Source organism: Malaclemys terrapin, chromosome 6 (assembly GCF_027887155.1).
Source record: "Malaclemys terrapin pileata isolate rMalTer1 chromosome 6, rMalTer1.hap1, whole genome shotgun sequence".
NCBI lineage: Eukaryota > Metazoa > Chordata > Testudines > Emydidae > Malaclemys > Malaclemys terrapin.
In genome coordinates, this window is record NC_071510.1 from 34,803,831 (window position 1) to 35,047,623 (window position 243,793).

At 41.8% G+C, this 243,793-nt stretch overlaps 1 protein-coding gene across 1 annotated transcript; it reads left to right on the top strand.

Annotated features, from left to right (window-relative positions):
• Positions 1-22,675: 22,675 nt before the first annotated feature.
• On the top strand, positions 22,676-243,358 carry LOC128839549 (guanine nucleotide-binding protein G(q) subunit alpha). Its single transcript, XM_054032623.1, has 7 exons — positions 22,676-23,542; positions 83,037-83,221; positions 158,564-158,718; positions 192,815-192,943; positions 194,663-194,792; positions 236,229-236,382; positions 240,758-243,358. Exons 1-7 carry the CDS (start codon positions 23,407-23,409, stop codon positions 240,946-240,948), a joined length of 1,080 nt encoding a protein of 359 aa, XP_053888598.1. The 5' UTR covers positions 22,676-23,406; the 3' UTR covers positions 240,949-243,358.
• Positions 243,359-243,793: the final 435 nt, after the last annotated feature.

Sequence of the window (243,793 nt, forward strand, 5' to 3'; positions counted from 1 at the left end):
TATTCCTTCTCACCAGTTTGTTCATTTTTCTCTGGGGTCAATCATGGAGGCTGCCCTGAATCATTTGCAAGTTACCTCGGAGCTGGGGTGGGAGGTCCTCCCCACAGAGCACCAAGAGTCTTCATGAAATGCCTAATGATGGTAGCAGCCCATCTGAGGAGGCAAGGCATTCATGTCTATCCTTGTTTGGACTACTGGCAGATTGCAACAGGAGACATCAGCAAGCCGAGACGGCTTTATCCCTATTCACTCTGTTGGGCCTCCTAATGAGCTATGAAAAGTCATCAGTTACCCTGTTGCAGATTGAGTTTGTAGGGGTGCATATCAGAGTGTACCTGTCTGAGGGCAGATTCTAGTCACTACAAGGACTCTTTCTTTGGATGACATCACAACTAACTACAACAGTATGAACATGTGCTAAGCCATACTTTGTCAGGAATCGGGGCCTGGAGCAAAGGAATTCTCCAGACAATCTAAAGAGCACAGCTGGCCCATAGTAGTTTGCCTGAATTGGTGGGAAGAGTCAGCAGACCAGTTCTTAAGGACAGCAGCAGTTCAGCAGCTGCTCAAAGCATTCAACCAAGGCTGCATTAGTTCCTCCCCTGTTCCTCCCTTGTCCCTGCCTTGCCTCACTCCTGGTAACACAGTTGGGACATGATTTCTGACTTCAGCTTTGACCCTGGGCCCCTATTCCTAGCTTCTGACTCCTGCTCTAGCCTCTAGGCACAACCACCCTTATCCTAGTCTGACATGTATTGGCACATATGTACATGATGCTGCTTGCTAGACTTCACCTGTGGCTCCTCCAACTCTGGCTCAGGACAGTCTGTTCTCTAACAAAAAATGCAATAGACAAATGTTGTAGTACCACATTGCATCACCATGGACTTGGTGGATGCCACAAATACATGGAAAGGGGTAACTTTTTTTCAATCTCCTCCCCAACAAAGACCAAATATCAATCAGGGGATCTTACTTAGACCGCCTGCACATCCCAAGAGCCCGGTCCCCAACCAACATGGGATTATGTGTGAATGTCCTGGAGCTCGGGGCCATCAGGCTGGTCTGCATGGTGTTCCTACTTGTCATCCAAGACTCGGTAGTTCAGATTTTCACCAGAACAGCTGTGCATTACATAAACAAGCAAAAGGAAGCTCGCTCCTCACCCCTTTGTGTGTAGGTCATTGACTTTTCTAATTGGTGTCCGCAGAATGGGGTGACACAGGCCTTTCATCTACCAGGAACCAACATTTTAGCAGACTTCCTAAGCAGATAATCAGTGACCAATCATGAATGGTCCCTGCATAGATCATCAGAGAAGACATTTTATCAGTGGGGTACCCCACAATAGACTTGCTTATCACCAAGGACAATGCAAAATGTCAACTTTTGCTCTCCAAGGGGGCCTGAGTCCAGGGTCATTACCAGATGCCTTCCTTCTACAGTAGAAAGGCATACAGCAAGTCTTTTTCTACCAATTCCTCTGATGCCCAGCATGATTTTCAAATGCAAGGGGCAAAGTCATGATTGTTGTGGTAGCTCTGTACTGACTCGGATAGTTCTGGCTGACAGATATTCTTCAAATGCCCATTCAACCTCTGATCCAGCTCCCAGAATGACAGGATTTGATCTTGCAGGATCATGGTCAGATGGCTAGCTGGCTGAGCATCGGACTACTCCTTGCAGGTCCAGAAAATCCTGATACAAAGCAAAAAAACATCTATTGGAAGAACATACAAATCCAGGTGGAAGAGGGTCTTGATATGGGCAGCCCTAAATGGCTTAAGTTCAGCCTGGGCTTCAATAGCAAAGATCCTCTACCTACTGCAACTAAAGCAAGTGGAACTCTCACCCAGGCCTATAAAAGTACATCTCACTGTGATTCCTGCTTGTGCAGTTGTTTGCTCTTTTCTTACCTCACTTAATGAAGTTTTTCTTAAAGAGCTGCTACATACTTACCCTCCATTCAGAGAACTGATTCCTACCTGGGACCTCAAGATAGTCCTCTTAAACCTCCCTTTGTGATTCTTTCAGAATGTTCCTTGCACCACCTCACTCTGAAAACAATCTTCCTAGTGGCTATCACTTCACTCAGAAGAGGCGAGTGAGCTTCAGGTACTCGTGGCTGAGCCTCCCTATACAACATTCCATAGACAAGTTGGGGCTGAGACTTCATCTGAATTTCATCCCCAGAGTGGTTTCAGAATCTCACCTGAACCAATCCATCAATGTATCTGTAGTATCTTCAATACCACATTGTGCTGGGAGAAATTACACACACTAGGTACACCTCTACCTCGATATAACGCTGTCCTCGGGAGCCAAAAAATCTTACCGCGTTATAGGTGAAACTGCGTTATATCGAACTTGCTTTGATCCGCCAGAGTGCGCAGCCCCGCCCCCCATGGAGCACTGCTTTACCACGTTATATCAGAATGTGTGTTATATCGGGTCGCGTTATATCGGGGTAGAGGTGTATATCCAGGATTCTGCTTTATTACATTAAGACAATTAAACCTTTTATTCCCATCCTCCCCCATCTTTCTGGCTATAGCTTGGACATTTGAATGCCCTGCTATCTCCTTACAAAGAATATTTAAATACATCACACAGTGCACCTCCGTTACCAGTTGGCTGCTCTCCCACTGAACATGAAGGTTCCCTCCATCAAAGCTCAAGTGATGCCTTCCATCTGCTTCAGACACATGTCGATATCAGATCGGTAAAGCAGTGACATTGAGTGACCATTGACCTTTGTCACACACTAAGCCTTGGACTTAGCGCCAACATGAGATGCCAAGTTTGGGAGAGCAATACTACAATCACTGTTCAACTCATGCAGCTGAAATTCCTCATTCCCACCATCCTGAGGGGATAATGCTTCCCAGCCGTCTATATTGGGATCCACACGGACACGTACTCAAAGAGAATAGTTACTTAACCCTACAGTAACTGTGGTTCTTCAAGATGCTGTCAGTGTGGATCCCATGGTGTCTCCTCCTTCCCCATTTTTTTTGTAATTCTCAACTTTCATGGGCCTTCAAATTATAAAAGAATTAAGGGAGGATCATGGTTGCTCTGCCCCTTGTACCATTGCACATAAGCACAAGCGCAGCCCCAACTGCAGTTTAAAAAAATCTGATCATACACATGAGGTGCATACACACCTAATGTGGGACCCACACTGACTTTGTCTTGAAGAAAAAGAACATAAACATAAGAATGGCCATACTGGGTCAGACCAAAAGTCCATCTAGCCCAGTATCCTGTCTTCCGACAGTGGTCAATGCCAGGTGCCCCAGAGGGAATAAACAGAACAGGTAATCATCAAGAGATCCATCCCCTGTCGCCCATTCCCAGCTTCTGACAAACAGAAGCTAGGGACACCATCCCTGCCCATTCTGGCTAGTAGCCATTGATGGACCTATCCTCCAGGAACTTATCTAGTTCTTTTTTTAACCCTATTATAGTCTGGGCCTAAAATAACTGTGCATTGTGCAAGAATCTATACTAGAAGCCAAATTCTGGCCTTTGGTATATGCATGGGGCTTCCCTTGGCATCAACGAGGGCTTAAATTCAACCAGAGCTGTCTGGAACAGAGCTCCAGTAAATATTTTCAACCCCCTGGAGTTTTCACAGCATGGGGAGGGAGGAACCTCTGGGAAATACTCTGAGAATTTAAGTCCTAGTAGGAGCTGTGCGTTTGCATTCAAGAGCCAAAATTAGCCCTAAGTAAATGTGAACTGTAGCCCTTACTGAAAAACCTGGCAGTGAAAGTGAGGGTTTTTTTGTATGTACGGCAGGAAAAGATGCAGCTACATTCATGTCACATCTTCTGTTTGCCAGGCCAATTGATAATCAAGTTGGGAATCTGAGTCAGTTCCTTCCTAGAGCTTCTACGGCGTGATGCAGCCACCCAACATCCCTTACCCTGAGCTGAACTGAATAGCTCAATCTAATTCGTAGGATTTCCATCCACAACATTTTCACACAGAACAATACCATTGGCACTAGGCAGTCAACTCCCTCCCAACATCTGTATTACATGCTAATGAACCCTGAAGTGAAAAGCATGTCACACACCTTATAAATTGTGGCACAACAACTTTATAACGTGCCCTCCATTAAATGCAATTTCATTAAGATTCATAAAAATTCATCTGGCTCTCAAGGGACCCAATAGTAGATCATTGACTACATTTCCTTTATATTTGCTTTTACATAGCTTCCCCACTTCATGTAATGGAGGATAGAGTTGTGGTCACATTTTAGCTGCTGAAGTTGGGCATTTTATTACACTTGGCAACAAATTATGTATTTAAAAAAAAACTTTACCAACTTCTGTAAATTAAATTCTGTAGCATTTTTGTCACACTAGTGCTAATAAGATAAAAGCTGCGGGGCAAGGGGAAAGCCAAGCCAAGGATATAAATAAATCTTAGACTAATGATTGGTTGACCACAAGGGGCATGCCAATGTTCCATCTCCAAAGAACATATTAGCTGAACAGGCTTCGGCTGACCTGTATTTCTGCAAACATTTATGTAAGTATTGTGATTTTTTTAAATCATAGTGCATATTTGTGTAAGCAAATACTACTCACGTTGAGTTTCTATTATTGGGCATATGCAGGTCAAAACTTCTGTCATGGCAGCAGAGAACCACATACCTCAGGGCACACAAGAGTTTCTCTAATGTCACATTAGCATACAAATATCAACAAAGGAGGATTAGTTTACCAATTTCACCCCATCGGTATAACATTAAGGTCTATCTCCCTGTGCCCCTCTCCAAAATGAGAAATTTCTATACTAACTTATTCTGGAACTGTTTAGCTGTGTAATACTGATATTGAGTTTCATTATTAAAAGTGAGTAATATTTTACACATTTTACACTTTATGGCAGAAAAAAATGACAAGCATTTGATGATGGTTGTTTACATTCTTGTAGCACTTAGGAGCCCCAGTCATGGACCAGGACCCCATTGTACTGGGCATTGTACAAACCCCAAATCAAAAGATGGTCCTTGCCCCTTCAGTGGCTTTTTAAAAAACTTTATAACAGTATTCATGCTCATGTACAGTATATTCTGTATATTGAAAATAGGACTCTGCCAATTACTATAAAAATACTTTTACTCCATTGTTAGTAAGAGCTTATTAGAAGCTGAAAAATAAGATTTCTTGACCAAATTTGTCCTGTATTTGGCAAACATTTCACTTTGTTTCCAGAACTTCAAGAACCAGTGTGCATATCGTTTGTTTTCTTCTCTGGATGTTGAAGAGTACCACCCAGAACCTGATTATTTGGTTCTGCCTTCTAACTCCATTTTCTCCTCTAAGTATTTTATATAGATTTGTAAGAATCAGATTTTTGCTTAGATACTTGTGATGGCCTTAGTTAAGATTTTGTTTAAGGTGGCTGTCTTTTTCCCAGTCACAACGTAGTTATTTTGTAGGTCTTCCCTAGAAGATTTTGAGTACATATGTCCATTATTGGTATCTTTCCATTATGAGGAAGCTAGTGATTGCTTTCCTTCTTAAGGTCTTCCTCCATACTTATCTTGAAATCATGGAGGTCAGAATCAGTCTTCTGATGTGCCTTAGGTTGTCATTTGGGAGTCATTTCTTAAATCACACAATAGCCATAAATACTTTAAAAAGTCCCACAAAGAAAACAAATTAATCAGACCAGAATTTTTTCTCCTTCACACCCGTCCCCTTTGAATGCTAGATATATATTTGTATTCGTTTTTCAGTCGAAGATTCATAGAAGTCAGGGTTTGGTACCTTGCATAGAATTTTTCCTAAATATATTACTAAGCCAGGAGACTTGTACAAAGGACAGGATCAGGTACCCAGATTTCACATTTCAACTTTGAGCAAATTTGTGTTTTGAGCTATAGACCCCCTGGCATAACAATTCTAACATGCCACTATACTAAAAGCATTTACTGTATTTCTATTGGGATTCAATGCAAAAGTATCATTGACTTAAGGTTTTACATATTGTACCAATTATGGAAATCCTGTGGCTATAGCTGCATATTTTCTTAGCTGTGAATTTGCAGTTTGATTCACATGCAAATTTGTTCTTGCTCAAAATTTTCTGCATTTATTTATTTGCTTTTTGTTTTATTGCTTGCATAATTGGGGGAAAGGATTTCCTTTTAAGATTACTGGGTGAGTATATAAATGTGAGACAGTTGGTGTCAGATTGCATTGTTACTTTGTATCATTTGCTAATGTCAGAATCTCCTAGTTACCTCTAATTTGTGTTGCTGAATGATACCTGAGACTGTACAGTACTTGTACAGCATGTTATGTCTCTGGCACTGCATTTATAGTATCAAATTACTTTTTACTTTGCTATTGAATTATTTAAGCAGTACAGTGTACAAATTATATATGTATATTATGATTTCTGGTGCTGCTGTATTGGTATTTTCCCCTTTCATGCTTGATAGTTATGTTGTATTTTTATGTGCTGTATTTGTACAGCACCTAGCACAATAGTTCCTTGATTGTAATTGAAACTCCTTGCTCTCATAACAATACAAATGTTAATATTTATACACAAAGTAAGCAACAGTAAAGCAATCCTGATATGGAACTTAAATCTTTGAGTTCATTGTTTTGATTATTTAAAGCCTTGCAGAATTGTTCTAAGCAAATACATTCTTACATTGTGTTATCTTACTACCTAACCTTTGATATGTGGATCTGAAATAGTATTGTGTCAAGCTTTTGTTTTGAATTATTACATAATAAAATTCTGGCCGGTAAGATGGTGATCCCTAACTGTTATAGTGCCACATATTGGGTAACGAACAAGAATAGGCTTGGTTGAAATATACTTAGGAAAATGAAAGAAATTATGAAGAATAATTTCCCATTACACACAAGGATGATCGAGAATCAGTATTCCAGTACTGACATGATTCAAACACTAGTTCCCCTCACTGTCACACCAGAAGAACAGATAAAGATAGCCTAAGCATTTATGTTAAGGGCTGGAGGACCAAACATTTAGCAGACAAAATGGAAGGATCCATAACAGAACCATAGAAATGAAAGGCTAGAAGGGACCTCAAGGTGTCATCTAGTACACACACACACACACACACACACACACGCTCATTGACTATCCCCGACAGGTGTTTGTCTAACCTATTTTTAAAAATTTCCAAGGATGGGGACTCCACAGACTCCCAAGGTAACTAGTTTCAGTGTTTAACTGTCTTTATAGTTACAAAGCTTTTCCTATTATCCAAACTAAATCTCCCTTATTGCAAACAAAGCCAATTACTTCTTGTCTTACCTTTGGTAAACATGGAGAACAACTGATCACCAGTTGTGACAGATCTCAAGGTACCCAGGATTGAGTCATCTTGTTACCCATTGCCTCCACCCTTAGGGAGTCCTGCTTATGATAACTGGGTGTTTGGCTCCCTCACACCACCAGCCTTTCAGCCACTCAAGCACTCCCCTCTGGGCTATGCCAGCCTTGTCTCTGCCTTGCAGGTTAATAAAAGGTGCACCCAAATCTCTCTGAAGTGTTCTCCTGTGATATCCAGCCCTTGACACTGACTACTGACAAAAATCCCAGGTCCTCTGCCCGCAAAGGAGCAGTGTAACCCAGTATACCAGTTTTACCTAAAGTCACTTCTCCTGTATTAACACACAGCACTTATAATGAAACAAAAGAAGGTTTATTTAAGAGACAATGGAGATTCCACTAGAAACAAGAGTGTTTTGTAACCATTGGTTTCCATCAAGCATAAAACACATACTATGGGCTACACTTAATAGGAAAGGTAACTATCTAATAAAGCAAAAACAACGAGGAGTCCTTGTGGCACCTTAGAGACTAACAAATTTATTTGGGCATAAGCTTTTGTGGGCACAGACTAACACAGCTACCACTCTGAAACCTATCTAATGAAGTAGGTTTTCCTCTAAGTTCAGTCTGCTGCAGAGCTGGCTGGCTTCACAGGAAGCAGGATCCAATCTTTCATGAAAAACACTCCTGCTCAGATGTCTCCTCAGTGAATGGATACAGAGCCTCTCCCCACTTTGTCATAGAATCATAGGACTGGAAGGGTCCTCGAGAGGTCATCTAGTCCAGGCCCTTGCACTCAAGGCAGGACTACATAATAACTAGACCATTCCTGAGAGGTGTTTGTCTAACCTGTTCTTAAAAACCTCCAGTGATGGAGATTCCATAACCTCCCTAAAAACCAGTTTGTCATGGACCGGATGATCCTCTGTCTGTTTATAATGTTTTTTTTTTCTTCACCCTTCAAATAATTTTGATTGTTGGCAGTTTGTCTTTGGTGGTCTTCCATTGACTGGTCTGTGATGGGACAACAGTAGAAAACCATGTCTAGCATCACCTTCACCAGCTGACCAGGGAGAGGAGGCAACTCCTTTCTGGATGAATGGGCCCTCACCAAGTAGTATCATTCCCTGGTGACTCCATAAGGTCATAAACTTTGATATAGTTAGATTGTTTCTTAAATATTACCTGCACACATCATGCCATGATTATGAATATTGATAATTTACAAGCTTTCAATAGCGACCTTACTTGTTGCCTTTTATGACAAATACTCTGTAAGCAATGTATTTGTAGTGAGTTTGTCATAAGAACATAAGAATGGCCATATTGGGTCAGACCAAAGGTCCATCCAACCCAGTATCCTGTCTGCCGACAGTGGCCAATGCCAGGTGCCCTAGAGCAGTGGTTCTCAAAGCCGGTCCGCCGCTTGTTCAGGGAAAGCCCCTGGCGGGCCGGGCTGGTTTGTTTTCCCTCAGCCCGCACTGCTTCCCATAGCCCCCATTGGCCTGGAGCAGCCATAGAACCTTCACATCTTATCAAACTCTATCCCTCTGGAATAGTGGAAAGGAGTTGCAGATTCACCCTTAGCAGAGTCATCACCCTGCTCTCTGCTTGGCCTATTATTAAACAGGTTATATGTAGCATCAAGACACAGTTTTGAGAAGCTATTTCTTGCTACTATTAAGGGTGGCTTATTGGAGAAGCTACTTTTGGAACACACTAAATGAGATGCTATCCTTAGCTTCAATCATTAGGAAATGGTTCAAGAAGTAACTGTAGTTGAACCACTAAGTTCTTCTCTTCACAGACATCTAGTTTGCAGAAAGCTGGAGTAAATCTATCCTACTGTAACTGTCTGTGCTGATGCACATGAACAGTTTGAAATAAGACTAGATCAAAGTACACTAACAAAGAGGTTGCACATAGAGCATGGCTGACTAGTGCAGGGTAGATTCACACCCCAGCTTGCCCTGAACTAAACGTTTGTATAGACAAGCACTAAGTAATAGTGACCAATAATATAATAAAATTATATATCCTCAGGGGAGAGACTGAATAAAAAATTAATATTCCAACACCAGCAGCTAAAGGATATGTCTACACTGCGTTGTAAACCAGCACATGTGGAACCCACACCAGTGGACGCGGTGTTTCTAAGCCCATGCCTGAGCTTCCACACTGCATTGTAAACCCCTGATTGACAACTTCTATACCTGGATGTCTCAGCCATGTTGACGCTTCCATACCCAATTTCTTGGTGCATATTCCAGGTTCTTAGCTCCCTCACCAGCTGCAGCTGTTCTAGGCCTTTGCTCAGACTGTATTTCAGGAAAACTTGTCTGTCCATCCTGCGATACTTGAACAGAAGTTCTTAGCCTACAACTACAGTCAGCCAGGCCATTTCTGGGCCCACACACTCCTAGTAGCCAGAGAACCTGGATCCAGCGCCAATGGAAGAACTTGTGCAGCTTATGCTTTCAGTCTCTCTTTGGAGTCAGGTAGAGCGTCCTTGAGACATTTTGGTGGTGGTTTTTGTTCTATCAAAGACACTTCTTGGAGGGTAATACAGCCCTGGCCACTGAGTTGGCGCTGCGTATGCCTGTTGCTATAACCAGAGATGTCCCATATGTAGACCGGCACTTTTGGAGCAAGGCCATCAGCACAGACTGGTGGGATCACATTTGTCATGAAGACTTGGGATGACCAGGAGCAGCTCCAGAACTTTCCCATGAAGAAGCAGATGTTCCTGGAGCTTTGTGAGTAGCTTGCCCCAATCCTCTAGCTTCAGGACACCCATGAGGGAAGCCAGGCTATAATTGTCTGGAAGTTGGCTACCACAAAGTTATAACAGTTCTGTGATTAGCTGGTTGGATGTTGGCAAGTCCACTGTTTGGTTGAGGTGATCAGGACTGTGATTTCCCCCAGTGGTGGTGGGCATTAACAATGTTCCCAGTATAACTTTGGGTTTGAGAGAATGGGTTTTCCAAACTCTGCCAAACCATCATTGAGACTTATGTGCCCATACCTTGCACAAGGAGTACATACACCGAAAAGGGTTCTATTCAGGCCCTGGTTGACCACAGAGGCTGGTCCATGTACACTAACCTGGGATGTATTGGCAACCTACCAGGGTTTTTCCAAAGATTGGAACTTTACCTTCATGGCTAAGCTGGGACATTATTGCTACTGAATGACACTGTTATAAATGGAGTCACTGTCCCCACCCCTTTTGCCATGCCTTTATAAAACCCTACCCTGGTTTCAGAGTCATAGGTTTAGAACGGACCACCAGGCTCATCTAGTTTAACCCCCTGCCAAGTTGCAGGATTTGTTGTGTCTAAACCATCCAAGACAGATGGCTATCCAGCCTCCTTTTGAAAACCTCCAGCGAAGGATCCTCCATAACATCCCTAGGCAATTTGTTCCATTGTTCTCCTGCTCTTACAGTTAAGAAGGTTTTCCTCAGATTTAATCTAAATCTGCTATGCTGTAGTTTGAACCCATTGCCTCTTGCTTTGCCCTCTGAGGGAGAACAACTTTTCTCCATCTATTTTATGGCAGCCTTTCAAGTATTTGAAGACCACTATCACGTCATTCCCCACCCCCATCTCCTCTTTTCCAAACTAAACATACCCAGTTCCTTCAGCCTTTGCTCGTATGGCTTGCATTCATCCTTTTGATCATCTTTGTTGCTTGCCTCTAGATCCTTTCAAGTTTCTCCACATTCTTTCTATGCATTGGTGACCAACATTGGACACAGGATTCCAGCTGAGGGCTAACCAGCACCAATTACAGTGGCCCTATCACCTCCTGTGACTTGCATGCTATACCTCTGCTAATGCAACCTAAAATTGCATTTGCGTAGTTTTTTTCAACAGCATTTCATTGTTGACTCATATTGAGGCTGTGATCGGCCAGAACTCCCAGATCTTTCTCAGCAGTGCTGCTGCCAAGCCAGTTATCCCCTGTTCTATATTTGTGCATTTGGTTTTTCTTCCCTAAGTGTAGCTCCTTACCTTTTGTCTTTGCTGAATTTCATTCTGTTGTCTATAGTCCATTTCTCGAATTTATCAAGATTCCTCTGAATTTTAGCTCTATTCTCTGAAGCATTGGCAATGCCGCTGCCCCATCCCAGCTTTGTGTCATCTGCAAATTTGATCAGTATGCTTTTTATTAACTACATCCAGGTTATTAATAAACATGTTAAACAACCCCGTACCAAGAACAGATCCCCGTGGAACCCCACACAAGACCTCCTTCCAATCAGACATTTCATTAATCATTACTCTTTGTGGTTGTTTAACCAATTTATGTATCCACTTAATTGTAGTGGCAGAGGACCTGACAAAAGAAGGTTCAACAACACCCTGAGTAGCTTTAGGCTGTTGGTGGAATGTGTGTTTTCTAGTCTGACATCCCAGTGGTGGTGTTTACAGAACCATTTGGATGCCAGTGTCATCAATGTGGTGTATTGTTTTCTGCACAATGTCAGTGAGGCAAAGGAGTGCCATTTGGCCAAGAATGGATTAAAGACACTGTTAGGCTGATACTCCCAGACAGAAAATGCACCTATCATTACTAGGGCAGGATCAGGGCCGGCTCCAGGCACCAGCTAAAGAAGCAGGTGCTTGGGGCGGCCAATATCAAGGGGCGGCACTCCTGCCGCTATTGGGGCGGCATGTCCGGGTCTTCGGTGGCAATTCGGCGGCAGGTCCCTCACTCCCTCTCGGAGCGAAGGACCTGCTGCGGAAGAGTGGAGCAGCGCGATTGCGCTACTGCGGCTTTTTTTTTTTTTTTTCCCGCTTGGGGTGGCAGAAAACCTGGAGCCAGCCCTGGACAGGATCCACATGCCCAACAGAAATCAGGGCTGCTTTGTGTGCCAACAAAAGTTTCCATGGTCCAGTGGGTGAGGGGGGGGAATGAAATTCTGTATGTGAATAGTAATATGAATGAATGGGGAATGAAATAGTATTATAACTGTGCCATAGTCATCCTGTGGGTGTAGGCCAGATCCAGAAGGTGGTTTTTATGAATGTGTATTATGCATTTTGTATAACTTGGGTCATGTACCTCATCACAGTTTGATTCAGGGAGATGGTATGTATGAAATTTATGTATTATAAAAACTAGCCATCTACTAAATACACAATTAATTGTGTGATCATTTTGAAAGTATTGGGGCTTTTATTGATGTTATTTAAACTTGTAATGACCTTCAAAAGCACAGTTTATGGATTACTGTGATGAAAGTTCTCAAAGTAAATGTAATAAACCATGATAATGACATCTTGTGTACATATGGAATGCTTTATTTGTAAGCAATCATGTAATAGAAGCTCACAATGTTAAATACCTGATAGGCAGACCAACTGCTAACAAAACTTACAACACAACAAACAGCGCAAAATCCAGCGAACAGGACATGTAAGGAAGTGTAATGCACAACAATGCAAAACATTCAATCTGTGTTCAGTGCCACTCAATAGCTGTAACTACTTCTGTCTGCTTGCTGTTTCTCTTCTCCTTTTAGTGCATTTCACGCTCAGAGGCCACTGCTGGACTGGCAGATGGCAGGGGCTACATTTGATGATTCTAACTACTGGTCATTCCATGTGACATAGACCACTCCAACCCCAGTATTGTCCAAACAGTGCATGGGCTGCAGGACATGATAGCACGGAGGGGACTTGGGGCAAGGAAATGGAACTGGAGCCACAAGTGCTAGCATCCTTTCAAACAGTTCTTTGTGTTGCACTCTATATTCTTCCATCAACCTTCATTCCTGCTCCAGAAACTGCACTGCCAATTTCTTTATGCTGCCCAGCCTTCCGATATGTCCACGTCTTACATCTTTCTCTCTGGTATTTCAGCTGCTGGTTGACCACCTGCTGGATCTCACCTATTAATTCATATTGGACTCACTTCCTCCTTGCCCGCTACATCACAGCTTGCATGCCAAGGTGGAAGGGGCTGCCAAGGCAAATGAAAACACACAATGGAGTGTAAGGGAGAAAAAAATCACACTGCATCTGCTGCACAAGGGAGGCTGAAGCAACTCAAGGTGAAAAGATGCTATTTATCACTGGGTTTATTTATTTTTTTTCTTGTATACAAGTTTCTTGGCTCAGATTGTCCTGTGAGCTCTACTCAGCAGCAAGACTGCAGACATCATGGTCAGATGCACTTTACAAATTTAATTTTAAATTATTTATAACTCCATGTTGATGCATGCTTGCTGCCACAGAAGCCACCACTTCAGGACCAGGTGAGAGGCTGCCACTGCACCCCTCCCCCACCCACTGCAGTAACTGGACTTCTGGTGTCCGGTCCGTTCATCTGACCAGACACTGCTAGGCCCTCTTTTTGATCAGATTTTCTGGTTTAAAAACTGGACACCTGGCAACCCTAATGCAATGTAATCATACCCAAAGTAAGGAGGAGTGTGGAGACGAGCAGTATACACCTCTTTTACTCCTTTGATCTCTCTCTCCTTTCTGGCTGAAGTCCAGACTCAATAAGTAAGGGAATCTGAAGTGGGAGCAAAAGGAGGAGCTTGTGCTTGGCTGAGGCGTTTCTGGGGCTCCCATCCTTTCCACCAGTAGGTGGCACAGCAACTGCACCTGATAAAAGATGAAGCAGTGTCCCATATAAGAGTCTCATATCTGCCTCCTCTCCTCTTAAGGAAGATCTGCCCTCCTATGGGAGAGAGGAAAGGGGAGAAGTCTCTGCTTTCTCTCTCTTCTTTCCAGTCAGAGCGGGGAAGAAGAGGTACATAGATGCCCCCCAGCCAGTTCCTCCTTGCCTGTAGGAGAGAGACAGATAAATAGTACCTTAACAGTTTCTGCATACACTCCCTTTAGAAATGTCTTTAAATCTTCCTACATGTAGGAAATTGCAGCAGGGTTTTAAAATTGTCCAGGGACAAAACCCTGTCCCCTCCCTATTAATTTTACATTAATACAAATTCTCCATCTGTGATCAGACTCTCTACAGGCAGAAAGGAGGCTAGGAAGCTCCTCCCCGGGCACCTCACCCAGCTCTGCACACACATGCATTTCTTTGGAAGGGTACAGGCCTGCTTGCAAACAAGAACCCGTTACAGATACGTACTCTTGTTCAGATTTTTTTTTCCCTTTTGACCTTAGCAGTTAGCTAATATTAGGAGACTTGAGGGTTGTTTTCCATTAGGAGAAGAAAATGATAGTCAAGTATTTCTTTCAATGCAATCTGTTTATTTACAAACAGGGTAGCTTCATTTAAATCTCAGCAATCTACATACCTGATTTTAATTGTGATTTAAATAAGCAAGCAAGAAACTTTAACTTAAATCATTGATTTTTTTTTTTTAACTGTGGTTTGCATTTGTACTTTAGTTATTTTCCTAAAGAGAGGCTGAGTCTCATTAGTTGGTATCCATTACAACATGTTGACTTGCAACTGAATACAGCCTTTACACTAAATTTGGTGTTTCTTTATGCTAATCAGGAGGATACCGATATCTGTAAACATTTTTTGTTTTAGCTTAATTTAAAATTTATTCCAATGATTAATTTTTACATTTGTATTATGATAGAAAATGGTGAATAATGCACTTGGATTTACTAAATTATTATCAATTTTTTACTTGTGATTTGTGTCAAGCTCTATTTGGCTGGAAATTCAAATTCAATAAAAAATGTACAAATGCAGGATTGTAATTTATTATCATTTATTATTTATTCAATAAAACTACTTTAAAAGTGCTGGATACATAAGAAAAAAATATCCAAAAGTTTATCCAAACTTGTTTTGCATTTAAAACTTTGTTAAACATTTAGTGTAGTGTGGTTAGTGAATGAACTGACTGTTTCTGGTCACCAAATCCAAGATTTTAGAGCTGGTAGATCTCACCCTTTCACGGCTAGAATTGGGTGCTGGAATGGGAGACACTGGGAAACTGAGTCAAGTAGCAAAATAAATGACACAGTTCAATATTAGCATTTTTTGGAGTGAGTGAAATGACATGGAAGACTCCATTCAGATGGTGTATCAATACTCTGTTCAGGAAGGCAAGATGATGCACACTGAGGGAGTTAGAGTACTTCTCAACAACAAGGGCAATACAAGCTATGCAGGAATGGAAACCAGTTGAGTCCTGAATTATAAAATCATGTTTTGTTACAAATCATGCTAAAGTAACTATTATCCAGTGTTAAGCACCTACTAATGACCATGATGAATAAGTTGCAAGACACACTAAACGAGGTCCCTGCTTGTGATGTCATTCCGATTGTGAATGATATGAATGCCCGAGTTGGTAATGACAACCGTGTGTACAGACATTGCATGCATAAACCCGGAACTGGAGGGGTGAACAGATAATGGTGAAAGATTACTAAGTAGTATAGTATCTATAATCTGTGCATTGGGGAGGGTGTCATTTTTCCCTCATTGCGGGAAACACAAACTAACAGGGAAGTAAAATAATTGAATTAGTGAGAAACTATTGGATCATGCTGCCATCAGCAGATGTGAAGAAGATCACTGCAGGATATACAATCTCTTACTGGTGCTCTTGTAGGAAGTGACCCACTATCTTGTCATCAGAACAGTTAGCTTGTCTTTTTAGCTTTATTCTAACAGAAAGGGGGAAATGGTATATGCTGTGAAGAAACTGTCTGACCCAGGAATCAGAAGGGACTTCAAAATCCAGTTCTCAAATGGATTCCAAGAGCAGCAGGTAATGAATGATGATATGGAAGAACAAAGAGCTTGCTTTAAAGAGATCTGCTGGGAAACTGCCACAACTTTACTTGGACCCAGAGGATTAATGAGTGAAGAGTGGCTACAGCCACACATGTGGAAAGTGACTGAAGTGGGGAAAAAACGGCAAGCACAGGTGACACAAGAAGAAGAACAATGCATGCTGCAATGGGAGTATGTAGAGAAAGGTAAAGATGTGTCAGAAAGATAAGAGAATAGCTTGACAAAGTGAGAGAAACTGAAGATGTGTCAGTGAGACTTGACTCAAGTTAGCAATTTTAATCATGGTTTCAGTGTCACGGTAGTATCATAAAAGCAAAAGATGGCAGACTGTTAACAACGGAAGCAGAACAAAAATAATGACGGCGAGGACATTTTAATGAAGTACTCGACCAACCAGAGCTAACAATTCCAATCAATGGATGTGCAGAAGAATTAAATATGACACTGCTAGAAATTTCAGAAGCAGAAATAGAGAAAACAATTAAGCAACTAACAATGGCAAACCTCCTGGTCAAGATAAGATCATTTCTGAAATGCTTAAAGTGGGGGAATATGTATGGAAATACATAAACTCTGTTATATAGTTGGAAGAAAGAATTCTACCCAGAGGAATGGAAGTAAGGTGTGATCTTTAAATTACCAAAGAAAGGAAACTAACTGGTGTGCAACAACTGATGAGGAATAACACTACTTTCAGTATCTGGAAAAGTGTTCTGTAGTGTGGTTATCGATGGAAAAACTGAATACTATTCAAGCAGGCTTTAGGCTGAAAAGATTATGTATACACCACATCTTTAACCTGAGACAATTGATTTAGAAGGAGAAGATTAGTCCTGAATTTTATAGATTTTACCAAAGGTTTCAACTACATTCACAGAGAGTCACTATGGAAAATCTTCCGACAATATGGCTGACTAGAAAGATCATGTCACCGGCTAAGATGCTGTTGTATGAAGTTTCAAAATGCGGTGTAAGGACTAAGTGGTGAGACCAATTGGTTTCTATGTAGTCACTGGAGTATGACAGAGATCCATTTTATCACCACTCCTCTTTGACATTGTGATAGATTATGATGCAAAAAGCAACATCAAAGGAAGATACAGGAATGATGTGGAGTGGAGGGAAATGTGAAGCTCTCAACTTTTCAGATGACATTACTCTGTTGGACACAGGTAATGATGCTATGAGAAAGATCACTACCATTGTCAAGACTGCCAAATTAGGATTAAAAATCAGCCAAAAGAAAATGTAAGTCATGATTGTTGAGAGAAGAGTCAGCAATGATGGCTCACATGTAATCAATAGTGAATAGTATGGCATGGTTAATGCATTTGTATATCTTGAAAGTGCAATTAGTGCTGAGGGCTCGGTTCATAAGGAGGTGGAAGCAAGAACGGGGAAGGCAAGTGGACTCTTTTTTCAAGACTGGCAAATATCTGGAAAATAAGGAGATTCACACAAGAACCAAGATAAAGTCTCTATAATGTCATTGTGATACTCTCACTGTTAGGTGCTTCTGAAATTTGGCAAATGCTAGACACCCAAAAAGGAAACTTAAGTCGTTCTGTCAAAGATGCTTGCAAAGATTACTTGGTGTCCACTGGTGGAAGAAAGTAACCAACACTGGTGTGTTACAAAGGATTGGCCAGCAGTAGAAACAGTGATTAGAGAAAAAGGATCCCATAAGATAACTATTCAGAAAGATGTCACTGTCATGGAAGCAGACTATAAGAGCAAGAAATGCAGCATTAGACATACAGAGGCAGAAAGACTGGGTTGCCGCCTGTGTCTCAAGGCATAAGAGCATCTAATAATAAAATAAATAAATGTCACACCTAGTTGTTATTCATAGATAGGAAGAAGAAAACAAGCTTTCCTGCTTTTTCAACTCCCAACTGGTTTCTTAACACTAATGAACTAATTACTGAACTGAACTAGATGAATAAACTGACATAAAAATATTCTCTTTGCAGTCCAGAAGAGGCTACTGCTATCAAAAGCTGGTTTAGCATTTTAACAAATGCTGGTTCCAGGTGTTTAGCCCGTGACTTCCACCAATTCATTGGTTTTACTTTCTTTAAAACTTGATAGCAAACATGTACTGCTTAACATTATTAGGTGTATAGATTATACACCTCTATCCCGATATAACGCTGTTCTCGGGAGCCAAAAAATCTTACTGCGTTATACGTGAAACCGCGTTATATCGAACTTGCTTAGATCTGCTGCAGTGCGCAGCCTCCCTCTCCCCCCCCCCCAGAGTGCTGCTTTACCGCGTTATATCCAAATTTGTGTTATATCGGGTCGCGTTATATCGGGGTAGAGGTGTAGTAAAATTAGGTCTTAACAGGTTGATAGGTTCCAAACTAACTCAGAAACAAGACTTATATGTAATTATGGATAGTTCCTAACATACAATGGCAGTTAAATAAACAACCACAACTGTCATAGTTTCAGGGTAACTGCATATGCTGTGGTCCATCAAGGGCAGCCATTTAAGATTTCCATCTCCCAGTTGTCACTTCTCTTGTGTGGAGACCCACCTCTCTCTCTCTCTCTCTCTCCTGACCAAGATTTTAAGGTGGCACATCTCCCGGCCTTACAATGTGATATCCCCAGAAAACTAGTCTGCCTAAAGCTCTCTGTGCCTGTGCTTTGCTTTCTCTGAAGACTATGAACGGTGTGTTGCCAGCAGCTACAACTTACCACACAGTTCCTTCTGATCAAGCACATGTATTCTTAGAGTAAATGCATTACAGAGAAAACATAATAAAACAATAAACAGATTTGAACATAGACTAAACAGACCAGGACTGGAGTCACCCATCAGTCCTATGGGATCCTAGCAGGCCAAAGTCTTTCCAACTCTTCCACAACTTTGGAGCCCCTCTTGGACAGAAGGCACTGTCTGTTTGCTGGATCAGAAAGAAGGCCCTGTGTCAGTTTAAGCTCATCCTTTTATACCAACCCCCCTTTTTTTGCCTTCTAGGCTTTAGAACAGTGGTTTTCAAACTGCAGATCGTGACCCACTACTGGGTCGTGGAATGTAAGGCACTGGATCGCAGCGGTTATGGTCAACACCGCCGACCAGACCATTAAAAGTCCCATCAGCGGTGCTGTCCGGCTAAGGCAGGCTAGTCCCCACCTGTTCTGACACTGTGCTGTGCCCCAGAAGCGGCCAGCAGTAGGTCCAACTCCTAGGTGTGGTGGGGGCCACGCGGCTCTCCACGCTGCCCCCGCCCTGAGCACCAGCTCTGCACTGGGGTAGGGGGCTGTGCCTGCGGGCGAGAGCCGAGCAGAGCCGCTTGTGTGCCTCCGCCTAGCGCAGCACGGTCCGCAGTGCAAGGACAGGCGGGAAGCCTGCCCCTCCACCCCAGCTGCGCCGCTGACTGGGAGCCGCCAGAGGTAAATCCAACCCCCTGCCCCAGCCCTGAGTCCCCACCCAAACCCAGAGCCACCTCCTGCACCCCAAACTCCTCATCCCTGGCCCCACCCTGCAGCCCTCCCCCCAACCATCTGCCCCAGCCATGAGCCCCTCCCACACCCCAAACCCCGCATCCCCAGCGCCGGTGAATCTCAGGCATCAACAATTTTCTTCAACTGGGTCGCCAGAAAATCTGATCCCTGCATTAGATGCATGGAAGGATTTCTGTACAAGAAGAGATTTTAAAGACTGGGACTACATATTTTAGAGAGTAAGTAAGAGGTGCTATGATAGAGGTATACAAAATTATTAATGGTATACCGAGAAAGTTTATCATGAATGCATATTTACTCTCTCTTATAGCACAAGAAAGAGATGGTTAATGAAAGTAAAAGGCAACAAATTTAAAACTGACACTAAATTTTCAAAAGTGACTAATAAGGGTGCCTCAATATTTGGGTGGCCAATTTGAGACACCTTAAAGGAATCTGATATTCAAAGAGGATGTGTTCTTCAGCACTTCCTGAAAACCAGGCCCCCTTAAGGTGTCCTCTAGTCAGACATCCAAAATCCCTAGACATTTTGAAATTTTAGGCCAATAAAAGGAATCACTGTTATTTGCAACATGTACTTAAACTATGGAACTCATATACTAAGGCAAAGAGCTTGGTGGGATTCCCAACAGGATTAGATATCTTTGTAGTTAATAATTGCATCATTCACAAATATACTTGCTAGGATAAAAATATACAGGGGATAGGGGATATAAAGCCTCTTGTTTCAGGGCAAAAGTCAATCACTACTCTGCTTGGAGTTAGGAAGAAACTCTATAGGCATATTATTGCATAATTGCCCATTATGAAGTTTTTATACTTTCCTCTAAAGTATCTGGTACTGATCACTGGCAGAGGCAGGATACTAACCTAGGTCCATTTGTGTGCTCTGCTATGACAATTCCTATACTCCTACCTCATAACATTTTCTATTTAATCTGTGGTCTTTTCCAAGATACATATTGGAGGGCAGTCCCCTCAGGTCATACATCAAAAACCAGTGTCAATGGGAGAGGCACATACAGATTAAATGCAGTATATGTCCCCAAGCATACCTACAATTAAATGATAGTTTCACATTTTTAGTATATAATGTTCAGACTGGAGAGACTCCTGCAACCCCCTGTAGTGAATGTATAAAATGGGACTGACAAAGTCTACAGAAAGCTGTCAGACTTCCTCTTCTGAAGGAAGATTACTACAATGCAAGGCCCTTGAGGGCTATGGCTGCTGTGCTCTCAATATGCAGAGAGATTTTAATCAGTTAACCAGGGGTGGTGCAGATCCACTTGTCATACTCTACCCTTCCCCCAGACTTGCTGCAAGCCCCTCTGCGCCATGTGGGACCCCGTGCAAGCAGTGTGGTGAGCACACAGCATGTCCCCGGCATATGTTCCTTATAATTGGCCACTGTGCACCCATTCTGCTACCTTTTTGTCTCCTATACACTCATGGGAACAGGTTCTGATCCACAAAGAAGTTGTTCAGTGAAGACAAAGAGGATTCCACCCTGTGTCATTATTCGCTTGTTTCCTGATTAGCATTTTTATAAATGTGATAACTGCAAACTAGTGTCTATTAACTATATCTTTATGTTGCTAAATTCATTGCCAACACATACATAAATCAGGGCCCCCTAAAACATTTTATTAAATTTTAAATCCATTTCAGTTTAATGAAAAAGATGCTTTCACTGAAATAATAGTGCTTTTATTAAAAATAGGATTATAGAATTTAATCTAAAAATTTGCACATCTTTATTTTAATCTTGCTTACAAGGAAAAAGAAACATACTTTAAAAATCTACTGAAGTGCAGTGACTGTTTTTATACAGTATATTAAAAAAAACCTGCTGCACAAATTTGAGCAAGTTAATGTATTTTTAAAATTGTGAAGCAATGAGAATTATTTTTTTCAAAATCGGACAGAATGTCATTGTCTTGATCGTTACATTTTAATTTCCAGTTTCATAGCTTGTGATGGACACCGTTTAATACATACTGTGTCAGCATGTCTGAGCAGCTGCAGGTATGAGCACAGCATCATTTTCAAAATATATGCCAACAGGTGCTGGAAAGATCATCACACACATGAAGCTGGGGGGAGGTGGGGAAGGAGGATATGGATGCCCCTCTCTTACTGCCTAGCAACCTTCATAGATTTCCATTGCTTTCCTGGGAGAGACTTCAACCTTCTCCTTTACAGCTAATTTAAAATGGGGCTGGGAATGGGACAAAATGCGGCTAAAGCATGAAGTACTGATGAAAGCTAGGACTCAAATCATATATCAGTCCAAAATGTGCCATTTCTCTGGAGTGGTGACTTAAGGTCTGGTAATACACATACACCAGGGACTTGGGGTTTTGGCAAGCTAAATCTCAATGGATAGCCTCAAAGCTACTACTACAGAAATAAAAAGTAAAACAGACTCATCTACTTAAATTTTAAAATATTAGGTTCTTATAAGCAAGGGAAGGATCCTACCCATTTCGTTGCATTTATAATCATTGTTAAAATCTCCCCTCCCCCTTCTTCTTCTGCACACCATAGGAACTCATTGGCATGAAAAGTTACAAGGAATGCCTTGAAGACCCTGGGAAACTTTTATTCCCCAAATTTACATTGCCAGCTGAAGGGAGAGAGGTTCCCCCTCCCTTTTCCCTCCTGGGAATTGTTATAATTTCACTCTTTCCCAATTTACAAAGTCACTCTTCTTAGAATAGGGGTTATAATAAAATGGACTAGGACGAGGAAAGAAAAGTAAATCTAAAAATGTAGTGTTAGAAAGAACCTCAGCCCTGCCCTATAGGACAAATAAAAAAGAGTGTTCCTTGCGGCCATTTGGTGTGCAAAAGGACTTGTTCCTCCCTCTGTTACTGCTATTGGGTGGTGGTGTTCGTCTTTGTATGAAAGCCTGTTCAGTGGGTTTGGAGGTTTATTTCTCTGGGATTTTCCTTTCTCTCTGTAACATATATTCCTCTGTCTCGTGGGTTGGGGGGGGGGGTGAGGGAAGGTCCGCCATATTTCTGCCTTACCACGCCCGGGGAGCTGAGCCATTGAAAAGTCAGGCTGGCTGGATACATATTGTACATGCATCACAGCTCTTGCTTCCCTCCTCCTCTCTGGCATTACCCCCTCTAGCTTCCTTACAGAAAGGGAAAGGCAGGGACAAGAAGAACAGCTGCTTTGCAAGACAGAAGCAAATAGACCCCCCCACCCCCAGGCCCAAAGAAAGCCGGGAAGAAAAGTCCACTTGAAAGAAGACCTTAAGCAAAGCAAACTCAGAGATTTCCAAGAGGCAACAAGCAAAACCACCCCCTGGAGGATCTGATGATCTCCAAGTCAGGGAGGGGGGAAGAGACAAGAAAATGTGTGTGTGGAGGGGGGGAGGGGTTAGTCGCGATTAGCATTTCAATAGGGGCTGGTTGCTTTGGAGGGAGGGGGATTTCAGCGGGTGTCATTTACAAGGGACGTTTGGGGACTGTGGCTGCAGGAGGCAGGAAAGAAAAAGAGTGGGGGTGCTGGGCTGCTCCTCTCTGCTGGGCACTGCTGCTCCGGTAGATGTTTCCCTGTTGTTTGGTGCATGATTAGAGAAGAGGAGGAGTTGGAACCAGCGAGTGTCAGAGGCAGGAGATAGGGGGGTTTGCGCTGCTGCTGGTGGGGGCCCTTTCTCTGCCTCTCTTCCTCCCCGGGTGTAGCATCTAGAGCTCTCCCGGCGTTGGCTCTGCTGTCCCCGGGTGGGGGCTCGCAGGCAGAGGGCGCGTGCCTCCCTCGCTCCGTGGTGCGGGGTGTGTGTGTGTTTTCGGGGGGTGGGGGTTGTGTCTGAACCAGTTAGGAAGAATGACTCTGGAGTCCATCATGGCGTGCTGCCTGAGCGAGGAAGCCAAAGAAGCCAGGCGGATCAACGATGAGATCGAGAGGCAGCTGCGCCGGGACAAGCGGGACGCCCGCCGGGAGCTCAAGCTGCTGCTGCTGGGTAAGTCCAGGCAGGCGCCGCCTGCACCCCGACCCGGCCAGCTGCCCCTGGTGCTGCTCACACACACACAAGGTGCCAATTGCGGGGTGCAGCTTTGCACATGCATGTAGGCACATAGGCAGTAGACATGCCTGTGTGTGCTGTGTCTGGATACGGGGTGTGTAGATTGTATCAATCCATTGATAAGTATGAAAGCAAAGGGAATCTGATCATGGGTGCGGGGGAGGGGAAGGGAGGAAGGACACAATTTACACTTAGTTTCCTTGCCTTAGGTCCGCGGGTGCTTCCAATCGATATGATTCTGTTTATTCGGACTCCGAGGATGATGGTGGCGGTGGAGATACATTTGTGTGTGTGCACAGATATCTATAATACCCGATGTTACATGGTATATATCCGTGGGCATGTATTGCAAATACATATGTAGCTGGGTAAATAACTGATTCTGGTTCCTGTAGGTGATTTGATGTGGAAGAGACACTGGCCTTCCAAAAATGGAGAGGGGATAGGGCTTGGTGGGTGACAGAGAGATGAAAAGAGAACATAAATGGCAAATACATTTGGGGGTGGGTGTAAGGGAGAAATTGCAAGGAAGCAGCTAAATGAAAGGACTCGCAGGCGGAGTTGCTTTGCAGATTGATGGTGACAGGCTTTAATGTCTGCATTGTTCTGTGAGCCTTCCGAAAGGTTGCTGGGTGGCTGATTATATTTTTTTAGTCTGATTTTTATTTAATGAGGTAAACTGAGATGAAGGGTTACACTCAGATTATAGGCTAATTTGTTACAACAACAACACACAAAGACATGAAACTGACTAATAACCTACAGTATGTCGGAGGATGACAGGATCTTGAATATCTTTGGAATCCACCCATTGGATAAGAAATAAAATTTACAATATACGACATAATTTCCCCTCAATCTCAACATTATTGTATTATTGTAATATAATCATAGCTAATGTACAAAAAGCAACATTTCTCTATTTTTTTTTTGTTTCTGCTAAAATAATAGTAATAAAAAAGCTCATGACCAGTTTATTGTAATATAATGCATAGTTACAGTGGTAGACATAGTTTGTGCTTTGGACTAACGGCCTAAAAAATGTCTGTACTAGAGCCTGGTGTATGTGGGGTTATAAAACTGAATACTGTATATCACATGCAAAAGATGTGTACTGTCTGGTTTTGTGCAAATATGCTATCTTGTTTTGTATGATTGTTACTGATACGGGGTAAATTGTTTTTAAATGAGTTAAAGCTGGATCAAAATAAGTGAAACATGGGGAAAGAATACGTTCATAGTCATTTAAATTAATTTGCAGTTTTCCTTAACTAACGCATTTTCTCTTCTATACTTGGAATAATGGGTGTGGAGGAATGATCAAGAGAGGGGGAGAGAGAGAGATAATACTGGCAATAAAAATTGCTCTGCCTATTTTGATTTTGGCCTAGTTTTGATTGATTAAATTTCACATAGTGGTTATTTTAGGATTCATAAAAGAGGTGAAATAAAGACTATATAGCTTGCATTTGCTTTAGTTTATGGAAATTGACTTAACATATTCAAGAAGGTTTTTTTGGTCATATTTGACTTGTAGCACAAGTCTGTTGTTTCTGCTTTATTTATTTTTTATTGCAATAATGCTACAGGATTTTGCTCAATATTTTAGGGAAGAGGGAAATTTATTAGGGGGGAATCACTGTGTGATCTCAGAATGGGGGGGGAGGAAAGTTTAAATATATGAATTTACATAGTTTCAAAGAGTTAGGCCCCAGTGCTGTTGTCAATTATGTACATGCTTAACTTAATGAATGAGTAATCTCATTGATTTCAGTGGGGTCCATTCACTTGTAAAGTTAAGTATGTGTATAACCCATGGCAACTCAGGGCCTAATTTTGGCATTATTTTAGGCAAAGTGAAGGTGGTCGGTTTCAGCGAGAATAGATGGGTCGGATAGAAGAGCTATTAATTTATAGAACTATTGAGAAAGCTCAGGGTTTTTCTATGTAGGTACAACAGTGCAAACCTTCAGTGTTGATGTGCTGCATTAGTGTAAAGTGAGCTTGCACTGGTGTAGTTTACTTGAAACTGAGAGAAGTTGCCCTGATGCAATCCTTGCTTTATACAAAGTAATGCATCTACACCACTCCAGAAATTCCTAGTGTATACAGGTCTTTACTGTACTACTTTTAAAAGCATAGAATTTAATTAAAGGACATTGTCAACTTAAAAAATCATGCTTGTGACTGTTAATGGCATATATACTGGTGTCACAATTAACACCTAAGGTTCTGATCCTGCAAGGAGCTCTGTGCAGGCAGACTCCCCTTGAAGTCACGGGGGCTCAGTGCAGGTTCAGGGATCTACCTGCACAAAGCTGCTCGCAGGACCCAGGGCTAAAATTACTGTACTGAAACAGATTTGTGGGGGGAAATATTTTTTCAGTTGGCTTATTTTGTGTATTTGACAGCAGTTTGTATTTAGTCACTCCCACTGCTTCTCCTGTATAGTCAGTTACTCAGTTTTCCCTGTTGTTTGTGAGGGTCTTTGATACAGCAAGGAAAGAGAGAGAAATTTTAAAAAATAGGAAATGTGATTACAAAGTCATAAAAACTGGTGAGATTCAGAGAAGGAGTAATTTCTGAAATTACATAAACTATTTTTGTTAATTGATTGCAAGTTGACTGTGTCCTATTCCCCCCAATATGTAAAATAGTGCTTCATTTTATTTTATGTAGGCTTTGGGTAGAATTGTCAAAAACCACTTTGACCCACGTTTAGTGCCTAAGTTAGGTACTTAGTCTTCAGTCCCATTTCCAAAAGCACCCTGGGAATTAGGAGCCTAAGTGGGTTAGGTGCTTTTGAAAATGGTCCTTATGATCCTGAGTGGCCTAGCATGACATTTTCTAAAGTGCCTTTTTCTATAAGTATTTCTTCTTAATATAAAATCATATTAATTTCTGTAATAGTTTCTGGTGAGCACAATATCAAAACAGCCTATTATTTTGACTTTATTTGTTACTTTATTATGGACAAACTCCATATAAAGAGCAGGTGTGTGATCTGTTTTTCTTCTACTTGTGTATATGTAATTTTGTAAGCATATACAAACTCATATGTATAGTACAGAACATGAGAAAAGTAAGCATTTTTCTAGGTCATGGTTGGAAAGAGAAGCATTTTCCCCCATACTTAGTTGAGATTGTAATGTTTCTTTACAATGTGAAGATATTTCTCCCTCCCAGTTGTGTACTACAGTTTCTGCATCACATTCACTTATTGTGTATAGCCTTCTTTGTACATTATGTATACTAGTGATTATGAATTTAATTTTCTTTTAGATCAGTGAGTTTCAAATGTTGTAGCTTGTTTTGCAAACTTGTATTGCAATTCATGGTAAGATTAATTTTAAAAGATGACTTTAAAAGTAAATGCTTTAAGTGATTAAATATTAAAATGTCAGTTTCAGACACTAAATTGCACATCAGTCTTCTGTGAGCTGTTTTTAAAATTAGGTGAAGCATTTCTTATCATTTTAATTTGAAACAGCTAGCTTCCAGAACTGAGTATTAAAATGTATTATTAAAAGGAAAAAACAGTCCTCTCGCTAATACAAATTGGCTGTAATGTTTAGGACATTTTGGATCAAACAGAGTTCTCTAATGATTTGGTTTTAAATCTGTTGTGTTTTCCAAATTCTTTCTGGATTTCTGTTGAATATTTTGTAAAACCCTATAACTGTTCTCCAGAATTTAAAGTTAATCATCTATTCTTTGCTCTTGGCTGTAAAAACACTTTTATTATTGGCAGAGCAGAAGGAATTATGTTTTATATCAATATATTGGAAACTGTTAACAATAAAATATTTTATTGTTTATCTTGTAAGTATTAAGTGCCATATGCTATGATTATTCTTTGCATACCACTCCCATTGTCAAAAGTGGGAGTTCTCTTTGGGGAGTGGTAGTCACCTGTGGGTCTAAGAAGTAGATCCTGGTCTTAGGCCTCCACTATTGGCCAAATTCTGCTCTTATACATGCATAAGAACAACTACCATTCTCTTCAATGGGAACTTCTTTGCATATCTGAGAACAAAATTGATCCCTTCTGTAACTCTGATAGGTGGCTAAGTTAAATGTTTGCCTGCTGGTATTATGTCACCCTGAAAGCATGGTTCTCCAGGTTTAGATGTTCTCTGCATTTGAGATAGCAGGTCTCTAAAATGAAGTGAGGTCTCAAAAATATAGGTGATTTTAGCAAAACACTTGCATTCTTCATATGCTATCAACTGAAACATGTGGAAATTAAGCCAGTTGAGTGAGTATAAATTGCAGCCAACCTTAACTGGAAAAACATTCTTGAACCTCCTCAGATGAGTATCCAGTAGCAGATCTATCAGGTAACATGCATTTTGATACATAAGTCAGTTAAATCAGCTATCCCAATGGAAAATCTGGGACTTTCGGATAATGAAGATGTTTGACCTTCACTAAAGTATTTGAGGAGGAGGTGAGTCCATTAAACCAAGAATGGATTACACTGGTGTGTGGTAGCACTATCATCTCTGACAGATACATTCTGGATCCCTTATTTTTTTATGTAATTTAACTGCTACACATGGTTTATTGAAATAGAACCTGACACTATTGCAGTTTCTTGTACAAAACGATGCAGTAAATAGCAATCGGTGTATTATATTTCTGAGATATATGTACTCCAGAATGTGAACAGTATTAAATATGAGATTTGGGAGAAATCTCACATAATTGAATTTCCTGTTTATACATACGTTGGTCTAGCTATTGAAAGCTTGCCATTTCAGCCACACTCTGTTTATTTTTCATAGTATGCTTATTTCAGTGACTAAGATGCTAAGAAACAAATTGTGCCCAAATTCAGATTTGACTGGCTGGCCAGAATAAGGCAAACAACTGAAAGAGATTCTTAAATAGAAATTCTGTCTGTGTGTGTGTCTATATATTATAGACACACACCTCTATCCTGATATAACGCGACCCAATATAACACGAATTCGGATATAACGCGGTAAAGCAGTGCTCTGGAGGGCGGGGCTGCTTTACTGCGTTATATCCGGCAGCGGGGCTCGGGCGGAGATTTAAAGGGCCCGGGGCTCCTTGCAGGGGCCGGAGCCCTGGGTTCTTTAAGTCACCGCTGGAGCCCTGCCGCCGCTACCCCAGGGCTCCGGCAGTGGGGCTCAGGCGGCGCTTTAAAAGGCTCGGCGCTCTGGCCACTGTGGGGATCCCCAGGAGCCTTGCCGCCGCTCCCCTGATATAACGCGGTTTCACCTATAACGTGATAAGATTTTTTTGGCTCCCAAAGACCACGTTATATCGGGGTAGAGGTGTAGGTGTGTGTGTGTATATATATATATATAATACACACACACATTTGGTGTGGATTAGAAATTGTTGGTCCTGGGTGACCAGAAATGTAGAGGTAAGTAATTCCTCCCACAGCCAGATCCATCTAAAGACTTCTGTTTTTAAAAAATAGATATATAAAAAGTGTGTTATAGGGTATTATTTAAGCTGCTCTGGTGATCATCAAAGATCACATAGGTTATAACTTTAGTAGCTGTTTGGCACAAGGCATTGAACTTCATTTTGAGTAGGTTTGCTTTGTCTGTATTTCTATAATAAAGTCCCTATAGTTTGAGCATGGGGTTGGAGTAATCCTTATAATCATACGCACACAGTGCCACAGGTTTTTTTTAAGTTGATGCATCTCTTTTCCTCAGTTTTCCTAACTAAAAGGTAGGGATGATAGTTATTAAATCACTTAATGATTTACTAGGTAATGATTTTCAAGTGTGTTCCACATGAAAAGCCTCATATGCAGGAAATGTGGAGTATTGTTAGTAGTACGTTTTAAGAATGAGTTAAAATTGGTTTCAAATACTATAGTTACTCCTGAGATCCCAGCCAAATGGGACTGGTTTTACAGTCCCATTTTATTTTTAATGATTTTTTTACATCCCTATTGCTTTCTGAAAGACCCACATGAATAGGAGAAACTGACTATTCAGGTAAATAGTTAAATTGATTCTACACACATTGCTGTCAAATGCAGAAAGTGTAAAAAAACAAAAAAATCCTGAAAAAAGTTTGTGTTTAGTTTCTTTGTTAGTGTTAGGTGTGACTTGTTACAAGTAACAAGTAAAACATTTTTAGACAGAAGTGTGATTTAGGTTTTGTTTTTAATGTGCCTCTTTAAATCCCTGCTGGACATTTGCATATTTTTTTTTCAGTCAGATACTACAAAATGTGTTTACAACTAAAAGGAAAAATACTTTAATATTCATCAGGCTGTGTCTTACGAGTAGACTGGTAGATAGATCCTATTTTGGAAAAATTATTTGTATTAATATTTTATTATGGATGCAGAGCTGTATTGATGGGCATAAATATGACTATCCCTTTCGAGGAATATATGTCGTATCTGGTAAGAAGAAAGGCACAGTTTTGCTGATGTTACTTTAAAATGAATGTAGTATTAATTTTTAATGGACTATCAAGGAAGCTCTTGTTTACAAGGAAACTGTGCAGTATCCTTAATTTTTCAGTTACAGTGATCTAATTCCCATTCAAATCAATGGGAGTTGGCTCATGTCCTAAATGCACATATAAGTCCCACTGACATAGTTTTATTTACATGTCAAGAGGCCAAAGGACCACAAAATGCACATCTTGCATTTAAGAACATAAACCATGTTAGAGAGACAAGGCAGGTGAGGGAATATCTTTTATTGGACCAACTTCTGGGGGTGAGGGAGAGACAAGCTTTTGTTCTTACCCCGAGCTCTTCTTCTGGGCTGAGAAAGGTACTCTGAGCATCACAGCTAAATACAAGATGGAACAGATTGTTTAGCATAAGTAATTAACACACATTATAAGACAGCATTCAAAGTGAAATAGCCAGTTAACATCTCTGCAGTCATAGGGCAAAAAAGGGGGGAGTTACAGATTGTTGTAATAAGCCATAAATGTGTCTCTGTTAAATTCATGATTTTTAGTGTCTAGCAAAGTTATGAATTTAAACTCCCAGGCTCATCTTTTGAAGGTGTTATGCAGATTTTCTTTGAGGATGAGGACTGAGAGGTCTTTCCTCTTTCACCAACAGAAGTTGGTCCAATAAAAGATATTACCTCTTCCCTTGTCTCTGATATCCTGCGGCCTACACAGCGACAACAACTCTGCAATTAACAATGTTAAATTAGTGTTTGGGGGGAGGGGGAAGGAAAGGCAAGGCTGCTCTGTGAAACCTGTTGCTACAGGATATTTGGGAATGCTACCATTTTTAGAACTAATGGTCCCACCCTTGTAGGCTCCCTCAAATTATTTTTGTTCGTGGATGATGGCAGTGACAGTTTCACAGAGGAAAGCTATTATTGCTTTTGGAGTAAAGTGACGATCATGGCAAAATGAATCCCAAGAAAGTGTGAAATAGCATTGTAAGGTAAATGTGTGATTACTGGTAATTAACTCTGTTACAGTAACCGAATACTATAAAGACTGAATATTTTTTTTCTTGCACTACTAAGTGGAATAACTCTCAGAAAAGATCTATTCTCACACTTCAACGCTATTTTGTGTGAACAGCTGTTACTAATAAAATTATGGGAAGTTTTTCAACATCCACCTTTTATTTGCTGTTCTAATATCTATAAAAAGTCTGACTGGCAAAGACCAACAGCAAGAAAACAGTATCAAGACCAAGCAAGGACATGAATTTAGAAAATAAGTTGCTGAATACTGAGAGAGAATGTATGCAGTATTCTCAGTGGCATGTCACTAAGCGTCCATGCTCTAGGGATTGTATTAAACACAGTACGAAGAAGTGAGCTTTTAATATATCAGGGCCCAGGACTCAATATTTAGTTTCAGTAACAAATGCACCTACAATATCAGAAAAGGGTTGAAAATAAATCTTACTGGGGAAATTCCAAGTACAGCATAAATAGTGTTTCAAGTTAAATCTTAAAAGAGTCAACATTAATCTTTAATGTTCTAGATGCAGATTGTTTCCACAGTAAGTAATGTTATATGGAGAGACTGAACTAGAGGGGTAATTGTCTATAGATTTGTCATTTGTGGGTTTGTAAAGGACTGGTTGCATGGAAGAATAAGGCTATTGAGCTTGTATACTACAGTTTCAGTTATTTTTGTGTTTGGTAGCCATTCCTCATCTCAGTCTTTTAATAAAGGGAGGTGACTCCCCCATTCAGATATACAATATATGTATGTATGTTTGTATGTATGTATATAAACTAAACCAGTAAAATATCCCGAAATTATTGAAAACACTAATCATTCATATCAGTAAAGTGGAAAGGCAGAAGATAAAGAAGGCTTTTAGTGTGCCAGCTGCAGTGCAGATCTGTGCTGTTAGATTCTGTGAATGAATGGGATCCAAGTATAGCTCTGGGCCCTGATTGGTTGGATGGTCCTTTTTTAGTTAGGTCACAGTCATGCACCAACTTCCAATGATACATAGCTAAGATTTCATCACCAACCCAAAGGGCAGCACATATGGCATTTCTGTTTTGTAATCCCATGAAGTACCCCTAACTTTTGGAAAATGAGCTAGAAGCTGCTTTTAATGCATGCAAACAGACATTTTATTTAGTAATAAAAAAAGTTTACAATTCAAATTAATGTGACCTACTCCAACAGAAGTTAGCTATTCCGGAGTGTGCATTAGTAGACTGTTAGTGAACTCAGGTTGCTGAAGCATTCTTCCACCATTCTCATGCCTCACAAGGTGCCTGAGACATACACCAGTCGCTAAGTAATGCACAGCCTTTAGTGGCTTAGTGCTATATAAGGTGCAAATTGAGGTACGGGAGCAGCATGGAAAGTCTCTGGCTGGAATCTTTGCACTGGATGATAACGTATATGTGAGTTGAGGAAAGTTGCTTTTCTCTCTTCTTCTGTATTCCCATCATAGGAAAAATATTGAAGTCTCCAATCTGTAATCTTAATAGTAATTATTTTGCTCCTAGAGCTATTGCAACCCACATTTCTGGGTAAATGGGTGTCAGCCAGGAAGTCAGACAAAAGGTTTCCTTAGTGGTGACCATTAACTTATAAGGCTAGAAAAACTCAAACACATACAGAATGGAAAAGATGCCATCATTCCTTGTGTTTTTAGGAACCTAGCATGTTTGGAAAACTGGGCATCAAGTATTGGACACTTTTGCACAAATATATTTTACTCTGATACTGGATTTATTAAGCACTTCAGAGTGCCATTTCTACTATTGATTAGCTAGAAATGCAATGTTACTTGAAGGTAGACACTTCCTCTTTTGCTCCATAAACATAATAAGTTTGATGTTGTTGCCAGTGTGAAAGCTGAAAACCAATGTATCTAGTAGTCCAAATGGATACTGGTAATGAATGCTGAAAACTTTGATAAAGGAATGGTCCAGGTCTCTTTAACAGGATCTTATACCACAGACGGTATTGGCATAATTGGATTGTTACAAATAAATGTTTAATGGACTGTAGTGCAAGTGGGCTGAAATCATACACTTAGGTTTGCAGTGAAAGTCTTTTGAAGATGTGTTGCAGGAAGGAACAATAATTACAACCACAGAGTTTAAAATAAATAGAAAATGACAATGAAACTCAGCTAATCCTTTAGCTTCACTGAGAGACATCAATACGGATTCTTAAAATACTTTCCACTTCTACAACACCCTCATGTGAGGTAGCTCAGTGTTATCCCTTTTTTGCAGACATGGCAACTAAGAACAGGGTTAAGCAACTTGCCCATGGTTGTAGTGTATAAAGAGCCAAGATCTCCTGAGTCCCGGTCCTTTGCTTTAACTGCTCTTGGTCATATTTAGTCTTTCACCTTTTTGGTTTTTTTGGGGGGGCGGGGGGGAGAGAATGAGAGAGAGTGTGTGTGTGTGTGTGTGTGTGTGTGTGTGTGTGTGTGTGTGAGGACACTGACATGTTAACTCTAATCTTTGCCTAGCAGGAGGCAGTCTTCGTGACAAATTAATTCTTGCCCTTTCTGCTGATGTTGCCAAAAGAGGGTGCTTGTTTTGGGGCAGTAGTTGTAATTAGGGATGTCAAGCGATTAAAACAATCACAATTAATCACGCTGTTAAACAAAAATAGACTGCCATTTATATAAATATTTTTGGATGTTTTCCACATTTTCAAATTTCGATTACAACACAGAATACAAAGTTACACAGTGCTCACTTTATATTTATTATAAATATTTGCGCTGTAAAAATAAAAGAAACAGTATTTTTCGGTTCACTTAATACAAGTACTGTAGTGCAATCTCTTTATCATGAAAGTTGAACTTACAAATGTAGAGTTATGTACAAAAAATAACTCCATTCAAAAATAAATCAATGTAAAACTTTAGAGCCTACAAGTCTTACTTGTTCAGCCAATCACTAAGAGAAACAAGTTTGTTTACATTTGCAGGAGATAATACTGCCTGCTTCTTGTTTACAATGTCACCTGAAAGTGAGAATAGGTGCTCTCAGGCACTGTTGTAGCCGGTGTTGCAAGATATTTACATGCAAGATGCACTAAAGATTCATATGTCCCTTCATGCTTCAACCACCGTTCCCGAGGATATATGTCCAGGCTGATGATGGGTTCTGCTCGATAACGATCCAAAGCAATGCAGACCAATGCGTGTTCATTTTCATTATCTAAGTCAGATGTCACCAGCAGAAGGTTGACTTTCCTTTTTGGTGATTTGGGTTCTGTAGTTTCTGCATCGTAGTGTTGCTCTTTTAAGAATTCTGTAAGCATGCTCCACACCTCGTCCCTCTCAGATTCTGGAAGGCACTTCAGATTCTTAAATGTTGGGTCCAGTGCAGTATCTATCTTTAGAAATCTCACATTGGTACATTCTTTGTGTTTTGTCAAATCTGCAGTGAAAGTGTTCTTAAAATGAACAACATGCTGGGTCATTATCCAAGACTGATATAACATGAAATATATGGCAGAATGTGGGTAAAACACACAGCAGGAGACATGCAATTCTCCCCCAAGGAGTTCAGGCACAAATTTGATTAACGCATTATTTTTTTAATGAGCATCATTAGCATGGAATTATGTCTTCTGGAATGGTGGCCAAAGCATGAAGGGGCATACGAATTTTAGCATATCTGGCACGTAAATACCTTGCAGTGCTGTCTACAAAAGTGCCATGCAAACGTCTGTTCTCACTTTCAGGTGACACTGTAAATAAGAAGCCAGCAGCATTATCTCCCATGAATGTAAACAAACTTTTTTTTCTTAGTGATTGGCTGCACAGGAAGTAGGACTGAGTGGACTTATAGGCTCTAAAGTTTTACACTGATTGTTTTGTTTTTGAGTGCAGTTATGTAACAAAAAAAATCTACATTTGTAAGTTGCGCTTTCACAAAAAGAGATTGCACTGCGGTACTTTGTATGAGGAGAACTAAAAATACTATTTCTTTTATCATTTTTACAGTGTAAATATTTGTAATAAAAATATAATGATCACTGTACACTTTGTATTCTGTGTTGTAATTGAAATCAATATATTTGAAAATGTAGAAAAAGATCCAAAGTAGTTAATAAATTTCATTGGCATTCTATTGTTTAACAGTACAATTAAGACTATGATTAATTGTGATTAATTTTTTTAAATTAATCGTGTGAGTTAACTGCGATTAATCGACAGCCCTAGTTATAATGTGTGGACCTGATCACTGTCAACTAATGAGATCCAACAACTCCTAAGGTAGGCCACTGAACAGCTGTCTGAATGATTTTTGATCACTATTGACCTGGACTGTGCTAGAGTCAGTGATTTAGAGATGAGTCTCCTTTATCCTTTAGACCATGGAGCCATCAAATCTTGTTAAAAATAAACTTTTGTTTGTTTGATCCAGGAAATTGTTGGGCACTGTCATCTTTGTTTCAGTGGAAATTGTGCAAACAATGTTTTAATAAAATTCACTCATGTCTTTTTCATGTTACATTTTTGTGAAGATTACAGTGTTTTTTCCATAATGAGAAACTGGTCCTAGGGAGCCCTTAAAATCCAAACTGATTAGTACTTTGGGTTATAAAACGTTTCTTAGAATACATTTAAGCCTCTTCCCTGCTACTGAATTGTGGGTGAGATAATGTTTTTGTTTTCCGCTTTTAAAATTGTAACTGAAAGCATACTTATTTTCTATTAGGAAGGAAGTCTCAAGGAGGGGAAAATTATGCTCTCTTTCCTCATGTTCTCTATTCATTCCAGTATTGAAATCGTAAGTAACATGGAGGACATAGTAACATTTTCTCTTGTCTGTACAAAGATAGAAATTGCCTAGTCTGCTGCTTAACCTGATTTAGCAGTTCATTCCATAGGAAGGAAGAGCAAACAGGTTGAGAGTAGATTTGCCTATCTTTCTTCTTCTACCTAAGGTGTGCAGCTGATTCTTTGCTGAGAAGTGGGGGTTTGTAATGCCACTGTGGTTTGTGAGAGTTATTGGTTTTTGCATGTCAACAAGGGAGAATTATTGAGTCTCAATTGTGTATATTTTGTTAGTTTGTAATTAAGTGAATCTGATCTACTTCACTTGGTATATCTTAGTTAAAACTGATCTTTCAGCTGGTTTGTGAGCAGTTTAAACCTGACTATTTTGCCATTCAGGTTCAGAAATAATATTAGCTAGGAGCATTTTTTTTAAATGTCTGAAGTTATTTTTGGTTCTCCCCCTACTTTCTTGAACTTATTCACCCCCTGCTTCCTATCTGAGACAGAATTGTTGTTAAGAAGCGGGCAGCATTGTCTCCCGTAAATGTAAACAAACTTATTTGTCTTAGGGATTGGCTGAACAAGAAGTAGGACTGAGTGGACTTGTAGGCTCTAAATTTTTACATTGCTTTGTTTTTGAATGCAGTTATGTAAAATAATAATTCTACAATTGTAAGTTACACTTTCACAATAAGGAGATTACACTACAGTACTTGTATAGGGTGAATTGAAAAATAATATTTATTTTGTTTATCATTTATACAATGCAAATATGTGTAATCAAAATAAAAAATTAAAGTGAGCACTATATACCTTATGTTCTGTCTTGTAATAGAAATCATTATATTTGAAAATGTAGAAAAGCATCCAAAATATTCATAATAAATGTAAATTTGTATTCTATTATTGTTTAACCGTGGAATGAAAACTGCAATTAACTGCGACTATTTTTTAAAATCTCACGATTAATTGCAATTTTTTTAAAAAAAATCATTTGACAGCCCTACTTTGAACCAAAACCAGATAAACAATGTGTTCTGAATTTGCCAACAGCCTAATTTGGCTATATTCCCAGTGATAAATGCCAAACTCTATAGTATTTGGGAAGGCAGGTAATGATTTACCTTTGAGTAGTTTTGCCCTAAGAAATGTCTATCTTCCTCAGTGAGGAGCCTTTCTCCGAACACTAGTGTTACTGTGAGTTTGCTTCTCTTTTGTATATAGTTACAGTAAAGGTTTCATTTAAAAAATCCGCTTCAAAATACTGTTTTCAGGTAATCTCTTGTCTGACATTTTTTGTATGTATGCAGACATTGCCTTTCGGCCTATGCAATATACCATATAACAGAGTAGGTGCAGAATTTTAAAATGAAGGCATGTTTTTTTTATCCTCCATGTTGTTCTGTCCATTCTTTATTTTATATATATATAATAAAGTTGTACAGCCTCTGCAATGAACAGGATCTAAACAAGGAGGTCTTTTGTTCTCTTAATAATTGCGTACATAGCACTGCAATCATATAGTGCTTTACAAAATGTATAAGAAAGTCATGTCCCCTGCATAGAAGATCTTACAGAGTTGCTGTATGGTTTTTCAATTGCCTTTGCTTTAAATTTTAATTTTCTATTGTTGAGTAAATGTGTTACTTGTTGGAGTAATACGCAGCTTGATACCCCAGAAACCCTCTACTACTTAGAATATTGCTGTGTCGTATTCGTTTTACATTGACAATTTGGTCTTAGTTGGTGCCACTGGCACAATACACCAGAATAAGGATGGAAGAGATTTCAACCTAAAATGTAGATACATAGGTGTTTTCTATAGGATTTTGGATAAAAATTTCACGCTGTCAGAGCAGGTCCAATTGATGTTGTATTAAAAATGCTAGGAGACACTGGACTGCAGGATCTTAGCAACTCTGGAAGCCCTTGTGCAGATAACACAGCTGGAGCAGTCACTGGGATTTGTACTGATGGGGAAGAACTTAGTTTGTTTAAAAATAAGTTATAGAATATTGTCATGATTTTTCTGGCACAAGGTCAAATATTGTCTCTTACCCTGCAAGCTACTCTAAACCTCATGCACCTGTCTGAAGGCCCACTGTCTTCAATGGGATTCTGTACACACACAGAGTTGGCGTAGGGTTGCTAGGCGTCCGGTTTTCGACCAGAATGCCTGGTCGAAAAGGGATCCTGGTGGCTCTGGTCAGCACTGCTGACCAGGCCGCTAAAAGTCTGTTCGGCAACGCAGCAGGGCTAAGGCGGGCTCCCTGCCTGCTGTGGCTCCCGGAAGCGGCTGGCATGTCTAGAAGCAGCTGGCTCCGTAGCTCCTATTGGCCAAGAACCCGCAGGCAATGGGAGCTACGGGGGTGTCGCCTGAGGCTGCGGGGAACACACAGAGTCTCCTGGCCCCTCCACCTAGGAGCTGGACATGCCAGCCATTTCTGGGAGCCACCTGAGGTAAGCATCGCCATATTCCCTCCCACACCCCGAGCATCTGTTCCAGCCCTGAACCCCTCCAGCACCCCAGAGCCCACACCCCCAGCTGGAGTCCATGCCCCTCCCACAGTCCGAACTCGGCCCCAGCCCACAGCCCCTCCTGCACCCCAAACTCCTCATCCCCATCCCCGTCCCCATCCCAGAGCCCGCATCCCAAGCCGGAGCCTACACCCCCTGTTGAACCCCAACCAGCTGCCCTAGTCCAGTGAAAGTGAGTAAGGGTGGGGGAGAGTAAGCGATGGAAGGACGGAGGATGGAGTGAGTAGGGGCGGGGCCTTGGAGAAGGGGCAGGGGGCGGGGCAAGGGTGTTTGGTTTTGTGCGATTAGAAAGTTGGCAACCCTAGGTCTGCCTGTGTGAAGCAGTTGGCAGGATCAGGGCCATAAAGAGGAAAATGAGGGCCTGCCTATATGGGGATACTCAGGAAAGTTAATTTGAATTAACTTTCAGAGTGGATTAGTTAAACCATATTAAATGCCTGTGTAGATGCTCTTTTTCAGAATTAAAGTGGCCATAATTTGGTATAGTTTAATTTACTTTGGAAGTACCTTAAATTTAAAACTAATTAAGGCCACTTTAATTCTAAATAAGAGTGTCCACACAGGGGTTTAATGTGGGTTTAACTAATCCATTTTGAAAGTTAATTCAAATTACCAGTAACTTTTCTGAATGTACTCATGTAGACAAGTCCTGAACTGTATTTTTAAAAAAACATCATCTTAACCTTCAATACTGATTATGATAGAGGTGTAATGAGTGGGTGTTAGACCATCCTGTCATGTTTCCAGCCTTATCCTTCCATGCTGAATGTATGACACTTTCATTTCCTTGTGCTCTGATTCTGTGAAGAGAAAGTATATGGCCATGCTATACAAACACAAGTATATACATTCTAAATACTTAATTCAGGACTGTAATGGGTTTTCAGGAATAAAGTGAAGTGGCAGAGATAAAACAGCTCTTGGCTGCACTCTGCCTGGCTCAGTTTCTTGTCTTCAGGAGCACTAACAACTTTTTTTAAACCTATATAAACATGCCCTGACTTGAGACCACCCTCTGCAGGGAACTGCATGAACTGTTATTCTTGGGCTTAGTGTAATAGCGGTTGGTAAGTTAAATCTTCATGTGGTCATTTGTCTGTGTGGCCATTGAGCTTGCCAGCAGGCAGCATGGTATCCATTCACAAAAATGGTGTAAGACAATCTGGGACCCTGTGTACATTATGACATGGGAAGGCCCCCTCATGTATCTACAACCATAGTCATACACCTCATTTTTATGTGTGTGCAGTATTTTGTGGTACCAATTCATAGTATATTGTGGCATTTACAGTCTGCTTTGACATACTATTTATGCTGCAGTTATAATCTCATTCTGAATAATGGCGTGGTTCTTTTTTAAAACTTGAGGGAATTTAGACCAAATTTTTTAAAATGTAGGTGCCAGTAGTTAGCCTGTTGTATCCATACTGAAGCATCAAAATGAGTGACCTGATTTTTCAAAGGTGCTAAGTACCTGTGTGCCCACTGGCTCTGTGAAGGTTCATGGGCTTACCTGTGAGGAGCTCTTTCTGTGATCAGTGCCTGTGTGAATATTGCATTGATCGGGCCCTATCCGTTGTATATAAGGAAATACCCATTCAGTTGTGTCCTATGAAAAATATGAACCCATGTTGCCAGAGATGAAAACTCCATACCCACGGCGCCTCTCAGCTCCTTAACGCTTAACTGTTTATGTAGCTTGACATGCTGTTAGCTCTTTTTTCCCTTTCCTCTTTTCAAATCTCTCCTATTACTTCCAGTAGTTTCCCCTGCCCTCCATTTCATTGCTGGAGGCTAGCGCTGAAAAACTAGATCACTATAAATATTTTTCTTGACTCTTCTTGGCTGCTTCCAGTAATGGATGTTAGTGGAATCAGCCATTTCTCTCTGTACTATGTTCTTTTCTTCTCTGTAAAAATCAATACATGAGAAGCTGTGGGGAAAAAAAATCCATTTAGGTGTTGGGTTTATCCCTCTTCAGCATAATTTATCTCATCAGCACAAAGAACTTTTCCTGCCAAACCACCATTCCCTGCCTTTTCCAGTCTCCATTTTCTAGCCTGCTTCAAATGTAAGTGGACTGTATAAGCTATTTGTCTTAGTTTCTTCTGCAAGGGGAAAAAAACACTATGTCAAAAAGTTCAAGATGGCTGACCAAGAAAGATGGAAAAAATCCTAAATGCTTTATTATCTGTATTCCCCTTCTACACATGCATAGTGAGTGTATTTGTGCCCCTCCTTGAATCCTACCTTTTGCTTTTCACGCCCTTCATTCTAAGATGAAGTACCCTTAAATATTTCAAGCTCTCTTTCCCTGATGAAAATGCAAGAAGGCAGTCTAAAGAGGGATTCTTTTTTTAATTCTTGTAGGTAGTGCTACAATGGCTAAATAAAGATTTTCCCTTCTTGCCACTCTCTGTTCTGCCTCAGTCGCCTTATTAAATGAATCCTTCTGCATGGCCTCTTTCTAGAGTCCAAGTTGGTCAGGACCTTTCTCACTCTTTCATGATTTGGATGTAAAATTGAAGAGCTCAAGTCCATAGGAAACCTACTTCAAAGCCAGACAGGAAATATTTGATTATTTCCCCTACCATTTCCACTCAAGCAATGGGGAAAGATGAAGATAATCCCTATAAGCCTTTTAGAAATGGAAGATCTCTCTGACAATTGGTAATACAAATAGAGCACTCTAAACCTTTCAGAATTATCCTGTTCCTTATTTCCATCAGCAGACATGGTAGATTTTTTTTTCCCCTAGGAAAATAACCATTGCAATTTGGTTACATATTGTTATATAGATGTCACCTAGGAGTATTTCTTCTTATCTTAAGCTAAAATATCTCGGTAACAAGAAACATAATGGGCCTGATTGTGTATTTATTCAGATACATCACCGTAATTTATAACTCCATTAAAGTCAATGGAGTTACACTTAGGTAAAAATGCTATAAATGACTAGGCCCCATTCCTGTTGATTTTCTGCTAAAGTAGCAGCATCATGGACCACAGGTACCGCCATTTCCCAGGCAAAATGATGACACGGGCAGATCTAGGGATCTTGTTTCATTTGCTTTACACTGTCTGAGCCATTTTAATTTATCAGAAAGTGGGTATGTCTAATCTAGATTGCTAGCTACTTGTCTGTGATCTACCTAGGTAAACTGTGACTGCCTTAATTCCACTGGCAGATTCCATTCCTGACCTGCACAGAAATCTACATTAAACCATGGATTTCCTGGATCAACACATCCTCATGCTTGAGCACTACTTCCATGTGGAAGGGGGACATACTGCCTCTGAATAGGATGGTGGGGGGCGGTATGTTGCTCTCTAATGAGGAGGAGTTGATGGTGCTGCTGCTGTCTTTATGGTCTTGTGTCTTATTCTACCTGGATGAAATTGGAAAGAGACCATTGGCTGATCAGCATTAGTTTAGCTAGTTTAGCATTATGTTGAACTAGTCTCTAGAGACCGTTGCTCAGTTGATAGTGCCCAAGATGAGTAAATTGATGTCTGAGTTGAGAGATTTCACAAAAAGGCTGAACTGGTTCAGTTTTTGGTTAAATGACTGATTATAGAGATGTTTACTCCTGAAATAGTTCATTGTGCCTACACAAAGCATTCCCTTCATCCTTTGTGGATACCTTGGGAGGCCCAAAATGTCTTGGTACTGTCTTACATTTGCGGGCACAAAAGGTCCTCAAAGCAGTGCACATATGGGAGTTTCACTCTGCAGTTGGAGAGGTGTTATAGCAAAATATATGTATAAATAAATAGACCCCCATCAATTAGTATGTTTTCATATATAAAATACCAAAAAGGTATATGGCACTGGTATTGTATATAAATAAATTTGGCAGTTATCGTATTTTTTTAAGTCTAACAGGCCAAAAGTCGGATGCATGAAATTGCAGAAAGCGCAGTAGCTCAGAAAAAGAAAGAAACCAGGAGTCCAGAAGAGAATGCACATTAATTAAACTGCAGTAATGTCATAGGGAGCAGAAAATAAAGTTCGCAGGAACTCCCCTTGCAAAACTGGAGACTCCAGTGCTGTTTCCTGTTCACCCATAGAATTGTGGGACCAGCTTACCTGATGCAACTACAATATCAGTGCTTCCTGTAAATACCAGCTCTCCGTTCAAAACCATTTCAGTTAGGTTATAAGACCATCCTTCTTGTTTACAGTGGTGTGATAGGAGAATCAGGCCCAAAGTCTCTTACAAGCATTCCAGGTGCTTGAACTGTTTCTGTAAATACCCAGGATGAAATCCTGGTCCCCACTGAAGTCAATTGCAAAATTCCCGTTGACTTTAACTGGGCCAAGATTTCATCCCAAAAGTCTCTAACATGGAAAAAGCTTTAGTTTCAACTTGCAGAACCCTAGTTACCAGATAGGAAATCTGTCTTCTCATCACAGCTTTAATGACTGAGTTGTTTCAATAGCCGCTGGCTGCAGCTTTATCTCCTGGATCACGTCCAAAATACACACTCCCAGAAACCTGAGCCCACAAACCTGGGTCTGCAATGGACAACTGCTGGGCTACCAAACCTGATTCAATAAGGAATTCTGCAAACTAATTTCATTAATAATTAGATGTGTTTAAAATATTTGCAAAATAAAATGATTCTAAGAGAAGGTAATTGCTCTGATGTGTCATACAAAAATAATTTATTTTTAAAAGTAATATCCATTAATTCATTTTTCAAGGACTTTAATATTTTGTAATATATTTCGAAATAAGACGGGAGAGATTCCAGAAGACTGGACGAGGGCAAATATAGTGCCAATCTATAAAAAGGAGAATAAGGACAACCTGGGGAATTACAGACCAGTCAGCTTAACTTCAGTACCCAGAAACATAATGGAGCAAATAATCAAGCAATCAATTTGTAAACACCTAGAAGATAGTAAAGTGATAAATAACAGTCAGCGTGGATTTATCAAGAACAAATCGTGTGAAACCAACCTACTAGCTTTCTTTGACAGGGTAACAAGCCTTGTTGATGGGGCGGAAGTGGTAGATGTGGTATATTTTGACTTTAGTAAGGTTTTTAATACTGTCTTGCATGACCTTTTCATAAACAAAGTAGGAAATACAACCTAAATGGAGCTACTATAAGGTGGGTGCAGAATGGGTTGGAAAACTGTTCCCAGACAGTAGTTATCAGTCAAGCTGGAAGGGCATATTGAGTGGGGTCCTGCAGGGATCAATCATGGGTCCAGTTCTGTTCAGTATTTTCATCAGTGATTTAGATAATGGCATAGAGAGCACACTTATAAAGTTTGTGGATGATACCAAACTGGGAGGGGTTGCAAGTTCTTTGCAGGATAGGATTAAAATTCAAAATGATTTGGACAAACTGGAGAAATGGTCTGAAGTAAATAGGATGAAATTCAATAAGGACAAATGCAAAGTACTCCACTTAGGAAGGAACAATCAATTGCACAGGTACAAAATGGGAAATGATTGCCTAGGAAGTAGTACTGCAGAAAGGGATCTGGGGTTATAGTGGATCACAAGCTAAATATGAGTCAACAGTGTAACACTGTTGCAAAAAAAGCAAACATCTTTCTGGGATGTATCAGCAGGAGTGTTGTAAGCAAGACACAAGAAGTAATTCTTCCACTTTACTCCATGCTGATAAGGCCTCAATTGGAGTATTGTTTCCAGTTCTGGACACCATATTTCCGGAAAGATGTGGTCAAATTGGAGAAAGTCCAGAGAAGAGCAACAAAAATAATTAAAACATGACCTGTGAGGAAAGATTGGGAGGAGGGGGGGAAAAAAGGGTTTGTTTAGACTGGAGAAGAGAAGTCAGTGGGGGGACACAACAGTTTTCAAGTACATAAAAGGTTGTTGCAAGGAGGAGGGTGAAAAATTGTCTTCCTTAACCTCTGAGGATAGAACAAGAAGCAGACAAAGCAGAGGAAGAAAGGGAAGTACAGTAGAGATGAAATAAAAGACTTGTTAGTCGTTGCTGGGAACCTTATGGGTATCAGTCAAACTGAGCAGAATCAGTTCGTTTCGACCCTGTTTTTTTCTCTTCTAGCTGATAGGTATCAAGTACATTTCTCAAGCCTTGCAAAAGGATAGACTTTTACAATATAAGAAGTCAGATATTAATTTTCAAAGCAAATGCCTGCCGGGAATCATCAGAAGAAAGATTTTGTCATTATTTTTATTGTTTTGTGAAAGAAATATGTTAAAATCTGACTTCAGCCAGCAACTGGAGCAAAGTTTAACAGCAGAGGAATCTAAGAGGTTCTTAATTAATTCTTGTTTTTTGGTCCATTTACTCTGTGGAAGGTAATAACATTGGAATACATATATAGCACTTTACGTCTTCAGAGTGCTCTGTACCCATTAATTAATCAATCATTTCATCATCCCTATGAAATACATAAGTAATGATTATTTTTCCCGTAACTGTAGATGGAGAAATGGAGACAGAGAGATGAAGGCCAACATTTTAAAAAGTAAGAATATAACATAAGACTGGCCATACTGGGTCAGACCAATGGTCCACCTAGACCAGTATCCTGTCTTCCGATAGTGGCCAATGCCAGGTGCCCCAGAGGGAATGACCAGAACAGGTAATCATCAAGTGATCCATCTCCTGTCATCTACTCCCAGCTTCTGGTAAACAGAGGCTAGGGATACTCAGATCATCCTGCATACCCTGGCTAATAGCTATTGATGGACTTATCCTCCAAAAACTTAGTTATTTTTTGAACCCTGTTTTGTCCTTCACAACATCCCCTGACAAAGAGTTTCACAGGTTGACTGTGCGTTGTATGAAGAGGTACTTCCTTTTTGTTTGTTTTAAACCTGCTGCCTATTAATTACATTGGGTGACCTCAAGTTCTTGTGTTATGTGAAGGAGTAAAAAATGTCAAGATTGATCTATCAGATCCCCTCTCAGTCATCTCCTTTCCAAGATGAATGGTCCCAGTCTTTTTAATCTCTCCTCATATGGAAGGTGTTCCATAGCCCTAAATCATTTTTGTTGCCCTTTTCTGTACCTTTTCTAATTCCAATATATCTTTTTCACCTGCACACAGTATTCAAGGTGTGGCTGTATCATTGATTCATACAGAGGCATTATGGTATTTTCTGTCTTATCTATCCCTTTCCTATGTGGAGTATACTTTTGAGTACCTCAATATTTGAATGCCCAATGGTTGACACCAAAGTTCTCACTTCCAGAAGTACTGAGCACCCTTATCTCTCATGGAACTTCAGTAGACTTACATGTGCTTAGAACCTCAAAAATCTAGTGCTAACTTTCTCATATCGGGAATCCAAAATGAAAATTTAGCCCTAAGTGGTTTGTCCAAGATCACATGCGGAATTAGTGGCAGAATTAGAATTCAGGATTCTGGGTTCTTTGTCCCATTCTCTGTCCAGTAGACCTTGCTGATAATACTCTACATAGGTTGGTTAGAGTTGGGGAAGATCTTATTGTAAACTTCCGAGATATTAAAAATACATTATTGGAAAAATGTGCTGTCTCCTCTTGTGGAATTGTAGTATATTAAGATGCGGACTTTTCTTGTAATGAAAAAGCTTTCACACCAACTACGTACATAAGAGAAATGCCAAAAAAAGGATAGGTATTTAGAAACGTGGTCACCTTTTTTTAGCATATTCAGAGAAGGAGGGGTCCCCAGCTAACAAGCCAGATCTTTAGCCAAGTTCTTTATTAACCTGATCTTGAGTAAGTAATGTACAATGTAGTATGTTAACATTTTATTGTAACTTTGCCTTAATAAAAAAATTTCTCTCTAAGAAGTAATAAGTCATCTTTTATTTCTCTTCCAATCTCAAGAATAACACATCTTTGTTTGCACATCAATGTCAAGATGACAGGCGAGTTAAGAGATTTTGACATCCCTGATCTAGCAGGTTGGGAAAGATCTGAGTCTTTTTAGGTTATTTTACATTTAAAATTCCTTTTTAGCATTTAAAAATGTGTTTTGTCTATCCTATGCCAGTGCTAGATTTCCACAACCTGGTATAACTGCCTTCTAGCTCTACTGTTGGTCAACACAAACATGTACAAACTAGACTTCTACCAGGTTGGGGGCCAACCTGTTTGGGGAGGGAAACCCCAGAGTGTAAGCTTCTGTGGGGCTGGCTAGAATCTGGATTTTTTTTTTTTTTTTTTTTTTTTAAGAGATTTTATTTATTTGTTTTTCTACAACCATAACTGCTTTCTCTCTATGCACCTTGCTCACATAACCATGACTGTCTGTTTGGGACAGAGGAACTTGATGGTGAACTGCAAAGGAGAGGAAAAGTAAATGGGGTTGTGCTTTGTTTGTGATTCGTTAAGAAGGCGTTCTTTTTAATTTATTTATTTCACGTTATTTTCTCTGGCAGATTCTGCAGACAATTGAAGAACAGTTAGGTTTATGATATCTGACTGAGAGTTTTCATTTCGATAGTTTAAAATTCTTTGACTTCTATTTGTTTTTGTTAGCCCCTGTGTAATTCAAACATCTGAATAAACAGTTGGAGGAAACATTTTTTTGTTCAGGTTTCAACATTTTCCTGCCTTTCAGTTAATGGCTAAAAGGATTGTCAGTCCACAGCCCTGAGTCCTCCAAGGGGATTCACCAACAAAACACAAAAGACAAATAGATGTTCCTGATATGTTTAAAAAGTCAAGCAGGAAAAAAAGCAAACAAATCTTTCAGACTTTATTTATGTATCAGAAAGAAGCAAACAAGGCCATTCATGTCACCCTTAAATTTGACTAGCCAATACATATTGCCATACGATGAGCTGTTGAGTGCTTAGTGATAGGTTTGAACCTGGATCTTCCAAATGACAGTTCTAAGTCTATCAAGGTGATGTGCTTTTATTACTTTTCTTTGTGAATTATTATTTAATACATGCCTATAACTTGGTTTATAGGCTCTTTTTCACATGTTTCTCAAAATGTTTTAGAGAGGGTTTAGGTAATCAACTAAACAGAAAAAGAAGGTTTTAAGGTTATAAAGAGAAAAAATGACTGTCTCAGAAGGAGAGCAGGAGGGGTCCAGATTGCTGGAGCAGTACAAGTTTAAGAAAATACCCTACCGCTCATGAGGGGCGGGGATGGGGAATACTCATTTTGTCTCTCACTCGCACACACAGAATGGTGAAAGAGCAATCAGAGCTATGTTGTAATTAGTTCTTACATTGAAAACTATATAATCACACCAGTTTAAATTATTTTGCTTCTTTATTTCAAAATACCTGTCAGCTAGTATGTCTGTAACAATACAGACACACAATTTTCCCCAGGAGTAGAGAGTTTAAGAAACTCCTACAACAACCCAGTTCCTGTTTCTCTGCCCCCGTTCCACCATCCCATAGAGCCCAGCCAGGGGTCCAGATGCTCACATACCCCTCTCCCCAGAGCCCTGCTATACCTCTCTCCCCCCAGAGGCCAGCTGTGCCCCCCCCAGCCCAGATACTCACCCCTGTCAGAGGCCAGCTTCCTCCTCCCCCCCCCCCCAATCCCAGACACTCACAGACCCTACCTCCTAGAGTCCAGGGATCCAAAGGGAGAAACAGCCTGATGCCGGGTTGTGGGCTTGCATGAAGTTTCCTGCATGCCGCCATCTCCTTCCTTTAGAGCGTGCGGGGAACTGCAACTTCTGGGAACCCTCCACTTCCCTTCCCCGGGCCTTGTCTTCTATTTGCGAGCTGGGCTCTGCAGCCAACATTTCTGCAGCCCATTTCTGTGGGGCGGGGGGAAGGAAATTCTGCATGCACAACATTAACTTCTGCAACATTCTGCATTGCGCAGTGGCGCAGAATTTCCCCGGGAATAATAGTTAGTTATAGTTTTGTCCTAAACTGTTCAGTAGAGTATCAGTAGTGCTGCATGTTTTAAACTATCTCCAGTGTTTCACTCAAAAGGCAGATGCGTTTCAGCAATGGGTGAAGTGACCCCAATGTAAAATTCTTTGTGATGACGAATGCTATATCGAGCAAGACTGGTATTTCCTTAAGAATAAATTGAGTAGTTCTTCGAGGAGACAGATAGACAGGTGATTGTATTTAATCAGTGTTTAACCTATGAAAAGATCCTGAATAGCACCCCTTTAAGACTAAGTTATATGTAAAGAAATACAGAAGCAACGTGGTTACATTTCAGTCTTCCTAATTCAGAAAAGAACTATGGAAGGAGCAAATGTAAAACCCTGTGTCAGCCTGTAAAATTGAGGGCTATAACGAGGGCCGGCTCTGGCTTTTTGGCCGCCCCTCCCTCTGCGCCGCCGCCTGCCGCGAGGGATCCGCTCCAGTCGGCGGGGAGGGAAGGAAGAGGACTGCCCTGCAGGGTGCTCTGGTTCTCTGCGCCGCCGGCCCCTACAGGGCGGCCAGGAGCGTAACAACAACAACAACAACAACAAAAAAAGCGGCCGTGCCGCCCTAGGATTGGGCAGAATGCCGCCTCGAACAATCTGCCGCCCCAAGCACCAGCTTGCTCAGCTGGTGCCTGGAGCCGGCCCTGGGTATAACAATATAAGCATTGTCCTTCATATTGAAGAACTAAGGTATTATAAAACTTGCCAGACCTGCCAGAGTTCATCAAATACTGTTAGAGCCTCACCTCAAAAGTGAATTTATCTTAGATGCAAATGTTTACTTAAATGTAAGTTGTAATGCAGAATGGAATAGAAGCCATTTCATCTACAATTATTTTACCAAGAGTGGTGGTTGCACTTTCTGTGGCTTCTATGGCATGTAACTGAAGACAGTTATTGCGCATTCTACTGATCTGTAAACTGGGAAAATGTATAGTAATGGAATTCCATTAGGTAGAGTTGCAAAGAAATTCAAATGGCACTGTGCAATGGTATAATTCAAATATTTTTTTTGCTCAGAAAGAGAAACATTATCACTTGGTTTAAGTAAGGAAAATGCACTTATGTCAAAACACCAAGTGACAAACAATCAGGTAGTATATCATTTTATGAACTGAAATAAGAAAACATAAGTGCATTTAAAACAATCCCTACATTTAGAATTTTGCTAAACATTTCAGGAAGATCTGGTATAAAGATGAGATTAAAAAACAACTTAACAAAATGGTGAGTAAGCTAAACATAAATAGGCTTTTATGTTAGTGCAGGAAATTACTTTCAGAATTCTAGTGATTTCTACTTCTTCTGATGGTTTTAAAAGAAAACAAATTGTCTTCTTTTTCTAAAAGAGTGAAGCATGTGATTCTTTTCAAAGAACTGATGAAGAATTGAGAGGTAGCATGGTGTACCAACAACACATGCAAGCAGCACAATAACCCTGGACTCCAACTTGTTCCTATTTGAATAAATGGGAGTTTTGACATTGACTTCAAAGGGACCAGAATCAGGCCCCTCTACATGTCGTTTCCTACTCACGTGATAGTTCTTTGGAAGATATTTCTTTCTGTTTCTCAAATAAAAAAGAGAAAATATTAGAACAAGTTAATAATAAGCTTGTAGCTATTGAGTTGCATTCCTTCATCAAAAAAAATGTAGTGAATTACTAGAAAATAAAGTGTCAGGTTGAAAGCGTAGAACAATGTACTGTACAAATATGATAGCTGTTGAAAATTACAGATTTGGATTATTAGAAAGCGGAATTCAAATTATTTGCATTTTATAGTTTGGTGGTCTTAATACCAAGGGTTAATTATGTATCTTCTATATATTATGATTCCAATTACAAATGTTTAACACCCAAGATTTTTCCACCATTTAGTTTTTGTTTTATTATTTGTGTTATGGTAGCACCTATGAGCCCTGCAGTCACGGACTAGGGCCCCTTTGTGCTGTACAAACACAGAACAAAAGACTGTCCCTGTTGTTGTTTGTTCCCCCCCCCCTCAGAATTACTTACACACACACACACACACACACACACACACACACACACACACACACAAATTGACTTTTAAGTGCCTAAATCATTTTAAAAATGGGACTTAGACTTCTAAGTCATACAGGGTAAAACTTTCAAAAGTGTCTAGTTCTCTTCATTCTTTATCTGTTAGCGAGTGCCTCTTAAACTAATAAAATATACATTTGAAAAAAATTCCTTGATAGTTAGGGCCTCCTGTTGCCACCTGCACTTACCTTACTAAGCAATAGTGCCACTGAAATCAAGGAGACTACATGTAGAGTAAGGGTGGCAGAATGAAGCCCTTAGTAATAAAAAAGGGCATTTTGTGATTTATTCTCTGCTGAAAACTTTCACTTTCCCTATTGTCTTTTCCTAGCCATTTCATAATCCTACCTTTTTTTTTTCCCCTTGAGGCCTGTTTCAGTGAAAGCGTTGTCCAGTTTCTATGCCACAGAAAGCCATAAAACTTGATTGTGGGAGGATCACACATCCTGACATGGAAGCCAGAGTTAGTTTTTATTGACTCTGGCCTGAATTGAGCATAACTCGAAGATACATAGCTACCAAAGAGATTTACACCTTTATGGTTTTGGTAATGCATTTCTAGCACCTGAGCTATAAATTACACACACTGATAATCCATATTCTTTGTATGAGCTTTTCAGGTTTTATTTTTATATATCCAAATTAGAAAAATAGCTTTTCACTCACTTAAAACCTTATTTTTAAGTGATTTTTTTTTATAATTTATTTTTATTAAAATAGAAGAAAAATTTCTCTCAATATTCTTTGGCTTCCTGAATTATTCTGTACAAAGTACTACAATTTGGCAGATTATGGTCAAACTGTATGATATATGAAGCAAATTCAAGTCTCTGAAAATCCCACGGTGCAAACACACATATTGGAATATTTTAAAATCTTAGTGTCCGAGTAGGGGATGAACTTAAAAAGAAAATGTATTTATGATTTTTAAAAACAGATGAGAATGTGCAATACAGAAAGCTAGTCAGGATGACAGGAAGGGAAATTGGATCATCTGAATTTAGACTTTATTCTTGAGGTAGGATTTTCCACAGTGCTCAGTGTTGGCCTAAATGGTAACACTCATTTTGACTTCAGTGGGAGTAGTGTTAGTTCACCATTGAGCACTTGACACCACAGTGTCAAAACAGCCAATATCCTGATTTAAAAGCACTTTTTTACTATGATGCTTTTCCAAGGAGAGAGAGAGAATAGTTCATCTAATGGTTCTTGTTGGGATAACTGTTGTGAGTCACTGGATAATATTCTTCTAAACAGTTACAAAGTAAGGGCCCAATTCTGAGCCTCTTACATCTGTGTTCTATTCTAGAACTTGTTCATCCAAGTAAGGGATTATAGGCTCAGCCCCTAGGTTTTCAGCAAAAAATATAGAAGCACAGCATACCATACTTTTTTAAAAAAAATCCTTTTATTTCTTATTTTAAGACCGGTAAAGTATGCTGTAATCTCTCTGTAACAAACGTATCTGGGGACATGACTACAGCTCATTAGAGAGAGTTGTTGGTTATAAGCATTATGCATATATGATTCAACAGTCCCCATGTACTTATCTGGGAGAGGGCATTCGTTAATTTCTGGTTGATCTGTAGAGAAAATAACCTTGGGTCTGCCAGAATGAGATTGGAGCAGCTGGCATTTTTGCTGCATTTGTTGTATGGCAGGTAGAATAGCAGGAGGGTCAATCAGTAGGCTCCAGAAGTCTGACCATCAGTCAGAGGAAAAGGAGAGTTCAGAAGTACCAGCACATCAGGCTGACAACAGCCTGGTACTTCCTCCTCCTTCTGGTAACAGAAAACATTAAGGAGTAGTAGCCAGAGTTTGCCATAAATGCTGGTATCAGCATGACCTGCTAATGCTTTGTCAGCCCCTTCTTGCTCTCCTCTGTGATGGCAACCAAGTGACTGCTTTACACTCAAAAACAGTGGGAGGCAACTTGTCTCCTGTTTACTACTGACTGATTTCTGGAGCACTATAAATAGGCAAGGTGATCTACAGACAAAAAATAAAAAGGAGTTGTGATTTTTTTTTAAAGCTATGCAGGGGACTTAACCACCTACTTCTTTTAAAATGAACAGAAGGTTTGTGGTTAAGTCCCCTCCGTTGCTCTGAAAATCTCAGCTCATGTCTTTGTCTTATGAAGATTTCAATCTAAAGCCTCGATCCTGCAGTTGAATCCATTTGTTCTGCAGAGAACTCCATTGCTTCAGTCTAGCTCCATATGGTGCAAGGATCCATCCATGCAGACTAAGTGCCCATGTGAAGAGAAGATATCGGAAGAGTGTGGTCAGTCAGTGGAGGGGATGGTTTTTTTAAAACTGTATCGGAAAGTCATATAGACAGGCACTTGGGGAAATTCTAGGCAGAAGTTCTTCAATTAAGCAGAGAGAGTAGTTTAAAGGGTAGTACTATTCCTTCTATCAATACCTTTCTTTGTTCAGGGAGAGAAGAAATTGACTTTAATTACTGATTGGCCTTCATTATCCTGTTAGGTACTAACGTTGTTGGGATGGTTGATTTATGCATCTGAAAGGTTGTTTTTGTTTTGTTTTTTAAATCAGTCATCACGTCATTGTGATTTTCGTCTACCTCCATTCTAGAACTGGTCTGAGAATGAAGACAAAATCCTTGAAAATTTTTGCCTTTCCCACACCCTCATTTGTCATTGGAATTCTGAAATTTTCCAACTAGTTATAGATTTGTTTAAAAAAGAAAAAGAGAAATTTACAAAAAAGTGAAGTTTTTTTTTCCCAATTTTTGTCAATTTTGAACTTTGAAAGATTAAAAAAAAATCTAGCCAGCTCTGTTTCCTTCACACACTCAAACATATGTGCGCACTCACAGTTGCTAAAAGGAGACGATTAGGATTTGTAGGCCTGATATGACTTTATAAATCAGTTATTTTCTTTTGTTACTGTACTTCCATCACATGATATTTGGACAGATTTACAGAAATTAACAAACCCTATATAGCAGGGCAGCCTGCCCCTTTAAGGGCCTGCGGAGCCAGGGGACAACAAGCCCTAGCCCAAGGAGACAGGTGTTGGAAAGCAGCTGATCCAGCTAAGCAGTAGCTAATTTCTCCCTGCTGTAAGATATAAGTAAGGACCCAGCTATATAAGAGAAGGAAAGCCATGAGAGACAAACATTTCCCTGGGCAGCAGCAGAAGGCTGCAACAGGACCTACCTGCCCGGTTGCAGCCTTCTCCTTCTGCTGTCCAGGGAAATGCTGCCCTGTGCCCCCTCCCCCAAGACTAAGGGAGGGCTGGAACCCTGACCTATTGGGGTGGAGGGCCCTGCGGTATAAATCCAGGTCAGGATTATCACTTTTATTTTTCATATTTCTTGCGTTTGTGTGGCAGAAGCATAAAAGAGCCTGCGTACCAGGCTAAAACAGAGTTGGGCATGGTGGACAGACCCACCACATTACACTATAGTAAAGGTCAAATAAAATGGCCACCAATACAAAACTTCATTGTTCTCCCCATCCCTGGAAAGTAGATCCATGGCCAGTTTTAAAACAAAACAGAATCTCCTCTTCAGCAGTTAATCTTCTAGGTTTTGATCTCAACAATCATGGGGGAATCCTGTATTACACAATGCCTTGACAGATAAAGAGGAACTGATGATAGAACTAAAAATTAATGAAGTTTAGGTACAAGTGGTCATTATTTGATCACATTTATAATGTGCAAACAGACTAAAGACCAAACAAATAATATATAAAAGGGCCAGTTTTACAAAGCTGAAAACAATTATGAACCAAATCAGCTGGGAGGATGAACTTACTCAGAAAAATGTGAGTGATAATTGGGAATTGTTTAAGAATTACTAAATGCCCCCAAAAGCCACGATCCCACAATTGAGAAAGAAAGCCATCTTGGTTAATAAACCAACTTTTCTGGAGAAGTGAAGGTAGCCATAAAAATAGAAGAAAGGGAAAGCTGATAGTAATGAACATAAATCAGAAGTTAGGAACTGTAGAAAATTGATAAGGGAGGCAAAAGGACACCAGGCAACATCTATAGCCAACAGAGTGAAGAACAATAAGAAGGATTGTTTAAAATACATTAGGAACCAAAAGAATCCCAACAGTGGTGATTAATACATTACTAGATAGAAATGGTAGTATTATCAGTAATAATGCAGAGAGGACAGAGATGTTCAATAAATATTAATGTTCTGTATTTGAGTGGGAAAACTGATGAAGTTGTCATATCGTGATGGTAATTAGGGTAAAATACAACATGATTTTACAAATGGGAGATCTTGCCAGACCAACCCAATTTTTTTGAGAGAAGATAATTGATTTTTTTTAGAGAAAGGAAATGCAGTAGATCTAATCTATCTGGATTTCAGTTAGGTGTTTGATACAGCTTCACCTGGGAAATTATTAGTGAAATTGGAAAAAGATAGATATTAATATGAGGATTGAAAGGTGGATAAGAAACTGGTTGGTTAAAGGGGATATTGCAACGGGTCATATTGAAAGGTGAACTGTCAGGCTAGAGAGAGGTTACTAGTGGAGTTTCTCAGGGACTGGTCTTGGGACCAATCTTATTTAACATTTTCATTAATGACCTTGGCACAAAAAGTAGGAGTGTGCTAATAAAATTTACGGATAACACAACAGTTGGGAGGTATTGCTAATACGAAGGAGTACTGGAATATCATACAAGAAGATCTGGAGGACCTTGAAAACTGGAGTAATAGAAATGGGATGAAATTTAATAGTGCAAAGTGCAAGGTTGTGTATTTAGGGATTAACAGGAAGCATTTTTCCCATAAGTTGGGGAAGTATCATTTGGAAGCGACAGTGGAGGAGAAAGACCTGGATGTATTGATTGATCACAGGATGACTATGAGCTGTCCATGTGATGCAGCCTTGAACAAAGCTAACGTCATCCTAGAGTGCATCAGGCGAGGTATTTCCAGTGGAGATAGGGAAGTGTTATTACTATTGTACAAAGCACGAGTGAGACTTCTTCTGGAATACTGTGGGCAATTGTGGTCTCCCATGTTTAAGAAAGATGAATTCAAACTGGAACAGATGCAGAGAAGGGTTACTAGGATGATCAGAGGAATGGAAATCTACCTTATGAGTCGAGACTCCGAGCTTGGCTTGTTTAGCCTAACCAAATTAAGGCTGAAGGGAGATATGATTGCTCTCTATAAATACATCAGAAAGATAACTCCTCTCCCTCCCTGGTATTTATTTAAGTTAACCCAATGTTGACACAAGAACAAATGGATATAAAGTGGCCATCAATAAGTTTATGCTTGAAATTAGACGAATGTTTCTGACCATCACAGAAGTGAAATCCTAGAACAGTCTTCCAAGGGGTGCAGTGGGGGCAAAAAACCTAACTGGCTTCAAGACTGAGTTTGATTAGTTTACGGAGGAGATGATACGATGAGTTTGCCTACAGTGGCATATGGCCCAGCCGTGAATGCTATTAGCAAATATCTCCAATGGTCAGAGATGGCACACTAGATGGGGAGGGCTCTGAGTTCTTACAGAGAACTTTCTTAGGTGTCTGGCTGATGGGTCTTGCCCAAATGCTCAGGTCCAACTGATCGCCATATTTCGGGTCGGGAAGGAATTTTCCCCCAGGTCAGATTGACAGAGACCCTGGGATTTTTTTGCTTTCCTGTGAAGCATGGGTGACTTGCAAGTTTAAACTACACCATTACAGTAAATGGTGGCTTCTCTAATGCGAAGTCTTTAAATCATGATTTGAGGACTTCAGTAATTCAGCCAGAGGTTAGGGGTCTGTTACAGGAGTGGGAGGTGGGCTTCTGTGGCCTGCAATGTGCAGGAGATCAGACTAGATGATCACGATGGTCCCTTCTGGCTTTAAAGTCTATGAGATGACACACAAATTGGGGAATGGTAATTAGTGAAGAGGATAGGTGACTGATTCAGAGCAATGAGGTAAGCTGGGTGCAAGCAAACAATATGCGTTCTACTATGGACAAATGTAAGTATATACATCTGGGAACAAAGAATGTAGGCCATACTTATATGGTAGGGGACTCCATCCCGAGAAGCAGTGACTCTGAAAAAGATTTTGCAGTTATGGTGGATAATCAGCTGAACATGAGCTTCCAATGCAACACTGTGGCCAAAAGCACTAATGTGATCCTTAGATGCATATTAGGGGAATCTTGAGTAGGAGCAGAGAGTTTATTTTACCTCTGTATTTGACACTGGTGCAACTACTGCTGGAATACTGTGTCCAGCTGTGGTGTCCACAATTCAAGAAGAATGTTAGAAAAATCGGAGATGGTTCAGAGAAGAGCCACAAGAATGATTAAAGGATTGGAAAACATGCCTCAGAGTGATGGACTCAAGGAGCTCGATCTGTTTATAAAGAGAAGGTTAAGGGTATCTTGATCACAGTCTATAAGTACCTACATGGGGAACAAATATTTAATAATGGGCTCTTCAGTCTGTCAGAGAAGGGTATAACATAAGCCAATTGCTGTAAGTTGAAGCTAGGCAAATTCAGACCAGAAAGAAAACATACATTTTCAACAGTGAGGGTAGTTAACCTTTGGAACAATTCATCAAGGGTGGTGGTGGGTTCTCCATTGTTAACAATTTGTAAATCATTATTGGATGCTTTTCTAAGAGGTACGATGTAGGGATTATTTTGGGGAAGTTCTATGGCCCTGTGTTTAAACAGGAGGTCAGACTGGATGGCCCCTTCAGGTCGTGGACTCTATGAATTGAGTGTGTGCTGTATTATTTTCTGTTATATGGCAGTTATCATGTAATAATAATTTTAATTTTAAAAAATTATCTGTATGAAAAGCATTTCACTTTAAAATGTAAAGTAGAATTTTGGGTTGACCCATTTATGTTTGAATGTTGTCCAGAGAAGTGACATATCAAGTAAATGTTTATTTCCTGGAAGTAAAAGGTACTTCTGAAAAGAAAAGAAAAATTAATCTGACATTGTCAATAAATTTTTCAGCTTTTCTCTGGGATCAGTGCTTTACCAGTGCTTTTTTTCTTTGAGGGGTTTTGGAGGAAAGCTTGTTAGCTAATCATCTGCATTGTTGTACCACAGGTACTTTTAAATAGAATACAAATTGTGTGTCTCATGTTGTTAAGACACAAACAGTGTCTGTGTTTTGTACTGGGATCTGTTCTGCAGATTGTGAGTGGTGAAAGCTTCTATTTTTTAATTTAATTTTTGAAACTTGAGTCGAGGACACCTAGAGCTTTGAATTGGTGTCCCCTTTTTATTGTAGGTAAGTGAACGTCCCCAGGGTGAAATCCTAGTTCCATTAAAGTCAATGGGAGGTTTGTCATTGACTTCATTTGGGTCACAATTTAACACCACTAGTGTGGAGATATATAGATGGCAGATAAACAACATGTGGGCATTGAACAGCAAATCATTTCAAATGAGACCAGAACTATGCACTGACCATAATATAGGGATTTTAGATTTTATTTTTAGTGGGTGAAAATAAAGTCATACATCATAGCAGTACAATTTTATTAACTAAAGCTGATGCTATGTGAATAAAAGAGAGATTGACTGTAACTAAAGCAATTCTAATTTAGTCATGTATGAATATTTCACCCTTAGGATCACAGCATATGGGTATATTTTCCCTCCTCCTTGAAACAAACTTAAAGGTGGATGAGTAACATTTCCTACCCATAATTTCTGTTCTGTTGCAACTGACATTCTTTTGAGAAATGTTATAATGACACCTAGTATCTTTACTGGATACCAATAGAAATCATTTTTTGAATATTTATTCCTATATCCATCCTTTGGATATTATGATGCTGCAATATATGTATAATGCAAAAATGTGAAAATAAAAAGCATGTGAGTAATTAGTCTTAGAATAGAAGTTCAGATCAAATAAATTTGTAATCTAAGAAAACAGCTAGATTGCCCGGGATGTAAGAAGCTGCCAGGTAATTGTAATGATAAACAGTAGCTATCTTAAGAGGATGTTAGGGTCCTAGTAACATCAATTTAATTTGAATGGAAACATAGCCAGAAACCATTTTCAGCCGAGCCATTGGAACACCTCAGCTAAGCAGGTCAACTGAATGGAGATGGCTTTGAACTTGCCAGGTTGATTGGGTAAAACAGATGAATGCTGCCTGCATAACAATGAGAGGCAATGCTGTGCTGCCGAATAGTATTTCAGAAGAAAAATAACAGTAAACTGTTGGTTTCAGAGTAACAGCCGTGTTAGTCTGTATCCGCAAAAAGAAGAACAGGAGTACTTGTGGCATCTTAGAGACTAACAAATTTATTAGAACATAAGCTTTCGTGGACTACAGCCCACTTCTTCGGATGCATATAAAATGTTGGTACAGACTTACTTTAGTATATGATGGTTTCGTGAATAAACATGCAACAAAATGTGTTGTGTGCAAGTTGCAAGGCACTTCAGCCAAGAAAGTACATCCATCTGTTACTGATATCTACTAGTCCTGTGTTCAGAATGACTTGCAAAAGACTTTTTTTCTATGGAGAGGTTAAAGTATCTTGATTTATTATTTTATTTTCATGAGAAATTATTACAGCTTCAGGAAATAATTCATGGTATTTCAGTTAACATATAGATGGCATAAAAATGCCTGAAATGATACAGTGCATATTGGTAGCAAAGGTGTCCTCTCGGAACCCAGCAATTCAGTTCTTTTATTCTATTTTTTTTTCTCAATAAAAAGCAGAGGCTTTTTTCTGGACAATCTAATTATAAACTTTTAATTAAAAACTTGTTCTCTAGTAACATTACCCTTGACCTAATTTTTTTAACTAGCGGAGTGCATGTTGTATATTCGTGGGTATAAAGTATTTGACACCATATGAGTATATGCAAAACACAAAAGAAATAACTGCATTTCAATGTGAATTCATTAACTCCTTGCATGTTTATTACCAGTCATGTTAGTTTTGTTGTTCACGTGGCCAAAATTAGCCTTATGCTTTTTCTTTCCTAAGAGTATGATAGTGTGTCTGTTGTGCTCCCACACTTCTGATGCAGAAACCCTCAAGAAGATTAGCATACTGGCTGGCTCCCATGAATCTTCTGACAGAACCTAATTGGTCCCTTGATGACTCTGGTCCAAGGGGAGCTGCCTGCCCTAATCCATATCTCACCTTGCTGGTAAAATCAGGCAGGCTGATTGGCTGACTCCTCTGCAGTGGAGCTGGTCAGCTGGAACCATCTTCATGTGTTGCCTTGAATGCCTGTTAAAACTTCAGAGCTTAAAAATCCAAGGGGATAAGAAAACAAGTAGCTAGTGACTCTCAAGGGAAATGGCAGTTAAAAAAGCATTCTCAGGTTAAAGACAATCTTGCCTTGGGCTGCAGGAAATATGGCACAATATCTGGAACTGTGTTTCCCTGTGGGCGGATTTATAATGCTGTTGCCCTTGGAACCAGTACGGATTTGCTTGTGTGTCCAAATATGTGTGAGAGAGATAAAACTAAGTACCATTACCAATTTAGGGCCCTGTTGACTACTGGAAATTCAACCCCTATGCCCCTGTGTTGTTTTAAGGAAAGCAAAAACAACAGGGTAACTCTCAGCTTTCCCCACCTCAGTCTCACACTGTCACAAGCCTGCCATACAAGGAGTCCCTTGGTATGAACTCAGAGATTGGGGCTGCACAGATTTTATTATGGGGGGTTATATAATGTTAGGTCTACCCCCAGCTCTGGGCTTGTGCCCTATCAGCATTGTTGCTTGCAGTGTTATTGTAGGCAGGTTGGTCCCATTAAATAAAAGCTTTTTTATTACCCCACCCCAGGAGCGCAGCCAGCTTTTCTGCCGCCCTGGGCGCCAGAAGGTCCCGCCCCCAAAATGCTGCCACCCACAGAGGCAGCGGAAGGTCCCGCCGCCGAAATACCACCGCGGTCGTCGCCCCCCAAATTGTAGCACCCTAGGCAACTGCCTAGGTCACCTAATGGGTTGCGCCGGCCCTGCCCCACCCACCATTTTTCTCTAGCATTGTTGCTTGTCATTGCTGCTTAACATCCAGTGAAAATTTGTACCTTGTACAATCTCTTTTCCTAAAGGAGAGTCAGATTGCATGTGTGTCCAAGGAGTCAATTGCAGCAAGCATCTTGCATGAGTCAGTTGCAGCAAGCATCTTGCATGAGTCAGTTGGCCATGGAGGAACTGGCCTCTGAGTTCTGCAGAATCAGGTACTTTAAAATCAGTGAAACCACAGTACTGGGGTCCCCGTGGATTGGTGATTGGAAAGCCATGCCCTCTGTCTCCTTGGTGTACCCATAAATCCCTCCGTTTTCACTCCCCCAGTGGTTAGGAAGCTCTGTGCAGTTAAAGTTTTCTTTCCTATTGGGTTTTTTATGAAGGGGGTGATGGGTTTTTTAGGTCTATCTTAGTGCTTAGGAAAAATGTAAGTCTGTGGGAGATTTTCCTAGCTAGCCTAGAAATAATTCACCTTTAATAGTGAACCCAAATGTTATGAAGTTAAGCCAAATCATCCTGAGGCTGTGTAGGAGGGATGTCAGAGCATATAATGAAGAGCGAGAGAGAGAGATCCTTCAGTGGAGGAGAAATGAGCAGCCTGGAGATCAGGCAAATCTAGGTATTTAGGAAAGAAATGTTGTTGGCATCGCTTGACTGCTGGTTCAGTTTACTTGAGGAAGGAAACACTAATATGGAGAAGATGCCCTTAAAAGACACAGTGGTAGGAGGAAGGAGAGAAGAATGTGGAAAAAAAAGTATCAAATGTGAGACTTTATATTTCATTTGTGCTTTGAAGACCATATCATGTTACTGATTATTTTGAAGCAGAATTCTCACTCGACACCAGTGAGAATATGGTTTAAAACTGATGTCTTTACATGGGCCTTAAGAATTCTTATATTGAAAATCATCTTGTGTAATTGGCTGCAAAAAGTATTTTATTTTTAGTCTAATCCTGCAGTTATTACACAAGCAGAAGTCAATGGAAGTTTACCCATGTAGGCACAGTAGGCCTGTGTGCTTAATTTGTGTCTGTGAGGTTTGAATAAAGTAACTCATCATTTTGTCATGTAAATTTTTCTGTTCTAATTGAGACTTGACAAGCTTACTCAGCTGCTCACCCAGGGTGAGCAAAAATGCTTATTGGCTGAATAGTTGGGGAGCTTCTGGACCTTGTCTCTGGACGGGATGAAGGAGGAGGAGGAAGCAGATCAGTTCAAGTACTGCTGCTCCTTTAATAGGATCATAAGGCGAGAGCAGCCCAGGCTAATTATTTTTAAGGATGTCAGGGGAAGAGAGGAGCTCAGAGACCAAGGGCTCCTCACATGCCCAAGTGGGTAGCACACATGAGGATAGGAGCAGTACAAGAGGAGCAGAATTTATTTTTATCCAGTCTTGTGGGTAGGTGTGTGTGTATTAAACCAATGTGTGTGTCCACATTGCGGAGAGGAGGAGGTTGTACCAATTTAACTATTTCAGTTGGATGTGATGAGAAATGATGTATCTGCTAGTTCTGGTTCTACAGTCATGCTGTGCAGCTGGACATAGTGTACAGCTCTGTAACTGACAGCATATCTATGGAAGGGCTAGTTTGTAATCTAGTCCAAAGTAAGGCACTGCCCTGGAGCAGCCCGGGAAAGAAACTGGGGCTTGCGGAGTCATCACCTGCCCACCGCTCTGGGAGGAAGTAATCTGTGTGGGGTCTGTATCTGTCCGTGTCACAGCATACATTTCCCAAGATGTTGACAGAACTTCACCGCTCAGCACACTGGGTTGAGGGGAGAAGAGCTGGACTCAAGGCTCTACGCCATCTCACTCACATCTATAGGGGTGGCCCATAGCAGCTCTGTGGAACTTGCTACCTCCATACACACCCATGCTCAGGAAGCAGCAGTGTGGTGCACTGGCAAACGAGATTAATGGGACTGTTTGTATGCCCCCTCTACTACCTTGCCAGGACAGCATCGTAAATGACTAGGTAGAGGAGTGGGTATGTCAGGGTCCGTTAGAAGAATCACAGTGATCTGAATTTGAATTTGTCTTACCTGCTAGAGCCTAAATTGAAGGGTTTTTTTAATTCTACTTTTGCATAAATAAGTCTAAGATACTTACAAGTCTGAGGGTTGGCATCATCATTCAGTATGCATGGATGTCCATTTTAAAACCAAAGCATGTGTGTTTGGTTTCTGTAAGTTTTAAGTAAATTTTTGAAGAAGGAATGCTTTGCTAATATGCTGGAATATTTAGGGTAAGCATAGAATTAAGGTGAATATCTTTCCTGGGAACAGTGGCCCAAGTATTTTCAAAGAAACAAACACACGTTGGATATTCATTAGCATCCAAGTTGCTGCTTGACATAGCTGTCTCTCTGATGTTTATTTTAAATACATATACGGTATATTATGCTGTTCTAATTTGAAAAATGCTTGCAGTGTTGGTGAAAAAATGTGTAAGTGCTGTAAACTATACTACTGTCGATACATGGATGAAAATCTCTTGATATGAGTGGGAGGTGTAAGGCTAACGTGTCCTCAAGTAGACTTTTTATAAGCACAACACATGCAGATTTTAAATAATAAAGGTATATGCTTTGTGCATTGTATTGAACAAATAATAGTGATTTGTAGTGTGGTTTGAAATGGAGTATGTCAGAAATTGCTAGTACTAATATAGAATGCTTCTGCCTGTCTGTTCATAATCCCTCTAAATAACAGAAAATGAAAGAGATCCGAGAAGAATGTTAAACAATAAACTTCCTCATTAGAAACATTCATATTCTTCCTAAACGTAAACTTCAAGTGTTGATGCTATCATTCCCTTCTATAACTTTCTATTATAACATAATGTGTAAATGCTTATTTTGAAATGAATAAGTAGTATTTATAATACAAAGAATATATAATCTGCTTGAAGATTTTACAGATAACATTACCTCCTATTCACCTCCCACCTCAGTCATCTGATGATGACTTAGTTTTTCTTGCATTTTTAAAATTGCTTTTCAGATGAATAAACTGTATATAAACCAGTATGTAAATATATTTGGTTTGGTTTCATTTGTTAAAACATTATTTGAAACCCTTTCACTGGTTAGGGTTCCTTAATGGTTCAAACCAGTATACCAAACACAGAAAGCTCAAGGACTATATTTAATGCCATATTTGGCTTTGATGATTTGAAATTACATTCATAGTTGGAGTTATTTCCTGCTTCTCCTCCTCCACATATTTACATAACTCCCATCAACTCTAATGAGTTAATAAAGTTAATGAGAATTCACAAGCACATTCATGGCTGATCCTGCAGTATTTTAGGCAGGTAAAACTCATATTGAAGTTAATAGCAGTTTCACTTGCATAGGTTCTAGAGAACCTGACAGGAGAATAAATCCCATAGGGCTATCTGATCTACATATGCAACTCCTACTAACATGGGTAATTATGTGAGCAGATCAAGAGCAGTATGTGGCTCATACAAGTAAATTAAGAGTTTCAACACTCCTCCCTTTTTATCTGGAGAACGGACTGGGTCATTCTTGTTAGTTGGGGGAAAAAGTTAATAGCAAATCCAGCATGTTTCCTGTAATTTCAGTGGTTTATCACATGATTATTAATTACTATTAATTAATACACTGCCAGAAGTGTACATGGTGCTTTGTAGACAAATTTAAATGACAGATCTCTCCTCAAAGGAGATTACAGTTTAAATTAGCTTTAAAAACAACAAGGGAAAGTAAACAAAGGGTTGGGTGGAGAAGATATCAATCTCTCTCTCTCTGCCTAGGCTTTTATATCATGCTCATCACCATGGTGATAACTGAACACCTCTGGGAACAAGGATCACAATAGTGAAAGATTTATGCCTGTGAGTTTACTTAACTGGGTCTGCTGTCTTAAGGCCGTATTCTGCTTTTGGATAGGTGTGCACAAATCCAATTGGAAGCAAGTTGTAAGAAGTTTATATTCAAGTTTTCAAAGACAATATTTAGCACTTACTCTGCATGTGAGGCAGAGAAGGGCTTATCTTAATGTGTATATTTTGTATGAGTAATACCCGGGCATGAAAAATTTACTAGACGCTTACTATTTAGAGGAAGAAAAGGTGGAGCTGTATGTGTTGCGGGGAGAAAGAAGACCACAGTGAAATGATCTGCACTAATCTGTCCTATCCATGCTCCAGAACCTCCTGGCTGCTGTGAGGGGAGGGAAAAGAGGCCTCTGCTAATCTACCTTTGCCCCAGCTTTAATTTTTTGGGTTTACATATCATGTAACTAACGCCAGTGCCTACCTCTGCTGTTGCACATAGCTCTCCCAAGAAGTACCAGCATGAAATAGGCATGATTCTCAACAGCTTCACTGCTGCCAACAGAATTCTGAATAGCATTGAGAAAATCAGTTCTCAGGAGTGAAACACACGTTGCAGCGCTCTGCTTTGTGAGAATGACATTGTTGGTCAGCATGTTTTCACTCTCTGTACGCATGTACTGGGAGTATCCCCAGGCCTTTCATACCCTCTGAAACCAAGGGCCAAACCTATTGCACCAAGGAAGTTCCAGGAATCCCCAGAGTTAGCAGAACTAGCCTCTGCCAGCTGAGCGGGGGGTGGGGCAGTCTCCTCACCCTTTTTGGAACTGTTCCACGAAGCTTGATAATATGGCAGCTGCACACTTTGGGAGCTCCAGGAGTTCTTGTGCCTATATGATGTTTCTTATGGGACAGTGCATCCCTCACCAATGCTGGGCTGTGGCTATGTGCTTTAGAGTTTAGCCTTCAAGTTAAGCCTTAATGACAAAAGGACAGAGCTGGACTTGTGAAAATTACCTGATATTAGTTTGAAGAGAATTGGAAATTATTCTTGTCTTTATAGCTCCAGAATAAAAATAATAAAAACAATTTTTCTTCTTTCTTTTTAGAATTAAAGGTGAGGGAAAGGAAAAAGTGATCTCCCCTCCCCCCATTTAGTCTAGTAATGGATCGTGCATTTTTCCTTAACAGTCAGGTCAGTGTCCTAATTTAGGCATTCTTGTAGCTGTCACTTTGTGCACCTTAATTGTGTCACAGATTCAGTAAGATGTGTATTAGTTTTATTTCACTGGATTTAGTAGCTACACTAGAAAGCTAAGCAGAGTTTATTATCTGCTCAAACATAGCCAGATTAAGTGCTGCTGTAAAAGGATTACTCTGCTTCAGAAAGCATTCACAAACTAACTCTATTCAGAGATATTTTTTTGAAGAAAGTGAGAAAAATCAGCTGACATGCTTTGATATGCATGAGTTCATGTGTATATATGTAATAGAGAGAGAGAGAGTATGCAGTAAGATTTGACTCATAAGTATGTGTAATGAATAAGGTTTTTGTAAATCAGATCTTACAAAGAAAAGTATACAGTTACTTAACTGACCATTCTTTTTTGTTTCTTATGAATACATTTGTTGGTTCACATGAATATTTCAAAATCATTCTGCCTTATATTCTGGAAACAGTTCACAGAAAACTGACTTTGAGGTTTCAAGTCACTTGTTTCATTATAATTTTTTGCATTCTAAGCTGTATTCATAGACTCCTATGAGCTATTTTTTTTGGAAGGAATCGCATATTTGCCAGAGTGTTTTTTTTTTTTTTTAGATGAGTCATTCTCGTGGAAAGTGATATTTTGTTATCTTTCATAATTTATTGATAGTGTTCTTAGATATATGTTTATAAATTATTAAACAATACAAAGTAGCTAAACAAAATCTTCTGACGAGTAGTGAAATGATATGTTTTCTAATCCAACACAGAAAATTGAATTTGAAGACCTGGATTGCAATAAAGTATACATTTTAAATAAGGGTATTTGGGAATTCACTTTAAAGGGATCCCATCAGGAATAGTGTGGGACCTGTGCCTTGGCTTACACACCTCCCCCTCCCCTTGCCTGGCAGCTGCGTGGTGTACACACCCTTCCCAGGCTTTTTGATAACATCTGCTTCAGTGTTGGGAACATTAAAGTCCCAGAGGTAACAGTTAAGATCTGTTTCCTATCCAAACAGTTACATACTTCTCTGTCTTAAGTTTAGAACTTCACTTTGTAGGTGCTCTAGCCTACTTTTTCAATAGAAGTACAAAAACAAAGATGTAGTTTTGGCATGGGACTGGAGGGTTCTGTTTCTGACTGTAACACAGGCTTCTATTTGACCTTGGACAAGTCACCTGATCTTTCTGTGTTCTAGGCCTTGTCTATACTTAAAATTTAGGTTGACGTAGGTATGGTGCTCAGGAGTATGAGAAATCCACACCCCAGAGCATCATAACAATGCTGATATAACCCCAGGAATGATGCAGCTAGGTCATTGGAAGAATAGTACTGTCACTTGGGGAGGTGCTGTTCCTACAGCATTGGAAAAATCCCTTCCATTGCTGTAGGGTGTGACTACACTACAGGTTATGTCAACATAGCTATGGTGCCATCGCTATGCCACTATAGTCCCTGCAGTGTACACATGGTCTTGGTTTCCTATTTGTATTATTGGGATAATAATACTTCCTGAACAAATCTGGTTCTTGTGAGGATTAATTTATTAATGCTAATAAAGCACTTTGATAAACTCGCATGGAAGACACTACAGAAGTGCAAAATATTTATAATATATAAATATATCTGTGGCATACACTCTAGCTTGAGCACCATTATCAGGCCAGTCATACAGATATACACGGGTAGAACACTCAGTCCTGTCTCCAGGCAGATCTCAATCATCTAATTCCTTAGTTCTTATATTCAAATTTATATGGACAAGATGAAAATGGTACCATGAATCTCTTAATGTGTACAGACTTTGTAAATATGACCTTTCATAATACTGTTGGAGAAGTGGAAGAAACTTATTGCATCAAACAGTATGACTCATTGTGCCAAAGGTATTCTTGACATCCAGTTGCACCTTCTACATCTTATGACAATCCTCCTTCTGCTGAGCCCCCTGAATGATCTGATAAATTATTACAATGCACTTTGAACATCCTAGCTCTCTAGAAACCCAATCCGTGTGTGTGTGTGTGTGTGCGTGTGCGTGTGTGTGTGTGTGTGTGACCGAGAGTGAGTGTTTATATTCTGCCACTGGGAAGAAAAAAAAAAAAAGAGAGGATACGTTTGCCTTTTCTCTCTAGCTAGATTTTTACAAGCTGAGAGGCTCTAAAAGAGTTCTTCTGGCTTAAGGATATTCTTAAAAACAACCTTATAATTGCAATCAAGTATTTTTCATTTTATCTTGTCACACTTCTCCATTGCTTCCACAGCTCTTTCCTCGTACAAGTTAATCTCTCTTTTGTACTTTCTGGGGTTTCCACACTTCTCTGTGCATTAATTAGGCAACTATCCACAACAGTGTTTTTCTGAATGTTTATTGGATGCCTACTCTACAATCTATAGTAATTTTGCAGGTAGAAAATTTTGTGTAGTACTTTCAAGCTGTATTCAGTCGACGGGGGATACTGGAAGCCACTCCGTCACTTTCTCATTCTCCCCTTCCAGAATACAGTATTTCTTCTCATGACTGGCTCCACACCAAACCAAGCTGCTGCAGTTTCTTGATTCATAATCAGCTTCTGTGAATGGTGACTGACCATTTAATTAGAGTAATACCGTAATATATTCCTAGAGTGGTCTTTTCTCATTGAGAATCCCTTTTTCATCATTTTCCACTTATCTATTTTAGATCATTATAAAGCCTCACCCAACAAAATCATGACATTTTTGTTGAAAAAAGGATACAATTTAAGAAACATACAGAGTGTGGAGTATAGTTTAACCTATTAACAAAGATATTTTTGATATTAGTTTAGAAAATTATTTTGCTCTCTGAGAAATGGACAACATTCAGTATGATTTTACTTTGAAAATGGTTTTCTTGTTATTTCAGTTAGAAACAAGTTTAAATCAGAGGACACGAGAGCTTATGCCACTTTTTCATTCAGTTACTGTATACTGCCCCATGAGCAAAAATGTTTAGGTACAGCAATGGGGAAGCTATTGGACAAGTAAACCTTCTCTTACTAGCGAGGTTCTCTAATCTCAAGTCTTTTTCAAGTAATAAAGCCAAGTTTTCATTAGCTAAAACACAGGGGGGTACGGGTGGAGTTTGAGAGCTGTTTGCCGGGGTGAGAAGAGGAAGAAGGGGGCGCTGATCATACGGACATTTTTAACTGCACTATCTACTACCTGTTAAAACTGAATAATGTGTCTAGTTTCCCCCCCTAGGTTTCTTATCAGTAAAAAGATAGTACCACTTCGTTATTCCAGTTTTGTATTTCTACCAGTGTAAGACAGGAGTAATGCAGCAAACTGGGCTTGATATTTGTGTAGGCTATTATTGCCACACAAAAACTTTGTGCTCTCAGTAAGAGTTGCCAGAGGAAAGTGCACATCTGTGGACCTGTTTTCCTGACCAGAGCCCTCAGTTTTGTACAGAAACAGGATGAATAGGGAAAGGCCAGTGTCCTGCCCTTCTGCAATTGTAAGCTGGTAGTGAGGGGTATACCTACTTGGACCCGTATCCTGCACAGACTTAAGCACATGATTAACTTTACTTATTGAGAGTACAGTTCTGTTGAAATTACTGGGTTTACTTACAGTGTGTAGAGCTACACATGTGCACAAATGTTTGCAGAATCAGGGCCTTGATCTAATGACTATTCACCATTCACTGCAAAATCTTTAAATCCCTGTCAAGGTAATTTTGAGCATTCAGTTTGATGGTGTGCATGTCAGCATGTGTTCCACTTACTCTTTAAGCGGCCAGATTCTGCCACCCTTATTGAAGTTGAATAGTACCTTGTTCCACAGATAGTCCTACTGAAGTCAATGTACCCATTCATTGTGAGTAAACTCTCGCTTTAAATGACATCATAATTTTCAAATTAGGTTTTCCCACCATGATGATAATTTCAAATTGGGCGTGAGAGTGAAGGGGAGCTGAGCTGAAAAGCACTGCATGCACACCTCTTTATCCCTTTCTTTTCACCCTTTCAGATATCTGTAAATACATTAAGCATTCTGTTGATTACCTGAAACACTGCTTATCCAATTTTAGTGATTTGTCTCGCAAACATTCACTACTGGGGTTAGCACTTACTCCTGCAAGTAGTCACATTCATAGAATCATAGATTAGGATTGGAAGAGACCGCAGGAGGTCATCTAGTCCAACCCCCTGCTCAAAGCAGGACCAACACCAACTAAATCATCCCAGCCAGGGCTTTGTCAAGCCGGGCCTTAAAAACCTCTAAGGATGGAGATTCCACCACCTCCCTAGGTAACCCATTCCAGTGCGTCACCACCCTCCTAGTGAAATAGTGTTTCCTAATATCCAACCTAGACCTCTCCCACTGCAACTTGAGACCACTGCTTCTTGTTCCGTCATCTGCCACCACTGAGAACAGCCGAGCTCCATCCTCTTTGGAACCCCCCTTCAGGTGTTGAAGGCTGCAATCAAATCACTCTTCTCTTCTACAGACTAAACAAGCCCAGTTCCCTCAGCCTCTCCATGTAAATTGTGTGCCTCAGCACCCTGATCATTTTTGTTGTCCTCTGCTGGACTCTCTCCAATTTGTCCATATCCTTTCTGTAGAGGGGGCCCCAAAACTGGACGCAATACTCCAGATGTGGCCTCACCAGTGCCGAAATAGAGGGGAATAATCACTTCCCTCTATCTGCTGGCAATGCTCCTACTAATGCAACCCAATATGCTGTTAGCCTTCTTGGCAACAAGGGCACACTGCTGACTCCTATCCCGCTTCTCATCTGCTGTAATCCCCAGGTCCTTTTCTGCAGAACTGCTGCTTAGCCAGTCAGTCCCCAGCCTGTAGCGGTGCATGGGATTCTTCTGTCCTAAATGCAGGACTCTGCACTTGCCCTTGTTGAACCTCATCAGATTTCTTTTGGCCCAATCTGCCAATTTGTCTAGGTCACTCTGGACCTTATCCTCCAGCATATCTACCTCTCCCCCCAGCTTAGTGTCATCTGTGAACTTGGTAAGGGTGCAATCCATCCCATTATCCAGATTATTAATAAAGATGATGTTGAAAAAACCAGTCCCAGGACCAACCCCTGGGGCACTCCGTTTGATACTGGCTGCCAACTAGACATTGAGCTGTTGATCACTACCCATTGAGTCTAACAATCTAGCCAGCTTTCTATCCACCCTATAGTCCTTTCATCCAATCCATACTTTAACTTGCTGGCAAGAATACTGTGGTAGACCGTATCAAAAGTTTTGGTAAAGTCAAGATATATCACATCCATTGCTTTCCCCATATCCACAGAGCCAGTTATCTCCTCATAGAAGGCCATCAGGTTGGTCAGGCATGACTTGCCCTTGGTGAATCCATGTTGACTGTTCCTGATCACCTTCCTCTCCTCCAAGTGCTTCAAAATGGTTTCCTTGAGGCCCTGCTCCATGGTTTTTCTAGGGACTGAGATGAGGCTGACCAGTCTGTAGTCATTCACCTAAGTACTGCTCTGTTTTGTAGGAGTGGGGCCTGAGTCAGTGTCTCCCATAATATTCAGATGATCAGAGTTGTACTCTATATTTTTTCATTCACTTTCATTAGAATTTGCACAATGCAATGCAAGTACCCTAAATTCCTAATCTCACCACAGAGGACTTTCTCTTAAAACAGTAAATGTACAATTCAATAGATGTAGTAGAAAATGAACAATATTTATCATTCATTTAAAGCTTTATTTTTGTTCATATATATTTAAAAATGCCTATTACAACATTTCTGGGTGCAGCTTTTTTTTAAAAAACATGAAAACAGGATAAGAATCCAAAATAGAAAAGCTTTTTCAACTGAACCAGCTTCAGTACAAATCATCCAGTAGAACACCACCATATCTCAGTCAACAACCTTCAGCCCTTCCCCTCAGTAAGGGCCTGATACAAAGACCATTGAAGTTCATGGAAAGACTTCCCTTTATTTCACTAAAATTTTGGATCAGACCCTCAAAGACCAGGAAAATGGAAGACCCTTGTAGAGCTCTATAAGTCTGCAGACTAAATAAGCCCAGTTCCCTCAGCCTCTCCTTGTAAGTCATGTGCCCCAGCCCCCTGATCATTTTTGTTACCCTCCGCTGGACTCTCTCCAATTTGTCTGCATCCTTTCTGTAGTAGGGGCCCCAAAACTGGACACAGTACTCCAGATGTGGCCTCAACAGTGCCAAATAGAGGGGAATAATCACTTCCCTTGATCTGCTGGCAGAGCTCCTACTAATGCAGCCCAATATGCTGTTAGCGTTCTTGGTGACAAGGGCACACTGCTGACTCATATCCAGCTTCTCGTCCACTGTAATCCCCACGTCCTTTTTTGCAGAACTGATCATGGGACTCTCTGAGCTCCACTAGGCTTCTTGACCTGGGCTGCTCCTCCATTGGGCTTGAATGTGCCCACAGGCTTGGCTCCTTGGGAGGATGCAAAAGGGTGGGGACAAGTCACAAATGCATTAGAAGGGAATATCTCTCATCATAAATTGTGGGTACCTGTGATTCTTCCTCCTTTTTCACATGAGGATTAAATAGTTAACAATGTGATGTTTAAATTACCGTCATTGGACATATGAACTAACGCCTCACCTGAGATGAATGGGACAGTCCACACCTCTTAGAGTTATTGTTCCAAGTTCTCTTCAGACTTATCTCTGCATTGGTGACACCTGTCATATTTTGAGAGACAATACTCTGTTTTAAAATGAAAGCTGAGATTCTGGAGAAGATAGCAGCAGCTTCAGAGAGGTGCAGGTCAGTGTATGGTCATGTACCGACTGAGTCCTGCATGTGAACAGAGTTTAGGCCCTTGGGGGCTTACAGAGAGCTTGACCTAGTTAAATCAATGCTGCAGGGGGGTGGCCAGTGTGGAATCTGCTCTAGGGCAGCTTTGCTCTGCCACACTCCTGCTTTCCTCCTTTGACACAACCCTGCCTCCCATTATGTCTGGCCTCAAGTATTCATGGCAGCAGAGTCAGTGCAGGAGATACCACCAGTGTTGCTCTTACCAACTTTCTTTCTACACAGGGGAATTCTCCAGTTGCTCTAAATTAATTTGGCTGAGTTGAGAATCCAGCCCTATACTAGTATTAATTTTTACTATTTATTACATTGATAAGTATGAATTCAGGCTTCTAAGGCTACGTTAAATTTCTTAACTTTGCTCTTTAGTGAATAAGGAGATACTATGGGAAGGCACAATGGGTATGAGTTTTGGCCAGTTTACCAGTCTTCCCATAATGCTAAGTATCTATGTTAAAAGGCCAAGGATAAGAAGTCTAGGTTTCATAATGGTATAATAAGAATAAATTTAAACCCCTTACCCTACCTGGAATTAATGCTATAATTGTTTATGTAACTTGGTTTAGCTAAGCCTGGTGATTCACTGTTTCCAATTTTTCTTGTTTTGTTACCAGTGATTTTAGTTTTTGGGGAAATATCCAAACAAACTCCACAAGGCTACACGTTTGTATCAGCTTTATTTTATCCAGTTTTCCTTTCTCATGAACAAGGATCTTTTATAGAAGAATCTGACTTCACATTGAAAAAATGCCATACTAGAAGCTTTCTCTTTCTGAGCGCCTCTTGTCATCAACAATGTAAGACACCACGTTTCTTTTTCCTTGCTCATAGCAATCCAGGAGTGTAGTGGGGTGGTTACCCCGCTCTTGCCTGAGAGGTTTAAAACAGCCCTGGCAGAGGGCTGGGGCAAAGGGAAAAGCTACTGGGCTGATTGGGGAAGTAGCCACAGCTGGACCACGCCCCAATCAGGCCCCAGCTGGCCCTATATAAGAGGCAGGGAGCCAGGCACTCAACAGTCTCTCTCTGCCCTCAGAGAGAGAAGGGCCTGGCTGCAGGGAACTAGACACAGAGTACCTGGGTGAAGCAGGGCTGGGGAGAGGCTGGGGAGCTCCAGCCTGGATACCCCCAGGCTGTGGCCTGGCAGAAGGCCAAGGGGTACTGGGGGTTGCAGAGGGCAGCCCAGGGCTAGGCCAAGGCAGCAGGTCCAAACCCAACCTTACCTGTTATGAGTGGCCTATACTGCAGTCTGCTCCAGGGAGCGGGGGCTAGTTGGTGACTGGCAGTGGCCTTATTCTGAGGTGAGGTAGGGATAGTGGATGGGGGTTCCCCAGGGAGGAGCGACCTTAGTACTGAGGGGTGTACTGCCAGGTGGCAGCACCCCAGATAAAAGGGCACTGGGGTCTGGGAGGGACATGGGGCCAGAGGACAGGCGGATCACCGGCCTGCAGGGGGCGCTCCAGGATGCTGGAAGAGCTAATTCCCGAGACGACCAGCAGGAGGCACCACAGGGGTGAGTCCGCTCCTCTTACAAGGAGAAATCGTTAATCGCAATAGTGTATAAATCCCTGTGCACTGTGCTAAAAAAGGGGCCTTTTTGTTTCATAATAAACTTCATGGAATCACAACGCTTCCTCAGCTCTCGTCCCCTAGTGCCCCTCCTCTACTTGCGCTACATTGATGACATCTTCATCATATGGACCCACGGAAAGGAGGCCCTTGAAGAATTCCACCTGGACTTCAACAATTTCCACCCCACCATCAACCTCAGCCTGGACCAGTCCACACAAGAGATCCACTTCCTGGACACTACAGTACAAATAAGTGATGGTCACATAAACACCACCCTATACCGGAAACCTACTGACCGCTATACGTACCTACATGCCTCCAGCTTCCATCCAAGACACATCACACGATCCATTGTCTACAGCCAAGCCCTAAGATACAACCGAATTTGCTCCAACCCCTCAGACAGAGACAAACACCTACAAGATCTTTATCAAGCATTCGTAAAACTACAATACCCACCTGGGGAAGTGAGGAAACAGATTGACAGAGCAAGACTGGTACCCAGAAATCACCTACTACAGGACAGGCCCAACAAGGACAATAACAGAACACCACTGGCCATCACATACAGCCCCCAGCTAAAACCTCTCCAGCGCGTTATCCACGATCTACAACCTATCCTGGAAAATGATCCCTCACTCTCACAGACCTTGGGAGGCAGGCCAGTCCTCGCTTACAGACAACCCCCCAACCTGAAGCAAATACTCACCAGCAACTACACACCACACCACAGAAACACCAACCCAGGAACCTATCCCTGTAGCAAACCTCATTGCCTACTCTGTCCCCATATCTACTCTGGCAACAGCATCAGAGGACCCAACCACATCAGCCACACCATCAGGGGCTCATTCACCTGCACATCCACTAATGTCATATATGCCATCATGTGCCAGCAATGCCCCTCTGCCATGTACATTGGCCAAACCGGACAGTCCCTCCGCAAAAGAATAAATGGACACAAATCGGACATCAGGAATGGTAACATACACAAGCCAGTAAGTGAACACTTCAATCTCCCTGGTCATTCTATTACAGATTTAAAAGTCACTGTCATTGAACAAAAAAACTTCAGAAACAGACTTCAAAGAGAAACAGCAGAACTAAAATTCATTTGCAAATTCAACACCATTAATCTGGGCTTGAATAGGGATTGGGAGTGACTGGCTCACTACAGAAGCAGCTTTTCCTCTCCTGGAATTGACACCTCCTCATCTATTATTGGGAGTGGACTACATCCACCCCGATTGAATTGGCCCTGTCAACACTGGTTCTCCACTTGTGAAGTAACTCCCTGCTCTCCATGTGTCAGTATATAATGCCTGCATCTGTAGCTTTCACTCTATGCATCCGAAGAAGTGAGGTTTTTACTCACGAAAGCTTATGCCCAAATAAATCTGTTAGTCTTTAAGGTGCCACCAGACTCCTTGTTGTTTTTGTAGATACAGACTAACACGGCTACCCCCTGATAGTTGAATCATGTATATGTATGTCCTGTGTTAACAGATTTAGTGATTTCTTCTCTTTTCTTGGAACTCCTTAATATTCCCATCAGAGTCCTGTGGATTTCCATTTTTACCCCTTTACGTGCACGCTCCGACCCTTCTCAGTCTGTATTGCAGTCATCATCCTTCCAGCCATGAAAGATTTGACAGACTCTATTCTCTTCAAAGCTCATTAAAGCTGCTCCTTGAATGGCCAGAAGACAGCTCTGTGGCACAAGGTGGGGCAGTTCTTCTTGAGGGCACTCTCTGCTGATTTGGGAAATGAGAGAGGAGGATTGGAAGCAGCCCAGATGTTCCTCATGAGCAGGGAGTACTACCAGCAAGGCCAGTTTTGTGCATCTGTGGTAAATTCATATAGTGTCTGATCCTACTTCCTTTGAATCCCACTTTAAAGATGGGGCATTGAGGCACAAAGGGAGTAAATTCATTGCCCGAGGACACACAGGAAGTCTGTGGCAGAGCTGAGAACAGAGTCCCAGTCTAGTGCCTTAGCCACAAAACCATCCTTCTTTGAAAACTACTTTGAGATTGATGGATGTGCAATATAATGATCATGACTAGATATGAGAGGAAACCCCAGCACATCATCACCCAATTAAAGACCTCTCTGGGGAATGGTGCACAAATAGATCCACAAAGTTGGACAAGGTATAAACTCCTTAAGCCTTAGACCCATCTGTTTACTTACATATTTGAATACCTATATACTGTAATTTCCATAACCTCATTTTGAAATTGCATATCACCTGAAATACTGTCCTGTTTAATCTAGTGAAAATTGCATGGTTAGCAAACTGAACATAATCTGTTTCCAGCTGTATAGGTTTCATTGCTATCCGAACTCTCAACAAAGAAAAATGAGAGCTAAAAGCTTCACCAATCAAAACCAAGCAAAATAATAATATTGTAAATGTATGTATTCTTCTGCCTGTATTTATGCTTAGGTTACTGTATAGTCAATCTAAAGGAAGGCAATTTCTCTTTTAGGGTAGCTCCACCTTTACCAGATGTGTCAATTGCTTTGTTCTTTTTAAAAGATTTAGTTAGGCTTGATCCAAGTGTTTTCTCAATGCATTTGCTTCTAGCAGAATTGTTGAATAAGAACTAATAACTGCTAATGAACATGCAATATAGATTAAATGAAAAGGTGTGTGCCTTGCAGCATTGGCCTTAGGCAGACATTTGTACTGCACTACCATGTATTTTGTATGTGCTACACATTTTGCAGAAAAGCTGTTAGAAATCTTGTATTGTTTTTAAAAATGACTTTTTGGTATGGTATTTTATTTCTCCCCACCTATAAAGCCAAGTGTCTTAGTTACCATGAATCCACTGTATAGGCCTCAGAGAGAGAGAAAAATATATAATTAGAACCCCTTAACAATTACCTAAGAGAGTTTTTCAATGTTATAATTCTGTGATTTTTCAGGTCTAATATTTCGTAACCTCCCATCCAAGTGATGTGTTTCCCCTTTGGAAAGTATTTCCAAAAGTATTAAAAGGTTGACTTGTTTGTTTCACTCCTAACCTTGATTTCTGTATTAAGATTTTTTTCGTTACTGTAGAAATATGTCTGCTGAGGGGTCAAAAATGAGGTTTGCATGCATCACTACCTTTTTGAGGTTGTGGATGGAGGGAAACTTTTGCATTAGTAATTTGTTTTTTTCAATGCAGAACATTTGAGACCCGTAGTACTGTGTATCTCTTTTCTTTTCTTTTCTTTTCTTTTCTTTTCTTTTCTTTTCTTTTCTTTTCTTTTCTTTTCTTTTCAAAAAAGTGAATTATTTTAACTGCTGTTGAAAAATGTACCTGAAAAAGAAAATATTCAGAAACGAGCATTTTTATCTCAAGTTTCCATGGGGCCTGATTAAGGAAGGGGAAGGGATGGGACGGACATCATGTACAGTTTTTCTTGCCCTATTTAATTTTTTATACAAAGAACATGTATATTAAGCTATAAAGCTTATTTTCTTTAAGGTAACACAGTAACCAGTATAGAAGGACCACACACACACATATATACATATATACATATATACATATATATAGTTTTGTGTGTGTTTAGTTCATTACAAAAAATAGTTATGCCAAAAGTCCCTCTGCAAAGCTCTAGCTCTGATATTATTTTGGGATGGACACTGATTTCCAGTCTCCTGTATTTGATTCCCAAGTCACTGGTAATATAGGTAAGCATTACAGCATGTGTGTGTTATCCATGGACTCACTCTTCTTCCTGGTGGTAGGAGAGGCTTTTTTTTTTTTTTTTTTTTGTCTAAATCCCTTTCTAGGAGTTAAAGTTACATACAGCACAGTAAACAGTTCTGATAGAAAGTAAAATATTTGTTTTGAGATTTCTAAGGCATACTTTTAGTTCATTCAGTTTGGTCTTAGGTTTGAGCTTGTGCATTAAACCTTCCTTAGTGTAGTTTAATATTTTCATTGTAGCTTCTACATAAGGTGGCTGTTCATAGTATTTAATAGTGCAGAGTGCTCATGACTGTCTAGTTTTAATACTGCAAAGGTATTTCATGTTATGCTAGTCCAAAAGAAAAGGGGTACGAAAAATAGAACATTTGCTCCATACTGATTAAGACAATATGTCTTTTGTCTGGAAGTCTGTGGTAGAATTACATCTGCTAATGGTTTTTATTAACGGACTCTTTTTTCCTCTAAATTTTAAGTGATGACCTTTCACTTCTTGGGGATGAAATTGCTGCAGAGGCAGCACATTCAGCCCTTTTAGGAGTTATCCTGAAATCCTCCAAAGAAAATCTCATCTTCTTTTCTCTGGAAGGTTTGATGGTTAGTTGGTAGCCATGACAAAGGGCATGATGGGGGTAAGAAGAGGGACTTCGGGGATGAGAACCATTCAAGGGAAAATTAATTGTCATTTCATAAAGATATTTGTGTAAAAGCAGGACAACATTAGTTACATAAAACTGCCAAACACAAAGAGGTATTTCCTCATTTTTCTACCTGAGGAATGATCATAGGTACCAAATGTCTTAATAAGAAAGGCTTGTCTTTGCAAACTAGATGACTATTTGTCTTTTATAAAGCTCCACTAGTGTGCTTGGTGCTGTACAGACAGAAGACAATGGTGGACTCAATTCTCTTTTCATGTGAACTGATTTTATCCTGGCCTAATTTCTTCAATAGAATTATACCTGATTTACACAGAAATGAGAAAAGAATTGGAGCCAGGGTCTCAGCTCCAAGAGTTTACAATCAAGATCTGTCAAGGGTGTATTTCACCTTCTATTATTGTTGGTTTGTATTTATAAAGCATCCTAAGTGTATATGGTTGTGAGAACAGTCAGGTTCTAGGACCCTGCATAAAGATGCAGAGCTATTTTTGCTGATGCACCTAAACCAGGTAGTTCCTGTAATCTCCAATCCAGCAATAAACGAAAGGTGTGAGCCTTCCACTGCTTCAAAATAAAGTGAGGGAAGGTACAGAAAGAAACCTCAGGAACAGGCAAATGCAGGAGAAAACAGGCAAGCGCAAGAGAGGTTTCTTATGTTGTTTACGGTTAATAATGAAGGCCAATACCAGGAATGGGGTGATTTTGTACCCCATTCAGCACATGTGCTGATGAGGGCCTTCCGCCTACCCCCAATGGCACTTTACTAGGGTTGCCAACCCTCCAGGATTGACCTGGAATCTCCAGGAATTTAAGATTAATCTGTAATTAAAGATTTTGTCATGTGAGGAAACCTCCAGGAATACATCCAACCAAAATGTATTTGGGTTTGTTTAGTGTGGAAAAGAGAAGACTGAGAGGGAACATAATAGCAGTTTTCAGGTATCTAAAAGGGTGTCATAAGGAGGAGGGAGAAAACTTGTTCACCTTAGCCTCTAAGGATTGAACAAGAAGCAATGGGCTTAAACTGCAGCAAGGGAGGTCTAGGTTGGACATTAGGAAAAAGTTCCTAACTTGTCAGGGAGGTTGTGGAATCTCCATCTCTGGAGATATTTAAGAGTAGGTTAGATAAATGTCTATCAGGATGGTCTAGACAGTATTTGGTCCTGCCATGTGGCCAGGGGACTGGACTCGATGACCTCTCAAGGTCCCTTCGAGTCCTAGAATCTATGAATCTATAAAATTGGCAACCCTACACTTTACACATGTGTAAATTCAGTCACTGCTCCAAAATGTGTTGTCAAGCTCTTATAATCAAACTCTTTTCCACATAAAAGAAATCTAGACATATTTTACGTGGAAATATCTACCTGAATTCTTGAACCCTGTTTGTGGTCAATGTTACCCTGAATGCACAAGGAATTTTTAAGCATGTAATTCCCCCATGTGTAAACAGGAGATAAGAGCCATCTGTGTCCTTAAAAGATTCCACCAGTGAGTAGTTTTGCTGTATTCCATTCAATGCTGCAGAGAAAACCTGGTGGAAGTCTCTCATTACATTTCCCCCCCCACACGTCCACATAAAAATGTAAATAAAAATGGCTTTAAATAATTTTTGAACAGCTGCTTTCGTTGCTGGGTTAAATAATTTGTAGCAATTATGTTTAAAGACTTTGTTCCCACTTCAAAAGAATGCACAATAATATACAGGAACAGAAAAAAGAACGCGCTAGCACATCTGCCACTTTGTGAGAGTCACTGGGGCTCTGATCTTTCAAACATTTACACATGTGTTTAAGTTTAAACACATTAGTACATTAGTAGTCTCATTGGCTTCAATGGGACTACTCGTGAGTAATAGTTAATTGAAGTAGCAGTTAAAAAACAAATGTGTCAGTTTAAATAAAACTCCTAAAATTCATGTTGACAGTATAACCTCAACTCTCACTGTTCTCTTCCTTTTGGAGGGAAGTGGAAGGAGGGAGCAACAGATGGAAGAAATCCCAGAAAATCAGCTGCCATTTTTCTTTTTTTCTAGTACCTAATCTTTCCATCACTTGAAAAAATTTTTTTATATAAAACTACTAATAAAAGTTGTACAGTTGAAGACAAAAACTTCAAAAATAAGAGTGCAGTTTAAGCTCCTATAATTAAGGCCAATCTTGGTTTCAAATTTTACCCCAAAATCCAGTAAGCTGTGCGTGCTATACCATGTAGGCTGATTTGAATTTGAGTTCTCATTTTCTTGGTCCAGCAGGAGCTTGGGTGCTGTGTGAGATAGCCTCCTAGCATTGAAGGGTAATGGGGATCAAGGATGTATTTACACTCCTAAAAGTATTTAAATTATATCTATCATATTCTGTATGAATAAAATATGCCCTATCAGTGGGACACATTTTGTTTAATGCCTACTTTGGAATCAGTAGACTATAGTAAGCCTTCTAGTAAAAGTTCAAAAATTGCATCCGTAAGTTTATATGGATAGACATTTGTGTAATGGAAAACTGCAGTGTATGTGTGTGTTTGTGCACATACACTTCATTTCAATAATCCACTTCATAAACCTCATGGTCTTTCCCCCCCTCTCCTTGCTATCTCTTTGTGAGCAGTTTGTCAATGTGCACTGTCATCTCCAGATTTAACTCTCGTTAAACACATTTTAAAAGCAAATATTCTAAAGCTGCTTTCAAATGTATATTGGATAAAAAAGATTTTTTTTTATTGAACCATCCCATCAGATTGAAATGGACAGTATTGTACGGTCAAAACAAATTCCCATGGGATCTGAGGCTCTGATGTATGAAAAGATTAGGGTTCAAGAGAATCTGGCTTTCCATCTTTGAATGTCATGAGAGAGGGCTGAGAGGGTTCTCTGAAGCTCATTGCCCCTCACTGGTCCAACATACCAAGAGTTTGCCGACCTTTCTAATACTCTGCAAGGCCTGTCTATTCCCACAGAGGTTGTTCTGAAGGGATTTATGGTCCTTTTATGTGGGGGAAAGTTAGGCATTGTGCCACTTAGTAAAACTTTTTGTTTTCAAAATATTGTGCTTGAGTAAGAATGTTTTGATTTAATGTATTATTACAAATTGAAATAGATAAAAGTAAATATAGAAAAGAGGAAAATGAATGAGGACACCAGTAATGAAGATAAGGGGGGACAGACTGCAGAATAGATGAGTGTACCAATGTGGAAGAGGAGGAGCCTGGTGGCATGATACCCACAACTCCATGTGCCTCTCTGGAAGGAGGGGGAGAGAGTATTTCTTTAAGTCAAATTTGCTGTTCTTAGTGGGGTAGAATTTTATGGGGAATTCGTTTTATTGTTCTCAGTGTAAGGAACTGTGGCCTTGTGAGCAATACTAATGAGGTTCTATTCTCTGTTCTGCAAGAGGTTTCCTGTATGACCTTGGGGAAGTCATTTAATTTCTCCTGGGCTCTGTTTCCCCATCTGTAAAATAGGGATAATTATACTTCTCTTCCCCAGAGAAGTGTTGTGAGAGTAATTTAATTAATGTTTGTGAAGTGCTTGGATACCACAGTAATGAGCACCATGGAAAAGACTTTATTGATTCACCTACACATTAATAAGTGTAAATAATAAAACAATTTGTCTTTTAATTGTTGGAATAATAAGAATATTAACATGCTTGCCTGGGCCACATCTGCCAGAGATAAAGGTGAGGATAAAATGTTTTTATTTTCTGTCTGTTCTAAAACACAGCCCTTTCTTCTGAGAAAACAAGTAAAATAGCTTCTGTTGACCCTCCTGGTGTGCTCAGCCAATCACAGACACAGAAAAATGCCCGGTGACCTTTCCCAGCAAATACATATATTGCCCCCCGTCACCGTAATATCTTGAGTTTTTTCCATTTGAAATCACCCTGTTCTTGCTGTGCAGTTTACATATGCTAAACATTTTGTACTAATTTAAATAACTATAAATATATGCTCAAAAGGTCATTGGTAGATTTGTCATGGATCCACAGGATTGATGGGACACCCCCAGCTTTGGAACAGTATCTGGAGAAACCCCTTTGATGTGCCAGACCCTAAGGGGACTCTCTCTTCCTTTAGTGTAGGCCATGTGACCTCACCACCTCTGTGAGACTGAATCTCTGGGCTTCAGCACTCCTGCTTCACTCTGTGAGTGCTGTTCAGCAAGGCCAACTGAGATACTCTCCTGGTTAGAGACTTGTACACTTTTGGAGGTAAATGCACCTCACCAAGCATTTAAAGTAACACTTAACCAGCGTTTTCCAAATGGTAGGGTTTATTAGCCAACTGGGACACAGCACTGAAGGCTTTAGGTTTTCATAGAGTAAAGAAGGTTAAAGAACAGTCCATTCTAGTCAGTCCAGAGCAATCCACCAAGCCAAGCTGTGGTGAACTCCGTTTCCAGGCTCTCTGCTTCTCTTTCTCTCTGACTTCTTCCTTCCTTAGTCGGGTTCCCAGGTGAGAGAGCTCTCAAGCTTCTTCCAGAGCCAATGTATCCCTGATCTCATACTTTCCAGTCCTTTGTTCTTGAGTTGGGAGTCTCTGCTCAGCTTCTCTACTGAGAGTGTCAGTCTGAGTCATTGGAGCGTCTCTCTGGATGCCTGGTTGATCTGGGTTGGTTTTAGCCAATTCCTTAATGACTCTATTCATTCCACCTTGACAGAGAGGGCCAGCAGTTGATGCTCTAGAGGTTTTGGTGTATACATCTTTTAGTTGGTAACATTTGGAATCCTTCTCATATTATACTCTTACTTATTTTGGACCCAAAAAGGCAACTTTTTATTAATTAAGCATTACTTTAGTTGTGAGTGGATGCCTTCACTGTTTGGATATAGGATTGGCCTTTGTTTGTGTTGTCTGTAATTAAGAGTGATTGTTATTTATTAGTGGTTGAGTGCTGACAGGTTGCTCAGCTCTGTACAGAATAAGTTGCTTAATTCGTGCAACAATTTCATGTTTGTGTTCTGTGAATATTTTGGTTTGACGATGTGTCCTTATTGGATGTCTTGCAGGTACGGGAGAAAGTGGCAAAAGCACATTCATCAAACAGATGAGAATCATCCATGGATCAGGATACTCTGACGAAGACAAAAGGGGTTTCACAAAACTCGTGTATCAGAATATATTTACAGCAATGCAAGCTATGATCAGAGCTATGGATACACTCAAAATCCCATACAAGTATGAACACAATAAGGTGAGATTTCTGTTTAAATATGCAGCTGAATGCTTTCCACTTTTATATACTAGGGTATGTTTGGAAAGGCTTTTAAACTCATACAGTTGCTTCCTGGTATTTAAGTTATGCTGTACTTAACGTTTTAGATGAAAACATCTTGCAGACCGCAGATTGTATGGAAGGTTGATGTGTAGGACCACATCCTGACTCCTGGCTCTCTTCCCTTTGCACTGCTCTGGCTGCACAAACGGGCCAGAGAGCATCCACCTGATATAGGGAGCGTTTTTGGGCTGACTGGGGGCATTGTCAGGAGCAGGGTGGAGTTTGATTGTCATGCTCTGAGATTGTTGGAACCATCTTCCCTCCTATTTTCCCACCCTTGGTTCTATGCAGAGCATGGCTCAGCCAGACCTGGAGATCTGCCCCATAATATTTAAAATACTGATAAAATAGGGTTTTATCTATAAGTAGGGCTAAATTGTTAAACAAGCTAAACTTGTTTGCATTTAAGAACGAGGAGTACTTGTGGCACCTTAGAAACTAACAAATTTATTTGAGCATAATCTTTCATGGGCTAAAGCCCACTTCATCAGATGCCTGCAGTGGAAAATACAGTAGGAAAATATATATACACAGAACATGAAAAAATAGGGGTTGCCATACCAACTCTTAACGAGATCAATTGATTAAGGTGGGCTATTAGCAGCGGGGGAGAGGAGAGGAACTATTGTAGTGATAATCAGGATGGACCACTTGAAACTTGTTTGCATATGTTACTTGAAAATGTTGTTTCAATGTTATATATCTTGGAAACTCAAACTAGTATCAAAATGGGTGTGAGTGCATGTATATGTGATTGCTATTAAGTCATGCTTATTGACGCAAACTGACAAGCAAACAAATTAAATTGAGGCTGATGACATCACTGAAACGCACAACATTTGTGCTTTATATGAAAAGGGAAAATCTATGTAAGCATTTGTCAGGTTTTATATAGCTAAACCTGAGTTCTTTCTGACCCTTTTTGTATTTACTTTTTAAAAGAAAAAGATATTTTAAAAATTTTAAACACTTCAATGAAAGGTAGTAAAACTTCCAGTATTCATCAGAACATAGGGGAGGTTTCATGCCTAGTGGTTAAAGAACAGGACTGGAACATAGAAGCTAGGGGTCAAATACATATATGCAGCTCCTGCTGACTTCCCCTGGAAGTTGCATAACCTGTATTTGAGAATTTGCCTCCTGGATTCTAATCCTGGTTTTGCTACTGGCTCACTATTTAACATTGAGCAAGTCTCTTAAGTAGAGAAGAGGTTTGTTTTCCAATAAGGAGAATAAAATTGGGATAACATTTGTTTACCTTTGCACAGATTTTTAAAGTATTTGAATGAAAAAGTATTATTTTTAAGGCATAAAATTGCTTATTCCTGTATTTTTCTTTTTAAAAAAACAAACTCCTGAATTTTATCTAATAGGATCTCTTTGTAGCTGCTGGGAATGTTGAAAAACCTTAGTGTTTTGCTGCTACAGCAAAGAATCAAGAGATTATTTGTAATATCCATAATCTCCCAGGGGTTTTGTTATCAAACTCTCTCACCTTTCAGTGAGAGTTTCTTTCTTGCAATGCTGGCTAGATACGGTCCTAATGATTCAATTATTTTTTCTCTGAAGTGTATGCTCTCCTCACTCTGACTCTTGTGAAGTCAGTTACTCTGTTTATTTAATCGTGCTGTACAAAAGTGAGATTAACTCTTACCAGTCACTCAGATATTCTTTTTCTGTAGTATTTGTTGTTTAAGTACCCAAAACGTCAAAGAGCAAGGAAATCCACAGACTAAACCTCTATTAACCAGAAACAACAGGATTTAGTAAAGTAGTGTTAAGGTGGACACCCACTGTGTTGAAGTATATGAGGTTTAATTATTAAAGGTGAACTGCAGATACAGCATCCAAAATATCATCGACTTCAGCAATAGGAGGTATTGAGCCTGTTGTGGCTTGCTAGTGTAGACAAGACCAAACTGTTTTTAATCCGAATTTGGAAACTCTGTTATAGTAAATCATAATCTCTACCTAAACTAGTTGTTTTCTTGTATGAGTTCTAGTTGGCTGAATATGTTATGTCAGGTGAGTTTCATGAAAAGCACATCAGAGCCTGTGTGTTGTTCATGATTATTGTACTTATCCTTATGTAAAATCTAGGTACTTTTAAGGGCTAGATTCTAATCCCCTTACTCTCCTGGAATAGCCACAAGTGGTTCCATTGACTTTGATGGGGCTATGTGTGAAGTAAGGCACTACCCAGCATGAATAAGAATATATGGATCTGATCCTAAATTTGTAGGGACAATGCACAATTTCCTTAAGGACTCTTTGCATATAAAAATATAAGTGAAATTACAGTTGTTTCAAAATCATGCCTAACTATTGAGGGACACGATCTACCAAATTTACATTTTGCAGAAAAGGTCACTTTAAAACAATGAACTCAGATCAGATTCCACTTTAAGTCTGCTGAAAACAAACTCGTTACCCTTGCATCCTAAAAAACACAGGAAGGGCACTTCCTATTAACTTGAATATCATATCAGGAAATCCTATCTCTAGAGAATTTCTTGAAGTTTGAGTAACAGCCTATTTTTAGCTCACCACTTGTTTTGCCCCCTCTGTTTTGAAAACTGCACAGCTTCCAATTCACAGTAACACTGATTGTGCTTAAAGATACGAGAATAGAATGGCCCTTGTTCATTAAATGCTACAGACTGTGGGTTTGATCTAGAGGGCATAGCAGGGGTATTTTCAGTCTCAAGGGTTTCTCCATCCTTTGTTCAGGAGGCTCAAAATCTAGGGATGTTTTGGACTTCTGACTGCTCCTGCAATATCAGGTGATGCTGGGTGGGGGGGAAGCTGGCTTTCCCTTCCCACCCCTGCAGTGTCCACCTAAATAGGCAATTGGGACCTTGTTATGATAATCTAGGCCCCTGTGACTTCTAGACTGGATAACTGTAATATGTTCTATGTCGGCCACTTGGAAGAGGCAGCTGATGTAGAACATGACTGCCTACCTATTAAGCAGTGCTAGCCACAGAATACATATTAGGTCATTTCTTCAGGAACTGCATAGACTTAACTGGTTCAATTAAAGAAGGTGATTCTGATCTTGGCTGTTTGTAAGTCAGGAAGTCAGCTGAGAGCCTCAAGCTAGGTATCTAGAATGAAATGTCTTAGAGCTTGTGGTAGGAGATTCTTTCATGCTAGGCTTTGACACCAGAATTCTTTCCCCCTGTTAGTCTGACAGAATTTGAGTTCTTTTGAGGTATAGGGTATTGGGTGCGGCTTGTTTCTTCACTCAGGATATTGCGTGACATGGGGAGTGGTGATTTACGGGTTGGCATTTAGTTTGTTTTTGTAGAAGGCTTATTGTTTTTCCTTTATATCTTGATACTAAAAGTTGAAGTAATTGTGGAGGTTTTTAAAGTTTCTAACAAGTCAAGATGCATGTACAATCAAGCTCTTTTTATAAATTAAAAATAAGCCTGAGTTTCACATGCAAAAATGCATAGGCAATTACCAGGATTACATACAGAAATAAGGTTTTTCATCCATACATGTCTCATCAGGAATCTAAATGGCAACATGTGCCTGAAAATCCAGTGTGAGCTACAACAGTAATCATTGCATATGCAGCTAGAAATGTTCAAGTTCACTCACATTTTTTACATTCAGAATGTAGGCCTGTCTGTCAGAAATTTGGCCATGTGTGTCTAGGCTCCTGTCAATAGTGCTGTCAGCTACAAAGTTCAGCATAGCATTATTAGCCATTATTCTCACCTCTAACTTCTTCTCAGAATCTTAGTAGTGGATTAGAAGCCATTGCTTCAGAGACACTAGTCCTGAGCCTTCCCTCCTGTTGTGTATTTCCTACATGTAACCAGTGGTAGAGGGACAGGGGTGGGAGTGAGCATATCAATATGGATTTTTTTATTTTTCTCTCCCACCATTATGGAAGCACTTGCTTGGGGAACTACTAAACAAAAGGCTCAAGTCACTATTCTGGAGGTATACAGTTCCCAAAAGACAATTTTCTATTTCTATTTCTCCCTAACAGACAGGCACAAGAGAGGCAATAGACTAGTTCTGGATTGGTGGCTGGTGTGCACAGACTCTCATTCACAGGTAACAAGTCCATGTGAACCTAACTTGCCAAATTGCTATAGTGAAGTGTCCGGCAAGAAACTGTTGATTCAAAGAGGCTGAAAAGACAAAAGTGAGAGCAGGCCTTGCCAGCAGAGCAAGGAGTTTGTACTTGTTCCTAACTTCTGCTGTAGGTTTCAAATATCTCTGTGTTCATTTAGCCAAGGTCATGACCTGAGACTATTACAAAAGGCAATCTGTATATTTACTTAGGGTTACCATATTTAAAAAATAAAAAAAGAGGACACTCCACGGGGCCCTGGCCCCACCCCTTTCCCCGCCCCTTCCCCAAAGTCCCCACCCTAACTCCCCTTCCTCCCTCCCAGACACGCGAAAAGGGCTGCCCAAGCGCTACCGGCTTCACGGTTTGCCGGGCAGCCCTCAGACCCTGCGCCCCTGGCCGGTGCTTCCCCAGTGCAGCTGGAGCCCGGGAGGGGAAGTGCCCAGCTGTGGGCGCAGGGTCTGGAGGCTGCCTGGCAAACCGTGAAGCCGGTCGTGCTCGGGCTTCGGGCAGTCCCCATGCCTCCGGACCCTGCGCCCCCGGCCGGGCGCTTCCCCTCCTGGGCTCCAGCTTCTGTGCTCCTCCCCTGACTCTTCGGCTCTGTTTAAAAGCCGAGCTGCCTGAGCGCTCCGGCTTTGGGCATCCCCCATGCCTCTGGGCCCTGCGCTGCCGGAGCAGAGCAGCTGGAGCCCAGGAGGGGAAGTGCCCGGCCGGCGGCTGGGGTCCAGAGGCAAGGGGGCTGTCCGAAGCCAGTAGCGCTCGGGCAGCTCGGCTCTTAAACAGAGCCGAAGAGTCAGGGGAGGAGCAGAGCAGATGCGGGAGGGGAAGTGCCCAGCCGGTATTTTCCCGGACATGTTCGGCTTTTTGGCAATTCCCCCCAGACAGGGGTTTGATTACCAAAAAGCCGGACATGTCCGGGAAAAAACGGACGCATGGTAACCCTAATTTACTACCCTGTTATAAAAGGAATGTTTCAAAATCCAAAATCAAATGGATGAGGCAAATTTTTTAAAGTCAAAATTCTATATGCACAATCTGACTCTGCAGTATTCACCCCAAGCTATTGTGCATCCAGCTGTCTCATTGCTGCTTCAGATCCAGACAGCTCTAGCCACAATATTTTGGAACAAATTAATAAAAATTGTAAAAGATCTGGAGTAGGTATGGATGCCAAATTAGATAAACTCATCTCTCAAGTAAATGATTTGGAGAGCCAGGTGAACACTGTTGAATCCCAACCACCTCAAACAAAAAACACTGCTGATGACAAGGAGGGCCTAGCTCAGTCAGCTCACCTGACATGCAAGAAGAATAAAGTTTCAGTATGTTCAATAAAATTGCTCATCGACTTCTAGACAGGGAAGATTCTGGGGGACTACTGTCCTTTTAGAAAAATGAGATTCGTGTGATATTTAAATGAAGTATTCAAGAACAGCCTATCGACCTGGAATGAGCTTGTGAAGTTGCTCTCAAAGCAGAAGTGCCATCTGCATGATTTTCTTCAAAGTCTCAAACCTGAGGGACTGAGATAGGGTCTTAAAAGTAGGTTATAGAAAAGAAGGCTTTATACTGTTAGCATTCGTTAATATTCAGCTTTAGTAGTCTCAGAAATCCATCTCAAGGCACACAAAAATGAAGAAATGTGTCCAATAAAGAGAAGCTTTACAAACAAAGATAATGAAGCACTGTAGTTCTACACTCTGGTTACCTCTGGATGCAATTTCTTGGCAAGGAATAGATTTTCTGGGAGCCAGCCACTATGAAAACCTGTGTAACAAGATTTTAAATTAGCATCACACCTAACAGCATGGGTGCAGACAAGGAACCATGGACTGTACCCATGATAGATTCTCAGGAATCATACCGTGCTGTAAGATGAATGCTGAGGGCTCTGAGTAACCACTTCACCCTTCTTTCCACTTGGGAGACAGCAGTGAGAGGAACATCAGGGTGTCTTTTTATTTAAAAAAAAAAATCCCCCCCCAAAACCCAACAACTCCTCTCTGAAACACTTGCTTCTCCAGCAGCAGCACAGGGAGCAGTGCTAAGGGCTGACACACTCCACAGCAGCATTCTGATGTTATTAGAAATCTCATCCTCACAGTGTGAACACTTGGCTTTACACTGGTTTGTTGACTGATTGATTAGTTCTAACCACACCTGAGTCGTCCTTCATTTCCGTGCTCCATTTGCTGCCATACTTCATTGTCCCACCACTGCACTTCTACTCTTCTCTTTTAACAGTGCTTCCCCTCTGCCTCATTCATCTCAATGGGAGAGCTTCCCTCTTTCTTCCATTCTTCTTTCTCCCACTGTCCTCATCCACTCCTTACCATTTCCCTCTCTCTCACTTCTACCTAAACTATGCTTAAAAAGATAACTTTATTTCTTTACAATGAATCCAGGGCCTTATTTTTAAAATCAAGCATGTGCTTAAGTGCTTTGCTTAAGTGGGGCCTTAGTTTCACTGTCTCACATCTCCATTTGTAAAATCTCAATAATGCTTCCTTTCCCATACTCGTTGTCTTATTTGTGCCATGTCTAGCACAGTGGAGTCCCTATCTGAGTTGTAGGCTCTGTCATAATACTAATAATGATGATAAAGGCACCTAAATAAACATGGACAGATTTACGGAGATATGGAGCACCCTCAGATCCCCATTGAACTTAGTTGTACTCACTAAATTTTGGCCTTTCTCTTTTTACTCCTTTTGGGGGACAAACTTACTCCAGTCTCAAAACTCTGTCCAGCTTTTGCATAATATATACAATCATCTAAGCACATTGTGTATTTTTAATACACAAACAAGGGGGTTTGCCTATATGCTCTATGAATGTCAGTACAATTTTGCTGCAAGACTTCTGATTGAGTCTCATATGTACTGCACTGTGTTTTTCTTTGTCAATTTAAAAATTAATAAAAATTAATTAAAATTTATTAATAAAATTTAATAATAAATTAATAATAAATTTAAAGAAAACCTTCCAGAAGAACAATACATTCATGTATGTGTTTTAACAGTACCTTGGCTTACACACCACTAATTTGCGCATGGTAATCAGTCACCAGGTCGAGCATCAGGAGAATATTTTGTTTTTATTATAAAGGACCTTACAAACAAAAAAACATTTTCCTCTTCCTGGTGAAATCCCAACTACTAAAACAGAGAGACCATTTTAGGCCCCAATTCTGCAAAGAATTACGTGCATACTGAGCATTTAGGTAACCCCCCCTAAATGTAACAGAATTACTCCTGTGCTTCAAGTTAAGCTTGTTTATAAGTTTTGCAGGGCCTTAATTATGAAATATATATGCCATAAGTAGGCCCCTACCAAATTCACAGCCACGAAAAACGCGTCACGGGCCGTGAAATCTGGTCTTTTGTGTGATTTTACCCTATACTATACTCATTTCAGGTAGGAGACAAGCGTTTCTCAAATTGGAGGTCCTGACCCAAAAGGGAGTTGCAAGAGGTCATAGGGTTATTTTAGGGGCATCATGGTATTGCCACTCTTACTTCTGTGCTGCCTTCAGGGCTGGGCGGCCAGACAGTGGTGGCTGCTGACTGAGAGCCCAGCTCTGAAGGCAGCAGTGCAGAAGTAAGGGTGGCAATACCATTCCATGCCATCCTTACTTCTGGGCTGCTGCTGGCGGCAGCTCTGCCTTCAGAGCTGGGCTCCCACCAGGAGCCGCCGCTCTCCAGCTGTGACGGCAGCACTGCCGTCAACAACCGCGCAGAAGTAAGGGGTGCAGTACCGCAAACTCCCATCAATAACCTTGCGACCCCATCCCAACTTCTTTTTTTGGGTCAGGGCCCTTATAATTACAACACCATGAAATTTCAGATTTAAATAGCTGAAATCATGCATTTTATGATTTTTAAAATCCTATCACCGTGAAATTGACCAAAATGGACTGTGAATTTTGTAGGGCCCTAGCCATAATATAGTGTATTGCAGAAAGAAATGTTAGTCATAATTCTAAATGCTCAATGTTAGCAACTCATTTTGTTGTGCAATAAAATGTTTTCCTCTTCCTTTTTTATTTAGCATTTTATAATAATCTCTTCACTTTAAATATTATAATTTATAAATAAAGGACTGTACTTAGGCAAGAGGAAATTAGTATGTACGGAAGGACACAGCTGGCTGGGGAGTGATGTCTGTTTTCTATCTTTCCTGTACCATATTTTATTTCATCAGCTAGTGTGGAAAGCAGGAGCTGGTGGCTGCTTGCTTGGTGATCTCTGTACATTTCATATGATCTATCGGGCTGTGAGAAAACATAATTCCAAAATCCTTAGTTTCCTCAGTAACTAACTCTGCACTTGTCTAAATCTCAATTCTAATGTGTGTGGCACATAATTCTATTTAAATAATCATTGTATATGTCTGCTCACATAATCACACATTCATGCAGACACTCTGTCAGACAGAGGGATGGAAATTGGGAAGGGTAATCAGGCCATCTACTGTATGACATGTGAGCTTGGGGTTTTTTACCTGAGAAATGTGGTTTTGTACTCTACATTTAATACTGAAGTATTGCTTTCTGAAAAGTATTGCTTTATGTGCCCCCAAAATGGACACATGGATTAGCAGTAATACCACTCCATAATTTTATTAATTAACACTATTTGAGTCTTAATTGTCCCGCAGTTAATTTTGAAAATAACATTGGATTCAAATAAATATTTTCTTGATTTGTTTTTCTTGAAATTAAATCTTTCTAAAAGGGTTTCAGATAAATTGTATCCAGTGCTATGTAACAATTCTGCAAGTTTGGTAGACATTGGAATACTTTATTTCTACTATCATACAGGACTAGTGATAAATTAAAATAAGATTTACTGAAATGTGTTAAGAAATCTACAGCATTTGTTTGGAGGTTTTTGTTTGCCACTTTCTCTCTTCACTTCCTATATGGTAAAAGTTTTAACGGCTGTGAAATGAAGAAAACTTCCTCTTGTACAATTCTACTTTGGTTGAGAAAAATGGTTAACCCTGAGCAACTGAGATTTAAAAAAAAGAAGTTATTGAAGTTACTTTCTCAAGTTAGTTTGAATTTTGAGTGTATGTTTAATATTCACACTGGAATGTACTGAATGATGGGTGTGTGCCCTTAATGACCCTGATTCTTCACTGTAAGATCTATAGTTTTTACCCCTTTTCAGCATATATAACTCTACCAAATTGGGTCCCAAGCTGGTGAACACCTAGACTCATAAATAACTTCACACTTTACACTGGCCATGTGCCTAGGATGTGTGTTTGAGGATTAGGGCCTCACGATATTAGCATTTTACATCCATTTTACTCTCTGCATTCACTTCGCACAGGTGTAAATGTCTACTTAGGTGAGAGGCATGGAAGATTAAGGGCCAGTGTGTTGATTTTGAAAGAGAGATTTCTCAAAGGATAACTAAGACATAACTGCTGACAGAGAAGTATATGAGACCATAAGACAATTTTTGCAGACTGTTTTAATGCTATATAAACCTCGTAAACTAATTAACAGACTACATGAAAGTAAGGCATGTGCATAAGTGTTTGCAGGAAGCGGGCCTTATTTGCAAATTCTTAAGAAGATTCATTCTGTACCCAAATAATCAGTGTTTTAAATTTGTGGATGATATTCTGTATACAGAACAAAGAGGCTGAATTTCTGTGGTAAGTGCTCTAACTAGTGTCTCCCTAACATGCACTATATATAGTTTGTCTGTGTGTGCATTATAAATACAGGGTCCAAGACCCTCAACTGCGGCTGAGGAGTTCTTGACTTGGCACTCAGCAGTAGTGCAAATAGACTGCTGGCTTCCTACGGTCCCAAGGGACTAATACGTTAGCTGTGGATCACTGGAGTAAAAGAAAGCCGTGGCCACATCTGCTTCCTGTCCACCCCCGCCTCCAAACACAGCCCATATGCCAACACCGGGAGTTGGGAGGTGGTATGATATGGCAACTAGCTGTATACCACTAGAAGATCGCCCTACTCTGGGACGAGATACCAGCAACATTGCTTTATGGCTGCGTTGATGTTTGTGCATCATTGTATTTAAGCAAATAAGGCATGCCCTTTAGGATCAGAATAGGCTCCAATGTTTTTTTATATTTTGTTCTCAGTTAGATTTATTCCTCTTAAAAGCATGATTTCACCATGCTCCTCTGAGAGATGGTGCCATCTTGACCTTGGAAGGACATTGCTCTAGCTGAAGACTGTTTCCTAGCTCTACCATTTGTAAAGCAGTGGGGAAAAATAGGTCACAGTGGCAGCTCATCTCATAAAGAAGAGGTTTAGAGCAAGTATAAAATATGATTTGCTTTTATGCTTCTCTTATGTGTGTTTATTCACATATCACTATTATGAGGTGGTCCAGTGGTTCAATTTATCATACACTGCTAGTTCTACTTAGCTAGGTGCCTGCAGTTGGAAAAATATGGTAGCATCAATTATGCAAGGCTCCTTCAAGGATCATTTGAACAGAAGTCTGCTGAATACTAAATAGACATTTAATAGCTTTTACACTGGCAGGGTTCATTTAGTAATCTCTCAGACAGAATCAACAACTCATAATTGTGCAGAAGCAGGGCTTGTGTCGGTATTTTAATAAGTGCTCTGACGAGTGTACATTAGTATTGAAGTACCATTGACTTTAGCTTACATGTTAAGGAAGTGTCAATCTACCTTTCTAGGATCTAAAAAAAAAAATCTGTTAGAGGGCCTGGCAGTCCCCTCACTGTCACTCATTACAGTAGTAATAGGGTCATTCCATGTTGTTTGATATAAATTTCTGTGTCCAAACCAAGGCATCCTGCTTTAATCCCTCATTTAACTTCTGAGGCCAGAAGTATCCACTTTGTCAGCCTTCTGTAAAGCCAGCTTGCTTGCTTGCTTTCTTAAAGGTACATGCAGCAATAAAACAAAAAATAAACAAGGGTTGGGGAAATTTTTAACCTAACAAAACCACAGTCCTATTCAGACAAGTGGTTTTCTTTTTAAAACCTATTATGTCATTTTTGTGCATGTGTTTCCTGATTTCACTGTGGATGCTTTTTTTTTTTTTTTTTTAACAAAAGCTTTTAGTTTGTAGAGCTGGTCAAAACATTTCATTCAGATCTTTGTAGACAACCAAGGTCCTTTTTTCAAAACTGGAAACTTTTGCAAAAAGCTTATGGGCTTTTGCTATTACAAATTGCAAATTACAGAATTTTACGGGATTTTGAGTAGGGTGGTTGTTTTTTCCTTCTCCCCCATTTTTCTTTTTGCCACTCTGCAACTTGTCCAAACTGCCTCAACCTTTGAAAAGTTACAAATAGCAACAGGAAACAATTCTTTCAAAAGAAAACAGAGTGCAAAAATCTCTGGATATAATTTTTTTCTATGGCATTCAGTGGCCAAATAAATACATAAATAAGAGAAAACGTTCAAAGAAAATTTCATGACAAACGTAATGGCCAAAAATAATTTTGGAATGGAAAAATTAAAAAGCTGTAAAGGAGAGATTTTGTTTGTTTTTGACCAGTTCTTTTGGTTGGTAAGCAGCTTTCAGAGATCATCATGGTGTGATTCCCTTGTAGAGGAGTCAGTTGATTCCATGGTGATAAATTGAGATGCCACAAACATTGGATTGCGATGTCACTAAAAGATTCAGTCAAGGAGAGGAGTTTCCATGGGATATGTGGAAAAACACATTGTGGGGTCTTTACTGAGTTCATGGGGCGTGACAAAAGGGAAACGTGATCTTAATGGGGTAGTGCTTATAGGGTAGCCAAGGAGTGCATGGGAGATTTCTACCAGGGGTATGGCTTGCTAACCACACATGAACTGAACCCTGTAGTGTTCAGAGAAGAATCTGAACTTTTAGGATCACATATCCAAACTGAGCCGCTGAGCATTTTGAGCTTTAATGGCACTAATCGGGAATACAAAGATAAGAAAACAAAAAAATCCCATACCCTTTTATTCGATTAATTCTAAAAGGTCTCAAAAAATAATCCCTTTCCTCTTAGCAAGGAAACGCACATAAATAAAATTGCGCTCAAGTGGGAAAGGCATCGACTGCACAGCAATTGATGAGAGCTGCCTAGCTCATGTCCTGCTTGTGTGATAAACGATGACATTGCATGTCTGCCCTTGCCGTAGGAGGATACAGTCAAATACGACATTGCAAAATATTTTAAACAGTAACTCCCTCTTGCAAAAATTAATACTGCTAAATAAAATTGTTTCTTCCTCTCCCTATTTAAAGATACAAATTTAGAAAGGGTAAATAACCATCTACTGAAGCAATAACTACCGTAGCTTGCTGTGTCGTTTTTCTTTTCTTATTCCAGCAGTATGTATACTCTAACTGGTATGTCATTGGGAGTCTTCTGCTTGTCCCTCTTTGGACACTCTTCATCTTTTGTGGTCTTCCTGTAGAGCTTCCTGTGTACTGCACTTTGATGATACTGTGTGACTCAGCAATATGGGTAGTGTTTTACGCATCTGACAAATAATAAAACTGCAACAGGGCTATGTAGTAAGAGTCTCCACTCTAATCCACATCAGAATGCTGTATCCTGAATTTACAGGAAGATGCACTTCTGTGATCTAGCAGACTGTTTCTGTTTCTAATTTCTGTAATCTAATACAGTAGAACAGACTATGGGGAGGCAGCCTTTTGTGGCTGCATCCCAAACAGATGTTATAAGCTTCTGGCTGTACTGAAACCAACACCATCTTCAGAAGCCTTGATAACATAAAATAGAATGAAATTGTGGCAGTTCAGACATTTTTAGTATAATTTTTGTGTCCTGTACTGTTGCAGTAAAGTATATGGGAATTAGATTTTATTATCTGCTTTCCTCTCAGGAAAGAAATTTAAAATTAGATTCTTCTCATGAAACCATCTCAGTGAGAGAAGATTTAAAGAAATATATTTGGGGGAAGGTTTGGAGCAAATGTTAAGAGTGTTACAAATAAAGGGAGCTTGACAATTGACATATAGGCTGAAATGTTGAGAACCTACTTCTAATGTAAGGATTAATCTCAAAAGATAGATTTGTTCATTAGTGCTTCTTCAGTGTTTAGATGGGCTCATTAAATCATTATCCTTTGAACATGACATAATTATTGTACTCTTTCAAGATGCCAAGTAAGCTTCCCCCCTACCTTTATTTGATTTTTTTTTTTTTTTTTTAAATAGAGGCCATTCTAGACTTGGTGATTGGATCCCTTTGATGGATTCAGTCTCTGGTCAGTCACCTGTGGTATCCTGCATCATTGATCAGGTGCAATTGCCTTTTGTTGGAAAAAAGAATTGGGTGAATAAACAAGAACTGCCTGGAACTGGAAGGACATAACAGTCAGGAGCAGGCTGACAAGCCTATCATGTACGTGGCAGTTGTTGAAGCCTGATGGGGATCTCAGCAGGATCTTTGTTGAGCCCAGCAGCACATAACTTGGAACTGATCACACGGGTCTGACTCTCCAGTGACTTACATCTTGGGTAGTCACTTACATCTGTGTAACGTGATGGCAGGGTGGTTGTAAAATGCTGCCCTTCTGATTTTACTCCCACTTCGAACAGACATTGACTATACAAGGTGCAAAGCAGAGGAGATTGAGGCCCATATTTATTAAAAATAAGAAACACTGCATTCAAGTAGCTGTAGAGCTGAGCCAGCAAACAGAACTGCAGTGCTATGATGTGGGGTTAGCAATCAGAAGCCAATAGTTTTAGTAACATTACACAGAATAGTGAACAAAGGAAATACTAATGGAGATTAGCTACATTTAGAGAAGCTGTGCAAGTGTGGCTTCTGATGGTGAGCAAATATTTTATGCACATTTTTACCACACAGTGTTTTTGTATCTCAAACTTGATTTGATAAGTACTTTATAGACTAGGAGGTATTTGATCAATCAGCTGCCATGTTGTGATGTTTCAGGGATCACCCAGAGCTCAGGGGTCCTGTCACCACCTGCCCTGTAACTTTGGGTGCCTTAATGCTTATGCTTAAGTATAGATTGGATGAATGGACTATAAGGTGGATAGAAAGCTGGCTAGATTGTTGGGCTCAACGGGTAGTGATCAATGGCTCAATGTCTAGTTGGCAGCCGGTATCAAGCGGAGTACCCCAGGGGTTGGTCCTGGGGCGGTTTTGTTCAACATCTTTATTAATGGATGATGGGATAGATTGCACCCTCAGCAAGTTTGCGGATGACATAAGATGCGGGGAGAGGTAGATATGCTGGAGGGTAGGGATAGGGTCCAGAATGAACTAGACAAATTGGAGGATTGGGCTAAAAGAAACCTGATGAGGTTAATCAAGGACAAGTGCAGAGTCCTGCACTGAGGAAGAAAGAATCCCATGCACTGCTACAGGCTGGGGACCGACTGGCTAAGCAGCAGTTCTGCAGAAAAGGACCTGGGGATTACAGTGGATGAGAAATGGGATATGAGTCAGCAGTGTGCCTTTGTTGCCAAGAAGGCTAACAGCATATTGGGCTGCATTAGTAGGAGCATTGCCAGCAGATAGAGGGAAGTGATTATTCCCCTCTGTTCAGCACTGATGAGGCCACATCTGGAGTATTGCGTCCAGTTTTGGGGCCCCCACTACAGAAAGGATGTGGACAAATTGGAGAGAGTCCAGCAGAGGACAACGAAAATGATCAGGGTGCTGAGGCACACGATTTACATGGAGAGGCTGAGGAAACTGGGCTTGTTTAGTCTGCAGAAGAGAAGAGTGAGGGGGGGATTTGATAGCAGCCTTCAACTACCTGAAGGGGAGTTTCCAAAGAGGACGGAGCTTGGCTGTTCTCAGTGGTGGCAGATGACAGACAAAGGAGCAATGATCTCAAATTGCAGTGGGGGAGGTCTAAGTTGGATATTAGGAAACACTATTTCACCAGGAGGGTGGTGAAGCACTGGAATTCATTACCTAAAGAGGTGGTGGAACCTCCATCCTTAGAGGTTTTTAAGGCCCGGCTTGACAAAGGCCTGGCTGGGATGATTTACTTGGTGTTGGTCCTGCTTTGAGCAGGGGATTAGACTAGATGACCTCCTGAGGTCTGTTCCAACCCTAATCTTCTATGGTTCTATGAATGCTGTGCAGCTGTGGCTCAGAGCCCTGACACCAGTAACCAGCCCACAAGCATAAAGGTCTCACCTTGGCTTCTGCCAGCCTAGTTACTCCTTGCAGATTGACACCAACAGTCCTTCCATTCCCGCGTCTCCCCAGAGCCATCCTTCCTGAGTTCTTAACTACCAGGCACTCTGACTTTTCTGGTTCGTCACCCCGAAGGCATGAAATATGCCCCCAAGTTATCAGTTCACTTTGGGGGACACACTCCGTACAGTTTGCACACCAGAACCTGTTTGGGGTAAATAGAAACAAAGTTTGATTAATGGAATAATCACAGTATCAAGGATGAAATAGTAAGGAAAAGCAAATACATACAATTTACACAGAAAATCATTATAAAGAGGCAACTTCAGGCTTTACACTTCTATATTAATAAATTCCTTTTTCTAATTGCTTCTGAATGCAATAGCACCACACCCCCTGCTATAGAGGGAATACAGCGTTTCACATGCAGCTTCCTGCTTAAAAGCTGCCTCAGTTTCTGGATGAAGACTTCAGTTTCAAGCTTCCTTTAAAAGGGCTTTTTAAATTTTTGTTTGACTTATGATTAGAAAATTCTGGCTGTGATGTCTCAATGTTGTTATTCACTGTAATGGTACAGAATTGGGCCCTTGGTTGCTTAACTTTTGTTGCACATGTTAGTCTTGACCTTTTAACCTCACTTTCCCTTTCTGCAAGTTGGGAAAATTTCCTACCTCTATAGAAATGCTGTGAGGATTAATTGGTTAATGTCTGTAAAGCTCTTTTGAAAATATTAAGTTCTGTACATGTGATAAGTTTCGTTCTTTTTTTTTTTCACTTTTTTTTTTTTTTTTTTTAATTAAGACAACCAAGCAAACTCAGTGTAAAATCCTTACATTATTAGTTCATGGAAGAAAACATCTTCATCTAGCTTTTAAGCAACGTAGAGAGGTTCCTTATTTGAGCCTGTTATTCTTTCTTTATGTATCTTAACTGAATGGAGATGTTACTCTGGAATGGCACAAGGTATTTCCATTCCCTGGTCCCCAGGGCTAAGTGTACTATTATGGTCTCGAAACCCTGTCTGATGGCAGAAGTGAAAGGCTCAGGGCCAGATCTTCAGCAATGCTCTATACTTTGAGCTACTCAGCATGTACAGAAAGATGGAAACTGGCTTAAACAGTCAGCTGCAGAATCCTTGGTTGTATATCACATGCTTCCAGGCTCTGCATCACCCTCTTGCCCCTAATCCTGGTGCAGAAAGTATGCTGAAGGTATGCAGAGGAGTGGCCAGTGGTGTCCCCTAGGCTGGCAGAGTGGCACCCAGAAAGTCGTTTCCAGCTCATGTAAGCTAGAGCACCCCTGAGACTGTTCAAACGTATGTTGTGGCCAAACCATCCTACAGAAGTTCCCAGGGTCAGGGGAGTAAAAAGGTGTCATATTTGTTTCCCTCCTAAGGTCTGTCCTGAATGTAGCTGGGTTGAACCCAGCAGTTTGGCCCTAAGAGTGATCTAGCATGGATTGAGGGTGCTCACCACCTCACAGTAAGTGCTTAGGACTCCCAGAGGACCGCTCTGGATTTGGCCCCATGTCTCCCACATTACAGGAGAGTTTAATCTAGAAAACATAAGTCACTCAACACCAGACCCTCTGCCTTCAGTTTTTTAATGTATAATATACACATTTGCTTTTAGATGTTACTGATTAATCAAAATGTATCTGGCTGAGGAACAAAACAAGCTATTTCTCTGAGATAATGAGAAAACAGTTTGTCCTTACTGTTACAGTAAGCAACTGTCATTCTACCATCAGTATCTATCAGAACTGATTTATTTGTTTTCATTTTTTGACTCAAATGTTGTCTTTGACTATATGCAGATCAATAGAATCTTGCACCTCCTTTTCATCCAAGAACAGAATGTGGCCACAAGACTAAGGTGGATATCTCTCTTTTAAAGAAATCTCATAATTTTCAGTTCAATATTGACATTGCACAGATAGACCATTATCTGTTCCTAATGCTTTTTCTCCTGTCATTGTTTTTTAAAGCAACACATTGTCAAGTAATATGTGAAATATAGAAATAACTTGTTTTTTAAATTTTGTGGACAAATATTTTTAGGAAGTGAAACTCCATATCCTACAAATCAATTGTCAGTGATTTAGCTGTACTTCAGCTTCTAAACACTGCAATTTATAATGCAATTTACTTTAAAAAAAATCCTTAGTATCACTATTCAGTATATAAAAAACAAATGGTAAAACTACAAACTTGAACAAATCCAGTTTCTCTTTGCTTGGTCAAGAGACAGGAGCTCCAGTAACCTTCCTTTCATATGGTGAAATGAATGCTGTCTCGTCTGGCACTGGCTCTTCTCAGTATTTAAAAAGAAAATCTCCATTCTCTGCTAAAATGTTTGTCTGTATTCAAAAGCTTTTTGAAATAGGTTACTAAATTATACTAACAGTTTCAAAACCCAAGGAAAAGCTTCCAGTTGTTCCTTTGATGTCAATGTTTTTATGTTTGAGGCTGGTTTTGACAAGGGGATGTAACTGAACTGCTCATTCCATTTTTAGTTGGAGATCTTCTCTAATTTTCTATTTAAGGTTAGCAAAGCTGAATCCTTTGATAAGCTCTCCAATAATTAGGAGTCATTTGTAACTTGCAGCGCTTGTGTTCAGTTATTTTATAACAAATACAATTTAATGGTTTTTCTCCCTCTAGCTCCCTCCCCTCTCCTGCCCCTCCCCTTTTTTTATACAGTGCCTTTAAATCTTCTAGAATAGCTCTTTGGATTATATGAAAACAAAAAGATAGTGTTTGTGGGCTGAAAAGAACTCAAACATAGCTGTAGGGGGGAAGTTAAAAATCCTTTCCCTAGATTCACAATTCCTTTAATAAAATGGTAGTAAACACAAGAGGATTTATGCTTGAAAGACAGATTGCCATGAGTTTATTCAGGCTGTTCCCCTTCCCTCTCTCTCTCTCTCTCCTCCCTTCATTAAATCATTTTTTATCTCACCTCATGACAGAAAAAGACTGACTCTGTTGGCCAATGTGTTCCCTGCCCCCACCACTTTTAGTGTTGTATGTGTACAGCATATGTCACCGATTCATGTGACTTGCAGACAGATAGCATATTCATACAAATGTAATCTGCAGTCCATAGGTCAGTCAAGTTTGATGTGTTGACAGGGAGGGTCTGCAGAACTAGCACAGTCAGCTTCATCTTGCAGAGAAAACCACTAAATTAGGAATCAATTAAGATATATTTTATGATTACTCCATGTGCTAGTACGGACTGTTTTTTGTTTGTTTGTTTGTTTGTTCCCCCCCCCCCCCCGAATTTGCATGTCAGGTTAGCAGTGAGTGAAGGAAGTTTTCATGCTTGTCCACCTTAATAAAACAGCTACCATGGAAAATTTAACTGAAACTGAAATTATTCTTAAAATGCTAGGGCCCTATGTGGTCCTCACTATGCGGGCAGCAGGTCCATTAATAACTCCAGGGACCGCTTAACGTCCCAACACAGCCCATTATGTGAAAATCCTCTTTTTGTATAACAGACTGAGCAGTTTCAAGAATCCTAAAACCTTTAATTCCTGGTGGAAATGGGAGCGACTCCATTGATTCCAGTGACCTGGGGCTGTACTTGGCCCAAAATTATTTCAGGCTGTCACCAGGGAGATATGTGACTAAGCCTTAATTTATGATGGGCCCACTGGTTGAACTCATACTCATGCTGATGAGCAGTTGCTCACATTGATATAGGATTACTCACATGCGTAATGGCTCAGCATGAGTGAAGGATCTGTAATCATGCTCAAAATATTTGGAAAATTAAAAGGACAGGCCCAAAACTGATTCCGTCTGTCCAAAAATTAAAAAACAAAATTGCAGTGGATTTCTAATTGTTCTGGGAGTGAGGGGCAAATCTCGACCTTCCAAAATGTGTATCCAGCAGTATTAAAATCCCAGCACTGTAACACAACAACAAACAGAGGATGCTGGACATGTTGCATTTGTGGATTGGTTTCAGATCTCCCTGATGGCTTAACTGTTGTGATCTTGCAGGTGATTATAATTGACAAGACTTGTGTTCTGCTATTGCTTGTGAGGGCAGAAACATGGTCAGTTCTAAAGCTGCTAATGCAAGGCCAATTTTTGAAAAAAGCTCCAGGGGTAATCCTGGCAGTTACAGGCTGGTAAGCCTGACTTCAGTACCAGGCAGATTGGTTGAAACTGTAGTAAAGAACACAGACACATAGATGATATGTTGGGGACGAGTCAGTCAACATGTCTTTTGTAAAGGAAAATCATACCTCACCACTCTACTAGAATTCTTTGAGGGGGTCAACAAGCATGTGGCCAATGGTGACCCAGTGGATATAGTGTGCTTGGACTTTCAGAAAGCCTTGACAAGATCCCACTGCAAAGGCTCTTAAGCAAAGTAAGCTGTTACGGGATAGGAGGGAAGGTCCTCTCATGGATCAGTAACTGGTTAAAAGATAGGACACAAAGGATCAGAATAAATGATCAGTTTTCAGAATGGAGAGAAGTAATAGTGGGATCTCCCAAGGATCTATACAGGGGCCTGTGCTGTTTAGCATATTCATAAATGATCTGGAAAAGGGGGTACACAGTGAGATGGCAAAATTTGCAGCTGATACTAAATTATTCAAGATAGTGAAGTCCAAAGCAGACTGTGAAGAATTGCAACAAGATCTCACAAAACTGGGTGACTGGGCAACAAAATGGCAGACTAAGTTCAATGTTAAGTGCAAAGTAATGCACATTGGAAAAAAATAATTCCAATTATACACACAAAATAATGGGTTCTGAATTAGGTGTTCCCACTCAAGAAAGAGATCTTGGCGTCATTGTGGATAGTTCTCTGAAAACATCTTTTCAATGTGCAGCGGCAGTCAAAAGAGCTAACAGTGTTAGGAACCATTAAGAAAGGAAAGGAGAGTACAAATAACAAGGAAATTTAATGCCACTATATAAATCCCTGGGACACCCACACCTTGAATACTGCCCCATCTCAAAAAAGATATATCTTAGAACTGGAAAAGGTACAGAGAAAGGCAACAAAAATGATTAAGGATATGGAATAGCTTCCGTATGAGGAGAAATTAAAAAGACTGGAATAGTTCAGAGTAAATAAGAGAAGACTGAGGGGGGATACAGTAAAATACAACCATGCATGTTATGGAGAAAGTGAATAAGGAAGTTTTATGTACCCCTTAATATAATACAAGAACCAGGGGTCACCCAATGAAATTAATAGGCAGAAATCCCGTGCACAGGATATCCCTAAACCTCTGACTGTCAGAAGCTGGGTCTGGATGACAGGGCCATCAAAAACTGAGAATTTCTTTATACATTATTGGCCATCTCATTTAGCAAAGTGGAGAAGAGGGAAAAAAATCAATAAGAAACAAATGGAAAATAAATTGAAATTCACTTAGCAGTGTCTTAGACACGAGAATGATCATATTACTTTTGTTTGCTTCAATATATTTAATAGTATTTTTCCTCTAGATTCTGTATATGCCTGTCCTGTCCTTTACTCTCTCTGTGTGTGTGTGTGTCTGTCTGTCTCTGTCTCTCTCTCTCTCTCTCTCTCTCTGTGTGTGCAGGATCTGCACTACTTGGCAGGAAAAATATTAGCAGTTCAAATCAGGAAGACGTTGAACTAATTAATTTTAGCCCTGCTTCCAAAGAAGTAATTGCTGAAACTTCTTTAAAAAGTCTACAGAGGTAGTAATCTTGCACCTTCTCACAGATGTGAAATACTGCCAAAGAACATATTGGCCAGGATGTAGTTGGTTGTGTCTGTCTGTCTCTGTCATTCTTGGCTCTTTTGAGTACAGAGAGTAAGTTGCCAGGTGTCTGGTTTTCAATTGGAAAGTCCAGTTGAAAAGGGAACCTGGCAGCGTCCAGTTAGATGTACTGACCGGACACTAAAAGTCCGGTTACTGCGGTTGGGTGGGGGGGCAGAAGTGGCAGCACTCACAGCAGCACATATGCACTGGCTCGGGCAGCCCTTGAAGAGAACGGTTTGCAGGGCTGTGGAAGAGGACAGAGTGCAGGGGCCCACGGCGAGTGGGGTAAGAGGCTCCCAGTGACATGGAACATTCCCTGGGAGGGAAGGAACATGAGCTGACCCACCAGCTGGCTCTTCCACTGCCCACACTCTCAGGCAGCTTCAGGGTGGGGAGGGCTCAAGCAGGCGGGGAAGAGGCTGCCATGCAGGAGGGCCGCATCCTAACTTGCCAGTGGGGTTGCCTGGCTGCTCCCATGTGGCTGCAGCGCTCTTCTGACCTGTACTCCCAGGCAACCTGTTGGATCTGGGATTTGCAAGTCCCTTGGGGCTGCTCACTCTGGAGTTGAGGGCAGGAGAACAGTGAACAACGGGGAAAGAGAGGAGAGTAGCAAGCAGGAGCGGGTTCTGTGGGAAAGAGATGGAGCATGGGTGTGCCTGGGGGAAAGAGGCAAGGGCAGGGCTGGGGCCTTGGAGGAAGAGATGGAGCAGGGCCTCAAGGGGGAAGAGGCAGGGTAATGGGAGTCCAGTTTTCAGACATTAGAAAGTTGGCCATCCTACGAGAGGGTAACATCCATGCCATCTATTTGAGGTGTAGATACTATGAAGATGGACATTGGGCAATCAAATTAGGATTACCTACCTAACTTTATCTACCTAATTCGTAGTCCTGTTTGTACCACCTACTCTGTAGTTCCTTGGCCTTTTTTTTTCTATTTGATTCGCAGCTTTTGCATTCCTTATTAGTTAAATAGCAACTTTCTATAGTCATTGATTGAATTAAACTTCCGTAAAGTGATCACAGTAAATCAGGTGGAGACTATTATTTTCAATGCAAATTATTTGGTTCCTGAGGCTTAAAATAAATGGTGAGTCAAGATAACCAGTCATTTGAATTAAGTGGGAAGGAAAGTCATTTTCTGGTCATTTGGCCATGATATGTTGTTGTCGGTAGCAGCAGCATGCCTTTCACTTCAGTCTTTCATACTCAGTGCTTACTGCTTTCTATCCACTTGATAAGGCCTTGATACTTTTTCCAGACACCTGTAGTAAAACCTACTAGCTGGAAATAAATGTAAACAAATAACAATAAGACTACAATTCCTATGTCCCTAAGATCCTGGGGCGACACCCATGTGAGAAACCTGGCACTCCAGATGCCTCAGCTGCTAGGAGGGGGAGGGGTTGGAATTTATTTATTCATTCACTCGTAGTATCGCCCACTATATGCTAGGCTGGAATTTCTACTCCAATAATTTTTTGGCATTCTACCTGAGGGATCTATTCTTTATATTAGCCTCTTAACTGTTAGGTGACTGATAAATGTGAAGTTCCAGCCCAGTCAAGCTGTAGGAGAGAAAAGGAGCTGCCTTTACCATCTCAAGCTGCCTGGTTTTTGCAAAGGGGGTGAATGAAGTGTCGGGAGGGGGGAACGCAGGTACTCTACCCTTCCTCCGGTTGCTGCAAGAGGGGGGAGAAGCTCTGATTCTCTATCCCTCCCCTGGTTGCCACAGAGTGGGGGAAACTCTTTCAGAGCCTCTTATTTTGGGGGTTTCTTCTCCTTGAATAACTATAGTATCTATCTCTGCTGCTTTCCCAAGCACTGGCAGCAGCATAAAATTCACATGATTCTTCAGTTTCACTACTGCTTCTGGGGTTCTAAACAGCTACTATTAAACTGACGGTAGAGTTGTAAATTTCTCTTTGCTACTGCTTGACAAACCTACGAACAGCTTCCACAGGCAGATGAGCTTCCTGGCTATAAACTCAGAAAGACAGAAAGACTGATTCAGCTTGGGGCCAATTTGAAACCAAGTTGTTGGGAGAAGGCCTTTGAGAAGAAATGACTCTCAGGCCTTTTCTACACTAGGAAATTAGGTCAGTATAACTACATCACTCAGGGGTCTGAAAAATCCACACCCCTCAGCGATGCAGTTAAACCAGCCTAACTCGTGGTGCGGACCTAATCTCCCGTTGACCTAGCCACCACTTTTCATTACGCATGCCATGTCCTACTTCATTGTGTATGCTCATTGAGTTCTTGGGTATTGTGTTGAGATTACCAACATAGGCCTTGGCTACACTTGCGAGTTGCAGCGCTGTAAAGCCACCCCCAGCGCTGTAACTCACTCCCCGTCCACACTGGCAAGGCATTTGCTGCACTGTATCTCCGTGGTTGCAGCACTGCATGTACTCCACGTCCCCGAGAGGAATAGCATGTATTGCGCTGCTGCTGCGGCGCCAGTGTGGCCGCCCAATGTGCTTTGACTGGCCTCCAGAAGTATTTGGCAGTATCCCACAATGCCTGTTCTAGCCACTCTGGTCATCAGTTCAAACTCTACTGCCCTGGCCTCAGGTAACCAATCATGTGACCCACCCTTTACATTCCCCAGGAATTTTAAAAATCCCCTTCCTGTTTGCTCAGCCACACGGCGTGGAGTGCTATCAGCGAATCTTTCCAGGTGACCATGCCTCCACGCGCCAAGTGAGCCCCAGCATGGAGTAATGGCGAGTTGCTGAACCTCATCAGTGTTTGCGGGGAGGAAGCTGTCCAGTCCCAGCTGCGTTCCAGCCGTAGGAATGACGATATCTTTGGGAAGGTATCAAAGGACATGATGGAAAGGGGCCATGACCGGGACACCCTGCAGTGCAGGATTAAAGTGAAGGAGCTGCGGAGTGCCTACCACAAAGCCTGCGATGCAAATGGCTGCTCGGGTGCTCCCCCCGCGACCTGCCGATTCTACAAAGAGCTGGATGTGATACTTGGGGTTAACCCCACCTCCACTCCGAGCACTACCATGGACACTTCAGAGCCGGTGGAGGGGGAGGGAGGAGGAAAACGGGAGTGAGGGTGCTGGGCCGGATGGAGACACCCCGGAATCCCTGGAGCCATGCAGCCAGGAGTTCTTCTCGAGCCAGGAGGAAGGGAGCCAGTCGCAGCGGCTGGTACTTGGTGGAGGACAAACAGAAGAGCAGGTTCCCGGTAAGCGGGGTTTTTTTCGGGAAGGAATTTTTTCGGTGCGGGCTCTTTGGGAGAGGAAGATTAGGCATGCATGCCTAGATGCGGAATAGTGCATTGCTGTGGTTTATCACATCGCGGTAATCGGCCTCGGTAATCTCCTCGAATGTCTCATCCAGAACGTGTGCAATGCGCTTGCGCAGGTTTATCGGGAGAGCCACCGTGGTCCTTGTCCCAGTCAGGCTAACGTGTCTGTGCCACTGAGCCGCGAGGGACGGGGGAACCATTGTTGCACACAGGCAAGCTGCATATGGGCCAGGGCGGAAGCCGCATTGCAGTAGAAGACCCTCCCTTGCTTCCCAGGTCACCCTCAGCAGTGAGATATCGCCCAGGACGAACTCCTGTGGAAAATGTTGGGACAGCGTTCAGTGTAGGTGCCCCCTGAAGCTGTTGGCTCTCCCCAAGGCACAGAAACCCAGAGGGCAGTGCAGCTCTGAAACAATCAGTCCCCCTTACTCACCATTTTGAGGCACCCGTGGGATATGTGTGCTCTGTTTTGGATGGGAAAATTATGCTATTGTGTAGACCCTGTGTGTTTTCTACTCCTTAAGTGCGGGGGGAATCATTACTCTGTCTGGTATAAACAATGCTGCCTCTGTTAAATGTTGCATTTTGCCTATATAGCTGCATCAACCTTGAGACCTCAGCCATCCCTCTTATCGCCTGCTCAGAGACTGCAAAGACTCAGGAAGAGATCGCGAAAAAGCAAAGAAGACATGCTGCAAGAAGTGATGCGGCAATCTATTAAAGAGAATGAGAAAGCACAGAACTGGAGGGGGAGAGAAAGCAGGATCCGCCAGGAAAACGCAGCGCACCGGTGGCAAAGCACGGAGCACTGGCAACAAAGCACAGATGAGCTCATAAGCATCCTGGAGCGCCAAGCAGATGCTATCCAGGAGCTCGAAGCCATGCAGAAGGAGTAGTACCGCAAGCGCAAATGCCACCCCCCCGCCCCCGCACAGCCCTTGTCCCAAAACTTTCTGTTGTGCCCCACTGTGACTTCTAACCCACTTTCCCCAACTTCCGTGTTCTTCACACCACCAGCTGCCTCCAACACCAGTATCTTCACCACCCAGCCCTGAAAACCACGACCCATACCCTCTGCATTCAACCCCCATCACCATGCAGTATAGCTATCCTGAAGAGCAGCACTCACTGCACAGCACACCAGACAGGGCATACAATCACAGATTTGTGTATCGTTCCCCACTCCACCCCCTTGTTTCTTTTCAATAAATACATTTTTTTTCAATAAATGGATTTTTTGGCTATGAAAACATTATTTATTATTGCATAAAGTAAAAGACTCCTTAGCCCAGGAAATAAACAGGCACTGCAAGTCTGCTTAGCAAACACTGATTCCTAAAGATTGGAACTATTGCACTTCATTCCCGTGCAGGGCACCAGATATCACTGCTGGTTTTCAGCCGCAAATTGCTCCCTCAAGGCAGCCCTAATCCTTGCAGTCCCGGGCTGGGCTCCTGTAATAGCCCTGCTCTCTGGCTGTGCAAATTCAGCCTCCAGGTGTTCAGCCTTGGAGGTCCATGCCTGAGTGAAGCTTTCACCCTTCCCTTCACAAATATTATGGAGGGCACAGCACGTGGATATAACCATGGGGATGCTGTTTTCGGCCAAGTCCAACTTCCCGTACAGAGATCGCCAGCGGCCCTTTAAATGGCCAAAGGCACACTCCACAGTCATTCGGCACTAGCTCAGCCTGTAGTTGAACCGTTCCTTGCTGCTGTCAAGGCTCCCTGTGTAAGGTTTCATGAGCCACGGCATTAACGGGTAGGCGGGATCTCCAAGGATTACAATGGGCATTTTGACTTCCCCTACCGTGATTTTCCGCTCTGGGAAAAAAGTCCCGGCCTGCATCTTCCTGAACAGCCAAGTGTTCCGAAAGATGCATGCGTCATGCACCTTTCTGGACCAGCCTGTGTAAATGTCAATGAAACGCCCACAGTGATCCACAAGCGCCTGGAGAACCATAGAGAAATACCTCTTCCGATTAACGTACTCGGATCCTAGATGGGGTGGTGCCAGAATAGGAATGTGCGTCCCATCTATCGCCCCTCCACAGTTAGGGAACCCTATTTGTGCAAAGCCATCCACTATTTCCTGCATGTTACCCAGAGTCACGGTTCTTCTGAGTAGGATGCAATTAATTGCCTTGCAAACTTGCATCAACACGATTCCAACGGTCGACTTTCCCACTCCAAAGTGGTTTGCGACCGACCGGTTGCTGTCTGGAGTTGCCAGCTTCCAGATTGCAATAGCCACCTGCTTCTCCACTGGCAAGGCAGCTCTCAATCTCATGTCCTTGAGCCGCAGGGTGGGGGCGAGCTCCTCACACAGTCTCATGAAAGTGGCTTTTCTCATCCGAAAGTTCTGCTGCCTCTGCTCGTCATCCCAGACTTCCATGACGATGTGATCCCACCGCTCGGTGCTTGTTTCCCAAGCCCAAAAGCAGCGTTCCACGGTGCTGAGCATGTTCGTGAATGCCACAAGCAATTTCGTGTCGTACGCGTTACGTGGCTCGATAGCATCGTCGGCCTCCTCACTCTCGCTGTCACTTTGGATCTTAAGGAATAGTTTGACAGGCAAATGTGACGTGCTGGCGAGATAAGTCAGCATACGCCTCAGCAGTTCGGGCTCCTTTTCCCGCAGACAACAGATCGCGCTGCACAGAAACTGTTGAAAGATGGGGCCAAAGGTGGACGGAAATAAAGAGATTTCTGGGATGCGAAGCAATGCATCACGGTGCGTTGGGACAGGACCCAGAATGCCCTGCACCCACGCCCACAACCCACGGCGCCAGAATGGAAAGAGGTGCTCTGTGGGATAGCTGCCCATAATGCACCGCTCCCAATGGCGCAGCAAATGCTGCAAATGTGGCCATGACAGTGCACTGGGCAGCTGTCAGTGTGGACAGACTGCAGCGCTTTCCCTACTCAGCTGTACGAAGTCAGGTTTAACTCAGCGCTGTACATTCGCAAGTGTAGCCAAGGCCAAAGGTACTAAGGTTGGCTGGCTGGCTAAGCAGCAGTTCTGCAGAAAAGTACCTGGGGATTACCGTGGACGAGAAGCTAGATATAAATCAGCAGTGTGCCCTTGTTGCCAAGAAGGCCAATGGCATCTTGGGCTGTATTAGTAGGAGCGTTGCCAGCAGATCATGGGAAGTGATTATTCCCCCTATTCGGCACTAGTGAGGCCACACCTGGAGTATTGCGTCCAGTTTTGGTCCCCCCCACTACAAAAAGTATTTGGACAAATTGGAGAATCCAGCAGAGGGCAACAAAAATGATTAAGGGGCTGAGGCACATGCCTTACTCGGCTTATTTAGTCTGCAGAAGAGAAGAGTGATTTGATTGTAGCCTTCAACACCTGAAGGGGGGGTTCCAAAGAGGATGGAGCTCGGCTGTTCTCAATGGTGGAAGATGACAGAACAAAAAGCAATGGTCTCAAGTTGCAGTGGGGGAGGTCTAAGTTGGATATTAGGAAACACTATTTCACTAGGAGGGTAGTGAAGCACTGGAATGGGTTACCTAGGGAGGCGGTGGAATCTCCATCCTTAGAGGTTTTTAAGGCCCACTTGACAAAGCCCTGGCTGGGATGATTTAGTTGGTGTTGGTCCTGCTTTGAGCAGAGGATTGGACTGAATAACCTCCTGAGGTCTCTTCCAACCCTAATCTTCTATGATTCTATGTATGGCTACTTTGTACACAGAGGAGGGAGCCTTCTTGCAGCCTGTCAAGTAGCAAGGATAATTTGACCCTAGTTTGCTACAAAATGTGAATAAACATAGTCCAGCTAGGGCTAAATTTAAAACCTAGCTAACAGTGAACCACAGTGCACACATTTAATTTTAAATTTACAAAAACTTCCTGGCAGCCCATATCTCCAAACCCCCAGTGTGGGGAGAGGGGAAATAGGTGAGGTTTGTGTATTCAGTCGCAGAAGCAGCCAGCCTCCATTGATAGTTCCCTTTAATTGAGAGCCCGCAGTCTTATATTTTTGGAATTCTTAATAGTTGTGTGTAGGTAACAGGCTTCAAATGTAACATTTTTGGTGGAAAGAAAGGACAAGAGATTTACCCCCGTCATATCATTTTGTGGTTCTTCTATACCCCTGGTAGCTAAAACTGTATGTCATTAAAGCATTGCATAAAATCATTAATCTGCCCTACTTGAGAAATAAGTATTACGGAGAGACTAAATACAATTTATTTATCTAGTGCAAATTTCCTTCTAGAGCCTGTTAGTCTGCCTGCTGAATTCAGAGCATAATCGTACTGGATCCAAAGGCGATGTTGCTAATCCTCCCTAATTGTGATATTAAAAAGCATCTAAAATACTATTGTACCAAATATATGGATTCTTCTTCATGCCAATTTGCATTTATAGTTGCACTTTAAATTGAATTTTGCTTTCAGAGTGCTTAGAACAGATGTGCAGCATTACAATAATGGCTTTTTTAATCTCTATGAAGATTTTGTGAGTACAAGGAGATTTTAGATTAGATTGTCATCTAGAAGATTGTGGAATCCTATCTCACAGGAAGCCCCATCAGTTGTCGAGTTCTAAACGACTCTACCCAAACCATTGGAACACATAGTGTAGGCAACAATTCTGCACATGTAGGGAGATGGACTAGATAAATGCTTCTCAACCTTACCCTGACCCCAGTCCCACAATCCTTTGCAATCGCACATTTCTAATTTGGTATATAACAATAGTAAATGTAGCCAGATGTTCTGCTGGATGCATATGTTATGTAGATATGTTTTAGATTTATATTGCATACAAGGTGGAGGCTGCAGGGTGGGATATTGCAACCTTGGTTCTCCCTGTAATGAGCACCACCATGCTTAGCTATGCAGATGGACCCGCTTCTGCATACTGTGGAGCCAGGTGAACTGTGTCTGTTGAGCAGAGGGGGCTTTGAGGTTTAGGCATCAGCTCCACGGCATTTTTAAACAGCCTACCCCAGAGTTTATTGCAATGAAGGGGGAGGGGCAGAGGAGGAAAGAGGAACTGCAATGGGGGCAGAGCAAAGTCTGCTGAAGGAAGGTTATTGGGACTTGTATTACAGCAGCATCCAATCCGAATTGGGGCCTGTGACATTCCAGGGTTCCATCCAGACCAGTGAACCTGGGGTACCTCACAATGCTTTGCTGCTGTAGCTTCCAACCTAGGCTCCTCACAAACAGCATACTGATTACACTTATGTATAGCCACAGCCCTGGTCCAGCAACTCTGACCCCAGCAGCCTGTCAGCAAACACCAGCCACACTCCTTCCTGCAGCCTTGTTACTTGCAGGGTGACCCCAACACATTTCCAGTCTTCCCCCCTCCCTCCCAAAATGAGTGTTCTGCACTGTCCAGCTCTCTCCTGGACAGTCCAAATATATTCGGTCCATTGCCACTTTGAGGGGATCAATATCCCACAGTTTGCTACCCACACAGTTCACAACACTGTTTTAATTAAAGACTAGAACAGGTTTATTTAACTACAGAGAGTTAGGTTTTAAGTGATTATAATTATAAGGCATTAAAGTCAGAAATGGTTACAAGAGAAATAAAGATAAAATGCTTCCTAGTACTAAATTTAACAAGCTAGACTTAGCTCAAGGCAAAATTCTTACTACACGTTTCCAGTAATATTGCTGACTAAACTCTCAGGCTAGGATCTGTTCCCAAAGTCCAATAAATGTTTATTTTGTCTTCTTAGGTGAAAAGGAAAGAGATGGATGGGGAGAGGTAATGTGGAGTGTTTGCCTGTCACTTTTATAGTTCAGTTACCATTTTGAAATGTCTTTGAGGGTTACCCCCAGTTAAAGTTCATTCAAACTATATAGAAGACGACATGCTGTCTGGTGGTGAAAGAGGATGAATGTTGTTTATTCTCACCTCTCTGCTAAAATGCACATTTTCCTTGTCTCCTGTCTTCCCCCTCTCTGAGGACCCTATTTACAATTTATGTATAAATTGAGGTAAACACTAGGGCTGTCAATTAATTGTAGTTAACTCAAGCAATTAACTCAAAACAAATGATCTTGATTAAAAAAATGAATCTCAATTACACCTCTACCTCTATATAACCCTGTCCTCGGGAGCCAAAAAATCTTACCGCATTATAGGTGAAACCGCGTTATATTGAACTTGCTTTGATCCACCGGAGTGAGCACCCCACCCCTCCGGAGCACTGCTTTACCGCGTTATATCCAAATTCGTGTTATATCGGGTCACGTTATATTGAGGTAGAGGTGTAATTGCACTGTTAATAATAGAATACCAATTGAAATGTATTATAGATATTTTTGGATGTTTTTCTACATTTTCAAATATATTGATTTCAATTATAACACACAATACAAAGTACAGTGCTCACTTTACATTACTAATTTTGATTACAAATATTTGCACTGTAAAAAAGATAAACAAAATAAATAGAATTTCTCAGTTCACTTCATACAAGTACTGTAGTGCAATCTCTTTATCATGCGAGTGCAACTTACAAATGTAGATTTTTATTTTGTTACATAACTGCACTCAAAAACAAAACCATGTAAAACTTTAGAGCCAACAAGTCCACTCAGTCTTACTTCTTGGTCAGCCAATCGCTCAGACAAACAAGCTTGTTTACATTTACGGGAGATAATGCTGGCTGCTGCTTATTTACAATGTCACCTTGAAGTGAGAACAGGAGTTCACATGGCACTTTTGTAGCCAGCATTGCAAGGTATTTATGTGCCAGGTATGCTAAACATTCTTATGCCCCTTCATGCTTCGTCCATCATTCTAGAGGACATGCTTGCATGCTGATGACTCTCATTAAGAAAATATGTTAATTAAATTTGTGACTGAACTCCTTGGGGGGAGATTTATATTTCCTGCTCTGCGGTCATGCCAGCATTCTGCCAGATATTTCATGTTATGGCAGGCTCGGATGACGACCCAGCACATGTTGTTCATTTTAAGAACACTTTCACTACAGATTTGACAAAACGCAAAGAAGGTACCAATGTGAGATTTATAAAGATAGCTACAGCACTCGACCCACGGTTTAAGAATCTGAGGTGCCTTCCAAAATCTGAGAGGGACAAGGTGTGGAACATGCCATCAAAAGTCTTAAAAGAGCAACACTCTGATGCGGAAACTACAGGACCCAAACCACCAAAAAAGAAAATCAATTTTCTATTGGAGGTATCTGACTCAGATGATGAAAATGATCCTGTGGCAGTCCGCACTGCTTTGGATCGTTATCGAGCAAAGCCCGTGATCAGCAACTAGCACCGACACTGTCTCGAGTGCCTCGATGAAGCTCATGTTGTCGCCCGCTGCTCCATCTGCCGTTCAGTTCTGCCTCGGACTCGGGAAGCTAGAGAACTTCACCTTCGCAAGTTTCTGATGGAGGAGGCTATGCGCTGACATGTGCAGTTGGATCTGGGACCAATGGATCTGTCAGAGCAGCACCTGACACCACCCTACTAGCTTCCTCCCAAGACCGCATCCACCAAAGCCCCACTGTGAGTGTAAGAAGCATAGGCATGGGCATAAGGGTGGCTCCTTGATGGGGCCAAGTCGGGTGAGAAGTCCTGCATCCACCCAGCTGCTCTGAATCCTAAGAAGCCCCAGACGGAGCAAAAGCGAAACACCACCACAAGCCGCAGGTACTGCCTACCACCACTGATGGTCCAACACCATCTTCACTGCTGGCACTGTTCATACTGCCGGACCCATCCGGACTGTCACGCCTTGTTCCCCATATGCCTGGTTTCTTGGTACCACTGATGCCCACTGCTGAGCTGATACTCCCATATGCCAGTTCCCTGTGGCGCTCTGGCCCCTCGGATGCCTCACTGCTTTCCTCTCCAGTGGATGACCCTCTCCTACTCCTCCTGGAGTGGCACTCCCCTTCCATCCACACACTGCTCATACCAACCGCTCTGCCTTTGCTCAGAGTCTGACTGGTTTTCCAAGCCGGACCTCTCTTTCTCACTTGTGTGCTCTCACAGTTCAGATCCCTGGCAACACCCACCCTCTCCACCCATGTATAACCCTTCAGCCAAGTCCTGGTTCTGTTATCCCCGAGGCCCGCTGATGCCCAGTGCCCCCTGTGCTTGGCCCTACTGGCTTCCCTGTGACCCCTACTGGGACCGTGGGGTACCGCTGCTGCCATTTTACCAGCTGTCTCCTGCCCATAGTGTGTATAACAAACAGGAAGAAGACATCATTGTGCAGCCGGCACCACTGGTACCGCCAGTCCTCATTGGAGCCTCGTCATCCCTGAACGAGGCATTGATTCCACCTTTCCGCTCCCCTCTGGATGACTATAACTGGTATCACAACCTACTTCAGCATGTAGCAGAGGCTCTCAACCTCACAGTGGAAGAAGTCCAGAACCCACAAAACCAGCTCCTGGATATTCTCCAACCTCCAGGGCCCTCGCGGACTGCCCTCTCTATCCACGTGGCCATCCTACAACTGGCACAGTTGGTCTGGCACTCGTCAGCCTCCTGTGCCCCTACTCGGAAGCACACTGAGTGGTGGTACTTTGTCTCATTCTGGGGAATTGATTTCTTGTTTACCCACCCACTCCACAACTCCCTTGTGCATGCAATGACCAAATGCGCTTGATGACAACACCTTAAGGCCACCCTCCCAGACAGGTCATCAAAAGAGCTGGACCTTTTAGGGTGAAAGGTTTATTCATCTATGGGACTTCAGTTTCGCGTTGCCAATTACCAGGCCCTCTTGGCAAAGTACAATTTCCTGATGCACTGAAAGCTCATGTAGTTTCAGACCTTTCTCCCAGCAGACAAACAGCAGGATTTCCAGGCGCTGCTGGATGAGGGCAAACTGGTCACCAAGGTGACGCTCCAGGCAATAGTCAATGCCACTGACACTGCATCCCAATGCCTAGTGATTGGCATCATTCTCCACCAAGACTCCTGGCTCCAGTCCTCCAGATTTCCTACAGAGGTCCAGACCACTCTCGAGGACCTTCCCTTTGACAGTCAAAAGCCTTCCACTCTCTCAAGGATTCCCACGCCACTCTGTAGTTGCTCGGTATCTACACCCCAACCCACAGGCAGCCACTGTCGCCCTTTTGCCCACGCCACCTACCGCCCTATTATCAATTACCACAGGAGCCCATCTAGCTGACATCCACACACTCAACAACCCCATTATTCTGCTGCTATCTCTTCCACTCCCTCAAGTGTTTTGCAACATCACTCCAAACAGCCATTTTGACTCTTTCATCAAGACCCGTGAACCTCCTCCCGCCCCTCCCCTGGTGCCCCATGTCATCTTTGGGGGCCATCTTGCCCTGTTCACCCACAGTTTGGACAAGATCACCACTGGTCATTGGGTGCTGGACATCATTTACTAGGGATACTCAAAAGAGTTCCTCTCATTTCCCCCCTTGTTGCCTGCCCATGGTGACCATGGAGATCCCTCCCATTGCAATCTCCTCCAAAAGAATTGAGCGCCTTCCCCGCTGTTACCGGGGCTGAGTGTTCTATTCCCCTTATTTCCTTTTTCCAAAAAAGGGGGGGTGGCTGCCACCCGATTCTACTTGTTCAACAAGTTCATTCCTGTTCCAGATCGTCATGCTCCCCCTCGTTATTCTGTCCCTCCACCAGGGCTCCATGTTCGTGGTTCTCGATATAATAGATGCATATTTCCACATCGACATCCACCTGGCTCATCAGAAATTTATCCTTTTTGTGGTGGAACACTACCATTATCAGTTCCGGGTCTTCCTCTTTGGTATTGCCCCCACTCCCTGCATGTTCCCAAAAGTTCTTTGTTCTATGTCACAGCCCATATGCGATGCCTTGGCCACTCTGTATTTCCCTACCTGGACAATTGGTTCCTTGTTGCATTGCACATCAGCCTCCTTTCCACTATTCAGACCCTTCACAATTTCCTCGCCAGCTTGGGTATCTTGTATCAATGAGGAAAAGTCAGTCCTCATCCCTACCCAAGAGATCACCTTTATTGGGGTGCGCCTGGACTTATCATGGGCCTCACTTTCCTCCCGACAGACCGCTTTGCCACCCTCACCTTTCTCATCACACAGCTACGCCACAATCCGGGCACGCATATCTTCCAATGCCTTTTCCTCCTTGGTCACATGGTGGCTTGAACCTCCGTAATGCCCCATGTCCGCCTCCATATGTGCTGCCTTCAACTCTGGCTCCAGTTGATCTACAAACCTCAGATGTATTACTTGGACAAGCTGGTCCTGCTCCCCAATTTGTTCGGCATCCTTCACTTGATGGACCAATCCGTCCAATGTCTTGGTCAGCACCCTGTTCACCCCTTCCATTCTCACCACAGATGCCACCCTCACAGGGTGGAGCACCCATCTGGATGGTTACATGCCCCAGGGCCTTTGGACACCACGAGTGGCAAGGATGCACATCAATGTCCTGGAACTCCGAGCTGACCACCTTGCCTGTCAGGCATTCCCCCCCTCATAAGATCATGGCACATTCAGCTACTACATGACAACATGTCAGCAGTTGTGTATATCAACAAGCAAGGCAGCACCATGTTGCGCTCTATCTGTGTGGAGGCCATCCATCACTGGAACTGCTGCATCCAGCATAAGGTCACGCTGCATGCCATGCACATTCTGGGCATCTGCCATTTCCTGGCGGACACGCTCAACAGGTCCTTCCATGTGAATCACGAGTGGGAGTTCCATGATCCCACGCTTCTGGTGGGGCATCCCGCATTAGGACTTGTTCAGGACCATGGAGAACCATAAATACTTCCTCTTCTGCTCCAGAGGGGCCCTCGGGATGGGCTCATGGGGTAAAACCCTGCTCTGGCCATGGACCACCAAAGTCCGCTATGCCTTTCTGCCCATTCCCCAGCACCTGAAAGTCCTCCATAATATGCAACAGGATTGAGTGACAGTTATCCTGATAACCCCCTTTTGGCCTCACCAGTATTGGTTCACTGACCTCTTCCACCTCTCCCCTCTCCTCCAATCTGCCTTCCCACCCACCCGGATCTCCTCACCCAGGCACAGGGATGCCTGCAGCACCCCAACCGGGCCTGCTCCGCCCTACAGCTTGGTATTTGGATGGGTCTCGCGTGTAGACAGATCATGTTCTATCTTGTGCATGACGTCGTCAGGCACAGCAGGAAGCAATCTACCACAGCCTGCCATTAAGGGAAATGGAAGCACTTCATCGCCTGAAAGCTCCACCATCATTACCCTCTAGACTCCATCTCTATTCCTATCCTTCTGGACTTCCTTCTCCAACTTAAGATGTCGGGCCTCGCCCACTCCTCCATACGGGTCCACCTGGTGGCGCTCATTGCTTTCCTCCCCTCTGTGGACAGCTCCTCCATCTTTGCTCACCCAATCACCATTCACTTCCTTCGAGGCTTACTCAACACCTTTCCACTGGTATGGAAACCTATCCCCTCTTTGGACCTGAATATTGTCCTCTCTGCCCTCACTAAACTGCCCTTTGAACCCCTCGCAACCTGCTCCCTCAGCCACCTCTTCTTGGTGGCTATCACCTCAGCGAGGCACATTAGCGAGCTGGCAGCTATGATGGCTGAACCTCCCTATACCATCTTCCACAAAGACAGTCTTCCTGCTCCCAGGGCCGCTGAGAGCGGGTTCGGGCCCCGCTGAAAATTTTTTTTTGGCCCCCCCAGCAAGGGCGGACTGGCTAAACAGGGCCAACAAGAGGGGGTGGAAGCCAGGCCCCGGGCCCCCTTCCGAACCACCGGGCTCCAGTAATTTGTACCAGCTCCCCCCTCCCTTCCCCCCGCATCGGCCCTGCCTGCGCCTGCACCCTAAGTTTCTTCTCAAGCTGGTCTCCCCATTCCAACCGAAGCATCCACCTTCCGATCATCTACCCCAAACGGCACACCTCCCCAGAGTGAAAACGCTGCCTTCTCTTGATGTCTGCCTGGTGCTACCTTGAACCTCCAACGCACCCATGCCTTCTGTGCTTCACCCAGGCTCTTTGTCACCATTGTGGAACGTTTCAGGGGCCAAGCTCTCTCCTCGCAATGCATCTCTAAATGGATCTTCCATTGCATTGCGGACTGCTATGCTCTCTCACATTCCTCTGCCCCCTGGAATCACGGCTGACTCCACGCAGGCCGCCATATTGGCCTACCTTGTGGATGTACCTTGGCAGGACATTTACAAGGCGGCCACTTGGACCTCTGTCCACACCTTTACCACTCACGACACCATCACCCCAGCAGAAGCAGTGGTTGCGGCTGTTGGCCGAGCCATCCTGCAGACTCACTTCATGCGAGTCCACGCATCTGCCTCCATGCGGAGCACTGCTCACTACTCACCCACATCTGGAATCCATATAGGGAACATCTCTCAAAGAAGAGGAGGTGGTTACTTACTGTACCTGGAGGTTCTTTGAGATGTGTGCTCCACTTATCTTGAAATATGTGTTTGCCTTGGAGCCCAGCTGTCTCTCTGCTGGGCCCTTCGTGCCTCCACTTTAAATTTATATTAACTCTAAGACCAGGGCTTGACAAGCATCCTGCTACATTGCATACAATAACATGCCAAAATGTAAAGGACCTTATAAAGATCATTATAAGCACTTGTATGGGAAAGCCAAGCCAGGAACCAGAAGAGAGTTTAATGGGAGCATCTGAGACATACAGGAATAGAGTTCTGTGCAGAAGTTGCAAAGAGGAGGGAGTCCAGGGCCTGGTTTAGCTCCTCCGGTGTGAATTGGAGGGTGTCTTCTTAACCGAACCTGTCCTAAAGTTATGAGGATTATCAGAACCATTTCATTTGGCCTTGATTATAATCTTGCTCATTTTAACAGCTCTTCCTATATGAAAATCTAAATGGTTCCAAAAGATGGTATGATTATAGCATGCAAAGCTTCTGGTAGTATGAACTGATAAGTGCTTTCTTACTCCAAAAAAGAGAGGGTTAGTAGTTGTTTCTTTTTAATCTAAAGTGACATTATTTCCAATATGATTTTCTGTAGTTTCCCAGTGAAAAATGTGTGTGCTTACTAAACCCATATGAAGAAGCCTCAGCAATGTGAAAATTCTGATTAATCAAAATGCAGTTTTGACCCCTGATGTACTGGTTGGCTTTCTCATTAATCTCTTTGCCCATATGGTTCAGATTCCCCCAAACACTTTGCTTAAATAGTGTTGTAATGCATTATTGTTATAGTGATTGTGACTTTGGGTGATTCTGTTTCTACTAAACCCGCCCAATTGTCTGCAGCTTTGGTAGTTTTTAACCTTTGAACAGCATGGCTTTGTTTTTAAAAAAGGAGATAATTAAAACAAATTAGGATAAAAACATCCATATATATGCTCTGTCTCGTTAGTTCCTTAATGAAACAACATAAATCACATAGTACGAGAAGTAGTTCAATTAACACTTTACAGTTGTAATTTGAACCCAACTGTTAATGATACTGAAAATTATTTGAAGTTTTATGCAGAGTAGTACAGTTGTAAATGCTTACTCTTCCTGTACATATTCCTTTGCCTGCATGTTGCATTGCATGTGGCACAAAATGTACTTTTAGAATCATGTTATAAAAATGCGTACATATTACTGTGTGCTATTAAACAAGGGTATCTTCTCAATTTCTGTTGTTCTCAGTATCCTATCAAAAACCAGGCACAAAATCTATTTCCCCATGTAGCCTTTTCAAATGGTTTTGATTTAATTATTTTGGGAAGGATGATCAGGACTTTAGCATCCCCTCTCTCTACATAATTTAAACTGCTGTCTATGGTTTAAAATGTGCACTTTCAAATTCTTTAATGCTTACTTCAGATTTACCCATGAACTTGATGAAGTGCAAGACCTGTATTTTAACAGTATTGAAGAAGCCACTCCTAAGTGGCATATGTTTCCAACCATGTAAGCATCATTAAATGTAACCAAAAGACCAAATAGAAGAGAGACTTCATATACAATGTGTTCTTTAACTGATAGTTTCAGACACATGGCTGTGTATTTACTGTTTATGAACTTTCTGAAAATGAGACCCCAGTCATGGATCAGCTTCTCATCTGGTATAAATCAGCTTTGATTTCAATGGAGCGATGCTGATTTACACCAGCCAAGGATCTGGCCTTATATACAGACATTATAGATTATTACATTACATTATAGATTGCTTCTACGTTATATAAAATTTGTGTTTTTGAAAAAAATTGTTTTGGTTCAAAATGTTTTAAAATTATTTTTATCTTGTTTCTATTGAGTATTTTTTGTGGCATATGACAGTATAATGTTTTTTCAGACAATAAGGGATACTAGTTATGTGTGTAAATTGTGAGGTGCTCTTTATTCTATTAAATCTGTGTATCAGTAATTGAAGTACCTCATTTAAGACAAACCTGAAGAAATGACTTTATCGCCATTTGAACATGTTGTATTAGATTTTTTTTCTTAGAAACAAAAGGAAATGGACATTTTAATAGTTCATAAAAGTCTCTCTTAATTGTTAGTCTCATTAACATTCTATACAATGATTTGGATGTTTCAGTTTTTCTTCCTGTATTTTGACTGACTGGTGATAGTGCAGTTTGCTCTGGGCTGTTGTGACTTATATGGTGTTGAATCAAAGAAAGCCTCAACCACCCTGGCCCGATCTTCTCTCTTGTTATCATTGTAACTTTACAGGCTGCCCAGGTTCTCTGCAGTTCTCTTAGCAAAAGAGAGGATGAGCACCTTGTGCTGTTGCAAGTCTCCTCTGGCAAGACTATGACTGCCAGAGGCTTCTACCATTGATTATGCTGTCAGAGGCTAGTCTAACCCAGGGCTGAATTTAGTCCAGTGGATGGTAAATCTAAATAACACAATTTTGCTTTTAACTCATGGTGTTTCACATCAATTCAGAGAAGCAAACATACCAGCCACATTGAAAACTGCAATAGCCACTCAGTCCTCTACCTCGATATAATGCTGTCCTTGGGAGCCAAAAAATCTTACCGTGTTATAGGTGAAACCACGTTATATTGAACTTGCTTTGATCCACCGGAGTGCGCAGCCCCCCGCCCCCCCGGAGCACTGCTTTACCGCGTTATATCCGAATTCGTGTTCTCACATGTTACTAGAGCTTGGTAGTTATATCTGCTAACATCCAGGGTGCCTCATAGCACAGAGCCAGCCCCTGGTAGGTCTAAATGAGGAACTCTACATCAGTGGTTTTCAAACTTTTTTTTCTGGGGACCCAGTGGAAGAAAATTGTTGATGCCCGCAACCCAATGGAGCTGGAGATGAGGGGTTTGGGGTGTAGGAAGGGCTCAGGGCTGGGCCAGAGGGTTGGGGTGAGGGCTGTGGGGCAGGGCTGGGAATGAGGGGTTCAGAGTATGGGAGGGGGCTCTGGTCTGGGGCAGGGGGTTGGGGGGTCACGTCTCTGGGCTGGGGGTGCAGGCTCTGGGGTGGGGCCGGGAATGTGGGGTTTGGGGTGCAGGAAGGGGTTCCGGGTTCGGGGGCTCAGGGCTGGGGCAGGGATGGTGCAGGGTTGGAGCTCAGACTTACCTTCAGTCAGTGGTGCAGCCAGGGTGCAGAGGCAGGCTTCCTGCCCGTACTGGCACTGCAGACCGCGCTGCACCTGAAGCGGCCAGCAGCAGGTCCAGCTCCTGCCCGCAGGCACCGCACCCCATTCGCTGGTTCTCGGCCAATGGGAGTGCGGAGCCAGTGCTCGGGGCCCTTTGGCCCCCCTGCCTACAAGCCAGACCCGCTGCTGGCCACTTCCGGGGCGCAGCACGGTGTTGGAGCAGGTAGGCTCTAGCCTGCTTTAGCTGGGCAGCACTGCCAACAGGACTTTTAACGTCCCAGCTGGCGGTGCTGACCAAAGCGACCCAGAGCCTGACATGCCGCAACCCACACTTTGAAACACACTCCTCTAATGATATGGACAAAGGCAAGTCTTCACACTATTACTACTGGATCTTTCTGCAATTGTCATCACAGTAGAACACAAGATACGAGTGCTTTAGTCCACTTCAAGGAGTCTGGTGGCACCTTAAAGACTAACAGATTTATTTGGGCATAAGCTTTCGTGAGTAAAAACCTCACTTCTTCGGATGCATAGAGTAGCTTAACGCGGCTACCCCCTGATACTTAGTCCACTTCCTTTGCCAGTTTAAGATGCTTGTCTTGGTTTTCAAAGACAGCAATAGGTCAGAACTTGGCTATGTTAGCACATGCATCTCTGTTCCTGAACCACCAAGATAGCTGTGCTCCTCGGGGACAATACAATACACACAACCCAGGACAAAACATGAGAGAGCAGGAGAGAAAGCATTCTTGGTTGATAGGATTTGCCTATGGAACAAGTTTCCAGAGGAGGTCACATTAATCCATGATGTGATCTTCTTTAGAACTGCAAGATCCATCCTTTTTGATAAGGATTTTCCCTCATAACCAGAATGATGAGGTGGAAGGAAGGGGGTGCTGAAAATAGGATATTGCAAGAGGAACTTCTTATAATCAGTGAATCGAGATAATCAGAGAGTTATTGAAGTCCACTGGGGCCTCACTATGCAGATCTAATTTAACTCAAAAGTACTTAGATTCTACAGTCATAGGTTAGATAGAATACCCTACTCTAGACAGATTTTAAAAGGAGACTAAAAATATATGAGCCACCTAGTTTGTTTAAAAATAAATTATTATAAAATTGTGATGGATGCAGTTCTATATCGCATTGCTCACACTCTTAGCAAGAGGAGACAAAAGAGTATCTATTAATGTATACCGTATGGTAGTCTGCATAACCAATAACCTAATTCCATGTAAAAAATTAATCAGCAAGGATAATTGCAGAAATCATAGCAACTACTGGAGTCCGGATATGATATAAACCAGGCTGTAGAATGTACTAGAGAAAAATTATTCTGTACACCCCAGAACTACATAATAGATTTATGCAGCTTTGGAATCCTGCAGTTTCTGTGAGTCAGTAAAAATTCCCGCACTGCCAAAGTGTGAGCTCAATTTAAAGTTTTTTGTTTCTTATGCCCAGAGAAGAAGGTGGTTATTCCCAAATAAGTTTTTTTGGTAATAATTGTGTGTCCAGGACCATAAAAGTTAGCTGGCTTCCAATCTGTATTAAAAGAACAAGGAATAGTTTACCAGCATGAAAGCAAATGAAGATTTACATGTTTGTCTCTTGAACTGAACTCTGAACTTGAACAAATAGCAAAGGAAGAGTGCTAGGAATTCAGCACTGCTGTAGTTAGTGAGGCTTTGATTTTTTTTTCTTAGTTAGTGGGGGGGAAGGGGTTATCAATCAACCTGAAAGCTCTCTTCTAAAAAGATGTCCAACAAATGTTGAGTATTATTGGGAGTTATATATGTGAATTCCCCCACATATTTATAGGAGTTTTAGATTGCTTAATATGAACTCTAAAAGAGAGAGAAATGTGACCGCTAGTAGAAGGCAAAATGGTCACAAGAGCTTGTCCTTGGAGAAAATATAATATAGCATTTAACAAGAACTTGTTACTAATGAATAACATACCAATATATTACCAGTATTCAGTGCTGACCTAGGCACTAATGAGTTAATTTTTTTTCCTGGCAGCTTTCACTTTTGATGGCTTGTCTCATAGCTTTGCATGCTTCAGAAGATTTCTGTCTGGCTCCAGTAGGCAGAAAGCTGTCTTGCTCCAGCAGCCTGTCATTGCATTAATATAGTTATATACATTTCCTTGGATATTTTTTCATGCATTGCTCTTGTTTTTATCAGCCCTGTATTCTGAATAATATTTTAAGAAATGTCTCTCCAGGCTAACTATGGTATAGACCAAGGGTTCTCAATCTTTTTCTTTCTGAACCTCCCCCACCCCCACCCGCCAACATGCTATAAAATCTCCAGGGCTCACCTGTGCCACAGAGGGTAGCCAGCAGGGCAGTTTGCCTCGGTCCCTATGCCACAGGGGCCCCCCATGAAGCTACATTGCTCAGGCTTCGGCTGCAGCCCTGGGGGTTTCAACCGCATACGGTGGGGCTTCAGCTTTCTGCCCTGGGCCCCTGCCCTGCTTGGTGGTCCCCCTGAAACCTGCTTGTGGCTCCGCAGGGGGCCCCGGAGCCCTGGTTGAGAAACACTGGTATAGTCAGCTACAGTGTGAGCTCCTCTGAATGCACGATCATTAATTTCAATCTTGATCTACAGGCATGACTTTGCTGTGTAGAAGCATTGAGTATGTTGAGATTATGGATTGGGGATTGGGGGGTATTGATTCTACTTGCAGCAGTTTCACATAGCATTGGGGGAAAGTACTTGAAAAGAAAGGGTTGGTATTGAAAACTTTACAGTTCAGGAAAAAACCTAAAGATTTTTCTTAATCCTCTTCCCCTCTAGGCTCTAGACTACAACAGCGTTTAGTTTCTGGCTCATACCACTGATGTAACTGAACATCAATTTGTTTGGCCCTGCCTGGTCTGGAAGATGTAGCTAATAAATATTTTAAGAAATGGTGTATGAAGGCACATGTAATGCTAGTTTTCTAATGAAGCTTTGTGTTTCATTTTCTATCAGAATTTTGAAATTGTTCATGTTTAAACTTTAAGGAGACAGTGGTGCACAATACAGTATTTCTGGCACTTATCCTCTGCATTAAAGCTTGGTCCTCTGCATTCTCTTATGTCAATTCTCTGTTGTTTTCACACTGCATATTACAATTTTCTCAAGTCATGTCTTCGCTTTTAGAGTCACTGCTACTGTATTGACTTTGAAGTGCTCTGCATTGTCAATAAAACAGCCACTGTGTTTCATTTAAGGAAATGGTGCTTAGGGCAGGTTATTTCCCTGATGTGTGATTTTTTAAAATGAAAAATTTCAAACTTGTACAGACATGAACCAATAGAGCAGCACATTTCAGATTTGTGAAACAATGCACATTATTTAATATGAACACACGGGGTGAAAGCCACTTTGTAAGCTGTAGGGTGACTAACACTTAGTGACTAGCTGGAATGTATCTAGACCTTAGTTAAAATTCTGTTTCTATAACAGTAACAGAATGCTTGCATATGACAGAATTTCCAGGTGTCAGTTGTTTCCCCACCCCCATTTGTCCCTAGAACATAAAGGCTTTATAAATAAACAAACAGAAAGGCTGGGAAGCAGGAGACCTGGGATGAAATCCTGGTTCTACTGAAATCAATGGGAGTTTTGCCATTGACTCCAATGGGGCCAAGAGTTGACCCTTCGGTTCTGTTTACCGACTCTGCTACGGGCTTGCTGTGTGGCCTTGGGCAAGTCAGTTTATGTCACATTGCCTCAGTTTCTCCATCTGTAAAATACAGATAATGCTTAATCACCTCTATCAAATGCTTAGAGATCAGCAGATGAAAAAGCAACCATGAATGGGGTTGGTATGGTTTTATTATTAAAATTTGCTAAACATTTAGGAGGCTCATCCTTCTACCGCTGTACCTGGACAGACAGTGCTGAGAAAAGGAAGGAAGAGTTCTGCAAAATGAGTCCTATAAAATGTGGAAACTAGGTCAAATTACATAGGATGAATATAAACAAATAACACAAGTATGTAGGGACAAAATTAGAAAGGCCAAGGCACAAAATGAGATCAATCTAGCTAGAGACATAAAGGGTAACAAGAAAACATTCTACAAATACATTAGAAGCAAGAGGAAGACCAAGGACTCAATGAGGGGGGAAAACAATAACAGAAAATGTGGAAATGGCAGAGGTGTTAATGACCTCTTTGTTTCGGTTTTCACCAAGAAGATTGGTGGCGACAGTGAATGCCAGTAAAAATGAGGTAGGATCAGACTTTTTCAAGTCAGCAGAGCCTGATGAAATGCATCCTAGAATACTCAAGGAGCTGGAACTCGGAGTAGAGGACGGGCCCGGATTCCCCCAAAACCTCCCAATTGACCTGGACTGTGGGTACTTCCAGAGGGGAAGGTCTCTTGCATCTGAAGAAGTGAGGTTCTTACCCACAAAAGCTTATGCTCCCAATACTTCTTTTAGTCTCAAAGGTGCCACAGGACCCTCTGTTGCTTTTTACAGATTCAGACTAACACGGCTACCCCTCTGATACTGCGGCAAGAAAATCCACCAATAAGCGCAGGACCCACCAAGATAGAGGAGGAACTTTGTCACAGTACCTGGAAAGATAATGAAGCAAATAATTAAGCAATCAATTTGCAAACATCTAGAAGATAATAAGGTGATAAGCAACAGTTAGCATGGATTTGTCAAAAACAAATTGTGTCAAATCAACCTGATAGCTTTCTTTGACAGGGTACAAACATTGTGGATGTAGGGGAAGCCGTAGACCTGGTATATCTTGACTTTAGTAGCTTTTGATAATATCTCTCATGACCTTCTCATCAACTAACTAGGGAAATTCAACCTAATTGGAACTACTATAAGGTGGGTGCATAACTGGTTGGAAAACCATTCCCAAAGAGTAGTTATCTGTGACTGACAGTCATGTTGGAAGGGCATAAGTGTGGGGTGCTGCAGGACCGGTTCTGGGTCTGGTTCTGTTCAATATCTTGGTCACTGATTTAGATAATGGCATAGAGAGTACACTTAAAAAGTTTGTGGTTGATACCAAGCTGGGAGGGGTTGCAAGTGCTTTGGAGGATAGGATTAAAATTAAAAAATGCTCTGGACAAACTGGAGAAATGGTCTGAAGTAAATAGGATGAGATTCAATAAAGAGAAATGCGAAGTACTCCACTTACAAAGGAACAATCAATTGCACACATACAAAATGGGAAATGACTGCCTAGGAAGGAATACTGCAGAAAGGGATCTGGGGATCATAGTGGATCACAACTAAATAGGAGACAACAGTGAACGCTGTCGCAAAAAAAGCGAACATCATCCTGGGATGTATTAGCAAGAGTGTTGTAAGCAAGACGCAAGAAGTAATTCTTCCGCTCTACTCCACACTGGTTAGGCCTCAACTGGAGTATTGTGTCCAGTTCTGGGCACCACATTTCAGGAAAGATGTGACAAATTGGAGAATGTCCTGAAAAGAGCTAGAAAACATGACCTGTTAGGGAAGATTGAAAAAATGGGTTTGTTTAGTCTGGAAAAGAGAAGACTGAGAGGGGACATAACAGTTTTCAAGTACATAAAAGGTTGTTACAAGGGGGGGAGGGACAAGGAATTGTTCTTCGTAAACTCTGAGGATAGGATAAGAAGCAACGGGCTTAAATTGCAGCAAGGGAGATGTAGGTTGGACATTAGGAAAAACTTCCTAACTGTCAGGATTGTTAAGCACTGGAATAAATTGCCTAGGGAGGTTGTGGAATCGCCATCATTGGAGATTTTTAAGAGCAGGTTAGACAAACACCTGTCAGGGATGGTCTAGATAATACTTAGTCCTGCCACAAGTGCAGGGGACTGGAATAGATGACCTCTTGAGGTCCCTTCTAGTCCTAGGAGTCTGAAAAATAATAAGCCAAGAAAACTTGTGCTGAGATGCTACAGAATGTGCTGGCCAAAATACATTCTTCATTAAAATAATCATGCACCTTTTCTAGAGGGGTTATGCTTGAGAACTTGTTGCAGTTTTGCCTGTTTATCCGAAAGAGAAATAAAATCATGCACATTTAAGGACTAGTAAAAAGCTTCCAAGTAGTCTGAAACTTTACTTAACTGTTTTGGCTGCACTTTCCCTAAGCATGTCATTGACCTTTTCATGGATATCTGAAGGTGAATAACTCAATGCATATGATGACTTTGGGCCCAATCCTGGTCCCATTGAAGTCATAAGCAAAATTCTCATGAATTGAAATAGCTGAAGGATAAGGGCCTTTCTTATGAGTATGAGCAGGCCAACCAAACGTATTGATTATTTTACAACTCCTAGCAAACTTCAGTTTTGTTCATTTTGTCATGGTTGCTTATAAAGTTTCTCTTGAAATATCAACTCAGACAATACTTCTGTGGGTGCTAATGTTGCTCTTTTACTTTTGGTTTGCACAGGTGGACTTAAGACATTACAGTTTGTGTTATTGTGGATCCTTACCAGCTAACTTTGTCCAGGCAAATGTTTCGTTTGTAGCAAGTAGATTGATTATACGAATCCATTTACAAGTTAGGAAATGCTACTGTATGGCAGAGAGTTAGACTGTTCAAAAATCAAGTTGTGTGGGAAAGTGAGTGTGGTCTTACGATCAAGACATATCTGTGTGTGGGAACCAGGAGTCCTGGCTGCTATTTCTATCTGTGACCTCAGGCAAGTCATTTAATCTTTTTGTGCCAAAGTGCCCATCCGTACAACTGGAATAATAATACTTTACTGCCTGACATGAATATTGAGTCTTAATGTTTGTAAAAGTACATTGAGCTCCTTGGATGAAAGGGGCTATTTAACAGTAAAGAAAGTATTACATATTCTCTACAGTAAGTTTTTGAAAATGACCCGGGGGCCCATCAGAACTGTTTCTTCTGGGGCCTCTGTTGTTTTGATAGCTACAGATTATTTAAGAAAGGTAAGTAGTTTTCTGAAACTGATTTTATTAGTAGTATAAAATACAATCCCTTTAATGCTGTGTGGGATGGTTGTTTTCTTTTTAAATCTGCTTACATTCTTATGGTTAAACAAGTGCTATCTTTTATTTCTTGTATGCTGATGAGAGAAAAGCACTAGCTTTTGGCTTAACTATTTTTATATGTACTTGTGCATAAATGTAATATTTTGCAATCTGTTCTGTACTACTTAATGAAATTCTCTCTCAATAATTATGGAGTATGCACATTCCATAATTTTACATCAGTGGTCACCAGCCAGTAGATCGCGATGGACTGGTCGATTGTGGAGCCTGTGACAGTTGATCTCAGTCTCAGTCACTGAGACCAAATGTCAGAGGTTCCATGATCGATCAGTCCATCGCAATCTAGGGTTGCCAACCCTCCAGCAGCCATCCGCTAACAGTCCAGCAGGGCTAAGGCAGGCTCCCTGTCTGCCCTGGTCTCGCGCCACTCCCAGAAGCGGCTGGCATGCCTGGCAGCGGCTCCTGGAGGGGGGAGGTGGGGGTGTCTGTGCACTGCCCTCGCCTGCAGGCACTGCCCCCGCAGCTCCCATTGGCCGGGAACAGGGAATCGCAGCGGATGGGAGCGTTGCCTGCGGATGGGGCAGTGTGCAGAGCCACCTGCCCCTGCCCCCCTGAAGCCGCTGCTGGGCATGATGGCTCCAGTGCAGGCCCAGGGCAGGCAGCGAGCCTGTCTGAGCCCCGCTGCACCACCGCCCGGGAGTGGCACCCTGGCTGAAGCCCGCACCCCAAACCGCTCCTGCACCCCAACCCCCTGCCCCAGCCCTGAACCCCCTTCTGCACCCCAACTCACAGCCCTGAGCCCCCCCACACCCAAACTTCCTCCCAGAGACTGCTCCCCAATCCCTGATCCCAGCCCTGAGCCCCCTCCTGCACCTCACACCCCCTCCCACACCCCAACCCCCTCCCAGAGTCTGCAACCCATCCCCCTCCTGCACTCCAACCCGCTGCCCGAGCCCTGAGCCCCCTTCTGGAGCCAGCACCTGCACCCCCTCCTACATCCCAATCTCCTGCCCCAGTCCTGAGCCCCCTCCTGTACCCAGACTCCCTTCCAGAGCCTGCACCGTGAACCTCCTCCTGCATCCCAACCCCCTGTTGCAGCCTGGTGAAAGTGAGGGAGGGTGCGGGACAGCAAATGACAGAGGGATGGAGTGAGTGGGACGGGGCCTCGGAGAAGTGGGCAGGGCAAGGGTTTTGGGTTTGTGAGACTACTGTTTCTACATTTTCTTTGAGGTAGATCCTGAGTTGCACTTAAATTCAAAAAGTGATCTTGTGCCTAAAAAGGTTGGAGACCACTGCTTTACATACATTAATTACAATTCAGTTGCGTGTTGTATAAACATTAATTGCTATCCTACAATAATTCTCTTATTGTTCATGATAAAGTATTTGAAATCAGCTCTTTTTATTGTCCCCTCATGACTATAGAAGCCATTCCACAGTAGCATTTCCTAAAAGTTATATGAAAGAAACGTGGATTATGCAACATTAAGGTTACAATTTAAACAAAAGTCAGGAAATAAGAAACATTAAGGTTCCCATAGTAACTAACTCTAGGGTTACCATAAGTCCGGTTTTTCCCGGACATGTCTGGCTTTTTGGTACTTAAACCCCCGTCCGGGGGGAATTGCCAAAAAGCCGAACGTGTCTGGGAAAAATACCGGCCGGGCACTTCCCCTCCTGGGCTCCAGCTGCTCTGCTCCTCCCCTGACTCTTCGGCTCTGTTTAAGAGCCGAGCTGCCCGAGCGCTACCGGCTTCGGGCAGCCCCCATGCCTCCAGACCCCGAGCTGCCCGCCGGGCACTTCCCCTCCCGGGCTCCAGCTGCTCTGCTCTGGCGGCGCAGAGTCCGGAGGCATGGGGGCTGCCCGAAGCTGGAGCGCTCGGGCAGCTTGGCTCTTAAACAGAGCCGAAGAGTCAGGGGAGAAGCACAGCCGCCGGAGCCCGGGAGGGGAAGTGCCCAGCCGGGGGTGCAGGGTGCGGAGGCATGGGGGAAGCCCGAGTGCTACCGGCTTCACGGTTTGCCGGGCAGCTTCCAGACCCTGCGCCCCTGGCTGGGCACTTCCCCTCCCGGGCTCCAGCTGTGCTGGGGAAGTGCCGGCCGGGGGCGCAGGGTCTGGAGGCTGCCCGGCAAACCGTGAAGCCGGTAGCGCTCGGGCAGCCCTTTTCGCGTGGCTGGGAGGGAGGAGGGGGAGTTGGGGTGGGGACTTTGGGGAAGGGGTGGAGTTGGGGCGGGGCCGGGGGTGGGAAAGGAGCGCGGGCAGGGCCCATGGAGTGTCCTCTTTTTTTATTTTTTAAATATGGTAACCCTAACTAACTCTATCCCCTTACTATAAATTTATTTATACACTTAACAGTCCCACTAGTAACTTTATTTTGGATGACTTTTGGGAAGGCGACCTGTCTTGTACAAAGCAACAGAGAGTCCTGTGGCACCTTTAAGACTAACAGATGTATTGGAGCATCCGACAAAGTAGGCATTCACCCACGAAAGCTTATGCTCCAATACATCTGTTAGTCTTAAAGGTGCCACAGGACTCTCTGTTGCTTTTTACAGATCCAGACTAACACGGCTACCCCTCTGTCTTGTACAGTATTTTCTGCAGAACATCGAGAGCATTTGTGGATGTTGTAAATTAAATAACAAAAGTTGTAAACAAAAGTTTGAAGAGCGAGTTGCTATTAATATGGGAACTGTAACATTTGCCTTTTTTTATTCCTATTCAAATTTGTAACCTTATGTTTTTATTAATGAGGGTTTTGGCATTTAATTTTCTGAAGTTCAAGAAAAAAATATGCAGAAAGATGACCGAGAGGGAAAGAAAAGGAAAAAGGTAGAAGGAAACCTTTTTCTCATTCATTCATTCCCCCTCTTCCCACTGCCTAATCCTTAGCTATATTATATTATAAATTATATTATATTATTTTAGCTGCAACTTTTCTTTGTCAGCCTAACTCAGACAATATACTTCCAAGTTGGTTACAGTGTAGCTCAGAGTCTACTGCAGCCATCGATGTGCTGCAATGCAGCTCATGTTTAAAAAGAAAGTGCAGCCTGTGAAGACTACAGGTCCCAGCATGCAATCTTCCATCTTGATTCAAGGGGACCCTTTTAGTCTCTCTTTGGGTTTTATTTCCACACTGATGAAGGACAGCCACAATCTGCTCTATTTAATGCAAATTGAATGTGCCCCCTGCTCTCCCCCCACATTCATGACAAGTTGCCACTATGACCCTTGGATGAGTAATTTGGGTTTCCTCAGTGTACTTGTTCTGCTAGTTGCTTGTTCTAACAACTTTATTTAATCATCATCTCAGTGGGAAAAAACAGCATTAGTCTGGTGAAAGCCATTTCTAGAAAGTGAAAGACTTGCAAGTGTTGTCCATCATTAAGTTGCCCTGGGGTGTGACCTAAATTGCTGCTGAGCACATCACTTCACTTTAACATTTTTCAATTTTCTTCATCTTGTAGACACTGAAAATAGACTTTTCCATCTTTAGCTTCTGAGAGAGAGATTTATACAGCTGATATTACATTATCTTTTTGTCATCCAGGATAGAAAACTCACATAAGTATAATCACGGCAGTGGGCTGTATTTCATGGATGGTTTGAATGAACACACAAAATTTTCTTTTGTCCATCCTGGCTCTGAGGAAAAAATGGGGGGAAAACAAGTCTCTGAAAATCAGCATTGGATTAAATATTCCACCGAAATAATGTTCTAGGAACTTGAAAGAGTTTAAAGCAGGTTGTCTCTTAGACTTAAACAGCACACCCTTCTTTTTTCAGTACAGTTTCTCATTCTATTAAATCACAAGACAACACTGCTCTCTGGATGTAATTTTTAAAGAAGTTATTTCCTCTTCTGTCTTCCTCCTTGTTGCCATCACGTTTTTCATGGGACATGGAACAGGAGAATACATTGAATAGCAGCATATATATATATATATATATATATATATATATATATATAGAGGCTTCATTTGTTGAAAAATGCCCTATAAGCATTTTTCAAGTATATTGTAAAACCCATATATATATATATATATATATATATATATATATATATATATATATATATATATATATATATATTTTACTGAAAGTTGATTTGATTTTAATTAAGGCTTCTGGGTTTTACAGTATACTTGAAAAATGGTTATAGGGCATTTTTCAACAAATGAAGCTTGTAACCAGGCAACATGGCCTTCTGAGCCACTTACTCAGCTCATGGCTGTAATTCCTGTTTGGCTCTGGTGAGCAAAGCCAAAAAAGAGGAGAAAAACAAAACACCCAGGTCTTTACAAAACCCTTGTAGAGTTTATCTGGCATATTAAGGGAGTTCACACTCTGCATCTTCCTATTCCCAGTCCTGACTCCCATAATCTTACACCTTTCTGCTGGCATCCTGCAGACTACAGGAGTTATCCCAGCCTAGGCTGCAGTAGAGAGGAGACCAGATTTCCTCAGCTATTTGGGTGTAAAGGCAAACCCCTTTTCTCCCAAAAGCAACTTTACTTGTATAGGGTGGAGGAAATCTGTGGGGATTAAATCTCAATTTCTTGGGTTTGTGGCACAAGGAGCATGGGTCTCGGAACACAAGGCAGCTTCGTTGAAACTGTCAACCAAAGAGATAAGGGGTTGAATGGGTCTAAAGATTCTTACCTGGTTGGTTGATATTTTTTCTGAATGTCAGACTCTGCACAGGTGGCTGTCAGGTTCATGGGAACACTGTGGACACTGTATCAGTAATGCCAAGCATTCAAAAATCTTCAAATTAGCTTATAAATCATGAGCCCATACCCTCAGCCGGAGCCCTCACCCCCTCCAGTACCCCAACCGCCTGCCCCAGCCCAGAGCCCCGCCCTCACCCTGAATCCATTTCTGGCACCCCCAGCCAGAGCCCTGCACCCCAACCCCGCATCCTCGACCCCACCTCAGAGCCCGTCTCCCCAGCCGGAGCCTTCACCTCCTCCCGCACCCTAACCCCCTTCCCCAGCTTGGTGAAAGTGAGTGAGGTTAGAGGAGAGTGAGCAACGGAGGGACGGGGGATGGAGGGTGTGGGGTTGGAGATTCGGAGAAAGGGCAGGGCAGAGAAGAGTGTTCGGTTTTGCGTGATTAGAAAGTTGGCAACCCTGCTTTAGAACAGTATGTAGCCTCTATGGCTGCATAGTGCAGCAGACTCAGACAACTTCTGCAGAGCTGCAGTCACAGAAATGTATTGGGACAGAGTCTTGTCCAAAGAGCTGTGTTTTTCAGACATTTTTTTTCTCTGTCATATTTAGGCCACGTGCTGACTCGGGGAGCAGACACTGGCTTTTTGCATCTGTCGCGGGGTAGGTACACCCCACTACAGGGTGTCGGGTCACATGTGGTCCAAAAGAAGGGAAAAGGCTGTACTGCAGCCACTTAGTTCTTATGTGGATGACCTTTATAATAGCCGTGGTAGTTTGGCCCAATGGCCACAGTCAATAAAGCGGCCCTTCCGCTCAGGGCAGCATGGCCCAATGACCGGAGTCTATAAAGTGGCCCTTTCAGCCAGGGCAGCATGGCCTAATGGCCAGAGTCAACATACGGCCCTTCCACTCGGGGCAGGGTGGCCTAGTGGCCAGAGTCAGTAAATGGCCCTTATACACAGGGCAGGGTAGTCTAATGGCCAGAGTCAGTAGAATAGCCCACCTCTGTGGGATTGCATGACCTGTTGGCCTGCTGGGGGAGTGGGGCACCACTCGGGGGGGAGGTTTGGGGTGGCACCCAGGGTAAGGGGACTCGGGCCCGCCCCTGCTTCTCCGAGTCCCAACCCAGGGCCCTGGCGGTGATGGGGATGCTCACCACTGACCTGATGCACTTCATGGCAAAAGCCAGGATACTTAGAGCTGGTCATTCTACTGTTGACCAGCTCTCTACTTTGAGCCAGCTTTTCTAGAAGATGACTGAATGTAATAAGCCATGCACAGCACTGTAGACTTCCACTTAGACTTTAATTCAGTGCATTGAGCAAGTTTGTGGGATCTGATGAGGCATCTCGGTGTCATTAATAGAAGGGGTCCACAACAGAACGGACGGCTGTGTTTGAGTCAGTGGCAGATGCATGGCATGGTTTCCTATCTCCATGGAAGTTCAGCAAGGCTGTGTTGTCACCATTGTTGTTCAGTATCAGTGTTGATGGTAAGTTTGAGGAGGCAGCTGTTGGTGCTTTCTGCTTTGAGATCCTGAATATGCTGAAGATGTTCTCATTTTGGCTGAGCTTGGTGAATCGCTGCAGTTGATAGCTGATCTGGCCAGGCAAGAAGCAGTGCGCACTGATCTGTTTATTAATCTGAATAAAACTAAATCCCTAGCTATTGCCATCAAGCAGCCTCCAGCTCCAGATTACGATGAGCTCAAAATTACATGACTGGATGGGACATGGAGCAGGTGGCAGCTGTCACATATTTGGGCAATGTTCTAGACAGTGCTGGAGGATGCTTGAAAGATGTGTGTATAGCAGCAGTCTCTGTATTATGACATCAAGCCTGCTATGAAGCCGCAGAGCTATAGAACCGGGGTTATATCAACTGAGTTGTATGGAAGTAAAACATGGGCGCTAAGGAAGACTGAAAAACACTGGATTGACTGTTTTGATTCTTGTCATCTCTGTCAGCTGCTCCATATCAAGTGGCAGGACAAAATCAGAAATGAGAATATTCTAAGCTGACCCCTTCCATCAGCACTGGTTCAGTTTCAGCATCTTTCTTGGTCTGAACACATTATAAGAATGGAAAACCAATGAATTCTGAATTGTGGGTATCTGGAATGCAGCTACATGGCCGGTGATCACTTGGGTGCCAAAAGGTTCAGATGTGTGACAAGATTGCCAGGAACAGACAGAAACGGAGTATACTATCAGACCACCTTAAGCACATTGCGATAGATCAATCTGGGTGGCGCATTGTTTGCAAGGAGATAATGTCCCTTTGGGATTTGCCATTTTTTACGTTAAGGTTTAACATAACATTTGCTCATATTTTGGTTGTGGAGTCTGATACTTATTAATACGCTTTTGCCTGCTACATCAGCTGTTAATGGGTTAGTGTGTATCATTAATGGTCCACTCTGTCCAATTAGCGTTACTCTCTTATGGTGTAATCTGGTAATTAAACCTATGATTTAACAATATATATGAATTATAGCTTTGAAGTACTACCATGGAGTATTAAAGGTCATTGTGGGTAATTCAGCTAAGTGTAAGAAAAAAAACTGAACAAGGGGGTTGAGTTTTGTCCTCATTCTCTCTCCAACCTTCCCTTTTCTGGGCTTTAAATAATTTACTCCTACTAATAAGAAGGATTTGCAAACGTTTTGAACTATAGAAATAACATGCCCTAAATCTGTGACTTTGAGCATGAAAAGGTCTGTTTTTGTGATTGAGCATATTTACTTTTTTCAATGTGTCTGCAATGAATCGCTCTTCTGAGAGTTTTAACATTCTCTAACCCACTCTTTCCCAGAATTCTTAGTCTCTATGTATCAAAGAAAACACACAAACAGGTAGGAGTTAGTTTAAACTATCTGGGCCCTATCCTTGGCCCCATTCCTTCTCTTTTGCATTGCTTCCATTGCACAAAGCAGACTTAGACCCTGTTGAACTAGCCCATTCACGGCTCTGTCAGTGCAGAGGAATCTTCAAATGGCACAGAGTCTTCCTAGCAGCTTTTATGTCATCCCCTCCCAGCCCAGGCCCAGAGAGCATGGCTAGGGAAAAGTAGGGGTGTCCAAGATATCTGTCACCCCAGCAATCCCCAGTTGTGGAACTGCCCTTTGGGTTGTTGGCAGCCAGTGTACATTAGAGCAGTCCTAATACATAAATAGGCAATAAAATAAAAAATTACAAGTTTAGTGGTTTCCCATGGGAATCTTTAAATTGACTTCATTGGGCAATGGATCAGGTCCACTGTACTTTCAACCCTTTTTCAATATAATCCTTTCCTCTTCCTTCTCCTCTAGGTAAATTATATTGTCAGTTAAGATCCTCCCTTCTGAATTGTGAAGACTTTTTTTTTTTTTTTTTTTAATAATTGGGTTAAAGAGAAAAATAGAAAAGTGGTACATCCTTTCTCCAAGGGTTAGAATTTAAGAATGTAAAGTACAATCCCAGTTCGGATGGTTGGATTTTTATTAATTGTTTTCTCTCTCCAGCAGTATTTATAAACAAATTTGATAGCTATTGCTAATTTATTTGAGTTTGGCAAAGACAAAAATAAACAACTTCCTTTCCCCCCCCAGCAAAAAAATAACTTGTCCTATAGATTTATCGGGAAATACCTTTCGGTGTTGCAGAAAAAAATATGAGCTAAATTCTGAGCTGACTTCTACCGAAGCAGACTCCATTGACTTCAGGAGGTTTTATGGGGATGTGCATCAGTGCTGAATTTCACCTAGGAATTTCAGTAAGAATCTGATCACTGCTATGACCCAGCAAACCTCCAGGATAATTGCTCAGGAGGATTAAGTGATTCAGTGTAGAATCCTTGCTTTTCTAGTAATGAGAATTCAGAGTTTTCCCAGAAGGACAGTGATCCAACTGTCCTTTCATTTTCCACCCCTCTTATTCCCTTACCTGAAAGCCCCCTCAATGTTTAATTTAATTTAAAGGCCAAAAACACCATTTCTGCTTTTAGTCACCTAGGTGTAACATCCACTAAAAACTGTGGCACAATATAAACAATTTTCTTTAATTTTTTAAAAACACATTTTCCCCACGTTGTGATCATAGGACTTACTGAGACCATTCAGTAGTATGTCTCTGACCTCTCACTAAAACCTTGTAGAAGAAACTCCTTTTAACTCTGGCAGATAGATAACCCTTCCTAAACCAACATTATGTAACCTAATTAGACCAACAAATTTAAATATCAAATACATTAGTAAACAGAATGAATGTTTTTCTCTCCTCTTTGAAATGTGGTCTCTCTTAGGTTAAGCCATGAGTAACAATCAGCTTCACACACACCATGCTATACAGACAGTAGTGTTTTCAAATTGTTGTTTATGCAGGACTCTCTTCCTCCTCCCCACCTAGGAAATTTTTTCTAGCTCATAATGAAAGCTACATGTTTCATGAGACTGGCAGTTACATCAGTCACCAAGGGGAAAATCCAGCAGCCCTTCTTCAGTCCTTACTTAAACAAAACTCCCACTGGCTCCAGTGATTTGGTCCAGGAGAAAGTAATCCGCAATTAAACAGCTTGTGTCTACAGTGTATAAGATGCCATGTTAGTTTGATCTCATGTGTCAAATGTAGCATTCTTCCTTCCTTTTCAACTCCTTCAACAAAGTTTTTAAAATAGTCCATTATCAGCAGCATAACTGTATCCAGCATTGGGCTGAAGGGAATATGGTCAGGCTGCTGTATTTAACACCTTGGGCCAAATTCTTGCCTAGTATGACTCCACTCAGGACAAAGTTACATCCGGGCTAAATATAACTCCTTATTTCAGACACGGCAGTTCTCTAGTATGGACATAGGCTGAGACAGCAAGATTTTGGACAATGCCAGGAATAACTGGGTGAGAAAGTTCTCGGTGATAAGATAAAGTCTAGCTTTACATGCCCAGATTAAGATTGTAGCTAATTTTCGGACGCCCCTTTCCACGGAATGATGTAATGGTTTCAAAATGCAGTCTCTCTGAGTGGGAAAGACACAAACACAGCAATTTAAGTTTGGTGCAGTATTTGCAGAGTAAGACTCCCACTGGGATGATCAAATTTTTTTGAAAGGACCCTCCCAAGCCTCATACTTACTTCTAGAAATTTTACTTCGAGCTTCTTCCTTTCTCATGGCCATTCTTTAGTCAGCAGAGGGCACTCTCTTTCTTTGAAACACAGCAAAGCATAACTTAAAACCACAAAGAAGTGAAACAATGATTACTGTGTCTGGCAAATGGAAAAAAAAATACTACAGTACTTATCTGGGCTCTGCCATGCCACATCTTATGAAAGATATGAAACTTAAAATTCTGCCTAGTGCAGGAATCAGATTAAATGCATACAGTTTAGAAGAGGAAGTGGTGTACTGATGTCCTAATGATTTTCTTCATCAATTGTCAATTTCTTTTCCTGTCCCTGGCTTACATTTTCACTTAACTTCACTGTCTAAGGCATGGAAGACCCTAAAAGCATTGCATTTCCTGTGTAGGCAACAGTGGCAATTGGGAATGGCCAGTGTGTCTGTGAACTGCCTGGATCCACTGCCATAACCTGTGTTTTTTGGGAAGGGTGTGCGGTGTTTGCTGTTCCAGGGTTTTGTACCGAGGCCCTTACAGACATCCCTTGTGCAAGATATAGCCACCCAGGCTTTGCACGGGCATACAGAATTTGGGCCCAGCTGTACACATGCACAAACATACAGATCACCCTTTCTAATGCTGTGTATTAACACATAGGCTGTTAAGGCAATAGAATCTTGTTGATAATGATAGTTGCTAATTATATTCTCACTGAATAGCTCTCAGCTGAATGAAGACTTGGGTATATTTGTTCAGATGCAAACAAAAATGTGTAAAATTCAACTACATGGAAGGGATAAGTAATAACATCTCAGAAAAGTAGTTATTGTTAATAGTTATTTATATTGCTCGAAGTTTACACAGTACTTTACCGGCCTAGACTAAAACATGCTCCCTGCCTCAAAGGCCTTAGTCTCTAAGGTACATCTACCATAGGCACTGGAGAAGGGTTATTTAAAAACTGCAGCGATTTTGCCAAATTTCTTGTAGAACAACTGCAGAAAGATCATTATTCAGTTGCTGATCATTTTTCAATCCTTAGTACTTTCCTCCATACCAGTTTGCCCTCTGGGCAAATGCAGATGCAAGATTCTACTTTGGTATAAAGTGGTTTGAAGAGTTTTTACCCTGATCCCATTATATTGGCCCACTGCTACTACAGTTTGCTCTTGGCTTTTTATGGGGACAAGTATGGTCCCTATTCTCTAGAGTCTCAATTATACCCAATATCCACTGTGTTTAGCTAGGGGACACAAGGGAATCAAGTGTGGCTCCCTTACCCTGGAGCTGTTTATGCTGCCCCTAGCCCCCTAGGCTTAGTTTGACTTCTATATTTGGGGGGGGGGTGCTCCAGTCAGGTCAGTGGGGCTGTGTGTGGGGGGAGGGGAGCAAACTCCACACCTTCCCAAGGCTTGTCGTTTCATGGAGGGGGCGGAGGGGGGGGAACACCTCCCCCAAACCTATGCCCATGCCTTGCCCTGGTGAAGTTTAAAGCAGTCTTGAGACTTTTTAGGGTATCCTAGCTGAATATAGCCAGAGCTTATTGGCATTCCAGCTTCACCCTCTTCTCTATTTTCATGCCCTCTTCAAAAGCCTTGAAGGGGAGGGGTCCATATGAGTATGATACACTGGCTTTATTTACATAACCTGGGCACTCCATTGGAGTGACCTGCTGGCTTAATGGCCCTTTTGGATTGTTGGAGCAGTGCAAAAGGGCCTGTCCTATATTTCTTATATTTGTCCTGTAAGTATCCACTGTTTAGCAAACTTGAGTAAAAGAATATGCCTATACTTGTGCCTATCTGACTATCATAAATGTGTATATGCTTATAAAAGAATATCTGCTGGAGAAAGCAGGACTGAAACTGATTCTTTTTAAAAGAGCCCCAATACATGTGTGTTTTATAACCACATGATTATGAGTGTGCATGTATGTGGCGTGTGTTTATATTGCCCCACTTATCTTTCAGACTTGCAAAATAATCTTTGATTATTAAGGCTATGATTTAGTCACGCATATTTTTAGTAAAAGTCATGGACAGGTCACGGGCAATAAACAAAAATTCATGGCCTGTGACCTGTCCATGACTTATACTAAAAATACCTGAGATTAAATCTTGGGGGAGAATGGGGGGGGGCACGCTGCTGGGGGGTCGCTGATAGGGGGAGTACCTGCGGCCAGCGGCACAAGCTGCCAGGGGCCAACAAACCACGGCTGCTCCAGCCAGCTGGCCAGGGACCACTGCCCGCGGCCGCCGGAACAGCAGTGGGTATGGCTGTCCCCAGGGCCGCTCCAGCAGCGGGTATGGTTGTCCGCAGGGCCGGTCCAGCTGAGCAGCCACACTGGCCCCTGCAGAAGTCACGGAGGTCATGGAAAGTCATGGAATCCGTGATCTTCGTGACAGAGACAGAGCCATACTGCAGATGTGTGTTATCTTTGAAATTGAGTGAAAGAGATTGTATCCCTTGGACTTGCATCTGAGACTTGCTGGGGAGGGCTTATGAGGTTGTAGATTTTCTTACTAGTGAACATGTCGTTGACATCATTTTAGTTTACACAAGTGTGTAAATAGACAATACTATACATAGGTTGTTTCTATCTAAATACATATAAAACAAGCTGAACTTAAAATATGTCAATACAGGTGACTTATTAAAATATGTACAATCTGTTTGGCCCAAGGTTGTGCATAGGTTCACGTGGCCCTCCTGTGTTGTAAGGTTGGGCACCACTAGTTTAAATTAGAAATATTTGAACCAAAAATCATGGAATCTCTTTTCCTTCCTCTCTCCTCCTCCCCCCCCCCCAAAAAAACCCCCAAAACAAAACAAAAAAAACCCTTACAGAGAAGGGCTTGGGAAATATGGGGATTTGGGACTTGGATCCTAACTGAATGGTTTGTTGGTGCACAGCACTGAGAGTTCACTGAATTAGAATAGAATAGTTTGATGAAAAAATAATGTTATGAAGACATTGTGCTGTGCTTGGACACCAGGCAGTCAGTTACTTTTACACACACACACACACACACACACACACACACCCCTTTGCTGCCTGAAACCAGGTTTTTAGTTTGCGGGGGAAAATACACTGTCAGTGAGTTTTATGACACAGCCTAAAACCTATCCTGTCACTGGAACAGGATCAGACCTAATCTGTTAAAATTACATAAATGCTGTTCAATGAATTCTGTAATCAAATAAAAAGACCTAAGGAAACGGTCCAACAAGATTAGAATGGGATTTTGCATAAATGTCTTTTGGTTCCTAGCAAAAAATAAATGAGTTAGGGGAGAAGGAAGAACCACACAGTTTAAAAAAAAAAATTATGTTGAGTAGTTGCAGAGCAGACTGTCCAGGCTACCAGCAAGACAGAAATAATGAGTTGGAGGAAAGTCATAAGTTTAATTTGTCCAACCCTGCCCTCTCCAAGTGTTGCTCAGAATGTAAAGTAGTCTCTGTCACAGAGAACCTCAACTGCAGAGTAAGTGAGAGATTTTTAGAGCACCTGCCAGAAAAATACTCAATAACTACACAATTTGAGGTCCAATGTGTAAAAGTTTCAGCTCTGGTGTTACATTTATTGCAAATAGGAGATATGAAAAGCCTAATTTATAACCCACTGCAGAGGTAACATACCACAGGCTTAGTTCAGATATTAAGTATAGTATTTTTAGTTAAAATTAAAGACAGCCTGACAGATCTTTGCAGTTGCACCCCTCTGAATGGTGTGTGGACAATGGTGTCATCTATCAGCTGTGCTTTCCTATCCCTGAACATATTTAAAGGTTCATGTAGCAGTGTGTAGAAACCAAAGTCATAATGCTGTGAAAGATCTAACCTCCTAAAAATGTTAACTAAAAGAGAATAGCCTGAAGTCCTCGTTATCCACTGAGGAGAACATTTTAGTGTAAAAAATAAGAAACCATTAAAAAAAAAAAAGAATTGTAAGATAACAGACCAGCAGTCAGAGTGTATGTTGTAGCATAGGTGTCTGAATTGGCAGTCTGAAAGCCCAACAATTTCTTCTGGGAAAAAGACTAGGGAGTACAAGAAAGTGAAACAGCAGGTTGAACCTTGGAAGTTTCCTATTGTGGCCTCCTTGAGTGGTTATAGAGAAAATTTAGATTATATTTATTTCAACAAATACTGATTTATAATTGTAAGCCGGGAGGACAATCCAAGAGAGAAAGGATTATAACATTTTGATTCAAGATCAAGATGGCTACTGTATCTCCTTGTGTCCACAAGCTGTTCTGTAATGGGCAAATGCTATTTTATAAATAGAGGGTAGGAAAGAAGACACTGATTCTTTTCCTGAAAGGTTTTAAATTGCTGAGGTTTTATCCCATTCATTCGCTCCTGCTTACCCCCCAAAAGGCAAGAATTTTTTTTCTAGTATAGGCAAACTCCGTACTTAAGTGTGAAATTTAACTGTGTGATTTTAAAACTCAGTAACTGGATGCAGCCAATTAAATTCAAGGATTACTACAATAGTCCAATCTGATTTATTTTATTTTACACCTGTAACTGCTATCTATTATGAGGGCTCTATAATAGGTGTCCCTGCAGGCTTCAGGGAATGAGTGAACGAGGCTGAAAAAAGCCAGAAGCAACAGGAAAAAGATCTAGGTCTTCTCCTTTACCCCCTTACCAAGTGTATAGTTGGGGAGCTCAGCTGGCTGAGTGCAGTTTCCCTCACAGCCCAGTCTAGGCATCACCTCAGCCCTCCTTCCCTGGCAGGAAAGGAACCAGGAAGGATTGGAATAGCCAGCTCAAGGGAAAGCAGCTCCCACTCCCATATGTAACTGCTTTATCCTATTCCCAATCTCAAGCAACACCTAGAAGTGTCAGGTTATGAACGAAATCATCTATCAAACAATGCAAATCATTACACATCCTATTTCTAGCTTCAGAAAATCAGGAACAAAGAGAGCAGGGCTATGTCTGAAAGATCTGGGTACATTCTTAAAGGACTTATCTCCACAATCCCATTTTACCATCCCACAGACAATTCCATATTGCATATGGATGGTAGCTTTCTTTCACCTCTGAACTTTGATTATTACCATTTGATCTGACAAATGCTCCCAGGGTCTCCTCCAGAATCCAGAGTAGACTTTAAGGAAGACAGATATTCACTATTATCTCTTCCCAGACAATTTTTCTGATTAGGGCTCTGTACAGAGAGAAAACTGAAACACACCCACCGAATGATACAGTTTCTGGAGTATCTTCGTTTCTTGATAAACACAGATGTATGGTGTCAAGGAAGTCTGTCAGAGGCCTGAATGAATATCATCAGGTACGTCGTTTCATCTCAGAAGAATTTTAAGAGATTTGTCACAGAAACAAAAATCCAGATCTTATGGGAGCCTACTGGGAATGCTGATCTCATACACCTACTTCACTGATCCGGGATTCCTGTGGTATCTATCCACTACTTCCTGTTATCCCCTCCTCGTCTCATCTGTTGGCAGAGGTCAAGTTCCCATTGTGTATTCTCCGCAACACAAAGAAGTGAGTGCTGAGAATCACACTTTTTTGAAGGGATCCACCCATTAGTAAGCTAAGGAGAATGATCCTTATGTCAGATGCCAGCTGGGGATAGTAGAGGTGGCAAAAGCAATAAAGAGCTTTATGCCTCTCCATCTGCGGTGGGGTTGTGTGATGGAGAATGACCTCTTGAAAAGATGGCCAATATCTCTTCCGTATGCCTTCCCACATTTCTCACTGCTTCCCAGGACCATACAAAACCTAGGAAAGAGTGAGTGGCAATGATACTGTTTTATGCCATTCCGGCTGACAAGGCTATCATTCTCGTGCCTGATTATCCTACCTTTGAACTTTTTCAATGTCTCTAACTCAGAGAGGAGATCTGCTGTTGCAAAAAACCTCAAAATCTTCTATATGGGATCAGAAAGATTCAAAATGGATACTTGAATGAAGTGACAGTCACTCACATGAACCCTAAGCAGAATTAATAAACAGTATATATTCTATTGGCTAGTGCAAAGTCCATAGTTTAACTACCATGTAAACAAGTAAAACATAGCCATGAATTCCTCCAGGAGGACCTTAGTGTGCGTGTAGAAAAATGTACAAGCAAAAAGTATAACATTATCATTCAAGGAAAGGAAGTTTTGTCCAATTCCAACATTTTAGGGAAACAACCCTTATTGCAGCCCCATAAGATCACAGAGCACAATCTGGGCACCTCATTGCATTCTTTACGGAACAACCCAAACCCAGGATGTTTCATCATATTTCTTATCCATTTAAGTAGGTCTTCCAATAGCTACTATCTCCAACCAGATGAATGTTGAAGTTAGGAGCTTTCTCAGATGAAAACCAGTATTGTACTTTTAATTTAGGCAATTAATCCATTAATTCCCAAAGTAAATCCAAGAAATATTTTTCCTTCTATTAAGCATTAATGTTCAGTCCTTTGGACTATCTCAGGACAGAGAAATCATTTATCCTGCACTGAGATCTGTTAGACAGCCACATGGCCTTCAATACATAAATTCCCCAAAATTTCTATATAATGGTCAGCCAATCTTTAGCCAATGCCATTTTTGGTCAGTAGTGTTTGTCACTCAGGGAACGATAGAAGATATGTAATGTACTAAATATAAGTAATGTAATATACTAAAGATAAACTAAATATGAGTCAACAGTGTAATACTGTTGCAAAATAAGCAAACATTCTGGGATATATTAGCAGGAGTGTTGTAAGCAAGACATGAAAAGTAATTCTTCCACTCAACTCAGCTGGAGTACTGTGTCTCATTCTGGGCTCCACACTTCAGGAAAGATGTGGACAAACTGGAAAAATCCAGATGAGAGCAAGAAAAATGATTAAAGATCTAGAAAACATGGCATATAAGGAAAGGTTTCAAAACATTGGGTATGTTCAGTCTGGAGAAGAGAAGACTGAGGAGGGACATAACAGTTTTCAAATAAGTAAAAGGTTGTTATGAAGGGGAGGATGATAAATTGTTCTCCTTATGCACAGAGGACAGGACAAGACGTACTGGGCCTATATTGCAAAAAGGGAGAATTAGGAAAGACATTAGGAAAAACTTCCTAACCATCAAGGTAGTTAAGCACTGGAACAAATTACCTATGGAGGCTGTGGAATCCTTGTCATTGATGGTTTTCAAGAACAAGTTAGCCAAACACTTGTGAAGATGGTCTAGATAATACTTAGTCCTGCCTCAGCGCCCAGGACTGGACTAGATAACCTATCCGTGTCCATATTTAGAGAATGGTTCTGCCTGCCACCAAGACGGCACCCTGCTATGAAAATCCCATTGTAATCTGTCTGTGAACTTTAGCACAATGAAGAAGTGGAAAATAAATTAATAGGCTCCACAGATCTGGCCTGCCAGATTATCCAGAATAGAGATGGAAATTGATATCCAAAGGTTTGGGTTTGTTTTGTTAGGGGGAATTTCCCATGTTTTGTAAGAGAAGAAATTGTTGTGCTTTTCCTGAAAATATAGTTAATAAAATCTGTAATTTAGGAAAGTAGAATTGAATTATTCTGTCTGTGGAACTCAAGGGAACTTTAAGGTGCAGGGCAATCCCCTGCTGCCAGTGACTGACAGGTTCAGTTCTGCTCCCAAGTGTCAAACAAACCAAAGTGCCCACCGTAATTGATCTGTGGGTCTCAGTACTCCAAAAAGAACATTTTCAGGTAACCAGAGATACATTTTCTTAATCTGACGTTTTTGTTTTGGGCTCATCTCTGATTAAGACCAACTGGTTTTTTGCAATCCCTGAAAGAAAGAGCGAGTGAGAAAACGCGTTTGTGTCTGTGTGTGTGTGTGTGTGTGCGCGAGCATGCGCTCACACATAATGTATAAAGTGTATAATTGTGTAGTATATGCCTTTTCCACATTCTTGCAGCTTGAGAAATACGCAGATCAGATGCTATGCTTTTACAGTAATGTAATATCAAATATTTATAGACCAGATAGATTTTTATTTATCTATATCAGATAGATTTTTATTTTGTAGACAGACTGAAACCAAAGCCATTATGTGGCTAGATCCAAAATCTAACAGCAGAATAAGAGGAGGAGACAATAAAGATCTCGACAGCCTTTCTGAGATCGCCTGCTCAACATAAAAATGTTCTGTTATACTTGGGAGGAAGCAGATATAGCATCCTTAGCCTGCATGTCCTCCTGGGAAAGTATTTATGAAAAAATACAATCTTTCTTTGTTCCATTTCTTATTTTGTTTTGGCACACTGACTTCTTTTGTGCAGTGTGATTGTCAGAGGGGTATATTTGGAGAAGTTGCTTGAAGGCTGTTGATCATTTTTCAAATAATGGGAACCAAAAAAATTAAATGTATGTCTCACTGTTTTTTGATGGATTTTTTTAGCAAATAAATTGTGTATAAAAATGATGATTCAGGTATTAAACCAAATACTCTGTCAAAAATAATTGTAATGTGCATGTTGATAAATTTATATTGCTTTTATTTGTTAGGCAACAGCTTAACAGAGATAGCCAGGCAACCTGGAGTTGGTATATGGAAAATATGAAAGCTGGACAGTAAGTGACAAAACGATCAGACCCCTTTGTTGCCCTGTAGTGTGATTGGCAGTAGTAGTACTAGACTATGTGTGTTAGCTTTGGATTCCTAGAGCTATTTACTTTTAAACAGTATCTAAATTGCATTGTTATATTTGCATCTTCCGCTGGCCTCCCTCTCCCCAAATAAACAAAGGAATCAATATATTCCACTTCATGTAGGAAATGTCTAACATTCCATGAAGGAGAACGTGAACAGTTTTACTTTCTGTAACTTGTGTGTGTTTATATTTAATTTTACTGACTAAATTAAATTTCTGATATTTATTCACAAAGGATGAGCTAGTCATCACAGAAGAGGATAATTTCTTTACTCTGCTCAACCCTGAATGACATCAGAAGAATCAGTTCAAAGTTCACCTTTGCAATAGTGTGTGTGGGGAGGGTGGAATTGGGAGCCTTTGAAGAGATTGGCAAAATAATTGCAAAATGTGTTTGTCAAGATGTTGATGATCTATTCTAATTGGAACCCTTAACATCCCTATCTCCCCCTCGTCCCCATCAACTTGGACTCATCTGTTTGGTAGGGTTCACTTAAGGGGGAATCTGCCAGAGATCTAACAAGTGGTTTGTCATGGTGTTCCTTTGCAACATAACTGAAAGGGATTTATTTTTATGAAGGGCTATGTTAATAGAGCTGATAATATAACTATTAAAATGTATGCTACAAGTGTCTTTTCTGTATCTCTACCATTGTGATACAATCACATATAAAAGTTGAACTGATGATTGCAGGTATATGTCAGTGAAATTAGTGCATATTGTCTTTCAAGAATGTTTTAAAGAAAAAAAGTAGCTCCAAGCTATCTCATGGACTTTGTCTCCTTACTCCCTTTTCTGCTTCTCGTCATCTTTCACTGGCTTTTTATTTTTCTCTCCACATTATATCAACACTCCTTAGCATAAGAGGTTTGTCTTCTACAGTGGGGACTTTTACATGTCTATATAAAGTTGATACTGCACAAACTGCAGTGATTAATGCTGGGTCCTCAGCTTTTGCATGTAAATAATTTAGGTCAGTGCTTCTCAAAGCTGGTCCGCTGCTTGTTCGGGGAAAGCTCCTGGCGGTCTGGGCCAGTTTGTTTATCTGCCCCGTCTGCAGGTTTGGCCGATCGCGGCTCCCGCTGGCCGCGGTTCGCCAATGGGGGCTGCGGGAAGGGCGGCCAGCACATCCCTCGCCCTGCGCTGCTTCCCGCAGCCCCCATTGGCCTGGAGTGGCGAACCGCAGCCAGTGGGAGCTGCGATTGGCCAAACCTGCGGACAGGGCAGGTAAACAAACCGGCTTTCCATGAACAAGCGGCGGACTGGCTTTGAGAAGCACTGATTTAGGTGATAGTACCGAAAGGAACATTACTGATTTGTCATTATAACAATGTGAGAGAGGTAAAGCAGATAATTAGAACCAATGTGAACAGACATATGGCTTGATTCCCTTTTTGTATCAAATGTATGTCACTGCAATTAATTTGACTTCAAGGGATTACTTCTAATTTCAATGAGAGAAGAATCAGGCCCACTGATATCTCTGTAACCAGACATCAGAAACCAACAAAGAGGACTAATTGGCAAAAGAATTAAAGGAAGAAATTTGTAATATACAGTCAAGTGTACAGTACAGTAGTTGAACCAGAAAAAAATCCAAGTTTTATGAAAACTATAGATATCTAAGTGACGAAGAGGGATTTCTTTTCAAAAGAAACAAATGCAATCAAGGGCTGAATGTCAGAATAAAAGCCAATGTGAGTCCATCCAAGCAAAACCAAGAGAAAAATTCACAACCAGAAAGAGTGTTCAGTTTAGAAAAAGAGAAATTTAACTTACAAATCCTAAGTGAGTTTTCTGGTTGGTGCAACTTACTAGCATATATCACAATTTAGATCAAACAGTTTTTCATATAAAACAAAAAGGTATTACAGGAACAACTTCAATAAAGAGTGTAAAGAATTTCTCTTCTCTATAAATCTTAATGGAACAATGTGGTTCAAAACCAATACATATTGTAAACTAAAATGGAAATTCTTGTTTGAGGCCTCCTGTTCAAGTCAACAGCAAAACTTCCAATGCCTTCAGTGAAAGCAGGACTGGGCCTGATTCAGCAAATTACTGAAGGAGGTACTTAATTTTAAGTACTTGCTTAGTCCCTATTCAGCAAAGAATTTAAGCACAAGCACTTAAAGATAAGTGCTCTGCTGATTCTGAGCCTTTAATGAATAGCTATAATAATTGCCTTGCAGTAATTATGCACTATTCTTAATGTAAATATTTCTGAGCATCTTTTAGAGAGAATGCATTTTATATTTCAATGATGATATTGCCAATGAAAACTTAGTACCATACCTTTTGAATAGTGCGGCAAAGGCATTTGCCTCTTAGCATTTTGAGATACATAAATCTTAATTTCATTAAGCAAGTGGTTTGTTTTTTTCCCCCAAGTAATAGAGAATTCAGAAAGTGAATATACCCTCTGTTGTTCCTTTGGTCCAACAGGTTAGCCAATATCCTTGGCCTTGTCTAGTTGTTTCTCTTTGGATAAGAAATTGAAAATATGAATCATGTGTTTTCTTTGGTGTAATCTTATTTGTTTACAAAAAATGTACACAAAGTCCTGTTTCTCTGAACACAGTAGAAACAAAAAATAAATAATATTCTCGCAAAAGTTTATAGTGCAAATATGGCCTGCATCTGAATGTCAATGGATAAAACACTCACCAGAGGACAGCTATTCTAATCTTTCAACATAACAATTCCTTTTATCATTATGGAGTGATTCATGAAATTATCATGTACTTCAGTTGCAGCGACTACATATGAACAAGTATGTTGCAGTGAAGGAGAACTTTGGTTAACTGTGCTTTTTGATAAATATCGTCCTTATCATTTCTGGGTTTTCCCCCCTAACCTCCCAGCATATCTGATTATTAAATGTCTAATAAACAGAGGTAAAGTTACCTTTTATTGTTTGTTTTCACAAAAAAATTTAGTAGTGTTGTGGAAAAATGTTTAGGCCCTAGCAAACTTTTTCCTCCACAATAGTGATTGGACATCTAACACAGTGAACATCAGTGAAAATGAGATAGGATCTGTGGCTAAAATAGGGAAAGAACAAGTTAAATATTGCCTAGACAAGTTAGATGTCTTCAAGTCACCAGGGCCTGATGAAATACCTACTAGAATACTCGAGTAGCTGACTAAGGAGATATCTGAGCCATTAGTGATTTATCTTCAAAAACTCATTGAAGATAGGGGAGATTCCAGAGGACTGGAAGAGGGCAAATACAGTGCCAATCTATAAAAAGGGAATAAGGACAACCAGGGGAATTATAGACCAGTCAGTTTAACTTCAGTATCTGGGACAAGATTGTTGTGGAAAAATGACCACGCGTTGTGTTTGAATCAGAATCGCCTGAGGCCTTTTTATTTTCATGCATGCATGGGGGGTACCAGTAAACTAGCAATCCCCCTGAGGTGTCTGTGAATCCGGATCCACAGACTGTCCACCGGACCAGGAGACCGCGGACCATTCCCCTCCGAACCCAGCCGGCACTTGATAGGTGAGAGACCTTTTAAATCTCTATTTGGGTTATCGGTGGAGGACTGTCCGTAGGCCCTGGGTCGGGTGAGTAGCAAGCTGGATACGGACCTTTTGCTGCCAGACTCGCCTGACAACCTTTTGGTTTCCCGGGAGGAGCCACGGGTAAGTGGCGGGGAGTCGGGGTTCCCACAAGGATAGGCCTTGGTTTTAGGCCTTACCTCAGTGTTTGTGTGCAAGTGTGAATGACTGAAAACGAATGAGGGTCGTAGGAAGACGCCCAGAGCTTTCTGCGAGGCCTTGAGGCTTACGACCAGGAATGTCTCTAAAGCAAGCCCTATGACCCGTGTGAGTGGCCTGATATTGTTCAGGGGAAAAGGGGTTGTAGGTTCAGGAAGACGCTATCGGAAACCTAGGGATTGAGAGATTGGATCTCACAGTCGGTAACCTCGGGATAGCTGACCAAAACCCTATAATCAGGTAGACTCCAGGAAAATGGGGGGAGCTGAGGATCGTGGGAAAAAGGGATTATAGGTTTAGGAAGACGCTATCGGAAACCTAGGGATTGAGAGATTGGATCTCACAGTCGGTAACCTCGGGATAGCTGACCAAAACCCTACAATCAGGTATCTTCCCAGTATCTGGGAAGATAATGGAGCAAATAATCAAGCAATCAGTTTGCAAACACTGGAAGATAAGGTGGTAAGTAACAGTCAGCATGGATTTATCAAGAACAAATTGTGTCAAACGAACCTACTTGCTTTCTTTGTCAGGGTAATAAGCATTGTTGGTGGGGGGGGAGTGGTAGATGTGGTATATTTTGATTTTAGTAAGGCTTTTGATACTCTCTGGCATGACCTTCTCATAAACAACCTAGGGAAATATAGCCTAGATGAAGGTAGTATAAGGTGGGTGCATAACTGTCTGGAAAACCGCTTCCAGAGAGTAATCATCAGTGATTCACAGTCAAGCTGGAAGAGCATATTTAATGGGGTTCTGCAGGGGTCGGTCCTGGATCCAGTTCTGTTCAATATTTTCATCAATGATTTAAATAATGGCATAAAGAGTATACTTATGAAGTTTTCAGACAGTACCAAACTGGGAGAGTTTGTGAATGCTTTGGGGGATAGGATTAGAATTCAAAATGATCTGGACAAACTGGGAGAAATGGTCTGAAGTAATTAGGATGAAATTCAATAGGATAAACTACTTCACTTACAAAGGAACAATCAATTGCACACATACAAAATGGGAAGTGACTGCCTAGGAAGGTGTACTTTGGAAAGGGATATAGGGGTTATAATCAATCACAAGCTAAATATGAGTCAACAGTGTAACATTGTTACAACAAAAAGTGAACAACATTCTGGGATATACCAGCAGGAGTGTTGTAAACAAGACATGAGAAATAATTATTCTACTCTATTCCATATTGATAAGGCCTTAACTGGAGTATTGTGTTCAGTTCTGGGCAAGACATTTTAGGAAAGAGGTGGACAACCTGGAGAAAGTTCAGAGGAGAGCAACAAAAAATTATTAAAAATCTAGAAACCTATGAGGAAATATTGAAAAAATATACATCAAACTGATCTTGTCCGACTTTGTTGGCAAGAAGTGCGCCTCTGAGGTGCACAATCCTGTCAAGGTCAAAGCTTTCTTCTAATGGAAATTACAAATTTTTATCATCTCTGGTATACCAATTACATTTACATTCCTGGAGTCTACCTGATTGTAGGGTTTTGGTCAGCTATCCCGAGGTTACCGACTGTGAGATCCAATCTCTCAATCCCTAGGTTTCCGATAGCGTCTTCCTAAACCTATAATCCCTTTTTCCCTGATTCCTGGAGTCTACCTGATTGAAAAAAATGGGTTTGTTTAGTCTGGAGAAGAGAAGACCGGGGGGAGACATGATGACAGTTTTCAAGTTTATAAGTGGTTGTTACAACCAGGAGGGTGAAAAATTGTTGTTCTTATCCTCTGAGGATAGGACAAGAAGCAATGGGCTTAAATTACAGCAAGTGAGGTTTAGATTGGGCATTAGGAAAAACTTTGTCAGGGTACTTAAGCCTGGAACTAATTGCCTAGGGATGTTGTTGAATCTTAGTCATTGGAGGTTTTTAAGAACAGGTTAGACAAACACCTGCCAGGAATGGTCTAGTTATTGCTTAGCGCTGTCTTGGACAATATGACCTATCGAGGTCCCTTCCAGTCCTACACTTATATGATTCTATTATTGGTATAAGTGCAGATAGGATTTCAATGATATCCTGAGGAGGATTTTGTTTGAAAAGACCCTGGCAGCTCACTAAGTAGCACTTAAATGAATCATCTAATGAAATCAATGGGATTACTCTTGTGAACTTGGAATATTCCTTGTACGCAGGAGTTGCATAATCAGACCCAGATACAGAATAACTAAACAGTTACATTCTAGTAATCCTAAAATGTAAACAAAATGCATTTCATGAGGGGTTAGGGGAAAGCAGCAAACATTGCTTCCTAATATTTTAGTTTGACTAAAAAATGACTCAGCTGAAAGCTCTAAGTGGAACTATCTAAAAGCAGTGTAGTTAATAACTTATCCTTTCAGTTGAACCGACTGTACAGAACAGTATTTTATACAAGTTTGGTGGGAAATAAAAAGGAGTCTTGCAGTTTGTCTTTTATACCACTATCATTCTTGTCCTTTTTTCCTCTTTCAAATAAAATAATTCTACTCTATGCGTTTCAGTGGGCTGAACCATCAAAATGTCGCTATTAATGTCTTTCAAATGTTAGCGAATTCTTAAGGACAGTAGTTGGAAAACAGTATTCTCCTAAAACTCAGCATCGTTCAAGCTGAAACTCATTACTATTGTATGAGTCAGCTTAGGATAAAGAAAAAGGAAACTGAAATTTTAGAAGAAGGAAACAAAAGAGTATCCCCCTTCCTTTAAGTAGAAGAAATGATTTTGATGTTTTAAAGGCTGTTTTGGCTTGAGTAACATTTTTGATAAGAACAAAACCTCCAAATCCCTCCCTCCCCAAATACAAAATTAGTAACAAGGTTTTAAGTAACTTTTGCTGATGAATCTTGGTGCCTGTAACAGGGTGCCCACTTGGCTCCTGCCCCTGTTGGGCTGATAAAGTCACTCGGAGACCCGAGGTTCAGTAACCACCGGTGCAGTTTATTTACAGGTTGCGCTCCCTCCACCTTTTCACCATGCAAGTAGCCCTTTACCATCAGGAAGGGGCGCACTACCTCTCTGCTTCCACTCCCTGCCTTTTCCCTTTCTTCCTGCTCCCCTCCCCACAAGCATCCTTCTCTTGAGGCTTTTATACAACGCCAGACTAATTGGGCAGCAGCTGTCCTTGCTTTCCCAATTAGAGTCAGGTGGTCTAACCAGCTCCAATTCACCTCCCTTAATTGGAGCTGGAGTGACAGAGGGCTGGCTCAGCAGTTCCTGCTCAGTGCCCTGTCACAGTACCCAATTCTGCACCAAAACTCCTTTTGATTTCAGTGGGAATTCTGGATGTGTAAGGAATGCACAATTCTATCACAAGATTGTTATTTTGGACTACTTAGCAATGTCATACCTAGACAATCAGTAGGTGTCCCAAGGCTTTGGGGACAGAACCACCACTTCAATAGCTAGTAAGAGTGTATTCACTGTCAGTGGCTGCCAGACATCGTGGTGGTAGAGGGTCCAATTACTGGCTGATACGTTGATGGTCCTTTTTATATATATATATTCTGTTGCGCTATTTCTGACTAGCTCATCTGACACCCTTGCTGATTCTTCACACCCAGTTGGGACTGGATAAAGGATTTGTCCTAGAAATGTGTCTGTACTATTTCACAAGAGCTATTGTACGTATTTAGTAGAATGCTGTCTCTTGTTATTTATTGGCGGTATTTAAAAGCTTTCTTTAATTTGTGCCAAATGCCTATTGTGGGGAAAGATGGATACAGTATGCCAGGCAACACTCTTTGGAGCTTGCAGCTCATGGATCCTGATAATATACAATATTGTATGTTTTGCCATAATTTTATTGCTATGTAATGACAAACACCATAATTAGGTTAATGGTATCTACACCCTGTAATAGCCTCAAAACATGCATTGTTAATTGAAAAAAGTGGAAATAACTTCTTCTGTATTACGAGAATTTTTCCTCAGAATAAGTAAATATTTTATGTATTAAATATGTGCTGGAACACAATGGTATAATTTCTCCTTTTAGATGTTTTGAATTTTCTTCTCAGCCATATGGTTGCCTTTGCACTCTAGAATAACATATTCTCTCTCCTTCCTTCAGCCTCATGGATATCAAAGCAGAGATTGTAATATACCTATTTTAAGAATAACTTCTACTCAGGATACTGTGTAACTGACAATATTTATTTTTTGCTGGCTGCACAGTATCCACATTTTAGACCTTACTTTAACACAAAACAAATTAAAAAATATAAAAATTTATTAAAATTAAATATTTTAATAATTGTATTTGTTTTCCAAACTGAAATCAGAATGTGTTTTCTGCTTGAATAGAAGATAGTTGTCAAGCATGATGTGAGCATTATTTCCTTTCTTCTAGGAATTCTAAGTTAAATGTATGTGAAAGCAGAGATACATTTCAGAAAACTATAGAACCGATCCTGTCACAATACACTAAGCTAACTGGAATATTTAAATAAGGAACAGGGACACATCTCCATGCCTGAAATATAAACTAGACATGGGAACAGAATTACTTGTGTCTTATGTTTTAGCTTGTCCTGATTCCTGGAGCTATTATTCTAAGTTCTAAAGTACAGAACTTTTTGTTGATCATAACCTACAAATGATTCTGCTGTGTTTTTCTTGTAGTTCCTTGCCAACATGTTTTAATCATGTTTAAAACATTGACATCTGCCCTAAAGATCACTTCCAGTAAGCAACTCCCAATCTTAAGGGGTGCTTTAAAGAATCTCCATAGTTTACAGTATAATATTGTTTGACCTCTAGTTAGAGACCATTTCTAGACATCCAATTTGTGCTCATTCTTTTAGTAGTTGTTTTAGCCAGGTTTTGCTATAGAATCATGGTCTCCTTTCTAGGGGATCTCTTCGAACGGTAAAAGGCACTGTACTTTTTTCCCTCAGTGTCTAAATCTACTGAGTTTGTAAACTGGTTATTGGGTTGTTTTTTATTAATCTTAGTTTTATATACAGCAAGACTGCACCTGGGAAAACTAAGATAAAAGTGCAAATAGAATTTACTTTGAAAATTTGACTTACTAAATATATTTTAATGTGCAAATTGTAGCAGTTTATTGGCTTAAATTATTGAAATAGGACACACTTATTTTGCAGTAAGAGTGCCCGCCCACCCAGAGGCTTGCTACAGAATAATGAATTACAATGGATTTTATTCTTTTAGTTCCAGTTTTTGTGTGGACAACCCCTTAAAACCTTTTCTTTGTTAGGAAAAAAGATTGAATTTTTATCACATTTGCTAACAGATGGTTAAATCCGAGTGTGTACGAAGCACTATCATTTTAACACAGGTTACCAGTGTAGCTTTAATAGTGTTTGCCTTGATCTGATAACCTCTGTTAAAACAATAACTGCCTTGTCCACACTAGGATTTTATCGCATGTTACCGAGTGTTAGCTAGTGTGGTTAAGAAACAACAACGACATTAAAAAAAAAAACTTTTTTTTCTAGTTTGGATGCATCCTTAGTAGTCATTCTCCCTCAGCTCACACACCACTGCTATCTATACTTATTCACCATTTATTCTGACATGTCAGTTCTACCCTACCAGTTCAACATTTATTCCAGTCTCCAACCACCAAATTCATTTGTTTGAATGCAGATACTTACAAAATACTCATCTTCATATGAATGTGGATTACTTGATCTGGCACAGGCCCATCCCTGGTACACATTGTCCAGGTTGCATGGGTTCAACTGCTTACTAGATGTGTCAAATAGGATGTCTTTTTGCCTGTCTCTAGCAGCATGAAACTAAATGATATGTTGATCCACATAAAATGTACAGAAATATCTATGTTGATGAAAGCGACAAAGAGTCCTGTGGCGCCTTATAGACTAACAGACGTATTGGAGCATAAGTTTTCGTGGGTGAATGCTCCACTACATCTGTTAGTCTATAAGGTGCCACAGGACTCTTTGTCACTTTTTACAGATCCAGACTAACACGGCTACCCCTCTGATATGTTGATGAAGACTTCTCTCCCTTCTCATTCCCTGGGACCCTTTCCAGCTTTCTCCTGCAGCCCTCCACACCCCACATGACACCATTTCCCCAACTGCAGTGGCTCCTAGCCCAGCTTTTCCTCTAATTTAGTATTTCCCAAAGTATTTAGATAGGTATTCACCTAGCAAGGAAATATATCCAGAATCTCTCAAATCAAAACAAAATGGATTTGTCAAATCTCATATAAATATGAAATAAATATTGAAATAGCCAATTTGTAAATGCCAGTTGTATAGCTTAAATACACTATGTATGAGGTATCTGCAAACACAGAAAATAGGGTGAAAGTTATTGTTTTGTTTGTTTTGAATTAGGCCCATGCACAGTTAGTTCGAGAAGTTGATATAGAGAAGGTATCAGCATTTGAGAATCCCTACGTAGATGCAATAAAGAGTTTATGGAATGACCCTGGGATCCAAGAGTGTTATGACAGACGGCGGGAATATCAGCTATCGGACTCAACTAAATAGTAAGTATACATGGATATGGATAATTGGATATTTCTTTTTTATTTTATTTTTTTGTACTTTCTAATTTAAAATAAAATTCTGGTTACATTTTAGAGTGGCTCATAAGGTATGTGTCTACATGTACCCACAATATAAGCATGTGTAGGCACATACAATGTATATATACACCAGCACATGCTTTGTACGTTGAATTACAAAGGCTAAAGTTAGAGGGGGTGGATCTCATTTACTGCTAGTACTGTAATGTAGTTTTCCGAAACCAAGCATCCATTATAATATAAAAAGCTGTGATAAGAGTTGTTAATAGAAATCTTTTACCATTATAATGATTAGTTTTTATTTATTGTATTCATACCCTTGGCTCCTTTGAATATTTCAGGGCTGGTCTCCACTATGGGGAGATCAACGCTGCTGCAATCGATGCAACAGAGATTGATTTAGTGGGTCTAGTGAAGACAGGCTAAATCAATGGCAGAGCGCTCTCCCATCGACCCCGGTACTCCAGCTCTCCGAGAAGAGTAAGGGAAGTTGACCGGAGAGCATCTCCCATCGACTCAGTGCAGTGAAGACACTTTGGGAAGTCAACCTAAGCTAAGTTGACTCCAGCTACATTATTCACATAGTTGGAGTAGTGTAACTTAGGTCAACTTACCCCAATAGTGAAAACAAGCCCTCAGCCTCTGACAGCTCTTTTGGGTGAAAGGTGCACACATGGATGTGAATGTAGAAAGTAACACAAATAGAGGTGAGGTTCTGAAATTCAGTGGTTGAAACTTAACAGAGTTGATAAGAATAGCATCCCTTCACTTGATTCCTGTCTTCCCTGCTTTTTTATTGCCTTCTTCAGTATAACTAAGATTTATTTTGCAGTTCTGATGACAGGGAAGTAACAAAATTAAGCTGGTGTAATACTTCCTTTGATGTCAGTGCACTTGGTTTTATAATATTTCTTATGTTAACAAAAGGGAAACTGATTGTTAAAAGATGCCTCATAGCTTATTAATGTTCTTGTGTTTGTTGAACTGTGATCTAAGTTTTTATAAAAATTGTTGGAAGCATCAGGAAGAACAAACTGGACCTGAAACCAAAACAAAATATCTGTCAGGAAGGCCAGCTCTTAATTGAAAACTAAATTTAATTTTAAAGGGAGCGCAAAATACTTGCCACTCTTAGCACAATATAAGAAACTTCAGTCCAGTTAACTGGAAAAGAGAAAGCAATCTTTAAAGGATCTTTGGTTAAATCTGCCTCTAAAAGTATTGCAAGTTGAATTCTTGCTGTTTTAAATCAACACTGAAATATTAATCTGGTTAACCTTGGCCTGGAATCCTTTTGTGCTTATATTTTTTGAGTCAAAAGTTTCATAAAATAATGCTGTTGAGGTTTACATTTGGAGTTTGAGGACAGTCTGCAGGCTGGCTCCAAGAAGTCTGACTGTACTGAGTTATTCTAATGAGGTAGCTGAGGTAAAACTCTTCTGGTGCGACAGGAAATGCTTGCATATGACTCAGAACTACTTGGTGATTCCATTAAAAGTAACATTAATTAGCATATTTTTCTGATAATTTGAGCTGTTGCAAAAAATCACATAGCCTCCACTGGCTGTGCAGCCATGGTATCAGTTTTCTTCTGGATGGAGCCTGTACATTAGAAGGACAAATGAAATGGATCATCTCATTCCAGCCTCTCTCTGTTCAGATGGCAAAGCCACCAGGCCATTTGGCATAAGTGGAGGCTCCTCTTTAAGGGACACCCAGGATGGAAATAAGGGTACAATTCAGCACCCACTGAAGTCAATGGGAAGACCCATTTATTTAAATTTGAGTTGTATTGGGCCATAGGAGGTGTAATACAGGTCTTGGTTGAGATTCATTTGCATAGCAGCTTGAGGAAGCTTGTACAGTACCTACCTGTATCTCTGTCTCAAGACAACAATATTAGTACCTCCTTAATATAATGTAAGCATTTGGGGAGCTACTCTAAGTTACGGCAACCTGCCTTGATTGCCTATAGGCATCTTTGCAACTTGGAGCTACCCAGCGTGGCCATAGTGGTTTGCGCTATGACCTCCCCTCCCTCCATTCCTGGTATACCCCTCCCACTCTTAGCACTCCTGCCAGAATGGGACTTGTTGTCCTACACAGTGCCTGGACTGAGGGGAATTGTCCCTCAGCCAGTAGAGAGCTTGTATTGCTCTTATGTAATGGATAGTGGCATACAGGACCCGAAGAATCCCTCCTATCCGAAATGCACAGTATTATGTTTCATTTGCCAATAATCTGACAATCATACTTTTTTTTTAAACTAGTAAAATTGTAAGGGAAATTTTATATGCGTTACATCCTTGAGAGTTGAAGTACGGGGAAAGTACATTTTTGGGACTTACTAGGTTGACTGTTTGCTTTTTAGTGCAGTTGCAGTGCTGAGAAGACCAGCAAGGTGAAATGGGCAGAGCCCAGCCTTTAGCTTGGAACCACAAAAGCAAAGAGTCAAGTCCATATATAACTTTAATACAGTTTTTTAATTGAAGTTGTTTTTTTAATGGTAGCATGAAAAAAATGGAAAGGGAGTAAGTGGGATTGGGGAATCTCATCATGCTTTGGGGTTCAATACTACCTCAGACAGAGTTAGACTGATCTGCTTAGATTTATCAGGATCATTTATGGCTCCAAGAAATCATTCACAGCACTCACCATAATAGCTCCCTTGGGTAATAGAAACAGTACTGGGATGGAGTTTATTATACAATCACAATAGCAAATTTGTGGTACATTTCCTTATAAAAAGTAGTTATTTGCATGCATAGTAGCTGATTTGTACTATTTGACCCCCAAATTCTACAGGCGTTTGGAGAATGATATGTGGCTTCTCAACCAGACAATTGTCCTTCATCTTAATTTCATTCTCTGGCTATTGTGTTTCTGATCAACTTGCCAAATCTTGTGTGAGGTTGTAATTTTTATTTACTATTGTTTGCAATTTTTTAATATTAAAAGCTTCTAGTCCATATTATGGATTAATTACAACATTTAATTTAATAATAAGCAATCAAATGTCAGAAATGAGAATCTCTATATTTTTATACACATCATATATATCTAATAAGTCTATTTGCAAATAAAATATAGAGACAAGAAAACCAAATAGTATAAATCAAACTAACGTTGCTTTTGCTTTTGAAAAATTATAATGTAGTTGTTTAGGACTGAAAAATATATTCAGCTGCCATTAGCCTGGGGAGAAAGATACGTGTGTGACAAAGCATCTAGAATAAAACTTCCTGAAATGTAATGTTGGGACTTCCAAAGGAAGTTAAGTGCCCAATTCTCATTGACTTTCAATAGTAGTTGAGCACCAAATTCTCTGACTGCTTTGAAAATGCTAGCCTACAGGAATAGAACAGTGGTATTAGATTTGATTGCCACATATTGACAATCATAATTTTATTTCCTATATTTTTCAAAATGTAACTTACTATGTCTCCATGCTTTTATTCTACCTTCTCTCCACTTATTCCTCTCTTTATTTTCGTATAACAGACAATAATATATATTTTCCTGGGATGTTTTTAGTGTCAGGATAGCCCAGTGGCTGCCACCTGTCTCTCCCTCTCCCTCAGCAGGGCCCCTTTTAAGCAGTCAAAAAAGTTCTAACTACATTCTCAGTCCACAGTCCTTTCATTTCTTCTTCACCAGGCTAGCAACAGAACTCATCAAACACAAAACTCCAGAAGTCCAAAACAAACACAATTTTATCTCAATTCCAACTCTACATTTGTTTCTTGGCTTTCTTAACCTTACTAGCTCCTGTCTCTGTCAGTCTCAGGTACTTCTCTGACGTACACACCCACACCCACACCCAACCCCACACATACACCCCCCTTCCCTTCCCTGGCAGCTTCCTGCTGCCATTTATCTTGGATTACCCACTTCATCCCAGGTGAAATTTATCTTGTAATCCAGGCTGTCTTAGTCCAAGGCGCTCTAGCCCAGGGACAAGCCACCCTGTTACAGTAAGACTCTTATTTTCCCCCTCTATTCCTTCTACTACCTTATATGTTTCTCCTTGTTTTCTTGCCATATATTGTCTTCTGTACCTCTTCCTCTATGCTTCTTCATCCCTCACGTCTCACAACACAAAAAACTTTCTCTTTCAAAATCCTATACCTTTTTTCTAATTTATCCCATCATTTTCTGTCCCTCCAACCTCCCACATCTTCTCACCTGCCTTCTCAACCGCAGCCACCTGTTCAACATCTGCACACTCACACCTCACACAAGATTTGGCAAGTTGATCAGAAACACAATAGCCAGAGAATGAAATTAAGATGAAGGACAATTGTCTGGTTGAGAAGCCACATATCATTCTCCAAACGCCTGTAGAATTTGGGGGTCAAATAGTTCCTGTTAGCAGCAGTTCAGCAAGTCAGTACTCAACCCTTGCTGTTATATTATGTGCTCCAGTGTCTAAGTTTCAATTTAAAAAAATTAAACATCTAGCCCCTTAGGCTGCAAAGATATACTTCAGCATATAAGCCAGATGTAAATCAGTGCTGCAATGTGTACCTGAGTCTCCAGACAGGCTGAAACACTATGGGTTTGAGAGGTGTGAACTGCCCTATACATTGCATGGAGTGATGACTCTGAACCCTAATTAAAACAATATAATATCAACATGCTGACTATATTACTGCTACTCAAAACATGGAGGAAAGGAGAGTGACAATAATACACCCCTACCCCGATATAACGCGGTAAAGCAGCACTCTGCGGGGGCGGGGCTGCGCACTCCGGAGGATCAAAGCAAGTTCAATATAACGCGGTTTCACCTATAACACAATAAGATTTTTTGGCTCCCAAGGACAGCGTTATATCAGGGTAGAGGTATATTATAGAATCATAGACATGTAGAACTAGTGCAGTCCCCTGCACTCAAGGCAGGACTATATAATAACTAGACCATTCCTGGCAGGTATTTCTCTAACATGTTCTTAAAAACCTCCATTGATGGAGATTCTACAACCTCACTAGGCAGTTTGTTCCAGTGCTTACCTAAAGAAAGAAATGCACAGTCTACTATGGGTGGCATCAAAGTTGGCAGAGTTTGGGTTGTAGCCAAAAAAAGGTAGAATAACAACACTGTTTTTCTTTTCAGTCTGACCACAGGGGAAAAGGGAGAGTTGGTGGTTTGTCCTGGATTCTGCTCAGCAGCTTCATCTTTTGTAGCTTCTGTTAGCAGATACCTGATAAATATGAAGCCCCTCAAACTCTTCGATCTATTAGAAGGAAAAATTATTTCTGGTCCCGCACACCCCACAAGTTTCTGGCTGCTTCATGGATTAATGTCCCACACATATTGAATTCAGAGGTAGGCCAATGTTGATGGCAGCTCCTGGACTGAACCCTACCCTTCAGCTCAGGCCACCAAAAGAGGTCTTCTAAAGGTCTCGAAACACTCCAGCAGCCAATTATTAACATTAAGATGACTTGATATAAAATATTAATTAACCTTAAGACAGTAATAGGTCTGTCTTCCTTTCAAGAGAAATTTCTGCTTGTATTCTGAGAGACAAGATGGGTGAAGTAATATCTTTTATTGGACTAACTTCTGTTGGTGAAAGAAACAAGTTTTGTGTAAGCTCAAACGCTTGTCTCTTTCACAAACAGAAGTTGGTCTAGTAGCAGATATTACCCTACTTTATCTCTCAATAAAATTAAAGACAGTCTCTTAACTACAACGCTTAGGGACTGTTATTCATATGGTAATATTAAAAAGTGGACCTCTTCTTCAACAGTGGTGAAGGTGAGAAAGTTTTTCTAATATCTAACCTAAATTTCCCTTGATGCAGATTAAGCCCATTGCTTCTTGTCCTACCTTCAGTGGACCTGGAGAACAATTGATCACTACCCTCTTTATAACAGCCCTTAACATATTGGAAGACTGTTATCAGGTTCCCCCCCCAGTCTTCTTTTCTTAAGACTAAACATGCCCAGTTTTTTTAACCTTTCCTCATAGGTCAGGTTTTCTAAACTTTTTATCATTGTTGTTGCTCTCCTCCGGACTCTCTCCCCTTTGTCCACATCATTCCTAAAGTGTGGCACCCAGAATCGGACACAATGCTCCAGCTGAGGTCTCACTACGGCTGAGTAGCGTGGGACAGTTACCTCCTGTGTCTTACATACGACACTCCTGTAAATACACTCTAGAGTGATATTAGCCACTCTCTTTTTCACAACTGTACCACATTGTTGACTCATTAAACTTGTGATCCACTGTAACCACCAGATCCTTTTCAGTGGTACTTAGTTATTCTCCACTTAGTGCATTTGAATTTTTCCTTCCTAAGTGAAGTACTTTGCACTTGTCTTTATTAAATTTCATCTTGTTGATTTCAGACCGTTTCTTCAATTTGTCACGGTCATTTTGAATTCTAATCCTATGCGCCAAAGGGCTTGCAACCCTTCCCATCTTGGTGTCATCTGCAGATTTTATAATCTCCACTCCATTATCCAGTTAAAATATTGAATAATACCAGACCCCGTAGTGACCCCCGCAGGACCCCACTAGTTATGCCTTCCCAGTTTGACAGCAAGCTATCGATAATTACTCTTTGAGCATGGTCTTTCAATTGTGCACCCACCTTATACTAATTTTATCTAGACCATATTTCCTTAGTTTGCTTATGAGACTGTCATGTGGGACTAAAGCCTTACTAAAATGAAGATATGTCATGTCTACTGCTTCCCCCTGTCCACTAGGCCAGTAACCATGTCGCAGAAAGAAATTAGGTTGGTTTGGCATGATTTGCTCTTGACAAATTGCTCTTGACACCCTGTTATCCTCCAGGTGCTTACAAATTGATTGTTTCGTAATTTGTTCCAGCATATTGTCAGGTATTCTCTCATGCTGCAATGTTGTAGAAGATGCTGTTATTTATATAATATTTATACAACAAGATAAGTATGCATATAGCTTTGCAGGCAAATTAAAATGACAGGCTCTTACCCCAAGTAACATACAGTTTATAGCCTTCCATTGAGATAGGATAATCAGAAGAAAATAGCTTCCACACACTTGTGCTCTCTCTCACATATATATGTGTGTGTGTGTGTGTGTGATCAATCTCTCTCCCTCCTACTTTTAATAATAATACTTGTAACTGATTCTCCATTTAATAAGCTTCTTTCTTTAAACGTTCTTTGTTTACATAAACATGGAAAATTGAATGTGCTTAGAAAATAGGGGGCTATAGAAAACCCTAAGATACACATACAAAAACTTCTGAAGGGAAGGGAGTAAAACAATAATTATGCAGTGTGTATTTATATATATGTATTTATACTTCTGAATTTACTTTGCTACCTGACTCAGCCTCATTTCCCATCCCAAATACCAGAGTTTTGAAATTTTGTTGAAACTTCTTTGGTTCTGATGATTTGCTTTTTCAGACTTGTTGCTGGTAGTGGTTGTCTGGAAGTACTTGTGTAGAAAAGTCCAAGTTGAGAAAGGTAGTTGGGCAAGGTTTGGATGGGATAAGACTAAAACAAACACCCCTGTCCTTCTCCTTCACCTTCCACTCTACACATACAACCAAGAGGTTTATTGCATTCTCTTTAGGTTTATGTTAGATATACTCTGGAAACTAGGGTTACCATACGTCCGTTTTTTCCCGGACATGTCCGGCTTTTCAGTACTCAAACCCCCGTCCGGGGGGAATTGCCAAAAAGCCAAACATGTCCGGGAAAATGCCGGCCGGGCACTTCCCTTCCCGCGCGGCTCTGCTCCTCCCCTGACTCTTCGGCTCTGTTTAAGAGCCGAGCTGCCCGAGCGCTATGGGCTTCAGGCAGCCCCCTTGCCTCCGGACCCCAGCCACCGGCTGGGCACTTCCCCTCCCGGGCTCCGGTGGCGCAGGGTCCTGAGGCATGGGGGCTTCCCGAAGCCGATAGCGCTGGGGCAGCTCGGCTCTTAAACAGAGCCGAAGAGTCAGGGGAGGAGCAGAGCCTCCGGCCGCGGCGGCTCTGCTCCTCCCCGACTCTTCGGCTCTGTTTAAGAGCCGAGCGCTATGGGCTTTGGGCAGCCCCCATACCTCCGGACCCTGCGCCGCCGGAGCCCGGGAGGGGAAGTGCCTGGCTGGGGGCGCAGGGTCCGGAGGCATGGGGGCTGCCCGAAGCCCAAGCGCTACCGGCTTCACGGTTTGCCGGGCAGCCTCCAGATCCTGTGCTCCCGGCTGGGCGCTTCCCCTCCCGGGCTCCAGCTGCACTGGGGAAGCGCCGGCCGGGGGCGCAGGGTCTGGGGGCTGCCCAGCAAACCGTGAAGCCGGTAGCGCTCGGGCAGCCCTTTCCGTGTGGCTGGGAGTGGGAGGGAGGAGGGGGCGGAGTTAGGGCGGGGAAGGGGTGGACTTGGGGCGGGGCTGGGTGGGGAAATGGGCGGGGCCAGGGCCCGTGGAGGGTCCTCTTTTTTTATTTGTTAGATATGGTAACCCTACGGAAACTCAAACAGTTTTCTCAAACTTGCCTGTTAACTTTTCAATAATGGCATGAAGCCCCAGGAATATGAACCTTCCCAAGTTGATAAAAGCTGTAATGAGGCAGACAGTACTTGTTTACATTATAGCTTTGTTCACAGCTTGTTTTAATACACTGAAAATCAATTCCATTTACTTCACTGCATACATAAAACAGCATTACTGTGACATTACCCAGAGGATACTTATCTCAGTTTTGTTGGCATCAGTCCTGGAGGTTAAAAAAATCCCACTACATCAGCTTTTAAAATGTGACATTTCTCCAAGAAATACTTTGCTTGTGTGTGCTTTGAGGCGTGTAAAATGTACATACATTCACAATTCTTTAGAAAGAGTTTTCCTTGAAATCATGCATCAGCTAGTATAAAAAACTATTAGAATAACAATAAAAAAATCACAGCTTATTGTTTTGCAGTAGATGGCAGGACAGTGCTGGTTTTGTACAGCCTCATCTGCCAGAGTTTGATTTTGCAAAAACAAAACCAGGGTGGCTCCAGTCTCAGCTCTATTGCAGCCAGATCCCCGAAAGACGGGAGCATGAGGAGGTCAATTAAATTGTTTGCTCTCTATTTTTCAGGCAGCCTTATTCATAAGCTCTGGGTAAACAAAGGGTTTTATTGTCATTTAGAGTGTCTGTGTCTGGTGTGTGTATGAGAGATATTATTTATGAAGACTTTGTTCTGGGAGTTAATGTGGAGATTTGTGCACAATATTTGGAAATTTGTATTTGCATTTCGTCCACAGAACATTAGGTTGGGAATAAGATGAAAATGGCCACTATTACTACTTCAGTGTAGCTCCAACCATTGTATTTGGAAAAATTCAGCCTCCTGGCTTTACCTTTGGACATATATGAATGTGCTTACATGTAGAATGTTATTGATAAACCTAACCTGTCACACAGTATGTGGAGAAAAGTTACCTTGAGGTCTCCTGGGCAAGCTTTCTCTTTTCCATTGGACAAAAAAGATCACCTGATATCCTGACTACGTCATAGCAAGTCATGGCGGAGACTTGGCAGACTTAAAGAAACAAAATCCTGTTAGCTTTAGATTGACCCTTTTCCTGACAGTGGATATCTCAGCAGGTTTGTTTTGTTGCTTTGGAGATTAATTTTTGATGGTGTGTCTTGAACTGTCCTCCTTCATACTTAGAAGTTACTCAGAAAGTGGTAGTATACAATTCTGTCTCATCGGCAACAAGTTTCATATGCAGCCTCCCTCAAGAATTTATCACATGTTCATAAGACTTATCATTATGCTGATGAAATTCAGCTAGGTACTACTTGTTCCATTAGCCTTGCAGGTCTGTGCTTTGGAAGACTTATTGAGTTCTTATTGCCAACTGGATTCATCACAGCTATCTCATCCCAGGGTGGATAAAAATCGGTGTTTTTTTTTAATTGATTTTTTTTATTTAAATCAGATTTTTTGATAAAATGCTTTTTGAGGAAAAAAACTTATCTAAAGATAGTTTTAATTAAGATACATTATAGCTCAAAGATATTTCATCATGCAATAGGGATTATATATTGTCTCATACTATAGAATTAGAATTTATTCATGTAATGTTTAAGAAAAGTTTTGTTAATGAGTTCCAATAGTTCATGGATTATGGACCCAATCTTATGGGGTTCCACAGGCTTTGATATAGATTATTTAGGTTAATCTTTCCATCTACCCAGTGGGACTCAGTGGTCAGTCTAGATTCAGAAGATCCATCAGAGATGCTTAGTTTTGCAGTTCTCAAACTGTGGATTTGTGTCTCCAGAAGTAACATGCCTGTTAAGAGCAAAAATGTGTTTAAATAAATAAATAATATATAGAGGTGAGAAATAACAGACTTCAACTCTATTGTCCCTCTGCAAATTTGTGTACACAGAGTCAATCCCTTACCTCTCTCTAAAAGTGCAAAGTTTCAAAAAGTTCAATGAATAGAAGGTTGTTGGGGGTGAAATAGATTTGGACAAGGAGAAGAAGTCTGGAGATAAATGTGAGAAGCGAGGGACATATGTTTGTTTTGTTAAAATATTATATGTTTGCTGTTGAAGAAAAAAATCCAGAATACTTAACGTTGTTGTTTTAGTTAAATAAAATAATTGAAATGTCTGTCTGGTGATGTTCTCCTCCTAATACAGCATGGCAAGAAAATCCTCCCAATAGTTCACCTCCCAATGACTTCATAAATATCTGCTTCAATTATCTTCGGTAAATGAAATAACCAAACAATCATTCATTTTCTGATATAGCTGTAAAACTAATCTGAAAAGTTTTCAAAATAAATCACTGTTTAAAAATGTATAGTGTGTACCTTCTAAAAATGAAACCTACATCTATCTCTGAGTTGTGAAGAATATGTATTAAGATTATAACAACCAACAAGAATGCACTTTTATGTAGAAGACCATGATTAAATCAAGTCTTCCTGACTAGTGATTTAAATCAAATCCACCCTGTCTCATCCACTACTTTGGAGACAATAAGAAGTGTTGCAGTTCAATAGAAATCATGTCTATAAGAATGTTCTTTTTTGTTCTTGTTCCCCCACCCTCTTAGTGCATTTTCTTGGCATAGTGTTATACAAAATCGATCTACCAATTTTGGTTTGAAATTATAGAAATTCAACTTGCAAAATTGTTCCCTGGTGAAGGTGGCAATATTTTTTTTTCTTATCCTACTGGATTGTTTGATTACTTGGGGAAAAAATCAGCCCATCCCAAAGATGTGGAAATATATTAATGGGTTCTTATTTTTTTTTAAGTAGCAATGACTTAGGCTATGTTTTAGTCACGGGTATTTTTAGTAAAAGTCATGGACAGATCACGGGCCATAAACAAAAATTCACAGGCCTGTGACCTGTCCGTGACTTTTACTAAAAATACCTACCATGACTAAAATTTGGGTGGGGGGAGGTGTTCTGGGGGAAGGTCCGCGGGTGCTAGGGGAGTGGGTCGAGGTGACCCGGGACTCCCTCTGGTGCTGGGGGAGAGGGAGCCGGGCTGCAGTGCGTGGCAGGAACCCCCCTATTACTTGGGGGGGGGCACAGTGCACAGCCTGGGACCCCTGTTGGTGCTGGGGGAGGGAGGATTGACGGGGTTCCCTACCCGGCTCCCCATCCCTGCAGCTCCTAAGCAGTGGAGGCAGGAGCCAGGGCAGGGGCTCCTCCACTGCTCCCACCACAAGCACCGGCTGCCGCAGCTCCCGTTGGCTGGGAACCGCAGCCAATGGGAGCTGCAGGGGCAGGGCCTGCAGGCACCAGTAGCGTGCAGCGTGGAGACACTCCCACACACACACTCCAGGTAAGCGCCCCACCAAACCCTAACCCTGAGCCCCCTCTCACACATCCAAACGGCTGCTGCTGGCTGCTGCAGAAGTCACAGAGGTCATGGAAAGTCACGGAATCCATGACTTCCGTGACCTCCATGACAGACTCGCAGCCTTAGCAATGACCCTTGAAATCATTCAAGACACTTGACATCCAAACTAGACTCAAATTTAGGGTTACCATATTTCAGCGAGCAAAAAAGAGGACGGGAGGAGCCCCGCCCCTGCCCCTCCCACTTCCCGCCCCCCCTGACCTCCCAACCCTCCCCCCGTTCCTTGTCCCCTGACTACCCCCTCCTGGGACCCCTGCCCCTAACTGCCCCCCAGGACTATCTAAGCCTCCCTGCCTCTTGTCCCCTGACTGCCCCAACCTTTATCCACACCCCCACCCCCAGACAGACCCCTGGGACTCCCACGCCCCATCCAACCACTCCCCACCCCCTGACAGCCCCCCCCCAGAACTCCCAACCCATCTAAACCCCTCTGCTCCCTGTCCCCTGACTGCTCCGATCCCTCTCCGCACTCCTGCCCCCTGACAGCCCCCCCCAGAACTCCCAACCCATCTAAACCCCTCTGCTCCCTGTCCCCTGACTGCTCCGATCCCTCTCCCCACTCCTGCCCCCTGACAGCTCCCCCCCCGAACTCCCAGCCCCCTACCCCCCCCCGCTCCTTGTCCCCTGACTGCCCCCTCCTGGGACCCCTGCTCCTAACTGCCCTCCAGAACCCCACCCCCTACCTAAGACTCCCTGTTCCTTGTCCCCTAACTGCCCCCTCCTAAGACCCCCCCCCAACTGCCCACCAGAACTCTACCCCCTACCTGTACCCTGACTGCCCAAAACTTTCTCCACTCCCCCCCAAAAGCCCCCCCCCGTTTCTTGACTGCCCCCTCCAGAACCTCCCTGCCCCTTCTCCTGCCCCCCTTACCCTTCTGCTCAGAACAGGGTGTTGGGCTCTGTGCGAGCCGGACACGTGGCTGAGCTCCCCAGCACAACAAAACCCGGTCCCTGGCCCTGCACAACAAAACCCGGTCCCAGGTCCGGACCGGGTTGCAGGGGAGAGCTGCCCTTGTATCAGCACAAAGTGCTCTCGCTCCCGTTTTGCTACGCTGCATGGCAGAAACCGCTCCCAGTTGCAAAAGGGGAGGGCTGCACTTTGTGCTGAGACACTTGCTCAGAATGCAGGGCGGAGCTCCTCTCCAGCTGCTCTGGAGTCCAGCCCGGGACTTTCCTGCAGCCCTCCCAGCCGCTCACTCTGCTGTGCCGGGGGAGGGGGAAATCCCGGACATTGTGAGTGCTTTACAAATTCCCCCCGGACGCTATTTTTAGCACAAAAAGGAGGACATGTCCGGGTAAATCCGGACGAATGGTAACCCTACTCAAATTAGTTTTGGTTTGCTCTGTTTTCGGAAGGTGAGCTAACGTACATAGCTTTCAACTTTGGTTATAAAGATTATAGACTTTGGGACGACAAAGAGAGTATTCATGTAAATGAGGGATTTTAACTGGCAAGGACAAACATGTGACATGTTTCTGGGACAGAGTGAGGCATGCAGCTCAAACTATGAGACCAAAAAACAGGTGTTTTTGTATATGACAGTTTCTCAAATGTGTTTATTGTGTGGACCACATCTTCATAGAGCACCCTGCACAATAGGACCCTGGCTTCTGAGTGCTACCCAAATACAAACAATAAATATCAATTCTAATAGACACTTCCCCTCTCAGTCATGAACACATGGTGTCTCCTTCCCTCACATTTGTGATTATGCCACATTCTTGTGGCACTTGCTTACATGGTAAAGTAATAGGAGTAAAGTTAGTTTGCATTTTAGCCATTTTTAATGATGATGTTTGTCCTTTTTGGAAACGACTTAATAATTCTGCCCAGTTTTGTTCATTTCATTTCCCTTCCCATCTGTTCTGTTCCTCTCTTTCCCTGCACCATCGCCCCCATCCCCATCCTTGCACATGCTTCCTTCCCACCTGGTCCCTTTCTTCTCCTGTCCATGCTTCTCTGTGTCCTGGTACTCCTCTCCCCTCAAAAAGCTGCCCTGACACTTGTCTCCTTTCTCCCACATTCCCTTGGACATATGATCTTGTTGCCCAGTCACCTAACCTCCTTCCTCTGTTGTTCTTGGACATGTTGCCCACCTGTCTTGTCCCCTGTTAGCCTTCACTTGTAAACAATCTTCCACCAACTGCAGTTTCAGTAAAAGCTGCTAACTCAGAGGATAGGTCTTGTTTCCTGACTTCTTCCTTCACCGCAGCTGTCAGTAGTACAGGCAGCTAGGCTGGCTCCTCCTCCATGTATCCATGTTCCATGGGAACAAGGAGAAAGACAGGCCAGTTCCCCAGGGACTGCTAGCAAGTGCTCTGCATGCACCACTGGTTGACCAACCACAATTTGGAAACTGTTGCTATATATAATATCTCAATATTCTGTTGCTTTCTTAGTTGAGCCTGCTATAGTATTTATTTAAGCAAGCGTATTATTTTACTTTTGTTTTATGATTTCTTCTCTCTAATTCTATTGTATGTCAAAAAAATCTTTTTTTTTTTTAGTTAACACAACTCGAAATTAATCTTGGATACTGTTAGCTAAGAACAGGCACTGATGGGTGCCTTGGAGAGTAACTAAACTTTGGGAAAAGGTATCAGGACTGAATGAGGTATTGGTTACAAGGTCAAGATGAAGGGGATTGTGCTCACCTTCCTGAAGAGCAGCACGCAGAGGTTGGTCAGAAATAGGATTGCCAACTGTCTAATCGCACAAACCCAAACTCCCTTGTCCCGCCCCTTCCCCAAGGCCATGCCCCTTCTCCACCCCTTTTCTGAGGCCCCATCCCCACTCACTCCAGCCCCCCTTCCTCCATCTTTTGCTTTCCCCCACCCTCACTCACTTTCACTGGGCTGGGACGCGGTTGGAGTGCAGGCTCTGGGCTGGGGGGTGGGGCTGAAGGGTTTGGAATGTGGGAGGGGCTCTGGGCTGAGTCTGGGGCAGGGTGTTGGGGTGTGGGAGGTGGTTTGGGGTAGAGGCTCCAGGAGGGAGTTTGGTTGCGGGAGGGAGCTGGTGCAGGAAGGGGTTTGAGGTGCAGGCTCTGGATGGGCAGCACTTACCTCAGACGGTTCCCAGAAGTGGCTGCATGTCTAGCAGCAGCTCCTAGGCTCACAGGCGGCTCTGCAGGCTGCACCTGCCTACAAGCACTGCCCCTGGAGCTCCCATTGGCTGCAGTTCCCCGTTCCTGGCCAATGGAAGCTGCGGAATCCACGCTCAGGGTGGGGGCAGCGCATAGACAGTCCCTGGCTGCGCCTCCTCCTAGGAGCCGCTACCAAACTTGCCAGCCACTTCTGGGAGCGGCACGGAGCCAGGACAGGTTGGGAGCTTGCCTAGGGTTACCATACGTCCGGATTTTCCCGGACATGTCCGGCTTTTTGGGCTCCAAATCCCCGTCCGGGGGGAAATCCCAAAAAGCCGGACATGTCCGGGAAAATCGGACATGCCGGGCCGGGGGCTCGGGTGCCGGGCCGGCGGGGCTCGGGTGCCGGGCCGGCGGTGCTCGGGGGGCCCGGTGCCGGGCCGGGGGCTCGGGGGGGCTCGGCCGGCGGTGCTCGGGGGGCCCGGTGCCGGGCCGGGGGCTCGGGGGGGCCCGCCCGGCGGTGCCGGGCCGGGCCGGGGGCTTGGGTGCCAGGCCGGGGGCTCGGCAGGCCGGCGGTGCTCGGGGGGGCCCGGTGCCGGGCCGGAGGCTCGGGGGGCCTGGCCGGCGGTGCCGGGCCGGTCCGGGGACTCGGGGGGGCCTGGCCGGCGGCTCGGGTGCCGGGAGCTCGGCCGGCGGTGCTCGGGGGGGCCCGGTGCCGGGCCGAGGGTTCGGGGGGCTCGGCCGGCGGTGCTCGGGGGCTCGGCCGGCGGTGCTCGGGGGGGCCCGGTTCCGGGCCTGGCCGGCGGCTCGTGTGCCGGGCCGGGGGCTCGGCCGGCGGTGCTCGGGGGGGCCCGGTCGGGGGCTCGGCCGGCGGTGCTCGGGGGGGCCCGGTGCCGGGCCGGGCCGGGGGCTCGGGGGACGGGCTGGGGACCTGCGGTGCCGGGGGTGGGCCGCGCCTCCTCCCCCCACAGCCCCCCTTACCTGCTTCAGGCTTCCTGCGACTCAAATGTTCGCGGGAAGCAGGGGAGGGGGCGGAGACTTTGGGGAGGGGGCGGAGTTGGGGCGGGGGCCCCTTTAAAGTGTCCTCCTTTCGGAGGCACTAAATATGGTAACCCTAAGCTTGCCTTAGCCCCGCTGCGCCACCGTACTTTTAGCGGCCTAAAATCTCCCAGATTGGCCTCCAGGAGGTAGAGCCCGATAATGGGAGACTCCCGGCCAAACCAAGAGGGTTGGCAACCCTCATCAAAACCATTGTGGTTTTATTCCAAAGTTAAGAATGTTGGTGTCACGTTCAACCATGCCATCTCTACAGAAAATCATGTCAGAAAATATAAAAACAGTTAGGTTGGCATTACTCCACTTACATTGTAACACTAGGCAAGTACAGTAGTACTTTTGGAGTACTGTGTATTTCAATGGTATCACTAACAGCATTATGGCTCTGTAGCCTTTCAGTGTAAGTCGTTTCAGGATTGGGACTTAAGTGATAACTTTTACTTAAAAAAGCCACCCCTTTTTAACACTGACCAGAAAACAGCAGGTGCCTTTCTGTTCCTTGTCAGCGTGCAGATCCCAAATATGCTGTGATACTGTAGCTATTTTTTCCTGACGTCAGCAGAGAGGTATTGCCAGGAGCTTGTTACACACATTACCTTGCTAATGAACCTTGTGCCTATCACTCTAGCAACTCCACTGAAAATTACCTCAAATTCATTTCTAGAAAACAAATTGCTGCTATAATTAACTTTTTAAACTTGGTTTGTAAGATAAATTTACTCAGACCTATGTGATCGTATTTTAAAGTAACGGTACGCAATTTGCCATTTTGTCTCTTTTGTTACATGCTTAGCTCAATAAGTGCAATATGGGGAGAGACCTTAGCTACAATATATTTTATCCAAACAAAACAAGTCTCAAGAAATGATAAAAATACACTCACAGTGCCATGTAGTTTTGACCTAAATTGTGTAGACAGTTGCAGCTACTGCTAGCTGTGCGCTATGCTACTTCTCTGAGGTAGCTATGGTTTTTCTGGCTTTGCACTGGGCCTAATGCCAATTGCCAGGAAATTCCAAATATAAAGGTCATTATTGCTGTTGCAAATTGAGAAATTAATAAACGAAGAAAATATCTGTTTTAGAAGCACAGTTGTCGTCAAGGTTTTTTGTTTTTGTTTTTTTTTTTAAGGGAAAGGTCCAGTATTTGAAAACAACTTCCTACAATACATCCGCAAAATGTGTGTGTGCAGCAGTTTGTAATGCACAGAAAACAGGTAATTGCATTGCAGAAGCTCATTCCAGAGTTTTGTGCACGCATGCCTTTGGATGGACTTGCAAATTTTGCAATGCCATTTAGGAAGCTTCTTTGAAAATTTAGCACAGAGAGCCAAGAGGTGAAACAAGTATCCAGGCATGTACAATTTGCTTACAGTAGTTGTCTTTTCCTAGCATTTAGGCCCTTATTTTCAGCACCTGGCTCATGGTTTTTATATGCTTTACATTGAGTTCCTGCTGGATTGGGGTTTAAGGCCCTAATTCAGCAAGGTATTTGAGCACATCAGTATTCCCGTTAGGACTAAATTAGACGTGCTTAAGTACTTTGCAGAATCAGGTCCTTAATGACCAGTGCAATAACAAAAAGGAATGAAGAACTGAATTATCCCATGCTATTTGGGACCCTGGAAACTGCTTATCTAAAATAGCCCGGATTTGCTGACTTTCAGAGCATTCAGTGTGGCCCATTTGTTTTACTCGGCCTCTGAGCAGAGTTAGGGTGTCTGAAGTACTGGCTAATGTATTGGAAAGGGCTATTTGTATTTAGAATTGTTGCTTGATAGAAGAGGAAAGATGACTGAAATTTGTATTTAGTTTTGTAATTTTAAATAATCGTCAGGTTGCCTCCAGCCTGTGTATGCAGGGTTGCCAATCTAAAATTTTATTTTGAGCCTCATGCTATTTCATGTATTTTTAACATCCCAGCTCCTGGAGCAGATGACTACATGAGAAATCTCAGCTTTCATTTAAAAAATACAATAAGCTTACAACCTTCATAGCTATTGAGGAAAGTTTAAAGCAGAGGTTCTCAAACTGGGGGTCGGGATCTCTCAGGGGGTCGCGAGGTTATTACATGGGGGGTCGCGAGCTGTCAGACTCCACCCCAAACCCCACTCTGCATCCAGCATTTATAATGGCGTTAAATATATAAAAAAGTGTTTTTAATTTATAAGGGCGGGGGGTCGCACTCAGAGGCTTGCTATTTGAAAGGGGTCACCAGTACAAAAGTTTGAGAACCACTGGTTTAAAGATACGATTCAAGCACACCCTGAAGTTTCAAAAAGCAGAGAGCAAATAGAAAAAACAAACAAACAAAAATATTTTTTTTTTTTTGCAAATTTCATGATTTTAAAGAAAATTTCATGATGATTTGGGGCCTGTCTTGTGATTTTTGAATGTTTGAGATTGGCAGTACTGTTACGGATGTTTCTTGTTATTCTAAATCAAAGATTATAAATATAGGGTTACCATATTTCAGCAAGCAAAAAAGAGGACGGGAGGAGCCCCGCCCCTGCCCCTCCCACTTCCCGCCCCCCCAGAACCCCCAACCCTCCCCCCGTTCCTTGTCCCCTGACTGCCCCCTCCTGGGACCCCTGCCCCTAACTGCCCCCCAGGACTCCACTCCCTATCTAAGCCTCCCTGCCTCTTGTCCCCTGACTGCCCCAACCCTTATCCACACCCCCACCCCCAGACAGACCCCTGGGACTCCCACGCCCCATCCAACCACTCCCCACCCCCTGACAGCCCCCCCCGAACTCCCAACCCATCTAAACCCCTCTGCTCCCTGTCCCCTGACTGCTCCGATCCCTCTCCGCACTCCTGCCCCCTGACAGCCCCCCCCCCGAACTCCCAACCCATCTAAACCTCCCTGCTCCCTGTCCCCTGACTGCTCCGATCATTCTCCCCACTCCTGCCCCCTGACAGCCCCCCCCCAGAACTCCCAGCTCCCCACCCCCCTGCTCCTTGTCCCCTGACTGCCCCTTCCTGGGACCCCTGCTCCTAACTGCCCTCCAGAACCCCACCCCTAAGCCTCCCTGTTCCTTGTCCCCTAACTGCCCCCTCCTAAGACCCCCCCCAACTGCCCCCCAGGACCCTACCCCCTACCTGTACCCTGACTGCCCAAAACTTTCTCCACCCCCCCCCAAAAGCCCCCCCCCCCCCGTTTCTTGACTGCCCCCTCCAGAACCTTCCTGCCCCCGGTCCCCCTTACCCTGCTGCTCAGAACAGGGTGTTGGGCTCTGTGCGAGCCGAGCCGGACACGTGGCTGCGCTCCCCAGCACAACAAAACCCGGTCCCTGGCCCTGCACAACAAAACCCGGTCCCTGGCCCTGCACAGTGCTGCCGGACCGGGTTGCAGGAGAGGCCAACTCAGAATGCAGGGCGGCTCCGGCTCCTCTACAGCTGCTCAGGTGTCCAGCCCGGGATTTTTCTGCAGCCCTCCCAGCCGCTCGCTCTGCCGGGGGAGGGGGAAATCCCGGACATTGTGAGTGCTTTACAAATTCCCCCCGGACGCTATTTTTAGCGCGAAAAGGAGGACATGTCCGGGTAAATCCGGACGAATGGTAACCCTAATAAATAAAATAAATTTGGAACATTCTATAGGTTTACAACAGTCAGGTTTGAAAACTGTACACGTTGGGATTTACTTTTTAACATTGTGCGATCATCCCTTTTTTTTTTATGTGACTTTTCATAATCTCACATTTCACTTATACAGCCCCCATAACATTTAAAAATACTCAATCCAATGACAAAGTACTAAACAATTCTGAGTTAAGAGAATCAGACCATCATTCTTAATTTAAACAATCCTTATTCTTGGGAATAAGGAAAGAAAGGGAGAGTCAGTTATGTAATGTTAAAATAATATAAAACTATACTGTTGTTACACAATTAATTAAAATTATAGTTATATTGATAATGATTATTTATTGTAATGACATGCAGTAGTGTTCTAGGCACTTCCCAATACAAATAAGAAGACATACCACCTCCTCAGAGAGCTTACAGACATTTCAGACATGATGCAGAGAGGGGTTAACAAAACAATAGGGACAGGTAGGGGAAAAAAGGATCGTGTCAACTTCAATAATGCCATGTGCCTACTCAACAAAGGTGGTGCACAGCTTGATGGAATACATTTTCACTGTGTTTTAAATAAGGTTAATTAATAAACAAAATAAGTAGATGACTTAGTTTATTACCGAGGTTTTCAAACTGTGGGCCATGCCCTACTAGGGGGATGTGAAGGAACGTTCCGGGGGGGAGGGACATGCGAGTGGCAACGCTAGGTGGCTTGGGCCAGCCCTGTGTGGTAGGGCTCGGGGAGGGAGCACCACCTCACCCACTGACTCACCTCAGCGGCCCATCCAGCCTGTGGGCCAGTGTCAATATCTGCCGCAGCCACGCCAATTTCTGCTCATGGCAACCTCCACACCCAGTGCTGGCTCCTGCCCTAGAGGCTGTCACATGCGCTTTCCCTCACTCTGAAAACCCAAGAGGGGGAGGGGCAAATATAATATCTATTTTTGTCTGGGTTGGGGGGGGGGGCAGGCAAAACCAAAAATTTTAATTCAGAGGGGAGGTCTCCACTCAAGAAGATTGAGAACCGCTGGTTCATTGCATTGGAGAAGACGTGGGTCTTCGGGAGGGATTTAATGAGGAAATGGCACTCTCTGTACAGAACAGCACAGAAAGGAAATTCTATGTTTTACTGCTGGAGGCAGACCTCCTGTTGCAGGATCTGGGGAAAGATACATGTGAACTTCCTCAAAGTAATGCAGAAGAGGCTGTTGTCATAATATTGCATGAAACAGGAAGGGCAGCTGATCATTAACAAAAGAGTGAAAGTGATTGTATCCAACGTGTGGTCAAGTGCAGAAAATAAACAAAAATATTTTTCTTCTTCGAATGCTGGTCCCTGTGTGTATTCTACTATAGATGCGCACATGTGCTCCATGCACCCAGCATTGGAGAATTCTTGAAAGCAGTGTCTGTTGGTCCAAGCATGTGTCCCTGCCTTCCTCATATTTCCAACCAAAGGTACAAAGGGTGAACTGGACCCCAACTGCCTCTCCAGTTCTTACCACATGGTCTGGGTTGGAACCTCCAGTGTCCAGAACTTTCCTTCAATTATTTAATCTGTAAAATACTACAGAAATTGTCTTAGTGCCTTTTTGTATATAGTTCTCTATAGATAGTAAGGGTTTATTAGTTTTTATAGCTTTTAGCAGAATTTTTTTTAGTTAGATTCCTTGCTTTGGGGAATTCCCCTTCCCCTGTACCCCATTATGGGTATTGGACTATGCCCAGAACTCTGGGCTTCAAAAGCTGTGTCCTGACCCCACTCCTTTTCAGTCAGCGACCACCACTGGTGCTGTTTGTACTGTCATAGGGAGGCAAATGTCACAGCTAGGTGTAACATCTGCCACTCTTTCCCTCACCCTACCTGTAAGGAGAAAGGAACTCTGGCTTAGAAAACACCTCATGGGAGAAGGCCATGTCTGACCCAGGCTGAGGAACCCCCACTATACATCTGCCTGAATCGACATGGAGCATGCCTCCCACCACGAGGTCCGACTCTGTTGCAGGGGAATCCATACCCACAGCTCCCTCCTCCCCCAGGACGGGGTCTCATTGGGGAGGCAGAGAATGCTTGTACAAGCATAAGAGCAAGTCTCCCCCTAAGTCTGCTTCAGACATCCAGCACAGCTCTGCTCGTTCAACCCCTAAGGATTTAGTACTTCCTAAGTCTGAAGGCCACGACTCTAAATCTGTAAAGCCCAGGGGTCTACTGGTACCAGACCCCCTGCCAGCGACATCTTCTCCACTGGTACCCTCCAGGTCAAAAAAACAGTATGTGTCAGAACTGACACAATCAGCTTCTGCCACCAGTGGTACACTTGCAGTCTAATACTCCAGCCACATGGAGCCTCCCAGTCCATCCTCTGACCCCTTCAACATGACTGCTTCAAAATCTTTATGCCAACCAGGGAATTTCCATTATTTATTATTATTTATTTGTTTGTTTGTATTACCATAGCACTTAGAAGACATGACAACGAAAATCCCCCCACTGTCCTTTTAAGATAGTTTCCAGAGACACAAAAGGGACTTTTCCTGGGCCAAGGATCTGGATCATCTAACAAAGTGCCTTTAAATCATTGTCCCTTTAAAACCCATGCAGGTGCACACTATTACATAACTTATTTAAACTCCCACTATGCCAATCGCATACCACAACTGAGGTTTTTAAAGTGGGCCACAGCAAATTGATTATGCTACTTAGAGGTTGGTTCTCCAAAAATTCCTCCTCCTCATGAGCTGCTTCTGTATTTGGGAATGTAGTGAATATAATGCTCTCTTTGTAGACTATTTACAGCTCATTCAGTCCTATGAATGAAGATTTCCTTTCCTGAGGCCTAACAAAAAAAAAAAAACAAAGCTACTTGTGTTTTGGATTACTGGTTTGTTGGTTGGTTTTTAGTGTTTCAAGCTTTTTTGGGGTGTTTTTGGTTTTTGTTTTGTTTTTAAAAAAAATTGGTATTTCAGGAGTTCGTTTGTTCACTCTGTTCTCAGTATAAAAACCAAAGGGCCTGATCCAACTCTCATCAAACCCTTTGGCTTATCAACTGAAATTAGTGATTTTTTTCAATGTTTTCAGGATAGCTCTGGAGCTATATGTTAAATTTGTCTTAGATTCTCTGTTAAAAATATCTTTCTGGATTTGTAGTGTTTTCTTGCATTTCAAATTTATTTTCACTTTAAGCTCTTATGACTAAAAACACAAAGAGGACAGTCTGATAAGTCCTCTAGGTGCCTCCCAGGCCTAACAGATTAATTCTTGTTTGTTTTTATTCTTGTGTTCTACTTTAAAGCAAAAGTGTTTTTTGTTTCCATCATTGTTCATAACCATTTACTTACATTATTTTGTAACAAGTGATTCAAATTAGGGCTGTCAAGTGATTAAAAAAATTAATCTTGATTAAAAAATTAATCATGATTAATCACATGATTAATCAAATTTATCATGTGATTAATTGCACTGTTAATAATAGAATACAATTTTTTTTAAATATTTTTGGATGTTTTCTACATTTTAAAATATATTGATTCAGTTACAACACAAAATACAAAGTGTACAGTGCTCACTTTATATGTATTTTTGATTGCAAGAATTTGCACTGTAAAAAAACAAGAGAAATAGTATTTTTCAATTCACCTAATATAAGTACTGTAGTGTAATCTCTTTATCATGTACATAATTCTAGATGTGTAAATTCAACGTTCAATAAAAACTGCAGTCAAAAATAAAATCATGTAAAAATTTTGAGCCTGCATGTCCACTCAGTCCTACTTCTTGTTCATCCAATCACTCAGCATTATCTCCTGTAAATGTAAACAAACTTGGTTGTCTTAGCCATTGGCTGAACAAGAACAAGGACTTAATGGACTTGTAGGTTCTAAAGTTTTACATTGTTTTGTTTTTGAGTGCAGTTATGTAACAAAAGCAATCTACGTTTGTAAATTGCACTTTCACAACAAAGAGATTGCACTACAGTACTTGTATGAGACGAATTGAAAAATACTATTTCTTTTGTTTATCATTTTTACAATGCAAATATTTGTAATCAAAAACAATATACGCTTTGATTTCAGTTACAACACAAAATACAATATATATGAAAGTGGAGAAAAACATCCAAAATATTTAATAAATTTCAATTGGTATTCCAGTGTTCAACAGTGTGATTAAAACCGTGATTGAATCTTGGGTGCCCTTGGGGCGGAGGCGCTCCGGAGGTGCTCTGGGGCAGGGGATGGCGGCGCGCGGCCCGGGACTGCTGCTGGTGCTCACGGGGGAGGGGCAGTGGCATGCGGCCCAGAGAGGTGAGGGGCCTGAGAGTGCTGCTGCTGGGGGAGAGGGGGCAGTGGCCCGAGACTGCCCCAGTTGCAGCAGCAGGTGCGGCTGGCTTGGGGACCACACAAGCTGCTCAGGGCAGCCCTGGGGTCAGTCGCACTGGCTGCTGCAGAAGTCATGGAGGTCCCAGAAAGTCACGGAATTCATGACTTCCGTGACAGACTCGCAGCCTTAATCATAATGGTCCCTTCTGGCCAGGGTGGATTTGATTTAAATCATGATTTAAATCACTAGTCAGGAAGATTCGATTTAATCATGGTTTTCTACATAAAAGTGCATTCTTGTTGGTTCTTATAACCTTAATACATATTCTTCACAACTCAGAGATAGATGTAGGTTTCATTTTTAGAAGGTACACACTATACTTTTTTAAGTGATTTATTTTGAAAACTTTTCAGATTAGTTTTACAGCTATATCAGAAAATGAATGATTGATCGGTTATTTCATTTACCAAAGGTAATTGAAGCAGATATTTATGAAATCATTGGGAGGTGAACTAGCTCCAATTCAGCAGGTTAATCATTAATATTTGGAGGCTTTTCTTGCTATGCTGTATTAGGAGGAGAACATCACCAGACAGACATTTTAAATTGTTTTATTTAACTAAAACAACAACGTTATGTATTCTGGATTTTTTTCTCCAACAGCAAACATATAATATTTTAACAAAACAAGCATAAGAATTTTTTGAATTTAGTTAAACATTAAAGTTTTTTAAAATCAGGTTTGTTTTTGTCAAATTGTTTTTAACTAAAATAGTTTAATGAATTTTTTTAGAAAACAAAAACAAAAATTAAATCAACTACGTCAGCCAGGTCAATATGAGAAACTTAAAATATTGGCTTCTGCAGCTAACTCAGTCATCTTCACCTTCATTTTCCTGTTTGTTCGTAATCTGGAAAAGAAAAACAAGCTTTCCTGCTTTTTCAGGTCCCAAATGATTTCTCAATTTGGAATGAATTAGTCCAAAGGAAGAAAATATTCTTTCTGCACCGGCAAAAGAAGCTACTGCTGTTAAAAGTGAGACTATCACTTCAACGGTCTCTGAATCCAAGTGCTTAAGTGACTTCCCACCAGTTCACTGGTGTGACTTTCTTTAAAACATCATCAGCAAACATATATTTCTTGAATGGTTCTTATTCCCAAAATGGGTCTCTTTTATGGCCTGCTGCCATTATAGGTTTTCCCTTCTAGTGAGAGAATGGTATAGTAGATCTCAAATCAGGCTACACTCAGAAAGACCTCAAGACTTCTGGAATATGCTGCTCAAACAGTTTCACTTTTGTTTATATTGCTTGTCCCTCCCTTCTCACATTTATCTCCAGACTTCTTCTCCTTGTCCAGATCTATTCCGCCCCCAACAATCTTCTATTCATTGAACTTTTTGAAACTTTGCACTTTTAGAGAGAGGTAAGGGATTGACTCTGTGTACACAAATTTGCAGAGGGACAATAGGGTTGAGGTCTGTTATTTCTCACCTCTATATATTTATTTATTTATTTAAAAACATTTTTGCTGTTAACAAGCATGTTATCTCTGGAGACACAAATCCATAGTTTGAGAACTGCAAAACTAAGCCTCTCTAATGGTATCTTCTAGACCAGGGGTGGGCAAACTATGGCCTGCAGGCTGGATCCGGCCCCTGGGGCTTTGGATCTGGCCCGCGGGATTGTTCCCCGTGGTGCCACAGGCCCCGCGCGACTTTCAGCAGCAGCTGCCCCAATGTCCCTCCAGCCCCCAGGCCCTTGCCTCCAGGCACTGCCCCCCGCAGCTCCTATTGGCTAGGAACGGGGAACCGCTGCCAATGAGAGCTTCATGGGAGGTACCTGGAGGCGCAGCAAGGGCAGCACACATGGAGCCCTCCATCCTCCCTCCCCCAGGGGCCGTAGCGTTTCCTGGACCAACACGGGGCTGGGGGGACAGGGCAGGCATTCAGGGAGCCTGCCCTGGCCCCGGTGCATGCCACTGCCACCCCAGAGCCCGAACACCTCCTGTACCCCGCCCCCCACCTCCCCTGAGCCCCCGCTGCACCCTGCACCCCTTCTGCCCCCCAACCCTCTTCCCTGAGCCCCCTCTTACACCCCGCACACCACCTCTGCCCCAATCCCTTACCTTGAGCCCCTTCCTGCACACACCACACTCCCTCCCGCACCCCAACCCCCTGTCCCGTCCCTGCATACAATTTCTCCACCCAGATGTGGCCCTCGGCCCAAAAAATTTGCCCACCCCTGTTCTAGACTGATCACTGAGTCCCATTGGGTAGATAGAAAGATTAACCTAAATAATCTATACAGAAGCTCCTGGAACCCTATAAAATTGGGTTCCTAATCCATGAACTATTGGAACTTATTTACAAAGCTTTTCTTAAACATTACATGAATATATTGTCTCATACTATAGAATCACAGTAACTCCTCACTTAACGTTGTAGTTCTTCTTCGAGTGATTGTTCACGTCCATTACACATTAGGTGTACGCGCGCCGCGTGCACGGACGTCGGAAACTTTTTCCCTTAGCGGCTCCCGTCGGGCCGGCGGGGCCCCCTCCTTCCCGCCAGAGCGGCGCCCCGCTCCAGGGTATATATATCCCTGCCGACCCGACCACTCCAGTTCCTTCTTACCGTCCGTGGCGGCGTTGGAACAACTCTGTCTCTCGTCTGAGAGTGTCAATTAGCAATAGTCATTAGTGTTATCTAGCAGTTATCAGTTAGTTTGTTGTAGTGTTTAGTCAGTAGTTAACAGCTCATTAAAGTTCTTAAAGTTACTGCCGGGGTTGTTTGTTCAGCCCCGGCACCGGCCCCGGGCGGTGGGGTATGCCACACGCCCAAGGCTTCAAGGCTTGTGCCACGTGCCACAGGCCCATGCCATTGAGCGACCCCCACGCTTCATGTCTTCGTTGCCTGGGAGAGGCTCACCAGAAAGAGCGCTGCAAGATCTGTAAGGCTTTTAAGCCCAGAACTAAAAAAGAGAGGGACTTTCGCCTTAAGCAGCTGCTCATGGAGATGGCGTTACAGCCCTCCACTTCGACGGCACCGTCTGCCTCCGTGCGGAGTGCCCCTGCCTCGGTGCGGGAACCGGCGCCGGTGGGTCATCCGAAGACCGCGGCACCGACCCAGCGGGGAAATACACGACGCCGATCGTCTTCGCCGGCGAAAGTGAAGGGCCAACCTAAGGCCCGAGGTCGCTCCCCGCACAAGAGGGCGGCACCAGTGAAGACCTCGAGTGCCCCTAAGGCCGATACGGCCCCAACACGGACCCCGGTAGTGGCTCCGGCGCCGAAGGGCCCGTCGAGCCCCGGGATGGGCGCGTCGAGCGAGGAGGAAGGGCTGGAGGAGCTCGTGGAACAGCCCTCCACTCCGGACACGTTTGAGGCAGCTAAGGACCTCATTGCCTTGTCCGTCGAGGCCCCGGCACGCGCTGAAGGCGCCCCGCCTATGCTGCCGCGCAGAGGCAAGCCGGCGATGGTGCGCCCATCACGGTCGCCGTCCCGGCACCGTTCCAGGGACCGGTCCCGGTCGAGCTCCGCCTCGGTGGACTCCCGGTTGCCCTCGGCGCAGGAAGCACCGCAGCAGTTGGGCTTCAGCAAACGGTCGGCACCGACTCAGCAACCAAGCACGAGTCGGCACCGCGAAGCGTCGGCGGTTCGTTACCCGAGGCCGACCAGCCGTAGCCGTTCCCGGTCCCGAGATCACCGGTACCGTTCCAGGTCCAGGTCGGCAAGGCACCGTTCCAGATCCTGGTCGCCGAGGCGCTACTCCCCAAGACCAGACCGGCACCATCCAACAGCGCCACCGTGGCCTTCCAGATCACCGTCAGTGGTCTCGGGGACTGACTCTGACCGATACGGCGGGTATGCCCATAGGTCACAGGCCAGCAGGGACTACGGTCAGTCCCAATGGGGCCAGCCGAGCCAATGGCCATTCTGGACACCCTGGGCCTACCACCAACAAGGGCCCCCATCGAGAGCCTCGAGATCCGGGCCATCCCGGTACCGATCCCGCTCCCCGCGGCACCGCCCGCAATCGTATAGGGAGGCAACGGTCTCTAGACCACCGGAGCGGGAAGGAGTGGACTCGGCACCGAGTACGGTACCGTCCCAATCCCTCGCTGCGGGTCAGGCCGCAGAGGAACAATTGGCTGACGCAGGTTTACAGGACAATGAGGATGGGCAGAAGGCCCCGACCTCTTCCTCCTCGCCAGATGAGGCAGTAGCGGGCACACTGGTGTCCGGCCCTCCCCCGATTGACCACCGGGCACACCAAGACCTGCTTCGCCGGGTAGCCCTCAATCTGGGCTTGCAAGCGGAGGAGACTGTAGAGCAGGATGACCCCATGGTCGATATCCTGAGCCCAGAGGGCCCCTCCAGAGTCGCACTCCCGATTATACGGACAGTACAGTCCAACTATAAGACGGTGTGGCAAACACCGGCCTCCAGTGCACCAACTGCAAAGGGAGTGGAGAGGAAATACTTCGCCCCATCTAGAGGGTTTGACTTCCTCTTCCTGCATCCGTCCCCCTGTTCTTGGTGGTCTTGGCGGTCAATGAAAAGGAGCGGCATGGCCAGCAAGCTCCTGCCCCCAAGGGCAAGGAAGCCAAGAGATTGGACTTATTCGGGAGAAAAGTCTATTCTTCGGGGGGCCTTCAACTGAGGATCGCCAATCAGCAGGCGATTCTAAACAGGCACAATTTTAACTCTTGGGCATCAGTCGCCAAGTTTAAGGACTCCCTCCCATCTGACGCGCATCAGGAGTTCACGGCCCTGGTGGATGAGGGAATGGCAGTGGCCAAGACCTCTTTACAGGCCGCGCTAGACTCAGCAGACGCTGCGGCTAGAACAATCGCGTCGGGAGTCGTGATGAGACGTTCGGCGTGGTTGCAGGCTTCAGGTCTCCCGCCGGAGGTGCAGACCACGCTGCAGGACCTCCCGTTTGAAGGTTCGGGCTTGTTTTCCGACCAGACGGATGCCAGGCTACATAGCCTTAAGGACTCACGAGCGACCCTTAAGTCGTTGGGTATGCACACCCCGGTAACGCAGCGTAAGCCCTTTAAACCCCAGCCGCCGCAAAGGCATTACCACCCTCGGCCCCGACACGAGCCTTACCGCCGTCGAGGCAGGGATAACAGGCGGAGACGTAACAATACGCCTAACCAGGGCCAGAGTCACGGCCAGGGCAAGCCACAGCCAGGAAATAAGCCAGGCTTTTGAAGTTACGCCCGAGGACAGCGTACCATATCCCATTCCGGATCCTCCTCTGTCTTTCAAAGACCGCCTGTCCCATTTCTACCGGGCATGGTCGCGCATAACATCGGACCAATGGGTCCTGCGCACAGTGAAGGCGGGCTATACCCTCCAGTTTTCCTCGCCCCCTCCCTGCCATCCCCCTTCCCCGTCCCTCTTCAGGGACCCTTCTCACGAGCAACTTCTCAAGCAGGAGGTTCAGACCCTTCTCGCTGCTGGAGCAGTAGAAGAGGTTCCAATAGACCTGAGGGGAAAAGGATTCTACTCCAGATACTTCCTGATCCCCAAGGCAAAAGGAGGCCTCCGTCCTATTTTGGACCTGCGCGATCTCAACAAGTTTCTGATCAAAGCTCGCTTCCGTATGGTCTCCCTGGGAACTATTATTCCATCCCTGGATCCGGGGGATTGGTATGCTGCCCTCGATATGAAAGACGCCTACTTTCACATCTCAATCAATCCGGCCCACAGACGTTTTCAGCGCTTCGTCGTCGACCAGCGGCACTTCCAGTTTACGGTCCTGCCCTTCGGTCTGGCGTCAGCACCACGAGTGTTCACAAAATGCATGTCCGTGGTAGCAGCCTTCCTTCGAAAGAGAAGGATGCGTGTATTTCCGTACCTGGACGATTGGCTACTCGCGGGCAGGTCGGAGGCCGAGGTCCGGTCTCACGTGACACTGGCCCTGCAGACGTTCGACGAGTTCGGCCTCCGGGTCAATGTGCCCAAGTCCACGTTAGTCCCCACACAGAGGCTGGACTTCATAGGTGCAACCCTGGACTCGGTAACCGCACAAGCAAGCCTACCAGAGACACGGTTCAGGTCAATTCACAGAGCCGTAAGCACGGTCCTAATGTTCCCCACGACAACGGCAAGGTGTTGCATGCAGATTCTGGGGCATATGGCAGCTTGCACACACGTGGTCAGACATGCCCGCCTGAGGCTTCGGCCCCTACAGTTGTGGTTCGCCCATACGCACCGCCCCAACAGAGACCCATTGGATCAGGTAGTCACGATCCCAAACCAGGTGCTCGGCTCGCTACGCTGGTGGCTAGATCGCCAACAGGTATGCGAAGGGATCCCCTTTGATGCCCCACAGCCCACTCTGACGTTGGTAACAGACGCATCGGACTTGGGTTGGGGGGCGGACCCAAGGGCTGTGGTCCAGAGAGGACAAGCTGCTTCACATCAATCTGAAGGAGCTAAGAGCGGTTCGCCTCGCCTGTCAGACCTTCCGCGCCACCATAAAAGGTCACAGCGTGGCAGTCCTGACGGACAACACTACCGCCATGTTCTATATAAACAAGCAGGGCGGGTCACGGTCTTCTCCCCTCTGTCGCGAGGCACTCCAATTATGGAACTTCTGTATAGCCCATGCGATACACCTCATCGCGACGTATCTTCCGGGGATTCAAAACGGTTTAGCAGACCGCCTCAGCCGATCCTACCGAATGCACGAATGGACGTTGAGGCGAGACGTCCTGCATTCGATCTTCCGGAGGTGGGGCTTTCCCCGGGTGGATCTATTCGCCACCAGGGACAACAGCCAATGCCCTCAGTTCTGCTCGTTCCAGAACCTCAGCCGGGGGTCATTAGCAGACGCTTTCATGATTCCATGGGGAGGGAGCCTGGGATATGCCTTCCCTCCATTCCCACTCATACACAAGGTTCTCCTCAAAATCCGCAGGGACAGGGCGACGATCATACTTATCGCCCCGGCCTGGCCACGCCAGCATTGGTTCACGTCCCTGCTGGAGCTGTCAATAGCCGATCCAATCACCCTCCCCCTACATCGCGACCTAGTCACGCAAGACAAAGGTCGCCTACTCCACCCGAACCTGTCTTCACTACATCTCACGGCATGGCATCTCTCTGGCTGAATGATGCAGAGCACAGGTGCTCTCACCAAGTCCAGCAAATCCTCCTTAATAGTCGGAAGCCCTCGACAAGAGCGACCTACCTGGCAAAGTGGAAAAGGTTCTCCCACTGGTGCGAGCCTCAACGCATACAGCCTTTACAAGCCTCGGTTCCGTCGATCCTGGACTACCTTCTGCACCTAAAGAATCAAGGGCTTGCGCCCGCCTCTATTAGGGTTCACTTAGCTGCAATCTCGGCCTTCCACCCGGGAGAGTTGGGAGTGTCAGTGTTCTCCAACCCCACAGTGGCCCGATTTCTCAAGGGGCTGGAAAGGGTGTTTCCCTACTCACGCCCGCCTGTCCCGACGTGGAGTCTGAACCTAGTCTTGACAAGACTCATGAGTTCCCCCTTTGAGCCCCTAGCCACTTGCTCCCTTACGCACCTCTCGTGGAAGGTGGCGTTTCTCGTGGCCATCACTTCGGCCAGAAGGGTATCGGAATTGAGAGCCCTCTCTTCGGAACCACCCTATACAGTGTTCCATAAGGATAAGGTGCAACTGAGGCCGCACCCCAAATTCCTCCCAAAGGTGGTAACACAGTTTCACATGGGACAGGACATTTGCCTACCGGTGTTTTTTCCTAAACCCCATACGGACTCTCACCACCGCAGCCTACATACCCTGGATGTCCGCAGGGCGTTGGCTTTTTACCTGGAACGGACCAGGCCGTTCCGCAGATCGCCCCAGCTGTTCGTTGCTATTGCGGAACGTATGAAAGGCTTGCCTATCTCGTCACAGCGCTTGTCGGCATGGATTGTGCATTGTATACGCACTTGTTACGAGCTCGCCAATGTTCCGGCCCCGGAGATCCGGGCCCACTCGACTAGAGCCCAAGCGTCCTCAACGGCCTTCTTGGCGCAGGTCCCTATCCAGGAGATCTGTAAGGCAGCCACCTGGTCGTCGGTGCACACGTTCACAGCCCACTACGCGATCCATCATCAGACCCAGAGAGGACGCGATGGTCGGTCGGGCCGTGCTACAGTCAGTTGTATCTTGACTCCTACCCACCTCCAATGGTAAGCTTGGGAATCACCTAATGTGTAATGGACGTGAACAATCACTCGAAGAAGAAAGAACGGTTACTTACCTTCTGTAACTGTTGTTCTTCGAGATGTGTTGTTCACGTCCATTACACTTCCCAGCCTCCTTCCCCTCTGTCGGAGTCTCCAGCAAGAAGGAACCGGAGTGGTCGGGTCGGCAGGGATATATATACCCTGGAGCGGGGCGCCGCTCTGGCGGGAAGGAGGGGGCCCCGCCGGCCCGACGGGAGCCGCTAAGGGAAAAAGTTTCCGACGTCTGTGCACGCGGCGCGCGTACACCTAATGTGTAATGGACGTGAACAACACATCTCGAAGAACAACAGTTACAGAAGGTAAGTAACCGTTCTTTATGTTCCTGAAAAATGCGATTTTAAGCGAAACGATGTTAAGCGAATCCAATTTCCCCCATAAGAATTAATGTAAATAAGGGGGGTTAGGTTCCAGGGAAACTTTTTTTTCCAGACAAAAAGCATTATATACATTTTAAACAAGCAATTTAATACAGATATAAGTTTTAAACAATGTTAAACAAGCAATTTAATACAAGTATAAATTTTAACCAATTTTAAAGAAACAATTTAATACAGTGACTCCCCACTTAATGACCTCTTGCTTAGCCTCCACCCCTTCCCACAAGCCATCACCCTTAACCCACCTCTTCTCCCCCACCCCACTCCACCTCCTCCCCCTTTACTCCGCACGCCGTGTCCTCGCTCCTCCTACCCATGGCAATCAGCTGGTTTGCGGCGTTCAGGAGGCTGGGGAAGGAGGAGCCGCCTCAACACCGCAAGACAGCTGATTGCCGCGGGCAGGAGGCGGGGGAGCAGGGGGAAGGCGCTGATCCGCGGGATCCACCGGTGGGCAGGAGGCGCTGGGGGGAGGCTTAGGGTAGCTGATAGGGAGGCTGCCAGCCGTGGACAAAGCAGGTGGCCAAACGACATTATAGGGGAGCATTGCACAACTTTAAACAAGCATGTTCTGTAATGGAACAGGGATGTAACAGTGAAACAACGTTAAGCGAGAGGACATTAAGTGGGGAGTTACTGTAGAATTTATAATCCCTATTCCATGATAAATTATAGCTCAAAGATATCTTACCTTAAATAAAACTATCTTTAGATAGGTTTTTTCCTCAAAAAGCATTTTATAAAAAAAAAATCCGATTTAAATTAAAAAAAAATTCGATTTTTTTTTTAATATTTTTTTTTTTAAATCATTGATTTTTATCCACCCTGCCTCTGGCCTTAAAATCTGTGAATTGTCCACAACTGGCACCACTGAATAATCCTTTGATCTTGAGGGTATATCTTTTTGTTCTGGCTCTGGCCAGTTATATGTTTCCTAGGGAGTCCATTTGTCTTCCTTAAGTTTCCTAACCAGGCATTGATCTACATTAAGTCAATTCACCTTTGTTTTAGAGCAGTTCAGGATTTTGGGGTATGTGTATCTAGCTATCTGTTGTGCCTGTCTTTGTGTGTGCTCCCATATATAGATACAGTAGAAAAACATGCAAATCTATTTGAACACCTCTTTCTATACACCAGGTAATTAATATCTACATTTGTATATAGAATTACACAATTTTATCTTTCTGATTTTTTTGTCTTGTTTTTAAAAGTGTTGAGTACTTTATGTGGGTTGAATCTAGGAATTCCTTAGGAGAAAGCCAAGCATAATCTGTTGAAAAGGAAAATAATAATACTGAGACACTTGTGGTAGGGTTTCTTTGCCAACATCCAGTGTGTAATGGAATTTTGTTAAGAGCAGGGTGGGAAGAATGGTGAACTTCCTTGCACCCTCCCCCCCTTTTTTTTTTAACCTATACTCTATTTCTGTTACACTTCTTCCGACCCCACTCTCCCATTTCCCTTCCTCACCTGGCCCTGCTCCTTCCCTCAGTGGGATTGTTGTGTCACTGTCTTGCGTTCCTGTTGTTTCTCCCTGTCTGTAGCTATCTTAACGACCTGGACCGTATAGCAGAACCTGCCTATCTGCCCACCCAACAAGATGTGCTTAGAGTTCGAGTCCCAACAACAGGGATCATTGAATATCCATTCGACTTACAAAGCGTCATTTTCAGGTAGAAAACAAGAAAAAATGCTTAATACATTTATTTTTGTTTTTATTGTATGTGAGTTATATAAAATATCACATACTGGTAAAAGTGTGTAAACATAAAATAATTCTGCACTTCAGTTATTTGTTTGATCATTTTGTTTCTTCGTTATTGTACACAAGTTGTTACCAATTGACTATAAGGAATAAGTAAAGAGATCAAGAGAGGGAAAGAAAATAAATCTGTGTATGTTTTAATTCAGTTCTTATGGTCATAGTGGAATAATTTGGAACTGTTTTTTAAAAAAATATTTATAGCAATGTTTAATTACAAATTGTATGTATGTTAACATATATAAACCAAAGTCCATTGTGCATCCTCGTTTCCTATTTATTAGATGAAGCGCAAAGATAAACTTGGAGGGCTTGATTTTTAATGAGTAATTCACATATTTGCAAGCTTACTTTTACTTGTACAAATAATTTTACACACAGTTAATTTCAAGCAAATGCTGTCACTTAAAAATATAAATACTTGATTGCACCTGCAAATTAAACATCTAAGTAAGAGCTTTTGGGCTGATAATTGTGGGTGTAAAACTTTGCCTGCAAAAGGGGGATTGAGTTGAGGCTCTTTTTGAATTCAGGATGAGAATCAACTTAAACTCTGAAAATGCTTATTTTATGTTGTGACCAATTTTTTTTAGCTCATGTTCATTGTTTTCAGTAGAAATACTCAATACCTTATATGCATTTCACTGCTCCTCCTCCATATCTGTGTCACCAAGTGCTAAAGTTTTTAAATGAATACAGAATAATGGGGTGTTACAATTACAAATTCAAAATGCAAAAAAGGACATTTATGCTATCCTACTGAATTTCAGTCAGTTATATGCTCATTCCGTCATACTCTTCAAGTGACTAAAGTGTAATAGGAGTAGTATAATTTTTTTCTGATTGTATGTAATTATTTTTAATTGTAACACTGTGTCATTTTTAAGCAGTTGATACTGAAGATGAACCACTATCTATATGAAGGACTAACTTCTGTCCTTGGCAGAAATTGAAAAAACATCTTAGGCACTTTCAATAAAACGTGTTTTTCAAATTTTATGTTGATTCTAAGTTTGTGTCACATGCTCACATATCCCATCCAAAAGATTAAATTACTTCAGTTTAATGTCCGTTTTCAAATTTATTTCTCACTAGATCATCTGTCCCCCAATATATATTGATTTGTTATCTTTTGAAAATTATTTGCTACTTCCTCAAAATATATCTTGTAATTATATGGAAAAAATATAGAAACTATTTCAGTTACAATCATTTTTACCTTGGCTACAAACTGCTTTACCCTAGGCTCTGCGTGCCTGTTTCTGCTAAATCTATGGGGCTGAGTCCTGCAAGCACTCCCCGTGTGGTGCTCAGAATTACTTCAATGAGATTTCTGCATGCAGAGCACTTCAGAGGATGAAGCTCATAATTATTAAAATCTATAAGTCATGTCAGGCTTGTAAAGGAAACATGGCAACCTGCCTCCGCCGCAACACATACACTGTTGATTTTTAAATATTAATGGAATGGCTGCTAACAGAAAAAGGGTTGTTTTTTTTTTTTTTTGGTTTCCACCCAAATTGTTCATTACCTAAATTGCTGAATTTGATGCTCCATAAGTGGATGTACATTGATTTTTATTATTCTTTGTTTTCCCCTGGAATTGATGTGGATTTTGTTAACCTTGCAGAATGGTGGATGTAGGAGGCCAACGATCAGAAAGAAGAAAATGGATACATTGCTTTGAAAATGTCACATCTATCATGTTTCTAGTAGCCCTTAGTGAATATGATCAAGTACTTGTGGAGTCGGACAATGAGGTAAGCACTGACTGAAAGCACTCTCTTGAGCATTGCAATTGATTGAAACCTGAGCTCATGGTTTAGTGAACTATGGAGAGCTGTGTTTTTCACATGATTATTTGGGAATTATGTAGGGGAGCCTGGAAAGGAGTAGAACGAAAGAAATAATACTTAGTACTTACCAGTTCATCTCAAAGTAGCTAGCTGTTCTGTCAGGGTCTATGAACAGATTGGTATGTCCAGTCCCAAATGTTTTCCATGTGGCTACCAGCAGTATCATACAACTACCGGTTACAAAAGCAACAGTAATGCAGAGATCAAAAGACTGATCTTCAATGCTATTGTACAAACTGATCCCCTGTATGGATGATCTGTGGAGCCAAGCAGTTTTTTGCTGCAGTAGAATTTAGTTGATTACAAAGAAATTATTTATGGTAGTTATTTGTGCGGCTAAAGTTTCCAATGGAGCCCTACAGATAGGGTCTGTAAGGTTGGAGTGATTACAAGGATATTACATTTCAGACTATCTGGAATGCAAAATGAAATGCCTTGATGATGGCATTTGCTAGCTGTTTTTGAAATTGTAAATCCAGATCCTAAAGTACTGGAGAGGCTAACAGCTTCATTTCAATATTTCTCAGCATAGCGTTTATACTGGGTTATATTTTCTCTTGCAGCTGTTACCATGAGAAATAGCAAAAAGAAGAAAATGGTGTATTACAAATAGCATTGGTAGAATTAGCTTTTTATGATTTTGTCAGATAATATCAATGTTTATTTTTCAGCACTTTGTTCTATTATTATCTATTTTAATTTTCAGAATTGCAGGAAATTATAAATTATAAAAATAAATATAAAAATTAATTATTTTATGACAGTAAATGTGGAGATTCAAAAAATTAAAATTTTATAACCATTAAAACACAAATTATTAACATCACTTGTCAAAATATTAGTGCTGTCGATCTAATTGCAGATTAACTAAAAAAAATCACAATTAAAAAAATTAATTGCAGTTTTAATCACACTGTTAAACAGTAGAATACCAATTGAAATTTATGACCGATTTTGGATGCTTTTCTACATTTTCATATATATATATATAGTATTCTGTGTTGTAATTGAAATCCAAGTGTATATTATTTTTATTACAAATATTTGCACTGTAAAAATGATAAACAGAAGAAATAGTATTTTTTAATTCACCTCATACAAGTACTGTAATGCAGTCTCTTTGCTGTGAAAGTGTAACTTGCAAATGTAGATTTCTTGTTGTTATATAACTATGCTCAAAAACAAAACAATGTAAAACTTTAGATCTTACAAGTCCACTCAGTCCTACTTCTTGTTCAGCCAATGACAAATAAGTTTGTTTACATTTAAAGGAGATAATGCTGCCCTCTTCTTATTTACAATGCCACCAGAAAGTGAGAACAGGCATTTGCATGGCATTTTTGTAGCCGGCATTGCAAGGCATATATGTGCCAGATATGCTAAATATTTGTATGCCCCTTCATGCTTCGGCCACCATTCCAGAGGACTTGTTTCCATGTTGATGATGCTTGTTAAAAAAATAATGCGATAATTAAATTTGTGACTGAACTCCTTGGGGGAAACTTGTATGTCCCCTGCTCTGTTTTACCTGCTTTCTGCCATATATTTCATGTTACAGCAATTTCGGATGATGACCCAGCACATGTTGTTCATTTTAAGAAAATTTTCACTGCAGATTTGACAAAACGCAAAGAAGGTACCAATGTGAGATTTCTAAAGATAGCTACAGCACTCAATCCAAGGTTTAAGAATCTGAAGTGCCTTCCAAAATCTGAGAGGGATGAGGTGTGAAGCATGCTTTCAGAAGTCTTAAAAGAGCAACACTTCAGTGCAGAAACTACAGAATCTGAACCACCAAAAAAGAAAATCAACCTTCTGCTGGTGGCATCTGACGCAGATAATGAAAATGAACATGTGTCGGTCCACATTCCTTTGGATTATTATCAAGTAGAACTCATCATCAACATGGATGCATGTCCCATTAAATGGCGGTTGAAGCATGAAGGGACATATGAATCTTTAGTGCATCTGGCACGTAAATATCTTGCGACACCGGCTGCAATAGTGCCTTGAGAACGCCTGTGTTCACGTTCAGGTGATATTGTAAACAAGAAGCGGGCAGCATTATCTCCTGCAAATGTAAACAAATTTGTTTGTCTGAGCAACTGGCTGAACGAGAAGAAGGACTGAGTGCTCTAAAATTAGGAAATAGGACTTGCAGGTTCTAAAATTTTCCATTGTTTTATTTTTGAATGCAGGTTTTTTGTACACAATTCTACATTTGTAAGTTCAACTTTCATGATAGAGATTGCACTACAGTACTTGTATTAGGTGAATTGAAAAATGCTATTTCTTTTGTTTTTTTACAGTGCAAATACTTGTAATCAAAAATAAATATAAAGTGATCACTGTATACTTTGTATTCTGTGTTGTAATTGAAATAAATATATTTGAAAATGTAAAAAAAATCCAAAAATGTTTTTAAATGAATGGTATTCTATTATTGTTTACCAGCACGATTAATCGCGATTAATTTTTTTTAATCCCTTGACAGCCCTACAAAATATACAAACTAAATGTCCTTAAATCAAGCAGCATTTTTCTTACTTTATCTTTCTGTAAATTTCAATTATTATCAATGGAAAAATGTTTTTGTTGGTTTGCATTTGTATGGTGAAATCAGTGTTTACCAACATTTCCCATAAAAATCGAATCCTTCCAAGCCTAATTATAAAGGATGGATTCAGCAGGCAAAACACACCAATAGTTAAGTTAACAGTTACCACATATATTAGCTGAACTTTGTGACAATTTTTCAGGGTAATAAGATAATTTAACATTTGGAAATATTTCCTTTTTTAAAAAACAGAAACTGTTTCAGTTACCCTTCAAAACCTAACAGGGAGTTCCAGATCTGTCCTAGCCAGTCTTTTTCATTTAGTCACTTTAAATGAATCAGCAAAATATTTACATGACTGCATAGATGTAAGTTACATCACTTCAGAGAATGATAGATATAGCAAAATAAGTCTGGTATCCTCACAGGCTCCCGTTATGATTGTATTTGACTCTTTTCCAGTGTTAGTTCTTAATAACATCCCGTTTCAAGAGTTGAGCAAGAGCCTGTAGATTCGCTCTTTTATTTTTTAGAAAAAGCTCCTGTTACATCAGCCAGCTAAAAGTACATCCCTAATAAAACAGAAAGGTCTTTCAATTTGGTATGCACTCAGACATTTAATTCACAGATATTGAATACTGCGTTGTTGCTTCATCTCAAAAAAGATATATTGGAATTGGAAAAAGTTCAGAAAAGGGCAACAAAAATCATTAGGAGTATGGAACAGCTTCCATATGAGGAGAGATTAATAAAACAGGGATTTTTCAGCTTGGAAAAGAGACTACTAAGGGGGGATATCATAGAGGTCTATAAAATCATGACTGGTGTGGAGAAAGTAAATAAGGAAGTGTTGTTATTTACTCTTTCTCATAACACAAGAACTGGGGGTCACCAAATGAAATTAATAGGCAGCAGGTTTAAAACAAACAAAAGGAAGTATTTCTTCACACAACACACAGTCAATTTGTGGAACTCTTTGCCAGAAGATGTTGTGAAGGTCAAGACTATAACAAGGGTAAACAAAGAACTAGATAAATTCATGGAGGATAGGTCCAGCAATAGCTATTAGCCAGGATAGGCATGGATGGTGTCCCTAGCCTCTGTTTGTCAGAAGCTGGGAATGGGCGACAGGGAATGGGTCACTTGATGATCACCTGTTCTGTTGATTCCCTCTGAAGCACCTGGCATTGGCCACTGTTGGAAGACAGGATACTGGGCTAGATAGACCTTTGGTCTGACCCAGTATAACTGTTCTTATGTTCACAAAATGTTCATATCAGTGAAGGACTGAAATAGACTGACGTACTACAATAGATACATCTTTTCATTCTGTTTATAATCAAAGTTTGTATTCCTTTATCTAGGCTTCACATCAGCATGTTTTTATTTAATGCACATGTTTTGTAAAATAATAGTAATTATTTTTTATCAGTGAAACGCTCTAAATTAGACTGCTGTACCAGCATATTTTGCTTTCACCAAAGCCCAAATGTGGGACAAAGAGCCAAAATTAAGGGCACAATAAAGATAATAAGAAAGCTTAAAGCATTAAATTCACCTTATTTCAGACGACACACACAGCACCCTATATACTTCTCAAAACCATTGTAAGCCCTTAACATGTGGCATAAATGGTGCTTATTACATATGTGGGCTCTGAGCCCAAAATATGTTGGTTAATCTTTTTATTATAGAGGACATTTTTTAAAAAACCTCACTTTCATGGTCCTGCATCTGTGATATAAATAATTCATTGTATTAACATTCAGATAATACCAGGTTTAATGTGGGATGATGGTACATAGGTTCTAAACTAAGGACTATCCTTCACAGCAAGGGCTAGTTCATAATGAATGAAAGCCTCTGTCTTCAGAGAACAAAGCATAATTGAAATTAGTTTGGGCAGTAGAGGGAGGCTGGATGCAAAATCTGTTATGTGAATTGTAGTGAGGGTCATATGTAAAGTGTATTTCTGATCTAGTTTATATGCAGTAATATATAATATTGCATTCATAGTTAATTACTAAGAAAAAAAAGCTTAAAATGAATTGACACATTTTCATATTAGCCTGCCTTATGTCAGCTTGGTCTGATAACTAAGGATATTGAACAGGTTCAGATAAAACAAGAGTCAACCAAAACTTGGTCCTTTATTCAAACCAAGCCTAAAATGTTCTGGGGTTATGAACAGGGCCGATGCAACCCATTAGGGGACCTATGCGGTTGCCTAGGGCACTACAGTTTGGGGGGCGGCGACCGTGGCGGTATTTCGGTGGCGGGACCTTCCGCCGCCTAGGGCGGCAGAAAAGCTGGCGGCGCTCCTGGTTATGAAAACATTTGTTTACCTTTTGGTTTCTGTTTCTTCTCTGCATTATCCTCTTACAGCCATGGACTAGAATCTGAAGTATCAAGAGGGAGCTATTCTCAAAGCATTGTCATGACACAGTTGAACCTAGAAAGCACTGGAAATCACATAGGAAAAAGCAAATTATGTCAGATTTACATCCTAATTGCAAGGATACTTTTCATATTAAACATATGAAACTTTGAATGGCTGTCCAAACTGAACTTCCCAACTTTGAGATTTGCTCCTCACCACTATATGTTTATTCCGTTAAAAGCAAATGGAAAGTTTAAACTGTTTAACACAAACTAATAATTAAGGTTGATTGACCTTGCATAGCTGGAGACTAACATGCAGAACCAGCTTTAAGCTAGCATTCCCTGAAAATGACTTCCTCTCCAGGAATAACTGCAGAAAAAAGTGGATGCCTTCCTCAGTTGAAGAGGGATCTGTTTCATTCACAAGGTTGTTGTACTCCCAGGGGAAGTACACAAGGGGAAGTACTCCCATAGAGAATGAAAACCTAGGCTCAGAGGACCAAGGGCATTCTATCTAGACCTGTTGTTCTAGATTTCTTCTCTGCATCCTAACCGCATCAGACAGGATTACATCATCGCTGTAGTACCAGGGACAGACCAAGAAAGAGACTGCTTTCCTGTTCCAGTGGGCAGAGAAAAGGCTTCAGAAATCTCTGTACTCCCTTCATTTTTTGGGCTGCCGTAGTCTCCAAGCAAACTGGACTCCTATTATGAATTTAGGGTACAGAGCCTCAGAAGGTGTACATTAGAATAGCGCTACTGACCTCGGTGACACTGTGCTGATTTACACCAGCTGAAGGTACCTCACTTTAGGCATCTAAGTTTGAAAATTTTGTCCTGTGTTTTAAAACGCAATTACATGTCTGAGGCCTCTAATTAAATCATCATTTCCCCTGTGGAACCTTCAGCCTGATCCACAGAACCTTCTGTCAAGGTTACCTTTGAGTCACTGCGCTATAATCCTCTGCATTAACTAAGATGGAGTTTGTTATGGATACCACTTCAGTCCATAGAATAGGGGTGGCTTGTTGCTTTTAGTCTGCATTCCTCCCCAGCTATTCCACATAGGGAAGATGGGCCTCTATGCTCCTGCTAATTTTCTCTCAAAGCCTTCTGTGGAGATCTCCTTCCTCAGCTCATGCCCCAAACCTCTGGCTAGGTAGGAAGTCCTATGGAATTCTTGAGATGTACAAAGAACATTTACCTTTCCCAGAAAGAGGGGTTTAGGAAATCTAGATCACTATTCTTCCTTCTTGAGGGGTTTTGGGAGGAAGAAGAATCCTCTAGAGATGTCCTCTCCTGATGGATCAGGTGCTGCATCAAACTCTTGTATTAGCTAGATCAAGTAGCTCTCTTAATCTGCATGCCTCCTCAGTTAGAGCAGTCATTACTTCCGCAGCTGACTGAGGGTTAGCTTCCGCAGTGGAATTGTGGAATTCCACAGTGGAACCCCCACAACGCTGTGCTCCATTCATGTCAGCTGAAATCCTTATGTGATATGCGCTGAAAGGAGAGGAATAGTCTGATTCACCTTCCAAGCATCCTCCTACCTCCTCTTTTTTCTTTCTCACCCGTCTCCTCTCACTTTTGCCTAATCCCTTTTAGACTACTTTCACCCCCGCCTTTTCCAAGCAGACCCATTCTGTATTGGCACCAGCCACATCTCAGAAAAACAAATTTCTCTTGACTGCAAATTTTTTTCCTAGAGGTGGCCATTCCAGGAGAGAAACCCACCAAAGTATCTGTAAGATGTGGAGTTTAGGCTGAGAGTGGGATTTTCAGAAGTGCCTATGTGATTTAGGAGCACTACTCCCATTAACAATCAATGGGACTTGAACTCCTAAATCTTCCCTATAGGGACTAAGTGTAGGGAATATTGTGTAGACTAACCTATTTCTGTTTTGGAAATTCTTACCTGGGGAATGCTGCTGGAGGTTCAGGAGGAAATGTGGGCATTAGAAAACTTGAAGCAGACAAGGAGGGTGCATCTATTGTCTGTACTCATGTTGCCACGTCATGGAAATTAATTGTACATAAGAGAAACAAAAGGCTCTTGGGAAGCAGTTTTGCCAAAAATTTGATTTGAAGTAAAAAATCTTTTGTTTGTTGATGTCAGTATGTTGCTGTGGGAAGGTTTGGCTTTTGCAAATACAGTTCTTGTCATTGAGCAGTAAATTTTCAGCATAGACCAGGGGATTTTAGCCAAGCAGCACATGTGTATCACATTGAATATTTACTTTTCAGTCTCAAATGTTTCTTAACAATAAGCCTTTGAAACATGAATGAAAATTGACAAGTACAATACCTTTTGATTTCAACTTTGGCAAGGCTGAGTGATGTAATGGAAAATGTTTTTTCATTTTGATTCGAGATCAGTCACTATAAGCAAAAACATCTCTTGATCCAAACAGTTATAATAGCTTCTAGTCTTGAATTGATTTCAAGCCTTGATTTTTGTGTAATAATACTTAATTTATAAAACTTCTAACTTTTCAAGGTTTCTCTTTAAAAACATTTTATGGAGGTATAAAGCTGCAAAATTCCCAGGTGTCCTGAAGACTGGTCCGCCTCTGCCCGCCTAAAGTATTTTCTATGCACATTAACACCAATGAAAATAAACTTCTGGAACTTTTTGTTTATCACTTTGAAATCTGATTATAACTTTAGTTCAAACCAGGCTTTCTGGGTCCAACTTCTGTATTCTGTGCATATATGTGTATTCTGGCAGCTTTTGGCCTGTATTCTTGCAGATCTGGAACTAATTCAGTATGGCTTAAAACTAAACTAAACACCAGTTTGGTTGTGCTTAGTTTTGCCCTTCAATGAGCTGCACTTTCCTTCACCCGTGCTGACACTATTATATGGATAAATGTTGGTGAGATATCAAAGTGCTGCTCCATTCACCCCCACCCCCGGCTTTTCCCCAACATTCCAGTCCTCGAGAGTGTAGGAGAAGAGTGTGTTTATCTCACATCAGTAAAATGTAGTTTGCTTGAATGTGAGTGTGGAGACAATAAGCTTTCCTGTCACATGGCACTCTCCTAACATTAAACAAAATACTAAGAAGTGTATAACATTTGTTCCTCATTTTAATTTAAAGCCTAAGGTGATGTTTTGCAATGAGGACCTCTTTACCTAATCCTGCCAATGCCTCTGCAGTTGCAGAGATGTCCAGACACAGCTTGAACTGAGGATTGAGTGGTGGAGCCAGCACAATGGGCACACATTCTTTGCAGACCGCTGAGCCCAGCTCTGTGAAGCTCCCTGTGCACAGGTGACCGTTGCCAGTGGGGCTGAGGAAGGAGCATGACAAAGCCATTTTCAACATGGAGGGTGGTATGGGACATGCAGGAGTTACTTCATCCTCAGGCTGGCTTGTTGAGATGGATTCTGTCCCACTCAAAGCTCAGCACACAGCTAAGCCAAATAATAATGGGGAATAGCTGGCTAGGCAGCAGTGTTGCTGAAAAAGATGTGGGGCTTATAGTGGATCACAAATGGAATGTGAGCCAGCAATGTGATGCAGTTGTGAAAAAGGCTAATATAAATCTGCCATTCATTAAGAAGGAGTGTCACATGTAAGACATGGGAGGTAATTGTCCCATTCCACTTGGCACTGGTGAGCCTCAGCTGGAGTATTGTGTTCAGTTTGGGGTGCCACACTTTAAGAAAGATGTGGACAAAGTAGAGATAGTCCGGAGGAGAGCAACAAAAATGATAAAAGATTTAGAAAACCTGCCCTATGAGGAAAGGTTAAAAAACTGGGTATGTTTGGTTGTGAGAAAAGAAGACTCAGGTGGACCTGATAAACAGTCTTCAGATTCGTTAAGGAGTGTTACAAAGAGGACAGCAATCAGTTGTTCTCCATGTCCACCAAATGTAGGACAAAAATTAATTAGCTTAATCTGCAGCAAGGGAGATTTAGGTTAGATATTAGGGAAAAGGTTCTAACTATATGGATAGTTAAATACTGGAATACTCTCCCAAGGGAGGTTATGGAATCGCTGTCATTGGAGGTAAGAACATAAGAATGGCCATACTAGGTCAGACCAGTGGTCCACCTGGCCCAGTTTCCTGTCTTCTGACAATGGCCAATGTCAGATGCTTCAGAGGGAATTAATAGAATAGGGGAGTTATCTAGTGGTCCATTCACTGTCATCCAGTCCCAGCATCTGTCAGTCAGAGGCTTAGGGACACCCAGAGTATAGGGTTGCATCCCTGACACATCTTGGCTAATAGCCATTGATGGACCTATCCTCCATGAACTTATCTAATCCTTTTTTGAACCCAGTTATACTTTTGGCCTTCACAGCATCCCCTGTTTTTTTAAAAACAGGTTGGACAAACACCAGTCAGGGATGGTCAAGGTATACTAACTCAGTGCAGGAGATGGGGCTTGACTAGATGACCTCTCAAAGTCCCATCCAGCCCTACATCTCTGTGATTGTATGTTTCTAAGAAGACAAGATTCAGAATTTGGGCCTAAACCTGTTAAGATAAAATAGATTTGTGTAACTTAAGTGTGCCATAAAGTCATTAAACAAAGGATATCCTGGATATTTTAAACTAGAGATTGGGACAAGTGCGTTAGCACAGATCTAAATAATACACTGTTGAGATATTAAGCATAACCTTGATTTGTTTTTAATCTATTTGTTATTGATTTGCCTCACACACCTCAAAAATAAGGGGAGAGGAAAAAAAGAACAAAGAAGTAAAGGAATGGAAAGGGAGGGAAGGAGAGCAGGGAAGGGAAAGAAGAGCAACATCTTGGTTTCCATTGACTAGGAATTGAACAAATTTTTAGAAAATCAGACCAAATCTTTTTGAATTTTGCTGAGGTCTGTCTTGTTAGCTGTCAGATCAGCCAAGTCACTGTGCCAAGCTGCTGTCCTGTGGAGGCAGCCTGCTCTTCCATCTAAGCAATTTTGGATGTGGGAAGACCTTTGACCATATAACCACTATTCTTAGCTAAAATTCTCTGTAGTCTTTCAAGAGCTCTTCTGGGATCAGGCCAGTGATGATGCCTCTGATAATTTGTCATCTGTGTTGAGTGATTAGCAATACATGGCTTCTTCTCCACTGTGTGAACCTGTGTGACTGTTTTCCATATATAGTGGTATCGTACTGTATGTAGTTTTGCCATGTTTAACTCTAATGCCAAGATATTGTGGTGATGGACACTTCACTTTGGAAATGCATAGGACAGTTATCTATCTCAGACAAAATGTTTCTACAAATATTAATTAAAACAAATTTATGGAAGTGCCCTGAATTCATCATTAAGCTTGGAAATTTATACTGACAAGAGTCAAGAAATTCAGTAATACGACCTTGTGCATAGGTGGATTTTGGATTGCTGTTTAAGCTGTTTCTATGTTTTTTTAATCTAATGATAATATGGCCAAGTTAACATTGTCCTGGGGAAACTTAGCCCAGATCATTGGCTTTGGATGAGAAGCATGCATTGCAAAGGGAGAGCTCTAAGTCACCTTGCATTCCCCAAGTCCTGGGTTATCTATGTGCTGGGCCAGTTGCCATGGTATTTTAGAGAAGCATCAGGGCTGCTCTAACTTGTGTTGATAGACAGTAGTCCAAGAAGGCCATTGGGGATTTCAGGGACCTAAGCAATCCACAGCCATGTCCTTTACACCAGTAGCCAGGAGAAGATTGGCATAGAAGCAGTCGTGCTGGCTCTAAACCACTGGAGAATCCTCCTGCACAATGGCAATCCTCCTACAGCCAGTATTGCTGGCTTGAGGGCCATTTTCCCTGGGGTAGTACAAGAACAGCATTAGCCTCTTTATTTTCTGAATAGTCTTTTTTGCATTTAAATTTTCAAACTTAGCAATGCATTAACGTAAATTTGATTGGGCTTCATTTTATTAGCAAAGGGGTTAAAATTTTTACTTTGTGTGTCTACAGTCAATTGTGTAGGTTTTTTTAATATTTCTCAATTTTTTTCTAGGTGAGTTTACTTCAAATGTATCAGTGCCTACATGCATGTGTGTGCTTCTACCTGGAAAGCAGCCCTGTTGGGTGATTAATAGATAAGGGACAGTAAAGGATTTTGCAAGCACAGAATATGCTTTTAAATCATATCAAGCTTTCTTTAAAAATTTAGCAATGTAGATATTTCTTATTGAGGACTACGTATATGTAAAGTTTCAGTTTTAAAACAATGCAATTTGTGAATTATTCAAGCACAAAATGTCCCTGTTTTCTTTTTTTACATGTGAACCCTGTTTCTCCCATGCTTGGACAACTCAGTAACCAACTGAATGGTTTTTTTCCACTCACTATCAAAAAATAAACTCACCTTTGAGTGGAGAACGGGCATGACACATTTCACCCAAAAGGAAAAATGTTGAGAGAAAGGAGGAATCAAATGTCCAAAAGGCCTTATCTAGAGCATCTCTAATGTGGTACTATGATACAGTATAATCCTCCTTTGATCTCTCTGCCGCTTAATCAAATTAAGAGATCGGACTCAACATTCTACCAATTCTCTGTTGCTCCACTTTGCACTGTTTTCATGGCCTGATTAAACAGTGTGATTTTTGTAAAATGGCCTAATTTTTTTCTAGTTAATCCACTGAATGATATTGCCTGAAAACTTTTTACTTTTTGTTTGTACTGTGGCTTTTACAAAGAAGGAAATGGTTGCTTCTTAGTTATGAATAGTTTCTTTCCATAATCTTGTTTTCATGTATGAACAACAGTATACAGGAGTTGCATAACTCAGTGTATCAACATTTAAATATACCAACCCTGTATCATTATGAAACTGGTTTAGGGCTTTTAATACTTCTGTGTTTTTTCCAGTGCAGTTCATGATATAATGTACATTTTCTGATGTAAATCTGTCAGTTTTGTTGTCTAGTTTATTGTCTAGTTGTCAGATGAGGACACAGTTAGTTTACAGTGTTATCTAGTGTCTTTCCTATGGGCTTTGCCCATATGTGGGACTGAGTTGGGCAGAGTCTGTGTAGGGCTGTTGTATTAATCACAAGGGTCAAAAGAGTTTAAGGTGTGTTAAACTCTTTCAATGTCTAACATAAATATAATAATAATATAAAGAGATCTGGGTTTTTTTCCTACAGAGACCTTGGTATTCTTGATTTCTTGGCAAACACTCAAAACATGTATTTTAAAGTTCAACATTTATTGATCAAACACAAGAAAAAAACAAGAAATTGAAACAAGCATTTATACTGAGACATTTCGCAGAACAAACTTAATCAAAATTTTTAAAGTGTCTCTTCTTTTGGAGGCAAAATATCAGTTTAATTTTCAGAAATATCTTTCTTTGATAAATAAAGAAAGGGTTCATTTTACTTTCAGTCCTCATGTGTAAAGGGCCTGTTTCTAACAGACAGTCACAAGGTGAAGGAGAGAGTGGATAGAAAAAGTGGAGAAAATACAGCTTTTGCTGTTGTCTTTGGAAGACTGGACGGCTGGTCAGTCACAAATGGATGCTTTGGCTGGCAGGCTGACCACACCACCAGTTGCTTAGACCCTGGTTCACATTCCAGTCAGGGGCATCATCTTGTTGGGTCTTTTCTCCTTAGACAGGGAAGGATTGTTGTCCTCTCATCTCGCTGTGCTGATGCAGTGAAGTTGATTCAGGATTTGATGGGAAGCTGAGAGAATAAGAGCGAGGATAGGAGGAAGGAAGTGAGGGGAGAAGCAACACAAAAGGAAGGGAACAGAACAGAATCTTATGTTCCTTTGCAGTGCTGGCAATTAAGGATCCCCACTGATGGGCTGAGGACTGGATGTCATGATGATATGATGATTTTCAGGACTCCCAAGGGAAAAAAAATGTTATATGAACAAGTTTGGTCTACTCTTTCTACCTTGAGATCAGGGAAGATGAGCTGAACTGGGGGATGCAAAGTGGAACAGGCGAGCAGTGCATTTTTTTTTCCAAAGTTTCTTTTTAAGAAACCCCAAAAATGGGAAAGTGGATGTCATAGTTCATCCTCAGTATTTTGTCCACCAGTTAAGCCTAATATCTGACATACCAATTTTGGTTCATTCACTTCTGGTTCCATATCTCCTGTTTTTTACCAAGCATAATTTCAGCACAGTCTTTGAATCATATCAGCAGGGCCTTTTTTGTTTGGGCTAATCCAGTTTCTCTGTCTGGTTTTCTTGCACCTGTTTATTACATTTAATTATTGAAAACAACTTGACCTATTTTCCATGGTTAAATTTCCAAGCAGGCAAAAAGTTATAGACATTTTAAGAACTTGCACATACTTTTTACATTTGAGCTTACAATTGGAGTAAATTTTTAGTTGCATTAATCACAACCGGACTTAATCTTCAAGGGCCACAGAGGCATTCTGGAGAGGAAAGTGCTGCGTAGGGAATTAGAACAGCCTTAGCTATTACTGACACTCGAAGCTTGCAATTAGACACCCGTGGTTAGCCTATGCCAGGTGACTTGGCTCGTGGGGCTTGGTCTAATGGGCTGTTTAATTGTGTTGTAGACATTTGGGATCAGGCTGCAGCCCGAACTCTGGCACCCACCCATTTCACATGGTTCTGGAACCCGGGCTCCAACCCAAGCCCAAATATCTACACTGCAACTAAGCAGCCCCTTAGCACTGGCCAGCCGTGGGTTTTTAATTGCAGTGTTGATGTTCCCTGAGTGACAGTAGCCAGTGAGACTATTCTGATTTGGATAGGGTTCATAAAATTGCAGCCTGCTAATGAGGAATGTTTTATACCTGAAGAAAAGTATTAACAGATGCCAGACTGCACCTTAATTATGATTCAACTAGCAATCCTCACTTACCTCTGACCTACTGTCATCTCTCCCTGTTAAGTTTCAGAGTGGTAGCCATGTTAGTCTGTATCAGCAAAAAGAACCAGGCGTACTAACATGAAAAAATGGGTGTTGCCATACCAGCTGTAACGAGACTAATCAATTAAGGTGGGCTATTATCAGCAGGAGAAAAAAAACTATAGTAGTGATAATCAGGATGGCCCATTTCAAACAGTTGACAAGAAGGTGTGAGTAACAGTAGGGGAAAAATTAACTTGGGGAAATAGTTTTTATTTTGTGTAATGACCCATCCACTCCCTGTCTTTATTCAAGCCTAATTTAATGGTGTCCAATTTGCAAATTAATTCCAGTTCTTCAGTTTCTCGTTGGAGTCTGTTTTTGAAGTTTTTTGTTGGAGAATTGCGACTTTTAGGACTGTAATTGAATGACCACCTTAATTGATTAGTCTTGTTAGAGATGGTATGGCAACACCCATTTTTCATGTTCTCTGTGTGTATATATATATCTTCCTACTATATTTTCCACTGCATGCATCCGATTAAGTGGGTTTTAGCCCACGAAAGCTAATGCCCAAATAAATTTGTTAGACTCTAAGGTGCCACAAGTACTCCTCGTTCTCCCTGTTAAGTATCGCATCTAGCTTGTGCAGTCAAGCATCCTATTATACATAATATATAGAAGAGAAAACTGTGCATATCTTGTCTTCCTTTTCAAACATGGGATAAAATCTAGCAACGTTTAGTATTGCTTTCTTAAATACCCATAGAAAAGAGGAGGAAGGAAAGAGACATTTAAAAGTTCCAAATTCTGCTGCTCAGTACAACAGTAGTTTCTCTAGATTCACAGGTGTGAATGAGGGCAAAATTTGACCTAGAGGATATAATATACTAATCACAGCATTAGTATTACAAATTAAATAAAATTCCATTAATTGTATATGATATAAAGGGCTCGGTGTGTTCATGTGTTACACACACACACACACACGCTGGGAGGTGGATATTTATGTGATAAATTAATTTATCACGTGATTCTGTAATTTATCATACACATACACCACTTTATTTAACCTCTCCCACTACCAAATTTTCCCCTTATTTTCTTACATTCCAAAAGTCTGAGTGGCTTCACACAGCTGCAGTTTAAAAAAACAAAACAAAAAAGCCTGCCAGACAAATGTTTTCTCTTTATTCTCTCAATTGTGGAATTTTTACTGGAAAAATTATTCTTGCTCAGATCCCAAGATAGATTGGGTTCAGTCCTGGGCAAGTTGCAACTTTCTTATGCCTACAGATCTTTAAGATTTGATATCTTACAGCCCAGTAGAGCTAGAAATATAAGCTTTTATGCTACGTGATAGGGGAAATTCCCAATAAGAAGTGGCAATCACTTACAGTCTTGGAAGGGTCTGAGAGATCATATTTTATATAATAAGAAAATATTATTTTATATAAAGAGAATATATTTTCTGTCATTTTTTTTATTTTTTATGACCTCCTCTTAGTCCTATACTGTGCAACTCTTGGTAATTAAGGCACCTGACTTTACAGGCGGAGGGACTCAAAAATAGTCCCCATAAAATGTTTAACTCTTTAAAATATTTGCAAAATAGATTTCCTGCAACATATGTGTCACATAAAGAATACATATTTGTGTGGTATAAAGGTTTTTTTTTATTGGCATAACTCATGGCTTTGTTATTTGTAAGTAAAGTAGCCATTTCAAATTTATATAATTAAAACCTTTATACCACATACAAACATGTATGTCTGTGTGTATGTACATATAATGTGTATATAGATTTGTTTATCATCAGACACACACTTTTTAAATTGTAAAATTATATATTATATATAATACATTAAATTGGCAAATGGCTATTCATTAAAAAGTAAAATATTGCCATTATATAAGTTAAACATATTATAGGTCTGCAGTAAACACTGTATAAAAGCAAGCATACGAAAATAGAGCAGAATATTATAATGCATTTGGTTCAGGAAATATGTTAACATTTAAATTTACTAATTGTCTGTAATCCAGGAGCAGTGGGGCATGCAGGAGCGAATAAGGATGGATAATTGTTCCTATTTATCTGATAAAGATAGGGGACTGGATGGACAAAGTAGTGGACAGTGTTAATATATGGAGTTTGTAGGCAGAAAAACATTTAAATATTGTTAAATATATTAATTGTTGATAATGTAAGTGTTGCATGGTTTCAGTTAACTGCTGTTTCATTTGTGAGGGGTTTTTTAATACTTAACGAATATCCTTTCCATGTCCCTAAATGGGTTAATACTTCTGGGACATCTCACTTAATTCTAACTAGAATAATTTTGTATAATATGACTGAAAATAAATGGGGTCATGAGTTTTGATAAATGGAATGAAATTCTCTTATCTGAGATGTCAAAAGGCAGATATTGGATTTACCAACCTGATACCATTATTATAGACTGAAAAAGCTACAGAGAAATTGGGTAGAACAATATATGTAATGATAGAAGATGGCATTTTAAAATAGTTCTAGTGGCCTCATCTGAGCATCTAGTACACACAAAAATGAAAGAAATGAGTTTAGTTCATTATGGTCAGAATTCATCTGCTTTATAAAGAAAAGAGAGAGTACACACTTGGATGTGAATTTTAAATGCATGTTTGTAACTGAGGATTAGCAAGAAGAACACTTTTAAGTTTATCCAGTCTTTTGTTTGTTTTAATGTAGTTGTTCAGTTCTTATTTGCTATCTCAGCTTCTGATAAGTAGGTCGGGGATTTCACTAATGCTAAATGAAGCAATGTGGAAATTCTACTCTTTCTGTGTACAAAATGTGTATATATACCAGGGGAAAAAATGTTTCTCTTTATCAAGAGTTCCCTTTTTTGTTGCTAAAGAGACCAAGTCAAGATGAAAATTAATATGTCCTTGCTTTTGTTATGAAAAACAACTTATATAATTAAAACTGAAAGAATTTTTAAAAGCTTTTATCTTTATGTTTACTTTCTTTTTGCATTTATTTTTATTATGAACAGTGAAACAAATCAGACTAGTCAGTTTCAGTTTCTGTTCTAATTCATATGGTTTTCCAAAACAGTGAGGGCATTTTTAACCTCTCAAGAATTGCTTATATATATATATATATATATACATACTTAATTTAAATAGAAACATTTTTATAAATTAAAAATTTATAAAGATTTTTTTAATTTATAAAAATGTTTCTATTTAAATTAAGTTATGTATCCCTCTATTCTTATTGTTAAACAAACCCTAATCCAGGGGCCTAAGCTAATAATGTACCTTTAATAACAAAACTGTTCCATTTCACTGCATCTAAAATTATTAGTGTTTAAAATTATATGTATGTGCTAAATATAATTTCTAATAGGAGACCAATATCTCATATAATTCCTGTCTTTTCTTTACATCTTTAGAACTATCAACTGACTTGCATTACAGTATTTAGAAAGTAGTCCCTGCCTTTTTAGTTATAATACACTCCGAGATTCAAGTTTAGATTCCAGTTCTGCCCTTAAGTGACATAACAAATGAAACAAGCAGGAATGATTTGAGGTTTGAGAGTTTTTAAATCACAGCAAAATTTATTACTTGATTGACTTAAGAGACTCTAGACCCAGGCATCCAGACCATGTCTAAATCTTGCCATTACTTTCTGCACTGTATCTCTAATATCTGGCTTTCTTCTCCATCCACACATCTAAAACTCTGATCCAGACTCTCGGAATTTGCCTACATCAAATTCCTCTCTGACCTTGACAAATGCTATATTGCCCCACTTACATCTATGCAAAATACGGGCTATAAAGATACTTTACCTGGGTACTCGCTTTGACCTCATAACCTCCCTCTGCATCTCTCCATGGATTTCCCCTTCTGTCATTTTCACAGGTCACCATAGTTTACAGATGACTGTGTTATAGATGAATGAAGTGTAGTTAGTAGAAGTCTTATCCTGAATCTAACAGCATAATTTTTAAATCATTTTCTGTGGCTATGCAGCCATGTGGAATAGCCTGCATCATAGTTTCTGTGAAGTCCCAAAGAACAGCAGAGCTGTTCTTGGTGTGGGATAGCCTAGATAATGTGGTTACCGCAGCTGAACTACTGAATCAGCTTTTCCCACTGTGAAGAATTTTCTTCATATTTTGCGGATAAAATTGCTTCCGTTGTGGCAGAGTCTTGAAAAGTTTACAGCTGAATCTTCTCTGCTTGAGTTTCAGCCAGTGCCACTGACTGAGGCTCTGGAAGGCAGAAGGAGCTTTGGGAAAGTGTTTTCTGTGAGAGTTTATGTTCTACAAACACTGAATAAGGGCACAATGCAGAAACATCAGTTTTGTTGAGCTTTTCATGAGCAGATGGGGAGAGGAGTTGGTGTGGAAACTTATCCTGTAGTTTTGTTTTTAAGGACAATGTGGGTGATCTTTTCCTTTTATGGCAGCAGAGAGTCCTGTGGCACCTTATAGACTAACAGACGTATTGGAGCATGAACTTTCGTGGGTGAATACCCACTTCGTCGGATGGATGCCTCTTCGTACTTGCCAGTCATGCATCCGATGAAGTGGGTATTCACCCACGAAAGCTCATGCTCCAATACGTCCCTTAGTCTATAAGGTGCCACAGGACTCTTTGCTGCTTTTACAGATCCAGACTAACATGGCTACCCCTCTGATACTTGACTTCCTTTTATGGGTTACTTAATATATCTGGATTTCACTTGAGTATTTTTATTAATTGTATACATGCCCAGAATCCAAGTTAGGTTTTTTGGTTTGTTCTGTGTGCATTTTGAAACTGGAGGAAATAAATCTTTACAATAGTAGAGCTCTTTTCAGTTATAGTCTGGATCATAAGAATGGCCGTACTGGGTCAAACCAATGGTCCATCTAATACAGTATCATGTCTTCTAAAAGTAGCTAGTGCCAGATGCTTCAGAGGGAGTAGGCAGAACAGGGCAATTTATCAAGTGATCCACCCCCTGTCATCCAGTCCCAGCTTCTAGCAGTCAGAGGTCTAGGGACACCCAGAGCATGGGTTTGCATCCCTGACTATCTTGGCTAATATCTTGTGAGATCCCTTTGTAACTCTTCGCAGTCTGCTTTGGACTTAACTATCCTGAGTACTTTTTATCATCTGAAACGTTGCCACTCTTTTTCCTTTTTACTCTTTTTCCAGATCATTTATGAATATGTTACAGTACTGGTCCCAGCAGAGGTCCTTGGGGGACCATACTATTTCTTTCTCTCCACTGTGAAAACTGACTGTTTATTCCTACCCTTTGTTTCCTATCTTTTGACCAGTTACTGATCCATCCCTCTTATCCCATGACTCTTTACTTTGCTTAAAAGATTTTGGTGAATGACCTTGTCAAAGGCTTTCTGAAGGTCCAAGTACACTATATTCCCGGGATCACCCTTGTCCATATGTTAGTTGACACCCTCAAAAATTTCAAATAGATTGGTGAGGCATGACTTTCTTTTATAAAATCTGTGTTAACTCTTCCCCCAACATATCATCTTCATCTATGTGTCTGATATTTCTGTTCTTTCAACCAATCTTCCTGGTACTGAAGTTAGGGTCACCTCCTAGTACTTGCCAGAATTGCCTGTGGAGCCTTTTTTAAAAATCTCTCACAGTTGCTACCCGCTGCTCATCTGGTGCAGAGGCTGATTTAAGTGACAGGTTACATACCACAGTTACTAGTTCTGCAATTTCATATTTGAGTTCCTTCAGAACTCTTGGGTAAATAGCATCTGGTCCTGGTGACTTTATTGTTTAATTTATCTACAGTAACTCCTCACTTAACATTGTAGTTATGTTCCTGAGAAATGCAACTTTAAGTGAAACAATGTTAAACTAATCCAATTTTCCCATAAGATTTAATGTAAATGCAGGGGATTAGGTTCCAAGGAAATTTTGGGGGGGCAGACAAAAGACATTATATAGTGTACAGTACTGTACTGTACTGTGGTTGGGAAGTGCCCCTGGCTTACCCCACACAGCCACAGCCTGCTGCAGGCAAGGAGGCTAGGAAGCACCTTTGCAGCAGCAGCTTCCCCAAGAAGAACAGGCGCCGACTTTGCCCGGGGATGCTCCAGGCCCGCCTCTTCCCGTCCCCGCTCCATTCCAGGCCCACCTCTTCCCACCCCCACTCCACCTCCTCTCCAGAGCACGCCACATCCCCACTCCTTCCCCTGCCCAGAAAGTCCTAAGCACAGCCAAACAGCTGTTTGGCAGTGCTTAAGGCTTTCTGGGAGGGAGGGGGAGGAGTGGAGATGCGATGCTTCCCCGCTCCTGCCTCTCCCTCCCAGAAAGTCCTAAGCACCGCCAAACAGCTGTTTGGTGGGGGAGAGAGGTGGAGGAGGTGGAGAAGAGGAACTTGTGCAATGCTCCCTTGTAAAGTCTCTGCTCTTCCAGCCAAACAATGTTATAAGGGAGCATTGCACAACTTTAAATGAGCATGTTCCTTAATTGAGCAGCAACGTAATGTTGAAACAAGGTTAAGCGGGAGGACGTTAAGTGAGGAGTTACTGTATTTGTTCCAAAACCTATTCTATTCACACCACAGTCTGGGACAGTTCCTCAGATTTATCACCTAAAAAGAACGGCTCGAGTGTGGGAATCTCCTTCCAGTGAAGACTGATGCATAGAATTCAGTTAACGTCTCCACAACGGCCTTGTTTTTCTTGGGTGCTGCTTTAGTTCCTTGAGTGTCCAGTAGCCCCACTGGTTCTGCTTCTGATGTACTTAAAAAAAAATTGCTGTTAGTTTTTGTGTCTTTTGCTAGTTGCTCTTCAAATTCTTTTTTGGCCTGCCTAATTATGTTTGCACATAATGGTAGTTATGTGATGTTCAGCTATGATGTATTAACTAATGACAAATTATTACATCATCATAGTTACATTATCATTTTGATGTGGGTCAAAAATCTGACATGGCATTGGGTCACTTTAAGGTTTTGGAGTCCAAAATTCTTCTAGTGTTTTATAGAGGCCATGCTCTGAAGCACTAATATTTTTATTGATTTCTGGATCATCTGGCTCACTCACAATCCAGTCTTCACTTCTTTTCCAGAATTTTATGTTCCTCATTAAGGGCACAATCCTGAAAGAGAACAGGGCTGAGCCACCAGTAGGGTGCCAGAGTATGGTGATTTGTTGTTCGCAATCTAATCCAATAAGGTAGTGAAAACCGAGAGGAGCAGGTGCTAGAGCAGGGGTAGACAACCTATGGCACGCATTCCAAAGGCAGCACGCGAACTGATTTTCAGTGGCATTCACACTGCCTGGGTCCTGGCCACCGGTCCGGGGGACTCTGCATTTTAATTTAATTTTAAATGAAGCTTCTTAAACATTTTAAAAACCTTATTTACTTTACGTACAACAATTATATTATAGACTTCTAGAAAGAGACCTTCTAAAAACGTTCAAATGTATTACTGGCACACGAAACCTTAAATTAGAGTGAATAAATGAAGACTCGGCACACGACTTCTGAAAGGTTGCCGACCCCTGTGCTAGAGGCTGGTGAGCCAGCATGAACACTGATCCCAAAATACAACAGGAGCATTGCGCAAGTGGTTGAGAGACACAGGAAACTGTCAGAAGCATTTTCTTTCTGTGGTTGGCCCCCAGACAGTCTGTGCTCTCACTTTCTCCTCTCCTCACTTCTTCTGTGATCTCTGGTAAAGAGCAGGAGTGTCTTGAATACTGAAAATGGCTCCCACACATACCCCCTTTCTCCATACTCATCTTTACGAATTCCAGAGCAGGCATGGAGGTTTACTTAATGGCTGACCATGCTTCACTTTTCTCTGAAGTTTGTAGAAGCATCTGCATTAGTCTTTTGGTTGTCTGCACTTCTTTCAGCCTTCAGTAGCTCACAGGATTGAACCTTAGAAGATCATACAGCAGCTGTGAAGCCACTGTATCCCCCAAAACACCCATAAATCATTTTATCTTTTGTGCCAGTAGCATGTGATGTGTGTGTGTGTGTGTGTGTATTCATCTATCTTAATACACACACATTTTTGTTTCTATTTCTGTACATACAAACATTTTGTGAGTTAAATGCTCGTGAAACATGCTAGAGGAGGCGCCCTTGAGAATAAAGCCACAGAACAAGGTTAGCATGAGTTGAAGCCTCACGCTATTCCTCAGCTCTGATATGGAAGGTCGAGTAAAGGAGTCAGAGGGAAGCTTAGTCACTGATCACTGGCTCCTTTGCTGAGACTTCCAACAATGTTTCCAATTGATGCCACTATTGGTGGCAATGTTGGCATATAGACAGTTATCCTATGGAAGAAGATCAGAGACTACTACGTTCATTTCACAGTAGTACTTATTCGAGATGGTCAAGAAAATATTTTATTTTTTCTTGTGAAAAAATCTGACAAAATATTATTTTTTTAAATAATAATAATAGTAATAAAGGTATTTGTTAAAAACTGAGAACTTTGGTTATCAATGAAAATTCAAGTTTTGTTAAAAAAGTTCATTTAGTTTAAAAACTTTATTATTAGGGCTGTCAATTAATTGCAGTTAACATCTGTGATTAGCTGAAAAGAAAATAACGTGTTGATTTTTTTTAAACATGTTAATTGCATACCTCTGGGCAGGGAAGGCAGTATCAGCGGCATGGGATCTGAAGCCCCAGCCTGCAGCTCTGGAGGCAGCGGGAGGGCTGGAGCCACATGTCCCAAGCCCCGAGAGAAGCTGGAGCCCCAAGCCAGCCTGAAGGCCCGAGCCCCCAGCCCAGAGCCTATATTTGACCTCATAGAAAACTCCAAAAATATTTAAATTAATGTTATTCTATTGTTATTTAACAGTGCAATTAAAACTGTGATTAATTGTGATTTGTTTTTTAATCACTTGAGAGCCGTATTTATTATATAGATATATAAGAAACATTTTGACAGAAATGTTTTGACCAGCTCTGGTAGTTATGTGATTTGATAATTGTTTAGACTATGAAGCCTTCTACTAAAGTTTAATGAATTTCAACTGTATTTGAGCCCATCTTACCTGGTGAAGGGACCCTTTTATAATATATTGCAAGTTAAATTATAGCTATTTAAGATTCATGAGAAGATTTGCCTTTGTTTTGGTCTGATTTAAAAATACAGTTTTTAATTGCACAGAGCAATTTTTTACACCCCAGTTGCTCTTCTTTGGAGTGCTGGTCTGCAGCAAGACTTAAGACAAGTGAAAAGAATAAAGCGATCTTGTTTCGATATTTTGAAATAGTGGAGGAGAGCTCTAGGGAGCCTCCATACTTACACCCCAGTTCCCTGATTTTACTTCCCATATTACAGTCTATTTGTATTTCTGGCAAAGAAACACTAGATGAGACTTCTTCTCTAGTCATTCAGTGCAGCTTCTTTCGTAATTTGTGGGTTTCCTAGTAAGATAAGCAAGACACTCAGAATTAATGTTGACCTTCCATCCTTCTGAACACTCTAAAAGAAGGTCACCAGTACCCTCTTTTTCATATGAAATGATGACAGAACTGAGTGTCTTCAACATACTAAAAACATTACAACTCACTGACACTCCACAATAGCATTCTTCATAGCAAAAGTCCAGTCGTTCTTCCAAACCGCTCTTAATCCAGGTAAACAGCCCAACATTAAAAACTTTGCTCCCTCCCACATGAGACCACCATAGTACAGAGTAACTTAATTGTCCTAAAGATCTGAAGTGGAGTAATGTTAGCAGGCCAGTTTTCTCAGTTTCCTCTCTACACCTGTGTCACGATAGTACACATTAACTGATTTGTGTAAAGCTATTTTTTTTCCTGTTAGTTGACCTAAAGAAGGTCAAGATAGTGTCCTTCCATTTTAATTGTATTTCTTCTCTCTGCTTTGCCTTCTCCACAGTTCTGCTCTGGAAGCTCTTCTAATATAAGTGCTCATTTGTGATCTGTCTCAGTTTACCAGCACAAACACACACATGATCCACGTTCTCTATAAAATTTGGTCACCCCCCAAAAATTGTTAAAATTAACTATTTAAATTGAAAATACTTCAGGGGAAAACAAAGTATTTGATACTTCTATAGCTGATTTTGTTTGCTGTACTTGTGGCACCTTAGAGACTAACAAATTTATTAGAGCATAAGCTTTCGTGGACTACAGCCCACTTCTTCGGATGCATAGTGGGCTGTAGTCCACGAAAGCTTATGCTCTAATAAATTTGTTAGTCTCTAAGGTGCCACAAGTACTCCTGTTCTTCTTTTTGCGGATACAGACTAACACGGCTGTTACTCTGAAATTTGTTTGCTGTGTAACTTATAATTTGCCCACTAGATGGCATTCTAGGCAACCATAAAGACATTTAGTGTAAGTGTTAAATAAATCTTATTCCACTACTGATTCTATATTGGTATATGTAAATATTGTGCTTATCTTATTGATTTAAAAAATGTAGTCTTTCCTATTGGGAATAAGCACTGTTTTCTTCCTTCAGCTTTTAATCGGCTTTTTGGCCCTTCCACACACATGTAAGACACACATGGATTTGTCCCATTGTTGCCAAATAATGGTTATTTGTGTAAAATTAGGTTAAAATGACACCATTAATAGAATTTATTATTTCTGCAATTGTAGAAGTAATATGTAATTTTTTCTAAGACATGATAAATATAAAGAAATATAATTCTATTGCAGTGCTGAAAGAGAAATTAGGATTTTTTACATTTGAACTAAAAATACAGACTTTTTACATATATGGAAGAAATAAATCTGTAAAACTGGGGATTGCTAAAGCTAACTCAGACCGTAAGTTTGGATTTGGCAAAAAGTGTGAGAAAAACACTGTATGTGTATGTCTAGTAATTTTTTATATCTATAAATGCTAAATATAATTTCCCCCTTTCTCCCCTTCCCCCCAGTATAACAAGTTAATTTATTCATAGCACTTCTATATAGTAAAAAAGGGACACACAATGATAAAATCAAGGTGAAGTTGTCTCATTTTATTTGATTTAAGGGGATTATTTCATGACATAACAATGAGCGGCTCTGTTACTTAAATCACAGTGTTTGGGAATTAAGAACAAAAAATGTGTCAGATGATTAATAAGGAAATAATAATGTTGTCCTAGAATACATGATCTGCTGTATTCTGACATAAATATTGGTTCAATCCACCCCTTGTACTGGTGCATTATGCCAATAGTTAGGTTTGCAAATTGGATGAATCACTTAATACTGTTTCAAGGTAAATGAGGTATATTAAAAGAATGCTATGGTACAGAGCAAACATTGATACACACATCTGGTGAAGAGAAGAGCGAGGGAAACAAAGGAAAAACCTCTGCAAATGTTTGTGCCTCCATACATGTGCATATGTCTACACATGAGTCACTAAAAAACAATGTTCCCTCTAATTTTTCCCATGTGTGTGCAGAATGAATGTTGTTATGTGCATCAATATGGAGGTGATGTGTGGTGGGAGTGGAGCCAAGGGGTTCGGAGTGTGGGAGGGGGCTCAGGGCTGGGGCAGAGGGTTGGGGTGTGGGGGAGGGAGGGCTCTGGCTGGGGGTGTGGAATCTGTGGTGGGGTCGGGGATGAGGGGTTCAGGGTGCGGGAGGGGGCTCAGGGCTGGGGCAGAGGACTGGGGTGCAGGCAGGTGAGGGCTCCAGCTGGGGGTGTGGGCTCTGGAGTGGGGCAAGGGTTGTGGGGTTCAGGGTACAGGAGGTAGCTCAGGGCTCGGGCAGAGGGTTGGGTTGTGGGGGGGGGGTGAAGGCTCCAGCTGGAGGTGTGGGCTCTGGGGTAAGGCCGGGGCTGAGGGACTCGGGGTGCAGGCTGCCCCAGGGCCGCAGCGAAGACACAGAACTCCCCACAGCAGCCCAGGGCCGGCGGAGAGGCGCCTCTCCCCAGTCGCAGCAGCTCCGGGGCTGGGGGAGAACATCTCTCTCCGGCTGCAACAACTCCGGGGCTGGGGGAGAGTGTCTCTCCCTGCCTTGCCATGGCAGGTCCGGGGCTGGGGGAGAGCATTTCTTCCCGGCCGCAGCAGGTCCAGGGCTGGGGGAGAGGTGCCTCTCCTCATCGCAGCCCTGAGCGCCTGTGCAGCTCTTGATAGGCTGCTGCATGGTCGCACAGCTTAGGGGGAGCATAGCTAGGAAAACCTTCTGTAATAGCTGAGAAACTATTTAAAAGCTGGTTTAGCTAGTCTTTTTCTGCCCTAATCTTCCTCCTGTATTTTTTCATCCCATTTACTAATATAACAAATTAAGAAGCTAATGCTTAATTCAGAAAGTGTTTGCAACAGTTTGGATAGAAACTTATCCAGAGGCTATGAGTGCAAATTTCAATATTGCTGGCTTAGGAAAGATTCAAAGTGATTGATATGTGCTTGAACGTATGGGACAACATGCTAGCAACAGCTGGTTTGAATTTTATTTTATTTTATTCTAGTTTATAATCTAAACTAAATATCCTTCTGTGATCCCTAAAGCTTCTGCATACGAAATATTTTACAGCTCTTTTTGCAACCTGCTGTTATATACTGAACATTATTGGCATAATTTGCATTTACACTTAAAACAACTTTGCACTGCTCTAGCAGTGCAAGAGGGTCCTAAAGTGGAAGTAAATATAATTACTCTTACTTTAAAGCCCCTGCACACTGTCAGAGCAGTGTAAAGTGGCCTTGGTGTAAAGGAGAATTAGGCTCAAAATATACACACGCATATGCGCGAATGTACACACACATACACATACTAGTTTCTCATACAGTTTCTGATTTATACTTAAACCAAACAGCGAAAAGGTCTATTACACATTTATACCAAATGTACAGTGAACGTACTTGTATAACAGGTTTGTAAACATATTTATGAATAGTTTGGATTCAGTTCACTGCTGTGCTATTCATTACACACAATTATTCAGACGACCAGTGGTAGTTGTGAAAATATCATGCATTCATGCCAGAATTATATGATTTGGGATTCATTTTTCGCTAGTCATAATTCATCATTCTTCATTCACCACTGGCTATTCCTCTTATAATGTTTCAGTCAGGAAAGAGAAAGTAAAATGTCACCAATCAAATACCATAAATTGCAAATAAAGTATAGCAAATGACATTCTGTGAACCACCATAGTCTGAAAGTTATTCATCAAAACTGTTAGGTAATTATGGCTGGTCCAAGAATTTTCCTCAAAAGTTTGGGTTTAAAAAGAAAAAGGAAAAAAAACTTTACAGACAAATTAAAAAGAGTAGTGAGAAAATTTCATTTGTTTGGAATTTTCAGGAAAAAAAAAATTGAAATAAAACCAATCCAAAAATGTTGTTTCATATATAAAAGTTTCATTTGTTTCATCTTTCTCAAACGCTAATATTTTCAGTTCTAATTTTTTTCATTTTTCATTTCATTTTGTTTTTTTATTTCATTCATTATTTATTTAATAATTACTCTTTCTTTCCCTTTTTCTAGTGGAAAAGAGGGGAGGGGGAGGAAAAAGTGAAAGGAGTGAAACAAAACCCACCACCCCCGCCCTTCAGAAAATTAAAAACAAAACAAAAAACTGAAAAAAAAATCCATGAAAAATGTTGAGCTTAATTTAAAAAAATATTTTAATATTTTTCTTCACAATTCATTTATATTTTTCAGCCAACCCTGTTGCAGTATTTATCAATAGCTAATGTATAGGTAGAAATCAGGAATGGTTCACACTCCAAAAGAAATGACTAAAGTTTGTCAATTTTTTGGTTCAGTTAAGACCATTCTATTAGCTCTACTTGCTTGTTTTCATGAATATATCTGTTGATTACACCAGATAATTTTAACCACATTGTTGGTCATATTCAGAAAAAATGCCATCTCATATGGTCTAAAATGTTGTTAATTGACAGACAGCCACACTAATCCATATCTTCTGGCATCTTTGGTTCAGCTGCAACAAACTTCCTACAGTCAAACTCTTAAACTTTGATAATGATCTCTTCTGACTTGGAAATACAAAACTCTACCATTTCTTTCAAAATGATAATCCCTTCAAAGGAGATAGCAGTTGAAATAAACCCTGCATCTGATATTCTGTCACCTACATAAAGCAGAGCTAATGAAGCAGAGGCTACTAACAGAACACTGAATTAAGTATGCAAGTTATAGGCCTTTTCTTCACAAATATTCTTGTAATTAATCTTTGAGAAAGTTTTTAGTAGATATTCCATTGGCTGCTATTACATACACCAGTTTTATCTTTGTTCTGTGAAAGCTGATTTGCTTCAATAACAGCAAAGAAAATGTACTGCAACTGGTCTGTGGAAACCTCAACCAGGTTAAAAGTTCCGTGTTTGTGGGTTTTACTTAAAACAAGTGGAATGCTTAGTCTGTTCATTTGCATATCAGTACCCAGAGTGCTTTTACAGCTCACTGCATAAGAAATCTCTAAGCGATCTTACAATTCATGTAAGAATTATACCATCACCAATAAAAGTCCTTTCCAACGGGAAATGTGTAAATAAATAGATGGGTTTATAAATGCCATTGGAAGGGGCAGGGGCAGGGAAGTAGGAAAATATTCAGATTTGAAGGCCCTTCACAGGAAACCTGACAATAGGATGACCCAGGTATTCGGTTTTTGACTGGACCACCCGGTCAAAAAGGGACCCTTGCGGCTCCGGTCAGCACCACCGACTGGGCCATTAAAAGTCCGGTTGGTGGTGATGCAGGTCTAAGATAGGCTAGTCCCTACCTGTCCTTGCTCCACGCTGCGCCCCAGAAGTGGCCAGCAGGTCCAGCTCCTAGGTGGGGGGCCCACAGGACTCCGCGCGCTGCCCCTGCCCAAACACCAGCTCCACACTCCCATTGGCCGGGAACTGTGGCCAATGGGAGCTGCGTGGCCAGTGCATGCGGGTGGCCCCCGCCTAGGAGCCGGACCTGTTGCCCACTTCTGGGGCGCAGCGCAAAGTCTGGATGGACAGGGAGCCTGCCTTAGCCCCACTGCGCTGCTGACTGGGAACTGCCCAAGGTAAGCCTGTGCCCCAACCCCACCCCCCAGCCTGGATCCCCCTTCTGCACCCCAAACCCCTCATCCCCAGCTCCATCCTTGAGCCCACACCCCCTCCTGGACTCCTTCCACCCTGCCCCAGCCAAGAGTCGCCTCCCATTCCCTGAACCGCTCTGCCTCACCCCGCAGCCTAGAGCCCCCTCCTGCATCCCAAACCTCTCATCGCCGGCCCCACCCCAGATCCCGCACCCCCAGCCGGAGCCCTCAACCCCTCCTGCATCCCAACCCCCTGCCCTAGCCCAGAGCCCCCTCCTACACCCTGAAACCCCCCTCATTTCTGGCTCCACCCCGTAGCCCACACCCCCAGTTAGAGCCCTCACCCCCTTCCACACCCCCTCCCCCTGCCCCAGCCCAGTGAAAGTGAGTGAGGGCGGGGGACAGTGAGCCACTGAGGGAGGGGGAATGTGGTGAGCGGAGGACAGGGCTGTGGGGAAGGGGGGTGTGGTTTTGTGCGATTAGAAAGTTGGCAACCCTACCTGACAACAGCTTCTTTCAGATTTAAATCAAATGTCCATTTAAATCTGAGGCTCAGTTAGTCTGAGCATCTAGCTGGTCTTAGCTGTAAGGAAAGAAGTGTCTTAAGTCATCAGGACTTAAACCTTAAATACAGTAAATACTATTATTTATTTATTTATTTATATGTATTGTGATAGCTCCTAGGAGTCCCAGTCGCAGATCCTAGCCCCATTCTGCTCGGCACTATACAAACATATTTGTGCTGTATATGTATCATCTGATACAGTATCTGTTCTCATTTAATAGCCATTCCTTTACTATGTGCTAATTAGTAGAATTAATCATCATTCTGAAGTCAATCTCTGTATAAAGCTGTGGAGCATAGGAGATGGGAATAATTATTATTAATAGAAGGTTTGACTTCAGAGTAAAAATGTAAAATATATTTACTTCTTTTTCGTAATGGGTAAATCTCAGTGAAATACAGAAAGGGGCAAATCCTTCTCCAAATGCAAAAGCCCCAGAGACGCACAGCAATCACTAGGGATTTTCTCCATGCAGGCCACAAACTGGGAGAGGCCACTCAGAGGTAGCAGTATACATGCTATAGATTTTTTTCACTCTGTTGTGAAAAGGACAGTTTATCAGAGCGATTTAGACCCCAATTCAGCAGAGCACTTAAGCATGTGCCTAACATTAAGCAGAGGAATAGTTCCATTAACGGACTCATATGCTTAAAGCTAGATCAGAATTCTTTGTGTGAGTAACTGCTGATATCAAGTGACTTCTTCTCTTCCCCCAGTATTTGTTTTGGGAGCTGAAGGAAGTTATTGTATCAATCATAGATCTCTTGTTCTTCGTTGTAATTATATTAAATTGTTTAGTGATAGACTAATAAAGAGTCATACTAATACAGAACAGTAATAATACACATCATGCTCAGGAATTTGCATTGCAACATTTTACTGGAAAGTTCAGTTTCTGTTGGAATTTATGCTATAATTTCTCATCCATGTGACTTCTGAGAGGTCTCTCTGCTCCCCACTTCACTTCTCACTCTCCTCTGGCAAACATTATAGTAGATAAAAGGTTTTATATGAGGTCTTTTATTTTTAATAGAAGCCACAGACTGCTGATGTGTGGTATTGATGGTTTCAGTTGCTGGTTATCCATGGTGGCTTCTGAAGATTCTTGTAAACCATGGAGAGTTTTAAAAGGGCATTAAGGAACACCCTCCTCTGTACCTTTCTTATAAGGACAAGGAAAGGGCACTGTTGATGGTCTCTCCCCATAGCACTCAGAACCAACAGCAGCCATCTTTACTTTTACTTGTGTCCTGAAGCTAAGCTCAATTCTGAAAGGAGCACACAGCCAAAAGTAAGGATTTTGAAATGGGAAAAAGTAGATTTACACCCTTCTTCTTGCTTATTAATAGTTGCCTGTTTGCAGATTTTGAGCCACAGATTTTATTATGGTTTGCACTAGATAAGCATCAAGCTTGAACTATGTACAGTGGGTGTCTGTTCTCTTCTGAGGTTGTGGGAACCTCATCAATTTACAAGTTTGGGCTTTGTAAACTTGTATCATTATTTTTTATTTATTTATTTATTTATTACTGCAATTCCTTTGAGAAAATGAATTAGCAACGTAAGAACCAACAAAGAAAATTGTAAAATACCTGAAAAACAGCTAACTGTAAATTCAAATGCAAAAAAGTCATACCATACATATTATAGTGTATTCTAAATAAATAAACAAACCCAAGAACATGTAACTAATTAGAAATTGCTGTGAAGAGAGTAGTCAAGGGGTTGCCTTATAAGGGAGTTTATTACTCAATGAACGAGAATACACGATAATGCTCTGACTCTCCTGAATCAGAGGAAAAGGTCTGCCAAATCAGCTCTGCTCTGGGCAAGCAAGCAAAATTACTGTTTGCTTTCAGAAGGATCAGGACAGTTTCCAAAAGTCTGTTTTTTATAACCATGCCATATAAATATATAGTGTGGCTTTATAAAGGCTTGGAATTTATCTTCATGTGTTATTGAAAAAGGCTGATGGGATTTAATTTACAGAATTATAATATTTTTGTTGTTTTGTTACTATTAGTATTAAATACAGACAACACTCAACACTAATATGACTAACAAATGTAACTTACATTTATGCTTTATGATGAAAATAAAATAAGTTGCATTAGAGGAACCTTCCCCCATCCAAATAACCTTCCCGTTACATGACTAAGGCCACGTTTTATTAATGAACATTACTGTCTTTCTCTAGTTATGATTGTACCATAGCCACATATGGGTTCAGAAAGAGCTGATCCAGATGGGGTCCCCTGGATGTTTTTCCTTTCATTCTGAGGAATTACCATTTCAGTTCAGTAAGCAACGACCACTGACTAGTAGACAAACCCCTAGTTCAGTAAGCAATGACCACTGACTAGTAGACAAACCAAAGAACTCTTCTGAGGCCAGCATCACCAATGGTGCTTCAAGAATTGTTCACAAGAAGCCTTCTATTAAAATTAAAAAAACAGATTTTCAGGGAGTGAGCTTCCTATCTGTTCCCATCCCTCACCCCACAATTCTGCAACAGTAAACAGGAAAAATGTCTCCTCTTTTCTGCTATGGCCCCAGCATATCAATGCCACAACATACCTTCGGTATGATGGGCTTGTGAGAGTAGTAACCAACAGCTTGCTTCTGCAAGTTAACTACGAAGCCTATTGTGAATGTGGTCAATAGCCGTAAAAGACAGAAGTGAGTATGAATTAAGTAGTTTTACAATGTTTGTTTATCCAGGGGGTTATCTCCCGCCTCCTAATATTTTCTCAGCTGGATTTTATTGTTGGAACTTTGTATTATAAGCTATTATAAATTACAAAACAAGCAAAACTTGAATTACAGGACTCTCTTTCCATCTTGGGTTTCCTTGACCTTTACAGTCATGGTTTATGATGCTTCCATAATATGTCAGTGCAATTAAAACTCTGTAATAAGTGATGTGATATATTTACATTGCACCTTTTATTCAAAAGGATCCCAGTGTACACTACAAATTAAATGAGTCATATTCCCCATCAGTGAAATGCAACTAACTGTGGGATAAAATTCAGCAGCTACTTACTAATGTATATCTACACTACATAACACTTGAGGAAAGGAAATGAAGAATAATGGGTCAGAATTCAGTGGCGTTAGGCCACCAGCTAGTTCAGCCAAATATTTCAAGATGATACTGTAAGGAAAATCAGGGCATGCAGATTATTACAAGGGCTGTGAAAAACTTTTGCATCAAAACCCCAAAACTATGTGGAAACCTGCCACTGAATTTCAAAACTGAAGTGAACCTTGTAGAGGGTTTGGGCAGTCTCCAGATCCTTCCTCTCTTTTACAGTTCTCCAGTTACCTGTGTCTTCTGAGGGCAGATGTTGGTCTGCAAATTATCCTCTTCATAGTATTCTGGGAAAATTAACTGGTATGATTCCTCATTTTGGGGATTGTTTTTGAGGGATGGATTAGGAACGGATGCTGTTTGGCCTGTTCCTTCAGAATGGGCAAATAAATAGGTCTTTCATGAGAAGCCTCCTGAGAAGAGTGAACTGTCTCCCACCCAATTGGTAACTTGGGCAATGCTCCTCCAGTTCCACTGATAACTGTGTCAATAACATCTGCATTCATGTGCCAGTGGGGAGAACTGAGAAGCTTGAACAGGCAGGAAATGGTAATAGCCTGGCCATTCCTTACAACATCGATTTTTACTGATTTTTCTGATTTGATGGCAAGTCTCACAAAAGTGTCAGTTCATGGAATCATGGGCTTATGTCAGACTCTCAGCTTGTATTTAAAAAAGCAAGAACATTTCCAGCTCTCATACTTGTAGAAAAAAGCTTTGAAAACATGAAGTCCTAAAGGCTCAAAACCAAGAAGGCAAATAAAAACAACCCCAAATGTATTACTTTTTTAAAAAATCATGTGATTTTTAAGGCAATCTCATGAGTGTATGGGTCTGACTCATGATTTTTGAACACTTACGGCTGACAATAGTGAGATAACTAAACGAGAGAGTGAACCAGGATAATGAATCACTCTGATTTCATAGCAATGTTTACCAGGTTTACATTGAGACCCCAGAGCCCACCTTCAGTAGCCAAGCCACGTTCATGTCATGCCTTCCACCCCACACACCACTGTGCCAGAAGAGGTGCACGCTTCTGGGGCTTCTTCTCTCGAATAGCAGCACCACACTGGTTCTCAGTCAAAGGGGCCTTCTGCAGCCATGGAAGAGGTGACCAGATTTGCTTGTTGGGGTCTTCAAGCTAGTACCTACAAAACAGAAGCTGTAAGCAGCCAGCACAAACCAAACACCGGCAGTTTTTGCACAGTTCTAATAATTTCTCAAGTTGGAGGTTGGGCACAATGCTCATTACTTTATATGTAATCTGAGAGAGAGTATTCCTAAAAAAAAAAAAAAAAAACCCACCATACACTATTTGTTGTTTACTTTATGCTTACATAACAGCACATAAATTGGGCCTGATCCTCAGCTGTATAAATTGGCGTAGCTCCAGCGGAGGTATGTTGATTTACCCCATATGAAGTTCTGGCTCTAAATGAGCAAAGGAAGAATGGGTTTGGGGGAATAACCACTGTTTGTATGGGATGTGTTCAAAACCAAACCTCTGTTTTCTTGTGGTACCTTTGTTGCATTAAAAAACTACAAGAAAGTAAAATCTATTGTATCCAACTGAAGAGGACAAAATGATCTTGCAGACACTTGTTAGGTGCACTGCTTACTCCCCTGAGTAGTCGCTGTCTCATGGTTTGTACAGTATATATATTGTACATGCACGCATATGCAGAAATTATGTGTTACATTTAAACCTACTGTTGCTACCCATAGCCAGGAGGTTTTTCCAAATCTGATTTTAAACAATCCTTTATTCCAAGTTTTAACTGAGACTGGAAGGTTTGCAGAATCAAAATCATCCGTTCTGGAGCTGGCTGACCTTGGCATAGCTATAGTCGCTGCCTCTGTTGGCCAAGTTTCAGGAGCATGTTTGACAGTGCTCAGGAAGTAGCCACATTTTGCTTATACTGTCCAAAAACGGCCTACAAACAAGGATATACATGATGGACAGCTAGAGATGTACTCCTGCCAGATATGACCCATCTTCAGCCATGGAACAGAAGGAAAGATTGGAGGGGGGAATGCCAGCACAACAAGTGTGTTGGTTTGGTGAAAATCCAGCCCATCTTTTTAACTGTGACTGTAATACTTACAATCATGAATTGGCAGTCTTTTCGGGGGAAGATTGCAGCCATATCTGGAACTGGGTGCGGCAAGCAGGGTTCAAAAAAGTCCTCACTTCTGTAGTCCTTTAGTATAAGAGTCCTGCTGAAAACAACTCGCACATTATCAAATTTGTCAACTTTTTTATTTTTGTTTTAATTTTTAACCTCCAAAAAGGAACTTGGCACAAAGTGTGTTTTGTATTATTTTAGTTTTTATGTCAAATAGGCCACATAATTATGTGATCCTGTGCAGGATACAAAGGCAAATAAAGAGCTTTATTCTTAACAGATGACCAAATAAATTAATTAATTCAAAAGAGAAAGTACTCCCACATGTATGATGGTCACAAATGGTCAGTGTTTTCTGTAATACTTTCAGAGTGGTTCCCCCACCCCTTTTCTTTTCTGTGTATTTGTTTGAAAATCAAATTATTCATTACAAATTATTATATAGCAATTAACATGAGGTTTACAGGAAGGAGCAATAATGTTTTCCATCTGTGTTCTTACAGTAGAGAGTAGGTTTGTTTTTAAAGGTAAACCAGAATACAAACAGTATTAGAAGAATTCTCTATGGAAAAATTTATCTGAAATTGTATTTGCCTGTTAGTTGTGATGTATGAGCATAAGTTACCCACTCTTCGGTTTTCAGTATTTGTTTATTTATTACAATTCATAAAACCACATGTATCCAGTGTTCTAGATGTGTTTACAATTGATATTTTATAAAATAATACAATAATCCCTAGTTAACCCATTATAAACAATAACACTCTTCCACCCCCACCCTCCCCAAACACACCTGCGACTTGACCTTGCAAACAGACAGGTACATGCTTAACATTACACCCATGGGTAAGCCAAGCACATGCTTAGGTAGTTGCAGGATTGGGGCCTGAGATCTTTCCCACTCAGCCCATACTCTCCCATTCCTCCCTCCCCTTAAAAAAGTCATGTGAAAAAAGACTTTGCAGCATGCCCTAAAAGTCAACAGACTTAGACTCTGTTGGATCAAAGGGTGAGCGGTTTTAGAAGCATCGTGAACTTGAGCATCCCAGGTGATGTCAACTCTTTAGGTGAAACCATGGAGAGCAACTGTCTGAGACTTTCCTTAAGTCCAAACCATGACCTTGAATTTCACCTAGGATCAAATTGAAAACACTCTAAAGGCAGTGCTGTGGCCAGCATCAGTACAGAAGTAATGGTGGCAATATCCCACCCCCACAATAGTCTTGCAGACCTCCCCACAACTTCCTTTGGAGTTGAGACCCCCACAGTTATAACACCATAAAATTTCAGATTTAAATATCTGAATCCATGAAATTTCAAATGTTTTAAATCCTCTGATCGTGAAATTTATCAACACGGACGGTGAATTTGGTAGGGCTCTAATTATAACTATAGAACTGTCCACATGTAAAGGAAAATGGAATATTCACTTTGCCGAGAGCAGATGGGGAAGAAAAAAAACGAGCCAGTCTTAGTCATTGTTACTATGGGAACTTCCAGAAATAACTTAGGATTGAGTGAGAACTCACAAAATTGCAAACTTGAAGTACCAAAATGTGGACAAATTCCATGAGACGAGGAGCAGATGTTACCTCTGCCATTTCCTTTAGTGGTTTCCTCTAACTTACAAGTATTGCCTTTGTTTTAACTGGGCTGAGCGACAACTAGCTAGTTTTCATCCACGCTCAAAACACTGAGAAAACCTATCAACTGCACCATCCGGATCCAGTGAAATACAGACACGGAGCTGAATGTGACCCGCATACTGAAATTTGAACTCTCTCTCTCTCTTTCTAATTGTTCTACAGGAAAGGGGACTGCTGTGCACATGCTAGCCTGTCAAATGTTAGTTTGTATATTTTAAAAATTCTGGATAGGTGCGATATTTGCTCTGTACTGCACCTTCTAGTTATTGTGCAGTGAATGAGGCAGGGCTGGTTGTGATTGCTACTAACTTTGCTTTTCAGGATTTTTCCATGCAGTTAGGTGAACACTCTCTGAATAGCCCTCTCAGGCAAGGGCTCCTATGGACTGTGCATCACTGGCAATAGCAACTGACTTCAAAAGGTCATCAGAGTGCATTTGGTTCAGCAAAGAGATCTCTCTCTCTTAGTCATCCGAAACGGGAGTGGAGCAAGTCTTTCCCCTCCCTACTGAAGCTAGGGAAATCAGAGCTAGTCTTTCTCCACTGTCCACATATTCAGAAGGGAAACAGTGCTCAGCAAATTAAGCACTGCCGGGCAGAGTGAGAGCTGACTGATGATCTCTGCCTTATGCCCATGCAAGTGCCAGTCAATTTGCGTTCTGCTGTCATCTAACTAGGTACATTCGGGATATAAGACCAATACTGATGATGATTGATTTTTCTGGTAAATCATCATCCATTTATCTTAAAAGTCCTAGATACCAGCAAACAAAAACCGCACATCTCCTCTTACACCTCTTTTATACCAGTGTGTAACAATTGATTTCAGTGGCATTATTCCGAATATGCATCAGTAAGACAGGAAAATCAGGCCCATAATGCAAATTAAAACACTTATCATCTTTCTTCCTTTTTTTCTTCTTCTTTATTTGTATATGTAATTATCTGCTTGTTTCTATCTCACTGTTTTTCTGATAAATTAGTAAATTTTTTGTAGGAATTTTTTACAGTGTAGTAACTAAAATTCATTTTATACACTTAGGGCAAAATTTATCCTCAGTTACACCTATGCAAACTCATTGACTCCAATGGTGTAATTGAAGACAGAATGTGTCCCTCAGAGTTCTAAGCATGACATCAATATTTCATACCTTTATAGTGTGTGACTGTAAAATACAAAACTGCAGATTTTTCAGTAACTGATAAGCCTATAAGAACAAAAAAGATGACTATACATGGCACCTTTCATACTCAAGGAATTTATAACTGTATGTTATAATGAATGGTGTATACTTTTTATTAATGAGATGTTGCTTCTTTATTGTATGTGTCCCATAGAAAATTTCACTATTTGTAGTAATGCAGACTTGCACATGTAGAGTTAATAAGTTAAATGAATTTTGGTAAAAGACCTGTTTTAAGTATGAATGTTGACTTAGTCTGTGTGCCTTTTCTACTTCATCTTGTTTAGCATCCTGTTGAAAAAAAAATGTAAAACATGTTAACTGTCTAATCTTTGCCAAGCATAGATTTCAGGAGTTTTCTTGGAACAAGAATCAGAAGATTATGCAAACTGGCAGAGGCAAATTAAGATTTTGTGGGGCCCTGGGCCAGAGCAAGTGGGGGCCCCCTCCCCAACTCTTCCGCCTGCAGTCCCCCTGGCACTCCTGCTGGGGAAATTGGATCGGGATGCAGGGGCTTGCCCTATCTCGCCCCCTCCTCCCGCCCCCACCCGGCACTCCTGCTGGGGAGTGGGGTGGGGGCACAGGACCTTGCTCCACTCCGCCCCCCGGCACTTCTGCTGAGGAGCGGGGGAAGCCCCCACTCTCCGGCAGGAGCTCTGGGCAAGTGGAGCAGGGCAAGCCTCCATGCCCCAACTCACTCCCCAGCAGGAGCACCGAGCAAGCGGACAGAGCAGGTCGGGATGCAGGGGCACCCCAATTGGCCAGGGCCCCTGGGCATGAGCCCATTGGCCCAGTGGCTAATCTGCCACTGCAAACTGGCATGTTTTGTCTGTGTAACACTGTGTTGTGAAAATCAGAGAGAGAGAGACTTCTGCATTACCGTCAGATAGCTGGATGAGAATGTTGCAACTCCCATTAAGTTCTGCAAAGGGCATATAATTCAAGCTTGCATTAGTAATTCAAGCCTCTATATTTCCTGTGCACTTTGCTAATTATTCATAAGGTTTAAAGTGTTTTCAATAGCTCTTTAATTTGCTGTGGAAGGAGAACATGCTGTTAGCCCACAAACGAAGATCTACACTCACACTGTATCTGTAAATGCCAAATTCAGTTAGGGATTTGGAGAGTGGAATCAAACTTTAAGTTATCGAAAAGTAAGGATTCAGAAATGTAGAAATGGTTTGCTGATGTCAGATGAAGTTATGATACAGCTCAATGTAATTACTTTTGTGAGTTATAAATGGATTTGGGCATAGGTTTGTGGCAAGAAATCTATACCAGTGGTTCTCAAACTCTTTTTTTCGCAGACCTCTTGAAAATTGCTGAGGGTCTTGGTGGACAACTTAATGATCTTTCCAAATGTTGTTTGTACTGTTAGCTAACTATTCTAAAGCACTTTGGATAAAACGCTATATAAAAAAACCATAAAAATTAACCTTTTTTTTGTTCTACAAATAAAAACACACATCATATTTTAATATCAGTAGTCTTACCTTTCTAAAGCAATAGATGTGCCTTCTCTCCCCCACTACGGCAGCCCCTGAGCTGGGGCTGGGAAGGAGTGAGGGTCTCTTCTTCTCTCCCCCACCGCAGCAGCTCCCGAGCTCGGGCTGGGAAGGAGGCCCATCTTTCCCCGGCAGCCCCAACCCTGGAACTAGGGAAAGTCACCTCTTTCTCTGGTCACCGCAGCCCTGCACGTCCCATATTCCCCTACCTCCTCTTCTCACCTCACTGCCCCCTCCCATCTACCCTCTATTCCCTCCAAGGCCACCACCTCACCTTACATGTGCATCTTTTCCAAGCTCCAGGCACCTAATTAGTGGAGCCATGATGGCTCCACTAATTAGGTGGGTGGCCCTTCATTCTCTTGTTTGCGGCTGTCCACCTTAAAGGGAACTATCTGCGGACCACCTGAATGGATCTCACAGACCACTGGTGGTCCATGGACCACAGTTTGAGAACCTCTGGCCAGGAGCGCTGCCAGCTTTTTTGTCTAGTCTTTAAAGCACAAACTTGACAGTCTAATGATTTAGAGCGGGGTAGGCAACCTATGGCACGCGTGCCGAAGGAGGCACGCGAGCTGATTTTCAGTGGCACTCACACTGCCCAGGTCCTGGCCACCGGTCCGGGGGGCTTTGCATTTTAATGTAATTTTAAATGAAGCTTCTTAAACATTTTTAAAACCTTAATTACTTTACATACAACAATAGTTTAGTTTTGTATTATAGACTTATAGAAAGAGACCTTCTAAAAACGTTAAAATGTATAACCAGCACGCAAAACCTTACATTAGAGTGAATAAATGAAGACTCGGCACACCACTTCTGAAAGGTTGCCGACCCCTGATTTAGAGTCTGTGCCCAACTATGCCAATGTCTTGATATAGTGACCTTGAGTGAGTCACTTGAACTTTCTGCGTGAAATCCTGGTTCCACTGAATTCAATGGGAGTTGAGAACTCTACACACTGGACTAAAGGTTATAAGAGTGGCCACCTCCTCCTGCACCCCTCTAGCTGCTTTGTGTGGAGCTAGGCAGCCTCTGATCATGCCTACCAGTTCAGGCCCCACATGTGACTTAGGCAGCCGAATGCCTATCTTCCCCAGATGTGTGAATCACTCTGGGGTTTAGGTGGGAAATAGGTGCCCAGGTCCCTAGAGGGAGGCAGCAGTGTGCATGCCCAAAGGGAGGAACATAGGCACCTAGGGAACTTTCACTGCAAAAATATAGTTGCTGAGTGAGTTTAGGTGCCTACAGGGTTAGGCAGCAGCCAAGTGTGAGTTTTGTGGAACACAATGGCGCCTAAAAATGGGACTTAGGCGTCTAAGTACCTGTGTGGCTCCCACCTTCTATGCTTTAGTTTTCCCATATTTACTGTCTTAAAAGTATGTTGTGAGATTTAATTAATTATTGCAGAGCTCTGACAATTCCAGTTGTTTATCCACCAATGGGAAACTTACCCTTATGAGAGGACTAACCTATCCATTTCTGCAGAGTTGATTTTTTCTTTTAACAAAAATGTTCCCAAGGAACTGAATGTAAAATTTACAAAAGCACACAAGTAAATAAAACCCAGCTATAAAGCATTATCTTTGTCTCTGTACATGCGGCTTCAGTGCCTAGCCTATGCTGGGGCTTATAGCCAAGCAGTGGTAAAATTAGTAGGGCTCCTGATTTTTTCATTGCTGCTCTTTAGAACCCTGCAGGCAATGGCTAGACTGTAACAATCCTCTTTCACTTTCGTCATGCTGTTGCTACTGCTGTGCAAGTCTATGGGCAACAAGAGTTATGTCTGGAGCTATTCACAGGAGAGGAGGAAGAAGAGTTTTACCATAGTTAGCTGAAACAATGCTGAACCCAGTTTGTACTGCCCCTAAGTAAAGTCAGCATCATGTCAGATGATTAAATTCTTCTCAATTGTATTAAAACACAATAAAATTTTGCAATATAGACAAGTCCTTTCAGACATAATTATTGATTTCAGGACTATGAAAACAATAATACAAATCCAGCTTATGTTTCAGTAGTGGTTAAACAGTTAAGGTTGAAACACTAAACCAACAAAAACTAAGAAATTGAAAACAAAGGAGAATGCTCTCTCCTTAACTCAGCTCTTATGCTTTGTTTTTGTACATTTGGCTTTCTCTCCACACACTTTCCAGTAATGTGGGTTTGTGTACAGCTGTACACATAAATAGCCAGACTTTGTCAGTTCCTATTGCACCTTTAACATTCATGGCCCATTTAAAAAAAAAATCATACTTATTGTACATTAGCCTCAACTTGCATAACTGAAACATCCTACAGATTTAACAAACTGTTTATACAGAAATTGTGATTTGAAGCTATAAAACCCTAGGGAGCAACAAGTAAATTCATATGATGGAATGGTTCCGTTTGCAAAATAAACACAGCTAACATATTTTGTGACCACATAATTTCCTTTCTCTTTTTCTTATTTTCTTCCAGAACCGAATGGAGGAAAGCAAAGCACTGTTTAGGACAATTATCACATATCCATGGTTCCAGAACTCTTCGGTCATTCTGTTCTTAAATAAAAAAGATCTTCTAGAGGAGAAAATTATGTACTCGCATCTAGTTGACTATTTCCCAGAGTATGATGGTAAGTAATATTGCAACACCAGAATTCATGCTCCAGATCTTGAGATACTGATTGCATTTACACTACAATGGTGATATGTGCAGGGCCAGCTCCAGGCATCAGCGCAGTAAGCAGGTACTTGGGGCGGCCAAGGTAAAGGGGTGGCACGTCCAGCAATTTGGCGGCGGGTCCCTCGGTCCCTCTCGGAGAGAAGGACCTGCCACCGAAGTGCCGCCAAAGAAAAAAGCGGCGTGGTGGAGCTGCCACCGAAGTGCTGCTGATCGCGGCTTTTTTTTTTTTTCTCCCCGTCGCTTGGGGTGGCAAAAACCCTGGAGCCGCCCTGGATATGTGGGAAATAGCATTGTCTAAATTGCAGACAGACAGATCTTTCCAGTACATATTGCTTAGGGTACGTCTACACTACCCGCCAGATTGGCGGGCAGTGATTGATCCAGTGGAGGTTGATTTATCTTAAACGCGATAAATTGACTCCCGAGCGCTCTCCCGTCGACTCCTGTACTCCACCGCCACGAGAGGCGCAGGTGGAGTCGACGGGGGAGCAGCAGCAGTCGACTCACCGCAGTGAAGACACCACGGTAAGTAAGTCTAAGTACCTTGACTTCAGCTATGTTATTCACATAGCTGAAGTTGCGTAACTTAGATCACCGCCCCGCCCCACCCACCCCTCCTTCCGGTGTAGACCAGGCCTTAGGAATGTGTTTAGTTTATATGGTACATAGAAGCTTTGTAATGCAATAATCTTCAACAGTTGTTTGCAGAGTTAATAGAATATGTACTTATGGCATCAATGATTAACTGATGGTTGGGAAGATGCAGTTATAACATACTAGATTTAAAAACATGAGAAAAAGAAAAAATACAAATGAAAACAGCAATTTTGAGAACTTCTAATGATTTCAAATAGTCCACAGCCTTGTAGTATTTTTTATAATGGCTATAGGAAAACAGGTAGAACATCAGGTAGATTTTCATCAGCTTCACTGGAAGTAATCACAAACCATGTATCATATTAAATAAGATTTCCCTAAAATGTATAAAGTCTATGGATAAAATCCTGATCCCATTAAAAGCTAGGAATTTTGCCATTGACTTCATTGAGGCCAGGATTTTACTCTATACCTCCATTGTTTGTGGGGAGTGGAACGGTATCTGTGTGATATTAAATTATTTGAGATTTGCTGTTGTGATTCGTGATTTTAGATTTATGATTTATGAGGGTTTTATATCTTTAGAATGCTTAGGTTTTTGAAGAAATAGTCTCATGTTATCAGTGGACCTAATTTCAACCTAGCCTATAACTGAGTGCTTGCTGATCTACTTAAAAGCATATCTTTTTTTCTAGGAATTTAAGATATTTTGCTGCTGGTTTTGAACACAATGAATTTTTCACCAAATATATTCATTTTCTTGCATATTTACATTTAACTTGGCTTTAAAGTGCAAAAGAACATTTATTTAAGAACTGGATATCTGAAGGGAACATGGCATAAGTCCTTTCAGTGCTTCAAAGAGATCTGTGTGACTCCTCCCACCCTTCCACCACTCCATTTTTATAATGGAGTTTCCTTCATTCTAATTTTATGTTACTTATATAAGGTTTAATGTGCCTGTTCCAGAGAACATTATGCAGGTCACATACCAGTTGCTAAGGAAACTCACAGGATATACATTCTGGAAGTTTTCATGAGGCGAAAGTGAAGTTATTTAAGGTATCTGAGTGGAGGCTTTGCTTGGAGTGGAAGAAAAGTCCCAGGTTCATCTGGTGAGTGGACTGAACGGCTGAGTACTTAACCTAAAGGCTCCATTGTCCCTACCAGAGAGTGAACAGCAGATTAGGCTACAAATTTGATGAGGCTTGAAAAAGGTAGTATCTCTAATTTTCAAGACCAAGATTAGGAAAACACTCGTTTATGATTTGAGAGACTTAGGTCATGGTCCTACAAATTGTTCTGTGCAGTTGCAGGGGTCTACTCATGTAGAACAACTACAAGGATCAGACCATAGTTATTATTTACAATTCAGCATAATTTTAGTTTGATAATCCTCTAGGGTTACCATATTTAGCAAATAAAAAAAGAGGACCCTCCATGGGCCCTGGCCCCGCCCATTCCCCAACCCCCAGCCCTGCCCCTTCCCCGCCCCAACCCCACCTTAACTCCGCCCCCTCCTCCCTCCCACTCCCAGCCACGTGAAAAGGGCTGCCCGAGCGCTACCGGCTTCACGGTTTGCCGGGCAGCCCCCAGACCCTGTGCCCCCGGCCGGCGCTTCCCCAGCGCAGCTGGAGCCCGGGAGGGGAAGCGCCCAGCTGGGGGCGCAGGGTCTGGAGGCTGCCCGGCAAACCGTGAAGCCGGTAGTGCTTGGGCTTCGGGCAGCCCCCATGCCTCCGGACCCTGCGCCCCCAGCCGGGCACTTCCCCTCCCGGGCTCTGGCGGCGCAGGGTCCGGAGGCATGGCGGCTGCCCGAAGCCGGTAGCGCTCAGCTCTTAAACAGAGCTGAAGAGTCAGGGAGGAGCAGAGCCGCCGCGGCCGGAGGCTCTGCTCCTCCCCTGACTCTTCGGCTCTGTTTAAGAGCCGAGCTGCCCGAGTGCTACCAGCTTCGGGCAGCCCCCATGCCTCTGGACCCTGCGCCGCCGGAGCCCGGGAGGGGAAGTGCCCGGCCGGCAGCTGGGGTCTGGAGGCAAGGGGGCTGCCTGAAGCCCATAGCGCTCGGGCAGCTCGGCTCTTAAACAGAGCCGAAGAGTCTGGGGAGGAGCAGAGCCGCCGCGGGAGGGGAAGTGCCCGGCCGACATTTTCCCGGACATGTTCGGCTTTTTGGCAATTCCCCCCAGATGGGGGTTTGATTGCCAAAAAGCCGGACATGTCCGGGAAAAAACAGACGTATGGTAACCCTAAATCCTCTATCTATTTGAAAGCTGACAATTGAATAGTAATTATTTTTAGTATTCTTTCAAGCCTAGGTCAGCCCCACCTACTAAGGTGTCCCAACACTTCCTGTTACAAGATCCTGTTTTCAGTTGTTTATAACTTTGACAAACTTTTAACTATTTGGGTTGAAATTTTCCATGCTAGGTGTCTGCCCCAGGCTGAATTTTTCTGGAAAATTTCAGCCCAAATGGTTCAGACATATCTAAAGACAAAGCTAGTGAAGAATATGTTGCTTTGCCCATTGCAAAAAAAATCTGGGGATCTTTTCTTTGAGACACTCTGGGGCCTCTACACTTTGGAGCACATTCACAAATGCTGGTCTGGGAAAGCAGCAACATGTGGTGACCACTCCTGCCGATTCCCTGAAGTACTGGCTTTGCATGGATGCACATTGGCTATTCCAAGTTGGGAGTGAGTGTTTGGTCCATTTGCTTCATGTGCATATAGTTGAACATGCAGCCTGGTTACATAGACTGCATGCCCTTCTGAGAATTGCAGCCTTAATTTTGATTTAATAGGATAATTATTGTGTGTAATTTAGATAAAACAATTGATTAGTTAGATCATTAACTTTTGTAATGTAACAACTTTGTAACAGAAGTGCATCGACTACAAAGCAACTGTATTTCATTATCAGCTAACATTAAAATTAATGAAGTTCTATCTGAGACAGTGTCATCATAGTTTAGAATGTAACTCACTTAAACTCTGTATTAAAATCCTCAGACGTAACTGTAAAAGTAGTAAATGTTACATTACAAGATTAGTTTTTAGTTTAAACATGTACACTGAATTATAATACCCCAAACACTGGTTAACCCTTTGAAATTACTGAAAGATTAATTATAAAAGGATTGATTTCTGTTTTGCTCATCCTTTGTGGTTACAGATTGTCCATTTCATTCTCCCATTTAATAGGGTATCTTGGTGGGGAAGGGGAATAATTGGCAGGAAAATACTTAGGCTCTCATGAGCATAATTTTATCTCTGAAATTTCCCTCAATTTTATTTTAAAAGGTCCTACTGAGAAGAAAAGAGCAAGGGCATGGTGTGAGTTGATTTATAAAATAATCTTTCCCTATTTCTCTCACACAGGTATCACAGACTACAACTTTCTTCCACCTACTGCTAGACCAGTGGTTCTCAAACTTTTGTACTGGTGACCACTTTCAAATAGCAAGCCTCTGAGTGCCACCCCCCCCCCCCCTTATAAATTAAAAACACTTTTTTATATATTTAACACCATTATAAATGCGGATACAAAGCAGGGTTTGGAGTGGAGGCTGACAGTTCACGACCCCCCCATATAATAACCTCGCGACCCACTGAGGGGTCCCAACCCCCAGTTTGAGAACCCCTGTGCTAGACATAGTAGGATTCTCTCTGACAAAGAAGAAGCTCATGCATTTGATTAGCTTTCGCAAAACTAATTTTCTTTTCTAACCTAACAGGACCCCAGCGAGATGCACAGGCAGCACGAGAGTTCATTTTGAAGATGTTCGTGGACCTGAATCCTGACAGTGACAAAATTATCTACTCTCACTTCACATGTGCTACAGACACAGAGAATATCCGCTTCGTCTTTGCTGCTGTCAAGGACACTATCCTACAGTTAAACCTGAAGGAGTACAACCTGGTCTAACTGTGCCTAGTAGGCCCCCCAAAATTCCCTTCGGGCAATTGAAGATATACAAGAGGGACTGTATTATCTGTGAAAACGACTTGCATAATACTAATTTATTGCCGGCCTGGACTCTGTGAATGTTCACAGAGTTTGTAGTAAATATTATGATTTTATTTAAACTATATTGAGGAAAAACAAAAGATGCTGAAATACATTCACAGCATGTTTCCTCATTTTTTTAGGCAAAACCTTGTGACTCAGTGTGTTTTAAATTCTCAGTCATGCACTCACAAAGGCTAGGGGTTTTTTTGCTATTGAGGGAAAATCAAGCTGATTTCCCCTTTCCCTGACTCTTTCTCTCTCTCTCTCCCCTTTACTCCGCTGCATTTATTATTGTTTTCAAAGGTACAATGGCCTTTTTTTTCCAGTTGCATTCCTTGGCAAACTGTTTTCTCTACAGTGATCTGATCAGGAAAATGCTATCATCACAATTTAAACCATCAATCATTCTAATTTTACAGTATGTACTTTTTCTGAAAGATCAAAAGTATTGATACTGTGATTTTAAAATTCTTGACATGGATATTTTGCAAACTGTCTTCACACTGTGGGCTAGGATATTGGGATCAAAAACAGCAGTTGTAGTAACATGGATTTTAACTTTAGCTATAACCTGGCAAATCAGAACGATGCATAGAAGACAGTAATGAAATTACTAAGGCAAAATGGCGATGTGGAATATGATCGAATTTCTTTTTAATTGCCATGTGTCCTTTCTTCTTTCTTTTCTTTCAAATCATAGATGCCAAACAAAAATGCCATAGACACTACATTTTCCCCAGCGGCTGCAGCCTGAAACAGTATTTTTTCAGGTTGATTTTGTTTGTTTGTTTTTATTTTTTGTTTTTTGGGGTTTTTTTTTAGCTAGAGCTTTTTAAATATTTTTGACCACAATTTAAACATTATTTTTATTGTATAAAAAAAATTCATGTTGCCAAACGTGGCTTTTTATAAAACCAGTAGCTTTGAAATGTAAGATACTAATTGAAATGCCAAATTGATTGATTGGGAAATGACCTGATTGAGACAACTGCCAAATGATAAAGAATTAAAATTTTAGCTCATATGTTCTCCCCCCCCCTTTTTTTTTTTTAAGAAAGTGTTCCATTTTGAATGCCAAAAACAGCAGGGAGTGAAAATTCTGTTGGGTGCATCATGCACATGCATATTGTCTATACTAATTTAAAGACAATTTTACTCTGTCCTTATGTCAAAGTATGAGAGTACAGGGAACATTTTCTGCAGTAATATCAAGGCACCTTTGGTTGTGAAACATGAAATTACTGATGAGTAATCATATTCAGGACCCTATCTTGATACGGCTGCTAGTTAATTGATTGACAGATATCTAATAGGCTTAATACAAAGTAGCCTCTCTCAGTGTTCCATAGAAATATTTATTAAATGAAACAGCAAAGATCTTACTTTTGAACTCTAAATGTGCAATTTTTTTAAACAACAAAGACAGCACACACATGTATGAGGCTCTATTCTGCAGGTTGGGTTGAAAAAACATTTTTTAACCAGTCACAAGACTGCTAGCAAGCTGCAGAGAACTCAGAGGTCTGACGTGTAATTGGACTGATTATCCACAATACCATGCAGCACTAGAGTGCATTTATGTAGAAATTGCTCCTTCAGAGCAGCGGGGGGCCGGGGAAGAATGGCTCACTAGTTGAGTACCAAAGTTAACAATGAATACTAATGAGATGTGGTTCATCTTTAACCCGCCACAACAATAACAAAAGTTGTATTTTTTTCTCCCTCATGAGACACCGTGTAATTTAAAACTGGTTGTAGGTATAGTGCAATTATGAATGCTATAATCATTGTACATACATCTATCTATCTATCTATCTATATCTATATATAATATAGATATAATATATTATATCATATCTATATTATATATAGATATATATAAATAATATGGCAGCATCCATATTGGCTTTGTAATCATTAATTTTTTGGCAGATTGAATGTGCTGTATTGATATGTATCTATGTAATTGTATTGTATGTCTTATAGCTAATTCACATTTTAAATAATGTTATTTTATTTACTTTTTTAAGAGAGAAGAATGTAAATTTTGTCAGTTTATTTCTGACTAGGGATTTTTTTTTATTTACAAACAAAATACTTTACTATAGTACAGAGCGGTACTAGCATCATGCTGTATAAAATCATTTGTACATTCCTGATTAGAGGTAAATTGAAAACAAAACCCAAAGGTCACTCACTCAAAATAATGCGTGAGTTTTGACAGGGCTTTATACAGATGTAGAAACCAGCTTTGTTAGAAGAACTTTTGCCATATGATCTAGGATTGGAATGTGAGCTCTTTAATACATTTTTCTTGGCAAATGCACAGCAGGTTAGTCTTACCTCTCTGATGGCTTTTATTAGAAAAGTGAATTTAGAAACTATTGTAGCCTGTTGTACAAATGTACTAACAGTTATACATCGCCACTTCCCTAAAAACACCATATGACAGAATATAATACAGAAGTCCAATGGAATAGTGTTTGAAAGGTTATGAAAACCTTAAATGTAACAAAACAAAACAAAAAAGTCATCAGTGTCCAGTGAGTCAAGGTATTTTATTTAATAAAGCTACAGCAGGTAGATATAGAAGATAAAAAGTGACACTGATGTTCTAAATGGATGATCAGAATAGTTAGTCTTGTTATATATGGCATTATAAAATTGCTCCTGATTTTCCACGGTTGACTCTGGGGTACATGATAATATCCCTTCTTTTAAGATGGGAATAGATTGACATCCCAGATATGGTGATACAAAT

Excerpts from the sequence above, each read along its gene's own strand:
- LOC128839549 (XM_054032623.1), top strand. The coding sequence starts at position 23,407 with ATGACTCTGGAGTCCATCATGGCGTGCTGCCTGAGCGAGGAAGCCAAA. Across the intron at positions 23,543-83,036 it reads GCTCAAGCTGCTGCTGCTGG|GTACGGGAGAAAGTGGCAAA; the intron begins GTAAGTCCAGGC and ends GATGTCTTGCAG. Across the intron at positions 236,383-240,757 it reads CTATTTCCCAGAGTATGATG|GACCCCAGCGAGATGCACAG; the intron begins GTAAGTAATATT and ends CTAACCTAACAG.